The following is a 264,323-nucleotide window of genomic DNA, read 5'->3' on the forward strand; positions in this document are numbered from 1 at the left end:
GTGGAGGAGGGGGAGTGAGTAAAGTTGGGGTGGAGGAGGGGGAGTGAATGAAGCTGAGGCGGAGTCCTCAAAACTTAAAGACTACACCACAACGTGTTAGCACATCCTAACCAATGCAAAGAACCGCAATATTGTTTAATTTTTTTTTATTTATTATTATTTTTTTTTATTTTTTTTTTACCTGCTTCCTCTCACCTCTCTCTTTGTGCCTGTGTTGTAACGCCTGTTTTTAACGCCTATGCCACTTGTGTCGAAGCCACTTAGTGAGCAATCCACAGACTGAGCAAGCTCAGTACTGAGTCCTGAAGCTGACCAAATACCTCCTGTTACAGCTAATCCCTCCCCCTAGCTAATTACCTGCCTGTCGCAAGCACACTAGAGGAAAAAAAATGTACTTTTAAAAACTTTTAAAACTAACACTTGCGGCTAGATATCTGATGAACTGCAATGCACAAGCCCACCAGATATCAAAGCAGCAAAACACAAATTTACAAACAACAGCAATATAATATAATCAGAGCTCACAATTCCCAGCAGTGAAGTGAAACAGCCCACCACCAAGATGAAGGCTTTGGCCTACACTTCCTGTTTAATATATCACCTGTGTTACAGCTAATCCCTCCCCCTAGCTAATTACCTGCCTGTCGCAAGCACACTAGAGGAAAAAAAATGTACTTTTAAAAACTTTTAAAACTAACACTTGCGGCTAGATATCTGATGAACTGCAATGCACAAGCCCACCAGATATCAAAGCAGCAAAACACAAATTTACAAACAACAGCAATATAATATAATCAGAGCTCACAATTCCCAGCAGTGAAGTGAAACAGCCCACCACCAAGATGTTAGAAAAAACACTATATACCTGAAATCAAAAATATGAGAATATTTTCTTTGCTGCTAATCTTCTTATAATTATTCATAGTACACAACTAATTCACTATATCATATTTTTTTTTTTTCGCTTCAGTGTCTCTTTAATCTTAAACTGGCCACTAACGGTCCAATTTCTAGCGAAAAATCGTTCGAGCGATCAGAAATTCTGATCGGATTGGTTGTAAATAATCTCCATTGGTGGACACAATCGATTATGAACGAGTGAAAAAAATGTCGCCCGAATGAATTTTCGTCGAATGAAAATTTGGATTTTCTTGGTGGTCGTGATAGATAGAAAGCAATGATTGGTTAGTTGATGGTGTAGTGAACGATTTTTCGTCCGACCAGAATTTCTGATCGCTTGAACGATTTTTCGCTAGAAATTGGACCGTTAGTGGCCAGCTTTAGTTGTATCCCAGGAACACAGTTTAGATGGTTGTTTAACGTGCTAAAGCATGATCCAACCATGATGCACATGGATGAGAGGCACATTTATTCCTATAGACAAATGAACGTGGAGACAGACTGAGGGACACAGTAACAATTCGCTATGAAGTCCAAATTGGCAGATCTTTTGAGCTTGGTCATTCCCAGGATGAGATTTATATGCATTATATATATGCATTATATATTATATATATTTATATTTATATGAATATGGTCGTTGGCCATGGTACATTAAGTGCATGCAAGTCAAATTCAGCTGGGCTACTTGTGCTATCTAATAAAATGTTTGGCAGCTAATCCAAAAGTCTTCCACACTTTATATGTAGTAGAGTGATACCTCTATACAAACATAGATGAGGTTTTCCAGCTAGCAATGTGCAGTAGTGAGGAGGCATTTTATTATTTAGTTGTCCAGAAGTTGCAATGGATGTCACACACTTGGACCATGTATACAATAACAATAGAAGGTGTAATGGACTTTATTTTGTCCATACAAGAGCTGTTTTCCCCCTTTTTACTTAGAGGCTTATTTATACTGTAAATGCTGGCCAAACTATAACATAACCATAACATAACTGGCCAAACTATAGCCATTTATAAAATTAAAGTTAGAAAATTTTTTAAATTCTTAAGGCCCCTTTCCCACTACAGAGATTTCATTGCAGCGCGTTACCCATTTTTCCCGCAGGGTAATGCTAAAGCAATGAAAGTTTATGGGACATTTCATACCTGATGCAGTGCAAGTGCATTTGATGCAAAAGCATCAGCGCATTTTGGGTCAACAGCCGCTGTGATGTGCCTTTACCGGAAGTCATAAAAGTCAATGGCGCCGCAGATATTTTAAACTGTTTTGCATTGTGGTACAGATGCGCGGAAGCATATTTTTTCAATACACTTCCACACTTCATGCAATTTGTAGTTTGTCCACGGAAAGTAAGTGCTAGAGCTCCTCACTTACCTCACTTATAGATTGGCTTCCTGACAAAAGTTACGTTACCGCGCATTACCGCCAGTATCTTTGAAGCCTGTTTTTAGCAATGCGAAGTGATCTGCTGATCGCACCATAGCCAAAACGCTGGTTGCTGGTGTGAAACCAGCCAAAGACACACACACACAAAACAATTGCATTGACATCCACTATTAATTCCTTATTTATAGGAACAATAAATGAATGCACTAGGACCAACACATAGATCATTTTAGTTCCTGACTTCATTATGGTTTTTATCTACTGCTAAGAATCTCCGCCTTTTTATAAATTGACCATGAGGCAAATTGGTGTCCCAGAGGTATTCAGGAGAAAGCACCCTGGTAGGTTTGTTGTACACTAAATATCTATTAAGGTGAGATTCCTCTTGCCAAACAGCTTCAATGCTCTTTGCCTTGTCCTCCATAATGCCTTTGTGGCAAGCCATGCTTAGCTTGTAAATTTCATCCACCTTGCCACCATATAATGCTGCCATATAATAGAAGTCTCCTTGGCCATAAGGTATATAAGCTGCAGAAATTGGTCGCCGCTCATAAGTAAATGCTGAAGGTTCAGAAACAAAGTATGATGGGTGAAGGGTAGCTATCAGGTCCCCAAGAATTTCCACTCCAACATGGTCATTGAAAACCATGTCCACATCGGCACATATCAAGTAGTCTATCTCTTTTGGCATTTTCTCCTTGGTCATGATGGTCAAGGTTTCCATTCGTCGCATGGACACATCTTGCCAACGCTTGTCTGCAGTTACATCGAGTAGCTGTAAGATTCGGCCATCACCCAACTTGGGCTTTTCTACATCACTAACTCGATCAGTAAAAATATAATATGTAACGTTATGGCCAATTATGAAGTAACGTTCTGCAGATTCCAGGAATGGTCCAAGAAATCGAATATACCTGTAATGAAAGATATGCTTATTATTTTTCACTAAGAATATAACTTTTTGTGGAATGCATTTTTTTAACCATTTCTAATGTGTTACATAATAATTTCATAATCCAGTGAAACTCAAAGCCACAAGCAAAATGTAGCATGGGATCAACACAAAGCAACCAATAGGTGAACCTTTATGCATAGGGCAGCTGCGTTCCTGCAGGAATGCAATGGAGGGAAAAGTCACATTGCACGTTATGTGTGCAGTGCATACAGTGAATGAAAAGTATGTGCTACTATTAACGTGCATTATGTGGTAATGCTCTGCGTTGAGATACAGGAATCTGTTGGATTGTATCACACGGATGTACTCTGAAAATCACACAGACTTACAATTGCAGTGCGTTACTGCACGTTAAAATGCCCCTGTTACATTGCACCTCAACATCCAGCTGTGAACATAGTCTTGCGTGTCTTTCCAATAAAGTGTACCTGTCCTAAAGGAGAAAAAAAACCTGCACAAGTAGCTTTATTCTACTGGGCATGTGCGGACCTTAGTCACACATGCCCAGTACAGATGTGCTTGTCCTCGGCTGGAAGTCGTCGAGTCGAATGGGGAAGAAGGCATCTATGCTCGATCAGTGGGCTGCAGAAGTATCCAGGAAACCTCTGTGCACTTTAAACACAAGGGTTAGGGTACTTCACTTGGAACTCAAATCAACATTCATAAAGACATTCATAACATTGGCATACTATACCTAAATATACACACCTCTGAAAAATTCATCATATTACCATATTTTACGGAATATAAGACACACTCCCCCCCCCCCCCCCCCCCCAAAATGGGGAGGAAGTCCATGTGTCTTATATTCCATACACAGGAATCCCCAACTTATGATCGTCTGCCGATATGAACCGCTGCCGACTCGCCGTGACGTAGGGGACTCCCTGCCTTGTCCCCGTATGGTCCTCTGTCCCCCACATGTCTCCTCCGCCCCCTGTGTAAAATGAATTAGTGGCTGTGCGGCTCACCTCATCCAGCAATTGCAGCGCCGAGCCAGACCGCACCTCTCCTGCACGGCTTCCCCTAGTGAAGGCTTCTGCTGATCACATGAGTAGAAACCTTCATTAAGGGTAGCCACACGAAAGAGGAGAGGTCTGCGGATCGCCGCTGGAATTGCTCATGAGGTGAGCCTATCTGCTGCTAATTCATTTTACACAAGAGAATGGAGGAGACATGCCAGATGGCTAGGACACAGGAGGGGACACAGGAGGGCATAAGGGGGCAAACAAGGACACAGTGGGACACACAGGTGGACACACTGGGGACAGAATGGGACACACGGGGGGAGGCAAAGCAGGACACAGAGGGACAGAAGGGGACACAGGAGGACAAAGACTGGGGGAGAACATCTAAAAGATTCTCATGGAACATGGATGCACCAGGTTTAGCATATTTTTTTTTCCTGGTCTTGCCCTCTAAACCTAGGTGTGTCTTATACTCCAGAGCGTCTTGCATTCCGAAAAATACGGTAATTATCATCGACTGTTTCCTTGAGGCCTTCTCCAGCTTCTCAAAACAAACACACACAGACAACTCCCATAAACTCTCAGTTAGTCGGCCTGGCCCCACACAGTGCATGAAGTGTGTCTCACATACTCAGTCCTCTCGGATCCCTCATGCTGTTCTACCTGCTGACGCAGGAGGATGTCAGCTAGAGTCTACCTCTTCCCTTCTTCGGCTCCGATAAGAGAAGCCAGGAGGGATATCAACAGGGACTCTGCGCGCGGCGGCTGCAGAAAGGCATGGTGCCCCACACAGTTGTGTGCAGGAAGCGCCATACATGCACAGTATATACGTATATATGAAGGCAGCAGGGAGCCGACAGACGCTTTGCAGCGTGACGTGCGGCTGCCGCAACAATATCAGTGGCAGGGTTGTGATCATGGGCAAGTGTGGGGGCGGGACAGTCAGGACTCAGGAGGTATTAAAGAGACTCCGTAACAAAAATTGCATCCTGTTTTTTATCATCCTACAAGTTCAAAAAGCTATTCTAATGTGTTCTGGCTTACTGCAGCACTTTATACTATCACTGTCTCTGTAATAAATCAATGTATCTTTCCCCTGTCAGACTTGTCAGCCTGTGTCTGGAAGGCTGCCAAGTTCTTTAGTGTTGTGGTTCTGCTATGAACTCCCCCTTCCAGGCCCTTCTATGCACACTGCCTGTGTGTTATTTAGGATTAGAGCAGCTTCTCTCTTCTCTCTTATCTTTTACAAGCTGGATAAATCGTCCTCTGAGCTGGCTGGGCTTTCACATACTGAAGAATTACAGACAAGGGCAAAGCTGTTTGCAGGAAGAAACAAGCAGCCTGAAACTTCAGTGCATGAGAACAGGGGGAAAGAAACACACAAATGATCTCTTGAGATTCAAAAGGAAGGCTGTATACAGCCTGCTTGTGTATGGATGTATTTTCTATGTGTGGACATACTGTACATCAACCTACTTCCTGTTTTGGTGGCCATTTTGTTTGTTTATAAACAAACTTTTTAAAACTGTTTTTAACCACTTTTAATGCGGCGGGGAGCGGCGAAATTGTGACAGAGGGCAATAGGAGATGTCCCCTAACGCACTGGTATGTTTACTTTTGTGCGATTTTAACAATACAGATTCTCTTTAACATTGCTGGCCACCTTTGTGCACATGGCGCCTGTAGCCTCGAGCCAACAGTGCCTAGTGCTAAATCCAGCCATGGCAAGGCCGGATTTATACTTTTTATAACCCAAGGCCAACTATCACCAGCCTCCCCCTGACCATCAGCATTGCAAATAGATGACCCTCTCCCCCCTTTTTGTATAGGTAGTTGACGACTCCTCCCCCATTACTATAGGCAGCTCAATAACTCCTCCCCCCCTTAGTATAGGTAGTTAGATGACAACCCCCCACCCCCCAATTAGTATAAGTAGCATTATGACTCAACCCACATTAGAATAGGTAGCTCAATGACTCCACCCCCATTAGTATAAGTAGCTCGATTACTCCACCCTGATCACCCATTAGTATAGATAGCTAGTATAGCTAGATAGTATAGATAGCTCATTGCCCCCCCCCCCCCCCCCTTAGTTTAGTTAGTCTGCTGGCCTGTTTGTGCCACTCCACCACAATACTGCTGCAACTCTGCTGCCTGCCTGACACGTGGTGCTGCCATAGTGAAAGATAAGGATGCTCTGAGCCAAGACCGCTGCAGTCAATGACTCACCTATTCCGGCTAGGGCTCTGTTTCAGCACCGAAGCTTTACTGCATCTTCCTCTCCTTAGCCACTTTGCTTGTGATCTCTCTGCAGCTAGCACCTCTCTCTGAAGCACCGGTCACATGATGAGAGAGAGAAGTGCTGGCTGCAGAGAGATCACAAGCAAAGCGACTACGCAGAAGAAGTTGCAGTAAAGCTTCAGCACTGGAGCGGAGCCTGGAGAGATGAGTTATGCCTGCAGCGGGCACGAAGCATCCCAATCCTTAACGATGGCTGCACCATGTAGCAGAGAGGAAGCAAAGTCACAGCAGTATTGGGGTGGAGTAGCACCTTGGATTCCCTCCTCAGCTGCACAGCGCAATCTGACAGTTCTTACACTGGACATCCTGTAAGTTGAAGGCATGCATGTTATCGCAGCCCCGTTAGCCACGCCCCTGGTCCCTTGCAGCTCTGCACAAGGCTTGAGTCTGTAGCCAGCAGCCACGATGATTACATGCAGCTGCAGGCATATTGGACTACTAACTGCCCGAATGCCAGTTCGCCCCTTGCTCTGATGCGCCCTAGACCAGGCCCTTTGTGATCTTGCCACAAATCAAGCCCTGGCTGCATGCTTATTAAACGTGTGTGATTCAGACACAACTGCAACCAAAGAAATCAGCAGGACTGCCAGGCAATAGGTATAATTTAACCAGTTCGGCCTATCTGGACGAGCTTTCTCGTCCAGATAGGCACTGCTGCTGCCGCCGGCTGGTGCGCGCGATCGGGCACGCCCCCGCGCGCGCTCCCACTGCTAGCCCCCCGATCAGTGAATGGGAATATAATTCCCATTCACCGCTTTAACTTCCCCACAGAAATACTGACGCTTTCTCTCCAGAGAGTGCGGTATTTCTGCCCCCAGGAAACTTCTCCCCAGCATTTTAGTTCCTGGATGCGAGATCGTTCGCATCCAGGACTTTTTTCACTGTGGCCATCTTGTGGCCAAATAGTAAACTGCACCCACATACATTTTTAATAAAAAAAAAATATTATTTTACATTTAAAATTAGCAGTTTCCCTCCCACACCAAAAATTACCCACATACACGTTTTTTTATTAAAAAATAAAATAAAAAATACAATTAAAAAAACAAAAACAACATAAATAGTTACCCAAGGGTCTGATCTTTTTAAATATGCATGTCAAGAGAATATGTTATTATATTATTTAAAATGATAAGCTTATAAATAGTGATGGACGCAAATTGAAAAAATGCACCTTTATTTCTAAATGAAAATCAGCACCATAAATTGTGATAGGGACATCGGTTTAAACGGTGTAATAACCGGGACAGATGGGCAAATAAAATACATGAGTTTTAATTACGGTAGCGTATATTAATTTCAAACTATAATGGCCAAAAACTGAGAAATAATGAATTTTTTTCATTTCTTAATCTTCCTGTTAAAATAGATTTAGAAAAAAATAATTCTTAGCAAAATGTACTACCCAAAGAAAGCCTAATTAGTGGCGGAAAAAACAAGATATAGATCAAATCATTGTGATAAGTAGCAATAAGGTTATAGGCGAATGAATGGGAGGTGAACGTTGCTCGGATGCATGAGATTTTCGGACTGCGGTGCTGAACCGATTAAATAAATCCAACAGCCACCATATGCTTCTCACTTCAGGTGTACGTTATAAAGAAGAGCTGTTGTACATAGAAAACATTATCTACATTTTAGGTATGCTGTAAATCAGCAGTCCTCAGATTCTATCCATGTATACTTATACTTACTTTTTCACAGCAAATACAAAAAGTCCAATCCTGGTGTCCTTATGTTGGCTATTTAAAACGTCTATGTTGTATATTCCATCCCAGATGATTGGAGCAAGCCAGGGGGTGAGGACATTCAGGCCAGCTTTCCTAATGACAGAAAAGCACAGTTAGAATAAGTACCTACTATGTAAGCCGTCATAAAAGAGAAATGTACATTTTTGTGCTGTAAAAAGAGATGCTTAAAGAGACTCCGTAACAAAAATTGCATCCTGTTTTTTATCATCCTACAAGTTCCAAAAGCTATTCTAATGTGTTCTGGCTTACTGCAGCACTTTGTACTATCACAGTCTCTGTAATAAATCAATGTATCTTTCCCTTGTCAGACTTGTCAGCCTGTGTCTGGAAGGCTGCCAAGTTCTTCAGTGTTGTGGTTCTGCTATGCACTCCCCCCTCAGGGGGGAAAGAAACACACAAATGATCTCTTGAGATTCAAAAGGAATGCTGTATACAGCCTGCTTGTGTATGGATGTATTTTCTATGTGTGGACATACTGTACATCAACCTACTTCCTGTTTTGGTGGCCATTTTGTTTGTTTATAAACAAACTTTTTAAAACTGTTTTTAACCACTTTTAATGCGGCGGGGAGCGGCGAAATTGTGACAGAGGGTAATAGGAGATGTCCCTTAACGCACTGGTATGTTTACTTTTGTGCGATTTTAACAATACAGATTCTCTTTAAAGTGTCCTTGAAATACAACTTGACAACATGAACTGATCACAATATTGAAATACATATTAACAGCTTCCCAACAATGAAAAAACCTACCTACATTTCAGTACTGCTAGGGATAGAAGCAGATGTAAGTGAGCAGAGCTCCTGAGTATTTCTGTTGGACAGTGAAATAATCCATCACATTAAACAACCAATTGGAATACATTTAGAGAGTAACTTAGCGAAAATTGGAAAAATAAATCAATACACTGCAAAGTAAGAAGTAAAAAAATAGAAGAGAAATGAAATAAAATCATTGATATTTGCTATGTCATTTGTGCATATTGTTTGATCCACATTCAGCCTGCACACAATCATTTTTACTACTGGCAGACATGAAAAAAAAAAAAAAACAGCACCAACTACCATTATCTATAACCACACCCCCCAACAATGCAATATGTTAAAAGGTTTTTTTTTTAATTTTTATTTATAGCTATGCATATGCACAGAATGAGATACTGGTTGCTTGGCAGATGATGGAAGCAACCGTTCTTTCCAACAATGCAACAAGGCTCCCACAGTGTCATATCAGGAAGACCTAGGTCCTGACGTCACACTGTGGGAGAGGTTTTACCACAATATCAGCCATACAGATGTCTCTGATCTATTTGAGAAATTCAATCCTTGGTCACAGTTCCTCTTAAAAGAGAACCCGAGGCGGGGTTCTAACAACAAAATCCCCATACAGAGGCTGGGTCTGCCTATAGAGCTCAGCCTCTGCTGCTAGTCAGATTCCCTCTAAGCCCCCCCTGCGCTCAGCGAGACCCCATTAATCACAGCCGCGCTGTGCGGGCTATGTTTACCTCTCTAATGTCAGTCTCCGCTCTCCCCCGCCTCCTGCATCGCTCCGGTCCCCGCCCACGTCCCTTCCCTCCAATCAGCTCGAGGGAAGGGACGTGGGCGGGGACCGGAGCGATGCAGGAGGCAGGGGAGCGACGAGACTGGCATTAAAGAGGTAAACACAGCCCGCTGCGACACGATGCGTGTCGACAGCGCGGCTGTGATTAATAAGGTCTCGCTGAGCGCAGGGGGGCTTAGGGGGAATCTGACTAGCAACAGAGGCTGGGCTCTATAGGCAGACCCAGTCTCTGTATGCGAATTACGTTCTCAGAACCCCACCTCGGGTTCTCTTTAAAGCTAATGGGAATCGCCCTAAAAAAATAAAAAAGTCAGATACTCACCTAAAGAGAGGGAAGGCTCTGTCCTAATGAAACTTCCCTCTACTCTCCCGGTGCCCGGTCCCACTCAGGATCCCCCGTAGCAGTATTCAACAGTTTCGGTCACTTCCGCCGCCGAAGAGAGGTTTCGGAAATCTTCGGGAGCACTCGGGCTCCCGAAGACGGGCCACTGCATACTGCGCATGCGCGAGTGCCCTCTATGACACACTCGCGCGTGCGCAGTATGGAGCCGCCCGGTCTTCAGGAGCCCGAGTGCTCCCGAAGACTTCCGAAGTCCCCGCGGCGGCGGATTTGAACGGAGGATCCACTGGGCAATGGGAGAGGAGACGATAGGCTCATTAGGACTCAGAGCCATCCCTCTCCTTAGGCGAGTATCTGACTTTTTTTATTTTAGGTGGGGGTACATTAGCTTTAAAGCGGACCGGAAGATACCTAAAAAACAAAAACAAACCTGCAGCCATCCTATGCCTATGCCATCCTGGGACAATCTTCTGGTTCCCCTTTCGCCCGACTTAGAAGTCGACGTCCACTGTGCCTGTGCACATCCTTGTTAGCGCTCCCGTCACCAGAAGCATCCTGTGCAGGCGCAGTACGAGAAAATCTTTATTGCACCTGTGCAAGACTCTCCTGGCAATGGGAGAGCGCACGAGGACGCTTCAGGTCTGATTTAAGGGGAAGGGAGGTAGAGAGGAGGGTATAAAGAGCTTCCCTCTTGACCCTTCCGCTTTTCTTTCTGATGTTCTTAGCAACAACAGTACATAAGTCTTGCAATTATTTTTATACAGATAACTTATAACTACCAGTATGCCCTCCCATCTTAATGATGTTAACAGTATCAGTGGATGGCCTATTCTAACCTTTTGGCTATCATTTTTTCTTTGAATTTTGAAGCCTGAATAGTGTGCAGACCTGAATTATTCTGAACACCGCAGTTTAGCAGCCGAGCCAGTGGACCATTGTCTCGCGCCTTTGCAATAGATGGTCATGGTGGTCAAGACCATACAGCAGTTTAACAGGACCGGTTCCTCTCAGAACAAGCCTTGCCATTGCTGACAAAGATGGTCGAGTGCACCTGCTCAGTGTCATGTCCGCAAGTTTGTTTTGCAAACATGTATCAGTGCTGCCAACATTGCATCAAATAGGTCTGCATGGCTGTTATCCCAGAAGGAAGCCTCTTCTAAAGATGATGCACAGAAAGACACACAAACAGTTTGCGGAGATAAGCAGAATAAGGACATGGACTGTGGTCTGATGAAACCACAATGAATTTATATGGTTCAGACGGTGTCAAGCAGGTGTGACGGGAACCAGGTGAGGAGTACAAAGAGGAGTGTGTTTTGCCGTGGTGAGAGTGTAAGGTTTTGGACAGTAGAACTGTTTAAAGTACACTGTGGCTCCTAAGCTAAATTTAACCAGCTGGTGGCATAAATTGGAGTGTTGTGTCAATATTTAATGAATGACCATTGCTTCATATTTCTGTGTAAAAATATGATACGGGTATGAATGCAAGGAATTGTGAACTACATGGAGGTGTAGTCCAAAAATAGAGTTCTCCCCAGAATTTTTGTCTAGCCAGGTGGCATGAAAATGTAGCCGGGTGGGGCAAGATGAGAGAATGCAGGGCTGGTGCTTCTGTGTGCAATTCTGCTTACAGCATAGGAGGAGGTGAACTGATAACAGCCATTTGTGTGTGTGTGTGCGTCTGTATGTAGGTGCGCATATGTGTATACTTGGTATACAAATCTCTTACTACCTGTTGAATGTTGTGGGGGACTCAACCCCCAGAAAGCCCAGGGGCAGCAAGTCGTGTTGTGCGCCACCCTGAAAAATGGGCGTGGTCATGGACCAGAATGTGGGTGTGGTCATGGGTAGAGCCATTCATTTTACATGGGAAATTGTAAACTGCAGCCATTCTTAAGGTGGCCACTAACTGTCAAATTTCTAGCGAAAAATTGTTCGATCGATCAAAAATTCTGATCGGAACTGAAATCGTTCACTACACCATCAACAAACCAATCTTTGCTTTCTATCACAACCAACAAGAAAATCCAAATTTTGGTTCGACAAAAATCCAATCGGCCCACTGTTTTTATAATCGTTCATAATCCATTGTGCCCATCAACAGAGATTATTTACAACCAATCCGATCAGAATTTCTGATCATTTTCGCTAGAAATCCGTCCGTTAGTGGCCACCTTAAGACTATTAATTGCAGGGTTCTCAAAACTTGGCACAGTTGGTTACGGGGTGACAGGGATTAAAGCGTACCTAAACTCAGAACCTCCTTTCTGCTCTAAAAGATACACAACAGCATAATAACCTTTAGGCTACTTACACACCAGGACGTTGCATTTAGGGGACGTTATAGGGCACATAACGTGCCCCTAACGCAACGCCTGGTGGTGTTGGAGCAGGACGCTACCAAGAACCGCGTTACAAGCAGCTCTTGGTGCGCCTGCTCTGTTGGAGGCGCTGCGGAGACCACGTGAGCGGAGCTCTCCGCATCATGTGGTCCCGTCAGCCAATCAGCGGCCGCTCCAAAGAGTAAACACTGCAAGTGCAGTGAATGCCAAGTAGCCATGTGCCTGGCTACGTAGCGGCCTCTCCCCGCCTCCTCTCCGCCCCTAAAATAAAAAAAACACCCGTACTGAGCATGAGAAAACAATCTAACGCGGCTTAAACACGTATAAAGTCTTGACATGAAGCGTTAACGCAACGTGGGCACTGTGAACGGCCCAATGATTTTTCATTGCTGTGCGTGGGGTGCGTTACAGGCTGCTCTAACGTGCGCCTATAACGTACCACTGTGAAAGCAGCCTAAAAGAAAAAAAACGTGTTACAGCTGATACAAATCCTGAAATAAATCTGCACTGTTTCTACTTCCTGCTTTCATGCCTTTTGTGCCGTGGCAGTCCGGTGACACGGGGAGAGATCAAATTATAACTTGTGATTAGTCACAAATGAGGGGGAATTAGACAGGCTAAACTCTCAATATATACAGGGTGCATTTCTTTCTGTTTTCCATCTGTCCTGTGCAAGAGTTCAGGGCCGCTTTAAGCTGGTATCCCTGGTGCATCACACATTCCTAGAAGAAAAGTCATCCACAGCTTCTAATTGTTTGTAATTACTTTAGAACTGAGCAGCAGTTGGTGACATGGAGATTCCACAAGCCTTTTTTTTATTTGACAGTAATGATGGATAGTCTTTTCTATTGCTGCAAATTGGTGTGGCGAGTTTGCATGTAAACTGTGTGTACCCAGCTTCTGTAAATATCCAATGTTATTGTAATGTATATAATCTGCTTTGGCAATTGTGTAAAGGGCTTCCCTACATGCACAGCTTTTTTGCAGAGTTTGCTCTGACCTGCACTGTGCATGAAAAGGAAGCATGCAAGGAAACATTTTTCTATCTCTTGTTCTGAAAGGTGTCTTGTTCTTTTGTCTTTCATTTTAGGTCAATGTGAAATCATTTGAGTTTGCTGCCCCATATTATTATTGTTATTATTATTTAGTATTTATATAGCACCAACATATTACGCAGCGCTGTACAGTGTATACAGTGGTGTGAAAAGCTGTGGCAGTAATCAGGCCTGGGGGTGACTACAGAAATTGAACTCAGGTGTGATAAACCACAGTTAAGTTATTTTTTACCAAGGGGGGCAATCACTTTTTCACACAGGGCCATGTAGATTTGGAGTTTTTTTTCTCACTAAATAATAAAAACCATCATTTAAAACTGCATTTTGTGTTCAATTATGTTATCTTTGACTAATAGTTAACGGTTTTTGATGAGCAGAAACATTTAAGTGTGACAAACATGCAAAAGAATAAGAAATCAGGAAGGGGGCAGATAGTTTTTCACACCGCTGTATATATATATCTTGTCACTAACTGTCCCTCAAAGGAGCTCACAATCTAATCCCTACCATTGCCATATGTCTATATTATGTAGTGTAAGTACTGTAATCTAGGGCCGATTTTTTTTTTTTTTTTTTTTAGGGGGAGCCAATTAACTTATCCATATGTTTTTGGAATGTGGGAGGAAACTGGAGTGCCCGGAGGAAACCCACGCAGACACAGAGAGAGCATACAAACTCTTTGCAGATAGTGCCCTGGCTGGGATTCGAACCAGGGACTCAGCGCTGCAAGGCAAGAGAGCTAACCACTACGCCATCGTGCTGCCCCATATTTGGGTTCTTGTTTATCTGAGCATACATGTAAAAAAGGCACCCGGTAAATAGGGCGCCAGAGATAGCCGCTAGTAGAATATTGGTAAAATTACTGATATTCTACTAAATTACAATGGCAAAATATTGCTTTTTTACTATGGCCTAAACTAACCCTACTTTTACACAGAACCCTGCCTAACCTTAACTCCCTTGGTGGTGCCTGGTGGTGATTACCCCACACTTCTTACACTAAAGACCCCCGGCTGCCTAACCCCCAATATTTACGCAGCCATAGGCGGTTATGTTGAAAGTTGCCATTAGCGAATCGGTAAATATCGGCTATAAGGGTTATAAACGGTAAATAGTAGCTATAAACGTAGCAGGTGACCCCGCATCCGCTATTTTAATTGTGAGGCTCCAGGCACCCAAATTAACATCTATAGCCGCTAATCGGGCTTTTATCATTGCTACAATGGCAACGGTTGGCAATGGCAATGGCCTCAGGCGGCCTTTTTACCCGCTTTGTTATCTGGGGGTCTGATATGTGTTTAATGCTGGGAATACACCATACAATTTTCTGTTAGATTTACCTGCCAGATAGATGAAGTTCAACATTTTGGAAATGTATCTATCTTACCATCTATCTGCCAATTGGCATTGTTCTACTCAGCAGGAGATAAACAGAAGACAATGCACCAGAGATAATGACCATTCTCTACAGAAAATAATGTAACTATGCATTCTAACAGAAAATCTAATGCTGGGCATAGACTGTTCGAGAATGCGCCGGTATCGAGCCAGCGGTATGGTGTATTCCCAGCATTATGGGCAAATGCAAACAGCTAAGTTATGAGTCAGGGGAGGTTAGGTTTAAGGTGGCCATACACTGGTCGATTTGCCACCAGATCAGATTTGACCAAAAGATAGAGCCCTCTCTGTTCGAATCTGATCAGAAAGGGATCGTATGGCCACCTTACTGCAAACAGATTGTGAATCGATTACAGCCTGAAACACAATCTGTGGAGCCCGATCACAATCTGTGGAGCTGCCGCTGCTGCCCCCCCCCCCCCCCCCCTCACACATTACCTGCTCCGGCCGGCGCGAGTCCCCTGGTCCACCGCTGTCTTCTTCTCCGCCTGGTCCCGGCATCTTTTCCGCATCGGCTCCCGGCTGGCATCTTCTCCCATCACCTTCTGCATCACATATCCGGCATCCACGTATAACTTTCTGTCACTCCAGTGACAGCGGAAGTTCAAATAGACCGCCCTCTGTTTGTACTTCCGCTGTCACTGCAATGACACAGGAAGTTATGCCGGATGCCGTGATGCGGAGAAGATGCCATCCGGGAAGTGACAGCGGTGACTTCGCGCCGGCGGAGCAGGTAATGTATCTCTGCTGTATTGCGTCGGTCGTCGGGCATTCGAACGCCGCTATCGACGCACTCCCGACCCGCCAGCGATCGAGAAAAATCTTCCGTACGGATGGATCGATGGGAATGATGGATTTTGGACGGAAATCCATCGTTCTGTCAGCGGTGTGCGCGGCGATTTCACGGCCGTTTCGATCACTGATCAAAACGGCTGTATTTCGGCTGGGAAAATTGTTAGGTGTATGGACCCCTTTAGGAGGTTTATATGAGGGTCTTGGGGAGAACTAAAGTCAGATTAGTAAGCAACACAAGTCCATACTCCAGATAAACAAACTCTTTAAAGGGGCCCATACACTCAGCCGATTTTCTGGCCGACCGATCGATCCTGATCGTTGATCGTTTGCAAATCGGTTGGCCAATCGACTGATCGATGGCTGATTTCGATCGATTTCGATCGATTTCCATCGAACTTGCTGGGTGGAAAATTTAGGTCGATCTGATGAGATTGCTTATCAGTTTGCATTGGCCTTAATGGAAATCTGATGGCAAAAGAATGCCATCAGATCGAATTTCAATAGATTTCAAAACTGAAATCTATTGGAATGCTATTCTGGTAAAAAAATGTTCTAAAAACGCATCAGATAGATCATCAGATGCATTTCTTATCTATCTGCTGCCAATCTGATGAGTGTATGGGCACCTTAACCTATTAGCAACTTCAATAGAGTTATCTCGTTTGACGACCTTGCTGTAATTATCTTGGAATGCTTTGATCTCTGCCTGCTAACAGAAAGTACAGAAACTGAAAGCAGAAGTCCTCTATTATTGTCTCACACCGCCCCCTAGTGACTACAAACACACATTACAGCAGTACTATTTAGTAGCAAGCAAATGTAACAAATAAGAACGAAAAAAATGTGCTAAAATAAATTGGCCTGCAGCCCTTGCAAGCCTTTAAATAAATTGGCTGCTAAAGGGTTAATACAACATGTATATGTATTCCACTATAAGGGTTTTGTAATCAGATTCCGATAACAAACCGCTAGGTAACGGAAAACGACCAGAAATCGCTGCAAATGTTTCCATCAATGCCATCCACTTGTGACACAATTTTTTCCAATCTGCATTTTTCATACAATTGAGCTCCCATACTTTGTGGGGGAAAAAAAATAAAAAAAAAAATCGCATAGCGGTGAAATTGTTAGTGTATACAATTTGGCAATTCACAATATTTTCACTCTTTTTTTTTTCACCAGCTGCAAATCGCAAATGCATGCACACCCAACAGATCGCAGTGGAATCAGGGTAGTGGAAAGTACAAAGAAACGCGATTGCATCACAGTGCATTTGCAATTGCGTTTCTCAGCTGAGAAGGGCCGTAAGAAACATTTCGAGGACACTTGGGATCCCTTTATGAAAAAGTGTAATATTAAACAAGAATTGTCGGAATAACAGCGTAAACATTACCATCTAGTGGGCATGCCTAGCTATGACTTGCCTGCTCCTATCTGTAGATGTTTTTACTGGCAAACATTGTATTGCAGTCATCAGAATTGTGCACCAACCAGGGCTGGATTTTGCACTAGGCACTGTAGGCTCGAGCCTACAGGTGTCATATGCATATAGAGGTGGCTGGAAAGCGCAAGTCACATGGCAGCCCCCCGCCCCATGTCCTGTGCTCCCCCAGCCTATGTGTACAGTGCAGAGCATGGGTGCAGCATCAGCAGTGCTGAGCTCCCTCACGTGCTCTAGCTGGGCTTCAATGATGCGTCCTCCTCACTCCCTCTAGTGACCTGCGTCACATGATTATTACATGTGATGTGATGCAGTAGAAGGATTGAGCTGTGACAGGAGGATACATCAGGGTAGCCCAGCCAAATGACAAAACTCAGCACTGCTGACACTGCGCCTTTGCTCTGCATTGAATATATTGAGTCAGGGGAGCATAGAATGGGGCTGTTGATGGGGTGTAAAGTTTTCTTTATTTACAGTAAAGTTCCCCCTTTTAGCCATGTAAAGAAAGCTTTGCCCCAGCCACAAGAAGTCGTGCCTACTACCAGCAGGAGCTCCCCCCCCACCACCCGTGGTGACCTCTTCATCCCCCAGCACCCGCACTGAACTCTCCCTCCCCCAGCCCCTGCATTGACCTCTCCCTCCACCTAACACTCACACTGACTTCTCCCTTACCCAGCTAACGCACTGACCTCTCCCTCCCCTATGTGTGATGTCACCAGCAGGCATAGGAACAGCACGAACAATGAGATTGGCGTTGCAGGGGGTGAGTAGATCCGCCCAGCAGATCACTTGCGGGCCTGGGTCCGCCGTACACACACTTGTCAAAGCGAATTTCCCCATAAGCATTAATGGGAATTCGGGCAATTCCTTCCACAATCCAAAAACATTTATAGAAAAATACTTAATACAAAGTACGGTACTGTATACAGTAAAAATGACTTTCACTGTAACTGAATCATTGATAGATGCTGGCTCATCTCAACCTTTTTTTTTTTTTTTTGTGGATTTAAAGCAGACCTGACCTCAGAACTTTCTCTCTGCTCTAAAAAATAAGCAACAGCATAATTCCCTTTAAAGATAAACATTTCTTTGTTACAGTCGATACAAATTCAGCAATAAATCTGCAGTGTACATACTTCCTGCTTTCATGGAAGCAGACACAGCTGAGAGATCAAATTATAGCTGTAAATAGTCACATATGAGGGGAGACAGGCTAAACTCTCTAAATACATACAGGATGCATTTCTCCATTTTCTTTCTGTCCTGTGAAAGTTCAGGTCCACTTTAACAAGGAACTTATCCAATGACAGTTGTTTTTGCCAATTTTTGAGGATTTCACAGAAATGTGACATTGTACAGTCCTTTCACTCAGATAAGTACAATCTTGCAGCATCAACGGGAGAACCATCAATGTGGCTGTAATGACGTCGCACATATGCGAAAGGTGTATATATATATATATATATATATATATATATATATATATGAGTCACTTTATCACACCTGCTTATATATCAAGACGTTGCTTACTTATCGAGTCAAAATCTCAAAAAAAAAAAAAAAAAAAGTTGCTCGTCTTGCAAAGCGCTCTTAAGCAGGCCATACACTGGCTCGATTCACGGCCGTTTCGACAGCAGATCCGATCCTGGGATCGAATCTGCTGCCAATCGCTTGCGCTAAACGCACCCGCCGATCCGATTCCCTCCCGAAATCGGATCGGTCCGTCGATCGCGCCGTGCGGGAAATTACCCTCGATCGCCCGGCGGTAGGAGCGCGTCGCTTGCGGCGTACGATTCGGGCCCGATCCGAGCATGTATACATTACCTGAAGCTGGCTCCGGGGTCCTCTTCTCCTCGCTGCACCGCATTTCCGCATGTCCCAGTGTACGCTTATACTTCCTGTGTCACTCCGGTGACCAGGAAGTTGAAATAGAGGGCGCTCTATTTGAACTTCCTGGTCACGGAGTAACACAGGAAGCGCCGGGATGGAGCAAGAACAGCGGTGCGGTGCAGTGCGGAGAAGACGCCCGGGAGCCAGCCTCAGGTAATGTATACGGGGGGGGGGGGGGGGGGGGGACAGGCGGCAGGAGCAGCTGAACAGATTGTGATCGGTTTCAGGCTGAAATCGATTCACAATCTGTTTGCCTTTAAGGCAGCCATACGATCCCTATCTGATCAGATTCGATCAGATAGGGATCTGTCAGCTGGTCGATCTAATGGCACATCGACCAGTGTATGGCCACCTTTAAAGGGACACTTAAGCCAGAAAAAAAAAAAAAAAAAAGTTTTACTCACCTGGGGCTTCTACCAGCCCCCTGCAGCAGTCCGGTGCCCTCGCAGCCACTCACTAATCCTCTGGTCCCCCGCTGCCAGCTAGTTTCGTTTTGGCCGTCAGGCCCGTCCACGCGTAGCTCTTTCCGCATTCCCGACTGTAATTAGCGCCATTGCGGGCCGCAACGCGTACAAAGATATGCATTGCCGCATTATGAACGCATAAGATATGCGGCAACGCATATTTTTGTACGCGTTGCGGCCCGCAATAGCGCTAATTGCAGTCGGGAATGCGGAAAAAGCTACGCGTGGCCAGTCCTGACGGGCCTGTCGGCAAAAATGAAACTATCTGGCAGCGGGGGACCAGAGGATTAGTGAGTGGCTGCAAGGGCACAGGACTGCTGCAGGGGGCTGGTAGAAGCCCCAGGTGAGTAAAACTCATTTTTTTTTCTGGCTTAAGGTTCACTTTAAAGTGTACCTGAGACGAGAAACATCTTACCATCTATCTGCCAATTGGCATTGTTCTACTCAGCAGGAGATAAACAGAAGACAATGCACCAGAGATAATGACCATTCTCTACAGAAAATAATGTAACTATGCATTCTAACAGAAAATCTAATGCTGGGCATAGACTGTTCGAGAATGCGCCGGTATCGAGCCAGCGGTATGGTGTATTCCCAGCATTATGGGCAAATGCAAACAGCTAAGTTATGAGTCAGGGGAGGTTAGGTTTAAGGTGGCCATACACTGGTCGATTTGCCACCAGATCAGATTTGACCAAAAGATAGAGCCCTCTCTGTTCGAATCTGATCAGAAAGGGATCGTATGGCCACCTTACTGCAAACAGATTGTGAATCGATTACAGCCTGAAACACAATCTGTGGAGCCCGATCACAATCTGTGGAGCTGCCGCTGCTGCCCCCCCCCCCCCCTCACACATTACCTGCTCCGGCCGGCGCGAGTCCCCTGGTCCACCGCTGTCTTCTTCTCCGCCTGGTCCCGGCATCTTTTCCGCATCGGCTCCCGGCTGGCATCTTCTCCCATCACCTTCTGCATCACATATCCGGCATCCACGTATAACTTTCTGTCACTCCAGTGACAGCGGAAGTTCAAATAGACCGCCCTCTGTTTGTACTTCCGCTGTCACTGCAATGACACAGGAAGTTATGCCGGATGCCGTGATGCGGAGAAGATGCCATCCGGGAAGTGACAGCGGTGACTTCGCGCCGGCGGAGCAGGTAATGTATCTCTGCTGTATTGCGTCGGTCGTCGGGCATTCGAACGCCGCTATCGACGCACTCCCGACCCGCCAGCGATCGAGAAAAATCTTCCGTACGGATGGATCGATGGGAATGATGGATTTTGGACGGAAATCCATCGTTCTGTCAGCGGTGTGCGCGGCGATTTCACGGCCGTTTCGATCACTGATCAAAACGGCTGTATTTCGGCTGGGAAAATTGTTAGGTGTATGGACCCCTTTAGGAGGTTTATATGAGGGTCTTGGGGAGAACTAAAGTCAGATTAGTAAGCAACACAAGTCCATACTCCAGATAAACAAACTCTTTAAAGGGGCCCATACACTCAGCCGATTTTCTGGCCGACCGATCGATCCTGATCGTTGATCGTTTGCAAATCGGTTGGCCAATCGACTGATCGATGGCTGATTTCGATCGATTTCGATCGATTTCCATCGAACTTGCTGGGTGGAAAATTTAGGTCGATCTGATGAGATTGCTTATCAGTTTGCATTGGCCTTAATGGAAATCTGATGGCAAAAGAATGCCATCAGATCGAATTTCAATAGATTTCAAAACTGAAATCTATTGGAATGCTATTCTGGTAAAAAAATGTTCTAAAAACGCAACAGATAGATCATCAGATGCATTTCTTATCTATCTGCTGCCAATCTGACGAGTGTATGGGCACCTTAACCTATTAGCAACTTCAATAGAGTTATCTCGTTTGACGACCTTGCTGTAATTATCTTGGAATGCTTTGATCTCTGCCTGCTAACAGAAAGTACAGAAACTGAAAGCAGAAGTCCTCTATTATTGTCTCACACCGCCCCCTAGTGACTACAAACACACATTACAGCAGTACTATTTAGTAGCAAGCAAATGTAACAAATAAGAACGAAAAAAATGTGCTAAAATAAATTGGCCTGCAGCCCTTGCAAGCCTTTAAATAAATTGGCTGCTAAAGGGTTAATACAACATGTATATGTATTCCACTATAAGGGTTTTGTAATCAGATTCCGATAACAAACCGCTAGGTAACGGAAAACGACCAGAAATCGCTGCAAATGTTTCCATCAATGCCATCCACTTGTGACACAATTTTTTCCAATCTGCATTTTTCATACAATTGAGCTCCCATACTTTGTGGGGGAAAAAAAATAAAAAAAAATCGCATAGCGGTGAAATTGTTAGTGTATACAATTTGGCAATTCACAATATTTTCACTCTTTTTTTCACCAGCTGCAAATCGCAAATGCATGCACACCCAACAGATCGCAGTGGAATCAGGGTAGTGGAAAGTACAAAGAAACGCGATTGCATCACAGTGCATTTGCAATTGCGTTTCTCAGCTGAGAAGGGCCGTAAGAAACATTTCGAGGACACTTGGGATCCCTTTATGAAAAAGTGTAATATTAAACAAGAATTGTCGGAATAACAGCGTAAACATTACCATCTAGTGGGCATGCCTAGCTATGACTTGCCTGCTCCTATCTGTAGATGTTTTTACTGGCAAACATTGTATTGCAGTCATCAGAATTGTGCACCAACCAGGGCTGGATTTTGCACTAGGCACTGTAGGCTCGAGCCTACAGGTGTCATATGCATATAGAGGTGGCTGGAAAGCGCAAGTCACATGGCAGCCCCCCGCCCCATGTCCTGTGCTCCCCCAGCCTATGTGTACAGTGCAGAGCATGGGTGCAGCATCAGCAGTGCTGAGCTCCCTCACGTGCTCTAGCTGGGCTTCAATGATGCATCCTCCTCACTCCCTCTAGTGACCTGCGTCACATGATTATTACATGTGATGTGATGCAGTAGAAGGATTGAGCTGTGACAGGAGGATACATCAGGGTAGCCCAGCCAAATGACAAAACTCAGCACTGCTGACACTGCGCCTTTGCTCTGCATTGAATATATTGAGTCAGGGGGAGCATAGAATGGGGCTGTTGATGGGGTGTAAAGTTTTCTTTATTTACAGTAAAGTTCCCCCTTTTAGCCATGTAAAGAAAGCTTTGCCCCAGCCACAAGAAGTCGTGCCTACTACCAGCAGGAGCTCCCCCCCCACCACCCGTGGTGACCTCTTCATCCCCCAGCACCCGCACTGAACTCTCCCTCCCCCAGCCCCTGCATTGACCTCTCCCTCCACCTAACACTCACACTGACTTCTCCCTTACCCAGCTAACGCACTGACCTCTCCCTCCCCTATGTGTGATGTCACCAGCAGGCATAGGAACAGCACGAACAATGAGATTGGCGTTGCAGGGGGTGAGTAGATCCGCCCAGCAGATCACTTGCGGGCCTGGGTCCGCCGTACACACACTTGTCAAAGCGAATTTCCCCATAAGCATTAATGGGAATTCGGGCAATTCCTTCCACAATCCAAAAACATTTATAGAAAAATACTTAATACAAAGTACGGTACTGTATACAGTAAAAATGACTTTCACTGTAACTGAATCATTGATAGATGCTGGCTCATCTCAACCTTTTTTTTTTTTTTTTTGTGGATTTAAAGCAGACCTGACCTCAGAACTTTCTCTCTGCTCTAAAAAATAAGCAACAGCATAATTCCCTTTAAAGATAAACATTTCTTTGTTACAGTCGATACAAATTCAGCAATAAATCTGCAGTGTACATACTTCCTGCTTTCATGGAAGCAGACACAGCTGAGAGATCAAATTATAGCTGTAAATAGTCACATATGAGGGGAGACAGGCTAAACTCTCTAAATACATACAGGATGCATTTCTCCATTTTCTTTCTGTCCTGTGAAAGTTCAGGTCCACTTTAACAAGGAACTTATCCAATGACAGTTGTTTTTGCCAATTTTTGAGGATTTCACAGAAATGTGACATTGTACAGTCCTTTCACTCAGATAAGTACAATCTTGCAGCATCAACGGGAGAACCATCAATGTGGCTGTAATGACGTCGCACATATGCGAAAGGTGTATATATATATATATATATATATATATATATATATATATATATATGAGTCACTTTATCACACCTGCTTATATATCAAGACGTTGCTTACTTATCGAGTCAAAATCTCAAAAAAAAAAAAAAAAAAAGTTGCTCGTCTTGCAAAGCGCTCTTAAGCAGGCCATACACTGGCTCGATTCACGGCCATTTCGACAGCAGATCCGATCCTGGGATCGAATCTGCTGCCAATCGCTTGCGCTAAACGCACCCGCCGATCCGATTCCCTCCCGAAATCGGATCGGTCCGTCGATCGCGCCGTGCGGGAAATTACCCTCGATCGCCCGGCGGTAGGAGCGCGTCGCTTGCGGCGTACGATTCGGGCCCGATCCGAGCATGTATACATTACCTGAAGCTGGCTCCGGGGTCCTCTTCTCCTCGCTGCACCGCATTTCCGCATGTCCCAGTGTACGCTTATACTTCCTGTGTCACTCCGGTGACCAGGAAGTTGAAATAGAGGGCGCTCTATTTGAACTTCCTGGTCACGGAGTAACACAGGAAGCGCCGGGATGGAGCAAGAACAGCGGTGCGGTGCAGTGCGGAGAAGACGCCCGGGAGCCAGCCTCAGGTAATGTATACGGGGGGGGGGGGGGGGGGGGGGACAGGCGGCAGGAGCAGCTGAACAGATTGTGATTGGTTTCAGGCTGAAATCGATTCACAATCTGTTTGCCTTTAAGGCAGCCATACGATCCCTATCTGATCAGATTCGATCAGATAGGGATCTGTCAGCTGGTCGATCTAATGGCACATCGACCAGTGTATGGCCACCTTTAAAGGGACACTTAAGCCAGAAAAAAAAAAAAAAAAAAGTTTTACTCACCTGGGGCTTCTACCAGCCCCCTGCAGCAGTCCGGTGCCCTCGCAGCCACTCACTAATCCTCTGGTCCCCCGCTGCCAGCTAGTTTCGTTTTGGCCGTCAGGCCCGTCCACGCGTAGCTCTTTCCGCATTCCTGACTGTAATTAGCGCCATTGCGGGCCGCAACGCGTACAAAAATATGCGTTGCCGCATTATGAACGCATAAGATATGCGGCAACGCATATTTTTGTACGCGTTGCGGCCCGCAATAGCGCTAATTGCAGTCGGGAATGCGGAAAAAGCTACGCGTGGCCAGTCCTGACGGGCCTGTCGGCAAAAATGAAACTATCTGGCAGCGGGGGACCAGAGGATTAGTGAGTGGCTGCAAGGGCACAGGACTGCTGCAGGGGGCTGGTAGAAGCCCCAGGTGAGTAAAACTCTTTTTTTTTCTGGCTTAAGGTTCACTTTAAAGTGTACCTGAGACGAGAAACATCTCAGGTTCCATACTTACTTGGAAACCAGAGACGCTGGAAAGTAAAGAGTCTCATGCCGTCCTCCAGCGTTCTGCTGTTCAGCCCCGGTAATATGCTCAGTCGCTTCAGTCCGGGTCTACTGCACATGCGCAGGAGGTCCGCCCATGCACAGAAGACCCAAACTGGACGTGACTGAGCATATTACCAGGGCTGATCACGACTGAACTGCAGACTGCAGGAGGACGGTGTGGGACGGGTTTATGCTGTGAGTACCAAATATTTACTTTGCATCGTGTCTGGTACACTTTAAGCCCCCATGAGGCCACTTGTCCCTGTCTCCCCGAGTGGCTCCTGTCTCCCGCAATTCGGCCCAAAAGCTTACCAGAGTCGCGCTTCGTCGCGCATTCATGGCTCGGGCACGAACGCGCAACCATCGCGATGCCGTGGCCAGGAGCGCTCTGCGCCTGCGCAGAACTACTGTACAAGTGCAGAAGACTCCCAGCCGTGGGTGCGCACTGGGGAATGCACACGGCCAAGCTGCGCTTGCACAATAAAGTGCAAGAAAACCGAGATCTCATGCAAATTGCGAGGGACAGAAGCCCCCTGGGGAGATGGCGTGGGACTGAGCAAAGGGGCTTAACCACTTGAGGATCGTAGGCAATTTTTTTCAACTTAGACAACTGCAGCTTTAAGGCCTCGCTGCAGGGCCGTACAACACAACACACAAGTGATTCCCCCTCCCTTTTCTGCCCACCAACAGAGCTTTCTGTTGGTGGGCTCTGATTGCTCCCCGAAATGTTCGATTATTTGTAAAAATGTTTTAATAAATATGCCTATTTTTATTATAATTTTGGTATTCCTCCCCCCATGACAGCAATCGGCTGTCATAGGCAGTGATAATCACCGGATGAAATCCGAATAGGTTTTATTCTGATTTCATCCAGGTAATTAAAGCACCTGTGCGGGTGGGCGAGAGGGGTTAAACTTACCCAGCATGCATCTTCTTTAATCCGTCCCACGGCATCTCCCATGCTGCGTTCCAAGCCATGGTCACGTGATTACAAACACTTCCTCCTTCCGGGTTGTGGAGGAAGTGTTTTAAGTCACGTGACGCGCTTGGAACCGTGGGACGGATTAACCACTTGCCGACCGCCTACTTCATATTGGCGGCGGCAAAGTGGCAGCCCCAGGACCACGTAACGCAGATTGGCGTCAGGTCCTGGGGCACTCTCTGGCCGGGGATCGCGCGCTGGGATGCGCGCGCATCCACCGGCAATAGGCTCCGCCCACCCGCGACGTCAACCCGCCGGCCAATCGGAAGCGCCGGCGGGTTGTTAACTCGACGATCCCCGGATAGGAAGCGTATAATACGCTTTGTAATGTTTACAAAGTGTATTATACAGGCTGCCTCCTGCCCTGGTGGTCCCAGTGTCCGAGGGACCACCAGGGCAGGCTGCAGCCACCCTAGTCTGCACCCAAACACACTGATCTGCCCCCCCCCTGCCCCCTGATCGCCCACAGTACCCCTCAGACCCCCCCCTGCCCACCCCCCAGACCACCATTTGCACACAATCACCCCCCTAATCACCCATCAATCACTCCCTGTCACTATCTGTCAACGCTATTTTTTTTTTTAGTCCCTAAACTGCCCCCTGCTCCCTCCTGATCACCCCCCCACCCCTCAGATTCTCCCCAGACCCTCCCCCCCCCTGTGTACTGTATGCATCTATCCCCCCTGATCACCTGTCAATCACCCGTCAATCACCCATCAATCACCCGTCAATCACCCCCTGTCACTGCCACCCATCAATCAGCCCCTAACCTGCCCCTTGCGGGCAATCTGATCACCCACCCACACCAATAGATCGCCCGCAGATCCGACATCAGATCACCTCCCAAATCCATCGTTTACATCTATTCTCTCCTCTAAACACCCACTAATTACCCATCAATCACCCATCAATCACCCCCTATCACCACCTGTCACTGTTACCCATCAGATTAGACCCTTGCGGGCACCCAATCGCCCGCCCACACGCTCAGATTGCCCTCAACCCCCCCCCCCTTATCGATTCGCCAGTGCATTATTTACATCCGTTCTTCCCTGTAATAACCCACTGATCACCTGTCAATCACCCCCTGTCACTGCCACCCATCAATCACCCCCTGTCACTGCCACCCATCAATCAGCCCCTAACCTGCCCCTTGCGGGCAATCTGATCACCCACCCACACCAATAAATCGCCCGCAGATCCGACATCAGATCACCTCCCAAATCCATCGTTTACATCTATTCTCTCCTCTAAACACCCACTAATTACCCATCAATCACCCATCAATCACCCCCTATCACCACCTGTCACTGTTACCCATCAGATTAGACCCTTGCGGGCACCCAATCGCCCGCCCACACGCTCAGATTGCCCTCAACCCCCCCCCCCTTATCGATTCGCCAGTGCATTATTTACATCCGTTCTTCCCTGTAATAACCCACTGATCACCTGTCAATCACCCCCTGTCACTGCCACCCATCAATCACCCCCTGTCACTGCCACCCATCAATCAGCCCCTAACCTGCCCCTTGCGGGCAATCTGTTCACCCACCCACACCAATAGATCGCCCGCAGATCCGACATCAGATCACCTCCCAAGCGCAGTGTTTACATCTATTCTCTCCTCTAAACACCCACTAATTACCCATCAATCACCCCCTATCACCACCTGTCACTGTTACCCATCAGATTAGACCCTAATCTGCCCCTTGCGGGCACCCAATCACCCGCCCACACCTTAGAACACCCTCAGACCCCAGCCCTGATCACCTCGCTAGTGCATTGCTTGCATCTATTTCCCCCCTCTAATCACACCTTGAGACACCCATAAATCACCTCCTGTCACCCCCTAGCACACCTACCCATCAGATCAGGCCCTAATTTGCCCCGTGTGGGCTCCTGATCACTCGGCCAAACCCTCAGATCCCCCTCAGACCCCCTTCCGATCACCTCCCCAGTGCATTGATTGCATCTATTTTCCCCTCTAACCGCCCCCTGAGACACCCATCAATCACCTCCTGTCACCCCCCTAGCACTCCTATCCATCAGATCAGGCCCAATTCATCCTGTCATCTAAGAGGCCACCCTGCTTATGACCGTTTCCACAAAATTTGCCCCCTCATAGACCACCTGTCATCAAAATTTGCAGATGCTTATACCCCTGAACAGTCATTTTGAGAAATTTGGTTTCCAGACTACTCACAGTTTTGGGCCCGTAAAATGCCAGGGCAGTATAGGAACCCCACAAGTGACCCCATTTTAGAAAGAAGACACCCCAAGGTATTCTGTTAGGTGTATGATGAGTTCATAGAAGATTTTATTTTTTGTCAAAAGTTAGCGGAAATTGGATTTTTATTGTTTTTTTCACAAAGTGTCATTTTTCACTAACTTGTGACAAAAAATAAAATCTTCTATGAACTCACCATACCCCTAACGGAATACCTTGGGGTGTCGTCTTTCTAAAATGGGGTCACTTGTGGGGTTCCTATACTGCCCTGGCATTTTAGGGGCCCTAAACCGTAGGGAGTAGTCTAGAAAACAAATGCCTCAAAATGACCTGTGAATAGGACGTTGGGCCCCTTAGCGCACCTAGGCTGCAAAAAAGTGTCACACATGTAGTATCGCCATACTCAGGAGAAGTAGTATAATGTGTTTTGTGGTGTATTTTTACACATACCCATGCTGGGTGGGAGAAATCTCTCTGTAAATGGACAATTGTGTGTAAAAAACATCAAAAATGTGTCATTTACAGAGATATTTCTCCCACCCCGCATGGTTATATGTAAAAAATACACCACAAAACACATTATACTACTTCTTCTGAGTACGGCGATACCACATGTGTGACACTTTTTTGCAGCCTAACTGTGCTAAGGGGCCCAAAGTCCAATGAGTACCTTTAGGATTTCACAGGTCATTTTGAGACATTTGGGTTCAAGACTACTCCTCACGGTTTAGGGCCCCTAACAGGGCCGGATTTGTACTTTTTACCGCCCTAGGCCCATTGCCACCAGCCGCCCCCCCCCCCCCCAACCATATCAATACACAAATGCAAAACACAATAACCCCCCTCTTATATCCCACCATTTAGCAGTGGGTCCCTCTCTGATCGAATAGGTTTCTTTATTGTGCAAGCGTGGCTGAGGACAAGTATGTCCACACTGGGTATGCGTAAGTGAGTTTGGTGCATGCCCAGTAGAACTAAGGCACGTAGCTGTTTTCCTCCATGCATTTCATTTTGCTGGGCATGTGCGGACCTTATTTGCACATGCCCAGTACAGATACGGTCTCGCTTGTGTACTGAAGATACCTATTCGTCCAGAGAGGGATACAGCACTAGAATAGTGGGGTATAGGGAGGTATGGCTCTAGAGAATGTCCAGAGGCTCCCCACTACTAAGGGGTATCTGCCAGGGTAGGGTAAGAATAAATGGTCTAGCCAGGGTCAGTGTCTCCATAGGGGCAAACTGCAAACAGCCCCCAGCATGCCCCCCTCTATAGAGACACGTTAGCTTCCAGCATGCCCCCTCCTCTATAGAGACACGTTAGCTTCCAGCATGCCCCCTCCTCTATAGAAGTACCACAACTCCCAGCATGCCCCTACCCCTCCATAAAGGCATTACCGTTCTCATCATAGGCCCCCCGTCCACATAGGCACTACAGCTCCCAGCATGCTCCTCCCCTTCCAGAGGCACCACAGTTCCTAGCATGCCCCTCCGTCTCCTTATAGTATCGTGTTGTCCCCCAGGGCCCCGGAGCTGGCTGCCAGACCTCCTACAATGTGAATTGAGACCAGGGGGTTACGCCAGTCAGCTCTAGGGGACATGCCAATACTACATGGAGGAGGAGCATGCTTGGAACTGCAGTACCTCTATTGGGGGGGGAGCACAGTGGTGCCTCTATGGAGTGAAGGGTGAAGCATGATGGGAGGAGTGGTACCTCTTTGGAGAGGAGGAGCATGCTGGGTGCAAGGGTACCTCTACAAGGGGGGGGGAGGACATGCTGGTAGCAGTGGTGCCGCTATGGAGTGGGGGGCATGCTGGAACCACTGGTGCCTGTATGATGTGGGGAGGGGGGCATGCTGGGAGCAGTGGTGCCTCTATGGAGTGGGGGTGGGTATGCTGGAACCACTGGTGCCTCTATGGAGTGGGGGCATGCTGGGAGTAGTGGTGCCTCTATGGAGTGGGGGTGGGCATGCTGGGAGGACTGGTGCCTCTGTGGAGTGGGGGGACATACTGGGAGCAGTGGTGCCTCTGTGGAGTGGGGGGGACATGCTGGGAGCAATGGTGCCTCTGTGGAGTGGGGGGACATGCTGGGAGCAGTGGTGCCTCTGTGTAGTGGGGGGACATGCTGGGAGCAGTGGTGCCTCTGTGGAGTGGGGGTGGGTATGCTGGGAGCACTGGTGCCTCTGGAGTGGAGAGGGGGGGCATGCTGGGAGCAATGGTGCCTCTATGGAGTAGGGGTGGGCATGCTGGGAGGACTGGTGCCTCTGTGGAGTGGGGAGGGGGGCATGCTGGGAGCAGTGGTGCCTCTGTGGAGTGGGGGTGGGCATGCTGGGAGGACTGGTGCCTCTGTGGAGTGGGGGGACATGCTGGGAGCAGTGGTGCCTCTATGGAGTGGGGGTGGGTATGCTGGGAGCACTGGTGTCTCTATGGAGTGGGGAAGGGGGGCATGCTGGGAGCAGTGGTGCCTCTATGGAGTGGGGGGGGGGCATGCTGGGAGCAGTGGTGCCTCTATGGAGTGGGGGTGGGCATGCTGGGAGGACTGGTGCCTCTGTGGTCGGGGGGACATGCTAGACGCAGTGGGGCCTCTGTGGAGTGGGGGTGGGCATGCTGGGAGGACTGGTGCCTCTGTGGAGTGGGGGGACATGCTGGGAGCAGTGGTGCCTTTGTGGAGTGGGGGGGGGGGCTTTCTGGGCACAGTAGTGCCTCTATGGAGTATGGGGGAGCATGATAGGAGCACTGGAGCCTCTATGTAGTGGGGGTGGGCATGCTGGGAACAGTGGTGCCTCTGTGGAGTGGGAGGGGGAGCATGATGGGAGCAGTGGTGCCTCTATGGAGTGGGGGTGGGCATGCTTGAACCACAGTGTAGCCTCTAAGGAGTTGGGGGGCATGCTGGGAACAGTGGTGCCTCTGTGGAGTGGGAGGGGGGGCATGATGGGAGCATGATATGGAGTGGTGCTGGGGGCAGAGGTTAGAGGGGTATGGGGGACAAGCATGCAGTCACAGAAGCTACAAGCATAGCAGGAACTCACAAGCTGGCAGCTGCTGCAGTAGTCACAGGATGTATTCCCAGCCAGTAATCCGATCCTCCAGCTTCCTGCACTGAGGTGCCTCTTCTCTTCTCTGTGTATGGTGAAAGCTGCACCCAGAGCCATGCTTCTCTGCCTCGGCTCTTCCCACCATGTGAGCTCCACACACAACATCCGAGCAGCTGATCACTTCCTCCCCACTGATTTCCTGTGTGGCTGTGTCGGGACTCGGAAGGGAGGTGAGAAGGACAAACAGCTGCTGTGGCCCTGCGGATTTGTGCACGGAGATCTCTCTGCCTGACTGAGCCCGGGGGGTTTCTGGCTTGCTATCTGTGTAGCCCCAGCGGCGTGAGAGATCTCCGTGCAGGCGCAGCTGCTGTGTCCCTCCTTGCAGACTGACTGGCCACTGCAGCGCTGCCACTCCTCCCCAGACTCCTCTCTGTAGCCGCCCGCTGGCTGCAAACACACACGGACAGGCAGCAGTGTGCACAGCGGGCGGCTGTGGTTGAAACTGTGAACGGTCTGTGGAAACTGTGGGGATAGGAAATGGCAGAGGCGGCTCCCCACCCGCCCCAAACATTCTGGCGCCCTAGGAACCAGCCTCGGGTGCCTTTCCCTAAATCCGGCCCTGGCCCCTAAAATGCCAGGGCAGTATTGGAACCCCACAAATGACCCCATTCTAGAAAGAAGACACCCCAAGGTATTCCGTTAGGAGTATGGTGAGTTCATAGAAGATTTTATTTTTTGTCACAAGTTAGCGGAAATTGATATGTATTGTTTTTTTTTTCACAAAGTGTCATTTTCCGCTAACTTGTGACAAAAAAAAAATCTTCTATGAACTCACCATACCCCTAACGGAATACCTTGGGGTGTCTTCTTTCTAAAATGGGGTCACTTGTGGGGTTCCTATACTGCCCTGGCATTTTAGGGGCCCTAAACCGTGAGGAGTAGTCTAGAATCCAAATGCCTCAAAATGACCTGTGAATAGGACGTTAGGCCCCTTAGCGCACCTAGGTTGCAAAAAAGTGTCACACATGTGGTATCGCCGTACTCAGAAGAAGTAGTATAATGTGTTTTGAGGTGTATTTTTATACATATCCATGCTGGGTGGTAGAAATCTCTCTGTAAATGGACAATTGTGTGTAAAAAAAATCAAATAATTGTCATTTACAGAGATATTTCTCCCACCTAGCATCTGTATGTGTAAAAATACACCCCAAAACACATTATACTACTTCTCCTGAGTACGGCGGTACCACATGTGTGGCACTTTTTTGCACCCTAAGTGCGCTAAGGGGCCCAAAGTCCAATGAGTACCTTTAGGATTTCACAGGTCATTTTGCGACATTTGGTTTCAAGACTACTCCTCGCGATTTAGGGCCCCTAAAATGCCAGGGCAGTATAGGAACCCCACAAATGACCCCATTTTAGAAAGAAGACACCCCAAGGTATTCCGTTAGGAGTATGGTGAATTCATAGAAGATTTTATTTTTGTCACAAGTTAGCAGAAAATGACACTTTGTGAAAAAAAACAATTCAAATCAATTTCCGCTAACTTGTGACAAAAAAAAAAAATCTTCTATGAACTCACCATCCTCCTAATGGAATACCTTGGGGTGTCTTCTTTCTAAAATGGGGTAATTTGTGGGATTCCTATACTGTCCTGGCATTTTAGGGGCCCTAAACCGTGAGGAGCAGTCTTGAAACGAAATTTCTCAAAATGACCTGTGAAATCCTAAAGGTACTCATTGGACTTTGGGCCCCTTAGCGCAGTTAGGGTGCAAAAAAGTGCCACACATGTGGTATCGCCGTACTCAGGAGAAGTAGTATAATGTGTTTTGGGGTGTATTTTTCCACATACCCATGCTGAGTGGGAGAAATATCTCTATAAATTGACAATTGTGTGTAAAAAAAATAAAACAATTGTCATTTACGGAGATATTTCTCCCACCCAGCATGGGTATGTGTAAAAATACACCCCAAAACACATTATACTACTTCTCCTGAGTACGGCAATACCACATGTGTGGCACATTTTTGCAGCCTAACTGCGCTAAGGGGCCCAAAGTCCAATGAGCATCTTTAGGCTTTACAGGGGTGCTTACAATTAGGCACCCCCCAAAATGCCAGGACAGTGAACACACCCCACAAATGACCCCATTTTGGAAAGTAGACACTTCAAGGTATTCAGAGAGTAGCATAGTGAGTCCGTGGCAGATTTCATTTTTTTTTGTCGCAAGTTAGAAGAAATGGAAACTTTTTTTTTTTTTTTTGTTACAAAGTGTCATTTTCCGCTAACTTGTGACAAAAAATAAAATCTTCTATGAACTCACCATGCCTCTCACTGAATACTTTGGGATGTCTTCTTTCCAAAATGGGGTCATTTGGGGGGGATTTGTACTATCCTGGAATTTTAGCCCCTCATGAAACCTGACAGGTGCGCAGAAAAGTCAGAGATGCTTGAAAATGGGAAAATTCACTTTTGGCACCATAGTTTGTAAACGCTATAACTTTTACCCAATCCAATAAATATACACTGAATGTTTTTTTTTTTATCAAAGACATGTAGCAGAATAACTTTCGCGCTCAAATGTATAGGAAATTTTACTTTATTTGAAAAATGTCAGCACAGAAAGTTAAAAAAGTCATTTTTTTTGACAAAATTCATGTCTTTTTTGATGAATATAATAAAAAGTAAAACTCGCAGCAGCAATCAAATAGCACCGAAAGAAAGCTGTATTAGTGGCAAGAAAAGGAGGTAAAATTCATTTAGGTGGTAGGTTGTATGACTGAGCAATAAACCGTGAAAGCTGCAGTGGTCCGAATGGAAAAAAAGGCTCTGGTCCTTAAGGGGTTTTATGACTGCAGTCCTTAAGTGGTTAAAGAAGACGCACGCTGGGTAAGTTGAACCCCAACATGCGTCTGCATGACATAAGGCGGATGGTATTATTTAACCACTTGATGACCCACCCTTTACCCCCCCTTAAGGACCAGCGCTGGTTTGATTGATCTGTGCTGGGTGGGCTCTGCAGCCCCCAGCACAGATCAGGGTGCAGGCAGGGAGATCAGATTGCCCCCCTTTTTTCCCCCCTATGGGGATGATGTGCTGGGGGGGTCTGATCTCTCCTGCCTGCTGTGGGTGGCGGGGGGGGCACCTCAAAGCCCCCCTCCGCGGCGAAATTCCCCCTCCCTCTCCTACCTGCTGCCTCCCCCTGGTGTTCCGGGCTGCACAGGACGCTATCCGTCCTGTGCAGCCAGTGACAGGATGTGGTCTGTCACATGGCGGCGATCCCCGGCCGCTGATTGGCCGGGGATCGCCGATCTGCCTTACGCAGCAGCGCCGTACAAATGTAAACAAAGCGGATTATTTCCGCTTGTGTTTACATCTAGCCTGCGAGCCGCCACCGGCGGCCCGCAGGCTATTCACGGAGCCCCCCGCCGTGATTTGACAGGAAGCAGCCGCTCGTACGAGCGGCTGCTTCCTGATTAATTAGGCTGCAGCTGGCGACGCAGTACTGCGTCGCTGGTCCTGCAGCTGCCACTTTGCCGACGCACGTTATGAGTGTGCGGTCGGCAAGTGGTTAAAAGGAAATAAATATGGAAGCCTCCAGATGCCTCTCACTTTAGGTTCCCTTTAAGAGACAATTGTAAGTTGGACAAATTTGTTTACATCTATATATTTGTTCCACTAGAGTGCTTGTATAATCATTGACTTTGCTAATGGCAGCAACACCTTCTGGACTTAGTTCAAATAAATACTCACACTGAATGTAAGGCCCCCTTATAACTTTCTTTGGGTCACATTAGTCAGCTGCTGTTTTCAGGAAAGATGACAGGTGGTGCAAAACATCGGCCTTAGGCCCCGTTCACACTGCACGCGTTTCCAGCCGCGTTTTGAAAACGCGTGCAGGTGGTTCGACACGCACGACATCAGACAGTGCATAGAGTGCACTGTCTGATGTTCACACTGCATGCGTTCCGGACCTGTGCGGTCTGGGAACGCATGCTGCACGCATTTTTTTTGCAAAAACGCGTGGCTGTCCCATTCACTTTTCAGTGATGGGATCAGCCACGCAACGCACACAAACGCGGATGGCGTGCGTTCGCCTGCGTTGCGTTCCGCACGCATGGCCATCCGCGTTTGTGATGTGAACGGGGCCTTACTTACAACTGGAGAGGGTGAGCTCAGACCTGGGCCATAATCATCCAGTGTTCTCTCCAGAGCCTTCAAGCCGGGCACTCCGCCCAGCAAATCTTTTCCATTGCCAGCTGTTATTTTCTCAGTCTAACTTATTTATTGCCAACTAGGTTAGCGGCACCAGACGTCCATACACAGGCAATACAAATTGAATGACCTTAAAGGGGTTCTTCCGCGAAATAGAAAAAAAATAAAAAGTGGTTTATTTATAAACTATTAAAAATCCTCTTCAAATAGTGCGAAAAGTGTTTTTAAAAAATGAATAGTTTCATCAAAGTAACACGTAATGTAATCAGTGACAGATGTCGGCCAGGGAGGCTAATCCATTTGTTAGGGGTTTTTTTTTTTGTACTATAATATCACAAACATAACTGCTGCGTACCTAGTTGACAGTTCTGTAGTCCGTTGCTGTCAGGAATGGCTCTTACAATTAGAATAACGGCTGTTATCTCCCGGAGCTCTGCGCAGTTATTTATTTTGGTTTCACGGAGGGAGAGAGAGGACCCCGGAAGCAATGAATCAGGCTGAGGGAGAGCAGCTGATCAGTGAGAACGTAATTTGTTGACGTCATTGCCCGGCAACCAGACTACGGCGTGTATGCAGAATCCTCTTTATCTCCTGAAAGCGAGTGATCTCTTTGTCGCTGCAAGATTTATGGGTTTGTGTTTTCTTATTAACTTTTAGCTGCCTGGAGAACTCAACACAAACCAATAAATCTTGCAGCGACAAAGAGATCACTCGCTAGAGGATTCTGCATAGACACCCTACGTTCTCACTGATCAGCTGCTCTCCCTCAGCCTGATTCATTGCTCCGGGGTCCTCTCTCTCCCTCCGTGAAACTAAAATAAATAACTGCGCAGAGCTCCGGGAGATAACAGCCGTTATTCTAATTGTAAGAGCCATTCCTGACAGCAACGGACTACAGAACTGTCAACTAGGTACGCAGCAGTTATGTTTGTGATATTATAGTACAAAAAAAAACACCCCTAACAAATGGATTAGCCTCCCTGGCGTCATCCGTCACTGATTACATTAGGTGTTACTTTGATGAAACTATTCATTTTTAAAAAACACTTTTCGCACTATTTGAAGAGGATTTTTAATAGTTTATAAATAAACCACTTTTTATTTTTTTCCTATTTCGCGGAAGAACCCCTTTAAAAATAAAAACACAGCAAGAGGTATGCTCTCATAGTGAGTACTGCCTCCACAGTCTGCGGAGCCAGGAGGACGTACGCTAATCAATTTCTTAGTACTTCCGAACCGGGACATGTGATAGATGACCAGGACCGGAGTGGAGCGGTATTGTTATATGCAATTGTTCAAGCTTTGTACGCAGTTTTTATTTGGGGTCATTTGGGCGCATATTAAAACGGTTTTACACTATGAAAGTTACATGGTTTCTATAGATGCTGGAGAACGACGTTGAGACGTTGAGAATGTTATGCAAAGTTATAAGAAATTATCCGGTGAGCAGGGGATGAAAGGGGAGTTGTGTCAATCCCCTCACTCATGGTGGTAGTTATTCCCTCGCACAGTGTGTGTGTTTTGCACAAGGGTGAACTGTGGAGGCAGTACTCACTATGAGAGCATACATATTGCTGTGTTTTTATTTTTAAGGTCATTCAATTTGGATTGCCTGTGTATGGACGTCTGGCGCGGCTAACCTGGTTGAAAATGATCTGAGACTTGTCCTCATATATAGTCAGCAGCCGGCATTAAAAGAGAATAAGGATATCAGAGACTGAGTGTAACATCACGGTGATACGCAACTTATTTATTGTATTTATAAAGCGCCAACAGGCACAGCACTTACCAACTATCGCAATCCAGCTCAGGTGTAATAGCAGCTATCTGATGGGCTCTGGAGCAAATAGCCGAGCCCGATAGGGTCCGCTCTACTGCGCAGGCACAAGTCGCCTGTGCCTGCGCAATAGAGCGGACACAATCAGGCTCAGCTATTTCCACCTACCACAATCCACTACTTCGCCTGTGCTGGATTGTGTTAGGTAAATATTTACCTCCCTGGTGTTCGGGGGCTTCCAGCGCTGGATCACCGAGATGGAGGAGGATGGGGGAAGCCTCATTAGGGTCAAAAGGCTTCCCCCCTCCTGAGGTTAGTAACCCGCAGCAGCCTTTTTTTTAAAAAAAATTACAGATTTACTTTAAAAATACTTCCTATTGTGTGTTCATTTTTTTTATATTAATATTTAGTATTTCTATAGCACCAACATCTTCCGCAGCGCTGAACAAGTATATTCAACTAAACAACATCTTCGGCAGCGCGAGTATATTGTGTTGTCACTTAAATCGGACCTGAATTCAGAATTTCCTCTCTGCTCTTAAAGATAAAAAACAGCATAATAACCTTTACAGAAAAAACATTTCTTTGTTACAGCTGATACAAATCCTGCAATAAGTCTCTGCAGTGTGTCTACTTCCTGGTTTCATGGAAGCAGACAAAGGGTTAACATCCTGTGTTTACATATTACATGCATCTGCTGAGGACTGTAGAATATCTGTGCTGACACAGCTGAGGGATGAAATTGCACTTGTGATCTCTCTAAAAACACACCGGGTGCATTTCTCTCTGTTTTCCTTGTGTCCTGTGCAAGAGTTCAGGTCCACTTTAACTTTCCCTCAGAGGGGCACACAATCTAATCCCTACCATAGTCATATGTCTATGTGTGTAATATATCTCCTTTTATTCAACTCTGTATCTAATCTAGAGTGATACATTAATTGCTTGGTCATTATGGAAGCTGGTACCAGCTTATCACATGCCTGTAGTGTTTGCAAGTACCGTATTCGATAAGATTTTTCTGAAGTGCAAAGAGCAGCTGAAAAACGTTATATTAACTATGTGTGAACAGTTATCTATTTTTTTCCTCCGCTTATAAGGAAGATGGAGAATATTTAAATAAGTAAGTAAAGCTAACATTCCATATTTTGTTGCTCAATGTTGCCATTTTATGATAATACTCAGACTCCGCACGTCAGCTAAACCGAAACAGGGAGTGCTCTGATTTTTTTTTCCAGTCCTCTTCTCCTTCCCTAATTCTTTGTCTGTTGTATATGACAGGGCTATCAACAGACACACTTAAATATCAACAGTTATTGAAGAATACAAAATAATGTATCAATCAGTGGTTAGAGTCCTCCCTAACAAATTGGTATACAGCTATGCAATGAGTTTTATAGTAATCGAAGTGCTCGACACTGTGTCCATATAGGATCTATTTATTGGAGCCCTTATAGACAAGTGTTATGTGCACTGTCCTTTTGTCTTGCCTCTGACGAAGTAGCATTGTCCCATGGTTTTTAGATTGGACGTTTTACACTATGATAAGGCTTTTTACACAATAAGGCTTTTTATCATCTGTACATAGCATCTCATATCTCGCTACTGAATAGGTAAGCGTCTGTTATTTAAATGTTATAGGACTTATAGAAGTCTATGCTTACACAATAGAAAGCACACTGTGATGCAAACAAGGACCATGTTTTGTTAGCTTTCTCCATCTCTCTATTTCTTTTTAATTACTGGGATGCAGTGTTTGACATTCAAGCACTGTCCATTCAAGTGAAGGGACAGCCGCCAACTTGACTGTTTACCACCATTCCTGCAAATGCCATGCTTGATCTCATCGTTTCCCATAGTGTAGCACGCTACATGTAAGATCAGCTAACCGTATCGATTCCATGTCCCCTTGTGGGCGTCAAAATGTGACACGTTTGATGAATGATGCCAAACACTTCTCTGCTTGTTTGCAGCAAAGCATTTAGCATCAGCTAAAATGAGTCGTGCCCAAGTGCTGTGTATACCTGCCCTTACATTGCCTCACATTTTGGCTAGTTCGATCCTGTTTTAGGGCCCGTTTCCACTCTCGCGGAAACGGCCGCGAATCCGCAGAGTTTCCCCGCAGGCAAATCGCGCGGGGAAACTCTGCCATAGGGGACAACGGCGCCGCCGGCCGAATCGCTTGCAGTAGCGATTCGGCCGGAAACCCCCACAGAATTCGCGGCGGAGGCTGCGATTCCCATAGCCGTGCATGGCACGGCTGATGGGAATCGCCTGCGATCCCGCCCACCCGCTCAGTGCCGGCGTGCGTCTACGAGACGCACGCCGCACTAGTGGAAACGAGCCCTTAATGTGTTGAACAGGTAAGGCAGTATATTAAAGATAGCCAAAGGCATCGGCTGCTGGGATCAGTGGAATTCGGTATTTTAGACTTTTTTTTTTTTTTTTTTTGCCAATTCATCAAGATTTTCACAAGTGCAGTAGAAATTTGGTAATTTGCCAAAAAAATGGGCTTCAATTCACAAAAACCTGTTTAGTAACAGCAGAAGAGTGTGGAGTTGTCTCTGTTTTGTTACATGCTGTGATGGCATTGCAATAGTAAAAGGCATCCCCGACATCCCTTTAGATGCATGCTTGCTATACTCCCTCTGCATTTGTCTATTAGTCTTAACATTTTATTTAATTTCCACAGATTAGATGACCTTTAAAGAAACATTAACCACTTGAGGACCGTCCTCAGCCGATGGGCGGCGGCAAAGACCGGGCCCAAACGACCACAATACGCCCATCAGCGGTGGCTGTGCGGCGATCGCGTCATCAATGACGCGATCGCCGCCGGCAATAGGCTCCGCCCACCCTGCTCGGAAACCCGCCGGCCAATTAGCAGCGCCGGCAGGTTTCAAATGCGGCGATCCGGCCAATCAGAGCAGTATAATAAACTTTGTTATTGTAACAAAGTGTATTATACTGGCTGCCTCCTCCGCTGATGGTCACTCGTCGTGCGACCATCAGAGAGGACGGCAGCCATTAGGATAAGTAAAAAAAAAAAAAAAAACACCTTTTCACCCACACAGACCCCCCGATCGCCCACCCCAGCCCTCAGAACCCCCCCTGACCACCCCAGCACACCAGTATCTGCACCCCACCACCCACCTAAAAACCCATCAATCACTCCCTGTCACTATCTAGGGACGCTATCCCCTAGGTTAGGTCCCTAACTGCCCCCTAGGGTCCCCTGATCACCCCCCCTACCCTCAGATCCCCCCCAGACCCCCCTCCCAGACCACCCCCGTATACTGTATACAGCTATATAGCTGCCTTACCCACTGATCACCTGTATCACCCATCTATCACCTGTCTATCACCCCTTGTCACCACCACCCATCAGCGCAGACCCTAAACTGTCCCTTGGGGGCACCTGATCACCCACTCAGACCCTCAGATTGCCCTCAGACCCCCCCTCCTGATAACCTCCCCAGTGCATTGTTTACATCTATTCTCCCCTGTAATCCCTCACTGATCTCCTATCGTCACCCCCTGTGTCTGCCACCCACCAGATCAGGACCCAGTCTGCCCCGTGCAGGCACCTAATCAACCCCCCACACCCTTAGATCGCCCTCAGGACCCCCCCCAATCACCTTCCCAGTGCATTGTATTTGATTGTGCTGCAATTGTATTTGATTGTGCTGACATTCAATTTCATTGTGCTGACATTCAATTTGATTGTGCTGTAATTGTATTTGATTGTCCCGTGATTGGCTTTGATTGTCCCGTGATTGGCTTTGATTGTCCCGTGATTGGCTTTGATTGTCCCGTGATTGGCTTTGATTGTCCCGTGATTGGCTTTGATTGTCCCGTGATTGGCTTTGATTGTCCCGTGATTGGCTTTGATTGTCCCGTGACTGGCTTTGATTGTCCCGTGACTGGCTTTGATTGTCCCGTGATCGGCTTTGATTGTGCCGTGATTGGTTTGATTGCCCTGTGATTGGCTTTGATTGGCCTGTGATTGGCTTTGATTGTCCCGTGATTGGCTTTGATTGTGCCGGGATGGGCTTTGATTGCCCTGTGATTGGCTTTGATTGTCCCGTGATTGGCTTTGATTGTCCCGTGATTGGCTTTGATTGTCCCGTGAATTGAGTGCCCTGTGATTGGCCTGCGATTGCCCTGTGATTGCCTTTAATTGTCCTGTGATTGTTTCTGATTGCCTCCGATTCCCCACTCGCCACCCCCCTCCCCCCCCCCCCCCTGTCACTATCCGAGTGATCTAAAAACAGTGAAAACTGTCACTTTTTTAGTATCACTAGTGTTAGCAGTTAGGCCAGTTAGCTAGGCCCCTTTGTAAGTGTCAGTTAGTGCTCAGCCCACTGCACCACAGTCACTAATTAGCGTCATCACTGTCGCTAATCAACATTGGTACTATATAGTATCTGTAAGTGATCATTACTGATCGCAGTCAGATCTATTAGGGTCACTAGGATCCACAAAAAAACACAGTGTTTGCCCGATCAGGCCTGATCGTTCGCCTGCACTTGCGTTCAGCCCGCCCCACCGCAGTGACAGAATTTTTTTTTCTGATCACTGCAAAAAACACCAACACTACACTACACTACAATAGCTGTGGCACTGTAAACATCAGTTTTGATTTTTTTTATCAAAACTCAGTGACCACAGCTTTCTACCTCTCAAATACTCCCTTTTGCTAGGTAGGTGCTCTTTTTTTCTGGGTAGTGTCAGAGGAATACCCCCTAAATTTAGCAGCCCACCATGGCAAGAAAGGGGTATTCCGATGATGAGGTTCTCAGGTACATGGCCCAGTCGGATAAGGACGATTGGGACGCCTCATTCGATGAATCTTCCGGGTCAGAGTTTGAACCTGAATTGAGCAGTGGCTCACTGACCGATAGTGATGACGAGGTTGAGGTCCCGGCTAAAGCCAGACGTACCACACCCCATGTTGGACCGCAGGTGACCCAGGATCGGCCTCAAGGGCAGCAGAGTGGTGTTCGTGCTGGTCTGAGATTTCATGGTGGGGCAGGCACCAGCAGCACAACATCTCCTGGACCTAGCACCAGTACTTCCGTAGACCCTGGTGAAGTGGCGAGCACCAGCATGGAAGTTGAAACTGGTTCGGTGACAGTCGCAGCCGCCAAGAAGACGGGCCCGTAGTACCCCTAGTTTACCAGAGGTGCTTGCAAACCCAAATTGGCAATCCCCTGATTCCGCCGCACCCGTACTTCCCCCTTTCACTGCCCAGTCTGGAGTCCAGGTGGAGACAGATAATCTAGGATCGGCCCTAGACTTTTTCTATCTGTTCTTCACCCAGGATCTCTTAGACTTAATTGTGGCAGAGACCAACCGTAAGGCCACACAATATATAACCGCCAATCCGGAAAAGTTCCTTGCCCAGCCTTTTCGGTGGAAACCAGTCCAAGTTTCCGAAATTAAAATTTTTTTGGGACTTCTCCACACGGGACTAGTAAAGCAGAATGTGTTGCGGTCTTATTGGTCTACGGACCCAGCATATCATGTTCCCCTGTACTCTGTTGCCATGTCCAGGACACGAATTGAGAACATCCTGCGCTTCCTGCACTTCAATAACAACGAAACCTGTCATCGAAGTGACCACCCTGCTTTTGACCGGCTCCACAAAATTCGACCCCTCATAGACCACCTGTCATCCAGATTTGCAGATGCTTATACCCCTGACCAGTCCCTCATACGCTTTACCGGGCGCCTTCGCATCAAACAGTTCATCCCAAGCAAGCGCGCCCGGTATAGGGGGAAACTGTATAAGCTCTGTGAAAGGGCCACAGGCTATACATCTTATTTTAGGGTCTACGAGGGAAAAGACTCAAAATTGGAGCCGGTCAGATGCCCTGACTACCTGGGGAGCAGTGGAAAGGTTGTGTGGGACTTGGTGTCACCCTTGTTCCAGAAGGGGTACCATCTTTTTGTGGACAATTATTACACAAGTGTGGCCCTCGTTCAGCACTTAAAAATAGAAAAAATCCGATGCTGTGGCACCGTGCGGCATAGTCGCCGGGGCTTCCCCCAACGGCTCATTGCCACCAGACTTGAATGGGGTAGAGGGCCGCCTTGTGTGCTGACGACCTGCTCGCAGTGAAATGGAAGGACAAGAGGGAGGTTTACTTCCTGTCCACCATTCACGCAGACACGACAGTTGAAATTCAACGGCGAACTGAGGTCATTGAAAAACCCTTTGTCGTCCATGAGTATAATACTAACATAGGAGGGGTGGACTTCAATGAGCAGAGGTTATCGCCCTATTTAGTTGCCCGAAAAACAAGACGCTGGTATAAAAAAGTGTCTTTTTACCTCATTCAATTGGCAATTTACAACAGCTTTGTTCTCTACAGTAAGGCTGGGAGAACTGGATCGTTTATTCAATTTAATAAACAGATCGTGATGGAACTCCTGTATCCAGGAGGTGCCGTGGCTCAACCTCAAGATGCAACTAGCCGGCTGCATGGAAGGCATTACGCCTATCCAATTCCGAGTACCCCAGGTCACCGAATCCGAAGAAAACGTTGTCGTGTCTGCAGCAGGGCTGGAATAAGGCGTGACACCACTGTTTATTGTCCCACCTGTCCTGACCAGCCTGGCCTATGTCTAGGGGAGTGTTTTGAGAGGTACCACAAGCAGGTACACTATTAGAGAGTAGGGAACTCCACACAAAGCGGTAGGCACTCAAGGGTCTCTCAGTGCTATTTCACACTGCTGCGATGCGTTAGGACAAAATGCCTAGCAAAAGTCACACTTTGCGGTCCCCCCCCCCTACGCCGGAAGTGCTTGACTCAACGCTAGTGCATGCCTACGTTACTGCGTGGCTTCTGTGGCAATATCGATCAGCCCGGAAGTCATGTAAGTCTATGGCGACGCAGTTCATTACTAGGCCGAATGCTACTCTTGTGGTATTGCCTGAAGGTCTGTTTTGGACGATACGGTGCGGCGGGCTCGACCCACCGGATATGTCAATATGCAGTGTGAAACCAAACATCGGGTTTCCAGAGACCCGAATACACAGGGCTGCCAGAAACCTCTCCTTTCACTTGGGACAAATTGCGTAATGTACTTCGCCACAACTCTGTGCGATTTGCACTTCGCACATTGTTCCATGGGGGAGGAGTTTGTCCTCGGGAGGTAAGTTAAAAAACACAAAAAACAGGTAAGCAAAGAAGTTAATGTTTGGTTTGCAATGTTAAGGTTTTTATTAAAAAAGTTCAAAGTTTATTAATGTTAATGAAGCAATTGCTTTGCTGCTTGCTTGTTTTTCGTTTTTTTTTTGTATTTTTTTTTCTCTTTTTCCATCCAATAACCTTCCAGGTGGACCGAGCGAACGACTAACCAGCTGCAGCACTGATGGTGCATCCTGACAGAACATTGCGCGTCTGTCAGCTTACACACAAGTCGGTGCATGCAGCGCTGCAGGACGAGATTTCTCCTCCGCAGTCAAAAAGATACGTTTGCCGAGGCATATGGGCCGAGGAGTGGTGTTGGGGTTTCATATGCTTTGGCAAGCACTTTGTATCAAAAAAGAACTCTGGCAATGATTTGTTCATCCACATCGATCGGTGTGAATGGATAAATCGGGTTTGCCAGGGCATACGAGCTGGTGGGTTTGGATTTTTGGGGCGGCAGCTCCTATGTCCTGGCAAACGCCTTCCCTTCTTTATTTTTTTCAAAAAATTTTGGCAGATATTTTTTCATCCACATGGATTGATTGATTGTTTGATGTTCATTTTTCCTTTCAGCCCAGAGTGCATTACCCTTATGCCCAATATAAGGAGTATAGCAGAAACTCCTAATACTGGCCATACATGTAATGATTGTAGAGACCCTAAAATGCCAGGACAGACCCCACGAATGATGCCATTTTGGAAAGAGGACACCCCAAAGTATTCCGTTAGGTGCATGGTGAGTTCATAGAATATTTTATTTTTTGTTAGCAGAAATTGTGGTTTGTTTGTTTTTTTCACAAAATGTCATTTTCCGCTAACTTGTGACAAAAAAAAAAAAAAATTCTATGAACTCACCATGGCCCTCATGGAATACCTTAGCGTGTATTATTTCCAAAATTGGGTCATTTGTGGGGTTTGTTAACTGTCCTGGCAAGTGGGGGGGGGGGGTGCAAAATTGTAAGTACCCCTGTAAAGCCTGAAGGTGCTCATTGGACTTTGGGCCCCTTAGCGCAGTTAGGGTGCAAAAAAGTGCCACACATGTGGTATCGCCGTACTCAGGAGAAGTAGTTTAATGTGTTTTGGGGTGTATTTTTACACATACCCATGCTGGGTGGGAGAAATATCTCTGTAAATGGACAATTGTGTGTAAAAAAATCAAAAGATTGTCATTTACAGAGATATTTTAGAAAGAAGACACCCCAAGGTATTCCGTTAGGAGTACGGTGAGTTCATAGAAGATTTTATTTTTTTGTCACAAGTTGGCGGAAATTGATTTTTATTGGTTTTTTTCACAAAGTGTCATTTTCCGCTAAATCTCTCTGTAAATGGACAATTGTGTGTAAAAAAAAATCAAAAGATTGTCATTTACAGAGATATTTCTCACACCCAGCATGGGTATGTGTAAAAATACACCCCAAAACACATTATACTACTTCTCCTGAGTACGGCAATACCACATGTGTGACCCCTTTTTGCAGCCTAGGTGCGCTAAGGGGCCCAACGTCCAATGAGCACCTTTAGGATTTACAGGGGTGCTTACAATTTTGCACCCCCCAAAATGCCAGGACAGTAAATACACCCCACAAATGACACCATTTTGGAAAGTAGACACTTCAAGGTATTCAGAGAGGGCTATGGTGAGTCCGTGGCTGATTTCTTTTTTTTTTTTTTTTTACAAGTTAGCAGAAATTGATATTTTTTTTTTTCACAAAGTGTCATTTTCCGCTAACTTGTGACAAAAAATAAAAACTTCTCCCTGGAACTCCCAAACCTCTTATGCGTCTGATCACTCACATCCTAACTGCAACGAGACTTTCCATAGCCTCAGCTTGGAAAAACATAGCTCCTCCTAATATCTTAGAAGTTAAACTAAAAATTAACTGGATTATGACAATGGAACAGATGACAGCCACCCTGAGGGACACTGAACCTCAATATCATAAAATATGGGGCCCATGGATCCTATACTCACCAGATTATATGCCTCCTTGAACTCACATCAGTTCCTGATGATTAGCTCTTCCCCTACACCGGAACCTTAGACCCCTTGCGTTTTTCAGGAACACCTTTCCTAGCTTTCTACACGTTGGGATGAGGTTGCCAAACACTGTACCCTGTTGAAACCCCCCTTCCTGCCTATCCCTTCCCACCCACTCCCCTTCCCGACCCTACCCTTCCCTCTCCCTTCTCTTTTCCCTTAAGCATACCCATACTACACCCTCCCGCCTCTACTGGCTTTACTCTCTCTAGCCATATTATAGGACTTAAACCAAGGACTTGCTCCTACGAACATGGCACTACATCTGTGCTCATCATAGCAGAACCTCCGGACACCTCTTATATAAACCATCTATATTCTCACCTCTGAAACTAAAAGCAAAGACTTTCTCCAATTAAGCTAAGAGACTTACTCATACTTAGATTTATCTCTGCACAAAAGCTTGTTAGAGACTGAGATCCTGGTCTGACTGAAAAAGTCTCTACTTTTTGATATTTCTATATGATCTGATTGATATCTCCAATGTTGTGTTCTGCAAAGTTTATTGTACCCATGCCTATATTTTTCAATAAAAACTAGAGTTACAAAAAAAAAAAAAAAAAAAAAAATCTTCTATGAACTTACTATGCCTCTCAGTGAATACTTTGGGATGTCTTCTTTCCAAAATGGTGTCATTTGGGCGGTATTTATACTATCCTGGAATGTTAGCACCTCATGAAACATGACAGGTGCTCAGAAAAGGCAGAGATGCTTGAAAATGGGAAAATTCACTTTTGGCACCATAGTTTGTAAACGCTATAACTTTTACCCAATCCAATAAATATACACTGAATTTTTTTTTTTTTATCAAAGACATGTAGCAGAATAACTTTCGCGCTCAAATGTATAGGTAATTTTACTTTATTTGAAAAATGTCAGCACAGAAAGTTAAAAAAGTCATTTTTTTTGCCAAAATTCATGTCTTTTTTGATGAATATAATAAAAAGTAAAACTCGCAGCAGCAATCAAATAGCACCAAAAGAAAGCTGTATTAGTGACAAGAAAAGGAGGTAAAATTCATTTAGGTGGTAGGTTGTATGAGCGAGCAATAAACCGTGAAAGCTGCAGTGGTCTGAATGGACAAAAAGGCTCTGGTCCTTAAGGGGCGAAAAGACTGTGGTCCTTAAGTGGTTAAACATGTCATTCTTAGATGATTTCCCCACTTGCTCCTTCGCATCTTCAAACAGGAACCTAAAGGGTTAGAAGTCTGACGGGCTGCAGGGGAAACCTCTTTTGTGCTGGCTCTCTCTCCTCCACTGCCTGGGGAGTAGAGAAGTTTGACCCTCCTGAGAACATGTTGCATCCTATCAGAGGAAATAGCAGGAGATAGAAGCTATTCCTATTAGCTCTCTGCTCCTGTCAGTCATGTCTTATGTTTCCTGAAGCTGGTTTTCAACACTTCAGAGCTGCCAGTAATTGCTGCATGCTCTAATCTTTATGAATTGACATTTGCTGTCATTTGTTGAGGTGTTTACCGCACAAGTCGGTAATTTCCCTCACTGCTCAGTAATTTCAGCTTGCCATGCGGTAACAGCCTCGATGAATCGACAATGCGGAAAGGTGGATCTGCGCAACACCAGGCCGCCTCCGAATGGCCACCAATCAGAGGTGCACTGAGCCCCCCCAAGAAACTACAAACGCACCTTGAAACCAAACAGAAGCTCTGCATAAACATCAATAAGCAATGCTATTACATGGGGGCAGCTGACCAAAGTTACTTACATTTGCACATGGCGAGGAAAGGAACAGCGCTACTTAAAAACAGATTGCATCCTTATGACTACCTGCTTGAGAGTGCAAGCCCCACTAGTGGGATAAAATACACACCCAGCATTCAAATAAAATGCACCGGTCTACCATTGGAGGATGTTGGTTTCCGTAATAGCTTGCATGCAACTTAAAAAAATATATATAAGTAGCGCTGTTCCTTTCCTCACCATGTACATTTTACAAAAATGCTTCGTAAAATCAGCTGTTTTCAGCATTACCAAATGTTGTAATGCTTAGTAAATTGAAGCCATTGCATAAATTTTAGTGGAAGGATGGTGCCCACTTGTTGCTTTGTAAGCATTCAAGCCGGCACTGACTCCTGGCCCATTGGCTGTCAATCACTTCAGCCAGCCATCACCAGTAGCATTGCAGTGGCTGAGTATTACATAAACTCACAGTGTGCCATCTTGCGTCAAATAGGTACACAGGCTGTTTAGCTTAGTAAATCTGTAGTCAGGATGATGGATGTATTAAATTAGATCCATCATCTTTATCCAAGTTTTTCTTTATAAATATAGGTATGTAAAAGAAAAAAAACTTACCTCACATTCACGTTGTCGAGAAGCAGTTTTCTCTCACAGTGCGTTAATTGGACAGATAAGTCAGAAACTTTCGGAGAGCAGTTGTCTTCCTCCTTTAAAGTTGGTTCACTGCAAAAAGAAGAAATTTAAAAAAAAAATCATGATTCCACATGACATTTACAGGAGTACTTCCATTCTGTTGCAGCTGGATCACCCAGCACTCCAGCTGAGGCCTGAGAGAATGATAGTTCAACAACCACTAGCTCACCAGTAATGCATAGCTTGATGGTGCTCAACTGGCTGTATCACCACTGGACTATGACTTTTCTGCATAAGTGAACTAATAACTTGAAGTGAACTTGAGATGAAAGCCATATACCAAACCCAAAAAGCAAACGCCACTCACCGAACTATAAGTGCAAAAACTTTTTTTTGGATCAGAAATCCAATAGTCTAGGCTGTCATCCCACAACACCAAACCCTTAAAATAAACCCCATACACTGGGCAATATACCAGGAACGCTCCTGCAGACCAACCACACATGCTCTCACAACCACAGTTACATGTGTCTGGATTGTCCGATCCCAAAAACTACGTGTGTAGATAAGAGTTGGATGCAAATACTTCTATGAATCAAGGCTCAGTCCTGCGGCTTTGGTATGCTTTGTATATATCTAAGATCTGCCGGCTCTCCGCTCAGCTTGCGTGGAAAAGAAGCACCACCAGAAAGGTACCACTCTGACACTGTAACAAGTGGATGCTGATCGGAGAGCCGGCAGATCTTGGATAATTGCCCAATAGCTAAGCCTGTTATACAGTGGTTAGAACGGAGTCACGAGGACGTGCTGAATCATGTTTGAGTCTTTGGCAGAGTGGTTGTTTGGTACCTGGAACTTGTGTAGCTCTATGCAGAGTCTGTTAAGTGACTTGTCCCTGAGGATAAAAAAAAAAAAAAAAAGAGAACTGTGGTTTTTGATCTCCATCATAATAAAGCACACAGGACTGAGCCTTGAATCACAGAAGTATTTGCATCCAGCTCTTATCTACACACATGTACAGTGGGTTGCAAAAGTATTCGGCCCCCTTGAAGTTTTCCACATTTTGTCACATTACTGCCACAAACACGCATCAATTTTTATTGGAATTCCACATGAAAGACCAATACAAAGTGGTGTACACATGAGAAGTGGAACGAAAATCATACATGATTCCAAACATGTTTTACAAATAAATAACTGCAAAGTGGTGTGTGCATAATTATTCGGCCCCCTTTGATCTGAGTGCAGTCAGTTGCCTATAGACATTGCCTGATGAGTGCTAATGACTAAATAGAGGGCACCTGTGTGTAATCTAATGTCAGTACAAATACAGCTGCTCTGTGAGGGCCTCAGAGGTTGTCTAAGAGAATATTGGGAGCAACAACACCGTGAAGTCCAAATAACACACAAATCAATACTGGCCAGTATCAAAGAACTTGCTGTGCACTGCAGTGCTAAAATATGAAAAAATGACTAAAAAATGCCTAAAAAATGCCTAGAAAATGACTGAAGTCTCTTCCCTTGCTGACATACAGCTTCTTCTGAGAGAAATCAGTTTGGTATTATATAGTTCGCTGACATGCAACTTCTTCTAAAAATGATCAGTTGTTCCAATGGTAGGGTTAAGGAAGATGAAAGATGAAAAAATGACTAAAAAATGCCTAGAAAATGACTAAAAAATGCCTAAAAAATGCCTAGAAAATGACTGAAGTTCCTTCCCTTGCTGACATACAGCTTCTTCTGAGAGTAATCAGTTTGGTATTATATAGTTCGCTGACATGCAACTTCTTCTAAAAATGATCAGTTGTTCCAATGGTAGGGTTAAGGCTTTTGATAGCCCACACACTCACGGTTCCGTTGCTTAGCTTGGATACTTCCTTTAGTGTTCGTCCACTCAAGTCTGTAGCAGTTTTCTAGACTGGGGAGGAGTGGGTCAGGCTGCGTTCCCAGCAACTAACGATCGTTGTTACACAGGTCCCGGCCGGAGACCCGCTGCTTGAGGTTCGTGCAGCACACGGGGAGAGCTCCGATATGCGTGTTTGGAGTTGTGGGTGACGTCACCACTCTGCTTCCAATTGCCGACCGGTTTCAGTAGGCACGCCTACCTTCGTCAGGGCTTGCTCTATTGGATACTCCCCCGCTATTTCATAGCCACTGGGACATGCCTCCTCCTTCAACTCCTCACATAGGTACCGCCTTGTTTGCTAAAATGCAAACAATTCTATGTCCAAGTTTAACCCTTTCGGCGCTAGACTGTCTAGTGTGAATATCCATTGTGATTCGGCTCGGGACATTTTTTTAATATAATCTCCTCCTCGCCAGTCCTTCTCTACTTTTTGAAGCGCATAAAACTTCAAAGTATTCAGTGTACCCAAAGGGCAATCTTTAAAATGTTTGCTTAGCGGATGTTTACTTTTACCACCTTTAATGTGGCTAACGTGTTCTCCAATTCTTTCCAATAATTTCCTCTTGGTCCTCCCCACATACTGTTTTTTGCATCCACATTCTATAACGTAAATTACACCAGATGTTTCACAGTTCAAATTTCCGCTTATCTTAAACTCCTCCCCAGTAACATTGGATGTAAAACCACTGATTGGTGCTGCTTTTCTCGTGTTCCTGCACGGAAAACAAAAGCCACATCTCTTAAATGTCCCATCCTTTTTCACCACTGTTGGTTGTATTTCAGTCACCGTTGGGGCAATCATATTCTTTAAATTAGAGGCCCTCTTAAAAATCAACTTCGGTCTCTCTGTCAGTATGCCATTTAAAGTTTTGTCCTGCTGCAATATATGCCAATGGGTTTCTATTACCTTCCTAATGTCCCTCGATTGATCACTGTACTGCAGTAAAATCCCCAATGGGGGTGTGGATTCAATTTTACTTTTTTCTTTCAATAAATCGTTTCTATTCAGAGTTCTTACATTTCTTATATCATCCTGCAGCCTTTGCTCATCATATTTCTTTTCAGCGAATCTTTGTTTCAATACATCAGCCTGTTCATCAAAAATAGATACATCAGTACAGTTCCTTCTTATTCTAGTGAACTGATTCCTCGGAACATTGCTCAACCACTTAAATAAATGGCAACTGTCTCTCAAAATATAACTATTTGTGTCAACCCTTTTAAAATAAGTCTTTGTTTTCACCTCATTATGTTCAATATAAATCTCTAGATCCAAATAGTTAACCCTCTCCTCACTATATTCACAAACAAAATTCAAATTGAAATCATTTTTCACATTCAACCATTCCACAAACACCTTCAGTTTCTCCTCCCCCCCCTTCCATACAAAAAGCGTGTCATCTATGAACCGCTTCCAAAGGACGAGGTCCGCACCGGGGCCCCCCGGCCCCCCCAAAATAGTCTCCTCCCAGTAGGCCATAAATAAGTTAGCGAACCCCGGCGCGAACCTCGTCCCCATCGCGGTCCCCACCCTCTGCAGGTAATATTTGGAATCATGCATAAAATAATTATGAGTTAGTATAAACAATATAGCTTCTTCTATGAATTCAATTTGTTCTTTTTGCATCGTTGTCATTTTTTCCAGGAAGTGTGACACTGCCATAGTTCCCAACTTATGATCAATAACTGTGTATAATGAACTTATATCGGCTACACACAGGATGTACCCTGGTTTCCATTCAATATCCCCCAAAATCCGTAAAATATGTCCGGTATCTTTGACATATGAGTCAGTCTTAATTACTACTTTCTGCAAATATTCATCAATGTATTCTGATAAATTTGAGGTCAGTGACCCAATCCCTGAGATGATAGGTCTCCCGGGTGGGTCACTGACCCTCTTGTGTATTTTCGGCAAATGATAATATACCGGTAATCGCGGATGTTGTTGGATTAAATAATCAAATTCCTTTTCCATTAATATACCTTGTTCTTTACCTTTTCTTAATAGGGTTTCCATTTCCCCCTGGAATTTCTGACTGGGGTTATTGTTAAGAATCTCATATGTTTTTTTGTCCTGCAGTTGTCTATTCGCTTCTTTCATGTATTCAGTGGTGTCTTGAACAACAACCCCCCCCCCCCTTATCTGCAGGTCTTACCACTATGGATGGATCCTCTCTCAAAGTTTTAATTGCCTTCTTTTCCTCGGCTGTCAAATTAGAGTTCTTTTTTAATTTAATTTTCCTCATATCTCTCAAAACCATATTTTCAAAAGTGATCATAGAGTCACTCATTTCATAAGTGGGGTTAAATTTCGATCTTTCTTTCAAATTGGTGTGCATATAACATCTCTATTTAAATTCATTATTGGTTCTTTCTTTAAAAAATATTTTTTTAGGCACAATTGTCGCATGTATTTCTTAATGCCGACAAAAGTGTCAAACTTGTTCAGTTTATTAGTTGGGGCAAAATTCAATCCCTTCTTTAGCAGTGTTACTTCCGATTTGTTCAAACTTCGATTGCTGAGATTAAATATCCCATTTCTTATTTCTTTTGGTCCCATGTTTACTTCATCCTTTTCATTTATTTTTTCTTTTTTACCACGGCCCCTCCCCCTACTGCCTCTAGCTTTGGCTCCTCTGCCCTTCCCCTATATAAAAAATGGTTCGTAATTCTATTACTTTGCACCCCACTCTGACTATAATGTGGCGTTTTCATGTTAGATCTTAATTCCATTTTTCTTTTTTCTGGGGCTTTGCCTCTCTGGTCTAGCACTGTTCTATAATCTATAAAGTTTAAGGATCTCCTCGGGGCCTCCTGAGTATTAGTTAGGGGTTGAAATTTATTGTGTGTTGGAATCTGTACAATTACATTGGTTTCCAAAGGTATTGGTGGTTTGTCCAACCCTATAGCCGTTATATCCACTAAATGATCTTTACTGCCAAAGCTAATTCTACCCTTTGTCCTTTTGCTACTCGTCTTATTCTTCTTTTCCTCCACTGTTCTAACAACCTTCTTTGGTGTCTGTACTCTATCCCCCTCCCCCCTCCCCTCCCCCTGATTGGTCTCCAATTCGTACTGTTCTGAGATGGCTTTCTCCCCATTAATTTCTAGATCTTCCTTGCTTGTGCTCCCTGTTTTCAAATTCTTCTCCCCAATTGGTGTCTGGTCTGGTGTCGCTACATACTCATCTAAGACCACTAACTGTGTTTCACTAGTGTCTTGTATTTCCTGACTGTCCACTTCCTGCTCACCTCCCCTGCACCTAAATGGTTGCAAATCTTCACAATGTACTGAATCTCTTGTGAATTTCTTTAATTTCCTCTGCATAATCTCTTCCTCCATTCTAATTAACCTCCCCTGTATACTCCAATCTAAATTCTTAAAGGTCTCGTTATCTGCAAACGATTCTAATTTCCCATAGAGACTCCTAACTTCCTCACTTCTCGCCATAACCTGCATCTCCCGCACTTCTTTAACAAACTCCAGTACTTGCATAGAAAATGATTTAAACATCCTGTCCCAACTTTCCTGAATTTCTTCTGTGTGTAAATCATAAGCTAAATTTTTATAAACTTCTAAACCAGGTGGACACTTCCCCTGCTCCCTGTATCTATCAAGTGTATAAATTTCCCAAAGATTCTTAGTTTCTTGGGTTAGTAATTTCTCAAGTTTGCGGCAATTGTACTTAATTACATCATCATCATGATTGTTAATTGGTCTTTCATTCCCTGAATGGAAAAACGATTCAATCCTACTCAATCTATCTTCCCTGTATTTCCACAGGTCTGAGCTATAGTCAAAAATATTATTAGAATTGTCCTCCATCATACCAGCTGCTGGCAACAGTATGAGAGCAAACTAAATATAAAAATAAAAATGTTATGTCGCCGCGCTGTAATTCAATGTGAAACAGTTCCACTTAATTGGCAGCAAGGTAATTAATTGGGGTTTTACACTCTCATTCCCTTCGAGCAATATATGAGAAAAATATATATAATACCTGCGCCTTTACATATCAATTATGCAATTTGGAGTTAATAAAATGTAAATTTATTCAAAATACACCAGTAGTCTTAAAAGTTAATCTCAATAAATCCCACACATAAATTCATACCTATTCAATAATTGCACTAATCAATACTGGCCAGTATCAAAGAACTTGCTGTGCACTGCAGTGCTAAAATATGAAAAAATGACTAAAAAATGCCTAAAAAATGCCTAGAAAATGACTGAAGTCTCTTCCCTTGCTGACATACAGCTTCATCTGAGAGAAATCAGTTTGGTATTATATAGTTCGCTGACATGCAACTTCTTCTAAAAATGATCAGTTGTTCCAATGGTAGGGTTAAGGAAGATGAAAGATGAAAAAATGACTAAAAAATGCCTAGAAAATGACTAAAAAATGCCTAAAAAATGCCTAGAAAATGACTGAAGTTCCTTCCCTTGCTGACATACAGCTTCTTCTGAGAGTAATCAGTTTGGTATTATATAGTTCGCTGACATGCAACTTCTTCTAAAAATGATCAGTTGTTCTAATGGTAGGGTTAAGGCTTTTGATAGCCCACACACTCACGGTTCCGTTGCTTAGCTTGGATACTTCCTTTAGTGTTCGTCCACTCAAGTCTGTAGCAGTTTTCTAGACTGGGGAGGAGTGGGTCAGGCTGCGTTCCCAGCAACTAACGATCGTTGTTACACAGGTCCCGGCCGGAGACCCGCTGCTTGAGGTTCGTGCAGCACACGGGGAGAGCTCCGATATGCGTGTTTGGAGTTGTGGGTGACGTCACCACTCTGCTTCCAATTGCCGACCGGTTTCAGTAGGCACGCCTACCTTCGTCAGGGCTTGCTCTATTGGATACTCCCCCGCTATTTCATAGCCACTGGGACATGCCTCCTCCTTCAACTCCTCACATAGGTACCCGCCTTGTTTGCTAAAATGCAAACAATTCTATGTCCAAGTTTAACCCTTTCGGCGCTAGACTGTCTAGTGTGAATATCCATTGTGATTCGGCTCGGGACATTTTTTTAATATAATCTCCTCCTCGCCAGTCCTTCTCTACTTTTTGAAGCGCATAAAACTTCAAAGTATTCAGTGTACCCAAAGGGCAATCTTTAAAATGTTTAAAATGTTTGCTTAGCGGATGTTTACTTTTACCACCTTTAATGTGGCTAACGTGTTCTCCAATTCTTTCCAATAATTTCCTCTTGGTCCTCCCCACATACTGTTTTTTGCATCCACATTCTATAACGTAAGTGGTTGAGCAATGTTCCGAGGAATCAGTTCACTAGAATAAGAAGGAACTGTACTGATGTATCTATTTTTGATGAACAGGCTGATGTATTGAAACAAAGATTTGCTGAAAAGAAATATGATGAGCAAAGGCTGCAGGATGATATAAGAAATGTAAGAACTCTGAATAGAAACGATTTATTGAAAGAAAAAAGTAAAATTGAATCCACACCCCCATTGGGGATTTTACTGCAGTACAGTGATCAATCGAGGGACATTAGGAAGGTAATAGAAACCCATTGGCATATATTGCAGCAGGACAAAACTTTAAATGGCATACTGACAGAGAGACCGAAGTTGATTTTTAAGAGGGCCTCTAATTTAAAGAATATGATTGCCCCAACGGTGACTGAAATACAACCAACAGTGGTGAAAAAGGATGGGACATTTAAGAGATGTGGCTTTTGTTTTCCGTGCAGGAACACAAGAAAAGCAGCACCAATCAGTGGTTTTACATCCAATGTTACTGGGGAGGAGTTTAAGATAAGCGGAAATTTGAACTGTGAAACATCTGGTGTAATTTACGTTATAGAATGTGGATGCAAAAAACAGTATGTGGGGAGGACCAAGAGGAAATTATTGGAAAGAATTGGAGAACACGTTAGCCACATTAAAGGTGGTAAAAGTAAACATCCGCTAAGCAAACATTTTAAAGATTGCCCTTTGGGTACACTGAATACTTTGAAGTTTTATGCGCTTCAAAAAGTAGAGAAGGACTGGCGAGGAGGAGATTATATTAAAAAAATGTCCCGAGCCGAATCACAATGGATATTCACACTAGACAGTCTAGCGCCGAAAGGGTTAAACTTGGACATAGAATTGTTTGCATTTTAGCAAACAAGGCGGTACCTATGTGAGGAGTTGAAGGAGGAGGCATGTCCCAGTGGCTATGAAATAGCGGGGGAGTATCCAATAGAGCAAGCCCTGACGAAGGTAGGCGTGCCTACTGAAACCGGTCGGCAATTGGAAGCAGAGTGGTGACGTCACCCACAACTCCAAACACGCATATCGGAGCTCTCCCCGTGTGCTGCACGAACCTCAAGCAGCGGGTCTCCGGCCGGGACCTGTGTAACAACGATCGTTAGTTGCTGGGAACGCAGCCTGACCCACTCCTCCCCAGTCTAGAAAACTGCTACAGACTTGAGTGGACGAACACTAAAGGAAGTATCCAAGCTAAGCAACGGAACCGTGAGTGTGTGGGCTATCAAAAGCCTTAACCCTACCATTGGAACAACTGATCATTTTTAGAAGAAGTTGCATGTCAGCGAACTATATAATACCAAACTGATTACTCTCAGAAGAAGCTGTATGTCAGCAAGGGAAGGAACTTCAGTCATTTTCTAGGCATTTTTTAGGCATTTTTTAGTCATTTTCTAGGCATTTTTTAGTCATTTTTTCATCTTTCATCTTCCTTAACCCTACCATTGGAACAACTGATCATTTTTAGAAGAAGTTGCATGTCAGCGAACTATATAATACCAAACTGATTTCTCTCAGAAGAAGCTGTATGTCAGCAAGGGAAGAGACTTCAGTCATTTTCTAGGCATTTTTTAGGCATTTTTTAGTCATTTTTTCATATTTTAGCACTGCAGTGCACAGCAAGTTCTTTGATACTGGCCAGTATTGATTAGTGCAATTATTGAATAGGTATGAATTTATGTGTGGGATTTATTGAGATTAACTTTTAAGACTACTGGTGTATTTTGAATAAATTTACATTTTATTAACTCCAAATTGCATAATTGATATGTAAAGGCGCAGGTATTATATATATTTTTCTCATATATTGCTCGAAGGGGATGAGAGTGTAAAACCCCAATTAATTACCTTGCTGCCAATTAAGTGGAACTGTTTCACATTGAATTACAGCGCGGCGACATAACATTTTTACAAATAACACACAAGACAGGTCAGGGATCAAGTTATTGAGAAATTTAAAGCAGGCTTAGGCTACAAAAAGATTTCCAAAGCCTTGAACATCCCACGGAGCACTGTTCAAGCGATCATTCAGAAATGAAAGGAGTATGGCCAACTTTAAACCTACCAAGACAAGGCCATCCACCTAAACTCACAGGCCGAACAAGGAGAGCGCTGATCAGAAATGCAGTCAAGAGGCCCATGGTGACTCTGGATGAGCTGCAGAGATCTAAAGCTCAGGTGGGAGACTCTGTCCATAGGACAACTATTAATCATGCACTGTACAAAGTTGGCCTTTATGGAAGAGTGGCAAAAAGAAAGGCATTCTTAACAGAAAGCATAAGAAGTCCCCTTTGCAGTTTGCCACAAGCCATGTGGGGGACACAGCAACCATGTGGAAGAAGGTGCTCTGGTCAGATGAGACCAAAATGGAACTTTTTGGCCAAAATGCAAAACGCTATGTGTGGCAGAAAACTAACACTGCACATCACTCTGAACACACCATCCCCACTGTCAAATATGGTGGTGGTAGCATCATGCTCGGGAAGGGGGTGGATCTCTTCAGCAGGGACAGGGAAGCTGGTCAGAGTTGATGGGAAGATGGATGGAGCCAAATACAGGGCAAACTTGGAAGAAAACCTCTTGGAGTCTGCAAAAGACTTGAGACTGGGGAGGAGGTTCAACTTCCAGCAGGACAATGACCCTAAACATAAAGCCAGGGCAACAATGGAATGGTTTAAAACAAAACCTATTTATGTATTAGAATGGCCCAGTCAAAGATCTAAATCCAATCGAGAATCTGTGGCAAGATCTGAAAACTGCTGTTCACAAACGCTGTCCATCTAATCTGACTGAGCTGGAGCTGTTTTGCAAAGAAGAATGGGCAAGGATTTCAGTCTCTAGATGTGCAGAGCTGGTAGAGACATACCCTAAAAGACTGGCAGCTGTAATTGCAGCAAAAGGTGGTTCTACAAAGTATTGACTCAGGGGGGGCGAATAATTACGCACACCCCACTTTGCAGTTATTGATTTGTAAAAAATGTTTGGAATGATGTATGATTTTCGATCCGCTTCTCACATGTACACACCACTTTGTATTGGTCTTTTTACGTGGAATTCCAATAACATTGATGCATGTTTGTGGCAGTAATATGACAAAATGTGGAAAACTTCAAGGGGGCCGAATACTTGCAACCCACTGTAGCTTTTGGGATCAGCCGATCCAGACACATGTAACTGTGTGGTTGTGAAAGAGTGTGTGGTTGGTTTGCAGGAGCGCTCCTGGTCTATTGCCTAGTGTATGGTTTTTTTTAAAGGTGTTCTGATGTTGTTGTGGGATGACAGCCAAGACTATTGTATTTTTGATCCAATAAAGTTTTTGCACTTTTATAGTTTGGTGAGTGGCGTTTGCTTTTTGGGTTTGGTATTTGGTTTTGATATTGCAAACTAACCTTCCATTCTTACCAAAGGAGGTGACCTAATTGTGTATGGACCTGTGTACCGGATTATATAAACTGTTTTGCCTGAGATGAAAGCCCCAGAAAACTATGGTACCTGAGATGACTTTCATCTTAGGTACACTTTAAAGGGTCCCTGAACTGAAATGGGACATGAGGAGAGAAAACGTGTGTGTGTGTGTGTACGTGCGTGCATGCGTTTCGCCAGAAGATGGATGGGGGAACCCACAGTGACATGATAAACTAGTAGTCCCCGATCCATCTTCATACCTGCGGGAACACGCAACAGCACACAATGGACGGGAACGAGAGTTTAACCGATGGTGGCACTTTGCGCAGGGATCTTAAAGAGACTCTGTAACAAACTTTTCAGCCTTCGTTCTTCTATCCTATAAGTTCCTTTGACTGTCCTAATGTGCTCTGGCTTACTGCAGCTTTTCCTAATTGCACAGTGGCTGTGTTATCTCTGTTATATGATCTAATCGGTTTCCTTCTGTCGGCACAGTCGGGCTAAAGCTGGAATGTGTGGAATGTGAAGGGCTGCTTGTGATTGGTAGAAGCTATACACACCCCCTCCAGGCCCCCTGCAGGCTCTGTGTGACTCACACACTCTGCTTATGTGAGCCTATCAGAAGCGGGTTAGTTTGTTTGTAAACACTGCCTAAAACTGTTAATTACAAGCCAGGTTTGCAGCAGAGATTGGCAGAAAAAGCACAGAGGGGCCCAGGAGAACATAATGAATAGAATGGTATGCTTTTTGCTGTAAAAATGTTAGAGTACAGATTCTCTTTAAAGAAATCAGTTGAAAAATTGCGACGTGGGTATGTAGCTAAAGGGTTACAAGTTCAGGTATGCAAATGACAGTTTCTCTCTAGGAATATAGCACCTAGTCTGACTCACTCAGACTGATAAGTAATTACAAGCCATAAAATTCATGACTGGCAGGGAACTTTTCAATGCAGGGAATAGATAAGAAAAAGGTCAACAGTTCAAAGATCGTGGCTCTCAAATACTAAAAGACTGAGACATTGAGCTGAGACAAAAACAGTAAACCAACTTTTTTAGTATTCAAATAAAGAAATTGTGCGATTCTATAAATTTAATATTTAGGAGTGGGAGGATAGATACAATTGTTTCTGCTATTAGTTTTTCTGTTCAGATTTGCTTTACATACAGCAAAATCAATCCCAAACTGCTCACCATTAATAGTGCTAATATAATTCAGTACTGTTTTGCCTTCTATAGACATCTGAAAACCCCTCTGTCTGCTTATAATTTATATTGAACTAGGGTAGTTTGAGGTTGATTACATATTTCTAAGTAATCAAAAGACAAGAAACAAGTAAAATCCTGCACTCTAAGGGTGGCCATACATGGAACAATTTTTCATTTTTTTTTTCGATTAGATAATTTAGTTTGATTATTGCATAAGATCGAATATAAAGATTTTTCCAGCACGTCCGTTTAGATTTTTTTTCTCTCGAAAAAACAGGATAATCATTCGAATTTCTTGATCAAAAAACAAATATTTTCTACTTTCATTCGATTCGATCATTTAGATCGAATAAACAGGAAAATCGAACGTTTTTATTGTATCATTTAATTTTAACAGAATTTTACCACTTCCATGTAGTATGAGAGCTTACCTACATAATGGACTTGATTCACAAAACGGTGCTAACTGTTAGCACGCTGTGAAAAGTGCTTCGTGCTAAATTTCTTGCGGTAATGGTTATTGCGTGCAAAAATTCACGTTCGCTAACACAAATTTTTCACGCAACAAAATTTGTGTTATCGTGCGAACGCGAAATTTTGTGCGCGATAACCAGTTTTTCACGCGAAACCCGGTTTTATGCGAAAACATGATAAAACGCGCAAAAAGCTGTGCTAACAGCACCGTTTTGTGAATCAAGCCCCATGTGTTCATAGTACACAAAATCTGTTGGCCGTCATACTACATGAAAGAAATAAAATTGGCCTATCATTGGTCAATCCAAATTGAATGTGTGTAATTGAACATGTTGAATTCTCCAATTTGTGGAATGGGATTAGTAGCAATACAAAAACAAAGCAGCCCAACGGTCTAGTGTCGATGAAGGAGAACTCTTAAGAAACAGCTGCCAGCAGAATTTTACGACCTGGATGAAACGCCAAACAAACCCTGAAGTGAATTGTCCACAGTGGTCTCATAAAATAGTGTGGTTCTGGTTTCCCAGGCCAGAGGCATCAACAACACACATTCCCTCCTGGACAAAAGCAGGTTTTTTAGCCCTGGAAATTGCACACTAATAATATGAACAAACAGAAACACCAGACAATGATTATCCAAAAAATTTAACTTTGCAATCAGTTACATCACATAGTCCTGAGGGCTCTTTCACATGGGGGCGGTGTGGTAACTTTGCCCCACCCCACCATAGGGCAATGAAAGTCTATGGGTAATGGGGTCGGTACGGCGCAATAGATAGACCCACGTTACCGCACGGTTATGCATCGAGCTGGAACAAACTGCAAGTCACACAAGTCTATGGCGACACAAGGATGTTAAAAATGATGGTGTCGACGGTGAGGCGCACATGTGCATTTTTTACAATACGCTTCCGTATTTCCGTAAGAGGAAGTGAGCTCAAGCAATTGTCACTTCCTGTTTGGCTGTTGGCCAGAAAGGGATTACCGTGTTAGAACGCGGTAATCCCTAATGGCCTGTTTTTGGCGGTGGGGCCCACCGCTGCCACCAATCCATAATCTGAAACCAGCATGAAGAGGAACTTTAACCCAAGATTGAACATCCCTATCAGAAGCTGATACCACCTTTCCCACAAGAAATCTTTACCTTTTCTTGATTAGATTATTAGGGGGGGGGGGGGTCTGTGTGGCTGATACTGTGGTGAAACCCCTCCCACAGCGTGATGTCAGGACCATGGTCCTGGCAGTTTTTTGTCTGTGAACTTTGTTGTAATAAAGGAAATGATGGCTTTTTGCAACTGCCAAGCAAGCAATAGCTCCCTCTGTGTATAAAACCCTCAGTGAGGCCCGGTGCACACCTAGCAGATCCGCAAAAATGCTAGCAGATTTTGAAACGTTTTTTGTTATTTTTTCTGTAGCGTTTCAGCTAGCATTTTGCGGTTTTGTGAAGCGTTTTTGGTGTAGTACATTTCAGATATTGTTACAGTAAAGCTGTTACTGAACAGCTTCTGTAACAAAAAACGCCTGGCAAGCCGCTCTGAACTAACGTTTTTCAGAGCGGTTTGCGTTTTTCCTATACTTAACATTGAGGTAGAAACGCATCCACAATCCAAAAAATGCCTCACCCCGGGAGTATGCGTTTCTGCAAAACGCCTCCCGCTCTGGTGTGCACCAGCCCATTGAAATACATTACCCAAGCGTATCCGCAGCCGCAAGTGGATCGCAAAACGCAGCCGAACCGCTCTGGTGTGCACTAGGCCTAAGGGCCTGTTTCCACTACACACAGATTGGATGCAGAAAAACTGACTCCAATAAATACCTATGGGAATATCTGCATCAGAGAAATCACCTTTAGTGGAAAAAGGCCCATAGACATTCATTGGAGTCAGTTTTTCTGCATCCATTCTGCATTCAATCTGTGTGTAGTGGAAACAAGCCCTAAACGAACATTCTGTACAGATCACCTGGCAGAACTAAAGAGGTCACCACCAGTGATACATTTTCAGAATGTAAATCAGGGAGAGGAAAGATTTTACAATGGGTAAACACTGACTAAAGCATCTATAAATGCATATTGTAAAAAAATAAGCAATTTAATGAATTATGTAATTTTCACTACAGTTCCTCTTTAGTCTTCCCAGGAAAATGTCATTTTTTTCTGTCTCCTATGTCAGAAGAAAATATACTTCTTCAAATGTAACTTCTGCAAAGTTATACTTAACCACTTGAGGACCGCAGTGTTAAACCCACCTAAAGACCAGGCCATGTTTTGATAAATTGGCCACTGCACAAGCTGCACAACACAGCACACAAGTGACACCCCCCCCCCCCCCCCCCTTTTCTCCCAACCAACATTGCTCTCTGTTGGTGGGGTCTGATCGCCCCCCAGGTGTTTGTTTTTTAATAAATATTTATTTCTTAGTTTTAACAATTTTTTTTTTTTTTTTTTATCATTCCCCCCCCCCCCCCCCCCCCCCCCCCACCAGCCAATCAGCATGATCGGATGTCATAGGCCTTAGCCTATGCCAACCGATCACCTCCATAGCAACAGAGGCTGTCCCCAGTACAGCGCTGCTGCAGAACACATCACTGTACCAAGGAAAAAGATGGCGGTTTCGCCGTCTAACAGTCTCCCGAGCGGCGATCCGGCTTCTTCTGCGCTTCACCGTGCGGGTCACGTGGTCGCACTCATCAGGACGGTACTGCGCGGGCAGTTATGGTTAGCAACAACAACAACATTATTAACGTTTTGGATTGAATTGAATCAAATTGAGAATCTGTGGAGGGAGCTAAAGATCAGGGTGATGGCAAGAAGACCCTCCAACCTGAAATATTTGGAGCTCATTGCTAAAAAAGAATGGGCAAAAATACCCGTGGAGACATGCAGAAAGCTGGTCTGCAATTATAGGAAGTGTTTGATTGCTGTATTAGCCAATAAAGGCTTTTCTATTAATTATTGAGGAGGGTATGAATAATTATGGACTGGACTCTTTTTAATCCAATAGAAATAAAAGCTGATGTTTTTTTGTTTTTCTTTCCACAGTAATACCTCTTGTACATTGTTTTATCTGTTGGGAGACACCTACAGTATGTAATTTCCCTTCAAAAAAAAAAAAAATGACTTGCTGGTTGAATAAAAGTAACTTTAAGTAAAAATTTGCCAGGGGTATGAATAATTATGGACAGCACTGTGTGTGTATATATATATATATATATATATATATATATATATATATATATATATATATATATATATATATATAAAAAAAATATATATATATATATAAAAAAAAAAAAATATATATATATATATATATATATATATATATATATATATATATATATATATATATATATATATATATATATATATATATATATATATATATATATATATATATACACATACACACACATTTTTTTTTATAAAAATGTAAAAAAATGAAAAAAAAGTGTTGCAATTGCAGTTTTCACTACTGTAAACAATGGTTTTCCAACACAATTACGAGCTTGATCGGTGGGTACTGAAAGCACCACGATTGATGTCTGATGGGGAATTTAAGAAAAAATACAAATCTGCAGGAAGAATTTTAGATAAAAGATCATTGGGGGGAGGGGGGGAATATTGCAAAGCATTTTCTATGCATTTTCTTGAGCTCCCATTAATTTAACCCAATTGTAAACACAGTAAGAAGTGCTACAAGCAGTACTTATGCAATTGGGTTAAAATTGCACCGCACCACGATTACATTACACTGGTGACCCAATCACATAAGTACTGCTTGTAGCACTTCTTACTGTGTTTACAATTGGGTGACGTTGTGAGGCCTAGGATGCACCAAGTGGGGTTCAGGTGACCAAAATAAAAACTCCCCTGAACCCCACTTGGTGCATCCTAGGCCTCACAACGTCACTGGCCTGCAGTAGATCACAATGTTCGCTTACTGGGCTGTTATTGTTTTATTGTTCTACTATAGGAAAGCCATTGTCCTTCACTGGAAACAAAAATATCCCCCAACACTGCAACTCTGGAAGTTGATTAATAACTCATGGCATCTTTATAAAGCTGCGTACATAGCTAGAGGCTGTGCGCATAAATCTGAAAAGGTATGGAAACTGTGGACTGCCTAGCAGCTATGACTGTTGCTTTGCATTCTTTGTTGTCTGTATTATACTGCATGATTATATTTTGCTGCTTACAAGATATAGGAATATGGTGAGTGGTGTTGTAATAATAGGAGGGTGTGGGGGGGGGGTTCGGGTGGGTCGATCTGTATGTCCATTGTAATGTTCTTTTGTGCTGTTCCTACATTGTTAATAGTAGGAACTGTTGTATGTTTTTTTCTTTGTGAAAACAATAAAAAATAAAAAAATTGTATCGCACCACTGGGAAAAGCACGATATGACTACTCTGCTAATCACCATTGGAAATCACCAAAATGCATGTCCTTTGAGAAAATATATTATATATCCCATTGATATTCTTCAACTAATCCAGAGCTCGAAACAGATTTCTCATTCGCAAGCAGACTGGAAAATATCAATCAAAATACCAGCCATTGTTGCTTTCGAATGAGATCCAATCAGAAAAGTGATTGGAAAAATGAACTAAATTTTGAAACAAAAAATTGCATCAATGTCAGATCTGTATATTGATCAGATCTCTTGCTGGAGTAGTATCTGAAGTGGAAATTGTATGGTGTGTACTAAGCTGTGTACAGACTTTCCCTCAGCTCATACGATCGTTCCTGACAGGCAAGAAATCATATGTCATGGTGTTCCCCAACATCCCTGCTGGTATTTGCCTGCCACTGTAGCCCCTTGCTCATATCGATTGTATGCACTGACACCTGTTACCACAGGACTATTATCCTTGGCAAAGTCCAGGTGTATGTCATGCGTAACAGTCCCAGGTCACACAGACTCTGACCATTTCTAGTGCAATCTTTACGTCTGCTTGCTTTCCAATGTTTACTTTAGGGTTACATTTTGTTTTCTGTGTATTCTATAGAACTGACTCTTTAAAGAGGAACTCCAGTGAAAATAATGTAGTAAAAAAGTGCTTCATTTTTACAATAATTATGTATAAATGATTTAGTCAGTGTTTGCTCATTGTAAAATCTTTCCTCTCCCCGATTTACATTCTGACATTTATTACATGGTGACATTTTTACTGTGGGCAGGTTATGTAGCTGCTCCTAGCTGTTTTGGCTGTTAGAGACAGCTGTAAACTGTGAACATTGTTATATTGTGGCAGTTTGCCCAGAGTACCCGCAGTACTCAGAGCTTCTTGTGGGAGGGGTTTCAGCACAAAATCAGTCATACAGCGCCCCCTGATGGTCTGTTTGTGAAAAGCATCATATTTCTCATGTAAAAGGGGGGTATCAGCTACTGATTGGGATAAAGTTCAATTCTAGGTTGGAGTTTCTCTTTAAGCTACTTCCATTAGAATTGTGTCAAATGGATAGTTATCTTTTCTCTATGCATTCATATCCAACAATATACTACATTCCAAATCTCAGCACTAAATATGTGGACAGATCATTTTGGCGCCCGCTCTGTACCTGTGCCATGCCAGATTGCACGACGACTACTAAATCACCGTAATTTGGGTGCTGGCAATAGCTGGACCCCAAATAAGGTGCGGAAGGTAGAAAATTAGGTAATCGTAGGGGGACATATTTTTAATGTTCCCTGAGGTTGCCTAGCACAAGGAGGGCTCTCTTTCAGCTTCTTCCTGCGCTCAAAATGCACGAGGCCAGAAAATATGTACTCTGAATATGTGCATCTTGTATGCTAGACAATTATTAACTTGGCTTCTGTTAACCTTTTCTTTGAGGGTTGTATTGTGGGCTTTCCTACTGTTTTTATATATTTTATATACAGGATCTTCTCAAAAAATTAGCATATTGTGATAAAGTTCATTATTTTCTGTAATGTACTGATAAACATTAGACTTTCATATATTTTAGATTCAAATACACACAACTGAAGTAGTTCAAGCCTTTTATTGTTTTAATATTGATGATTTTGGCATACAGCTCATGAAAACCCAAATTTCCTATCTCAAAAAATTAGCATATTTCATCCGACCATTTAGGGCCCTTTCACACCAGAGGGCTTTTTCGGCGTTTTAACGCCACGGCCGAAGTTGGCGTTTTCCTAGGTAAAAGAAAGTCCATAGACTTTCATTTTACCATTCACACTAAACGCCGCGTTTTGGAGCGTTGCGTTTCAACGCTTCCAGGCGCTTTTTCTGGGCCTACCGCGGCATTTCTCATTACAATTGATTGTAATGTATAGGCGTTAAAACGCCTTGAAAACGCCTTGAAAACGCCTGCAGCCAAAACGCAGCGTTTTAGCCTTTCACCGCTGCCTGTAGTGTGAAAGAGCCCTAAAAGAAAAGTGTTTTTAAAACAAAAAAAAGTCAACCTTCAAATAATTATGTTCAGTTATGCACTCAATTCTTGGTCGGGAATCCTTTTGCAGAAATGACTGCTTCAATGCGGCGTGGCATGGAGGCAATCATCCTGTGGCACTGCTCAGGTGTTATGGAGGCCCAGGAGTCTTCGATAGCGGCCTTAAGCTCATCCAGAGTGTTGGGTCTTGTGTCTCTCAACCTTCTCTTCACAATATCCCACAGATTCTCTATGGGGTTCAGGTCAGGAGAGTTGGCAGGCCAATTGAGCACAGTAATACCATGGTCAGTAAACCATTTACCAGTGGTTTTCGGCACTGTGAGCAGGTGCCAGGTAGTGCTCAAAAATGAAATCTTCATCTCCATAAAGCTTTTCAGCAGATGGAAGCATGAAGTGTTCCAAAATCTCCTGATAGCTAGCTGCATTGAACCTGCCCTTGATAAAACACAGTGGACCAACACCAGCAGCTGACATGGCACTAGAGATGAGCCGAAATTTTCGAAATTTCGAACTGCTTTTATTACGAATGCGAAATTTAACATTACGACCCAAATTCGTAATTTCGTAATTAATTTTCAAATCGTAATTTACAATTTCGTAATCGAAATTTCACTCCCGTAATGACGAATTTCGTGTCTCCAACCGAAATTTTACTTTTTCAGGTTTGTAAGGGTTTCTATCCCTCTAGATGCCTAAAATGAATAGGCCAGCCAGCCAGCCAGCCAGCCAGCCTCCTTCTCTCTCTCTCTCTCTCTCTCTCTCTCTCTCTCTCTCTCTCTCTCTCTCTCTCTCTCTCTCTCTCTCTCTCTCTCCAGAGATCTGTAGTATTTCAAAACCATACTCACATTCATGACTTGTCCAGGGATCAAACCCAGGCCAACCACATGGAAGACAGCTATGCTCACCACCATACCACCAAACACACACTAAATAGACTGCTAACCTAAATCTTACTTGTAGACAGTCATATGAGACACATGCTGGGTGCAGGGCTTTGTGATTGGACCATGGACCATGCGATAGAGTGAGGTGCAAAAATGAAATCATGCCTAGCAGAGGATGGTTTCACAATGCTAAATGCTAGGCTGGCTGTGGTGCAATTGGTTAGTGCGTCTGGCTGGTAACAGCAAGGTTACAGGTTCGATTCCATCCAGGCATGTCTTTTCCTTTTGCGTTCAACAGTTGTCCAAACAGAGCCAACAGAGCCCCAGATAGCCATGTAGAGTTAGGTCACAGCTAGCCTGGCTGTGGTGCAATTGGTTAGTGTGTCTGGCTGGTAACAGCAAGGTTACAGGTTCGATTCCATCCAGGCATGTCTTTTCCTTTTGAGTTCAACAGTTGTCCAAACACCGAGCACAAAGTTTTGCATGCGTAAAGTTTTACGCACGCAAAATACCCCATGGGGTTCAATGGCGCAGCGCGCGCACGCAAAAGGAAAAGACAAGCCTGGATGGAATCAAACCTGTAACCTTGCTGTTACCAGCCAGACACACTAACCAATTGCACCACAGCCAGCCTAGCATTTAGCACTGTGAAACCATCCTCTGCTAGGCATGATTTCATTTTTGCACCTCACTCTATCGCATGGTCCAATCACAAAGCCCTGCACCCAGCATGTGTCTCATATGACTGTCTACAAGTAAGATTTAGGTTAGCAGTCTATTTAGTGTGTGTTTGGTGGTATGGTGGTGAGCATAGCTGTCTTCCATGTGGTTGGCCTGGGTTTGATCCCTGGACATGTCATGAATGTGAGTATGGTTTTGAAATACTACAAATCTCTGGAGAGAGAGAGAGAGAGAGAGAGAGAGAGAGAGAGAGAGAGGAGAGAGAGAGAGAGAGAGAGAGAGAGAGAGAGAGAGGAGGAGGGAGGAGGAGGGAGGAGGAGGAGGAGGAGGGAGGAGGAGAGGGAGGAGGAGGGAGGAGGAGGAGGAGGAGGAGGAGGAGGAGGAGGAGGAGGAGGAGGGTTGGTTATTCATTTTAGGCATCTAGAGGGATACTTTGCAAACTTTAAAATACTAAATTTCGTAATTACGAAAATTTGCGTAATTTGCGAAAATTACGAAATTTCGATTACTGCTAAAATCGTAATTGTAGTAATTTCGCGAAATTTCGGAAATTCGTAATTAGGTCATTACGCTCATCTCTACATGGCACCCCGGACCATCACTGACTGTGGGTACTTGACACTGGACTTCAGGCATTTTGGCATTTCCCTCTCCCCTGTCTTCCTCCAGACTCTGGCACCTGGATTTCTGAATGACATGTAAAAGTTGCTTTCATCCGAAAAAAGAACTTTGGATCACTGAGCAACAGTCCAGTGCTAGTGATGGGCCGAACCACCGATTTTAGGTTCGTGAACCAGGTTTGCGAACTTCCGCGAAAGGTTCGGTTTGCAAAAAAGTTCACGAACCGCAATAGACTTCAATGGGAGGCGAACCTTGAAAAATAGAAAAAATTATGCTGGCCACAAAAGTGATGGAAAAGATGTTTCAAGGGGTCTAACACCTGGAGGGGGGCATGGCGGAGTGGGATACATGCCAAAAGTCCCGGGGAAAAATTTGGATGTGACGCAAAACAGCGTTTTAAGGGCAGAAATCACATTGAATGCTAAATTGCAGGCCTAACGTGCTTTAAAACATCTTGCATGGGTATACATCAATCAGGTAGTGTAATTAGAGTACTGCTTCACACTGACGCACCAAACTAACTGTGTAACGCACCGCAAGTTACCAGCTGTTTGTGTAGTGACGGCTGGACTACTGCGCAACATGGCGAGATTGATTGATTGATCAACTTTCCATGGCATTGTTAAAAAGCTTACGTTTTGTTTTTAAATTACATTTTCTACTTGCTGTGTACTTGTTCAGTACCGCTACAATGAGAATCCTATGGAGGCGGGCAAGTCTGGCATTGTGACCCCGGGTAATGGCTGGGGAATGAGGGTTTGGAGCCTGAGCAACGACTACCACTACACATCCAAGGAGGGCAGCAGGCAGGCATGGCCGTCCCGGGGTAGTGACCAAAAACAACAATACAGGAGGACTATCGAGGGCTTGCTGTATTTGAAATGAATGTACTTTAAATCCTTTAACGAGAACCAGTTATGGCGGGCAAAGATGACACCACATTCCTTTCACGAGAATCATATGGAGGCGGGCAAGTCTGCCATTTGTGACCCCGGGTAATGGCCGGGGAATGAGGGATGGAATCCGGTGTGGAGCCTGAGCAATGTCTACCACTACACAGGCAAGGAGGGCAGCAGGCAGGCATGCACGCCCGCCCCGAGGTAGTGACCAAAAATAACAATACAGGAGGAGGACTTTCGAGGCCCTAATTGTAATGAATCAACTTTAAATCCTTTAACAAGAATCCGTTATGGAGGGCAAGTCTGCCATTGTCACCACGGGTAATGGGCGGGGAATGACGGTTGGATTCTGGCCCGAAGTGGGAACCTGCTGAAACCCATGCTGTAGCTGCCCTGACCGTGCTTTGCAGACCAGGCATCTGTGGTCAGATGGACCCTTGACCCAGCGGAAGACAAACCAAGTCAAAAGCATTTGCCAAGAATGTTTTACGGAGGGCAAGTTTATTGCCATTTTTTTCAATTGTTTGAAACTGTAGATGGTTGTATTTTTTAATTGTTTGAAACTGTAGATGGTTGTATTTTTCAATTGTTTGAAACTGTAGATGGTTGTATTGCGTTCCGGAGTTGGAGCCTAAGAAACGGCTACCACCACACATCCAGGCTAGGAGGGCAGCAGGCAGGCATGCACGCCCGCCCCGAGGTAGTGACCAAAAATTACAATACAGGACTCAGGAGGACTTTTGAGGCCCTAATTGTAATGAATCAACTTTAAATCCTTTAACGGGAATCCGTTATGGAGGTCAAGTCTGCCATCTATTCAAGTGCAAGTTCTGCACGGACTGCCAGGTATAATACAATGTGCAGTCACAGATGCAGTGAAAGGTATGCAGTGAGTTCAAACAGCCGTTTGTGTAGTGACGGCCGTGCTGGACTGGTGCGCACCATGACGAGAGTGCAGGTGATGGTGGCTTTTCAGCCAATATGGTCTCCCGGCTGATGTAGCTGAATGACAGAACAGTGACTGTCCAGCTGATCAAGTTTGGTCTGACCACAATGAAACAACGACCTTATTATCTTTGGTGTGCCACCCCCACCCGAGACACTCATATAGCCGGCGGTCATTGCTTCATTGTGATACGCAAGCCCCTTCACCGCGGCAAGGTAATGATCACGAAGGGGGATGGGCACATGTACATGCTTTTTGTTTTTTTGTTGCAGCCGCCTGCAGTTCAGCCAGAAAAATTAGGCAGGCATGTGCACGCCCCAGAAAAATTAGTATAGCGGACGCTTAAAAATTCTGGAATCCGCCTAGAGTCCTGGACCCTGGTGGTGGTGGCGGAGAAGGCAGTCAAGCGGCCTGCAGGCAGAGATTCTGTGTGTGGGGACTGACTTAGTCTCCGGTCGTGCAATAGCCCTCAGGGATCCATGCCTCATTCATTTTGATAAAGGTCAGGTACTGAACACTGTCATGACTTAGGCGACTTCTCTTCTCAGTGACAATGCCTCCAGCTGCACTGAAGGTCCTGACAGGACGCTTGCGGCAGGGCAAGAGAGAAGTTGTATGGCAAATTGGTACAGCTCTGGCCACAGGTCAAGCATGCGCAACCAGTAGAGCAAGGGTTCATCCTCGCTGCTCGCAGTCGCAGTGTGTACATCCACAGTTAAGGCCAGGTAGTCGGCTACCTGCCAGTCCAGGCGTTGGTGGAGGGTGGATCCCGAAGGGCTACTGCGAGGCGTTGGACTAAAGAATGTCCGCATGTCCGACATCACCCCGAGATCGCTGGAGCGTCCTGTCCTTGCCTGCGTGGACTGGGGAGGAGGAGGATTACTGCCAGTGGTACCTTTATTGCATTGTACTGTCACATCACCCTTAAATGCATCATTGACAGCTTGTTCTGCATGTGCTGCATCCTTTCCGCCTTGTGTTGAGTTGGTAACAGGTCTGCCACTTTGTGCCTGTACCGAGGGTCTAGTAGCGTGGCCACCCAGTACAGGTCATTCCCCTTGAGTTTTTTGATACGGGGGTCCCTCAACAGGCTGGACAACATGAAAGAGGCCATCTGCACAAAGTCGGATCCAGACGTACTCTCCATCTCCTCTTGCTCTTCCACAGCGACGTCACGCAACTCCCCTTCCTCCCCCCCAGCCACGAACAATACCACGGGAACGTGGAGCAGCAGAAGCCCCCTGTGATGGCTGCTGCAGTTGTTCTTCTGCCGCCGCCGCCTCTTCCTCCTCCACAGAAACACCTTCCTCATAATCGTCATCCGAGTCTGACTCCTCTCCTTCCCCACACGACTCCTCTTCTTCTTCCTCCTCCCCCCTCTGTGATGCCGCCGGTGTCGAGGAAACATGTGGTTTGGATGTAAATCGCTCCCACGAATCCTCCTGCCGTGGCTGTTCCTGTTCCCGCTCCTCCACAGCTTCATCCACCACTCTACGCACGGTACGCTCCAGAAAGTAAGCGTAGGGGATCAAGTCGCTGATGGTGCCTTCAGCGCGACTCACCAGGTTGGTCACCTCCTCAAACGGCCGCATGGTCCTGCATGCATTTTGCATCAGTGTCCAGCTGTTCGGCCACAACATCCCCATCTTCCCAGATTGTGTCCTTCTACTGTAGTTGTACAGGTACTGGGTGACTGCTTTCTCCTGGTCTAGCAGGCGAGAGAACATGAGCAGGGTGGAATTCCAGTGAGTTGGGCTATCGCATATCAAGCGTCTCACCGGCAAGTTGTTTTTCCGCTGAATGTCCGCAAAGCGTGCCATGGCCGTATAAGACCGCCTGAAATGCCCACACAACTTCCTGGTCTGCTTCAGGATGTCCTCTAAGCCTGGGTACTTTGAGACAAATCTTTGCACAACCAGATTCAGCACATGTGCCATGCAGGGTACATGTGTCAGCTTTCCCAAATTTAAAGCGGAAAGGAGATTGCTGCCGTTGTCACACACCATGTTGCCGATCTCCAGCTAGTGCGGGGTCAGCCATTGCTCCACCTGTTTGTTAAGAGCAGCCAGGAGAGCTGCTCCAGTGTGACCCTCCGCTTTGAGGCAAGACATGTCTAAAATTGCGTGACACCGTCGTACCTGGCATGCAGCGCAGGCTCTGGGGAGATGGGGCTGTGTAGCTGGAGAGGAAGAGGAGATGGCAGCACCGCTAGAGTTCAACTGCCACTCAGCCAAGGAGGAGGAGGAGGTTGACAGCGAAGAGGATGTAGCTGGAGAAGGAGGAGGTGGCCTGCCTGCAAGCCGTGGAGGTGTCACAAGTCGGTCCGCTGCGCAGCCACGTACTCCCTGCTTGCTGCCATCGGTCACCAGGTTGACCCAATGGGCTGTGTACGTAATGTAGCGGCCCTGCCCGTGCTTGGCAGACCAGGCATCCATGGTCAGGTGGACCCTTGACCCAACGCTCTTCGCAATAGACACCACTTGCCTCTGAACTGCACGGTACAGTTTGGGTATGGCCTTTCGTGAAAAATAAGTGCGGCCTGGTATCTTCCACTGCGGTGTCCCAATGGCCACAAATTTACGGAAAGACTCTGACTCCACCAGCTTGTATGGTAATAGCTGACGAGCCAATAGTTCCGCCACACCAGCTGTCAGACGCCGGGCAAGAGGGTGACTGGCCGAAATTGGCTTCTTCCGCTCAAAGACTTCCTTCACGGACACCTGGCTACTGCTGTGAGCAGAGGAGCAGGAACCACTCAAGGGCAGAGGCGGTGTGAAGGAGGGTGGCTGTGAAGGTTCAAGGGAGAAAGCGGATGAAGACGATGCACCTGAAGGAGGAAGAGAAGGAGGGTGGCTTGTATTTTGAGGGGTGCTGCTTTTCCTCAGGTGTTCTTCCCATAGCGGTTTGTGCCTTTTCTTCAGGTGCCTTCGTAAGGCACTTGTCCCTACGTGAGTGTTGGCCTTTCCACGGCTCAATTTTTGGAGGCAGAGAGAACAGATGGCTTTGCTCCTATCTGAGGCACACACGTTAAAATATTTCCAAACCGCTGAGCCCCCCTGGGGTGATGGCACTACGGTGGCATCAACAGCTTACCTTGAAGGGCATGTTGGCTGGCTGGCCATAGCTGGCGATACATGGCTCCAGACACTGCCCACAGCTGTTTCTGAGGACTAGCTCCTCTGCTTCTATCATGAAGTAGTCTCCTCCTACTCCTCTTGGCTCCCCCTCTGAACTGTCCCCCTGGTCATCTCCTCTATTGGGAACATACGTGGCATCTGTAGAATCGTCATCATAATCCTTCTGCCCAGCTTCGCTTTCCTCAGACAACTCCACAACTGCACCAACTTCAGGTGGTCCATCATGCCCCTCCTCACACGTTACGTCCATACTATCGCCACCTAACTCAGACGTATGAGGTGGTGTACCTGCGCCTTCTTGTTGTTGTTGCAGTAGTGGCTGTGAATCAGTGATTTCATTACCACCACCACCAAATAACTCCTGCGAAGTGTCAAATGCAGCGGATGTGGTGCTTCTTGTAGCGCTGGTGGCTGCGGGAGATAAGGTGTTCTGTGTTAAATACTCAAGCACGTCCTCACAATTTTGGGAAGTGATGGCATGTGCCTTCTTCTGAGCACTGTACTTTGGGCCAGGTCCGCACGAAATCACAGCAACACCACCTCGCACAGACCTGCCAGTGCCAGGTGGCCTTCCTCTGGGTCTTCATCTACCTGGTTTGTCCATTTTGTCCATCTTGGGGGAAGCTAGGTATATGCAGTGAGGCGAGTTCACTCAACAGAAAAGGTAGATATGCAGTGAGGTGAGTTCACTCAACCCAAAGGTAGTTATATATGCAGTGAGGTGAGTTCACTCAACCCAAAGGTAGTTATATATGCAGTGAGGTGATTTCACTGAACACAACAGGTAGTTAGATGCAGTCAGCTGAGTTCACTCAACACAAAGGTAGGTGTATGCAGTGATGAGGTGGGTTAACTAAACACAACAGGTACTAGTAGTAGGTAAATGCAGTACTGGGTGGGTAGTACAATGTGCAGCACCCTGTCACACACACAGGTAGTCACTGAATGGGCTGCTGAATGCTGGTGGGCTGCTGGCAGTGGGACACACACACATTATGAATTAGCAATGCTGTCTAAGCAACACAAGTGTCTCACACACACAGGTAGTCACTGAATGTGCTGCTGCTGCTGCTGGCAGTGGGACACAGTATGAATTAGCAATGCTGTCTAAACACCACAAGTGTCAGTTTCAAATACAGAAAAAAAAAATTGATCACACGAGCAGGATGAGCTCTGAAAAGAGCTGTTCTGGGGCGCTATTATAGCAATAAGATTCAGCTAGGAGCAAGCTAAGAAGGCAAGAGCCTGACCAATCTGTCCCTAGGAGAACAAGTCTGCAGCAGCTGTCCCTAGTCTGTCTCTATCAGGCACACGAGTGAGGCTAATGGCCGCCGGAGCCTGCCTTATATAAGGGGGTGGGGCTCCAGGGCTTAGTATAGCCGGATTGGCTACAATGCGCCTGCTGACTGTGATGCAGAGGGTCAAAGTTGACCCTCATAGAGCATTATGTGGTGAATCGAATTTCCGGGAAAGTTCGCCTTCGCCGGCGAAGGCGAACCAACCGAGGTTCGCCTGGAACCGTTCGCCGGTGAACCGTTCGGCCCACCTCTATCCAATGCTGCTTTTCTGTAGCCCAGGTCAGGCGCTTCTGCCGCTGTTTCTGGTTCAAAAGTGGGTTCATGCTTCCATCTGCTGAAAAGCTTTATGGAGATGAAGATTTCATTTTTCAGCACTACCTGGCACCTGCTCACAGTGCCAAAACCACTGGTAAATGGTTTACTGACCATGGTATTACTGTGCTCAATTGGCCTGCCAACTCTTCTGACCTGAACCCCATAGAGAATCTGTGAGATATTGTGAAGAGAAAGTTGAGAGGCTCAAGACCCAACACTCTGGATGAGCTTAAAGAGGAACTGTAACATAAAAAGATCCCCTGGGGGGTACTCACCTCGGGTGGGGGAAGCCTCCGGATCCTAATGAGGCTTCCCACGCCGTCCTCCATCCGTCAGGGGTCTCGCTGCAGCCCTCCGTGGAGTCCGGGCAGCGGTGACGTCATTATTTACCTTCCTGGCTCCTGCGCAGGCGCTCTGACGGCTGTCGGCTCCGAACTACACGGAAATACCCGATCGCCGTCGGGTCCGCTCTACTGCGCAGGCGCAAGTTTCCTGCGCCTGCGCAGTAGAGCGGACCCGAATGAGATCGGGTATTTCCGTGTAGTTCGGAATGGAAAGCCGCCACAGCGCCCCCGCTGGAGCCAGCAAAGGTAAATATTGAAATGACAGTCGGCACAGTCGCCGGCTGTTCGGAGGGCTGCGGAGAGACCCCCGTGGGACAGAGGACGGCGTGGGAAGCCTCATTAGGATTCGGAGGCTTCCCCCACCCGAGGTGAGTACCCCCCAGGGGATCTTTTGAATGTTACAGAGTCTCTTTAAAGCCGCATCTAAACACGTAGATGCGGCCGCGATGCTCCTTATCAATCGAGCCGCTGATGCGGCTCGATTGATACGATCCAACAGGACGGATCTTGCTTCCGCCGATTCCCTGCTCACTCCCCGCGAGGGGACAATGGCAGGGAATCGAGCGGAAGATAAGCGGCGCCGGCGGGGAATCATATGCGGCGCGGGTACGCGGAAGAGGCGATCCGGCGGCTAATCAAGCCGCCGGATCGCAGCCTCATTTACGCGTGTAGATGAGGCTTAAGGCCGCTATCAAAGCATCCTGGGCCTCCATAACACCTGAGCAGTGCCACAGGCTGATTGCCTCCATGCCACGCCGCATTGAAGCCGTCATTTCTGCAAAAGGATTCCCGACCAAGTATTGAGTGCATAACTGAACATAATTATTTGAAGGTTGACTTTTTTTGTTTTAAAAACACTTTTTTTTTATTGGTCAGATGAAATATGCTAATTTTTTGAGATAGGAAATTTGGGTTTTCATGAGCTGTATGTCAAAATCATCAATATTAAAACAATAAAAGGCTTGAACTACTTCAGTTGTGTGTATTTGAATCCAAAATATATGAAAGTCTAATGTTTATCAGTACATTACAGAAAATAATGAACTTTATCACAATATGCAAATTTTTGAGAAGATCCTGTTACCTACTTTTGACAATTTTTTTTTTTTTTTTTTTAAAGAGAACCCGAGGCAAAATGTTGAAATTCTAATAGGACCCAGAGGCATGTCATGTGCACAATGACAAGACAAATAGACAAATCTCCTTGTGGACTCAAAGCGCCAGAGCTGCAGCCACTAGGGCACACTCTATAGGCAGTAGCAGTGTTAGGGAGACTTGCCTAAGGTCTCCTACTGAATAGGTGCTGGCTTACTAAACAGGCAGAGATGAGATTCTAACCCTGGTCTCCTGTGTCAGAGGCAGAGCCCTTAACCATTACACCATGCAGCCATCACTATGACATGCCTCTGTTTCATTCTATCGCCGCTGCTAGCCCACCCTGCGCTTTGCGGAATATTGGAATCATAATAGGACCCAGAGGCATGTCATCTGTTTTTTTTTTTTTTGTTTTTTTTTTTTATCGCCGCTGCTAGCCCCCCCCCTCCCCCCCCCCCCCCCACCACCACCATGCGCTCTGCTGTCCGCCCTGAAAAGATCGCCAGGCTAGCGACAATCTACTTGTCGCTAGCTTGCTTTCTTTATCTGAGGCTCATCAATCAACCTCCTCCTCATCGGCCCCTCGATAACAGGCTCCCCGCCTCTGTTAGCTTCCTCCAATAGGAAGCCAAGCCGTGACCCAGGAATACTTCCTGGTCGCGGCTTGGCTTCCTATAAGAGAAAGCTTGCAGAGGCAGAGAGCGTCAGGGGGAAACGATAAATTACGTTCACAAGGTCTGCACTAGACCTGAATCTCTTGAGATTCAAAAGGAAGGGTGTATACAGCCTGCTTGTGTATGAATGTATTTTCTATGTGTGGACATACTGTACATCAACCTACTTCCTGTTTTGGTGGCCATTTTGTTTGTTTATAAACACACTTTTTAAAACTGTTTTTAACCACTTAATGCGGCGAGGAGCGGCGAAATTGTGACAGAGGGTAATAGGAGATGTCCCCTAATGCATACCTCCCAACATTTCAATGTCCCAAAACGGGACAATTAGGCCACACCCCTGGCCACGCCCCCAACCCCCTAGTCACGCCCACCCCAGGGGAAAAAAAAGTTTGTTTTTTTTTAAATAATTTTGTTATTAAATTACTCCCAAATGGGAGGGTGCCGGGGTGGTGGTGGTGAGGAGGAGGAGGGGGGTGGCCAGGCAGAGAGAGGGGGGGAAAAAAGCCGATCGAGGCACCAGCCCGCCCGGTATGCGGCATGTATGGCCGCCGCCGCCATCATTATCCTTCTCCCTCCCTCCTAATGTGTCCCCCAGTGTCCCCTTCCCCCCCGCACAGTAATATGGGCAGCGGAGCGGGCAGTGAGTCTTACCACTGCCTCTTCGCTGCGTACCGGGATCTCCTCTGATCTTCTCGCTTCCTGTGACGTCACAGGAAGCGAGAAGATCAGAGGAGATCCCGGTACGCAGCGGAGAGGCAGTGGTAAGACTCACTGCCCGCTCCGCTGCCCATATTACTGTGCGGGGGGGAAGGGGACACTGGGGGACACATTAGGAAGGAGGGAGGGAGAAATAAATAGCGGCGGCAATCCATCCCGCATGCAGATCCCCGGGGCTGGTGCCTCGATCAATTTTTTTCCTTCTCTCTGCCCAGCGGCCGGGACAGAAGGGGGGCAGCGCGGGATGGCGGGAGGGGCCCCCCAAATCGGTACAGTCCCGATCAAATCGGGACTGTTGGGGACTATGCCTAATGCACTGGTATGTTTACTTTTGTGCGATTTTAACAATACAGATTCTCTTTAAAGTGGTCTGAAACTTCGACATAAAATTTAATAAAAATGTGTTTTCCTACTTTTTATTACTCATACAGTTATCATATTTGCTTTTGTGCATAAGTAATATTGTCTGTTTACAAATTACAAGTTTCCAAAGTGTAGTTTATCGTGCCCTAAAAGCTGCTTTTTATTATATATTAACAGCTTCTAATGAGCTAGTCTGAACTGTGTGTGTCTGAAGCACAGAGCGCTTCACAGAGAGCTCCTTTTCACTTGTTACACTGTGTTTACACACATGTATCAACATTGGAATGTGAACAAAGATACTGTTATCTCCAGTCTAGATGCGGATTTGAAGCGGAATAGCAGGACAAAGTGCTTTGTTTAACCATTTCCTTGATGTTCTGCAAAAAAATAAAAAATTCTGGGATAGTAGCTTTCAAGCTGTGAGAAATCATTTAGAGCAAAATAGAAATGCTGGCTTTCAGACCACTTTAAGGCTTGAAACTTAAGTAGAGGAAAGGCTCTGGATAGCATAGAGCCTTCCCAGTCCTTGGTCCCGTCCCGACATTCCTGCTAGGTTGAATAGCTCTTCCTTATGCCTCGAGCTGTCTTTGGAACGGCTTGTACATTCTGTTTCGCCACCCGGTCACTTTGGCGCAGTGTGAGCCGACTGCTCACCCTGCTGCCGTGGAAATTCCGATCGGCATTATTTACTATGTCCCCTCTGATTTGTAGCAACCTGGATTGTGAATTTATCCGGGGTCTGGCAATCCCTAATTAGGGCTACGCAGGCCCAGCACTATATCATTGTGTCTATAGCAGCGCCCAGTTCAGGCACTACGTGGTGCGCCAAGAATATCTGCCTCCGCTCACATCCCCAATCACACACAAGTCAAGGCTTGCGCATTTACAGTACGGATGTGCTCATCTTAATCTTGAGAACTACTCAAGGACGTAAATAGTTTCAAAAGCTTCCTGTGGAGTACCCTAGCAGGTGAATAACTTCAGCTGGGGATGGTGCAGAAACGTTACTATGCTGTGCATGCGCAGTATATCCTCTTGGGGCAGCTTGTGCGCGCTCACAGCATACTGGGTACCCGCCGAGCACGGTCACAAACTGCCAAAGAGGACATACTGCATATGTGTAGCACAATATGTCTGGGGCAAAGGGCGCCGACCACTCTGATCAGGACAAAGGGAGACATACGCCGGGCTACAGGAGGTGTGGTAAGCCTATGCACACCTCCCCAAACACAGGCCGTCATTTTTAGATTTTAATTAGGACTTAGGTATCCTTTAACAGCTGCTGAGTCACAGTTTTATAGTGACAAATCTGAATCCATAGTACTGTTTTTACCTTGATTTCATGAAAGACTAGGTGAACATCTGGGGTCCAGTAAGTGCATTGACTTCCTTGTCAGTTAGGATACATTCACAGCTCATAGCATTAATCAAGCAGTTCAACTGCTTTTCAATAGATTTCAACATGAAAACCCACAGAGCGATCAAATTTGGTTTGTAAATGGTTACCCCACTTTGCATTATGTTTGTGCCACTTTAGACCACCAGAGAAGATATACTGGAGGTGAAGCTCTAGCTCACCAGAGAAGCCATATGAGGGAGGAAGGGGAAAAACACGAAACACCAGGGAACTGTATAGTAGTGTTGCCCCATAATGCTCTATGAGGGTTAACTTTGACCCTCTACATCACAGTCAGCAGGCACATTGTAGCCAATCAGGCTACACTCAGCACTGGAGCCACTCCCCCCCCTTATATAAGGCAGGCTCCGCCAGCCATTACACTCACTCGTGTGCCTGCTATAGTCAGAATAGGGCGAGCTGCTGCAGATTGTTTCTCCTAGGGAAAGAGTAGCCAGGCTCTTGGCTTGTTAGCTTGCTCCTGGCTGAATCTTATTGCTTTCATAGCACCCCTCAACAGCTCTTTTCAGAGCTAATCCTGTTCTTGTGATCTATTTTTTTCTTCTTCTGTGTGTCCCACTGACACTTGTGTTGCATAGACAGCTTTGATAATTCGTACTGTGTGTGCCACTGCCAGCAGCCCAGCACATTCAGTGACTACCTGTGTGTGTGACTGGGAGCTGCACATTGTAATACCCAGTACTGCATATACCTAGCACCTGTTGTGTTTAGGTAACCCACCTCATCACTGCATATACCTACCTTTGTGTTCAGTGAACCCACCTCACTGCATCTAACTACCTTTTGTGTTCAGTGATCCCACCTCACTGCATCTAACTACCTTCTGTGTTCAGTGAACCCACCTCACTGCATATAACTACCTTTTCTGTTGAGTGAACCCACCTCACTGCATATACCTAGCATCCCCCCGAGATGGACAAAATGGACAAACCAGGTAGAGGAAGAGGTAGAGGCAGACCCAGAGGAAGGCCACCTGGCACCGGCAGGTCTGTGTGAGGTCATGTTGATGTGATTTTATGCGGCCCTGGCCCAAAGTACAGTGCTCAGAAGAAGGCAGGTGCCATCACTTCCCAAGATTGTCAGGACGTGCTTGACTATTTAACACAGAACTCCTCATCTCCCGCAGCCACCAGCGCTACAACAAGCACCACATCCGCTGCATTTGACACTTCGCAGGAGTTATTTGGTGTGGAAATCACTGATTCACAGCCAATACTGCTACAACAAGATGAAGGCACTAAGCAAGTTACAACACCTCATACGTCTGAGTTAGGTGGCGATAGTATGAACGTGTGAGGAGGGGGTTGATGAAGTACCTGGTGTATGTGCAGTTTTGGAGGTGTCTGAGGAAAGCGAAGCTGGGCATGAGGATTATGATGATGATTATACGGATGCCACGTATGTTCCCAATAGAGGAGATGACCAGGGGGACAGTTCAGAGGGGGAGTCAGAGAGGAGTAGGAGGAGACGAGTCCATGAAAGAAGCAGAGGGAGCTCGTCCTCAGAAACAGCTGGGGGCAGTGTCCGGCACCATGTATCGCCAGCTATGGACAGCCAGCCAACATGCCCTTCAACGTCAGCTGCTGATGCCACCATAGTGCCATCACCCCAGGGGGGCTCAGCGGTTTGGAAAAAATTTTAACGTGTGTCTCTCAGATCGGAGCAAAGCCATCTGCTCTCTCTGCCTCTCAAAATTGAGTCGTGGAAAGGCCAACTCTCACGTAGGGACAAGTGCCTTACGAAAGCACCTGGAGAAAAGGCACAAGCAGCAATGGCAAGAACACCTGAGGAAAATCAGCACCCAAAAGACAAGCCACCCTCCGCCTCCTCTTCCTCCTTCAGGTGCAGCGTCTTCAGCCGCTTTTTCCCTTGCACCTTCACAGCCACCCTCCTCCACACCGTCTCTGTCCTTGAGCAGTTCCTGCTCCTCTGCCCACAGCAGCCAGGTGTCCGTAAAGCCAATTTCTGCCAGTCACCCGCTTGCCTGGCGTCTGACAGCTGGCGTGGCGAAACTATTAGCTCGCCAGCTATTACCATTCAAGCTGGTGGAGTCAATTTGTGGCCACTGGGACACCGCAGTGGAAGATACCAGGCCACAATTATTTTTCAAAAAAGGCCATACCCAAACTGTACCGTGCAGTTGAGAGGCAAGTGGTGTCATCTCTTGCGAAGAGCGTTGGGTCAAGGGTCCACCTGACCACGGATGCCTGGTCTGCCAAGCACAGGCAGGGCCGCTACATTACGTACACAGCCCATTGGGTCAACCTGGTGACTGATGGCAAGCAGGGAGTAAATGGCTGCGCAGCGGACCAACTTGTGACACCTCCACGGCTTGCAGGCAGGCCTCCTGCCACCTCCTCTCCTTCTCCTCCTGCTACATCCTCTTTGCTGTCATCCTCCTCCTCCTTGGCTGAGTGGCAGTTCAACTCTAGTGGTGCTGCCATCTCCTCCTCTCCAGCTACACAGCCCCATCTCCCCAGAGCCTACGCTGCATACCAGGTACGACGGTGTCACGCCATTTTAGACATGTCTTGCCTTAAAGCGGAGAGCCACACTGGACCAGCTCTCCTGGCTGCTCTTAAAGAGGTGGAGCAATGGCTGACCCCACACTAGCTGGAGATCGGCAACGTTATGTGTGACAACGGCAGCAATCTCCTTTCCGCTTTGAATTTGGGAAAGCTGACACATGTACCCTGCATGGCAAATGCGCTGAATCTGGTCGTGCAAAGATTTGTGTCAAAGTACCCAGGCTTAGAGGACGTCCTGAAGCAAGTGAGGAAGTTGTGTGGGCATTTCAGGTGGTCTTACACGGCCATGGCACGCTTTGCGGACATTCAGCGGAGAAACAACTTGGCGATGCGGCGCTTGATATGCGATAGCCCGACTCGCTGGAATTCCACCCTGCTCATGTTCTCTCGCCTGCTAGACCAGGAGAAAGCCGTCACCCAGTACCTGTACAATTACAGTAGAAGGACAATCTGGGAAGATGGGGATGTTTTGGCCACAGAACAGGACACTGATGCGAAATGCATGCAGGCTCATGCGGCCATTTCAGGAGGTGACCAACCTGGTGAGTCGCGCTGAAGGAACCATCAGCGACTTGAGCCCCTACGCTTACTTCCTGGAGCGTGCCGTGCGTAGAGTGGTGGATAAAGCTGTGGAGGAGCGTGAAGAAGAACAGTTACGGCAGGAGGAGTCGTGGGAGCAATTTTCATCCGAACCAGATGTTTCCTCAACACCTGCGGCAGCACAGAGGGGGAAGGAGGAAGAAGAGGAGTCGTGTGGAGAAGAAGAGGAGTCAGACTCGGATGATGAGGAAGGTGTTTCTGTGGAGGAGGAAGAGGTGGTGGCAGAAGAACAACCGCAGCAGGAGTCACAGGGAGCTTGTGCTGCTCCAGGTTCCCGTGGTATTGTTCGTGGCTGGGGGGAGGAAGAGGATTTGCGTGACGTCATTCAGGAAGAGCAAGAGGAGATGGAGAGTACGTCTGTGTAACGATTGGTGTCAGCACACAGAGAGAATATGATTATTGGTGATCTGCAGAATCACCAAGAATACAGATGTATACCTGATTATTGATGATCTGCAGAATCACCAATAATACAAGTATGACTAACCTCTGGACACCTAATAATGTGTAAGTGTTTGGGTGCAACAGTAGAAGGCTATCTCCCGTGGAGCGGGAGATACAGACACCACTGCAGCCAGTGGACACCTGAGGAGCAGATAACCTATGGCTGAGCAGGAGCTATCTCTAGAGATGAGATAGAGCAGCAGCCAGTGATTCCCGAATGGAATGGAATCAGACTGTACTGCAGCCAATGGACTCCTAATGAGAATAGACCACTGACTGCACTGCAGGAAGGCCTCTCTGAGGTACAGGAGGTTTTTGCAGCTAACTGACACCTGGTGGATTAGTGCCAAGGAAGTACAGACAGACTAATCACTCGGGGAACGAGTGACAGCCAGGAAGGTCAGACAGGCCAGGTCGGCAACACACGAGCATATAAGGTACAAAGACAGAAGACTGATTCGGTAACCCGATACAAGCAGGGTCAGTAACTGGTAGACAGATGGGCAGAGGTACCAAATCAGAAAGCAAGAGAGAGGTCAGCAAAGCAGAATGTCATAACAGATATACATAAGCACAATTCTAATATGAGGTGTGAAGTCCTTGGTCTCGACACCCGGGAACTGGTCTAAAGTATAACAGAGTAATGACACAGCAATCCTAAGCTTGGGTGTGAGGTCCTTGGTCTCAACACCCTGAAACTGGTCTGGAGTATAACAGAGTATAAATAAAGGTAATCTGGCTAAGTGTGAATTCCCAGCTCCTGCTGATTCTAACACACTGTAAGATCCGACTGTGGTCTGAGTGCTCACACGTAAGTATTCGCAACGGCAGATAACCAGCAACTGAAAGGCAAGATCTATATATACTCCAGAGCTGCTCAGCGCCGCCCCCAGCCACTCAGGAGTTCCGCTGGGACCAGCTGATCATCCAGATCAGCTGATCCCTCTCCTGTTGGCATAAAGGTCCTGTCCTCTAGCGCGCGCCCATGTAACTCTCCCTTTGTGTGCACTAGAAGGCCCAGACAAACCACATGTCGCTGTGCGGAAACCGCCGGTCTGAACGCGGAGACAGCCGCCCCGCCGCCAGACCGCGCGGCAGCATCTCCGCCATTCATTACAGTCTGGATCCGACTTTGTGCAGATGGCCTCTCTTTCATGTTGTCCAGCCTGTTGAGGGACCCCCGTATCAAAAAACTCAAGGGGAATGACCTGTACTGGGTGGCCACGCTACTAGACCCTCGGTACAGGCACAAAGTGGCGGACCTATTACCAACTCAACAGAAGGCGGAAAGGATGCAGCACTTGCAGAACAAGCTGGCAATGATGTTTTACAATGCGTTTAAGGGTGATGTGACAGCACAACGCAATAAAAAAGGTACCACTGGCAGTAATCCTCCTCCTCCCATGTCCACGCAGGCAAGGACAAGATGCTCCAGCGATCTCATGGTGATGTCGGACATGTGGACATTCTTTAGTTCAATGCCTCGCCGTAGCCCTTCCGAATCCACCCTCCACCAACGCCTGGACCGGCAGGTAGCCGACTACCTGGCCTTAACTGTGGATGTAGACACTGCGAGCAGCGACGATGAACCCTTGGTCTACAGGCTTGACCTGTGGCCAGAGCCGTCCCAATTTGCCATCCAACTTCTCTCTTGCCCTGCCACAAGCGTCCTGTCAGAAAGGACCTTCAGTGCAGCTGGAGGCATTGTCACTGAGAAGAGCAGTCGCCTAAGTCACAAGAGTGTTCAGTACCTCACCTTTATCAAAATGAATGAGGCATGGATTCCCGAGGGCTACTGCCCGACCGAAGACTAAGTCAGTCCCCACACAGCATCTCTGCCTGCAGGCTGCTTGCCTTCTCCGTCACTCACCACCAACAGGGTCCAGGACTCTAGGCGGATTCCTGAATTTTTAAGGCCGCTGTTAGCAGCGGCCGCTATACTAATTTTTCTGGGGCGTGTACATGCCTGCCTAATTTTTCTGGCTGCACTGCGGGCGGCTGCAACAAAAAAACAAAAGGCATGTACATGTGCCCATCCCCCTTCGTGACCATTACCTTGCCGCGGTGAAGGGGCTTGCGTATCACAATGAAGCAATGACCGCCAGCTATATGAGTGTCTCGGGTGGGGGTGGCACACCAAAGATAATAAGGACGTTGTTTAATTGTGGTCAGACCAAATTTGATCCGCTGGACAGTCACTGTTCTATCCCTGAGCTACCACAGCCCAGCGACCATATGGCCTGGAAAACCGCCACGGCCTGCACTCTGGCCATGTTGTGCACCAGTCCAGCACGGCCGTCACTACGCAAACAGCTGTTTGTGGTGCGTTACACATTGAGTTTGGTGTGTCTGTGTGAAGCAGTACTCTAATTACACTCCCTGATTGATGTATACACATACAAGATGTTTGAAAGCACTTTAGGCCTGCAATTTAGCATTCAATGCGATTTCTGCCCTTAAAACGCTGCTTTGCGTCAAATCCAGATTTTTCCCCGGGACTTTTGGCGTCTATCCCACTCCGCCATGCCCCCCTCCAGGTGTTAGACCCCTTGAAACATCTTTTCCATCACTTTTCTGGCCAGCATAAGTGTTTCTATTTTTCAAAGTTCGCCTTCTTATTGAAGTCTATTGCGGTTCGTGAACGTTCGCGCGAACCGAACCTTCCGCGGAAGTTTGTGAACGGGGTTCGCGAACCGAAAATCGGAAGTTCGCGAAATCTGTAGTCACTACACACCAGAGGACTGTTTAGGGGTGGGGGGCCACTAGACACCAGGGAACAGTATAGGGAAAGGGAGGGGGCACTATACACCAGGGAACTGTATAAGGGAGGGAGGTGGCCACTAGACATTGAGGTTGGCCCTCAACTTAGTCCCAGTGTTCAATTCAGCTGACATTATACAGTATTTGAGTCCCTTGAGCTAAACTGAGATGAGCTGTGTCTGGAGGAGATTGGGACTGACATCCTGGACTTCGATGTGTAAATAGAAAAAGCAATGTAAAGCTATAGGGCCCAGCTACTCATGAATAAGGTAGAAGTTATTTGGTCTACAGGTCTGTTATACAGTGACAGACTAGTTTAATGCATAACCATTTTAACGTATTAATGACTGTGCTTATACTGTGGAAAGATGTATGTTGCCCAGAGGACTTCAAAGACTTCCTAAATAAACAGGGAAAAAACACAGAGACACCAGGAGCCCCTATGGTGTAGTATGTCAGGTATTGATCTCACAGTATTAAAGAGCAATGAGATACTGACAAACATGGGTTGCAAGACTAGCAAACACAGTATGAAAGCTGGTGAGGAAATCCCATTCTCACTCAGGTTCTCTGGTCATCAGGTATATGGGTCGCCCTCCAAGAAAAGGCAATTGTTCAACAAAAATGAACATAAAACGCCATGAAAAATTCTGGAAGACATGGTTTGGCTGGTTCGAATTCAAGGAAACAGATCGATATGGGTCCCTTATGTCCAATCAAAACTCACCTTAATCCGCCCGCAGGACGCATAACCCCCCTGGCGTTTTGGGGAAGTGCGGATCGGCTCGCGGGATGGTCTCTTGACACAGTCCATAACCTCTTCTTTTACTCTCTTTCCACTCTTTTTCTCTCTTTATTTCTTTCTTCTTAGACACAGAAATCCATCACATTTAGATGGGGTAAATAGTGCTCCATATGCTTTCAATACAGCTCTGTTACCTTCACACCTGTGTACAGCAAAGGGGGATTGTGTTCTCTGTCTGGGTATAGTTACACTACTGGACAAGCCCTATTGTAAGTTCCCTATGGGCGTAGGGCTGTCAGATTTTCTTTTTGAAATATTTTAGATAAGAGACCTCCCCTTATTGTATACCAGATTTCCTACCTCTCCTGTGACATGGAGAGTCCTATGAGGCCCCCTGTTAAATTTTGACTGGCCGCCCTGGCTCGCGGCCCCTCATTGTGCTACTTACCTTCAACAAAGAGGCCCCTCTCCTTATACCACGTGCTGTTGTGGAATAGTTTCCCCTCCTCCTCTACAGCTATACAAGTTATATTTTGTATGTTTCACTTATGCTAATGCTATACAAAATGTGTGCTTTATCAAAGACGTATACCCTATACTATATATGTTGTCAACATTGCTATGACTGTCCGTTTGTTGTTATATTTCTCTTTGAAAATACAAATAAAAGAATCTTTAAAAAAAAAATGAACATAAAACTAACCCCCGAGCAGCTGGGGGGCTGGGAGGGAGAAGGCACCCCAAAAATTGATGGATGTGAAAGAGAAAATATATCTATATAAAATGGCTTCCCACTAAGAAGAAGGGGCAAAACTAAGTTCAAAGGTAAAATGTATAATTCATCAGACACTATAAACGATAACTCGTTTCACGGAGCACAGTCTGCTTCCTCAGATCAAATACAAACAGTGTCTGTGTATTGTGGGTAGCAAGCTCGGAGTGCCTTGGAGACAAGGACTGGTTCACACTACAAGAGTTTTTTTGAAGCGTTTGAGATTTTAAAATCTCTTGCTAAAGTAATGCTATGTGTATGTTCTCACTTGAGCTACGTGACTTTGTAATAATCACCCAAAAGCTCTTGCAATGTGAATAAGCCCTAAGACTTTTTTTTATACATTTTATCTATAGATATATTTTATTTTTCACATCCATCAATCTTTATACTGTAATCATCAGAGTGGTACCAGCCCTGAGAGAGCAGACATCTCGTCTGCATCATGAGCTTCTCGGACTGTGTGGGCCAGATCGTGAATGCAACTAATAATACACCACACGCAAATGTCAGACTAACTTACCAGGAAAAATGTTGGAGGGTAACGGGAAGGTTTGTGCGTGTATTAATAAAGTGAACCTCCCGACTAAAAATCTACTCAGCAGCACTGAAAAGGCTTGGTGTTTAACAGTTTCACAGCATCAAAACTTGTTTTTTCTTACCCAAGCCTCATTTTTAGCTGCACAGAAAAAAACTGTCTGGGTATTTTTCCCCTGATGCTGTGCAAAGCATGATGGGATTTCTGATGTGGTTATTGTTGTGCGGTTTTAGTTCCCATTTTTTTTTTTTCAATTTGGGATTTGAAGACTGCCGTGCGCAGCTGGGAGGGGTGATCAGGACACAGGACAGTTGGAACTGTGTCTCCTGCTCCCTGTCACCTCCTTTCAACCAAAAACATGGCTGCCCCCATGAAAAAGATGGCTGCCCCCACGAAATCACAAACATTTGCCTGTTTTTTTAAAAACAGGGTGGGTAAGAAATTATATTACCTATCTATTTAAATTAACATAACTAATGTAACTTAATGACAGTACGTTTGTTTAGGCTGAAGTTCCTCTTTAATGAAAAACTCATCTGATCATTGTGATGCACAGAAATGTGCGTTTTAGAAAAATAGTAATCTCCTAATCCATTAGTCCCCAGAGAATCAGAAGTGGGCAGATGCAGGCCTCTCTATAGCATTGTATACAGCCTCAGTCGATATTCAGGCTTGTGAACAGCAGTCCCCGACCGCTCCACAAGTGATCCGCCCGGCAGATCAATTTGGTCGAGCGATGACTTCTTTGATCCCGCTGCTCCCCTGCCCCACCATCCTGAGGTCATGTACGCGCCACTCCGTTGTCCCTCCACATAGCAACAGCTACACAGCTGGCACGGATAAAAAAAAAAAAAAAGTATAAAAGATTTTATACCTAACCGGGGCTTCCTCCAGCCTCATGAGCACTGATGCATTCCTTGCCGTCCTCCCGAGTGCCTCGGTTCGGTCGCAATTAGTCCTGGTAACTGGCTCAGTCGCGTCAGTCGGGCTCTTTTGCGTGTGCGTGGAAGAGCCATGCATGCACAGAAGAGCCGACTGGCGCAACTGAGCCCATTGCTCATGAGACTGTGCTCAAGGGGCTGGAGGAAGCCCCGGGTGAGTATAAAATATTATTTTGCGTTCTCAGGTTTACTTTAAATGTCTTGCCCAGAACTACATGTACCAAACACAATACAAACATAGCTGGCACCGGTGTGTAGCTTTTGTAAAAAAAAAAAAAAAAATAGCCATCAATCTAAGGGCAAATAATATTTTTTTTTTTCTGTTCATTTTTTTCATTGTTTTCGTTCACAATCTACTCATTACACAAGTTACACGGCTCTGAGGATATGGCTAAAGTACATGAAAAGACCATTAGGAATACATTCAGTTTTTCAGCATATGTAATGCTAAGTAGACGGCTGAACCTAAATATACAAACACATGAAGCTGTGTGATGAAGTTATGCGATTTGTTAGCACCACTTCTTTATAAAATATTTTTTGTCCTCCTTGGCTTTGCTTTTGTGGATGCAGCCTGTGCAGGATAACCTGGGGACAATTATTCAGTATTTGAAACTTTGCTGAATCCAATTTAGGTCTGTACAGTTAGTTAGGTAGTCTCTACAACCTACTTCTAACTGAAGTAACATTGATAATATAACAAAATGGCCTCCTGTAAGACAGGTTGCCACATTTCCCTTATCCTACACATTAATACTGCCTCTCTTCTTTCACATGGTGTCATGGGATTGGAATGTGCTACTGTGGTGAGTTGTGCTGTCTTGTAGATGAGAGAGATGAAGTCAAATCTCACAAGTCTTGACAGTTTCACAGGTGAAAATCGAAAAATTAGAATATTGTGCAGCAGACCACTGATTTCAGCAATTCAACTTGAAAGGTGAAATTAATGTATGAAACAGAAATATTACATGCAAAGCGAGATATTTCCAGCCTTTATTTGTTAAAGGAGTTATTTCGCAAAAAAAGTAGGCAGTTAAAAAAATTTGACAGATGACAGGTTTTGGGCCAGACCATTTTTTTAAGGGGGATTCTCAGGGCTTTCTTTGTTTCAACAGTATTTCCTGAACAGCAGTTTAACTACCAAAATAGCAAGATACCAGCCGGCCTCCCTAATCACTTGCACACTATTATGTCAGTTAGATTTTGCAACTGTTCAGGAAATGCTGTTGAAAACAAAGAAAGCCCTTAGAATCCCGCTTAAAAAGATGGACTGGCCCAAAACCTGTCATCTGTCACATTTTTTAACTGCCTACTTTTTTTCGCGAAAGAACCCCTTTAACCACTTAAGGACTGCAGTCATAAAACCCCTTAAGGACCAGAGCCTTTTTTTCCATTCGGACCACTGCAGCTTTCACGGTTTATTGCTCAGTCATACAACCTACCACCTAAATGAATTCTACCTCCTTTTCTTGTCACTAATACAGCTTTCTTTCGGTGCTATTTGATTGCTGCTGCGAGTTTTAGTTTTTATTATATTCATCAAAAAAGACATGAATTTTGTCAAAAAAATGACTTTTTTAACTTTCTGTGCTGACAGTTTTCAAATAAAGTAAAATTTCCTATACATTTGAGCGCGAAAGTTATTCTGCTACATGTCTTTGATAAAAAAAAACCCATTCAGTGTATATTTATTGGATTGGGTAAAAGTTATAGCGTTTACAAACTATGGTGCAAAAAGTGAATTTTCCCATTTTCAAGCATCTCTGACTTTTCTGCGCACCTGTCAGGTTTCATGAGGGGCTAAAATTCCAGGATAGTACAAATACCCCCCAAATGACCCCATTTTGGAAAGAAGACATCCCAAAGTATTCAGTGAGAGGCATGGTGAGTTCATAGAAGATTTTATTTTTTGTCACAAGTTAGCGGAAAATGACACTTTGTAACAAAATAAAAAAAAAAAAAAAAGTTTCCATTTCTTCTAACTTGCGACAAAAAAAAATGAAATCTGCCACGGACTCACTATGCTCCTCTCTGAATACCTTGAAGTGTCTACTTTCCAAAATGGGGTCATTTGTGGGGTGTGTTCACTGTCCTGGCATTTTGGGGGGTGCCTAATTGTAAGCACCCCTGTAAAGCCTAAAGATGCTCATTGGACTTTGGGCCCCTTAGCGCAGTTAGGCTGCAAAAAAGTGCCACACATGTGGTATTGCCGTACTCAGGAGAAGTAGTATAATGTGTTTTGGGGTGTATTTTTACACATACCCATGCTGGGTGGGAGAAATATCTCCGTAAATGACAATTGTTTTCTTTTTTTAACACACAATTGTCAATTTATAGAGATATTTCTCCCACTCAGCATGGGTATGTGGAAAAATACACCCCAAAACACATTATACTACTTCTCCTGAGTACGGCGATACCACATGTGTGGCACTTTTTTGCACCCTAACTGCGCTAAGGGGCCCAAAGTCCAATGAGTACCTTTAGGATTTCACAGGTCATTTTGAGAAATTTCGTTTCAAGACTGCTCCTCACGGTTTAGGGCCCCTAAAATGCCAGGACAGTATAGGAATCCCACAAATTACCCCATTTTAGAAGGAAGACACCCCAAGGTATTCCATTAGGAGGATGGTGAGTTCATAGAAGATTTTTTTTTTTGTCACAAGTTAGCGGAAATTGATTTGAATTGTTTTTTTTCACAAAGTGTCATTTTCTGCTAACTTGTGACAAAAATAAAATCTTCTATGAACTCACCATACTCCTAACGGAATACCTTGGGGTGTCTTCTTTCTAAAATGGGGTCATTTGTGGGGTTCCTATACTGCCCTGGCATTTTAGGGGCCCTAAACCGTGAGGAGTAGTCTTGAAACCAAATGTCGCAAAATGACCTGTGAAATCCTAAAGGTACTCATTGGACTTTGGGCCCCTTAGCGCACTTAGGGTGCAAGAAAGTGCCACACATGTGGTACCGCCGTACTCAGGAGAAGTAGTATAATGTGTTTTGGGGTGTATTTTTACACATACAGATGCTAGGTGGGAGAAATATCTCTGTAAATGACAATTATTTGATTTTTTTTACACACAATTGTCCATTTACAGAGAGATTTCTCCCACCCAGCATGGGTATGTATAAAAATACACCTCAAAACACATTATACTACTTCTTCTGAGTACGGCGATACCACATGTGTGACACTTTTTTGCAACCTAGGTGCGCTAAGGGGCCTAACGTCCTATTCACAGGTCATTTTGAGGCATTTGGATTCTAGACTACTCCTCACGGTTTAGGGCCCCTAAAATGCCAGGGCAGTATAGGAACCCCACAAGTGACCCCATTTTAGAATGAAGACACCCCAAGGTATTCCGTTAGGGGTATGGTGAGTTCATAGAAGATTTTTTTTTTTGTCACAAGTTAGCGGAAAATGACACTTTGTGAAAAAAAAAACAATACATATCAATTTCCGCTAACTTGTGACAAAAAATAAAATCTTCTATGAACTCACCATACTCCTAACGGAATACCTTGGGGTGTCTTCTTTCTAGAATGGGGTCATTTGTGGGGTTCCAATACTGCCCTGGCATTTTAGGGGCCCTAAACCGTGAGTAGTCGTCTTGAACCCAAATGTCTCAAAATGACCTGTGAAATCCTAAAGGTACTCATTGGACTTTGGGCCCCTTAGCACAGTTAGGCTGCAAAAAAGTGTCACACATGTGGTATCGCCGTACTCAGAAGAAGTAGTATAATGTGTTTTGTGGTGTATTTTTACATATAACCATGCTGGGTGGGAGAAATATCTCTGTAAATGACACATTTTTGATTTTTTTTACACACAATTGTCCATTTACAGAGAGATTTCTCCCACCCAGCATGGGTATGTGTAAAAATACACCACAAAACACATTATACTACTTCTCCTGAGTATGGCGATACTACATGTGTGACACTTTTTTGCAGCCTAGGTGCGCTAAGGGGCCCAACGTCCTATTCACAGGTCATTTTGAGGCATTTGTTTTCTAGACTACTCCCCACGGTTTAGGGCCCCTAAAATGCCAGGGCAGTATAGGAACCCCACAAGTGACCCCATTTTAGAAAGACGACACCCCAAGGTATTCCGTTAGGGGTATGGTGAGTTCATAGAAGATTTTATTTTTTGTCACAAGTTAGTGAAAAATGACACTTTGTGAAAAAAAACAATAAAAATCCAATTTCCGCTAACTTGTGACAAAAAATAAAATCTTCTATGAACTCATCATACACCTAACAGAATACCTTGGGGTGTCTTCTTTCTAAAATGGGGTCACTTGTGGGGTTCCTATACTGCCCTGGCATTTTACGGGCCCAAAACTGTGAGTAGTCTGGAAACCAAATTTCTCAAAATGACTGTTCAGGGGTATAAGCATCTGCAAATTTTGATGACAGGTGGTCTATGAGAGGGCAAATTTTGTGGAAACGGTCATAAGCAGGGTGGCCTCTTAGATGACAGGATGTATTGGGCCTGATCTGATGGATAGGAGTGCTAGGGGGGTGACAGGAGGTGATTGATGGGTGTCTCAGGGGGCGGTTAGAGGGGAAAATAGATGCAATCAATGCACTGGGGAGGTGATCGGAAGGGGGTCTGAGGGGGATCTGAGGGTTTGGCCGAGTGATCAGGAGCCCACACGGGGAAAATTAGGGCCTGATCTGATGGGTAGGTGTGCTAGGGGGTGACAGGAGGTGATTTATGGGTGTCTCAAGGTGTGATTAGAGGGGGGAAATAGATGCAAGCAATGCACTAGCGAGGTGATCAGGGCTGGGGTCTGAGGGCGTTCTGAGGTGTGGGCGGGTGATTGGGTGCCCGCAAGGGGCAGATTAGGGTCTAATCTGATGGGTAACAGTGACAGGTGGTGATAGGGGGTGATTGATGGGTAATTAGTGGGTGTTTAGAGGAGAGAAGAGATGTAAACACTGCACTTGGGAGGTGATCTGATGTCGGATCTGCGGGCGATCTATTGGTGTGGGTGGGTGATCAGATTGCCCGCAAGGGGCAGGTTAGGGGCTGATTGATGGGTGGCAGTGACAGGGGGTGATTGATGGCTGGCAGTGACAGGGGGTGATTGATGGGTGATTGACAGGTGATCAGTGGGTTATTACAGGGAATAACAGATGTAAATATTGCACTGGCGAATTGATAAGGGGGGGGGGGTCTGAGGGCAATCTGAGCGTGTGGGCGGGTGATTGGGTGCCCGCAAGGGGCAGATTAGGGTCTAATCTGATGGGTAACAGTGACAGGTGGTGATAGGGGGTGATTGATGGGTAATTAGTGGGTGTTTAGAGGAGAGAATAGATGTAAACGATGGATTTGGGAGGTGATCTGATGTCGGATCTGCGGGCGATCTATTGGTGTGGGTGGGTGATCAGATTGCCCGCAAGGGGCAGGTTAGGGGCTGATTGATGGGTGGCAGTGACAGGGGGTGATTGATGGGTGGCAGTGACAGGGGGTGATTGACAGGTGATCAGTGGGTTATTACAGGGAAGAACGGATGTAAATAATGCACTGGCGAATCGATAAGGGGGGGGGTTTGAGGGCAATCTGAGTGTGTGGGCGGGCGATTGGGTGCCCGCAAGGGTCTAATCTGATGGGTAACAGTGACAGGTGGTGATAGGGGGTGATTGATGGGTAATTAGTGGGTGTTTAGAGGAGAGAATAGATGTAAACGATGGATTTGGGAGGTGATCTGATGTCGGATCTGCGGGCGATCTATTGGTGTGGGTGGGTGATCAGATTGCCCGCAAGGGGCAGGTTAGGGGCTGATTGATGGGTGGCAGTGACAGGGGGTGATTGATGGGTGGCAGTGACAGGGGGTGATTGACAGGTGATCAGTGGGTTATTACAGGGAAGAACGGATGTAAATAATGCACTGGCGAATCGATAATGGGGGGGGGGTTGAGGGCAATCTGAGTGTGTGGGCGGGCGATTGGGTGCCCGCAAGGGTCTAATCTGATGGGTAACAGTGACAGGTGGTGATAGGGGGTGATTGATGGGTGATTGATGGGTAATTAGTGGGTGTTTAGAGGAGAGAATAGATGTAAACGATGGATTTGGGAGGTGATCTGATGTCGGATCTGCGGGCGATCTATTGGTGTGGGTGGGTGATCAGATTGCCCGCAAGGGGCAGGTTAGGGGCTGATTGATGGGTGGCAGTGACAGGGGGTGATTGACGGGTGATTGACAGGTGATTGACAGGTGATTGACAGTTGATCAGGGGGGATAGATGCATACAGTACGCAGGGGGGGGGGGGTCTGGGGGGGTCTGGGGAGAATCTAAGGGGTGGGGGGGTGATCAGGAGGGAGCAGGGGGCAGTTTAGGGACTAAAAAAAAAAATAGCGTTGACAGATAGTGACAGGGAGTGATTGATGGGTGATTAGGGGGGTGATTGTGTGCAAATGGTGGTCTGGGGGGTGGGCAGGGGGGGGTCTGAGGGGTACTGTGGGCGATCAGGGGGCAGGGGGGGGCAGATCAGTGTGTTTGGGTGCAGACTAGGGTGGCTGCAGCCTGCCCTGGTGGTCCCTCGGACACTGGGACCACCAGGGCAGGAGGCAGCCTGTATAATACACTTTGTATACATTACAAAGTGTATTATACACTTTGTAGCGGCGATCGCGGGGTTAACAACCCGCCGGCGCTTCCGATTGGCCGGCAGGTTGACGTCGCGGGTGGGCGGAGCCTATTGCCGGTGGATGCGCGCGCATCCCAGCGTGCGATCCCCGGCCAGAGAGTGCCCCAGGACCTGACGCCAATCTGCGTTACGTGGTCCTGGGGCTGCCACTTTGCCGCCGCCAATATGAAGTAGGCGGTCGGCAAGTGGTTAAGTAAATTGTAGATATGCACTATCTGTCCAATTGATCTGGCGATGTGCCCTGGCTGTAGGAACACCACTCCTGTTACAGTAGAAAGGATCAGCCGGCACTGTCAAGTATTATGCTCTTTCAAGTGGTTTATTAGAACTCGGTCATCATTCCAGCAGTAACAACGTTTCGGAGTGAATACTCCTTTCTCAAGTTGAATGACAGGTCTGACATATAGCATTAAATCACACTTCCTTATGTACCCACCTACCCCTCAAAGCAGCCAATAGCAAGGCTGTGTTCTTTCCCCAATCACAATTACCGCTGAAATGCGGACCTGATGGGGAACTATCTCAGTTTTAGGTGAACCAATCACCCGTGTCTGCACATCACGTGATTGGAAGAGGAGAAGGGACCGGAGTGGGCGTCCCCACTCGTCATAGCGGGACACGCCCCCCTGCCGCCCGTCATGCCCATGTCTCCACCCTCAGGTACACAGACCTGATGGGAGACAAGGCGCAGATGCGTCATCACCGATATCTTGCCGGCGAGTGTGAGATGACCTGTGTGAGCCGGCCCATCGGAGGACAGCTCCTTTGCGTATAGACCAATCACCGCTGCCCACGTGACCGCGCCACTATGGAAACCCCGCCGGGGTCTACTTCCGTTAACTGCTGTAGCGCCGGCATGGACCAAGAAGCGCCGCCAGTGGAGCAGCAAGCGATCGTCCCCCGTACCGATCCCCGTCATGGGCGCACCCCACCCCACGGCACCCCACACCCTATGCAGACACAGGACAGCAGCAGCACATGTCTTTGACTTGTCTGTCACTTAGTCCGCACCTGCACAGCATTGCGGGCAAACCGAAGGGGCAGCCAGCACCCAGAACGACAACCAGCTCGTGGACAGCCCTCCAATGCGCAGGCCCCAGACATCTATGGCCAAATGAACACAATAGTGTTCAAAAGATGGAACAGCCAGCATCTGGACGGGCGGCAGGTAGAAGTCCCACTCACATCAGCCAATCACCTGCAGCAGGAACAGAGAAAGCAATAAAACAATTAGGGCCATATCCTATTCAAGGTGATAAGTAGCTTACAGATGCGAGCTACTTATCACCTTGCCATCGCGCAAGGATTACCGGCAAATCCTATTGCCCATATCCTTCGCGCAATGGCCGACCGTTAAGGAGCATTACTCAGGCGAAAGCCTGAGAGATGCTCCCTATTACCGGGCGATGGGGAGTGAGGTTTACGCTGTGATGCTGTCAATCAGCACCACGGCCTCACTCCCCACACATGCGCACTCGCCCGCCGAACAATCGACGACATCTTCCGCCGCAGGATCTGGGGGTCTCCTTTAATACAGAGACCCCCAGAGCTCCCCGTCGGGTTGCCGCACACTGTAGAAGCCCCCCATGTAGCTGCATCGGCACCCCTGTTGGCATACATACCGCCGCAGATCACCCGACGCCTCTCGACGCAAAATCCGTTGTGTAATTACAGTGTATGTGACACTGTAATTACTGTCCGCATAGAAGGAGCCCGGGCAAAGCATCTTTGAATCTGCAGCCGGGGCTCCCCATTGGTCCGCTGTCTGAACCAATAAAATGGCTCACACAGCGGACCAATGGGGAGCCCAGGCTGCAGATTCAAAGATGCTTTGCCCGGGCTCCTTCTATGCGCACAGTAATTACAGTGTCAGATACACTGTAATTACACGACCGCAAAATCCGTTGTGTAATTACAGTGTATGTGACACTGTAATTACTGTGCGCATAGAAGAAGCCCAGGCAAAGCATCTTTGAATCTGCAGCCGGGGCTCCCCATTGGTCCACTGTCTGAACCAATAAAATGGCTCACACAGATACACTGTAATTACACGACGGATTTTGCGGCGAGAGGCGTCGGGTGATCTGCGGCGGTATGTATGCAGGGGTGCCGGCGCAGCTGCATGGGGGACTTCTACAGTGTGCAGCAACCCGATGGGGAGCTCTGGGGGTCTCCTTATTAAAGGAGACCCCCAGATGCTGCGGCGGCGACGTGCGTTAGCCGGTTTAGACCTGCTTTTTGCAGGTCTAAGCTAACGCTCATGTCTTCCGGGAAGTATCGCTTACCGGAGGCATGATAAGGGTAATTGGATAACGTGTTAAGAACTCGCTGGGCGATTATATCGCCCAAGCGAGTTCTTTTCCACCTGGGGGGGGTCTAAAGTTTTATAAGATTAGGCGATGCCCCCATCACCTAAGTTAAGAACTCGAGTTCATCAATAGAATTTGGCCCTTAGTGTCATTTAACAGTTCTATTATAAAAAAGGCAATAAATCATATTCTCGATTCATTCCTCGTGGTTCCTTTATTTGTTATAATGTTGATGATTATGGCTTACAGCTTATGAAAACCCCAAAATCAAAATCTCCAACTATTAGAATATTGAAAAAATGTTCAAAGTGTCAGACTCTAATCAGCTAATTAATCCAAAACACCCGCAAAGTGTTCCTATTTCATATATTAGTTTCACCTTTTAAGTTGTATTACTGAAATAAATGGAATTTAGTACAGTATTCTTATTTTTCTGGTTTAACCTGTAAAAAAACTGATCTACCTAAGTATTCATAGCTTTTTATGTATTCCTTTATGCATGATTGTTTGTTCCAATATCAGCTTGGTTATATATTAGGGCCTAATCAGGGTGAAGATAGGTGGAAGAATAATAATAATAATAATCATATGTAATTTGAAGCACAGGGAGTCCCTGAATTACGAACATCCAACCCTTATACGAACGGCCCAGCGATCCATCGCAATGTCTGGGACTCCATGTCCTGTTCTCCCCTCAACTGCTCTGGATGCTTCCATGTGATGAGCAACCTCTTCACTCTCATGGCTCCCCTAGTGCTGGCTTCTCCTGAACGTCGCATGTAATGATGCGATCAGGAGAAGCCGGCACTAGGGAGAACCCTGAGGATGAGAAGAGGTCACACATCGCTGCAGGTGCCAGGGGCAGGTGAGACAAGTGCTGCTTCCGCTGCCCAATACTCTACACTGGGCTGGGGGAGTGAGAAGGGAGCACCACATGGGGACAAAAGGAGGCATAAGGGTCATAGTGAGCAACACAATGGGCAAAGAGAGAGGCACAGGATGGCAGAGAGAGACACAAGGGGGACAGACGGAGGCACAAGAGGGAAAGTGAGAGGCAAAAGGGGGACAGACAGAAGTACAAGAAGCAAAAAGAGAGGCACAAGGGAGACAGAGAGGCACAAAGGGGACAGAGAGAAGCACAAAGGGGTAAGAGAGAGGCACAAAGTGGACAGAGGAAGACACTGGAGACACAGGGGACACAGGGGAGTTATAGGTAACAGAGATGACACAGTGTTCTGCCTGCAGAACATATTCAGGTTAAAAATGAACCTACCTATCTCGTTCATTAACCAGGGACTACCTGTACATCTCTACTGTCTAGAGCCTACACTTTAACTGTTTAAAAGGCAAAACCCCCTGGCAACGCAGCATCTTCAGTATCTAGGTACTGAATCGGAAATCGCCGCTGGTGGCATTATGCTACCATGGCAACCTCAGACATGCAAGCGAAAGTTGCGTAATCGCCCTCCACTGTAATTTAACAGGAGGATTTCTGCGCGGTTTCTACTTCCTGCTTTCATGCAAGCAGACATATTTGTTAGCATCCTGTGCTTTCGAATTAGCTTATCTGCAGTAGCAGTCAGGTGACACATAGAGATCAAATTACAGCTTGTGATTAGACACAAATGAGAGGGAATTAGCCAGGCTAAACTCTCTAAATACATACAGGGTGCATTTCTCTCTGTTTTCCTTCTGTCCTGTGAAAGACTTTAACCATTAGGTTTCTTCCCAAAAAGCCTGACTGCCTACAGACTCATTGCTCTGTCATCAGCACTCATGAAGACTTTTGAAATGCTCATACCTGCCTATCTCAAATCCCTTACAGGCTTCTTGCAGAATCCACTACACCCTGCAGAATCCTGAGTCACCAGTAATTGATACTTGTAAATTTCAACTCTGCCCTTATCATAATTTCACCATTTTTACACAGCAATTTCTCCTAGCTGGCTGTCTCCGATACCACCTGCTTGTTGGATGTGGACATACTGTACCTCCCAACTGTGTGAGATAAGAGGAATTTCTTACACACACGCCACATTAGACCTCTAATCTCAAATACCACAAAGAATTCATGAGGAAGTATTTTCAACTTTCAAACCACACTGGTTCTTTCTGTCATCATTTCCTTCATTATAACATTTGAAAATAGGAAATATATCAATTTAAAAGCTGGGAACAAAGTTTAGAGTTAATAAAACACATTTCCAGGAGAAAGAAAGACACATAGATTTACATACAGTGGGTTGCAAAAGTATTCGGCCCCCTTGAAGTTTTCCACATTTTGTCACATTACTGCCACAAACAGGAATCGATTTTATTGGAATTCCACATGAAAGACCAACACAAAGTGGTGTACATGTGAGAAGTGGAACAAAAATCATACATCATTCCAAACATTTTTACAAATAAATAACTGCAAAGTGGTGTGTGCGTAATTATTCGGCCCCCTTTGATCTGAGTGCAGTCAGTTGCTTATAGGCATTGCCTGATGAGTGCTAATGACTAAATAGAGTGCACCTGTGTGTAATCTAATGTCAGTACAAATACAGCTGCTCTGTGAGGGCCTCAGAGGTTGTCTAAGAGAATATTGGGAGCAACAACACCGTGAAGTCCAAAGAACACACAAGACAGGTCAGGGATCAAGTTATTGAGAAATTTAAAGCAGGCTTAGGCTACAAAAAGATTTCCAAAGCCTTGAACATCCCACGGAGCACTGTTCAAGCGATCATTCAGAAATGGAAGGAGTATGGCACAACTGTAAACCTACTAAGACAAGGCCATCCACCTAAACTCACAGGCCGAACAAGGAGAGTGCTGATCAGAAATGCAGTCAAGAGGCCCATGGTGACTCTGGACGAGCTGCTGAGATCTACAGCTCAGGTGGGAGACTCTGTCCATGGGACAACTATTAGTCATGCACTGTACAAAGTTGGCCTTTATAGAAGAGTGGCAAGAAGAAAGGCATTGTTAACAGAAAGCATAAGAAGTCCGGTTTGCAGTTTGCCACAAGCCATGGGGGGACACAGCAACCATGTGGAAGAAGGTGCTCTGGTCAGATGAGACCAAAATGGAACTTTTTGGCCAAAATGCAAAACGCTATGTGTGGCAGAAAACTAACACTGCACATCACTCTGAACACATCATCCCCACTGTCAAATATGGTGGTGGCAGCATCATGCTCGGGAGGTGCATCTCTTCAGCAGGGACAGGGAAGCTGGTCAGAGTTGATGGGAAGATGGATGGAGCCAAATACAGGGCACACTTGGAAGAAAACCTGTTGGAGTCTGCAAAAGACTTGAGACTGGGGAGGAGGTTCAACTTCCAGCAGGACAATGACCCTAAACATAAAGCCAGGGCAACAATGGAATGGTTTAAAACAAAACATATCTATGTGTTAGAATGGCCCAGTCCAAGTCCAGATCTAAATCCAATAGAGAATCTGTGGCAAGATCTGAAAACTGTTGTTCACAAACGCTGTCCATCTAATCTGACTGAGCTGGAGCGGTTTTGCAAAGATGGATGGGCAAGAATTTCAGTCTCTAGATGTGCAAAGCTGGTAGAGACATACCCTAAAAGACTGGCAGCTGTAATTGCAGCAAAAGGTGGTTCTACAAAGTATTGACTCAGGGGGCCGAATAATTACGCACACCCCACTTTGCAGTTATTTATTTGTAAAAAATGTTTGGAATGATGTATGATTTTCGATCCACTTCTCACGTGTACACCACTTTGTATTGCTCTTTCATGTGGAATTCCAATAAAATTAATGCGTGTTTGTGGCAGTAATGTGACAAAATGTGGAAAACTTCAAGGGGGCCGAATACTTTTGCAACCCACTGTAGTTGTGTACATCAGTCCAGAAAGCAGGACAAATGAAGAAGAAAGAGGGACAGAGAGATTTGGTTCCCAAAGGGTACTGGTCCCTCCAAAAAATATGACTGATGGGAGGTAAGGATGTGAGTAACAGTAGCAGGAAAAAAGGACGCCGGCTGAGGGTGGACAAAATGGGCGCTGCCATAGACACTAATGCAATTATCGTTAATATGGCGAAAAAGGCAGAAAAAGGGTGACGGATAAGTATTGTTAACAACATTAGAACATTACAGTTTTTGAAGTATGTTATCGTTTTAGAAGCTTGCAACATTATAGTTTTTGTCATGTTATTTCGTTTGTATGTTCAGATTTTACGTGATTAAATATATTATCGTTTCTATATGTAAAGGTGTGTTTCTGCAGGGGGAGTGGTTACTTTTAGGCACCACCAGGGGGGTGGTTAGGGTTAGGCACCACCAGGGGGGTGGTTAGGGTTAGGCACCACCAGGGGGGTGGTTAGGGTTAGGCACCACCAGGGGGGTGGTTAGGGTTAGGCACCACCAGGGGGGTGGTTAGGGTTAGGCACCACCAGGGTAGAGTAGGGTTGGGTTAAGCTGTATTGTTGAATTTTTTTACGATTTTTAACATTAATATCTTTTTGTTATCTCCCGTCTGTTTTTAAAACTGAATTTATCATTAACCAAGTTTGACAACGATATTTATCGTTATTAAGATTTTGTTATCAACCGGCGCCATTTCGTAATCCAGCTGGGCCCTTCTTTCCTGGCACCCTTTTTTCTTGCACGCTTGAGTAACTGATTACCTGTTAGAAGACAGCAGGTTAGCCTGGGTAAGAACATTGCAGATTCTCTGAAATTCAACGCTAGAGATAAATGGATCAGATTTTATCCAATAAAGTATTCGAAATTCCTTGTGTTTATAACGTCTCCAGATCCACAATGGGAGAACGCAATACAGCTGCCAGGCAGCTGAGGATGTACTGCTTGTGCCAGCTGAAAACCCCACATACAGTGGGATGCGAAAGTTTGGTCTTCTTCTAGGCCCCTGAAGTTCTTCTGGTCCCTTGAGGTCACTCCACGCTGCTTCAATCAGCTGCTGTTCCCCTCCAAAATCTGTTCCCCTCCAACTTGGCCAGCCGAAGGCCACTGCACAGGCACGGTCCTGTCCGTGCACCTCCTCAGTCACATTCTGCGCATGCTGCGTACCAATTTTTACTTACTGCACAAGTACAGAACATTCCTGACCATGGGAGTGCTGATTTCGGAGGGGCAGTGCAGCTGAATGGAGCGTCATTAAATGTTAGTGAAGGGCCAAAACAACTACAGGGGGCTGGAAGAAGCTCCAGGTTAGTTAAACTGGCAAGATTTAATTCATTTTACTATGTTCCCCCAAAAGTGTACCCAAGGTGGATTAATATAAAAAAAAATATATATACTTGAGAGGGAAGCCTCTGAATTGTGCAGAGGCTTCTCACGTCCTCCTGGCCCCACCGTTGCAGCTTATGTAACCCCGAAACATATCCAGGTTTGTGACCACACTCTCCACCGTGTACGAGTGCGGGCGTAGCGTACTGTGCCTGCGTGAGTACGGCTGTGCCTGTGCAGAAAGGTGAAGCTGCTTGTACACGATTGGCTACATGCTACTGCGCAGGCATGGCTGTACTTGGCTGCGGTCGTGCAGGAAGAGGAGTTCGTTGACAAATCTTAACCACTTAAGGACCATAGGCTTAAACCACCCTAGTGACCAGGCTATTTTTTTTTCAATTCAGGCCACTGCAGCTTTAAGGGCTAGCTGTAGGGCCATACAACTCCGCACACAAGTGATCTCCCCCCCCCCTTTTCTGCCCACCAACAGAGCTTTCTGTTAGTGGGCTCTGATCGCTGCTGGGGTGTTTGTTTGCTTTTTTGTAAAGGTTTGTTTTATTTTGTAATAACAATTATGTTTTTTTATTAACCCAATCCCTCCCCCCACCCACCACCCAATTACAGTGATCGACTCTCATGGACATCAGCTCTGTACAATGTAAATAAACGATGCAAGTTTCGCCGTCTAACAGTCTCCTAGCGGCGATCGCCACTGGGAGACTGATGGTGGATCTGAGCTCCGACATTCAAGTGGAGATGCGCGCTCAATCTCCTACAAAACTCCGCCCCAGGACTTCACACTAATTGGCATGAAGTGGTCCTGGGGGCTGCCGCCGCATTCACGCTAAGCGGCGTGGAACTATCGGCAAGGGGATAAAGAGGGTGGTGGGCAGCAGTGGTGGTCAGCAGGAGACATGGGAAACCTCTACAGCATGGGTGTCAAACTCAATCAAATCACAACCGTTTATTAAGATTTAACACTTATTGAACAGCCTCAAACCAAGTGGCATAACTATAGCAACTGTGGGGGTCCTGCTCCTCCCCCTTCTGCAGGGTAGCCCAGTGGAGCAGTGTAATGTTCCTGCTCCAGTGCTGCTTTGGGTCTCCTCTGATCTTCCTGACAGCCACACGCCCTATGCTGCATATCTCTGGCTTCTGAGGCATGTCACGTGATCGGCAGAACGGAGGTATGAAAGCACAGATCATGCCAGGAGAACAGAAGAGACACAATGCATGTTTGGATCCAAGGAGGGAGCCCCATGCTAATTTCATTGGGGGGTGTCTCATGGGTTCTTGCTTTACCCCAGATCAAATTGACAATGTCTCAATCAGAAGCATTGTCATCAGCGTGCTCCTCTGGATGGGAAGGCAGTGTGCTGTCTTTCTTTTGCTGCTTACAATGATGAACATTGGAAGCCCTTGAAGGCCACATAAAATGGCATACACATAAAATGGCATGGAGGGCAGCATTTGGCCCGCGGGCGTTGTTTGACACCTGTGCTCTAGACCAGTAATGGCTAACCTTGGCACTCCAGCTGTGACAAAACTACAGATCCCATCATGCCTCTGCCTCCCGAGTTATGCTTAGAGCTGTCAGAGTATTGCAATACCTCATAGGACTTGTAGTTCCGTCACAGCTGGAGTGCCAAGGTTAGTCATCACTGCTCTAGACCATCCAGAGGGTTAACCCTTAGGTAAATATCTAATATTTGTTTTTTTATTTTGACTTGTGTTCTCCATAAACCAATAACCTTCAGCCACAGAAATAGTCTGTTCCAGCAAGCAGTAGTCCTGTTAATAATGAACCATGGAAATCCCTCCAGCTCTGAAAGCAATGCTGGAACACACAGCAGTACACTACAGAGCTGTACATACTGTTATTGTGAGCCCCTCTGCGGGACAGTTAAAGCGGACCCAAACCAAACATTTCTTTAATTCAAAATATTTAGTTGCACCATTCTGACACATACAAAGATAAACACTCCCTTGAAGCCTATGATCATTTCAGTGCATGCTTTTCACCCTTCTCTTTCCATATCTAGGCTTATACAGGTGGCAGCCATTAGCAATTCCTCCTTTGCCGGACACCACCTACTCCACCAGTCTGCCGGATTCTGTCCCAGCAATATGAAAAGGAAGGGAGGGGTTCCTCCAATAAGTGTAAAATATTTTAAGTTTGTCATCATGCAGCTGAAAAAAAGGCTGCTATTTATTATTAGAATTTAGAAAATAGATTTTATTTCTATAATCTTGTTTTTTTAATTTGGGTCCACTTTAAGTGACAATATTCTCAGTACAGCGCTGCGTAAGATGTCTATATAAATACTAAGTAATAAATAAATGATACTGTTAACTGATAGCTATTATTATACGATCTGTCTTGATCATCATATGGTCGGAGTTCATGAGCAGCTGCCAAGTTAGATTACTCATAAGAGTAAACTTCTGGATTGATTGTTCCCGGCGACAGTCTGCCAAGCTCATTTTGGCTGAACAACATAAACTGCCTAATGAGGAAACAAGAGAGGAGTAGGAGGAGGATTGCCAGTGTAGATAAAGGGCACCTGAAGTGAGAGGGAGATGGAGAATGCCATATTTATGTCCTTTTAAACAATGCATGTTGTTGGTCAGTCCTGCTTATCCTCTGCCTCTTACACACCATGCAATTTCCCATCAGATAAACAGGTCAAATCAATTATTTTTCGACAGGTCCCAGCTGATTTTCGGAATCAGATTGGACCTATCGGAAATAATCAATTTGCTCTATCTGATGGGAAATTACATGGTGTGTACCGGGCATAATACTTTTAGTCTTATGCTAGGTACGTATGATGCAATTTGCTGACAAATTAACTGTCAGATCGATTATTTCCAACATGTCTGTTCTGACTTCCGATCAATTTTATCTAACAGTAAATCTTGTAAATTTGACTTAATTTGCTGCATGCTTGTTTCAGGTGTGTGATTCAGACACTACTGAAGTCAGAAAGATCAGCAGAACTGCCAGAGAACTGCTGAAATAAACATGGTAGCTTCCATATCCCTCTTTCTTCAGGAGTCCTTTAAAGGAGACCTGAAGCAAGCAATATGGAGGCTGCCATTTTCATTCTCTAATAAACAATATCAGTTTCCCAACTTCTGTGCTTATGTTCTGCTTCTAGTACTATAAGTCACTGGCCCAGAATTAGCATGCAGGTCAGATGCTTTGACTCTAGTCTGACTCCACTGGCAGCATGCTTGTTGCAGGTGTGTAACTCAAAAGCAAATAAATAAATCCTAAAACTCAGCATGACAGTTGGGCAACTGGAATTGGAATGAAGATGGCATCCTCCATATTTCTCTCACTTCAGGTTCCCTTTAAATACATAGCAACTGTTTGTACAAAATCATTGGTTGCAAAGGAAAAACAATTACCGTACCTATACAGACATCTGATTGTCACCCAAAATGATTACACAGATTCCCACATAAATCAGGAGACTCAAAGTCATGGTCCTTCAGACTCACCAGGTAATGGGGCTTCTATTAGTCTTCACAGACAACTGAGGAGGAAATGAACCTTCCCACCTATTAGATAAAACACAATATACATAATTACATTGTTGGGTACGTGGATAGATAGGTCTCCCGAGTCAACAATAAAATATCTGTATACTTGAAAACTCCTGACTATCCAGGGGATTCTAGCAGCTGGACTGTGTACTGGTTCAAGACGTTCCTTCTGACCAACGTGACATATTCCACTAAAGTTTATACATCAGTCAGCGTATGGGTAGAACAACAATGAGGCCTAGTGCACACCAAAAACCGCTAGCAGATCTGCAAAATGCTAGCAGATTTTGAAACGCCTTTTCTTCTTTTTCTGTAGCGTTTCAGCTAGCATTTTGCGATTTTGTGAATCGTTTTTGGTGTAGTAGATTTCATATATTGTTACAGTAGAGCTGTTACTGAACAGCTACTGTAACAAAAACGCCTGGCAAACCGCTCTGAAGTGCCGTTTTTCAGAGCGGTTTGCGTTTTTCCTATACTTAACATTGAGGCAGAAACGCATCCACAATCCAAAATCTGCAGCAGCCTGGGAGTATGCGTTTCTGCAAAACGTCTCCCGCTCTAGTGTGCACCAGCCCATTAAAATACATTACCCTAGCGGATCCGCACCCGCAAGTGGATCGCAAACCGCAGCAGAACCGCTCTGGTGTGCACTAGGCCTGAGACAAATCTCTCTTTGAACGGATCTGATCATAGAGGGATCTGTTGCCTGCCCATACACCGCAGACTGATTTCCGATGGATTTCTGCATGACATTATCAAAAATTGACCTGGCCACGCCACTAGTATAAAAATTACCCCCACTCTGCGACCCCCTCCTCCGGCTCTGTAAAATTTCACCCCATGGGGGATATCACCGCAAGCCCCTTATCACGTGACATTAGGCGCGTGTTACGACGTTACATGCACCTGCTGGTGCCACGTGGTAAGGCCCTTGCAAGGACGGTGGACACGGAGGTGAAGGCGGGAAGGCAGAGGTGGTCAGGAGTCATGGTGGCAGAGAGGCGAGACTGCACATGGGCACACTACACTTGGAGGAATACTAGTTAGGGGTCTGTCGGTCATCACGATATTGAACGCCGTAACCGCCGCACACCCAAGCGAGCATTCATGACAAGCAGTTTTTTTTTAGCATGTCCGGTCGATACTTTTAATTGATTTCGGGTCCAAAAATCGATTGAAACATCGATCAGGCGGACATATTGCGGCACCAGTTTTCCTCTAATTTGATAAGATCATCGAATAGGAAGGTCAATCAGCCCACAAAGTCGCCTGATGTATGGCCACCTTTAGCTTCAAGCCAGGAGCATGTCCTGCATGTCTAATTGACAGCAAGATGACACAAACGTCCTTGGAATGGTTCTACGGAGTTTGTAAAAGAAAAACGGGTTTAATATAGTTTTCAGATCATAAACAAGCATTTTTTGTTGGGTTTATTCCCCCTTCTTTCTGTTGGGCAATTAGTTGTCTTCATTAAACAGATGTATCAGTTCCTGTTTAAGGCCCGGTTCACACTTGCGGTTCTCTGCCAAACGGACCGGATGACCTGACCGGATCCGTACGGTTCTGATCCGGATCCGATCCGGATCCGGTCAGTTTGCATCAGGTGTTCATCAGGATGCGATCCGGATCCGTTTGGCAAAAGATAGTAGAAAAGGAATAAAAATGTTGGGGTCTGGGAGGTCAGCAGAAGGTGGACCTGTGGAATCAGGCCCTCCGCTGTTTAGCACTCACCTCCACCTCCGACATACTGCCAACATCTCCAGCACGTTTAAAATCACTGCTGCACCACTCCAAAATGCTTGCCCATGTGTCCCCATCCAAAATCGCCGCTTCAATACGCATAGGAAGTGGGGTAGAACATCCGGATTTTTAGCCAGTGTGTTGTGCGCTCTCCGGTTCTCATAGCTTTGTATTGGCCGGATGGTGCAGTCCAGCTCCGCCCCGGATACGGCTGCCGGAGGAGCCGGACCAAAAAATAGCGCATGTTGGAACGGACGCCGGAGTCCGGATCCGGTCCGGCAGAACGGACGCATGTGAACGGACGCATAGGCTTTCATTGCTATGCCGTGCGTCCGTTCCGTCCGTTCTGCAAGCGGTCCGGCTCCGGCACGGCGATTCCGGACGGCCACCGCTAATGTGAACCGGGCCTTAGGTCTACACCCTTCCTTTACTGTAAAAAAGTACATGAAATATTTCTCTTATGCCTAATATACACACAATGAAATTTTCTGGCAGATTTACTGCCAGACTATTTTCAGCATTTTTGATCTGAAATCGGATTGGACATGTTGGAAATAGTTGATCTGGCAGTAAATCTGCCAGAAAATCTCATTGTGTAGGCATTACAGACAAACGCCTTGGTCACATAAGCCTGAGGCAGAGATAAGAGACTCAGAGAAGTGAAAGAAAAAAAGAGGGGGCAGGGGAATGTAGAAAGAAACCAAGAGCCAGTATAGTGTAGGATAAGAGGACATAATTACATTCATGTTACCAACATTCTACTACCACTATTACCAACATTCTACTATTACTATCTACTAACAGTGGAGCCACACATGGTAATCTCATATGGATTTTCCATGGGCATATATGGCTTCCTAATACAGCTAAATGAGGCATTTAAATGTCTACCCAATAAGGATTTCTGGGGGCCCCTGGCTGCTTGATACTTGCATCTGGGGGGGGGGGGGGGTGCACGGCTGCTGAATTTTTGTATCTGGGGTGCACCTGGCTAATTATTTTTGCATCTAGGCAGAACTTGGATAGTTTGGGGTTGATTCACAAAAAGTAACGCGCCTGTCAGTGTAAGTTAATTTGATCGAGCGCACACTATGTGCGGTCCTGGCAGCATTGCATGCGCCCTTTAGTTACAGCCGATCCTTCTAAATCACGTACGACAGTGACACAGCATGACCACGATACTTCACTAGAGCGGCCGAGACTAGGTTAAATCTTGAAATCTATTGAAAAATCTGTTAAACTGCAGCAGTGTACTGTGTGACACAGTGCCATGATATGAGCTGTCGATTTACCGCCGCTACCCCACCACGTCTGATCAAGCAAACCTTACCAGCCGATCATAATTACCTCTGATTGGCCGGAGATCACCGTCATTTGATAGGCTGATGCCTATCCTACGGATATCCGTTCTGCGCAGCCTAATAAGGAAGAGGGAGGTAAGGGGAAGGAGGGAGCGCGGAAAACGCTGCGGAGGGGGGCTTGGAAGAGCCCCCCCCCCGCTCGGCCACACGGAGCGGCGGCGATCAGACCCCCCCAGCAGGTCATCCCCCTAGTGGGGAAAAAAGGGGGGGTGGAGTCTGATCGCCCTGCCATGCACACGATCTGCGCTGCGGGCTGGAGAGCCCACGCAGCGCAGATCTGAAAGAACAGCCCCGGTCCTTAAATTAAGCAGATGTGGATTATCTTTCACTCAGGCCGGCTTCACACTGAAAATTGGCGTTAGTGTTGTGGTGCGCCTGTCGCACTGCCAAAAACAGACCTTCAGGAAATATTGCATTACTATGCGGTATTCCCCGTCTGGCTCTCATCGACACAGGAAGTGGCTTGCGGTCACTTCCTGTTTCAGAAATACGGAAGCATATTGTAAAAATATGCTTCCATGCATGCGCCCCGCAATGTCACCACATCGCCGCCGCCAACATTTTTCAAATCCGTGCGTCGCCATAGACTTACATGGCTTCTGGTCCGCCGAACGTCGACGCAGATAGATGCGATAAACGTCGTTTTAGAAGCGTGTCAGATTGAGCACTTCCAGTGCACCACAGGTAATATGAAAGCACCCATAGACTTTCATTGCCCTGTGGTAGCAGTGCGGTAAATTGCCACAACACACTGCGCCAGTGTGAAAGGGCCCTGACACTTACTGAACCTGTCAAATCAATAAGAGGCTATCAACGTTCAGTAAAGCCTCAAACTTCAAAATAAATCAGTTATTTTAGACATAGGTTTCAAAACAGACTATTAACATCAACCAAAATATGACGAAATTTAGAGTACAGTATATTCCTGCGCATAAGACTACTTTTTAACCCTTGAAAATCTTCTGAAAAGTCAGGGGTCGTCTTATACGCCGGGTGTCATTGATGCAGAGTGATACTTCCTATCCTGTTACTTTCTCTCAGATCTCGCTGCTGAGGACTGTAGTGCAGTGGCGCAGGCACACATGTGCGAGATCTGAGAGGCAGAGAAGGAGGTAAATAGGATACAAGGGCGGTGCCAGAAGGGTGAAAGAGGCGTGTTTTATGAACACAGCGCGATCTACAGTATTCTTCCATACCACTCTGATAAACAGGTAGGCAAGGAGAGCTGACCAATCCACTTAGGGAGAGCTGACCAATCCAACCAGTCAAACGCCTATATACTGGGTACCACATACAGTACAGCACCAGTATCTGTTCATACATAGCACTAGTATATGAGTTTTTTTTTAATTTGGGGTGTGAAGAGGGGTAGTCTTATACGGCGAGTATATCCCAAACTCTATATTTTAACTGAAAAAGTTGGGTGGTCGTCTTATACGCACAGTCGTCTTATACGGCGGAATATACGGTACTTAGAAGTAAAATTAAAAAATTAAGTATTATATATCACTGTGGACAAGCCGACTTGTTCACACCCAAATCTTAGGCGTAAGGCGTGTGTGTGTGTGTGCTGGTAGTTGGTTTACCTGCAAGCAATTATGTATTTTTCAGACTACAAGGGGACACGGTTTCTTTCCCAAAAATGAAAACGGGGGGAGGGGGGGGGGGGGAATTGGGTCAGGGGGTTGCGGGAGTCGGTAAGTTATCAATATATGATAAGTGCACAGCAGAGTACTTACTGATCCAGCCGACGCACTCTGCTTCCTCTCCAGTGACAGGACACCGTTAAGGCTGGTTTCACAGTGGGACGTTACAGGCGCACGTTAAAGCAGCCTGTAACCGCACAGCAATGAAAAATCAATGGGCTGTTCACAGTGCCCACGTTGCGTTACTTAGTAGCGCTGCGCCATAAGACAACGTACTGCATGCAGTACTTTAGTTAGACTGCTTGCACATGCTCAGTAATGTTGGGGAGGAGCGGAGAGCGGCCAGGCACATGGCTAATTAATATTCACTGCACTCAGTGACATGCGGTGTTTACTTCCTGGAGCGGCCGCTCTGTGCGGCGATTGGCCGGGCGGGGCCACGTGATGCCGCATGCGTCCAAGAGTACGCATCGCGGACGCCAGAGTGAGCTGCACAACGCAGCTCACTCTGACGTCCACATCAGAGAGCACCAGGCGTTGCGTTAGGGGCACGTTATGCGACCATAACGTCCCCTAAAACGCAACGTCCTACTGTGAAACCAGCCTAAACAGGAAGTACAGAGGAACGAAGAGCAGGAAGAGCTGCGGGATTTTTAAGGGGATACAGATGGAAGAGAAGTTAAGTGCGCCGACTTAAGGATGATCTGAAGCACGTGGTATGCCTGTCTCACTCATGCTCATACTGTTCCCCTCACTGATCTCCCACTCATACCCCCGCCAATTCTCGTGGTCGCTAATCTATGCGTGGGAAAACAACTCCCAGAAGCAGGATTCCTGAAGGCAAAGCTGGTAGTGTAGAAGGCATCCAGTGGCCCAATGTGATGGCTTCTGGTGGTTGCTACAGTGAGCATAATGCTTTGTACGGCTAGAAGGCTGGATGAGAAGCAGCACAAGGCAATGTATGCTTACATTGCATGCTTATGCTTACATTGCATGCTGGGAGGGCAGTGGAGGTCGTTCTGTGTCAGATGTGCCACACATACAGCTGCCTGTCTGTCCATACCTCTGATTTAAACTCTGCTGGAACCCATATGCTGAACAGCTGCAGAGTTCTCAGCTTTCCTCCATCGTAAGAGAAACTTCAAGTAGAGACAGTTTGGGGGGAAAAAGGTCCATAAGACGCCCCTGCACCCCTAGACCACAAGTTTTAGTATATTATTTTTCCTGATTTTTGTCCTCTAAACCTTGGTACGTCTTACATACAGCATGCATGTCCGGGCCCCCCTATTAAGTGCACACATTGGAGCGTGCAGATGAATGCATAGCTACCTCTCCTCACTCCAGCTTGCATCTTTGCTAGTGCCCGGGCAGCTTCTGAACTAGCTGCTAGAGCTCTAGGCACACTGCGGTCACATGCATGACAGAGACCTGGAGCTCTAGAGACCAGTTCAGAAGCTCCCGGGGAGAAGCAAAGATGCAAGCTGGAAAAAGAAAGTTACATAGTTAGAGTTATTTTGGTTGAAAAAAAAAGACATACGTCCATCGAGTTCAACCAGTACAAAGTACAATACCAGCCTGCTCCCTCACATATCCCTGTTGATCCAGAGGAAGGTGAAAAAACCCTTACAAGGCATGGTCCAATTAGCCCCTAAAGGGAAAAATTCCATCCCGACTCCAGATGGCAATCAGATAAAATCCCTGGATCAACATCACTGGGCATTACCTAGTAATTGTAGTCATGGATGTCTCAACGCAAGGAAAGCATCTAAGCCCCCTTTAAATGCAGGTATAGAGTTTGCCATAACGACTTCCTGTGGCAATGCATTCCACATCTTAATCGCTCTTACTGTAAAAGAACCCTTTCCTATACAAATGGCTAAAACGTTTTTCCTCCATGCGCAGATCATGTCCTCTAGTCCTTTGAGAAGGCCTAGGGACAAAAAGCTCATCCGCCAAGCTATTATATTGCCCTCTGATGTGTAGCAGCACACTCCAACATGTGCTCTGCCTCCACGGGCATGCTCCAATTCACACCGATCATATGGGGTGGGGAGTCGGCCTATCAGCGGGTCACTGGATTCAGCCTGTTTTTACGCCAGGGGGGTAGTGGAGGTGGGCTTATGGTCAGATAAGTGTATCTTTGAGCCCATAGGGTAATTATTTACGTATGGTATGTATGATAGAGAATGGTTCAGCCAACATTAAAAACCGCTGCAGTCACAACAGAGTCCCAGTCAATATAGTAGAAATAAAACATGATAATCTTCCTGAAAATACTTCACATGATAGAAAGCATTCCCACGCTAATTCCTCTTCAGAAAGGCAATGAAAATATTACAACATTTTATATGGAATGGTAACAGACCTAGGACAAATTATGATAAGCTACAGAAAAAAAAAAAACACTAGGAGCTCCAGATATGCAGAGCTATACATTTGAGTAGAATATTGGAATGGCTGACCTTCAAAGAAAAAAAAAAATCTGGGTAGCAGTAGTAGAACTGGAATTAGTCAGTCCAAAAATAGCACTATCTTTGCACTATAGCAACATCCAGTTAATAGCAAAAGCCTGTAACCACACAATGATTAACCAAAGCACTAACAGCAGCAATTTTTACGACAAGAAAAAAGGGCCAATATTAGAGACCAGCTTTGGTAATTCTAGTTTAGCTTTTCCCCAGGTCTTTATGTAGCCTGGTTTAACCCTGAAACTAGAATATGCCATTTAGTAGATACAAATAAAAACCATGCCCTATTTTGCTTGAATAGATACACAATCAAATACAAAGCTTTATGTATACATTAGACCAACAGGAACAAACCTCATTACTAGAAGAATTAGATAATTGGTTTCTGGTGGAAAATGTACTCTCAAAACCAGGGCTGTGAAGTAGGTTCAAAAATCACCCGACTCCTCAGTTTATGATACCACTGACTGGCTTCTTGAATCTGTCTCCTCTCTAACAATCTTGTTGATTGAAAGTACGGTGTGTAACATAAAAGGCATTTCATCACCGCCAAAGCTTACAAATGTTAGGGCTGGTTCAGACGGGCGTTTTTGTGGCGTTTAACGCAGCGTTTCAGACGCATCGTTTTTTGGGATCTACTGCCATCCCATGCAAGTGAATGGGAGCGTTTAGAGCTGGCTTTTGAAGGGTTTCATGAAAGCCTGGCAGTAGATCCCAGCGTTGCGTCTAGTCTCAAAAGCAACATGCTGCTTTCAGAGGTAGTAAACGCGAGGAAACAATAGCAGAGACCAGAACTGCTAGCCTTGAACGCTTTTCAAAAGCTTTCAAAAGCTAGCTTTTAAACGCAGGCGTTTAAACGCTGGCGTTTGAACGCAATGCCAAGCAAAAGCTCAGCAGACGCCCGTGTGAACCAGCCCTTAGAGCTAAAATGTTTAAAGAGAACCAGAGATGAAGCACCCTCATGTATTTTATTACATTTATCAGTGGGAACATGACAGTAAACACCTACCCTGCTTTTAGTTTTATTCTTCTCAGTCTAATCTATCTGTTATCAACTGTGATAAGAATCCACCGACTATTCAGTCGAGGTTTGACCTGGAGTCATTATAGCTGAGTCACTCTTCTGTGGAGTCTTTTCAAGCCCAAGCCTTCCCCCTCCTGGCTCAAATTTCCTGCTTTACATACTGAGAGCTGTGATGACATCGGAGGGGCTGCTGCTGCAGGAAAAATCTCTGTCTAACAGACAAGTGTGGCTGTGTGATCTGTGTGCTCTGTCTGTGCAGCCTGTCATTATTATCTACTGTATGCAGTTTCATTACTATGAGAGACACTTCCTACAGGCAGCCACAAAGCATACCAGAATATGAAGTTGAAAGCACACAGATGAAATGCTGCAGCAGCAGCCCTGCTTGTCTATAGTCTCATATAGCCTAGACAGCACATCCAGAACACCTCATAACCTGGAACCAGAAGGAATATGAGCCGGCGGCCATATTGGATATTTCCTGGAGCAATAATGGATAAAAAGCACTCAAAAAGGCACACCAGAGTGGCGAAATTATCGGGTAGAGCATTTATTCTTTACAAGCTATCAACTGATATGTTTATTTTGTGTGAATCGTTCATCTCTGGTTCCCTTTAAGGAGAACTTGTGCAGCGGGCTAAGCAGAAGGAAATGTCTTATCTGCTATGCGAATGGGTGTGTGAAACCTGACAACAAGGCAGCGTCTTTCCGGTCTGTGATCTCTGACAAATGCAGAGAACTGCAGTGGCTGTACTGACACATTTCAAATAACCCTTTGCTAATGGATCGTTCCAATGCAACTAAAACAAACCAAAGAAGGGCGCTTTTCCACTGGTAATTACACAACCTGCAATTTACATCCACTATGTTTTCGCCTTGAAGCTGTTGGGAACGGAGCATGATCGTATGAAGAACTGTGCAAGCCTGTGATTGCGTTCCAGGAAAAAACAAATCGTGCTAATGGGAAATGATGCTGCTGCGTTCAGCAAGAGGACAACAATCCGCTTTTTACAGCGGTTTTCCTCTGATGTTTAACATGAAAAGTATGAAAATGCTTAAACAGCTACAGTATTAAAGGATACCTTAGCGCAAAACCAATTTAAAAACATGGGGAGCAAGCATGTGTAGTGGGCTCTCCCCCCGTTCTCCTCAGTCACTGCGTACCGATCCCCTGAATTTACTGGTCATGGCTGACTGCGCAAACATTGCCCGGTGATGTGCGTCCTCAATAGAGTGCCTGCGGCCGGGAACGCTCTGCGCATGCACACTACGTCACAAGTACATGGTGCGTATGTGCAGAGCACTCCAGCCTGCGGGTGCGCTATCAAGAACAAGTGTCGCCTGGCAGCGCCTGCACAGTCAGCTCCAACCAGGAAGTAAGTTCTGGGAATCGGTACGTGGTAACGGAGGGGGATGGAGAACGGGGGAGCGGTGGGCATAAGGATAGCCCATTACACATGCCTCCTCCTTTTTAAATTGGTTTTGAACTATGGTATCTTTTAAATAATACTTAGACATTATTTGCACATTGCAATTTTAGAACACTTGCTTATTGATAGTTGTCCTTTTAATTTGTAGTCACCAAACCCAAATTAAATAACATATCAAATGAATTGATTTCATACCCACACTTCCGGCTTTACAACACGCGTAGTACGCATGACGTGGACTCCATGCGCAAGTAATGAGGCGTATGCGCGGCCAATCAGGTGGAGTCTGCGTCACATCCGGAACGCCTACCTCGTCCGGAAGAGGATCCGGCGCCTTCAGATTATTATAAAAATTAGTGGTATGTGCGCTCCTCTCGGAAAAACAGATTTTAAATGGATTTTTCACACTATTGAAAATGGTTCTCCACACTTTGGGTTGGTATCACCACCCTATGAAGTTTTATATGCGCAATGTATCTTATCAAATGTCAGTGCACTTTGGATTATTTTGAAGTTTTATTAAACGTTATTATGCTATGGCGATCTATGCTTTTAGTTTTTAAAGGAGCAAGACGCTGGATGAATTGAATGAGAATATCTCTGCAAACCGTGTTAGCTGGTCCTTTGCAAGATCAGCCTATATATCTGGTGAGCGTGCAACTTTGCCATTAAACACTGGGGAAGGTTATTGCACAGTGTTTGCACAGTATAAGGTGGACTGAGGGTGCTATTAAGCCGTTTGAAACGTGATTACGCTATGTTTGCTCTTCTTTGTTTGCATCTGAGTTGCTGCTACAAAAGAAGCACAAGGGTTCGTGAGGAGTATCGTTGGCCATATGTGATTACCGCTGATCCTTACAAATCAGCCACAAGTTCTGGTGAGCGCATTGTATTTTCCAGACTACAGGTTGGAGAAGGATAACAAGTTGGACTTTTCAGAATGGACTATTTCTTTGATCCAATGGGACTTGTTTAACATTCTATGGTTGTTATGATTTTCACTTCATGTAAATACACTGTTGAAAATCTTCAGATTATTGCCGCCATGCCGCTAAAGAGGGAGAAAGCACAATGAAGAGAGGGAAATTCTCTAAACACCCTTCATTACAATAGGAAACAGGTAACCACCTGTTAGCTTCCCATTCCAGGCCGCACAACAGTGCTCTGTCCAAATTGTACTCTCCCCTAAAAAAAGATGAAAACAGTAAAGTAATACAGCAGGTGCCCACAGGCTCACCTACTGAAAGGAACAGCCTTCTCTGGTGCTTCCGTGGTGAAGTCTGGGAAACTGGGGGAGATTGTGAGGAGGTGGGATTTATACTAGATTAATTAACCTCCTTAGCGGTATGTCCGACACTGGCCTCACTTGCTGGCCTCAGGAGTCCCCCCATGCATAATTAATGTGACCCCATGCCTGTAAAACTTTTAGCTAGCACTAGGCTAGCTAGTACAAGTGTCCAGCTCCCCCCGATTGCCTGCGATCCCTCCCGATCCCTCTGTTAATACATTACCCAGCCAGGATCCAGCGATCGCGCCGCCTCCCCGCATAGCTTCGGTCTCTCTATGGGGAGGATTGGGTTTGAGCATGACATCATGTGTGATTCTCCCCATAGTGAGGACCAAAGCTGTGCAGGGAGATTGCGCCGATCGCTGGATCCAGGCTGGGTAATGTATAAACGGGGGATCGGGGGGGGGGGGGGGATGGGGTGCCGGACACTTGTACTAGATAGCTTAGTGCTAGCTAAAGGTTTTACAGGCATGGGATCACATTAATTATACTGGGGGACACAAACTGGCAAAACCTCCGGAGCGGCGTAATGCTCAGGAGGTTAATTATTTAAATTCTCCTAAGGGGTTTCTGATCTGGCAGGGGGGACTGACACAATCTCAGGAGGGGCCGTCCTGGAGGACGGAGGGAAGAAAGGGAGTTTAAAAACCATGTAGAATTGGCACAGGAGCTGACAATAGTCCCTAGTGACGTCACACGTCGCCGCCGTGCAGCACGAATGGAGCGCAGAGCAAGCTGGAGCCAATCACTGGCGAGGAGGAGGGTCCTAGGCTGGTAGGGAAGCATGTGAGAGTGTGGAGGGTGGGTGGAGTACAGGGGAGCAAGCAGCCCAAACCCAAGTCTTCTCTGCAGATGCGGCTTGCCCACCCTCCAATCACGCTGCCCCCGAAATACCACTCTACCCACCCTCCAATCGTGCGGCCGCCTTAGCTTCGATCCACAGTGCTTCCCGCACTCCATCCTAGCCACGTGCATTTTGTTGTCCTGCATCCATTCAACACACTTGCTGTGACTTGCCGCTCCAGCAAGTAGTTATTTACTCTGCAGCCTGCCCGAACCACTTGGAACCTGTCTAACTACCATGAGGAGACAAGCAGGAAAAAAGGAATAGGGCGAGTGCTCTGTCAGTGTCTCCTCTCCATGCAGTGTCAACTCCCCACCCACTGACGGTGACTGTCACCCTCCTACCCACCCTGTCAGTGTCAACCTCCTCCCCACCCACCCAGTGTCGCCCTCCTCCCCACCCAGTCAGTGTCGCCCTCCTCCCCACCTTGTGACGCCCTTCTCTCACCCAGTCAGTGTCGCCCTCCTCCCCACCTTGTGACGCCCTTCTCTCACCCAGTCAGTGTTGCCCTCCTCCCCACCCAGTCAGTGTCTCCCTCCTTCCCACCTTGTGACGCCCTTCTCTCACCCAGTCAGTGTCTCCCTCCTCCCCACCCAGTCAGTGTCTCCCTCCTCCCTACCTAGTCAGTGTCACCCTCTTCCCCACCCAGTCAGTGTCACCCTCCTTCCCGCCCAGCCAGTGTCACACTGCTCCCCACCAAGTGTCACCCTCCCACCACATTCAGCAGCTCCATCCCACCAGTCCAGCACCCAGTGGTCGGGAACATTTAATGCATTTATGTCTGAGTAACATTTGCTCCATTTCATGAGTGCCCCCCCACTCATTTACAGTTACTGAAATTTAACGTGTGGGAGGTAATGTTTACCTCATTTCCTATTTGCAGCATTGGCTGGAAAGTGTACTGGTTAAGGGCTCTGCCTTTGACATGGGAGACCAGGGTTCGAATCCTGGCTAGGTCAAAGTACCTATTCAGTAAGGAGTTCAAGGCAAGACTCCCTAACACTGCAGGGTGGCCTCTTGAGCACGTCCCAGTGGCTGCAGCTCTTGAGCGCTTTGAGTCCGACAGGAGAAAAGCGCTATATAAATGTTCAGATTATTATTATTATTTGTCAGAAGTAACATTTGCCTCATTGCATGTGTTAGGGAATCGTTTGCTGTATTATCATGTGTCAGGGGTGTATTAATTTAAGTATTATATGTAGGGCGCGGGTGTTTGCGCGACCTAGTGTACAGTGTCATGCGCAGCGGGTTATGGGGGGGGGGGGGGGGAGGGGGGCTGGGGTGCGGCTGCATAGCTAGCATAGTGGCCCCAGTATAGGGAGTTTAATTGCCCAGTATGGCTAGTATAGTTACCCCAGTATAGCTAGTATAGTGCCCCAGTATAGCTAGTATAATGACCAGTATAGCTAGTATAGTCCCAGTATGGATAGGTAGTGCCCCAGTATAGTGCCCAGTATAGGAAGGTAGTGCCCCAGTATATCCAGTAAAGTGCCCAGTCTAGCTAGTATAGTGCCCAGTATAGGTAGGTAGTGCCCAGTATAGCTAGTATAGTGCCCAGATAGCTAGTATAGTGCCCATTATAGCTAGCATAGTGCCCAGTATGGTGCCCAGTATAGCTAGTATAGTGCCCAGTAGAGGTGGGCGAACAGTTTGGCTGTGTTAGCCGAACTGTTCGGGCTGCCCAATCTGTCATTTATCTATGCCTCTTACTACTTCCGGGTCACAATGACCCGGAGTAGTACGTCTGCGCTGCCCGGCAGAGCGCGTCCTAGCGACGCGCTCCCGTTGCCGGGCACTTTCTGCGCATGTGCGTGACGTCATGAGTGACGTCACGCACATGCGCAGAAAGTGCCCGGCAACGGGAGCGCGTCGCTAGGACGCGCTCCGCCGGGTAGCGCAGACGTACTACTCCGGGTCATTGCGACCCGGAAGTAGTAAGAGGCATAGATAAATGACAGATTGGGCAGCCCGAACAGTTCGGCTAACACAGCCAAACTGTTCGCCCATCTCTAGTGCCCAGTATAGCTAGCATAGTGCCCAGTATAGGTAGGTAGTGCCCAGTATAGCTAGTATAGTGCCCAGTATAGGTAGGAAGTGCCCCAGTATAGTGCCCAGTATAGCTAGTATAGTGCCCAGTATAGGTAGGTAGTGCCCCAGTATAGTGCCCAGTATAGCTAGTATAGTGCCCAGTATAGGTAGGTAGTGCCCCAGTATAGCTTCCTAGTATGGGTAGGTAGTGCCCCTCCCCACTCCGCGGCCACCGCTCCTGTTACCTTATCATGAGCGGGTGGCCGCTTGTCCGATTAGATTCCCCCGTAGCCGCTCTCCTCAGTGGCATCTCCTATTACAGCAGCGCGCTCGGCGGCTGCTGTGATGAGCAGGAAGCGTTACAGCGGCTTCCTGTAGTGGCGATATGCATCGCCGTTACCATGGGAACCGCTGTACGCGGCCCGGTGGTTGGGGACCCCTGCCGTACGGCACACCAGGCAACATCTCGCGGCACACAGCGGTTGAAAAACAATGGAGTAGAGGACACTCAGAATATTAATTGAGTAGGTGTGTGCCATTACCCTACGAGGGATCTGAACCAATTATAGGTTTAGGGGGTGGGTTCAGATGATGACACAGTTAACTCTTTCCTGGTCAGTATTAAGGTTCATGATGGGCCAACGGTGCGCTCTTTTACTTTCACGCTCTCTACCTACTGACTGGAACCCTAATTACTTTCCTTTATTTATGTAATCTGATATAACGTATGCTGTATATATATTAGATAGGTAGGCCTCCAGGCTAGGTAGTTAGATGTAACGTAGGATAGACATAAGAAGAAACCTGATTCCATGCAAGGGAATCAAGAAGCTTTAACGCAAAAGACTTACTACAGAATAATCTGCTTTGCTAAGATGTAACGAACTGTACTTTATATTTGTTGACTGAATAAACTAACTCGGAAGACGCCTGATGCTTTTGCTGTGATGAGAGTCGTGTTTGCAGCTCTTACTAATGAGTTGCTGGTGCCGGAGTAAAGGTGGGAAACGTAAAGTTTCTTACAGGGGGTAATGGTTCTTGCATTTTATGTGTTAGGGCCCGTTTCCACTTGTGCGACTCTGCATGCGTTTTCTGCATGCAGATTCGCATAACCAATACAAGTGGATGGCCCTGGTTCCAATTGTCAGAAATCCTGTGCGGTTTTGTGTGCAGGAAAAATCTGCACGGTAGAGCCATCAGAATTCACACACCGCCTTGCGGTGTTCGATTCGCATACAATGTATTTAATAGGAAATTCGCATGCATTTTCGTATGCAAATTTTACCGTGAATTTGCGGGTGTTTTCGCATAAAATCAATGTAAAAGCACACAGGCACTGACATGGTTAAATTCACATACTTACTAACATATGCGAAAACGCCCACGAATTTGCGGTAAAATTTGCATCCGCGTGCGAATTCGTTTTTGCGTTCTCCGCAACTAATTTGCACCACACAAGTGGAAACAGGCCCTAAGGGGTAATGATATTTGCATTTCATGTGTCGGAGGTAATGGTTCTTGCATTTCATGTGTCTGAGGTAATGCTTCTTGCAATTCATATGTCTGAGGTAATGATTCTTTCATTTCATTTGTAGGAGGTTATGGTTCTTGCATTTCTTGTGTCGGGGTAACGGTGGCTACATTTATTACTTGATGATCATAGTTGGCTGCATTTTCTGCTTTGGGGTTATTGTTGATGCTTTTTGCGTTGGGGGGGGGGGGGGGGGGGGCTCACGATTACTAAATGGTATGCATTACGCAGTTTTTGTAGATTTATCTTCGCCACATCCATGATGCAAATCTCCCATTTCACTACATCATGGCGGAAGCGCTGCTTTCTTATGTGTTATCTAATTATCTGTAAGCCACTAATGATATGATTTCCAGAATGATTGTTTACAAACGATTCTTCTTATGAAAGATGAAGATCGTAAATGATCATTTGAGACCACTAATGGGCAAAAATCAGATTGACGGGATCGAACTGGAAATCGGACTGGATTGGTTAGGAGATTTTTGTACATAAGTGGTCCCAAACCATTTCCAATCGCTGGCTTACTGCCCACTAGGCCTGAGCTCAGAGGAGCTCACACTCTAATCCTACCATATTCTTAGCCTAATGTCTTCCCATATTATGTATTTATATAGCACTGATATCTTCTGCAGCACTGTACAGAGTACATAGTCATGTCACTGACTGTTCTAAGAGGAGATCACAATTGAATCCTAGCATAGTCCTAGTCTAATGTCCTACCATATTATTATTATGTACTAGCTGGTCGCCCGGGTATGTAATTGGCTAGTGTTAGCTCTGCCCACTTTTTCTAATCCTAACACAGAATTACTCAATGATGACCTAGTTTGTGAGCTTTGCAGTCTTTGGCATCAATAATTGGCATTGAAATGAAATAAATCTAATTGGCTGTGGCTCCACTCCTTTGAAAGTGAATTTTGATTAGCTTTTGTAGGCTCCACCCACTTTTCTGAATATTAATCCCAGTAACCCAGTGACCAACTGTGCAAAGTTTAAGAACCCTGCCATTGACAGACAGTGTAAGAATGGCTGTAGTTTACATTCTGGCAGTGAAATTTGTATTTTTCTCCCCCCACTGATGTCCTAATGTTTCCCGGGTATGTATTTGGCTGCTGTTGGCTGTGGCCACGTTTTCTAACCCTAACACACAATGACCAAGTTTGTGAGATTTGTGGTCTTTGGCATGAATAATTTTCAATGAAATGAAACACATCTGATTCGCTGTTTGTAGCCCCACCCCTTTACTAAATATTTAACCCCAGTCACCCAATGATCAACTGTACCAGGTTTGAGGCTTGTGCCATTAACAGTGCAAAAATGGCAGCAATTAAATATTTGCCTTGAAAATCAATAGGTGAATTGTGATTGGTTTTTGTAGGCTCCACCCATTTTTCTGAATATTAATCCCAGTCACCCAGTGACCAACTGTGCAAAGTTGTAGAACCCTACAATTAATAGTGTAGGAATGGCTGCAGTTTACATTTTCCCAGTGAAATTTGTGTTTGTCTCCACCCACTGATGACTCAGCATTGCCCAGGTATGTATTTGGCTGGTGTTGGCTCCGCCCACTTTTTCTAACCCTAACACAAAATTACTTAAATGACTAAGTCTGTGAGCTTTGCGGTCTTTGGCATCAATAATTTGCATTGAAATAATATAAATCTGATTGGCTGTGGCTCCACCCCTTTTCTGAATTTAAACCCCAATCACCCAAAGGCCAACTGTACCAGGTACAGGTGATTAACAGTGCAAGGGGATTGTGCCATTAACAGTGCAAGAATGGCATCAATTAAATATTCCCCTTAAAGATTAATAGGTAGATTTTGATTGGCTTTTGTAGGCTCCACCCACTTTTCTGAATATTAATCTCAGTCACCCAGTGACCAACTGTGCAAAGTTTTAGAACCCTACCATTAATAGTGTAAGAATTGCTGCAGTTTACATTTTCTCAGTGAAATTTGTATTTGTCTCCGCCCACTTATGACCCTGCGTTGCCTGCTTATGTATTTGGCTGGTGTTGGCTGTGCCCACTTTCCTAACCCTAACACACAATTAATCAATTACTCAATTACCAAGTTTGTGAGCTTTGCAGTGTTTGGCAACAATAATTTGCATTGGAATGAAACAAATCTGATTGGGTATTTGTGGCTCCACCCCCTTTCTGAAATTGAACCCCAGTCACCCAATGATCAACTGTACCAGGTTTGAGGCTTGTGCCATTAACAGTGCAAGAATGGCAGAAATGTAAATATCCCCCTTGAAAATCAATAGGTGAATTTTGATTGGCTTTTACAGGCTCCAACCACGTTTCTGAATAATACTCCTAGTCACCCAACGACCAACTGTGCAAAGTTTGAGCACCCTACCATTAACAGTGTAAGAAAAACAAAAGTTTGCTTTCTTAAAACAGAAAGAATTTGCGATAATTCAGGTTGGAGTGAGCTTGAGATGTCTCCCAGGCACCACTGCTGAATATATGCAAATTAACCATTGTACCCTTAGAAGCTAAACACACCTCCAGTGTAACAGTGTAAGAATGACTGCAGTTTACATTTTTCAGTGAAGTTTGTATTTGTCTCCGCCCCTTTTTGGTTATGGGAATAAAAAGTATCCTATACTTTATTCCAGGTAATGTACTATGTGTGTGCCAAATTTCATTCAAATCCGTTCAGCCATTTTTGCGTGATCGAGTAACAAACATCCAAACATTCCCATTTATTATATTAGTAGGATTTATATAGCACTGACATCTTCTGCAGCACTTTACAGAGCACATAGTCATGTTAGGCCTCTTACACAGTAAGACGTTGTGTTTGATGCGACATTAAGGTTGCATAACATGCCCCTAACGCAACGCATTGAAAGACACTAACTTGGACGTCATTTGACCCTGCGTTTGGTGTGCCATTTTCGTCACACAGTGATAGAACAAAGACGGCGCATGCGTAAAAAAAAACAAAACAAAAAAACACATTACTGAGCATGTGCAAACAGTCTACCTCAGCTAAAACCGTGTATAACGCATGGCATGCAGCACTTTCATTTAACGTGCTGCGTTAGACACCAACGCAACGTCTGCACTGTGAACAGCCTATTGATTTTTCATTGCTGTAAGTTATTGTGCGTTACATGTTGTTGTAACGTGCGACTTTAACGTCGCACTGTGAAAGAGCCCTTACTGACTGTCCTCAGAGATGCTCACACACTAATCCTACCATATTCCTAGCCTAATGTCTTCCCATATTATGTATTTATATAGCACTGATATATTCTGCAGCGCTGTACAGAGTACATAGTTATGTCACTGACTGTTCTAAGAAGAGTTCACAATCTAATCTCTGCCATAGTAATAGCTCCACCTAAGCCATGCCCACATTCTGATGCATGGCAACACCTATTTCTTTTGCACGCTGCAGGACTGTACGGGGCAGGGCGCAAAAACTGCCTCTGTCCCCGGGCGCTGAAAACCCTAACTACGCCTCTGTAGCTCAGCTTGATGTCGCAATAACAACAAGATTAGAATTGAGCAGACATATTACTGCAAAAAATATTTGCTAATATAGACACAAGTGTGTTTTAGAGGGTGGGGGGCAAGGTCCTCGACCTGATGAATAACTATGATATGTAAAAAGGAGAAAAAGGGCACCCCCCTGTATCATAGTGGTAAATACAAACAAATAACTGGTGCTGAGACCAAAAAAGTAAATGCAAAAAAGACTCACTTTATTGTACCAATGCCAAAACAATAAAAACAATTAAAAACAAGGCAAACCCATGCCCCAGCCCAATCGCCCCTAATAAGTTATGATAATTGCCATAAGCCCGCCAATGAGGTAATAAAACTGCACAATAAAAAATATATATATATACATATATTTTTAGATTTATATTAACCACATATAGAAAATATTGTGTATGTCTATTCATGGATGACTATTAATTATTTAAGTATCCAATTAATATTGACTGAATAAGCACTGGTGCTGTGCTGTCACAGTTCCATAGACACAAACGCAATGCAATAAACGTGCAGATATTGGTAAATAAAGCCTCCTAAACTAAGCATCCATGACAATGAAAACTGCTATTTATGCAGGTGAAAAACAATAAGACCTCATAGAGGATAATGAAAACGTTTGATACAAACAGTGACAATATTAACAATGTGTTATAGTGTAACCAATTAGAAAAGGTGAATATAGTGAAATGAATACGAGGAGAGGCAAAGAGTAGGAGTGCGGCAGGGCTTACCAAATAAGAGTATGGATGGGACTGGGGACTGCAGCCGTTGACAGGAAGCTGATTGCACCCATATAGTAAAAAAACAAAATACCCTCCTAAGCTCAAGGAATGCATAAAAGTGGTGAATGTTTAATTTGTTTGAACAAGAAAATAGCCCTATAAAAAAAAAAAAAAAAAAAAAAGAGATGGAGTTGGCAAAAGAATGGCAAACACTACAAAATCCATTATGAATGAACCAATGTGAACGGATCCTATTGCTTTGCATAGGATCCGCTTGCATCCGTTCCATTTCGTTCCGCTAAACTGAACATTTTTTAACGTCAATGTGAACTGAACCCAACAATGTTTACTAGTCATGCCGATACTAGGTAAAAGGCAGAGTACCCCCCACACCATTCGCTTTTGTGGCAGTGAGGGATGAATGGATATTTCTTGTTTTTCTTTTTGGTGTTGTGAGCTTTTGTTCTTTTTCCATATGTTTCTTCTCATTTACCTTTGTATGTCACATTTCTTGCTTATTGTGGCCTGGCCTATTGCACTCACAAGGAGATATTAGAAACTCATTGTAATACAAAAAAAAAATGCTGATGCATAAACTAAAATAAAAAGAAGGCACCTTGCTATTTCTTTTATCCATAGGCATAATACAGTATAATCTCGGTATAGTAAACACCAATGGACCAGGAAAAGTACCGTATTTTTCAGACTATAAGACGCACTTTTTCTCCTCCAAAAGTGGGGGAAAAAGTAGTCAGTGCGTCTTATAGTTCGAATGGGAGCCAGATGTCCCCCACAAGCAGGTGCAGGGCATACTGTAGGCCCTCACCTATCCCACCGTGGGCTCCATGTTCTGCATCCTGCTTCCGTGTCTACCATCTATGGCTCTCCTCCTTCCTAGTGCACTCTCTCGCTCTCTTACTGATGCCGCTGCTTCTGTAAAGCCGACAAAAAGGATATCGCCGGCCGCTGTGCTGCTGAGCGGCACCCTTGGTCCCTGGGTGCATAATCAGCGGTTTCACCCTGCTTCTCTTCCGCCACCCATGTCCCTTCGTCACCACCCGGACGGAGAACATCGGCAGCTGCTATGCAGCTGAGCGGCACCCTTGGACCAGCATATCCTACTTAATTTCTGTCAGATCGGTGCCCGAGTCACGTGGGCCATCAGCAGGAGCTGCCCAGGTGACTGAAGTTCTTGCAGTGGCTCCGGCTAGTATCTGTCCCCTCTCTATCGCCACCTGGACGTTGGACATCGGCGGATGCTGTGCTGCTGATGGGCACTCTTGGTCCCTGGGTGCAGGATCAGGATTCCTGCTTCTCTTCCGCCACCCGGACGGTAGATATCGGTGGCCGAGTCACGTGGGCCATCAGCTGAAGCTGCGCACATGACTACAGTCCTTGCAGCCACTCCGGGAGCCATCCAATCCTTGCCAAAGATGTCCCTGCTCTCTGGACCAGGAGGACTGCAGAAGACCAAGGACACCATCCCCAGCAGCCCAGTCCCTGGTAGCACACTTCTCCCCTAGGATCGGTAAGAAAAATGCATTATATTAGCTTAGTGCATGTAATGGGGTATTGTAGCTTAGTGCAGGTAGTGGGGGCATTGTAGCTTAGTGTAGGTAGTGAGAACATATTAGCGTAGTGCAGAAAGTGGGGGCATTGTTGCTTAGTGTAGATTTTGGGGGGCAGCAGGGGTTAGTGTAATGTAGTTACTGGCGCAGCAGGGGTTAGGGTAATGTAGTCAGTGAGGCAGAAGGGGTTAGTGTATCTGGGCAGTCAGTGTAGCTTAGATAGAGATAGTTTGGGGGGGAAAGGGTCCGTAAGACCCTCTAAACCTAGATTCTTCTTATAGTCCGAAAAATAGAAGTTCACACACACACACACACACACACACACACACACACACACACACACACACACACACACACACACACACACACACACACACACACACACACACACACACACACACACACACATACATTCAACCAAACACTTGGCAGTTGCTTCAATGCATTTAGGGGTGTGGTCCTGACAATCTCCTGAACTCCAACTGAATGTCAGAATGGGAAAGAAAGGCGATTTAACCAATTTTGAGCGTGGCATGGTAGTTGGTGCCAGATGGGCCGGTCTGAGTATTTCACAATCTGCTCAGTTACTGTGAATTTCATGCACAACCATTTCTAGGATTTACAAAGAATGGTGTGAAAAGGGAAAACATCCAGTATGCGGCAGCCCTGTGGGCAACAATGCCTTGTTGATGCTAGAGGTCAGAGGAGAATGGGGCAACTGATTCAAGCGATAGAAGAGCAACGTTGACTGAAATAACCACTCGTTACAACCGAGGTATACAGCAAAGCATTTGTGAAGCCACAACATGCACAACCTTGAGGCGGATGGGCTACAACAGCAGACGACCCCACCGGGTACCACTTATCTCCACTACAAATAGATAAGAGGCTACAATTTGCACGAGCTCACCAAAATTGGACAGTTGTAGACTGGAAAAAGGTTGCCTGGTCTGATAAATCTCGATAGAGTCAGAATTTGGCATAAACAGAATGAGAACATGGATCCATCATGCCTTGTTACCACTGTGCAGGCTGGTGGTGGTGGTGTAATGGTGTGGGGGATGTTTTCTTCGCACACTTTAGGCCCCTTAGTGCCAATTGAGCATCGTTTAAATGCCACGGGCTACCTGAGCATTGTTTCTGACCATGTCCATCCCTTCATGACCACCACGTACCCATCCCTGATGGCTACTTTCAGCAGGATAATGCACCATGTCATAAAACTCAAATCATTTTAAATTGGTTTCTTGAACATGACAAATGAGTTCACTGTACTAAAATGGCCCCCACAGTCACCAAATCTCAACCCAATAGAGCATCTTTGGGATGTGATGGAATGGGAGCTTCATGGCCTGGATGTGCATCCCACAAATCTCCATCAAGTGCAAAATGCTATACTATCAATATGGGCCAACATTTCTAAAGAATGCTTTCAGCACCTTGCTGAATCAATGCCACATAGAATTAAGGCAGTTCTGAAGGCGAAAGGGGGTCAAACACCGTATTAGTATGGTGTTTCTAATAATCCTTTAGGCGAGTGCGAGTGCATGTGTGTATTTTATAATGCGCTATAGTCTCTTGTTGACTGGCCAAGCATACTTACAACTGATAAACTGGGCGAGGGCCCAAATCCCTGCTCTTCTGTGGGCCTAATATGGTCTCAATCCCGCTCCGATGCACATTAGGGTCACACCAAACACTGAAAGCACAATTCACTTACATATTACACACACTTTTTTTCTCAATAATCACGTGACCCAATATTATAATTTAAAGAGAACCAGAGACGAAGCACCCTCATGTATTTTACCATGTATATCAATGGAAACATGACAGTAAACACTTACACTGCTCTCGGTTTCATTCTTCTCTGCTAAATATGCCTGTTATCAGCCCTGACAAGAATCCCCAACTGAGCATTTAGTCTAGCTTTGCCCGGAATGATAGCTGAGTCAGTCTTCTGTGATCTGCAGTAGACAGTGGGATGTGGGGGATGGGTGGAAAAACAAGGGGTGGGGGGAGAGCGCACTCACGTTGTCATTCAATAAAAATGGCCAGCCGGCCGTGGAATATTCCCACCTGGATCTGTGGCTGAATGTCCCATACGGGGTGGCTAGCAGAAAGGCTTTGTCCCACTTGGACCGGGGACCAAGTCTTGGCAGAAGCCCTCAACCACAAGGCGTGCAGACGATGGCCTCCTTCAGAGCTTTAGTAGCATGCCGCTGCTCTGGTATATTTTCCACCTAGCCTGAGTGCTGTGATGCCGCTATAGGCGGCTGCACTGTCAGGCAGTCGTGGGTGGGTTAAGAAATTTGGGTTTAAACAATTTACCAGTGCAAGTGTATGCAAGTAGGAAATAGACGGCAGATGCCGTATGAATCAAAAGTAAAAACTTTTATTGTAGCTAACGTGTTTCAGAGGGCTCAACCCTCTTTCATCAGGTTAAACAGAGTTGAGCCCTCTGAAACGCGTTGCTTAGCTACAATAAAAGTTTTTACTTTTGATTCATACGGCATCCGCCGTCTATTTCCTACTTGCATACACTTGCACTGGCAAATTGTCTAAACCCAAATTTCTTAACCCACCCACGACTGCCTGACAGTGCAGCCGCCTATAGCGGCATCACAGCACTCAGGCTAGGTGGAAAATATACCAGAGCAGCGGCATACTACTACAGCTCTGAAGGAGGCTATCGTCTGCACGCCTTGTGGAGGAGGACTTCTGCCAAGACTTGGTCCCCGGTCCAAGTGGGACAAAGCCTTTCTGCTGGCCACCCCGTATGGGACAGTCAGCCACAGATCCAGGTGAGAAAATTCCACGGCCGGCTGGCCATTTTTATTGAATGACAACCTGAATGCGCTCTCCCTGCACCCCTTGTTTTTTTACCCATCCCCGGCATCCCACTGTCTACTGTAGATTATATACCACCTAGAGTAGCACCCAAAAGAGCAGCACCATCTGATGACAACTGCACAGACATGCACAGTATTGTCAAGATCGCTCCCTTTGTCCAAAACAGGGGTTTAGGCTTCTTTCCTCTTCTCAGTCTTCTGTGATGTCTTTCCAGGCCCAAGTCTGCCAAGTCTGTTGCTCTGCTTTCCTGCTATTTATCCTCGAAGCAGCAAAGCAGAACCACGAGGGGGCAGGCTTGGGCTTGAAAAGACATCACAGAAGACTGACTCAGCTATAATCATTCTGGTGAAAGCAAGACTGAATGCTCAGTCAGGTATTCTTATCAGGGCTGATAACAGGCAGATTTAGCAGAGAAGAATGAAATGGAGAGCAAGGTAGGTGTTTATTCTAATGTTCCCACTGATATATATGGTAAAATACATGAGGGTGCTTCATCTCTGGTTCCCTTTAATGACTTTTAGGGCTTGTTTGAAAATCAGTAATGCTTTTGGCCACATTCACATAAAAATAAAATGTAAATGGTTCAAAAACTTGCAAGCACCACTGTATGTGGATAAAATTATTTTCTTTCTAACAACTTTGGACAGATCGAAGCTAATAATAATTTGTTCCGACATGCTTGATCGGGTGCCCAGCGGTAATGGCCTGCGTTTTTGGAACGAGCGAAAAACGCAATGGAACCCCCCGGTGCTGTACCCCCTAAAGTAAAATGGGCTCCCCCTGTGCCAGGTGCATACATAAGCCCCACGTTTTTGCCGGCGTATATGTGGACGCATGTGTGATGTCACACACGCTCTCAGTACATCGGCAACCACGTGAGGCACGTGTATGAAGACACAGCTGGAGCACCGGGCACATTTTACATTGGGGGGGGGGGGGGGGGGGGGGAGACAGCGTGGGGGGTTCAGTCGCTTTCATTGCTCTTCCCGATATTGCTGCGCACTTGATCGAGCATGTCGGCCCTACATCTTGCAGGAAGTCTGATTCATACATGCGACCGCATCAATTGGAAATGCTCTTGGCGGCACAGATTTTTATCCAATAATATCTGAATCAGATGGTCGATTAGCTGCCAAGTCACCTGATGTATAGTCACCTTTACTGTTTTACATACTGGCTTGAGCCCGGAATCGAACCCTGGTCAAAGGCTCAAATACCACATAAATGGCAACAGTACAGCAATAGGTGTTTAAATGACACCTATCAAAGTTAACTAAAATGCTTAATGCCATTTACTGTATTTACAGTAAGTACTATCAAATAGCAATGCAAAGGATTTTTTCATCTTTTCGTATTATGTGAAGAAAATATGATATTTACAGAGAACAGTTTTCACTATGGGCATTACTATGGAGAACTGTGTCCAGCACATCCAGCATACAGAAACAGTCCTCACAGGCTGTAATCCTGCAATGGAAATTTGTTCAGAATGATAGAAAGCAGAAATATACCTTCAAATAGTGTGTAAATAACTCATCACCTGTTCCTGTGTGTCTCTGCCTTACACAGTCTAAAGTAAACAGGGTTTACAACCAGGAAGAGCTCGTTCTGAATGGGGGTGTAAGAATACAAGTACAGGTCCTTCTCTTCAGATCCTTTCTCTGTAGCTGAAAAATCTCTCAGCTGTTCTCATATGATCTGTGAGAAAGCAGTGTGTGGGGCAGGGCAGAAACAAACAGTAAATTATTCCTCTGTGAATAGTGACAGAGAAGTGGAACCTATCCACATGGTACAGCTCTGACCCCTACACCGACTTTGTTACAAAAAGCTGATACACAAGGTATTCCTTTCACACAGGCTGTGATCAGAGACTTCTAGAAAACTTTCTATTGTTAATAACTAAAAGCTCTATAGGTATGTGGGGTTTAAAGAATGACAGTTTCTTTCAGGCTAGGTTTACAGTAGGATGTTGCATTGTAAAGTTGCAACGCAACAAAAAAAGTGGTAACGCAAATTAAAGCTGCTTTACCGTTGCATACAGTAGGTGCAGTGAAGCATACAGGCAGTGAAAAGTATGCTTTCCTGTACCTGGTAACATGTGTTTTTAGGTAACGCACTGCAGCAGTGGCTGGATAGTGTACTGGTTAAGGGCTCTGCCTTTGACATGGGAGACCAGGGTTCGAATCCTGGCTAGGTCAAGTACCTATTCAGTAAGGAGTTCAAGGCAAGACTCTCTAACACTGCAGGGTGGCCTCCTGAGCGCGTCCCAGTGGCTGCAGCTCTTGAGCGCTTTGAGTCCGACAGGAGAAAAGCGCTATACAAATGTTCAGATTATTATTATTATTATTATTATTAGCAGTGCGTTACCATAACACTGTATGTTACAATGCAACGTTAACATTGCACTGTGAACGTCGCATAGACTTCTCATTGCTGTGCGGTAAGCTGCATTATAAAACTTGACGCAGCACCGCAGTGTCATACTGTGAACCTAGCATGATAGTTCCTGTTTATGTGTTTGTTTTTTTAATTATTAGATACTAGTGGGTGTTGGGCTTGTAGAACAACATGCAGCTGTTATTCTGAAGCACCAAAATAGAATTTAATCTCAAATATGCCTGTTCTCTACTTGCGTCTCACAGTGGCAAAGGAAGCCAAGATACAAATATCACAAACTCAAACTTTACTAATGAGGCTTTCACTGCACTGTATAATACCATTCTGGCATCTCATAAACAAAACAGTACTAAACTGTCCCACACTGACTATTGCTTTTCTTGTAGGTGGGATGGAATACAGACAAGTTTAAAAAAGTCAATAAAAACAATGAATACATCAGTGCCAGAATATTACAAAGTGTAAACTTTAGGTCCCAATTAAAGAAAACTATAAAGAAAAAAACCCTTGGGGGCAGTGATCTGCAAACTTGGCTCTCCAGCTTGTTAAAGGAGAACTGTAGTGAGAGGTATATGGAGGCTGCCATATTTATTTCAATTTAAGCAATACCAGTTACCTGGCTATCCTGCTGATCCTCTCCCTCTAATACTTTCAGCCATTGGTCCTGAACAAGCATGCAGCAGATCAGGGGTTTCTGACAATATTGTCAGATCTGACAAGAGCTGCATGCTTGTTTCTGGTGTGATTCAAACACTACTTCAAACAAATAGATCAGCAGGGCTGCCAAGCATATACCCCTCACTACAGTTCTCCTTTAAGGAACTACAAGTCCCACAATGCATTGTGGGAGTCTGACAGCCAATAAAGGCAAATGCATTGTGGGACTTGTAGTTCCTTAAAGAGAATCTGTATTGTTAAAATCGCACAAAAGTAAACATACCAGTGCATTAGGGGACATCTCCTATTACCCTCTGTCACAATTTCGCCGCTCCTCGCCGCATTAAAAGTGGTTAAAAACAGTTTTTAAAAGTTTGTTTATAAACAAACAAAATGGCCACCAAAACAGGAAGTAGATTGATGTACAATATGTCCACACATAGAAAATACATCCATACACAAGCAGGCTGTATACAGCCTTCCTTTTGAATCTCAAGAGATCATTTGTGTGTTTCTTTCCCCCTGCAGCTATCTTCCACTGAAGTGTCAGGCTGTTTCTTCCTGCAGAGTGCAGACAGCTCTGCCTGTATGTAATTCCTCAGTATGTGAAAGCCCAGCCAGCTCAGAGGAGGATTTATCCAGCTTGTAAAAGATAAGAGAGAAGATAGAAGCTGCTCTAATCTAAATAATACACAGGCAGTGTGCATAGAGGGGCCTGGATGGGGGAGATGCATCACAGAACCACAACACTGAAGATCTTGGCAGCCTTCCAGACACAGGCCTGACAAGTCTGACAAGAGAGAGATAAGTTGATTTATTACAGAGATGGTGATAGTAGAACGTGCTGCAGTAAGCCAGAACACATTAGAATAGCTTTTGGAACTTGTAGGATGATAAAAAACAGGATGCAATTTTTGTTACAGAGTCTCTTTAACATCTGGAGAGCCAAGTTTGCAGATCACTGCTCTGGGGGAATACTTACCTCGGGAGCGGGAAGCCACTGGATCCTAACGAGGCTTCTCCCATCCTCCGGTGTCCCGGCAATCCAGCACTGCAGCCCCCCGAACAGCGGCAAGGTAAATATTTACCTACCGCGATCCTGTGCAGTCGCCCTTGCGGCTCTCTGTTCGGGTTAAGGCAGAAACAGCCAAACCCGATCGTATCCTCTACTGCACAGACACGAGTCCTTTGAGCCTGCGCAGGAGAGCAGATATGATCAGGTTTGGATATTTCTGCCTTACCTGAACGAAGAGTCGCTAGTGCGCCTGCACAGGATTGCGGTAGGTAAATATTACTTGCACAGGCACACCCTTGTCAGGATTTGTCGAGGGACTTTCAGGGGAGCCAGCACTCGATTCCCCCAAGCTACAGAGGAGGGGGGAAACCTCATTGGGACCCGGAGGCTTCCCCCTCCTGAGGTTTTTTTTTTTTTGGTCACAGGGTCTCTTTAAAGTAAGTTTATTGAATAGAATAAAAACGTATGTATTTTGTACAGCAATTTTTCACTGTAGAAACATATACCCTTTTTTCCGGACCATAAGACGCACTTTTTCCCCCCCAAAAGTGGGTAGGAAATGCCTGTGCGTCTTATGGTCCGAATGCTACAATATTTGACCCAGCGCCAGGTGTCCCTTCTCACACAGCAGCCCCGTCCTCACCATTCTAGACCCTGGAGAACCTTGGTATCAGTACCAGATTTGACCTGAGCGACCGGAGCGGTCGCTCAGGGTGCCAGCTTACAAGGGCACACAGTACAGTGTCGCCGCCCGCTCACAGAGGAGGCCTACACCTGACTTCCTATACTGGGGCACCTTTAGCTGGCTACCTATACTGAGGGCACCTCCACCTGGCTACCTATACTGAGGGCACCAACACCTGGCTACCTATACTGGAGACACCTATGCCTGGGGGGATCTATAGCTAACTTCCTATACTGGGGGCACCTATGCTTGGCTACTTATATTTAGGACACCTAAACATAAGATCCTATGCTAAGGGCACCTATAGCTGGTTACCTGCCAAAACTGAGTCTGGGGGCTTTTTTTGGGGGGGGGGGGTTTGGGGGACAGACCGCGGCTATAATGCACGGTGCAAAGCGTGCGCGTGTGTGTAGGATTAAGGAGGGGGGGGGGGGTCAGGGCACCAAATTCAGGTTTCGCTCAGGGTGCTGTGAAACCTAAGGCCGGCCCTGTGTCTGGTGTGCAGATGGAAGCGCTCCACTTCAGGCCACTCTAAGTGTTTTTTATTGCGGAGTGTCTTGTGCTGTTCTGTCGTAGTGAATTTAAGTGGATTTATGTGACTTCAGTTGGACATGGGGCAGCGGGGATTACCATTTACTGGGGGGTCCTAGTGTGACAGTGTTATTACAGAGCTGTTGCTCTGTGCTGGGGCCTGGAGAGTATAGGAGACAAAGAAGCCTGGGGCACAAGGTTCACAAGATGCCCCTGCACCATGGACGCACCTGGCTTAGAATATTTTTTTCCCCTGGATTTTGTCCTCTAAACTTAGGTGCGTCTTATGGTCCGGAGCGTCTTATGGTCCGAAAAATATGGTACTTACCTAAGGAGAGGGAAGTCTCTGGATGCTATAGATGCTTCCCACTGCTTCCTCTGTCCTCCGCCGCTGCCAGGGACCCTCCAGCTTATCTGGGGCCACTGTCCTCTTCTGGCACAATCGTGACCGTGCTGCAGCTGTGCGAGCATGGCCCAGTCACACCTGCACAGTAGCATGGAGCAGTACTGCATATGCATGAGTATGGCCATGCTCATGCTTAAAGAGGAGCACAGCCTCAATCAGATTACCAATAAGCCTTGTGGGTAATCTTCGGAGGGTCCGCGAACAACAACAGGGGACCGGAGGGCCTCTTCTCAGGCAAGTATGTGACACTTAAGAAGGCAACTGAAGTGAGAGTGATATTGAGGCTGCCATATTTATTTCCTTTTACACAATACCAGTTGCCTGGTAGCCCTACTTATCTTTTTGGCTTTAGCAGTGTCTGAATAATGCCTGAAACAAGCATGCAGATAATGTCAGATACTATCCAAAAATGCATATCACACCACAGTGCATAGATAAGAAATGCCAGTTCGAAATGCATATGTATTAGTGCAACCGCTACAAAGCTAAATCTAGCATACATTCACAAAATGGTCTATGCACAACTTCTTAGTGATCCAGTAGAAACCCATTTATTAGACATCATAATTTATCAGTGACACACCATAAGGCAAAACATCTAAAAAATGTTTTGCCTTATATGGTTCTCTAATGTTTGTGTCACGGATAAGTTATGGATCACTAAAAAAGTTGTGCATAGACCATTTTGTGAATGTATTCTAGATTTAATAATGTCAGAAACACCTGATCTGCTGCATGCTTGTTTAGGGTCTATTGAAGTATTGGAGGAAGAGGAGCAGCAGGGTTGCCAGGCAACTGGTATTGTTTAAAAGGAAATAACCATGGCAGCCTCCATATTCCTTTCTCTTCAATTGCCCTTTAAGGTGGACAAACATCTATTTTTTTCCCATCATATCCAGCAGAGTCGATCACTCTGATTAAATTTGCTAGAAATTGATGCCGCAAACCATGCCCAATCAAATCTTGGACAAAATCAATTGAATTGGTCAATCCTGCCAGATGGAAGATACCGGTCCTAGCGGCGTTCCATTTTTGAACGGTGGAAGTGTGGAAGGAATTGATACTACTCAGATCAGATTTTTGCCCAACGTGGCAAACTCAAAATCTATTAAACTGCAGCATTGCACTGTTCGATACTGTGCAATCCTAAGGGCTCGTTCACATCTAGGGCGTTTTCTTCCTTTTTTCAAGCGCAGGGGATTTTCAAAATCGCCCACAAAACGCTTGTGCAATTATTCTCTATGAGAAGGTTCAAATCAGTGCGTTTCGTCCACTTTGCGCTCTGCAAACCGGTGCCTGTACCATTTTTGGGCGATTTTGCTCTAATGGAAGGCATAAGAAGAGCACTAAACACTCACAAAATCACTTTATGCAGTGATTGCGTTTGCAGTTTTAAGAATAAATACATTGTATACATTGGTCATTGATTGGCCAAAATTGAAGGTGTGTACCAGGTTTAATGCTGGGGATACACGGTACGTTTTTTTTTTTTTAATCAATCGAGCCGCTGATTGCTTGATCGATCATTTCCGACGTGTCCGATACCCCGCCGGATCGATTCCGCGCTCGATACCGGCGGGCAGGACAATAGAAGAAACAAGCGCAAGATAAGAATCAGCCTGCGGGGACGAGCGGGAATCTATCGAGTAGCTCGATACATGGTACAAAACGTACCATGTATTCCCAGCATTAGAGGTTGTGAATTGATACGTTGCTACACTTATTTGTGACTCTGTTCCCCCCACCTTGTGTGGTGTGTGGATTCTTGTACAGTGGTTGAGCTTGATCTTATTGATTAGTAGACCGACTATGGGATTTGGACTCGACACAATTAAAGGACTGGAACCCACTAGGAATCAATGCAGCGCTATTAAATCACAGCAGCGCTGTGTGCAGCAATTCCTAGTCTGATTGCGCTCGCGTTTTGCTCCAAGTGCTAGAAGTGCTGTACAGGGTTTCTGATTTTTTTTATTTTAAATAAAACTTTATTATACTTACCAGGTGTCCGGCTTCTGTCCATAGCTCCGCCCCCTAATGGAAGGTCATAGGTACTTCTGTAGGACGAATCAGAGAAGTGCCTCTGACATCTTCTGCAAGGGGGTGGGGCTACAGAAGGAAGATGGACATCGGGACACCAGGTAAGTATAATTAACTTTATTTAAAACTCGATCGCTTGGCCCCCAAATCGCTGCAAAATCAATTTTCAAAGTGATTTTGCAGCACTTCTATACTTAGCAGTGAACACAAACGTGCTAAAAATGCTGCATGCCCTGCGACTGCGATTAAACCTAATCGCAATCGCACTAGTGGGTTCAGCCCTATTCAAATACATTGGCAAATGTATTTGAATACATCCCAACCCTTATGCTGCATGTCATCAGTTTTTTCCCCACGTGCAAATTTGGATGCAGCCTATTGACCTCAATAGGCTGAAAAATTTGAATTTGCGTGCATGCAAGGAATCGGACGGGAATTGTAGAAGTGGAAATGTAGCCTAAGGCCCCTTTTACCATGTTTTGTTTTCCTTTTGTTCTCCTATGGCACAGTTCTCATATGTATGTTAACTGAAATCTTTTTTCACAATACACTGCTATGAAAAAAATGCGTACTAATGCATACTAATATGTACCAATGCATTAAAGGACTTACGAGGCCAAATTCTGCCCCCAAAACCTTAAAAAAAAGTTAACTACCTGCATGAGTTTGTATGGCACGGAGGACGCCGTCCGCGCCCTCCGTGCCGTTCCGCCTGGTCCCCTCTGCGCAATAGCCCCCCGAAAGGCTGCGACCCCACGGTCCGGGTCGGGATCTGCAGCCTGCAGAAAGATGGCCGCCGGAGCTGGCCACGGCTGCGCAGTCCGCATAGCCGCTACTGCGGCTGCGCAGCTCTAGGGCCAACCCTCCGATCCACGCTGCCTTTCACGTGGATCGGGGGGTTGGCACGGGAGCTGCGCAGCCGCAGTAGCGGCTATGCGGACTGCGCAGCCGTGGCCAGCTCCGGCGGCCATCTTTCTGCAGGCTGCAGATCCTGACCCGGACCGTGGGGTCGCAGCCTTTCGGGGGGCTATTGCGCAGAGGGGACCAGGCGGAACAGCACGGAGGGCGCGGACGGCGTCCTCCGTGCCATACAAACTCATGCAGGTAGTTAACTTTTTTAAGGTTTGGGGGGCAGAATTTGGCCTCGTAAGTCCTTTAAAGGACAACTGTAGGGAGACTGCCATGTTTTTTTTCCTTTTGTGCAATACCAGTTGCCTGGCTGTCCTGCTGATCCTCTGTCTCTAATACTTTTAGCCATAGACCCTGAACAAGCATGCAGCAGATCAGGTGTTTCCGACATCAATGTCGGAGTTGACAAGATTAGCTGCATGCTTGTTTCTGGTGTTATTCAGACTCCACTGCTGCCAAATAGATGAGCAGGGCTGCCAGGCAACTGGTATTGCTTAAGGGGGAATAAATATGGCAGCCTCTATATACCTCTCACTACAGTTGTCCTTTAAGTGTAAAAGGGCCCTCAGGACCCTTTTACACTTAATCAGTTGCTCTCAGTTAAAACTGAAAGAAAACTGATTTTCAAAAGAATGTAGAGAGTACTGTACTCTTTTTGCGGATGCCAGCATGTGGGGATTGTAACAAATAGGTTTTCTTTTACATTTGGCGAAAAAATGCGCACTAACGCACACTAACGTAAACACATGTCCAACGCAGCGGGTTAAGAGTAAAAGGGCCCTAACGCATACCAACGCATTACGTGCAAGGGCCTGAGCCCACTGCTGCATTTTTAAAAACGCATAAACATGCATGCATTTTTCTATAGTTTTTGAAATGCGTTTTCAGGCGTTTTAGCTTGTTTTAAAAAACGCTTGAAAAAAATATGCATTTTAAACGCAGGAGTGGGCTCAGGCCTTAGGGCTTATTTGCGTGCAGCGCAGGGTCTCTCCCGGCATCACTCCCGGTGGGTGACTGTCACAGGGCCCCTAGTGGCTGGACCGCACAATGCCTTCCAATCGGTTTCAGCACACAGACCATGCAAGCTGTGGTCGCAATCGGTGCGCAGAAACCGCTGGAATTTTGGCAGCAGACCGACTAGAAGGGAGCCTGTGAGTTACGGTAATACAATTTACACACTATTTCAGGGTATAACTGCCACCACCTCTGTTACCATGGGACAGAGGAGCACACTGACTGGCTGATTCTAGACCTGCAAATAAAACGGTTAAACACACTCTATTCTGTCTAGCTAGCAACAATAGTAGCGACTCTGCACAAACCAGGGTTCAGTTTGTGCGGCTGAATAATAGGGTAGCTGAACAAATAAAAGATGTTTAGCGTTGTTTATTAAATATGCAATATGAATAATTAATATATACTGAAAATCGTTAAAATCAACAATTATAGAGACAAATAATAGCACAGTATGAAAATAAAAAAAGGGAGAAAATACTTAGGTTCGTGGAAATATGTCCTTCTGGAAAAACTCAAAGTTCTTGGTTTCAGTTCAGTTCAGGAGCAAAGTTCAGACAAGATGGCCACCACTGTTCCACAGAGTGGCAGCATGCTCCCATGAAGGTGGAATTTGGAAGAATGAGGGAGGAGTCCTTCGCAAACACTTTTGACTGATCCCCATCTTTGGGTGGTGTCTCAGGTCCAGCCCAGGGGCTGGACAGGGGGTGGTTAACTCCCTGGATGGGTTCCTGGTGCCCACCAAATATGACATTTTCCATATCTCGGATTACGCTTCCCGCACACACTTAACGGCCAAAGATTCATGTTCCTCAGAATATGACAGTTCCTAGGACATCAAACTTGGGTGCTGTCGCATGGCCGGTTACGAAGTAGTGGAATACCTCGAGTTCTGGGTATGTCAGTGGCCTCAATTTAATACCAAAATATTCACCAGATCCGGACCAGCAGAATGAGATAACTTTCACATCTCTCCTATGAACGGTATTCCATAAACATGCTAAACATCATAAACTCTATGTACTTCTAAACTGGCTCCCTGGCTCCGACAAGTCTGAGCTCTGGCTGGGGGAGCTTCCTCTGAATGAAAGGACTTTTGGTGTGGTAATTAACATCTGAGTGAGATCTGCTAGGACAAACTCTGACACATCTGCTAAGGCCCAGATTCCAGTCACATGCTAATTAACACGTCACTGGCCAGATAGGGGACTCTTTGATCAAGTTAAAAAAAAGAAAATGTAATTTTCTGATCACTGCAAAGACTGAGCAAATCTAACCGGGGGCGATCCGAAAATCGACTACGTGAATCTTCCCAATTCGCCTACGTTTCTCACGGATGTTCCGTGACAGGTGCGGGGCTTACTATCCCATTCATTATACTGAATGGGATTGCGGGCTGAAGCACCCCGAAATGCAGGCAACCATGCACTGCGATTCACTAGCAAATTGTAGTGCATGAATGGAAACAGAGAGTGCAGCCTATGCACTGTCTGATGTCCCTGTGATCATGTTTCCATAAGCGCACCTGAAAGCACGCTATATGGAAACTAACCCTTCGGGTCCTTTCACACTGCAACAGTTGCGTTATAAAATAATTCAGCATGTTTACTCATTGCCCACACAAGTCCATGGGACTGTTCACAGCTCTGTGTTGTAACAGATCATGTTTTTTCAGTTCACACCTTATAACACAAGCATTTTGCAACGCACACAGTATGAATGCTTCATTAATACTGTGTGCGTTGCAAAATGCTTGTGTTATAAGGTGTGAACTTATAAGAGAAGAGAGAAGAGCAACCGTTTGCTAATGATTTCCACCATTCAAAGCACATATTGAGGTAATCATAACTGGCACAGAACCAATGAAGGACAATTATAGGAGGTTGAAAAATGGGCCCCTTTGATCTAGGTGTCCTGATGAGGTTGCAGCATCTGCATCCTCAATTGCGACACCCCGAAAAAGATTAAAGGACAACTGTAGTGACAAGAATATGGAGGCTTCCATATTTATTTTCTTTTAACCACTTAAGGACTACAGGCTTACACCCCCCTAGCGACCGGGCTATTTTTTTTACCATTCAGTGCTCTGCAGCTTTAACAGCTCGCTGCAGAGCCAATCGACTTAGCACACAAATTAATTTTTCCTCCTTTTGTTTCCACCAACAGTGCTTTCTCTTGGTGGCATCTGATCGCTGCTGTGGGCTTTTTTTTTTTCTTTATTTGCTCTTTTTTTTTTTAAATAAAATTTGACTACTGTATATACTCGAGTATAAGTCTAGAAATGTAGGTCTGACTCACTAAATCAGGGGTCCCCAAACATTTTGTGTTGAGGGCCTGGTCAACATACCTCAGACTGCTGGGGGGCCGGAGTATACATAAAATAAATGTAGAAGTCTTTGCGGGCCACACAGTGCAGCATACCCAGGTGACAACCTGCAGTCCAATTGGACAGCAGTGTCGACTGATATGGAATTTGATTGGAAACCAGCGAATTACTGCTTTATGGCTTCCATGTGAATGGGTGGTGCCAGCACTGCTATTCTATATGCGGACCACCAATATTTAGGGCTCGTCTCCACTGTAGCGGTGCGGAATCGCCTGGATTCCATCACTGAAGAAATCGCATGCGGCTGCGTTTCCCCATGCGGATTTACCCGCGATTTTGCATGCGATTTCGCATGGCAAGGAGCCAGGCGAATTTAACCATGTCACTGCCTGTGTAAAGTTCCATTGCCTTTCATGCGAAATCGCGGGGAAATCCGCATGACAAAGCCGCATGCGATTTCCCTATTGAATGCATTAGCGGCGATTCGCCCGCATTCCTGCCGCACGCGAAATCTGACGACCCTGTCGTGCAGATTTTTCCCGCACCGAAAAACGCCGCCGCACACGTGGAAACAGCCCCATCCACTAACATTGAGTATGCGAATCCGCATGCAGTGCCAGCATGCGGATTCGCTATAGTGGAAACGAGCCCTTAAAGATGTAGCTGACTGCATCTATAAGTAATACATTTTGTGTGGGGGGGGCCGATAAAAAAGCCTCAGGGGGCCATATTCGGCCCGTGGGCCTTAGTTTGAGGGCCACTGCACTAAATCAAAGTACAGGCGTCGACTTATACATGAGTCATGAGCAACACTGAGCACACTGAGCAATGTGTGTAGTATTAGTGACATTCCCATTTGCAGCAATTGACACTTTGATAAAGGGAATGCCAAGAAAGCACAGGTCTGAAAGTCTTGGCCACAACAATTAAACCACCCTTGCGTTCAATCCCTTGTGGCCATGCATCCGTGGGAGGGAAATTTTTGTTTCAAAATTGTTTTATCTAGGCGACGATCGGACGTGACGTCATGCGCAGTCCCGATCCTCTCCATAGCTACGCCTGGAGGCTATTGGAGAGGCTGCGCCATCGTGGGTTCCGGGGGAGGTATGTATAAGCAGGGCTGTGGAGTCGGTACAAAAATCTTCCAACTCAGATTCCGACTCCTCAGTTTCTGAAACCACGACTCCGACTCCGGGTACCCAAAATTGCTCAGACTCCGACTCTCCGACTCCTTAGTCTAATACTTAACAGGGCTGTGGATTTTGTACAAAAATCATGCAACTCCGACTCCTCAGTTTCTGAAACCATGACTCCGACTCCATAGCCCTGTGTATAAGGGTGGCGATCGGGGGGATCAGAGGGTGCCGGCGGCGATCGGGGGCAACATGTAGCTAGCCAAGTGCTAGCTACATGATCTGAGACCATTTTTATGAAGAAAAAAAAAACCCACCCAAGGCCATGCAATCCCCTGCGGCGGTATGGACGAGCTGAGCTCATCCATACCGCTCAGGTGATTAACAGGGAGGAAATACTGGGCTGCAGGAAAGGGGGTGAATAATTGCTGCACTTGGGGGTCTGGAGGAATTATTGGCTGCACTTGAAGGGACAGGAGAGGTTAATGGCTACAATACTGTAAGCAGTGCAGTTATTTACCCATCCTTGGCCCTAAGTGCAGGTGTTAATTCTTCCTAATCCTCAAGTGCAGTAATTAACTTTGCTGGGTAGACTTATACATGAGGGTGACTTGTATTCGAGTATATACGGTATTTATTTTTTTTCCTATTGCCTCCTTCACTCACTCACTTTCAAAACAGATCTGTGTGCATTCCGGGGGATCCGTTTTGAAAAACTGAACGCAGGGTCCGGATTTGTCGGGACTTCACGGATCACACTGCCTACTGCCTGCTCCTTCCCCCTATAGGTGTCCCTCCAGGTAGCCTGAGGGGGTAGCAGCCAGGACGGGGTCCCCCTCCAGCTATGTGCCGCAAAAGTATACGAGCGAGCAGGGAAGCAATTACCTTATACTTCCTCTGCTCGCCGTGACTTCCCAGGACCCCCCTCCCCACAGCCCCCGTCCTGGCTGTTACCCCCGCCATCCGTTTTGGGCACAGAAGAAAAATCACAAACGGATCAAAAACGTACGCTGCAAAAGGGCAGCACGGATCCGTTTGCGTTCAGTTTTTTAAAAACGGGAGCCTGGACCGCGGATTGCTTTCTGCAACCGGGTCTAGTGTGGACCTAGCCTTACTGGCAGAGTTACCAGCCAGATCGATTATTTCCAACATTTCCAATCTGAATTTTGATCAATTTATCGATTGTTTTTTTGATCGTTTTTTCAATAGTTTTCTGTTCAGTTCTATGAAAAATCGATCACAAAAACAATAGAAATTTAAAAAAAAAAAAAAAACGATCTGAAAACCGGTCACGTTGGCAATAATCTGGCAGGTAAATCTGCCAGAAAATTGTATGGTGTGTACCTAGCATTAGGTAAGATAGTAGTTTTGTCTAGTGCTAATGGTAAACTGGCTTTTTAGTTAGACTTGGTGAAGGGCTAGCATCCACTGGGCCCCTAGACACTCTCCAGGCCCAAGGCAGCTGGATGATCAGGCTCTGGCTACACCACAGAACTTTTGTTGTAACTACAGGACTTTCTGTAAGGTTAGCCTACCTTTAGCATCTTAACTGTAACGCTGGTATGCAGGGTGTGGCATAGTAGTTTTGATGTTTTTAATAACTGTACGGATTTGTATGCTGATCACCACCAAAACAGGTTTAGATACGACTGTGTGCATTATGTGGTTTCTTTCAAAGAGAAAATAAAACAGGATTTCGATGGGAAAAAAGGGAGTTGCTGCCATCACGCTACATGTGCACCAGGATGAAAGGGGAAGAAAGAAAAAAAAAATGGTCATCTGAATAGTTTTTGCTATGCTTATAGGCTTAGGTTCTCTCTGTTTCCCGTATATGGATTCTAAAAATTCTGGGTTACTCCTGTTGTGTGACTCAGCATATTTTAATAGGGAACAGTAAATTCGGGCGCCTGAGGCTAGTGGACAAATCGGGCGCCGCCATTCACTCCTATAATAAATATCGTTTAATGGGCGCCCGATAGGAAAAAAGGGCGCCGGAGAAAACTAACGTTTTAAAAGCGGCGCCCGGAGACTTAATGTTTTATTACTGTTTCTCATGATTACACATTATTTAATGATTTATACATTTTTACATATTATTTTTAAACGAAAAACAGTACAATATTTTTTTCCAAACATTATTTTTAAACGAAAAACAGTACTTTTTTTTTTTTTTACATTACTTTTAAACGAAAAAACCAACAGGGGGGGTCTTAGGTTTAGGCACCAACAGGGGGGTCTTAGGTTTAGGCACCAACAGGGGGGTCTTAGGTTTAGGCACCAACAGGGGGGTCTTAGGTTTAGGCACCAACAGGGGGGTCTTAGGTTTAGGCACTAACAGGGGGGGTCTTAGGTTTAGGCACTAACAGGGGGGGTCTTAGGTTTAGGCACCAACAGGGGGGTCTTAGGTTTAGGCACTAACAGGGGGGGTCTTAGGTTTAGGCACTAACACGGTGGTCTAGGGGTTAGGGGTAGGTACAGGGAGGGTTACTTAGGCACCAACAGGGGGGGTCTTAGGTTTAGGCATCAACAGGGGGGTCTAGGGGTTAGGGGTAGGTACAGGGAGGGTTACTTAGTAGTTTTTTTTTTTAAACGTTATTATACGTTTCACTATTTAAACGAAAGATTAACGTTTTTACAATTGCCGATTTAATGCACATTATTTAATGATTTATAACTTTAAAAAACAATAATTTTAAACGAAATACAGTACAATACAATTTTAAACGTTAGCCATGCTTATCGTTAAAAACCCGGCGCCCTTTTTTCCCAGCGCCCCTTTTTAACGTACGCATTTTAATAGTCCTATCCTCGACTTACAGGAGCATAGACCACTCCATGCTTCCAGACAGCAAGTTAACTGCAGCTATATATAAACATATCAGCCACCCTTGAGCCCCCATGTGCAGCTGTTCACATGCTAGACATGACCAGGTGAACCCTAAGGCTTTGTTTTTAAAATAAAAATCGCGGACGCCAGCGATTTTCGAGCCGTCCCCCCCTCTCGGCGCTCCTCTGCGTGCTACAATTTTGTACAAGTCGCTTTCTAAGCACTTTTGTAGAGCGATTCCATTTTTTTCACTTCCTGACTCTTTCACCTGGAAATACAATACAATAATTATTCATAAAAGCATGAACGCAATTGCCGGATAAAGCGATCCTATACCTTCCATTGTAGCAAAATCACCCCGAAATGGTACATGCAGCGCTTTTCTGAGCAGAAAGCGAACGAAACGCGCTGATATGAACTATCCCATAAAGATTCACTGCACTAGCGATTTCAGAGCTTTCTTTACGCCCTAGGTGTGAATAAGCCCTAACAGAAATGGAAAACAAAAGTTTACCTGAGGCTTCTACCAGCCACCTGCAGATGTCCTGAGCCCGCACCGGGAAAAACGATCCTCCTGTCCCCTGCCGAGGAATTTCAGTTAAAGGACAACTGAAGTGAGAAGACTACGGAGAATGTCATATTTATTACAATAGCAGTTGCCTGGCAGCCCTGCTGATCTATTTGGCTGCAGGAGTGTCTGTATCACACCAGGAACAAGCATGCAGCTAATCACATCAGATGTCAGAAACATCTGAGATGCTGCATGCTTGTTCAGGGTCTATGGCTAAACACATTAGTGGCAGAGCATCAGCAGGATATACAGGCAACTGGTTTTGCTTAAAGGGGAACTTCGCCCTAAACAAACACACTGTCATCAAGTTACATTAGTTATACAAATTTCTCATGTCCCACGCTATATCTATCGCATACAACAATATCTCCATGGAAAATATAATCAGAGCTAGGATGGGCCTAACTCAGTGTAACTTTTTCTTTCCAGACCCACAGATTATCACTATCACTATTCCCCTTGCAATACAGTGCACAAGATCATACCGTGCGGCAGCAAAGTGGTAGCTGCAGGACCAGCGACGCACATCTGTGTCGCCGGCTGCAGCCGCGCGATCGCTACATCACACTACTCGGCCCCCTTGTGACGTCAACCCGCCGGCCAATCCGCAGCGCCGGCGGGTTGTAAACCTTTGAATGGGCCAATAGAATGCGTATAATACAGTTTGTTTACGAAACAAACTGGATTATACTGCCTGCCTCCCCGCTGGTGGTCACACTTAGCGATCGACCACCAGTGAGGAGAGCAGGCACAGTAAAAAAAGAGACACACACACACACTTTAGGAGCCCCACAGACCCCCCGATCACCCGTAGCACACATCAGACCCCACCCTGTACCCAGCTGCAGCCCACAGTGTGCACCTAACGACCCCCCCATATCACAAATCAATCAATCCCTGTCCCCACCTGTCACTCCTATCCATCAGATCAGACCCCCAACTACCCCTTAGGGCAGGGGTCTCAAACTCGTGGCCCGAGGGCCATTTGCGGCCCTCGATACAATATTTTGCGGCCCTCGCCGGCAAAAGCTTCCTTATAGTTCGCTTCAGTGCTCCCAAGTAATCCGCCGCATCCCCGCCGCTAAACGAGGGCTGAAGAGCCCCCAAATTGCCCGGAGGGCAATCCGCCGGCATTTCCTGGAAGGGGCAGAGCTTTCAGCTTCAGCTCTGCCCCTCCTGATGTCAATCGCCGCCTCTCCCCGCCCGTCTCTGTGAAGGAAGAGTGAGAGGGGCGGGCAGAGGCGGCGATGCGCCACGATTGTGAAATTCCTTATGCGGCCCAGCTTCATCCTGACTTTGCCTCCTGCGGCCCCCTGGTAAATTGAGTTTGAGACCCCTGCCTTAGGGGTATCTGATCACCCCTTCAGATCTCCCCCACCCCTGTATACTGCATTTATCTGACTCCCCTGTAATTGCCCACTAACCTGCTGCCAGTCACCTATCAGTCACCTGTCAGTCATCCCTTGTCAACACCTGTCACTGCCCCCCATCAGATCAGACCAGACCCCCAACTGCTTCTGATCACCCACTCACCCTTTCAGATCCCCCCGAGCCCCCCAACCCCCCCCCCCCCCCCCCGATCACATCAGCAGTCCATTATTTACATCTGTTTTTCCCCGTAAACACGCACTTATTACCCGTCAATAATCCATCTATCACCCCGTCACACCTTTCACTCCTATCCATCAGATCAAACCCCCAACTGCTGATCACCCACCCCCTCAGATCCTCCCCACACCTCCGTAGTGCATTGCTTGGGTATATTCTCCCCCCTGCCATTGTGTATCTTATTTTCTGTCTGTAAGGCTTGATTGTGCTTTGTTTGGGCTACAATTGTCTCAATTGCCCTGTGATTGGCATCGATTGTCACGTAATTGGTTGTCGATTGCTCAGTGATTGGCTTCAATTGCCCTGAGATTGGGTTTGATTGCACCAATTGCCCTCTGATTGGCTGTTTTGCCCTGTGTCTCGATTGTCTCAATTGCCCTGTGATTAGCATCGATTGTCGTGTGATTGGCTTCGATTGTCACGTAATTGCTTTTTGATTGTCGTGTTATTGGACTCAATTGCTCCTTGATTGGCTTTGATTGTGCGGATTGCTGCAATAGTGATGTAATTGCCTCGTTATTGTTTTTGATTATTTGTGTTTCAAAGTTTTTATTAAAGTTTTGAAAGTTTTAACAAAGCAAATTGTACATGAAAAAATGAACAATAATAAAGGAACTCAGGGGACAACATATACCAGAATCTTTCACTAGTGTGGGGGGGTTAGGAACGATAACCAGTAGGATTAGTTTGGCAAATGTTGGAGCAACTGGGAGTGGGATTACTACTGTCAGGAATAAATTCTGTGAGCCCTCAGAGGACTAAGTCCAGCTATCTGGGGCATGCATAGGAAGACTTAAGGGGTAGGGCCGGGAAGGATCCAGCTCAGGCTGGGTATTATGAATGCCTCCTTGGGCGCCCGTCATCCAGTGATGAACGGGCGGGCCAAGAGAGGTTACCAATGTAGTCTAATCCAAAGAGAAGTTGAGAGAGAGAGAGAGATAAGGAAAGAAAGGAAGAGAAAGGAAGAGTGGAGAAAGAAAGGAGAGGGGTCAAGGGTATGGGGGGGGGCCACCTCACAGTCTCGAGAGAGAAGACCACTCCAGATTTGGATGTTCCAAGCGAATCCAGGGGTCCCAGATTTTTTCAAACTTCTTTTGGGTATCTTTAAGGATACTAGTAAGGCGTTCGTTTACCATTATTGAGTTAATTCTTGATTTCACTTCATTGATAGTGACAGAAGGTTTCTTCCAGTTCCGTGCTATTGTCATGGCGGCTGCTGAAAATACTATGGAAGCCAATTTATTTTGTGCAGAGGTTAGGGGTCCTATTTTCCCATGTAGTAAAGCTTGCCAAGGGTCTTTTGCGATTGATTGGTGGAAGAGAGAAGAAAGCAATTTATATACCTGGCACCAGAAGCGAGTCAGTCGTGGGCAAGACCACCAGATGTGTAGCATATCGCCGAGCACTCTACAGCCTTGGAAGCAATAAGGGTTAGCAGATGGAAATATTTTGACCAAACGGGCTGGGACCAGATACCACCGGGTGTTTTTGATTATTTGTGATTGCTCTCTGATCACCATAGTCAGATCTATACTAGGATCCACAAAAAAAACGCAGTGTTTGCCCGATCAGACCTGATCGTTGGCCTGCACTGCGTTCAGCCCGCCCCACCGCAGTGACAGAAAAAAAAGATTTTTCTGATCACTGCAAAAAAACACTGTACACTAGCTTGGGCACTGTAAACATCAGTTTTGATTTTTTTTTTTTTTTTTTAAACTCAGTGACCACAGCTTTCTACCCCTTAAATACTCCCTTTCGCTAGGTAGGTGCTCTTTTTCCTGGGTCGTCTCTGAGGAATACCTCCTAAATTTAGCAGGCCACCATGGCAAAAAAGAGGTTTTCCAATGAAGACATCTACAGGTACATGGACCAGTTGGATGAGGATGATTGGGTTGACTTATTCGACGAATCTTCTGGTTCAGAGTACAATCCTCTAAACAGCAGTGGCTCTCTGACCGATAGTTCCGATGACGAGGTTGAGGTCCCGGCTAGAGCCAGGCGTACCACACCCCATGTCACTGGACTGCAGGTGGCGGAAGATCAGTCTCAAGGGCAGCAGAGTGGTGCTGGCGCTGATCTGATTTTTCTTGGTGAGGCATGCACCAGCAGCGCAGCATCTCCTGGACCTATCAACACCAGTACTACCGTAGAAAACCCTGGTGAAGTGGCGAACACCAGCCTGGTAGTAGAAACTGGTTTGGTGGTACATGCATTAAGACCCGATTCGCAGCCACCAAGTAGACGGGCCCGTACTCCCATTAGTTTTCCAGAGGTGCTGGCAAACCCTGATTGGCGTTCCCCTGATCCCGCCGCACCCGTACTGCCCCCTTTTACCGCCCAGTCTGGAGTCCAGGTGGAGACAGTTGAACTAGGATCGGCCCTAGACTTTTTTTGAACTGTTCCTCACCCAGGATCTCCTTGACTTAATTGTGGCTGAGACCAACCGTTATGCCACATAATTTATAACCGCCAATCCGAAAAGCTGCCACGCCCAGCCTTTTCGGTGGAAACCACTCCAAGTTTCCGAACTAAAAATTTTTTTGGGCCTTCTCCTCAACATGGGTATTACAAAAAAAAAAAAAATATATTGCGCTCTTATTGGTCTACACGCCCAATACATAACATGCCCATGTTCTCTGCTGCCATGTCCAGGTCGCTATTTGAGATCATCCAGCGCTTCCTGCATTTCAATGACAACAAAACCTGTCATGCAAGAGACCACCCAGCTTATGACCGGCTCCACAAAATTCAGCCCCTCATAGACCACCTGTCATCCACATTTGCAGATGCTTATACCCCTGAACAGAACATCTGTGTAGACGAGTCCCTCGTACATTTTACCGGGCGCCTTGGCATCAAACAGTACATCCAAAGCAAGCGTGCCTGGTATGGGGTGAAACTGTGTAAGCTCTGTGATAGGGCCACAGGCTATACATCTCATTTTAGCGTCTATGAGGGAAAAGACTCAAAATTGGAGCCGGTCGGATGTCCTGACTACCTGGGGAGCAGTGGAAAGATTGTGTGGGACTTGGTGTCACCCTTGTTTCATATGGGGTACCATCTTTATGTGGACAACTTTTACACAAGTGTGGCCCTCTATCAGCACTTAAAGTTAGAAGGAATCCGATGCTGTGGCACCGTGCGGCCTAGTCGCCGGGGCTTCCCCCAACAGCTCGTTAACACCAGACTTCAACGGGGGGAGAGGGCCACCCTGTGTACCGATGACTTGCTCTCGGTGAAATGAAAGGACAAGAGGGACGTTTACCTTCTGTCTACCATTCACACAAACACGACAGTACAAATTACACGGGCAACAGAGGTAATTGAAAAGCCCCTCGCCGTCCACGACTATAATGCCAACATGGGAGGGGTGGACTTCAATGACTAGATGTTAGGGCCCTATTTAATTTCCCGGAAAACCAGACGCTGGTATAAGAAAGTGTCTGTATTTAATTCAATTGGTGATTTACAACAGCTTTGTTCACTACAGTAAGGCTGGGAGAACTGGATCTTTCCTTCAATTCCAGGAAAAGATCGTTTCGGCACTCCTCTATCCAGAAGGTGCCAGAGCCCAACCCCCAAATGCAACTAGCCGGCTGCATGGAAGGCATTACGCCTACCCGATTCCCAGTACCCCAACTCAACCCCAGAAAAAGATGTCGTGTCTGCAGCAAGGCTGGAATAAGGCATGACACCCCCCGTTTACTGTCCCTCCTGTCCTGACCAGCCTGGCCTATGCCTAGGGGAGTGTTATGAGAGGTACCACAAGAAGGCACACTTTTAGAACCTGGGGAACTACAGACACAGCAGTAGGCACACAAGGGTCTCTCAGTGCTATTTCACACTGGCGCGATGCGTTAGGGCAAATTGCCTAGCAAGTGTCACACTTTGCGGTCCCCCCCTACGCCGGTAGTGCTTGACTTAACGCTAGTGCATGCCTACGTTACTGCGTGGCTTCTGCAGCAATTTGGGTCGGCCCGGAAGTCATGTTAGTCTACGGCGACGCAGTTAATTACTAGGCCGAATGCTACTCTTGTGGTATTCCCTGAAGGTCTGTTTTGGGCGAGACGGTGCGGCGGGCTCGACCGACCGGATAGGCCAGTATGCAGTGTGAACCCAAACATCAGGTTTTGAGAGATCCAAATACACTGGCCTGCCAGAAACCTCTCCTTTCACTTGGGACAGAATGCATAATGTACTTCGCCACATATCTGTGCGATTTGCACATTGACCCATGGAGGAGGAGAAGTTTGTCCTCAGATCGCAAGAAAAAAAAAAAAAAAGTAAGCAAAAAAGGTTAATGTTTGGTTACCAATGTTATTGTTTGGTTTGAACATATTTAATAAAGTTTAAAAAAGTTAATCTTAATCCTCCTCCTCCTTTTTTTCCAACCGACCAATCAGCTGCAGCACTGATGGTGCATCCTGACAGAAGCATTGTGCTTCTGTCAGGTTACACATAAAATCGGTGCATGCAGCGCTGTAGGATGAGATTTCTCCTCCACAGTAAAAAAAAAAGAAAGAAAGATACGTTTGCCGAGGCATATGGGCCGAGGAGCAGTGTTGGGGTTCATATGCTTTGGCAAGCACTTTGTATCAAAAAAGAACTCAAGCAATGATTTCTCCATTCACATCGATCGATGTGGATGAATAAATCAGGTTTGCCTGGGCATACGAGCTGGTGGGTTTGGATTTTTGGGGTGGCAGCTCCTATGTCCAGGCGGACGCCTTCCCCTCTTTCTTTTTTTTTTTCACATTTTTTGGCAGATATTTGTTCATCCACATTGATTGATGCGAATGAAGGGATGTTTGCCGTTCATTTTTCCTTTCAGCCCAGAATGCATTACCTGTATGCCCAATATAAGGAGTATAGCAGAAATACTGGCCATACATTTAATGATTGCAGAGACCCTAAAATGCCAGGACAGACCCCACAAATGACCTCAAAGTATTCCGTGAGGTGCATGGGGAGTTCATAGAAGATTTTATTTTTTGTAACAAGTTAGCATAAATTGTTTTTTTTTCACAAAGTATCCTTTTCTGCTAACTTGTGACATAAAATATTTTTTTTTTTATAAACTCACCATGCCCCTCACCGAATATTTTGTGGTGTCTTATTTCCAAAATGGGGTCATTTGTGGGGTTTGTTAACTGTCCTGTCATGTGGGGGGGCTAAATTGTGAGCACCCCTGTAAAGCCCAAAGGTAGTCATTGCACGTTGGGCCCCTTAGCGCAGTTAGGCAGCAAAAAAGTGCCACATGTGCTATCGCCATACCCGGGAGAAGTAGTACAATGTGTTTTAGGGTGTATTTTTACACATACCCATGCTGGGTGGAAGAAATCACTCTGTAAATGACAATTTTTTTTTTTTTTACACACACAATTGTCCATTTACAGAGATATTTCTCCCACCCAATATGGGTATGTGTAAAAATACACCACAAAACACATTGTACTACTTCTCTTGAGTACAGCGATACCACATGTGTGGCACTTTATTGCACCCTAAGGGCTTGATTCACAAAAGAGTGCTAAGTGTTTTCGCATTGCGCGCGATCGCGAATTTTCGCGCGAAACGATAACGTTTTCGCGCGCAAACGCGAATTTTACCGCGAAATCGATATCGTTTTCGCGCGAAAATTCGCGTTTGCGCGCGAAAACGTTAGCGTTTCGCGCGAAAATTCGCGATCGCGCGCAATGCGAAAATTCGCGCGAAAACGGCCGTGCTAACACTTAGCACTCTTTTGTGAATCAAGCCCTAAGTGTGCTAAGGGGTCCAAAGTTCAATGAGTACTTTTAGGATTTCACAGGTCATTTTGAGACATTTGGTTTGTAGACTACTCCTCATGGTTTAGGGCCCCTAAAATGCCAGGGCAGTATAGGAACCCCACAAATGACCCTATTTTACAAAGACATCCCAAGGTATTCCGTTAGTAGTATGACGAGTTCATAGAAGATTTTATTTTTTGTCACAAGTTAGCGGAAAATGACAGTTTGTAAAAAAAAACAATAAGAATCATTTTCCGCTAACTTGTGACAAACAATGAAATCTTCTATGAACTCACCATACTCCTAATGGAGTACCTTGGGGTGTCTTCTTTCTAAGATGGGGTCATTTGTGGGGTTCCTATACTGCTCTGGCATTTTAGGGGTCCTAAACCGTGAGGAGTAGTCTTGAAACCAAATGTTTCAAAATGACCTGTGAAATGCTAAAGGTACTCATTGGACTCTGGGCCCCTTAGCGCAGTTAGGGTGCAAAAAAGTGGCACACATGTGGTATCGCCTTACTCGGGAGAAGTAGTCCAATGTGTTTTGGGGTGTATTTTTATACATACCCATGCTGGGTGGGAGAAATCTCTCTGTAAATGGACAATTGTGCGTAAAAAAAAAAAAAAAAAAATTGTCATTTACAGAGATATTTCTCCTACCCAATATGGGCATGTGTAAAAATACACCCCAAAACACATTGTACTACTTACATATGTGTGACACACCATATGTGTGACACTTTTTTGCAGACAAACTGCGCTAAGGGGCCCACAGTGCAATGACTACCTTTAGGCTTTACAGGGGTGCTTACAATTCAGCACCCCAAAATGCCAGGACAGTAAACACACCCCACAAATGACCCCATTTTGAAAAGTAGACACTTCAAGGTATTCATTGAGGGGCATGTTGAGTCCATGACAGATTTCATTTTTTTTGGTTACAAGTTAGCAGAAATTGAAACTTTTATTTTTGTCACAAAGTGTCATTTTCCGCTAACTTGTGACAAAAAAATAAAATCTTCTATGAACTCACCATGCCTCTTAGTGAGTACTTTAGGATGTCTTCTTTCCAAAATGGTAGCAGTAGGGTATTGTACCGTTTCGGTCCAACGGACACAGCGTGGATGATCTTCGTGTCACTGCCCTGAAGGGCGGCTTCAAAAACGTCAAATGACCGATTAATAGCAGAAACAAAATTTATAAATTGGTTCAAAGCTGTGCAGAAGGGTTTGAATAAGGACAACAACTTTCTATATTGGTATGAGATTGATGATATATGAACTGTCTCAGCCACTCTAGCTGAACTTGTGAACTAAGATTTTACGATACCTCTGGGTCAATCCTAATACCAGGTCTGTGAGCAATGGAGTAAACAAGGATCCTTATCTTACCCCATTTAGATGGTCTGTTCGTATTAAGGCATCTTATTGACGTATTTATGCTTGAAAAAAATATCTGTTTTCCCTTTTGATGTTGCATGTATATAAGCTGTCTGTACCACCAGCTTGCAAACTAACAGGATGTAAACCTGACGAAGGCTGCAAGGCCGAAAGCTTGTTTATTCTTATTAATTTGTAGTTAGGCAATAAATGGTATCATCCTGATTTAAAACTTCCAAAATGGGGTCATTTGTGGGGTATTTATACTATCCTGGAATTTTAGCACCTCATGAAACATGACAGGTAGTCAGAGAAATCAGAGATGATTCAAAATGGGAAAATTCACTTTTGGCACCATAGTTTGTAAACGCTATAACTTTTACCCAATCCAATAAATATACACTGAATGTTTTTTTTTTTTTTTTTAATCAAAAGACATGTAGCAGAATAACTTTCGCGCTCAAATGTACAGGAAATTTTACTTTACTTGAAAAATGTCAGCACAGAAAGTTAAAAAAGTCATTTTTTGATGAATATAATAAAAACTTAAAATCGCAGCAGCAATCAAATAGCATCAAAAGAAAGCTGTATTAGTGAGAAGAAAAGGACGCAAAATTCATTTAGGTAGTAGGTTGTATGACCGAGCAATAAACCGTTAAAGCTGCAGTGGTCTGAATGGAAAAAAACAGCGCTGGTCCTTAAAGCGGAATATAACCCTGCATTTCAACTTTGCTCTAAAACATTATTTACAGCATATTATATGCAACCAGCATTTTTTTTACTAGACCAGCATTGGAAGGGTTAAACACAGAGGTTTAAAGTTCCGATAGATACATTTTAACTAAATAGAATGTAACAAGTTATAAATGTTACACACTCTTTGGCTGTTCTCCAGCTCCTCAGTCAGAGAGAGGAGTCACATTCAACACTTAGATACATTTATGTAAACAAAATGTATCTATGTCAGCTTTGGATGCGTCTGCAGAAATCTAAAGGAACTTTAAAGCTGTGTGTAACCCTTCCAATGCTGGTCTAGTAAAAAAAAAAAATGCGGGTTGCATATAATATACTGTAAATAATGTTTTAGAGCAAAGTTGAAATGCAGGGTTATATTCCACTTTAAGGGGGGGGGGGGGGGGGGTAAAGGCTGAGTCCTCAAGTGGTTAAAGATATTGGGCCATATGCAATTTACTTTTTCACCTGAGTTTTCTCCTAGGAGATAATTTTTCATCTTCAATTTAAAGTAACTTTCCGTCACTTTTCAACTAAAAAAGTACCAAAAAGTACTTGAGAAAGTACTATTAAAATTATTTTGGAGTATTTTCTTGCATGCTGGTGGCTTAAAAGGCATTTTATTGACAAGTTAAAAAGTTATCACCTAGGAGAAGTGAATTGCATATGGGCCATTATCTCATATGGGATCATTCTATTATGATGTTGTACAATTATAAGTTAATTGTTTCTTTTACTTTGTTTTTTTAGGAGTAATAATGTGTACATCTCTACATGCAGCTACTCTTACTCTATATGTTATATATATCTAGTTTACCACATAACTAATCGTCTACTTATGTTATACATAATGGTCAGAATTACCGTTACACCAAGGATGTTTGTTTCTCTTCCTGACTGACGGGGGTTCGTTCTAGCCCACTGTAGCCGTCAGACCGGTGCATTATCAATAGCCATCTCTGACTACCCCAAGGGTTATGTAAATGTCAGAGAGTTACGCTAGACCTCTATATTGTGCTAAGTCATTTGACCTCAGCCATTCTTTGTAATATGTCATGCTTCTTTTAATATATGATGTTATGTTTCTGCTTACTTTTTTCTCAATAAAAAAGTTTACCAGTAATAATGAAAAAGTTACATTAGTTATGTTGAGTAAAATAGATATTATCTCTTACACACCCCGTTTTAAAAGGACAGGCAAATGTTTGTGATTTCATGGGGGCAGCCATCTTTTTCATGGGGGCAGCCATCTCTTTGGTTGAAAGGGGGGTGACAAGGAGCATGAGACACAGCTGCGCACGCTTGGCTTCAAATCTCAAATTCAGAAGGGGGAAAAAAAAAAAAAAAATTGTGCCAAAACAGCAGAACAACAACAACATCAGAAATCACATCATGCTTTGCACAGCATCAGGGGAGAACGCCTGGGCAGTTTTCTTCTGTGCAGCTAAAAATGAGGCTTGGGTAAGAAAAACAAAGTTCTGATGCTGTAAAAAAAAAAAAAAAAAAAACACCAAGCCAGTTGCTGCCAACTGAGTAGGTTTTTAGTCTGGAGTTTCACTTTAAAAGGAAACAAATACGGCAGCCTCCATAGCCCTCTTGCTAAAGTTGTTAACGTTCACTTTAACCCCTGGCCACGTCTAGTGTATAAACAACTGTACATGGGGGCTCAAGGGTCGCTGATGTGTTTGTTTATATATAGCTGCAAGTGCAGTCCTGGCGCTGGCACAGGATGTCTGCAGGGGGCCGGTAGAAGCCCCAGGTAAGTTAAAAACTTTTCTTTTTTCCATTTCAGTTAAAGAGGAACTCCAGTGGAAATAATGTAGTAAAAAAAAGTGCTTCATTTTTTACCATAATTATGTATAAATGATTCAGTCAGTGTTTGCTCATTGTAAAATCTTTCCTCTCCCCGATTTACATTCTGACATTTATTACATGGTGACATTTTTACTGTGGGCAGGTTATGAAGCTGCTCCTAGCTGTTTTGGCTGTTAGAGGCAGCTGTAAACAGCTAATTCCTGTCTGTGAACCTTGTTACATTGTAACAAACTGCCAAAAGTATCCCGGTACTCAGAGCTTCTTGTGGGAGGGGTTTCAGCACAAAATCAGTCATACAGCGCCTCCTGATGGTCTGTTTGTGAAAAGCATTATATTTCTCATGTAAAAGGGGGTATCAGCTACTGATTGGGATAAAGTTCAATTCTAGGTTGGAGTTTCTCTTTAAGGTTCACTATAAAAGGTATGCCACACAAGAGACTTTCAATAAAGCTGAATTTGTACAGTAAAAACTAAAATATGAAAGTGGAGCAGCTCATCAGAGAAAACAAAGCAGGGAACACACTAAGCAGAATCGCATGTGTTTTCAACTATGTGCTATGGGGAGCCCGCATGCGGTGAAACAGGGATTGTTTATAGTAGCGGAGCTTAGGATCTCTGGACCCCAGTGCCAGTTTTACATTGAGCCCCCTGAGGCTGGGTGCACACATAAGAGCGCAAAAGGTCGTGTTTTCTGTCACGTGCGGGGGTTTTTCGTGGGGGATTTTAATGCGTTTGTGTTTTTTCCGCATATGCGTTTTTCTAAAGTTTTGTGTGCGTTTTTACGAGTTTGAGGATCGCATATACAAAACATGCATTTTTATGTTTTATGCAAATCACTCGGAAATACATCACAAAACCTTTTTTTTTTCAAAAAAAAAAACGCATATAAAACGCACGAAAAACGCATACAAAAGTTCCCATTGACTTTCATTATGTGTATTTTTGATGCGTTTTTGAATAGTATGCAAGAAAACCAGCATTTTTTAAAACGTACGCATACAAAACGCATATGTGTTTTTTCATGCAGCCCATAGACTTCCATTAGCAGCAAAAATGCAGCGTTTGGCACCTAGCCTCAAGCTTCTCTACACAACAATTGATATGGAGAACCAAGCCCTTGCCTAGGACAGCCAGCTGCAATGTCTACAGGTGTAGACTGGGGAGGAAAACAGTCTTATTAATGGATAAAACTAATCAAAGCACTTTTCCACGAACTGTTGAGCTGTGTGCTCAGCAAGCAATTGCCAGGCAGCAGTGAGCAGTTACCAAGCAGCAGCAAGCAGTTGTGAGAATTTGAGAGGCATTTCACTGCCTGTAAACAGTTCATGGAAAAAAGGCCTTATAGAGGTGATCATTACCAGCCTAGCACCAATAAAGAGCTAATAAAGTGGTTGAAGGAAGGCCCCTCTGGTCTAGGGGCCCTGGTATGGTCACTACTGCTGCATCCCCCTATTGCACCGCCACTAATTGTATAGTTGCTCCAGTTCTCTACACCTGTATTAATACATCATCCTCTGTGTATACATCTCAAAATTGCACCTACAGACTTCTAAAATATAATGTAATGCAATAACATGTTTTTAGGGCTGGTTCACACTGGGGTGCGTCTTGGCAACCAACGGTCCAATTTCTAGCTAAAAATTGTTCAAGCGATTAGAAATGGTTGTAAATAATCTCCGTTGATGGGTACAATCGATTATGAACGATTATAAAAATAGTCGTCCGATTGGATTTTCGTCAAACCAAAATTTGGATTTGTCTGTTGTAATCGATAGTAAGGAAAGATTGGTTTGTTGATGGTGTAGAGAACGATTTTTCTTCCGATCGGAATTATCTGATTTCTCAAATGATTTTTTGCTAGAAATTAAAATTTTAGTGGCCAGTTAGCAAAGCTTTTCAGTGCTTTGCTAATTGCCGACAATCAGCAGATCGCTGTTACTAACGTATCCCTATGAGATCATTCTTACTGCAGCATAGATCACAAACGTGCTGCATGCAGCATTTTGTCGGTGATTGCGATCTTGAACGAGAAATCACAAATCGCTGCAAAATCGTGAAATTTCATGCTGCAAATTTAAAAAAAAAAAATCATTTTCTTCCATAGGACGCAAAACACATAGATACATCTTAGATCAATGCCTGGCTGCAGCGTGGTCTGTGTTAAAATGAAAGGATACCGTTATTATTGTACACATTTCAGTGGTTTCAGTATGCACAATGCTTGTGATAGTTTGAGTGCAAATCACGAAGTTACTTACCAAATGCCAAAGATAAAGAGCGTGAGAAAGGCCAGGGCTCCGATGATGTACGATTTATGAGGCATTTCGTACTGCAGCTTTCCTGGGCGTTATCACCCAATGATGAGACAATCCCTTGCAGTCAAGCAAACATCTTCATAAGGAGAACATAACTGTGACGGCTCTCTACTGCTTGCTATAGCTGTAACGTGAAGCCTAGTGGGCAGTAATGGATGAACTGTCAGAAACACACTGAAGTCTCCCTGTGTGTTTCCTGATGCTGGATCCGGAGGAAGAGCTCTGTACAACCCATTAATAACCCCTTGTGGGAGTGCATAACACACTGGCTACATGCAGAGCAGATAACATTTCTCCTGCCGTGACTTGCACGGGAATAGCTGAGCAGTGAGCACCATTCAAGCTAGGTTTAATTTTTACTAGAAACTTTTAAGTAACGTAGGGAAGCAATATTTAAAGGGAACCTGTAAAAAAAAAAAAAAATCATCCCCTGTGGGGTACTTGCCTCTGGATCCTAATGAGGCTTCCCTCCTCTTCTCCTGCAGCCCCGATCCAGCGCTAGGCAACCCCCCCAAAGTGTGCGGGCTGCAGGATTATAAGAATCCTGTGAGAGCCTCGCATAGGCGCACTTGCGGCTTTCGTTCAGACAGAAATAACCGTGCCCAATCGGATGCGGATCCAGTTGGGCTCGGCTATTTCCACCTAAACGAAAGCCGCAAGTGTGCCTGCGCAGGATGCTCCCGCTGACGGGATAGGTGTGTGTGGCCATCGAATGACCACGGGGAAATCGAAACTTAGCCACGGCGGGGGAACGGAGGATAGTGAGTACCAGCGCGGGCACAGGGCGTCTGCAGGGGGGAGGTAGAAGCCCCAGGTAAGTAAAACTCCTTTTTTTCTGTTTACTAAAACGCTTTAGGTTCCCTTTAATACCAAATAGGGCCCCAGGCAGATCCATGAATTTGGGGGCCCTCCCAGTTTGGTGGTTGTTGGAAAATCTTAAACAAGCGGTTCTTCCTAAGTACACAGGCACTTGTGGAGAGTGGAGTGTGACACTGGCTATGCAATTGCACCTTTCATAAACAGTGACCAGATTTTTCTGGGTCCAACCTTGGGGGGTAAAAGCTGAAAAATGCGGGGGGGGGGGAGATCGGGAGGCATTCGCGGCGCACCGAAAAAATGGGCGTGGCCATGACATTGTATGGGCGGAGCGTAACCGTAGCCCCAAAGCAGCAAATGTAGCCCCAAAGCAGCAAATATAGCCAACTATGACCATTAAATAATAAATGCAGCAACAGTTACCCCAGACACCAGAAAATAAACGCAATTTGGACAACATTTCAGCAGAAAACAGATGCAATTTGGGCAACATTTCAGCAGAAAATAAACGCAATTTGGACAACATTTCAGCAGAAAACAGACGCAATTTGGGCAACATTTCAGCAGAAAACAGACGCAATTTGGGCAACATTTCAGCAGAAAACAAATGCAATTTGGGCAACATTTCAGCAGACAACAAACGCAATGTGGGCAACATTTCACCAGAAACAAATGCAATTTGGGCAACATTTCACCAGAAAATAAACACAATGTGGGCAACATTTCAGCAAAAAAATAACGCAGCAGTGGGCAACATTTCAGCAGAAAATAACACAGCAGTGGGCAACATTTCAGCAGAAAATAACACAGTGGGCAACATTTCAGCAAACAACAAATGCAATTTGGGTAATATTTCAGTAGAAAACAAACGCAATTTGGGCAACATTTCAGCAGAAAACAAACTCAATTTGGGCAACATTTCACCAGAAAATAACGCAGTGGGCAACATTTCAGCAGAAAATAAACACAGTGGGCAACATTTCAGCAGAAAATAACGCGGCCGGGACGTCCCGCGGCTAAAAGCGGGACGTTTACCGGGACCTGGCGCAGGATGGGACAGGGGACCCTGAATCCGGGACCTGTCCCAGGTAAAGCGGGACATATGGTCACCGTATTTAATCACAGTTTTAGATGGACATCGTGGTATGCAGTGGGGGTTAATTAAGCCTGACAGCCGTTTCATGTTACATAATGCTTCCTCAGAGGCTAATAGGATGGGTGCATACTATTAGCTTCTGATGAAGTGTTCTATAATGCAAAATGGCTGTCAGGCTTGATTAAGGGGAGCCATACATCAGGCGAGTTGGTGGCCGATCGACCATCCAATTCGATCATTATAATCGAATTGTATGAAAATCGGTGCCGCCAAGTACATGATGTACCAACCATGCCATGCAACGAATTTCGGGACGAGATGTTGGGCAGACTTGCTCAATCGTGTGCGCGGCGGGAATGGCGTGCAATTTCCCGACAAACGCGACAAAACCCCCAACACTGTACCCCCCTAATGTAAATGTGCCCCATTTAAAGTATACATTACCTATCCGCGTGGGGCGCGTGTATACGGATGAGGAATCCCACAAGCCAGCGGGGCACAAACGGAGGCCGCGGACAGGTAATGTATACTTTGCATTGGGGCGGGGGGGATTTTGGATCGATTTCAGCATAAAGTTGAACGTTTCTTATCAGATTCGATAAGAGAGAGATTTGTCTCTTGGTCGAATCTGACCATACATCACTAGATGTATGGCTAACTTAATAGAGGTGGCCCGAACGGTGGTTCGCGTTCGCCATGTAAGGCGAACTTTTCCGGAAGTTCAGTTCGCCCCCATAGTGCACCATTAGGGTAAACTTTGACTCTCTACATCACAGTCAGCAGGCACATTGTAGCCAATCAGGCTACACTCCCTCGTGGAGCCACTCCCCCCCCCTTATAAAAGGCAGGCTCCGCCGGCCATTACACTCACTCGTGTGCCTGCAATAGTGATAGAAGGGACAGCTGCTGGCAGACTCTCATAGGGAATGATTAGTTAGGCTGTTGTAGGCTTGTTAGCTTGCTCCTTGCTGATTTCTTATTGCTAAAATAGCACCCTACAACAGCTCTTTTGAGAGCTAATCTTGTTCTTGTGATCTATTTTTTTTTCTGAGTGTCCCACTGACACTTGCCTTGCTAATTCATACTGTGTGTGTGCCACTGCCAGGCCCAGCACATTCAGTGACTACCTGTGTGTGTGACAGGTGCACATTGTAATACCCAGCAGGGCTGCTCAAATCCGAAACCGGGAGACGTCCGAATAGTTCTATCCGGATATCTCCCAGTAAACCTGGGGGGGTCAATCTTACCTGTCTGACGTCTTCTTTGTCCGTCCCTCGGCACCTCCCACGAAGCGCTCCAAGCAGCGTTCACGTGATTACAAACACTTCCTCCTTCCGGGTTGAAAAAGGAAGTGTTTATAATCACGTGACGCGCGTGGAGTGCATCGTGGGAGGCGCAGAGGGATGGACGAAGAAGACGTCAGACAGGTAAGATTGACCTACGACCACCGACCCCCCCCCCCCCCGTGGCACAGGTTTAGCAACTATCCGGATGTCTCCCAGTTTCGGATTTGACCAGCCCTAATACCCAGTACTGCATATACCTACCTGTTGTGTTCAGCGAACCCACCTCATCACTGCATATACCTACCTGTTGTGTTCAGTGAACCCACCTCATCACTGCATATACCTAGCTGTTGTGTTCAGTGAACCCACCTCATCACTGCATATACCTACCTGTTGTGTTCAGTGAACCCACCTCATCACTGCATATACCTACCTGTTGTGTTCAGCGAACTCACCTCATCACTCAAATACCTACTTATTGTGTTCAGTGAACCCACCTCATCACTGCATATACCCACTGTGAATGAGCTGTACTGGGTGGCCACACTACTAGACCCTCGGTATGAGCACAAAGTGGCGGACATGTAACCAGCTCACCAGAAAGCAGAAAGGATGCAGCACATGCAGAACAAGCTGGCAAGTATGCTTTACAATGCGTTTAAGGGTGATTTCACAGCACTATGCAATAAAGGTACCACTGCCAGTAATCCTCCTCCCATGTCCACGCAGGCAAGGACAGGACGCTCCAGCGATCTCATGGGGATGTTGGACATGCGGACATTCTTTAGTCCAACGCCTCGACTTAGCACTTCCGGATCCAGCCTCCACCAACGCCTGGACCGGCAGGTAGCCGTCTACCTGGCCTTAAGTGTGGATGTAGACACTGTGAGCAGCGATGAACCCTTGGACTACTGGGTGCGCAGGCTTGACCTGTGGCCAGAGCTGTCACAATTTGCCATTCGACTTCTGTCTTGCCCTGCCTCAAGCGTCCTGTCAGAAAGGACCTTCAGCGCAGCTGGAGGCATTGTCACTGAGAAGAGAAGTCGCCTAAGTCACAAAAGTGTTCAGTACCTGACCTTTATCAAAATGAATGAGGCATGGATCCCGGAGGGCTACTGCCCGCCCGAAGACTAAGTCAGTCCCCACACACAGCATCTCTGCCTGCAGGCCGCTTGCCTTCTCCGCCAACACCAACAGGGTCCAGGACTCCAGGCGGATTCCCGAATTTTTAAGGTCGCTGCTAGCAGCGGCCACTATACTAATTTTTCTGGTGCGTGTACATGCCTGCCTAATTTTTCTGGCTGCAGTGCAGCTGCAACAACAAAACAAAAGGCATGTACATGTGCCCATTCCCCTTCGTGATCATTTCCTTGCCACGGTGAAGGGGCTTGCGTATCACAATGAAGCAATGACCGCCGGCTATATGAGTGCCCTGGGGGGGTGGCGCACCAAAGATAATAAGGTCGTTGCTTCATTGTGGACAGACCAAATTTGATCAGCTGGACAGTCACTGTTGTTCAATCATTGAACTACCACAGCCCGGCGACCATATGGGCTTGAAAACGGCCTGCACTCTCGCCATGGTGCGCACCAATCCAGCACGGCCATCACTATGCAAACAGCTGTTTACGGTGCGTTACACAGTGAGTTTGGTGTGTCAGTGTGAAGCAGTACTCTAATTACACTCCCTGATTGATGTATACACATGCAAGATGTTTTAAAGCAGTAGGATCAGCCATACTATGCCAGGGGGAAAAAAAACATATATAAGTAGAAAAATACTTGATCTACTTACATAACACATGTATTATACTGTCCACGTTTTGTTTTCAGTGAATGTTACATAGTAAATTTATTTATTTATTGTATTTATAAAGCACCAACATATTACGCAGCGCTGGACAATAAATAGGGATACATACAATATTTAGGGGTGACATACAGCAAAATGACAATACCTGAATACAAGAAAGACCAGATCATGCAGCACAGTATGAGTACAAGGTAATGCTTAGTCACTGGAGGGGAGCATGGAGATTAGGCAAGTTAGGTTCATTTAGATGCATAGCATGGGTTCGCAGTAATGGAGGTGCATGATCAGGTAGGACACAAAAGGAGGCGGACCCTGCCCAAAGGCTTACAATCTAGAGGGAGAGGTAAGGACATGGAAGGTAGGGGACCAGAGTTCAGCTGTGGGTTTAGAGCACTTGTGAGGGGTAGTAGGCCAGAGTGAAAAGGTGAGTTTTGAGGGCTTTCTTGAAGATGTTGAAGGAGGGGGCTGCCCTAATGGGTGGAGGTAGGGAGTTCCATAGTGTTGGAGCAGCTCTTGAGAAGTCCTGGAGGCGTGCATGGGACTGGGTGATGCGGGGGGCGGTTAGGCGAAGTTCATTGGAAGAGCGGAGTGAGAGGCTAGGTGTGTACCTCTGAGTAAGATCGGAAATGTAGGTTGGACAGGTTTTGTGGACAGATTTGTAGGTCAGACACAGTATCTTGAATCTGATTCTGGACTGGATAGGAAGCCAGTGGAGGGATTCAAGGAGGGGATCCGCCGTGGTGGAGCGATGGGAGCAGTGGATAATTCTGGCTGCCGCATTCATGATGGACTGCAGTGGGGCTGTTCGGGTCATAGGGAGACCAGACAGCAGGGCATTGCAGTAGTCAAGGCGGGAAATTATGAGGGCATGGATGAGGAGTTTGGTGGTGGCAGAGGTCAGGAAAGGGCGAATCTTACAGATGTTACGAAGGTGGAAGTTGCAGGACTTTGTGAGGTTTTGGATGTGGGGAGTGAAGGAGAGTGCGGAGTCCAGGGTGACACCCAGACAGCGGGCTTGAGAGGTAGGGTGAATGGTAGTGTGGTTAACAGTGACATGCACATCTGGGAGGTTTATGGATGTCCGGGGTGGGAAGATCATAAATTCCGTTTTGTCTAGGTTTAGTTTCAGTAACCTAGCGGATATCCAGGAGGAGATGGCAGATAGGCAGGAGGAGACCTTGTCCATGGTAGTGGTGGATATGTCAGGGGTGTGGAGGTAGATCTGGGTGTCATCTGCATACAGATGATAGTTAAAACCCATAGAGGAGATAACCTTGCCAATGGAGGATGTGTATAGGGTGAGCAGTAGGGGGCCAAGGACTGAACCTTGGGGGACTCCCACCGAGAGGTGGTTGGGGGTGGACGAGGACTCATTGAAAGCGGTCGTGAAGGAGCGGTTGGAGAGGTAGGATGAAAGCCAGGACAGGGCAAAATCGTTAATGCCCATGGCCTGGAGGGACTGGAGGAGTAGGGGATGATCTACTGTGTCAAACGCTGCTGAAAGGTCAAGGAGGAGGAGAATGGAGTATTTACCTTCAGCTTTAGCTAAGGCAAGGTCATTGACCACTTTGGTGAGAGCAGTTTCGGTTGAGTGGGCAGGCCGAAATCCAGATTGCAGTGGGTCTAGCAGTGAGTTGGCATTGAGGAACTGGGTCAGGCGTTTGTGAACCAGACGCTCAAGAAGTTTTGAGGGAAAGGGGAGGAGGGAGATAGGACGGTAGTTGGAGGGTAGCGAGGGGTCGAGGGAGGGTTTATTGAGCAGGGGTAGTACAGTGGCCTGCTTGAAGTCTGAGGGGAAGGTGCCCGTGGATAGGGAGAGGTTAAACAGGGTAGTGAGGACTGGGGCCAGATCCGTGAAGTGAGGCTGAAGTAGATCAGAAGGGATAGGATCAAGGGGGGAGGTAGTGGTATGGGAAGTCTGCAGTAGGTGGATGACTTCCTCGGTGGTAGTAGGAGTGAAGGAGGTGAGGGGAGGATAGGGTGGAGGAGGAGCTGGTTGGGAGGGGGTGGGAGGTGAAGATTTGAGATTGGATATTTCCTGGCGGATGGAGACAATTTTGTTGGTGAAGTGGGTGGCTAAATCTGTGGCAGAGAGGGAGGAAACGGAGGGTGGGGGGGGGGTTAAAGAAGGGAGTTGAAAGTGGCAAAAAGACGCCGGGGGTTGGAAGCTTGTGCTCCGATGAGCTTGGTAAAGTATTCCTGCTTCGCATGAGCAAGGGCAGTGTGAAACTGCAGCAGGTTGGTCTTGTACTGTAGGAAATCCTGGTTAAGTCTAGTTTTCCTCCATTTCCGTTCAGTGGCGCGTGTTTTCCTCTGGAGGTTGCGAGTATGGGTAGTGCGCCAGGGCTGGGGGTTAGGGGGTCGGTTGCAGCGAAATATTGGTGGAGCAGCTTTCTCTATGGCTGATGAAAGAGTTTGGTGATACTGAGCTGCAGCAAGATTAGGACAGGTTAGGGTGGGGAGAGTGGAGGAGAGGGCATGGAGGGGGTCAGCAAGGACGCTAGGGATGAGCTTGCGTAGGTCTCGCTGCCATCGACCAGGTGGGTGGGCGGGTAGTTTGGAGATGCCTTCTGTGAGGAGGTTGAAGGTGAGAAGGTGATGGTCTGAGGGTGGAAAGGGTGCGATGTCAAGGTCTGCAATGGTGGTGGATTTAGTGAATATAAGGTCGAGAGTGTGACCTGCAGTGTGAGTGTGGGTGTTGGTGTGTTGTACTAGTCCAAGTGAGTTGGCAATGGTGAGTAGCCAGGTCACAGCAGAGTTCTTGGCTTCATCGATAGGAATATTGAAATCCCCAAGGATGATGGTGGGGAGGTCAGAGGAGAGGATGTGAGGGAGCCAGGAGGCAAGGTCATCGAGAAATTGTGGGGTGGAGCCCGGAGGACGGTATAAGACCGCAACAATGGCAGGGAGGGGGTGGGAGAGGTGGATGGTGTGGGCCTCGAATGATGTGAATTGTAGGGAGGTAGGTGGTGTGAGGACACGGAAGGTGCAGGATGGGGAGAGGAGCAGACCCACCCCTCCCCCGGTCCTGTTGTCTGGTCTAGGGGTGTGACTCAAGTGAAGCCCCCCGTAGGAGAGGGCAGCCTCTGCGGCAGAGTCAGAGGGGGTGAGCCATGTCTCAGTGAATGCGAGGATGGTGAGGGATTTGGAGAGGAAGAGGTCGTGGACTGCTGTAAGTTTATTGCGGACGGATCTGGCATTCCAGAGACCGCAGGGTAGGGGGAGCATGTGTTTGTGGGTGGGATGGATGGAAATAAGGTTGGAGCGAGGATGGGTGTTGAGGTTATTTGTGGACAGATGGCTGTGAAGTGTATGACGCAGGTCAGCAGGGGATGCTTGTCTGGCAGCAGGCTGTGGCCCTGGATTGGGTAATATATCACCCGCTGCAAGTAAGAGTAGGAGGGAGAGAGTAAGCAAATGTGAATGGGATTTAAATGTTTGTGAGGTTTTTGAGCTGCTGGAGGGAGAGAGAGATTTCAGGAGAGCTAACAGTTCATGAGAAGCTGAGTAAGGTGAGGAAAGCAGAGCAGGTGAAATGAATATGGAGTGTGGTACACTGGGAGGATGCATATTGCAATGCAACTTGTAGATGCTTGCAGACAGGCAGAACATCAGAAAAAGTGCAGTAAACATAGTAATGGTCTCTGATTATAACCAGGAAATTTCCAACCACTAAACAGTTTATATGAGTATGCAGTTAGTGCAAGCAAACCTGTGTAAATAAAGAAGCAGAGTCTACTTAGCTGTGCAACATATATCCAGCAGTGGCATTTTTAGCAATCGCATTGGAGGAAGTTGTGGATGCAGAGTAGTAGTTTCCAGCAGAGTCCTGTGGCTGTTGAATCCTGTTTGAATTCCTGGGTGAATTCTTGGTAAATTTTTGGTAAGTTGTGAAGCACTTTGTAATAAATGGCACTTAGGAATGAAATGACGAGAATTCTGTTCCTGGTGGGGGCCATGTCTTTTGCCCACAGTTAAGGCTAACTCGTGATGTCATTTCTGCCCTTTACTTTTTTATTGTCTCCTCCAATCGCTGAGTTGCCTCAGCCTTGCTTGTAAACACAAGTGATTAGGGGATTAGGTTTCAGATAAGCAGCTGGCAGGGAAATAAAGGGAAGAGGAGGAATAGATTATATATAAAAAGAACCCCCAGCATGCAATTCTTTGGCAACAACTACTAAAGGGCCAGTGTTTCTTAAGTATGTGATAACTCCAAATCATAACAGCAGAAAAAGTTTTGAAAGTTTTGAATGCAGGCTTAGCATCTTTATCACTTAAAGGGAAGGTTCAAGCAAAATAAAAAAAATTAGTTTCACTTACCTGGGGCTTCTACCAGCCCCATGCAGCCATCCTGTGCCCTCGTAGTCATTCACTGCTGCTCCAGTCCCCCGCTGGTAGCTTGCCGACCTCGGAGGTCGGCGGGCCGCATTGCGTAAATTTTTACGCATTCCCGCTAGTGCAGGAACATTAACACATACATTTTTACGCGTTACTGGTTCAATGCGTACATTTTTACGCATTGAACCAGTAATGCGTAAAAATGTATTTGTTAATGTTCCTGCACTAGCGGGAATGCGTAAAAATGTACGCAATGCGTCCCGCCGACCTCCGAGGTCGGCAAGCTGCCAGCGGGGGACTGGAGCAGCAGTGAGTGACTACGAGGGCACAGGATGGCTGCATGGGGCTGGTAGAAGCCCCAGGTAAGTGAAACTAATTTTTTTTATTTTGCTTGAACCTTCCTTTTAATACACTCAGACCAGTTGCTGTTGAAATTTGATTTTTATGGTGACGATACTGCTTTAAAGCACTTTAGGCCTCCAATTTAGCATTCAATGTGATTTCTGCCCTTAGCATGCTGCTTTGCGTCAAATCCAGATTTTTCCCCGGGACTTTTGGCATGTATCCCACTCCGCCATGCCCCCCTCCAGGTGTTAGACCACTTGAAACATCTTTTCCATCAATTTTGTGGCCAGTATAAGTGTTTCTAGTTTTCAAAGTTCGCCTCCCCATTGAAGTCTATTGCGGTGTGCGAAAGTTCGCGCGAACCGAACTTTCGTGGAAGTTTGCGAACCCGGGTTGCGAACCGAAAATCGGAGGTTCGGTCCATCTCTATACCTTAACTGCATACCACAATGTCCATCTGAAACTGTGATGAAAGGTACAATTGCATAGTACAGTGCCTTTCTCCTCTCTCCACAGGTGCATTGAATATTTTTTCTGCTGAGAGCATGTATTTGCTTTACATATTCAGTATTGCCCACGTGCACTTGAGCTGTATCTAGTGTCAGTCTCCTCTCTTCCACTTCCACTGGTTATTAAATATGCATGCCCAGAATGCACCCAGCACAGCTGGGCGAGAACACATTTAGGGCTTGTTCACACCTAGGGTGCTTTCGGGGGTTTTCTAAGCACCAGTGATTTTCAAAATCGCCCTAAAAGTGCTTGAGCAATGATTCCCTATGAGAGTGTTCACATATGAACGGTTCGATTATGATCCGCTCACCAAAGCGCTGCCTGTACCATTTTTGGGGCGATTTGCCTATAATGGAAGGTATAGGAAAATCGCAAAGTGTTTTGTATAGTGATTTCCAGAGCGCTTTTTAGAATAAAAACATTGTATTTATTCTTTTCCGGGTCAAAGAGTTCACTGACGTCAAGAAGTGAAAAAAAGAATCGCTCTGCAAAAGCGCTTAGTAAATCGCTTTACTAAAAATCAATAACACGCAGGTAAGCGCCAGGAGGCACTAAAAAAAAAAATCACCCAACAAAATCGCAAAATGCTGGCATCAGCAATTGCGATTTATGATGTGAATAAGGTCTTATAGGGAGCGCCAAGTGGGACAGAGCATGCCCTACATATTTGTTACTTTTCTGTGGCTGGCTCCAGTTGAAGCTATGAATGGTGGACAGAGTGACGCAGTGGATGGGAGCCAATCCAAACTTGAGCACAGGTAAGTATAAGAACCACATGTTACACACAATGGCCTCCATTCACAATACTTTTGATACAATCCGGTAGATCATTTTGATGATTATGGTTTACAGCTTATAATATAGACCATTAGAATATTGTGAAAATGTTCAATATTCTAGGTTCAAATTTCATATATTAGTTTCACCTTTGAAAGTGGATTCGAGATAAACTTTTACTAATTGCATAATTGTGCTCCTTTCATATAGTTTATAGGGCATTCCTCAAGCCAAATACTTTTTTTGTTTTGTACTCTATTCCCTATAAACTAAACAAGCCTCGCCCACAGCTCCTTTTGTGCCATGGCAGTGTAGCAAAGGCTTATGGGAGCTCAGTCTGGGCAAGAGGAGGAGGAGGAGGAGGTTACTAGCCATTAATTCCAGAGGCAGAGAGGAGGAGGAGAGGGGACTGAATTTACACACAGGCAAGCTGATAGCATCTCCAGCCCTCAGCCTGTGACAATGTGACAAACAGAACATGGCTGCCCTCATTGTATCACAGGAATAAATAATCATAAACTTTTGAAGCTGGTTGCAGCTAGATCTGCTGTGTAAACTATCTAAACTTTAGATAAGATATATAGACAAGTTAAAACTTTAGATAAGATATATAGACAAGTTACTTGTTATAGTTAGTTTTTCATCTCGGATTCGCTTTAAAGAGGCTCTGAAGCCTCTTAAAATCCTTTTTTTAGTAAACCATCCTGTTTAAAACCTTAATCCTACCTAAACTGCCGCATTCCCGCAGCTGTAAGCTATCTAAAAAACCCCTAACTCGCCCTCCCTCTCCCCTGCTGCCCGCATTAGCTTCCGTGTGAGGCAGGGCTATGAGCTGCAGCCCTGCATCACGGTCGTCTGTCAGCGGCAGATCTCCGCCTCTCCCCCGCCCCTCTCAGTCTTCCTTCGCTGAGAGGGGCGGGGGAGAGGCGGAGATCCACCGCTGACAGACGCGTGTGAGGCAGGGCTGCGACTCATAGCCCTGCCTCACACGGAAGCTAATTCAGGCAACAAAATCCACGACCAAGAAAGTCGTGGATTTTGCAGGGGAGAGGGAGGGCGAGTTAGGGGGGTTTTAGATAGCTTACAGGCGCGGGGATACAGCCATTTAGGTAGGATTAAGGTATTAAACAGGATGGTTTAATTAAAAAAAGGAATTTTTTAAGAGGCTTCAGAGTCTCTTTAAGTTGTATTACTGAAATAAATGGACTTTTGCACAATATTCAAATTTTTTGAGTTCTACCTGTACTCTACTGCAGTACTGCTACCCAGTGGCGTTCCTACCATGGGGCTCCGGGTGTCGGGTGCCCCAGGGGGTGTCATAAAGGCCTCCCACAGAGGGGGAAGCAACACAGAATGGAGGGGTGGTGGGGAAAGCGGCGGGGAGGGGGACGGACCCCCCACCTCCCTCACCTGGGTCCCCTCCTTCTTGCGCTTCCCCCCTCCTAATTAGTAGCAGCTTTAGATATGCGGTAGGAGCAGGCGGAGAGGACTTACTCACCTGCTTCCTGCGTTCCAGGCGATGGCGCGCAGCGTCATCGTCACGTGACGCTGCTCTCCGCCTTCTCCACCGCCCACTGTGCTTCCTGATTAGCGGAAGCGCAGTGAGTGACAGAAAAGTCGGAGACTAGCGTCACGTGAGGATGACGTGTGCGCCATCTCCAGGAAGCAGGTAAGTCCTCTCCGCCCGCTCCTGCCCGCTTATCTAAAGCTGCTGCTGATTAGGAGGGGGGAAGCGCAAGAAGGAGGGGGCCCAGGTGAGGGAGGTGGGGGGTCTGGCCCCCCTCCCTGCCACCCCTCCTTCCAAGCCTGCCCCATACCGGGGGCAACTATACTACTGGGGAAACTATACTAGCTATACTGGGGGCAATTATACTAGCTTTACTGGGGCAACTATACTGGGGGCATCTATACTGGGGGCAACTATACTAGCTATACTGGGGGCAACTATACTAGCTATACTGGGGGCACCTATACTGGGGGCAACTATACTACTGGGGCAACTATACTAGCTACAGTGGTGTGAAAAACTATTTGCCCCCTTCCTGATTTCTTATTCTTTTGCATGTTTGTCACACTTAAATGTTTCCGCTCATCAAAAACCGTTAACTATTAGTCAAAGATAACATAATTGAACACAAAATGCAGTTTTAAATGATGGTTTTTATTATTTAGTGAGAAAAAAAACTCCAAATCTACATGGCCCTGTGTGAAAAAGTGATTGCCCCCCTTTGTTAAAAAATAACTTAACTGTGGTTTATCACACCTGAGTTCAATTTCTGTAGTCACCCCCAGGCCTGATTACTGCCAGACCTGTTTCAATCAAGAAATCACTTAAATAGGAGGTATCTGACACAGAGAAGTAGACCAAAAGCACCTCAAAAGCTAGACATCATGCCAAGATCCAAAGAAATTCAGGAACAAATGAGAACAAAAGTACTGTAATTGAGATCTATCAGTCTGGTAAAGGTTATAAAGCCATTTCTAAAGCTTTGGGACTCCAGCGAACCACAGTGAGAGCCATTATCCACAAATGGCAAACACATGGAACAGTGAAGAACCTTCCCAGGAGTGGCCGGCCGACCAAAATTACCCCAAGAACGCGTAGAAAACTCATCCGAGAGGCCACAAAAGACCCCAGGACAACATCTAAAGAACTGCAGGCCTTACTTGCCTCAATTAAGGTCAGTGTTCATAACTCCACCATAAGAAAGAGACTGAGCAAAAACGGCCTGCTTGGCAGATATCCAAGGCGAAAGCCACTTTTAAGCAAAAAGAACATTAAGACTCGTCTCAATTTTGCTAAAAAAACATCTCAATGATTGCCAAGACTTTTGGGAAAATACCTTGTGGACCGACAAGACAAAAGTTGAACTTTTTGGAAGGTGCGTGTCCCATTACATCTGGCGTAGAAGTACCACAGCATTTCAGCAAAAGAACATCATACCTACAGTAAAATATGGTGGTGGTAGTGTGATGCTCTGGGGTTGTTTTGCTGCTTCAGGACCTGGAAGGCTTGCTGTGATAGATGGAACCATGAATTTTACTGTCTACCAAAAAATCCTGAAGGAGAATGTCCAGCCATCTGTTCATCAACTCAAGCTGAAGCGATCTTGGGTGCTGCAGCAGGACAATGACCCAAAACACACCAGCAAATCCACCTCTGAATGGCTGAAGAAATACAAAATGAAGACTTTGGAGTGGCCTAGTCAAAGTCCTGACCTGAATCCTATTGAGATGTTGTGGCATGACCTTAAAAAGGTGGTTCATGCTAGAAAACCCTCAAATAAAGCTGAATTACAACAATTCTGCAAAGATGAGTGGGCCAAAATTCCTCCAGAGCGCTGTAAAAGACTCGTTGCAAGTTATCGCAAATGCTTGATTGCAGTTATTGCTGCTAAGGGTGGCCCAACCAGTTATTAGGTTCAGGGGGCAATTTCTTTTTCACACAAGGCCATGTAGGTTTTGAGTTTTTTTTTCTCACTAAATAATAAAAACCATCATTTAAAACTGCATTTGGTGTTCAATTATGTTATCTTTGACTAATAGTTAACAGTTTTTAATGAGCAGAAACATTTAAGTGTGACAAACATGCAAAGAATAAGAAATCAGGAAGGGGGCAAATAGTTTTTCACACCACTGTATTCTGGGGGCAACTATACTAGCTATACTGGGGGCAACTATACTAGCTATACTGGGGAAACTATATTGGGAGCAAGTGTACTAGCTATACTGGGGGCAAGTGTACTAGCTATACTGGGGGAAACTACACTAGCTAATACCTTAAATTACAGTTAGCTCTGTCCTCATCTGGTCATGCCCATGCCCATGTTTCGCCGCGCGCGAAGCACGGCGCCTGTTGTGGTCACGCCCATTTTTCCGGGGGGGGGGGGGGGGGGGGGGTTGTTTGGGGGGGTGGGTGTGTCTTTTAATACCCAGCACCGGGTGCCAAAAGCCCTAGGTCCGCCACTGCTGCTACCTTTAAAATGAGTCAGCATAGGGTTAAGGTTTAGCTTAGAAGGGGCTCCCATAAATTTCTCTTGGGAGAAAAAACCTTATCTTTTTCTGCTTCAGATTTACAAGTCCAGGAAGGGAGGAGGGGATTGCTGGGGAAGAGGAGAAGGAATGGCTCAAGTCTTTAGTGTGGCCGGATAGTGTACTGGTTAAGGGATCTGCCTTTGACATGGCTGGAGTACCTATTCAGTAAGAAATCTTTAGGCAAGACTTCTTGCAGGGTGGCCCATTGAGTGTGCCCTTAAAGGCTGCAGCTCTTGGAGGCTTTGAGTCCAACAGAAGAAAAGTGCTATACAAATGTTAGGATTATTAAAAGTCTGAGCATTAGAGATGTTGCGAACTGTTCGCTCGGCGAACATCTCTGGGGCTTTTACTACTTCCGGGTCGCTCTGACCCGGAGTAGTACGCCTGCGCTGCCCGGCGGAGCGCGTCCTAGATCGCGCTCCTGTTGCCGGGCACTCTCTGCGCATGTGCGTGACGTCATGAACGACGTCACGCACATGCGCAGAGAGTGCCCGGCAACAGGAGCGCGATCTAGGACGCGCTTCGCCGGGCAGCGCAGGCGTACTACTCCGGGTCAGAGCGACCCGGAAGTAGTAAAAGCCCCATGCATTCAGAGATGTTCGCCGGCGAACGGTTCGGGAACCGTTCGCTACATCTCTACTGAGCATTTATACTGTTCAGCTCGGCTTGAGTTGTAAGGTGGAGCTGATATTCCCATGAATGTAAACCTTATTGGATCGGATATTCTTCTCTACAACCCTGGCACTAAACTGAAGCTTGTGTTCCTGGCTCATCGAGTGATAGCACTGTCTCATTGCACACCAGGAAGTAAGGATGATGAATGGAGCTCTGGAATTCAAACTATGTGTGCAGCAAAGCAGGTTAGCTTCGGAGCAGGAAAGATGACTCATTTTGACATACAGCCTCTTATCTCTCCCAAAGTCCTGCCGCCCTTCTGCTTTTTCAGTGCCCAAAGCCATGGCCTTTGTAGCCTTTCCACAAATCTGGCCCTGTACATACACATGCAAAAACGTGCTCACACAGAGACACATACATGTGATATACATACATGTCTGTCCTAGCCTTGACAAAGGGGACTGGATTGGCCCCGAAATGATCGTTGGTGTACGGTCAGAATATTGTATGTGTGTGATGAGACAGTAACTATTGCAGTTACTGATAAGACTGTGTGCGGATCCATACTTTGATCTTGTGACATACATATACATGCCTGTCTGTGTATACACATACATATAAACGTTATAAAACATGTTAAGATACCCGAGGTGACATGTGACATGATGAAATAGACATGTGTATATACAGTGCATAGCACACAAATAACTATGCTGTGTTCCTATTTTTCTTTCTCTGCCTGAAATAGTTAAACATCAGGTATGTAAGGACTGGGTGAGACGACAGTGTGACCTTCACTGATAAGAAATTACAACTGTAAAACACTTTCCTTGCAGAAAATGGCAGTGCGGGAAAGAGATAAAAAGGGTCAATAGTTCATAGAATTTAGCTCTGGCATACTTCAATGAATGTGTCATTGAGCAAAAACAACAGTAAAAACTTAAAAAGTACATTTAAATATAAAATAAAACTGTTGATTATCACCTCAAGCTGGTCCTAGCAGTGGGGAGCCAGCTGGGAGCCATGCCAGAGCTACATATGGGGAGAACTGTTTTAATTCTAATGTTGTCTCTAGTATTAAGCTTTCCCTAATTGTTCAGTCCCTAGCTTCTGTAGTTAGTAAGCTGCCTGTGGGATTTTCCATTTGCGGAGTGATGCGAGTGTGGCTACCTAGCCGCATCGCATCTGCATCGGGAGATGCAGAAGTGTATGGAAGGGATGGCGGGTGGATGCGGCTGTGCGAGAATCTGCAGCATGCTGCAAATTTTCAGATCGCTCTGCACGCAATAGAAACTTTTCCATTGCTGTACATTGAGATCAGGACACCCGTGGTGCGATGTGGCCATGTAGCCACACCGCTTCAAAGGGAAACAGGCCCTTTGGAAGAAGGAGAGACGGCTGCTAATGTTGCTAATGTGTTGTCTGCTCTCTGCTGTACCTGTGTGGCAGAGTGCTGTTTCTGCAGCTGCTGTGCCTGCTCCTTCTGTGTGTCATGCTACAACTATTTCTACTACTATTACTGCAGCTGTTTCTGCTACTGCTGCTTTGCCCATCCCTCCTGTTTCTCATTCTTCACTCTCTCCTGTGTCTGTCAATGAACCTGTCGCAGCTTTATTGGCCCCTCCGGTTATGAGGTCTGGTGTCGCTGAGACATGTTACAAAGAGGTATGTTGCCGTGTAGTACTCTATCACCTCTGGGTTTTCACTTGCCTACGTCGGTAAAAGAGAACATTTGGAGACAGGATTATGTGGATATATTGTCATTACTCTTGCATTTTAAAGAATTTGTGCCTAAAGAAAGGAAGGATGGGGAGGAGGAGAGGCAGCGGCTAAGTTGTAAGATCTTTTAGTAACTTGCTGCAGTCCTTTTGTATTTTTGCAAGTGTCCTTGGGGAAAAGAGGCCTAAAAAGCGTATGGGCCTTATCCAGCGTTTGGACACGGTGTCGGTGAGTGAAGCATATAGGCTAATTGGCGGCCTGGCCACATTATGATGAGGCCTTCTGACAAAAGCTGGCTATATATCCTTCATTATCTTGTGGTAATAAGAATATTGGTTTATGGTTAGGCTTGATGCTACCTCAAAAATCACAAACACACAAACAAGTAATTTCTCAGCCTCCTTTATCTATGAAAAAAGGTTTATGCTTCGTATATAATGAGGGACAATGTAAATTCTTGCAAAATTGCAAATATAAGCACGAGTGCAACTTCTGTGGCGGTATGCACCATTTAACACGTTGTTTTAAGAAGGTGGGCTTGCAATCACAGAGTAGCACTGAGCAGTTATTTGTTAAAAGCTCCGACACCAGTGAGGCTTCAAAGCATTCTCCCTTGATTAAGCAGGTACCCAAACAGAGCGATCAGGGAGCTAATCATTGATGGTTTTGCCAATGGTTTCCCGTCACCACAATTTGAAGGAGTGGGCTGCACAGTGTCTCCTAGTTTAAAATTTGTGAATCAGTACCCTCAAATAGCGTGGGAATTTTTTTTGAAAGAATTGCAGGTGGGGAGAGTATCTGGCCCTTATGAGAATTCGCCTTTTGAGAATTTCCGGGTCTCACCATTAGGGGTAGTTGCAAAGAAGGTTGCAAATGAATTTAGGCTGATTCACTATTTGTCCTTCCCGAAAGGCCTATCCCTTAATAATAGTATAGATAGTTCCTATGTTTCTGTGTCCTATGTTACCTTTGAGCAGACCTTGGGCTTGATTCACAAAGCGGTGCAAACTGTTTAGCACGGGCGTGCTAAACAGTTAGCACGTGAAGTGCCATTTGCGGACTTTTGCGCGCGCAAAGTGCCGCGATTTGCGCGATTGCGGACTTTTGCAGCAAATTGCACGCAAAAGTCCGCGTTCGCGCAAATCATGGCACTTTGCGTGCGCAAAAGTCTGTGAACGGCACTTCACATGCTAACTGTTTAGCACACCCGTGCTAAACAGTTTGCACCGCTTTGTGAATCAGGCCCCTTGTCTGTTATTCGCTCATATGGAAAGGGTGCAGTTTTGGCAAAATCTGACGTGAAGTCAGCTTTTCGGTTCCTACCAATTAGGCCTGATGTATTCAACTTTTTGGGTCTTTCTTTTGAGGGTTATTTTTATTTTGATCGTTGCTTGCCCATGGGCATGCCCGTTTTTAGGGCCAAGTCGCCCGTGCGGGCGGCCTGAGCGCTGTTGGGAGGGGGGGCGCTGTAAAAGAGGGGGGAGCCGGAGCCGCGGGGAGGGCAGCCCGACCTCTCCCTGGGCCGCCCTCCGTGGTCCCCCCTCAGATGCCGAGTAATTAGCGCAGCAGGAAGCTCTGTACGCAACTACTCACCTCCCTGCGTTCCACTCGCCGCTGATCTCCTTTTGGCATAGACGCTGATACACACGTTGCTTCCTGTTTAGCCAGAAGCAGCGAGTGTATCAGCGTCTATGCCGAGAGGAGTTCAGCGGCAAGTGGAACGCAGGGAGGTGAGTAGTTGCGTACAGAGCTTCCTTCTGCGCTAATTACTCGGCATCTGAGGGGGGAGCACAGAGGGCGGCCCAGGGAGAGGTCGGGCTGCCCTTCCCGCGGCTCCGGCTCCCCCTCCTACCTAACCAACCTATACTGGGGGAAGCTGCCTATCTAACCTATACTGGGGGGCACCTACCTAATCTAACCTATACTGGGGGACACCTACCTAATCTAACCTATACTGGGGGACACCTACCTAATCTAACCTATACTGGGGGGCACCTACCTAATCTAACCTATACTGGGGGGCACCTATCTATCTAACCTATACTGGGGGGCAGCTACCTAATCTAACCTATACTGGGGGGCAGCTACCTAATCTAACTTATACTGGGGGGCAGCTACCTATCTAACCTATACTGGGGAGCACCTACCTAATCTAACCTATACTGGAGGGCAGGGGCATCTCTAGCCATTTTGTCACTCCAGGCGAGAAATCCTGTGGCGCCCCCCAGCCCCCCTCCCCGTGATTGCCCCCAGCCCCATACCCCCCCCACTCCTGTGGTGAACCTCACCCCCGAAAATCATAATGCAGCAGCGTTTCACCAGAAAATACACTTATTGCGGCATGGGTTCACCAGAAAATAGTTGTAATGCAGCAGAGCGTTTCACCATAAAATATACTTAGTGCGGCATGCACTCACACACAACACACAGTATACACACACTATACACCCACGCACACACACACAGTACACACACACTATACACACGCACACAGTACACACACATATAGCGCACACACACACTACACACACACACACTATACACACGCACACACAGAGCACACTATACACAGCACACAGTAGACATACACTATACACACACACTATGCTGCTACCAGGGGAGGACTGGGACCTTCTGGCCAGGGGGAAACACAGACTAGAGGCCCGTTATTATGGCAGCCTCAGCCCAAATTCTGTCACACATTCACCCCATGTCGAATATGCCAGTAATCACGTGGAGCGCCAATGCGGAAATACAGAAAGGGCACTCTGTGAACAGTGTGAAAGGTAAAGTACAGGCATCAGGGGGGCACAATACATTTTGAGGGACAACGGCCGGGATTTCCGTCTTGTCTAAAATTCGTGGTTATCACACTCCATGATTATTGCACCTGACAATCACATTGGCCCAAGATTTCCCAACATCTCTGATACTTTCAACCAATTTCCACCCAAAATTTTTTATCCGATTTGCGAATATCAAACGGTTGGTCGATCGGCTGTCAAGTCAACAGAAGTGTGGCCACTGTAATTCCCAAGGCCAATCCCCCCACGCCCCCCCCCCCCCCCCCCCCACATACACCTACCTATGTGCTCCTCTTCACCACCATCTCTACTAATCCCTGTTTTCACTACCTTATAGTGTGCCTGAGCCCTTATGCAGAGAAATAATGAGGAGAGAAAAGCTGAAAGAGAGGGAAGAAGATGTTTGCCTCACCAGGATTGCACTTTTATTTAGCTTTCCTGTATGACAAGAAGACACAGCCAGCCAGCACTAGGGAAAGAGGGAAACAAAGGTGAATTAAGAAGGCTGGTGGACACCAAGGGCCTGATTCACAAAGCGGTGCAAACACTTTGCACGCCTGTGAAAAGCTCTTTATCACGCCTAAAAGTTTTGCGCGCATAGCGCGGTGCGCTACGCGCGCAGCGCACCGTGCTTCGCGCGAAGTGCCCATTAAGCCCTATGGGACTTAGAGCACAAAGCGGTGATAACTTTGCTGGTGCAAAGGTTATCACGCCTAAAGTCTTTTAGGCGTGATAACTGAGTTATCACCGCTTTGTGAATCGAGTCCCAAGAGTGCTTCAGAGCGCTTTTCAAATTTACAGCAATTTAAAAAGCGCTGGGCTAATGTTACCCTATGAGGGTGTTCCCACAGCGGGATCAGTGAATAATGGCGCACAGCGCCTATGCATAAAAATGGCGCCGCATTAAAAAGATACGCTTATCGCTATTTATCGTTAGTACTACATAATAATGGCGCACAGGGAAAAGAGAAGAAAAACGGCACACACTATTGTTATTTATCAATAGTGGCACACACTAACGTTATTTATCAATAGCGCCCTACATAAGCCAAACTGCAGACCTTATTTAACTGCAAAACGGTGAATGGATTTAATGTAACACTGTCAAGGTTAGGGTTAGGTACCACTGGGGGGGGGGGGGGGGGTTAGGTACAGGGAGGGTTCTGTGTGAGAGTAGGGTTAGGTATAGTTACAGTACAATATACACCACCAGGGGAGTGGTTAGGGTTAGGCACCACCAGGGGGGGTTTAGGGGTTAGGGATAGGTACAGAGAGGGTTCTGTGTGCTAACGCTAAATAACGATAAGGCTTTAACGCTAAATAACAATGTGGGCCTGATTCACAAAGCGGTGCTAACAGTTAGCACGCTGGTGAAAAGCCCTTTATCATGCCTAAACTCAGTTTAGGCATGATAAGTTTAGGTGTGATAAGTTTAGGTGTAATAAGTTTAGGCATGATAAGTTTAGGTGTGATAAGTTTAGGCATGATGGGCTCGATTCACAAAGCGGTGCTAACCCAGTTAGAGACTTTAGGCATGATAACCATTGCACCATGCTGGTGAAAAGCCAGTTTAGGCGTGATAAGTTTAGGTGTGATAAGTTTAGGTGTGATAAGTTTAGGCATGCTAAGTTTAGATAAGTTTAGATCGCTTGCAAAGTCCCGCACGCAAAGCAGCGCCATTAAACTTTATACAAAGTGCACCAGTCTTTGCTAGCGTAAAACTTTTGATCAGCTGTGCACTGCGGTGCTAACGCAGTTGGCGCTTAAACTTAGCATGCCTAAACTTATCACACCTAAACTTATCACACCTAAACTTATCATGCCTAAACTGAGTTTAGGCATGATAAAGGGCTTTTCACCAGCGTGCTAACTGTTAGCACCGCTTTGTGAATCAAGCCCCATAAGTTTAAGCACCAACTGCGTTAGCACCGTAGTGCACAGCTGATCAAAAGTTTAGCGCTAGCAAAGTCTGGTGCACTTTGCATAGAGTTTAATGGCGCTGCTTTGCGTGCGGGACTTTGCACTCTATCCAGTGGCGTAGGGATCGCCATAGCTGGCATAGCGTTGCTATGGGGCCCTTGGGGCTCGAAGCCATGAGGGGGCCCGTCAGTTCTAGCTGCCGTGCAGCCACTAGGCTGCAATTTCCATATGTGAAAAACCACAAAGATAGAGGCAGGCAGATGGGTGAAATTTAAAAGGGACTATTTCACCTTCCGCCTCTTTGAGATCCCTGCTCCCAGCCGGCAATTAGTTTATAGTTCCGGCTGGAAACAGAATAGCACTGCATAGGACGTGGCTCCGCCCCCTCCCCTCCTCTACACAGCAGAGTCTGGACAGAGGTGCAGAGGGGAATGCAGAGTGGGGGAGTTTGTTTACTAGAAGCCCCGCCCCCCATGTGCATAGGAGGAAGCTGCCCAGTGCCCAGCCCTGAGGAGAGAGCTGCACCAGCCCGCCTGGTTTAAATCAGCTGGTAGAGGCATGTTACTGGTCCAGCAGGTCCACCTCCTCCACAGACTACCACTGCCTGCAGGTAATCTGATATCTCCCTCCCTCTGGCTCACTTGTTTCTTTCTGTCCCTTTTCCTTCTGTCAGCTTGTTCAGCACACACTACTCTTCCCCCCTCCACTCTGTGCTCACACTGTCCTGTGTCCCCCTCCCAGCAGTGTCCTGTGTCCCCCTCCCTGCACTGTCCTGTGTCCCCCTCCCTGCAGTGTCCTGTGTCCCCCTCCCTGCGGTGTCCTGTGTCCCCCTCCCAGCGGTGTCCTGTGTCCCCCTCCCTGCACTGTCCTGTGTCCCCCTCCCTGCACTGTCCTGTGTCCCCCTCCCTGCACTGTCCTGTGTCCCCCTGCCTGCGGTGTCCTGTGTCCCCCTCCCAGCGGTGTCCTGTGTCCCTCTGCCTGCAGTATCCTGCGTCCCTCTGCTTGCAGTGTCCTGTGTCCCTCTGCCTGCACTGTCCTGTGTCCCCCTCCCAACAGTGCCCTGTGTCCCTCTGCCTGCGGTGTCCTGTGCCCCCCTGCCTGCAGTGTCCTGTGTCCCCCTCCCAGCAGTGTCCTGTGTCCCTCTGCCTGCACTGTCCTGTGTCCCCCTCCCAACAGTGTCCTGTGTCCCTCTGCCTGCGGTGTCCTGTGCCCCCCTGCCTGCAGTGTCCTGTGTCCCCCTCCCAGCAGTGTCCTGTGTCCCCCTCCCAACAGTGTCCTGTGTCCCTCTGCCTGCGGTGTCCTGTGCCCCCCCTGCCTGCGGTGTCCTGTGCCCCCCCTGCCTGCAGTGTCCTGTGCCCCCCTCCCAGCGGTGTCCTGTGTCCCCCTCCCAGCGGTGTCCTGTGTCCCCCTCCCAGCGGTGTCCTGTGTCCCTCTGCCTGCAGTGTCCTGTGTCCCCCTCCCAGCAGTGTCCTGTGTCCCTCTGCCTGCAGTATCCTGTGTCCCTCTGTCTGCGGTGTCCTGTGTCCCCCTCCCTGCGGTGTCCTGTGTCCCTCTGCCTGCAGTGTCCCCCTCCCTGCAGTGTCCTGTGTCCCCTCCCTGCAGTGTCCTGTGTCCCCTCCCTGCGGTGTCCTGTGTCCCCCTCCCTGCGGTGTCCTGTGTCCCCCTCCCTGCGGTGTCCTGTGTCCCCCTCCCTGCGGTGTCCTGTGTCCCCCTCCCTGCGGTGTCCTGTGTCCCCCTCCCTGCGGTGTCCTGTGTCCCTCTGCCTGCTTTGTCCTGAGTCCCCCTGCCTGCGATGTCCTGTGTCCCCCTCCCAGCGGTGTCCTCTGTCCCCCTGCCTGCAGTGTCCTGTGTCCCTCTGCCTGCGGTGTCCTGTGTCCCCCTCCCAGGAGTGTCCTCTGTCCCCCTGCCTGCAGTGTCCTGTGTCCCCCTCCCAGCAGTGTCCTGTGTCCCCCTCCCTGCAGTGTCCTGAGTTTCAAAGTAATGTCCATGTTTCCCAATGGCTCAGTTCACGCTGCATGCCTTTTAAAGAGACTCGGAGATGAGTGTTCCTGCTGTTTTTTTTACTTACCGAGGCTTCCTCCAGCCCCATAAGAATGGATGTGTCCCTTGCCGTCCTCCTCAGTGCCTCCGTTCAGCCATAATCTTCCGGTAAGTGGCTCAGTGAGGTCAGCAGTGGACAGCGCAGAAGGCCCCGGTTAATGTTACTGAGTCGACTGTGGCTGAACCGAGGAGCTGAGGAAGACGGCGAGGGACACATCCATGCTTATGGGGCTGGAGGAAGCCCCGGGTAAGTAAAAAAACAGCAGTTGACTCAGCTCTGAGTCTCTTTAATTGAAAGATTTTTCATAATGCACTGCTATGGAAAAGAAAAACTGATTAAAGGGAACCTTAACTTAGAGAGATATAAATGTTTCCTTTTAAACAATACTAGTTGCTTGGCAGTCCTGCTGTTCTGTTTGGCTGCAGTAGTGGCTGAATCACACCTGAAACAAGCATGCAGCTAATCCAGTCTGACTTCAGTCAGAGCACCTGATCTGCATGCTTGTTGAGGGGCTGTGGCTAAAAGTATTAGAGACACAGGATCAGCAGGAGAGTCAGGCAACTGGTATTATTTTAAAAGGAAAAATCCATATCCTTCTCAGTTTAGGTTCCCCTTAAGTGTAAATGGGACCTTAGTCTTGTGTGCGCCTCTTCTCTCTGCCCTGCTGCCACTGTGATTGTAGTAGTAAGTAGTTATAGTGTAATATGCACACTAAGGTACCTTATCATTTTTTTAAGGGGGGGCCCCAACCAAAACTTTGCTATGGGGCCCCAGGGTTTCTAGCTACGCCCCTGACTCTATCTACACTTATCTAAACTTAGCATGCCTAAACTTATCACGCCTAAACTGGCTTTTCACCAGCGTGGTGCAATGGTTATCACGCCTGGGACCTGATTCACAAAGCGGTGCTAACAGTTAGCACGCTGGTGAAAAGCCCTTTATCATGCCTAAACTCAGTTTAGGCATGATAAGTTTAGGTGTGATAAGTTTAGGTGTGATAAGTTTAGGCATGATAAGTTTAGGTGTGATAAGTTTAGGCATGATAAGTTTAAGCACCAACTGCGTTAGCACCGCAGTGCACAGCTGATCAAAAGTTTTGCGCTAGCAAAGTCTGGTGCACTCCGCATAGAGTTTAATGGCGCTGCTTTGCGTGCGGGACTTTGCACGCTATCTACACTTATCTAAACTTATCACACCTAAACTTATCACACCTAAACTTATCATGCCTAAACTGGCTTTTCACCAGCATGGTGCAATGGTTATCACGCCTAAAGTCTTTTAGGCATGCTAACTGGGTTAGCACCGCTTTGTGAATCGAGCCCCTAAAGTCTCTAACTGGGTTAGCACCGATTTGTGAATCGAGCCCTAAGGCTTTAACGTTAAATAGCGATAATCGGCAAACGGATTAGCGGCAACACTGTGCGCCATTATTCACAGGCGCCATTTTCAGATGGATGCCCCACAGCAGTGTTGAGATCACAAACATGCTGCAGGTAGCATTTATTGGAGCGATTCTTTCAAAAATCGCTTCACAAAGTTGCATTCACGAATTGCTAGCGATTGCAATTTTGTTGTGCACTAGCCCAGAGATAGGAGGAGTGGAGTGAGACTGAGAATAGCCTGAGATGGAGCAGAGAGCTTATCTGTATTGCAGTCCCACATTACACAGAGGCTAGTTGCTGGTAATAGGACTGCTGTCCCTGCCAGTCTCCCACACAACTCAGAAAGCAGCCCTCCTGGAGTCTAGGGATTGTAAAAACTTTTCAACCTGTTTAACACCATGGGCCTGATTCACAAAGCGGTGCTAACAGTTAGCACGCTGGTGAAAAGCCCTTTATCACACCTAAACTGAGTTTAGGCATGATAAGTTTAGGTGTGATAAGTTTAGGTGTGATAAGTTTAAGCACCAACTGCGTTAGCACCGCAGTGCACAGCTGATCAAAATTTTGCGCTAGCAAAGTCTGGTGCACTTCGCATAGAGTTTAATTACGCTGCTTTGCGTGCGGGACTTTGCACGCTATCTACACTTATCTGAACTTAGCATGCCTAAACTTATCACACCTAAACTTATCACACCTAAACTTATCACACCTAAACTGGCTTTTCACCAGCGTGGTGCAATGGTTATCATGCCTAAAGTCTCTAACTGGGTCAGCACCGCTTTGTGAATCGAGCCCCTTATCTGCACATGCAGTTATTTTAACAATGGGGAGAGACCAGACAGATTTTTTCCCACTGACCCTCCTCTGCATCATGCTGTGTATAGTTACCAGCTTGCCTGCCCTCTAATTGCACTTTTATCAGCAAGCCTAGTGTTTTACAATGCCTTACAACAACAAACCTGAATACAGCAGACACAGGACCAACCCTAAATCACTGAATGAAAGGCGGCCTGGGAGGCAGTCAATGCCTGGCTGCTACAGTCTCTACTTCCACTCAGTTTCCAGTAGCAGAGAGAGGGACTGAATGAATCTCAGGAGCTGATGCTGTACTGGGATCCCTGACTAGGATGAGTGCCTTCTCTCACTGACTTATTCGTTACTGTGGTTCTTTGAATCATTGAGCTGAAGGAAATGAATGAATCAGTCAGTAAATCAGTCATGAGTCAGGCGCTGCTTCTGCTGTGTAAACTGATACCTGAGTGAGTTGAGAGGCATTTCTCCTCTCACTACTCAGTGCAGCAGCGCCCATCCCTCCTCCTGTCGCCCTTCCCTCCTCCTGTCGCTCTAGGCAAGAATTTATAGCTGCCTAATGGCTCAGACGCCTCTGCTGGGGGGCACCTACCTATCTAACCTATACTGGGGGGCACCTACCTATCTAACCTATACTGGGGGGCACCTACCTATCTAACCTATACTGGGGGGCAGCTACCTAATCTAACCTATACTGGGGGGCAGCTACCTAATCTAACCTATACTGAGGGGCACCTACCTAATCTAACCTATACTGGGGGGAAGCTACCTAATCTAACCTATACTGGGGGCACCTACCTATCTAACCTATGCTGGGGGAAACTATTCTGGCTACCTATATTAGAGGCACCCACCTAGCTAACCTGTAGTGGGGCAACTACCTATCTAACTTATACCGGGGGCGCCTGCTTATCTAACCTATACTGGGGGCAACTATACTGGCTACCTATACTGGAGGCACCTACCTGGCTAACCTATACCGGGGGCAACTATACTGGCTCACCTATGCCTGGCTACCTTTACTGGGGGACTAATAGCTGGCTACCTATACTGGGGGGACCTACAGTGGCTTGCAAAAGTATTCGGCCCCCTTGAAGTTTTCCACATTTTTTAACATTACTGCCACAAACATGAATCAATTTTATTGGAATTCCACGTGAAAGACCAATACAAAGTGGTGTACACGTGAGAAGTGGAATGAAAATCATACATCATTCCAAACATTTTTTACAAATCAAGGGGCTTGATTCACAAAGCGGTGCTAACTGTTAGCACGCCTGTGAAAACCCCCTTAGCACGTCTAAACAAGCTTTTCGCGCATAAAACTTTACACATGCAAAACTTTATGCGTGTAAAACTTTACGCGCGCACTGCACAGAGCGCAGGGCACTCCACGCGAAGTGCCCATTAAAGCATATGGGACTTAGCGCGTGCATAGGACTTTGCGCGCGGTACGTAGCGCGCGATCTAATTGAGAAAACCAGTGCTAACCTATATAGCACCCTGGTTAGCGCGCCTAAAGACTTTAGACGTGCTAAGTAGGTTAGCACCCCATAGTGAATCAAGCCCAATAACTGCAAAGTGGGGTGTGCGTAATTATTCAGCCCCCTTTGGTCTGAGTGGAGTCAAATGCCCATAGACATTGCCTGATGAATGCTAATGACTAAATAGAGTGCACCTGTGTGTAATCTAATGTCAGTACAAACACAGCTGCTCTGTGACGGCCTCAGAGGTTGTCTAAGAGAATCTTGGGAGCAACAACACCATGAAGTCCAAAGAACACGCCAGACAGGTCATGGATAAAGTTATTGAGAAATTTAAAGCAGGCTTAGGCTACAAACAGATTTCCAAAGCCTTGAACATCCCACGGAGCACTATTCCAGTGTTGCTCAGATACCTCATTATCCTATTTAAGTTTGGTCGAATTCGGATAGTAAACTATCCGAATTCACTCGAAGTTCAATATCCGATGTAATAGAATATCCGATTCGACCTCGGATATCCGACGTCACTATCCGAGTCTGTATTCGAGTAAAATATTCGAGCTGGCCTTAAATAGCTTGTAAAACTTGTATTGGAGGTCAATGATGCATGAAACCACCTTTTTTATGAAGAAAAACATCAAGTGATTATGTGGTGATGTAGTAGTTATAAAAAAGGTCTCAAGAAAAGTAAATTAACTTCATGAAAAGTGTTTGCATGAGAAGGTGTGTCCAAAATGGTTGTTGGAAGTCTTCATTTACGTTGTCTTCATCTTCTTCTTCTATATCGTCGTCTTCTTCTTCTTCTTCTATATCTTCTTCTTCTTCTTCTTCATCTTCTTCTATATCTTCTTCTTCTATATCTTCTTCTTCGATATCTTCTTCTTCTATATCTTCTTCTTCTTCTTCTATATCTTCTTCTTCTTCTTCTTCTATATCTTCTTCTTCTATATCTTCTTCTTCTATATCTTCTTCTTCTTCTTCTATATCTTCTTTTTCTATATCTTCTTCTTCTATATCTTCTTCTTCTATATCTTCTTCTTCTATATCTTCTTCTTCTTCTTCTTCTTCTATATCTTCTTCTTCTATATCTTCTTCTTCTTCTATATCTTCTTATTCTTCTTCTATATCTTCTTCATCTTCTTCTATATCTTCTTCTTCTATATCTTCTTCTTCTATATCTTCTTCATCTTCTTCTATATCTTCTTCTTCTTCTTCATCTTCTTCTATATCTTCTTCTTCTATATCTTCTTCATCTTCTTCATCTTCTATATCTTCTTCTTCTATATCTTCTTCTTCTATATCTTCTTCATCTTCTTCATCTTCTTCTATATCTTCTTCTTCTATATCTTCTTCTTCTTCATCTTCTTCTTCTTCTTCCTCTTCTTCTCTATCATTATATTATGTGTCTTGGTTTTCCTTTCTTTTGTAATATTTTTTTTTACTTCATTAGTGGAAATATTTTATTTTAATAACACCATAGTTATATTTGTGTTGATGGCATAATAGGTAGGTAGTGGTACATTGCAAGCCACAGCGCCTTTCTCTGTGTACCTTAGCGGTGGTAAAACACAGACATCAGCAGGAGGAGGAAGTAGTTGCAGGCTTGCAGCTATTTGTAGTGTGTGGTAATAGTCGGTCGGTACTCGGTAGGAGAGTGGGTGGGCAGGTGGCAGTAGAAAATAGTTCTTCTTCTGTTCTCCCTGGCAGTGGTAGCAGCACACAGACAGCAGAAGCTCAATGCAGGTACAGGAGGAGGAGTAATGTGTGTCAGGCAGTGTGATGTGACTGACATAATAGGCCCTGGTACCTAGCGGTGGTACCAGGGCCGTAAATGAACATCATGAGGTTCCAGACAGCGGTCGTGAAGCCCACATTGTGTCCAATACACAATTGGGACAGCACAGTATTCAACCCGGACACCTCTAAAATAATTACAATTTTTTTTTTGTTTTTAAATTATTGCAGCTATTGTTGAGCGTAATAGCTGGTGGCGCATGGGCAGCAGCACCTTGTAATGTGTTCCCTGGCAGTGGAGAGGAGACACAGACAGCAGGAGGAAATATAACAGCAGGCAGCGTGAGGAGGATAAGTGTGTGTGGCAGACTGGCATTTGGCAGCAGGCAGGAGGGCAGGCAGCGAGACATAGTAGGCCCTGGTTCCTAGCGGTGGTTCCAGGGCCGTAAATGAACAGCATTAGGTTCCAGACAGCGGTCGTGAAGCCCACATTGTGTTCAATACACAATTGGGACAGCACAGCATTCAACCCGGACACCTCTAAAATAATTACAATTTTTTTGTTGTTTTTAAATTATTGCAGCTATTGTTGAGCGTAATAGCTGGTGGCGCATGGGCAGCAGCACCTTGTAATGTGTTCCCTGGCAGTGGAGAGGAGACACAGACAGCAGGAGGAAATATAACAGCAGGCAGCGTGAGGAGGATAAGTGTGTGTGGCAGACTGGCATTTGGCAGCAGGCAGGGGGGCAGGCAGCGAGACATAGTAGGCCCTGGTTCCTAGTGATGGTTCCAGGGCCGTAAATGAACAGCATGAGGTTCCAGACAGCGGTCGTGTAGCCCACATTGTGTCCAATACACAATTGGGACAGCACAGTTTTCAACCCGGACACCTCTAAAATAATTAAAAACAAATATTTTTTTTTTTCAAATTAATGCAGCTATTGTTGAGCGTAATAGCTGGTGGCGCTTGGGCAGCAGCACCTTGTAATGTGTTCCCTGGCAGTGGAGAGGAGACACAGACAGCAGGAGGAAATATAACAGCAGGCAGCGTGAGGAGGATAAGTGTGTGTGGCAGACTGGCATTTGGCAGCAGGCAGGAGGGCAGGCAGCGAGACATAGTAGGCCCTGGTTCCTAGCGGTGGTTCCAGGGCCGTAAATGAACAGCATTAGGTTCCAGACAGCGGTCGTGAAGCCCACATTGTGTCCAATACACAATTGGGACAGCACAGTTTTCAACCCGGACACCTCTAAAATAATTACAATTTTTTTTTGTCAAATTAATGCAGCTATTGTTGAGCGTAATAGCTGGTGGCACTTAGGCAGCAGCACCTTGTAATGTGTTCCCTGGCAGTGGAGAGGAGACACAGACAGCAGGAGGAAATATAACAGCAGGCAGCGTGAGGAGGATAAGTGTGTGTGGCAGACTGGCATTTGGCAGCAGGCAGGAGGGCAGGCAGCGAGACATAGTAGGCCCTGGTTCCTAGCGGTGGTTCCAGGGCCGTAAATGAAAAGCATGAGGTTCCAGACAGCGGTCGTGAAGCCCACATTCTGTCCAATACACAATTGGGACAGCACAGTTTTCAACCCGGACACCTCTAAAATAATTACAATTTTTTTATTTTTTTTTCAAATTAATGCAGCTATTGTTGAGCGTAATAGCTGGTGGCGCTTGGGCAGCAGCACCTTGTAATGTGTTCCCTGGCAGTGGAGACACAGACAGCAGGATGAAATATAACAGCAGCAGGTGTATGTGTGTGTGCCAGTCGTCACTTCATGTACCCCTCTCGCCGACAACAGGGGCCATGAATTCGCCTTCCACCCAAGCCTGGTTCATTTTGAGAAACGTCAGTCTGTCCACAGACTTGTGAGACAGACGAGATCACTTCTCAGTGACAACTTCACCGGCTGCATTGAAGCAACGCTCTGACAGTATGCTGGAAGGGGGGCAGGAGAGCACTTCCAGGGCGTACTGCGCAGGCTCGCTCCAGATCGGCAGGTGCTTGACCCAATACTCCATGGGATCAACAGGGGCCACGCTGTCAAGCCCGCTGAAGGACCCCATGTAGTCAGCCACCATGCGGGTCAAGCGCTGCCTGTGACTGGAGAAGGATGCTGCTGCAGGCACCTCCTCTCTAGTCCTTGGCAGCTCTACACTCATGTAGAGCTCTTGGGTCAGAGACAGCAGGTCTGTGGTGCGCGAGCGCTTGCTGCTGGTGGATGCAGGCACCTGCTGCTGCCTCTGTGCTGGCTGGACAGTGGGGGTGGATGTCTGAGGGAAGCGCTCAACAAGAGACAGTTGCAAATCCCTCATTTGTTGCGCACGGTCTCCTCCTGCAGGCAGGAACTGGCTGAGCTTCCCCTTCAGACGTGGGTCCAGCATCATGCAGATCCAGATGTCCTCCCTTTGCTTCATCTGGATCACCCTTGGGTCCTTGCGCAGGCACCTCAGCATGTGCGCTGCTATTGGGAACAGTCTGGCCACGTCTGTTGGCACATCATGGGCAGCCCCAAAGCCGACATTGCTGTCCTCCTCTGCCTCCTCCCCCTCATCCTCTCTCCACCACCGCACCAGTCCAGCTGCGCTCTGCTGCTCCCCCTCATCAGCAGCAAGGTCAGGGACCTCCACCAACTCCGAGCCCTCCTCCTCAGAGGTGGCCTGTGAAGCTGCCTGCAGCTCCTGCTGGTCCAAGGCTGCCGCTCCCTCTTCCACCAGTGCATACAGGGCCCTGTCCAGCACACACACCAAGAGGACCTACTCGCACACCATTGCATGGTCCCTGCTCACCATGTTGGTGGCCTGCAGGAAGGGTGCCAGGACTGAGCACACTTGCTGCATGTGCCCCCAGTCCTCCGTGGAGATGATGGACGGGAGGTTGGTGGCGGCACTCCCAGTTGCAGTGAGGGAGGCAACTGTTGCTCATGCAACGTACTGGCTGACAGCCTGCCTCTGTTCAACCAGACGCTCCAACATCGCCAGGGTGGAGTTCCAGTGAGTTGGAACATCGAGCATGAGCCGGTGCTGTGGCAGGTGCAGCTCCTTCTGCACCTCTTCCAGGCTCGCCACGGCTGCAGGCGAGTGCCGGAAGTGACGCACAACCTTCCTTGCCGCCTCAAGGAGTCGGTCCATCCCCTGGTAGGTCCGCAGGAACTTTTGGACTACCAGGTTCAGGACGTGCGCCAGGCAGGGGATGTGGGTCAGGTCTCCCCTGCTGATGGCAGCAACCAGGTTTGCCCCATTGTCGGACACCACCTCTCCGACTCTGAGGCCTCTGGGGGTCAGCCAATTCCTCTCCTGCTCTCGGAGTTTGGCCAGGACGTGATTCGCCGTCAGTTTGGTCTTCCCCAGGCTGACCAATTCCAGCAGCGCTTGGCAGTGGCGGGGCTTCACGCTGCTGCTGAGGCGGAGGGTTTGTGCTGGTGTGGCGGAGGATGGAAGCGGATCAGAGTAACCTGCTGCTGTTCCGCTGACCCTGCATGGTGGCACCACCCACTGCGTTGTTCGTGCTGCTGCTGCTCTGACAGTGCCCGATGCTGCTCCCCCCTCCTCACCCCCTTCCACCAAGCTGACCCAATGCGCGGTGAAGGACAGATAGCGGCCTGTCCCAAACCGGCTGCTCCACGAGTTCATGGTGACGTGGACCCATTGACCCACCGCGTGCTCCAGCCCTCTCCCGACATTGGCCATCACAGAGCGGTGAAGTGCAGGGATGGCCGTGCGTGCAAAATAATGTCGGCTGGGGATTGGCCAATCGGGGGCTGCACACATCAGGAGCGCACGCATGTCGCTCCCCTCCTGCACAAGGGAATAAGGCAGGAGTTGGGAGCACATGGCCCGTGCCAGCAAGCCGTTCAGCTGACGCACGCGACGGCTGCTGGGAGGCAGATCCCTGACCACCCCCTGGAAGGTGTCGCTGAGCAGGGTCTGGCGAGGTCTTTTGCTGGCACGGGAAGGAGTGGAGGGAGCAGAGGAGGCCACTGAGGACTGGCTGCCAGAACAGGCCTCAGTGTCGGCGGCAGGAGTTGCAGAGGGAGGAGGAGCAGTGCGTTGCTGAAAGTGTTTCCCTGCAAGGTGGTGCCAAACGCAGAGGGCTCCTTCCCTCTGCTGAGCTGCTTGCGGCACTGGTTGCAGGTGGCATACTTGCACTCCAAATATGGAAGGGTGAAAAAATTCCATATTGGGGAGGTGAAGTTGCCCCTTCGGCTGGAAGGTGCTGCTGCCGCTGGTCTCCCTGTGGTGGTTGGGGGGGTTCTTGGTGCGGCTGGTGGTTGCACTGGCAGAACTCGTCTCCTGATCAGCACGCTGTGTGGCCTGCATACCACGCCCACTTGTGATCCTGCCCATGCCTGCGATGCTGATCCTTCTAGCAAGGCCCGCAGACGCATCCTCCTCCTCCTCAGAGCTGATGACATCCCCACTCCCAGGACCTGGCAACCAGTCTTTGTCCTTCACAATGTCATCATCATCCTCCCCCTCCACAAACATGTCCTGCTGGGATCCCCCAAACTCCCCTTCTGCATGCATGGGCGGATGGACAGTCACCACTGTCTGACTGTCCAAAGCATCATCCCCCAAAGTGCCCATGAGCATTCCTTCCTCTGCCAATTCTTCCGCAACAGCACTCCATAACCCCGCTGTGCTTGGGGATAAGAAGGTGCTGAGTGACAGGGTGCTGATGTCACCCGCTGGGGCTGGAGAACTATACTCTTCCTCCTCCTGCTCCCCAGGCAGTGCTGGGCAGCTGCTGCTGCTCTTGCGAACAGGAGTGGTGGCGGGGGTGGAGGACTCGGTTCCAGAGCTAATGGTGGCCTGCTCATCCACCATCAGTTCCACCACAGCGTCTGCGTCCTTCTCCTCAATAGGACGGCTACGACCTGGCGGTGGGAGGAACATCTGGGCCACACGCTGCTGCTGCTGCTGCTGCTGCTGCTGCTGCTGCTGTGTCTCTGCAGCATGACTCCCAGCTGTTGGGCGGCCAAGGCGTCCACGGCCAGTGGCTAATGGCGGAATAGCCACTGGTGCAGACGCAGAACTGCGCATGGTGGTGGTGGCGCGGCTGCCACGCCCACGACCTCCTCTCTTGGCGATGCCCTTGCTGCCCCTGCCCAGACCGCGGCTGCCAGTGCCAGACATTGTATATTTTTAATATTATACAAATGAAAAAAAAAACTTATGTATGTAAAGGCGGGTGGGACAAGTGGGGTACTTTAATGGGGTGGGACTGGTGGTGGTGGGTGTGTGAGGTAACGGACAGGTGTACTCTACAGCAGAGATCGGTGTAGCACTAACGAGAGAGTGCGCACTGCGCACACAAAGACCCTAGCTGACGCTGACTGACGGTGTCCCTATACACAGACTACAGTACAAGTCAGCAAATACACAATAGAAGTAATAGAAAAAAATAGGACGGGTGTAGCACTAACGAGAGGGTGCGGACAGCGCAGATGTGCACTGCGCACACAAAGACCCTAGGTAACGCGGTGACGGACGGTACCTATACACAGACTAGAGTACACTGACTACAGTACTACTAACTAAACAATAGAAGAATCTAGCTAAATAATACAACAGGTGTGACTAGATTACAGAGAGCAGATACAGCAGGACAGGTATAGCAGTAAAGCTGGGCCTTGCTAACTACAAAATACTATAGTACAATAATCTATCTAACACAGAAGTAGTAGTACAGGAGTAGAGTAGGACAGGTGAGAGCACAGGTAAGGTAGAGACTAGAGCACAGAGCAGGGCAGGCTGCCTTGCCTAGGCACAGGGCCTAGCTGCTGGCTGCAGGCCTGCAGCAGCACCAGTGACAGTCTCCCTCCCTAGTCCCTAATCACACAACCTAAACTGCCTAAAATACAATCTATCTACAATACAAAGCAATACAGTTGAAGATCAAGTGTTGGAGTGTGAAAACGCTAGGTTTAGAACAATAGCAATGCACTTGCACACAGACAAAAAGCACTGGAGCAGTTCTCTCAGTACAATCAGTCAGTAAGTCGCAAGCAGGACGAGTGAGGCAAGATGGCGTCCGCTATTTATAGAGGGGGGCTTGGCCAGGCTCCCCCTCTGTGATTGGCTACAGTCAGAGGGCTTGGAGCCCTCTGATTTGCTTGTGAGGACTCGAGGTGACGTCTGTCGTGACGCTATCCGAGCTCGTGACGCTATCCGAGCTCGGATAGCTAGGATATCTCCGGATAGCTGCTTGCTATCCGAGTGCGCTCAGATAGCACAGCCCGGATAGCTAATACTATTCGAGCTCACTATTCGAGCTCGAATAGTGAAAAAAGAGCTAGGATATCCGAGTACCTCGGATATCCTAGCTCAGATGAGCATCACTGCACTATTCAAGCGATCATTCAGAAATGGAAGGGATATGGCACAACTGTAAACCTACCAAGACAAGGCTGTCCACCTAAACTCACAGGCCAAACAAGAAGAGCGCTGATCAGAAATGCAGTCAAGAGGCCCATGGTGACCCTGGATGAGCTGCAGAGATCTACAGCTCAGGTGGGGGAATCTGTCCATAGGACAACTATTAGTCGTGCACTGCACAAAGTTGGCCTTTATGGAAGAATGGCAAGAAGAAGGCAATTGTGAACAGAAAAGCATAGGAAATTCATTTGCAGTTTGCCACAAGCCAAGTGGGGGACACAGCAAACATGTGGAAGAAGGTGCTCTGGTCAGATGAGACCAAAATGGAACTTTTTGGCCAAAATGCAAAACGCTATGTGTGGCGTTGAACTAACACTGCACATCACTCAGAACACACCATCCCCACTGTCAAATATGGTGGTGGCAGCATCATGCTCTGGGGGTGCTTCTCTTCAGCAGGGACAGGGAAGCTGGTCAGAGTTGATGGGAAGATGTATGGAGCCAAATACGGGGTAATTTTGGAAGAAAACCTCTTGGAGTCTGCAAAAGACTTGAGACTGGGGCGGAGGTTCACCTTCCAGCAGGACAACGACCCTAAGCATAAAGCCAGGGCAACAATGGAATGGTTTAAAACAAAACATATCCATGTGTTAGAATGGCCCAGTCAAAGTCCAAATCTGAAAACTGCTGTTCACAAACTCTGTCCATCTAATCAGACTGAGCTGGAGCTGTTTTGCAAAGAAGAATGGGCAAGGATTTCAGTCTCTAGATGTGCCAAGCTGGTAGAGACATACCCTAAAAGACTGGCAGCTGTAATTGCAGCAAAAGGTGGTTCTACAAAGTATTGACTCAGGGGGCTTTGCAGTTATTGATTTGTAAAAAATGTTTGGAATCATGTATGATTTTCATTCCACTTCTCACATGTACACCACTTTGTATTGTTCTTTCACGTGGAATTCCAATAAAATTGATTCATGTTTGTGGCAGTAATGTGACAAAATGTGGAAAACTTCAAGGGGGCCAAATACTTGTGCAAGCCACTGTATACTGAGTGCAACTAGACCTCGCTAACCTATACTGCGGGCACCCATACCTTGCTCCGGGGGGGGGGGGCACGCAATTTTTACACCCTCGCCCTGGGTGCATTTAGCCTAGAAACCGCACTGCCCATGGGGTAGTCATTATTATGCTTGCAGGGGCGTAGCAAAAGGGGTTCCAGAGCTCGCAACTGCATCGGGGCCCTTAGGCCAGGGGCACCCCGATGGGCCCTCCCTTAACTACAGTGTAAGCTCTCTGTTGGTCCTGTGCTCATAATAATCACTTCTATAGATACTCTGAATAGCCGTAATCAACAAACTGCTCCCTAACCCCTTCTTGCACTTCTGACACTGTGGTTGTCCTAGGCAGGTTTTGAAGCGCTGTATCAATTGTTATATATATACATATATATATATATATATATATATATATATATATATATATATATATATACATATATATATATATAGAGAGAGAGAGAGAGAGAGAGAGAGAGAGAGAGCCCTTGGGGGGCCCCATTGTGAACCTTGCATCGAGGCCCACAGCTCCTCAGCTACGCCACTGGATTCCGGAGTCCTTGTCCTTGCTGAGCTGCTCCAGCACTTCCCAACACATACAGAGAATGGAGCTGACTTGCATGTCTTTTTCCTCTGCCATCATGTCAAGCTCTTCCACATTGAGTAGGCAGAGGCACTTGCACAGTAAAGAGTGTGATGCTCCCCATGAACACTAGATGGTTCTCAGGGCACGTGCCTATGTAGCATATGCCTAGAACTGGCCCTTATGCTATGTGTTGTGAAGCTGCGCCCTAGTCCAAGAGGCTTGTGCGATCTCCCTATGGAACCAGGGGTCGAGTGGGGTGTGTGTGGACGACGTCCACCTGCTTTTTTCAGAGGTTGGACGTCGTCCACCCTGGCATGTGTGGGGCAGAGCAGCGCAGAGAAGGCGAGCTGTGGGGACAGCAGGGAAGGGGGGACATCTCCCCCCTCCTTCTCTCACCTTGGGGCTCCCCCTCCCTCGCTCTCCCCTCCAGAACTAAGCCTTGTGCGGCGTTTGGCAGCAGGCAGAACTTACCTCCGTCTTGCTCCAAGCGCCGGAGGTTCTGGTGCCGCTGCTCTGATCTGGACCAGGCCAGACTAGCGGCAAATCTATTAGACCATCCCGCACCTGCAACGAGAAGGAGGTAAGTTCCTCCCGCTGCCAGCCACCGCACAACACTTAGTTATGGAGGGGAGAGCGAGGGAGGGGAGCCCCAAGGTGAGGGAAGGAGTAGGCGATGTCCCCCCTTCCCCACTGCTGATCCCACAGCTCTCCTTCTCTGCACCGCTCCCCTCCTGTTGGGGGGACACCTGGCTACCTATTCTGGGGACATATACCCCTGCCTACATATACCCCTTCTTGCATATACTGGGGACATATACCCCTGACTATATACACTATACTGGGGACATATACCCCTGCCTACATATACTGGGGACATATACCCCTGCCTACATATACTGGGGACAGCTATACACCTGGCTACATATACTGGGGACTACTATACACCTGGCTACTTATGGAACATATACACCTGGCCACCTATTCTGGGGACATTATACACCTGGCTACCTATTCTGGGGACAACTATACTCATGGCTTCTTATACTGGGGACACCTATAGACCTGGCTATCTATGCTGGGGGTACCTATTTTTAGGGAACTGCTGTTAGGTTATCTGCATTTTTGAGGAACCGCTGCAAGATTGTGTATGTTTGGGGGACCACTGCTGCCAGATTACATGTATTTTGGGTGTTACGTGTATCTTGGGTGATCCGTTGCCAGGTTTCACGTAATTTGGGGAACTGCTTCCAGATTATGTGTATGTTGGGGGAACTGCTGCTGCCACATTGTCTATTTTGGGGGAACCACTGCCATATTATCTGTATTTTGGAGGAACTTCTACCAGATTACGTGTCTTTTTGGTGAAATGCTGTCAGATTAAATTTATTTTTGTGGGATACACTACGGCAGAGCTCAAACTTCCCCGGCAGACCTTTTACATCACTGCTAAGGTCATGTATATTTGGCCCCACCCATGACCACGCCCATGTTATGCTTGACCACGCCTATTTTGGCACGCCGCGCTAAGCATGGCGCAGGGGTTTTCGGGGTGAGTCCACTCACCTCTTTTCCTAGGACTAGACCCCTGAATGGCACCATCTAGTGATGAATATTAAAGGACTGCTATCACGAACATTTTTTACATTTAAAATACATGTAAATATATACAGATAAAAGTATGTTTCTTCCAGAGTAAAATCAGCCATAAATTATTTTTCTCCTATGTTGCTGTCACTTACAGTAGGTAGGAACCGACAGGTTTTGAACTAGTACATCTCTTTATGGGGGATTCTCAGCAAGGCTTTTTTTCTTTGTAAAGACACACCCTAAAAAAGATTTGTACAATGATACTGGCCAGCTTCCCTGCTCACTGCAAACTTTTTGGGCAGTTGGACAGAGCAACTGCCATTCACTAAGGGCTTTTGAAACTAAACAAAACCCTGAGAATCCCCCATGAGCACATTTATTTTAAATTTTACGATTTTTCGCGATAGTGGTCCTTTAAAGATAGATGGACTTCAGTTAATGAGTTAATTATATTAACTGTCATTTAACCCCCTGCCGACCGCGTAGTGCCAATTGGCGTGATCGCTACAGCAGCCCCAGGACCGGCTAACGCCAATTGGCATCATGTCCTGGGGTGGGATTTTGCAGGAGATCGTGCGCATCTCCGCTTGAATGATGGAGCTCCGCTCTGTCATCAGTCTCCCAGTGGCGATTGCCGCTAGGAGTCTGTTAGACGGCGAAACCGATGTCTATTTACAATGTACAGCACTGCGATGTAAGGCAGTGCTGTACTAGGGACAGCTGTGACACTCGGCTGTCCCCCTGGGACACTCAGAAAATGACCGGCACTCATAGCCTGAAGTCTGAGAGCCGATCACGGTGATTGGCTGGTGGGGGGAGGGGGGGGGTTAAAAAAAAATAGAAAAATGGTAATATTTATTAACTAAAAAAAACACAAGAAAATAAATAAACAAGGCAGGAGGGATCAGAGCCTACCAGCAGAGAGCTCTGTTGGTGGGCAGAAAAGGGGGGAACCACTTGTGTGCTGAGTTGTATGGCCCTGCAGCGAGGCCTTAAAACTGCAGTGGCCTAAATTGTAAAAAATAGCCTGGTCAATAGGGGGGTGTAAGCATATGGTCCTGAAGAGGTTAAGAAGGTATTGGCACCAAAATAAGTGTTAAATTCCTTTTTTATTGCTTCTTTATGTGGCAGTATTGAAAATATTTATTTTTTTTACTCAGAATTCACTTTTTATAAGGTGATATGGCTTTGACCGTTTTTCATCCAATTTGATGCAGTTCAGCATACTTTTTTTTTCAAATCTATTACTCTGACTACTCCCCCCAGTCATATAAAATTAAAGGGGAACTTCAGCCTAAACAAACATACTGTCATTAAGTTACATTAGTTATGTTAATTAGAATAGATAGGTAATATAATCTTTTACCCACCCTGTTTTAAAAGAACAGGCAAATGTTTGTGATTCATCTTTGTCATGGGGGCAGCCATCTTTTTGGTTGAAAGGAGGTGACAAGGAGCAGGAGACACAGTTCCAACTGTCCTGGTCCTGATAACCCCTCCCAGCTGCACATGCTAGGCTTCAAATGTCAAATTCAAAATGTAAAAAAAAAAATTTAAAAAAATTGCACCAAAACAGCAGAACAAGAACATCATCAGAAATCCCATCATGCTTTGCACAGCATCAGGGGAAAAAAAGCCCGGGCAGTTTTCTTCTGTGCAGCTAAAAATGAGGCTTCTATAAGAGAAACAAAGTTCTGATGTTGTGAAACTGTTAAGAAACACCAGGCCTTTTCAGTGCTGCTGAGTCGATTTTTAGTCTGGAGGTTCACTTTAAGGGTATTTTTTCACTTCTACCATGGTTGAGTGTAGGTTTTTTTTTTATTTTTTTTTTGCGTGCATCTTTTAAGGCTCAAGTACATGTATAATGAAGTTTAACTCAAAAAGCTGGCCGCAAAAAAAAAACCAAAAAAAAAAAAAAAACTGCAAGGTTTATTTCGTAAATGAAGAAAGGCATATTAGATGTGAATTAGTCCATTGATCAACATGGGCTGTCATGTCTTAAAGGACACCTGAGGCAAGTGTGATATGGAGGCTGCCATATTTCCTTGTAAACAATGCCACTTGCCTGTCAGTCCTGTAATCTTCTGGTATACATAAGGTGGGTACACACGTCAGATAAAAGTCTTTGAAAAATGAAAGATCACATACCAATTTTACCCCCTTTCATGTAGTATGAGAGCCACACTCTACACAGTCTATTCTATGGAGCTGAACTCCTCATCAGACAGAAATCTTTGCAAGATGCTGCACACACAGATGCTGTACACATTCAACAGATCAGTATCTGCAAAATATCTGTTCCTGCAAAAGATCCATTCTTGCAAGACGCATTCATAGTCTATGATATCTGCAGATCTCATACACACCTTGTTTAACGGACAATTATCTGTAGATCAGATCCACCAGGTTGGATCTTCAGATCGGCAGATAATTGTCTGATCTGCAGATGAATGTCCATTAAACAAGGTGTGTATGGGATCTGCAGATGTCATAGACTATGATTGCATTTTGCAGGAATGGATCTTTTGCAGGGATTGATCTTTTGCAGATACTGATCTGTTGCATGTGCACAGCATCTTTGTGTGCAGCATCTTGCAAAGATTTTTATTTGATGGGGAGTTCAGCTCCATAGAATAGACTGTGTAGAGTGTGGCTCTCATACTACATGAAAGGGGGTAAAATTGGTCTGTGATCTTTCATTTTCCAAAGACTTTTATCTGACGTGTGTACCCACCTTTAGTGTCTGAGTCTATGGCCAATGGCTATGGCCTATGGCTTATCCAGTAAAACCTGAGTCAGAGTACCTGATCTGCATATGCTTGCTTAGGGTCTGTGGCTAAAAGTATTAAGGTGCGTACACGCCTGACTGCAGGCAACGACGGGTCCGTCGTCACCTCCTGCTGGGCGGGTTTTTAGCAGACAGTCCGGCGTGTGTACAGTCTGTCGGTGGACTGATACGGCTGTTTCTGAGCGATCCACCGGGCGGATCGCTCAGAAACAGCCGTATCAGTCTGCAGACAAACTGTACACATGCCTAACTGTTGCTGGAACGTCCACCCAGCGGGATGTGACGACGGACCCGTCGTTGCCTCCAGTCAGGTGTGTGTACGCACCTTTAGAGACACAGGATCAGGAGGATTGCCAGCAGGCCCGTTTTAAGGCCGTGCGGCCCGTGCTACCGCCCGGGGCGCTGTTGGGAGGTGGACGCTGAAATGGAGGGGGGAGCCGGAGCCGCGGGGAGGGCAGCCCGACCTCTCCCTCCCTCTCCTGGGCCGCCCTCCGTGCTCCCCCCTGAGATGCAGAGCGCAGCAGCAGCCAGGGAGGGAGCGCTGTATACTACATACCTTCCTGCGTTCCAAGCGCTGCGCTCTCGCCGCCGGTCTCTTCCTCTCTGCCTATACGATGATACACACGCTGGTTCCGGCTAAACAGGAACCAGCGTGTGTATTATCGTATAGGCGGCAGAGAGGAAGAGACCGGCGGCGAGAGAGCAGCGCTTGGAACGCAGGAAGGTATGTAGTATACAGCGCTCCCTCCCTGGCTGCTGCTGCGCTCTGCATCTGAGGGGGGAGCACGGAGGGCGGCCCAGGAGAGGGAGGGAGAGGTCGGGCTGCCCTCCCCGTGGCTCCGGCTCCCCCCTCCATTATGGGGGACAGCTACCTATCTAACCTACCCTGGGGGGCACCTACCTAATCTAACCTACCCTGGGGGGCACCTACCTAATCTAACCTACCCTGGGGGGCACCTACCTAATCTAACCTACCCTGGGGGGCACCTACCTAGTCTAACCTACGCTGGGGGGCACCTACCTAATCTAATCTACCCTGGGGGGCACCTACCTAATCTAAGCTACCCTGGGGGGCACCTACCTAATCTAACCTACGCTGGGGGGCAGCTACCTATCTAACCTATCCTGGGGGGCAGCTACCTAATCTAACCTACGCTGGGGGGCAGCTACCTAATCTAACCTATGCTGGGGGGCAGCTACCTAATCTAACCTATGCTGGGGGGCAGCTACCTAATCTAACCTACGCTGGGGGGCACCTACCTATCTAACCTATGCTGGGGGCACCTACCTAATCTAACCTACACTGGGGGGCACCTACCTAATCTAACTTACACTGGGGGGCACCTACCTAATCTAATTTACACTGGGGGGCACCTACTTAATCTAACCGACACTGGGGGCACCTACTTAATCTAACCTACGCTGGGGGGCAGCTACCTAATCTAACCTATACTGGGGGGCAGCTACCTAATCTAACCTATACTGGGGGGCACCTACCTAATCTAACCTATACTGGGGGGCAGCTACCCATCTAACCTATACTGGGGGGCAGCTACCTATACTGAGGGGCACCTACCTAATCTAACCTATGCTGGGGGGCACCTACCTATCTAACCTATACTGGGGGGCACCTACCTATCTAACCTATACTGGGGGGCACCTACCTAATCTAACCTACACTGGGGGCAGCTACCTATCTAACCTACACTGGGGGGCAGCTACCTATCTAATCTATACTGAGGGGCAGCTACCTATCTAACCTACACTGGGGGCAGCTACCTAATCTAACCTACACTGAGGGGCAGCTACCAATCTAACCTACGCTGGGGGCACTTATCTAACCTGTATTGGGGGCACCTACCTAGCTAGCCTATACAGGTGGCAACTATACTGGCTACCTATATTGCAGACACCTACCTAAATAACCTATACTGGGGGCACCTACCTATCTAACCTATGCTGGGGGGCAACTATTCTGGCTACCTATATTAGAGGCACCCACCTAGCTAACCTGTACTGGGGCACCTACCTCTCTAAATTATACCGGGGGCGCCTGCCTATCTAACCTATACTGGGGGCAACTATACTGGCTACCTATACTGGAGGCACCTACCTGGCTAACCTATAGCGGGGGCAACTATACTGGCTCACCTATGCCTGGCTACCTATACTGGGGTACCTATTCTTGGCTACCTATACTGGGGGGACCTATACTAAGTGCAACTAGACCTGGCTAACCTATACTGCGGGCACCCATACCTTGCTTGGGGGGGGGGGGGCGCAATTTTTACACACTCGCCCTGGGTGCATTTTAGCCTAGAAACTGCACTGATTGCCAGGCAACCGGTAAGTCTGACAACCACCTTATCACTCTCACCTCGGTTTTCCTTTAAGCTAAAAAACATGAAAAAATAAAGTGCATCTGGGGGAAAGAAAGTCTGTGGGCCGCCTTTCTCAACCTTTTTACCCTGGAGGAACCCTGCAAAAAAAAAAAAAAAACATTTGGATCATATGGAATCCCTGCAAACAGTGTTTTGATCTTGAGGAACACCTTCATTTATTTTGCAGGAGGCGTGGTCTTTAAAAGTAGGTGAGGTTATTTATTTCACTAACTCCTATTACACTGCCACTCATCATACTGTCTCCTTCTAGTGGTTTTTATTAATGTGCTCATTATTATTCTGACCCCCTCTTTAGTGCTTCTTTTTACATTACTCCCAAGTATAATGTGCTATATTATACTTTTCCCATGATGGGGGGAGATGCTAAGGAACCCCTGCAGAGTACTCAAGGAACCCTGGTTGAGAAAGTCTGCCCTAGGGATTAAAAATGCTGTTCAATACTTTACCGCTATGTAGGGACTTTAATGGTAATGTACCGTACTTCTTTTTAATAACAGTTAAAAATATGTTGACATGGTGAGTGGAACTAATACTTTTTTTCCAGAACTGGCAAACTTTTGTGTGTGTACAGCAGCAGTGGAGTAGTAGCTATAGATCATGGGGCCCCATAGCAAAACTTTCATGGGGCCCTCAGATGTAAGCACTCTCAGGCCTGGAACCCACTGAAAACAGCAAACGCGAAACGCTACCGCTAGAGTTTTGTCTGAGCGGTTTGCAAGCGGATTCATGCGCGTTTGCGGTCGCGTTTTGCAACATTGTATTTTTTTGCTCAGTGGTTGCGTAGCGTTTTGCGTTTTTATCCTGATTGGTCCTGTGAATAATTTTTCATTTTGCTACAGTGTGCTGAACCGCAAAACGCTCGCAAAACCGCTCAGTTTAGGTTTTGCTGAGCGTTTCCGCTAGCGTTTCAATACTTTACATTGAAGCGCTAACGCTCCCAAAATGCTGCACGTCCTGCGTTTGCGTTTCTGGGAAACGCAAACGCTCCTGTGGAAGTTGCCCCATCCATTAACATTGGCCCAGCGTTTTGGCAAAGTGCTAGCGTATCGCAACGCTGCCAAAACGCTGCCAAAAGCGCTCCTGTGGGTTCCAGCCCTCACAATGCCACCTGCCTCTACCTTGTGGATAGGAGTTAGCTGGTCATTTACATTCTCATGCAATCAACACTGCACATAGGCCCAGTTTTTGGAGCGATCCGCCGGCCGCATCCGCCTGGAAAAATGCTTGGCTAATGTATTGCAATGGGATGGTGCACACCGGCGGTTTGAGGTTTTTGCCAAGCCGCAAACGCGCCTCCTGCTGCGCGTTTGCGGTTTGCTAAAAAACCTCAAACCGCCGGTGTGCACCACACATTGAAATACAATAGCCAAGCGTTTTCACTGGCTGATGCGGCTGGTGGATCGCATACAAAATCCGCTTGGTGTGCACCCGGCCAAATATCAGCTCTCTGCTCCCAAAACCGCTAGCGTTTTGACGAACTGCTAGCGGTTTTGGTGTGCACTGGGCCAGAGTCCATGAGCACTGAGAAAGTCAGAGGGTGGAGAAACACAAGAAAGTTAGTGGTGAGTACCACCTGGGCCCCCTCTGCTCCAAGGCCCCATAGCAGTTTCTATTGCTGCTATGGCTATTGCTACACCCCTGTACAGCAGCTTCCCTCGCATTCCATGTGCAGACCTCTCTACCATCTGTAAGATCCATGTACAGCAGCCCCCTCTTTTATGTATAGTTCTATTGGGCAGCAGCTATTCTCTTTCTTGTCATACTGCAGTGCTCATTGGCTGCGCTCCCTTTTCCATTTGCAGCCCCCTCTCCAATGACAAACTGTAGGATGAGTAACATATAAAAAATAGGGGGCGGAAGGAATTACAGACACACAGTGGCCAGCTTGGTAATGAATTTACAGAACAGGATTAGTAGTGTGTGACGTGTTTGATGCTACCAGCCCCCAACTAGTTTCCTGTTTGGTTTATCACATTTTATCTTACATGGTAAAGAGTACAGAGTAGCTATGCTCTATGCACATCTGCTTCTTTCATGTGCAAGAAAAGCAACCCTTGAATATAGAGATGTGCTCATACGTTTCCATATCCTGGCAGGTTTTGTAAAACATGTGCCATTCTTTAACGTTTTTGTAAATCCTTCGCCGCACTTTTGGCTGTCTTAAGGTGGTCACACACGATACAATAAAATGATCCGATTTTACAGTAATTCGATAAAAAACGATCGTATCTCTCGAAAAAAATCGAAAGCTTTTTTTTCATTCGACTGAAAAATCCGATCGGATTTCCCATTTTATTCGATTTAAATCGATCCGGAATGCCAGATATTTCTCTTCAATTTCTACTAAGATTGTATGGTGTGTGTTGGATTGTTAATTTATTAATATACACCCCCTAGCAATTTTCTCTCAGTTTCCAATCATTTTTATCATAATTGAGGAAAAAATTTAACATAGGTGTGTGGTACATTGGTCAGATTTTTGAAATGTTACAATCAGTCAGAAAAATTGATTGCAATTCTTAAATTGCACAGATACTTAAAAAATTGTATGGTGTGTGGCCACCTTTAGGGTCAACACACACCATACAATCTTGGTTGTTCAATCTTACCACTTTCATGTAGTATAAGAGCTTATCCAATCAATTTTTTAAGGTAATTTCAATCTGTTGGCCCTTATACTACATAGATTTGGTAAATCTGTACAACCAAGATTGTATGGTGTGTGTTGAGCTTTACTCTGATGCAGCGTAGGATTTACAACACAGCTTAGGATTTACAACAAAGCTGACATCTCCCCTCAGTGATCAGGAGCCATCACGATAGGTTCCTGATCACACGATCACTACGATCGCTGGACGATCGTAGTGATCACTATTGGTAGTGGCAGTCTGAAGGCAAGAGGAGGACTGGGACTCACCTTCTTGATGTTCACCCAGCGATCGTCGCTCACCTCCGCTCTGGCCGGTGTTGTGTCTGATTACGTTGCCTGTGCATTTGCGCTGCCTCGCATGCGCAGTAGGAGACTGTGCGGCCACATTTCCTATAGAATGATGCTGCTGGAGGTAAAATACTAAATATCTCCGCTCCCACACCTCTTACACTCCCCAAATTTTCAGGGTAGAGAGGGGACCCCGCGAACTACCTCTATACCAAATTGCAGCCCCCGAGACCCGCTGGTTCCCGAGATAGATTTTTCTAATCTATCTCCTGAAGCAGCGGGTCTCGGGGGCTGCAATTTGGCATAAAGGTCGTTCGGGGGGGTCCCCTCCCTACCCTCAAAATTTGGGGAGTGCAAGAGGTGTGGGAGCGGAGATATTTCGTATTTTATCTCCAGCAGCATCATTACCTTCACACTGAGCATGCGTGCTACTCAGTGTGGAAGGGAGCTTCCGGGCAGTGCAATCAGACATTACACCGGCATCCCCGCTCGCTCTGCCTTAAGTGTCTGGTCCTGGCTTGATGACGTCATCAAGCCGCGACCCGGAACTTAACGGCAGCTCGAGCAGGGATAACTGCCAAAGCGGAGGGGGCTAGAGCTGCTCATCGCTGGAGCCTGGGAGGTGAGTAAAGGCTGTTGGCAATACAGGGGACACCTGGCTACACTGGGGACACCATGGCTAGCTATCCGCAATGGGGATCTGGCTGCCTGACCCCCCCACCCCGCATGCAAAATTACCTGGTGCTTAAAGGAATACTTAAGGCAAAAAAAAAAAAATGACATTTACTCACCTGGGGCATCCCTCAGCACCCCGAAGCTGGATGGTGCCCTCGCAGCCCCGCTCCGATCGTCCTGTCCCCGCCAGCGGCTACTTCCGGTTCGGCGACAGCCGCCGACAGGCTGGGAACGCGGCTGATTTTCCGCGTTCCCAGCCGCTGCTATCACCCTCTATGCTGCTATAGCGTATATATAGACGCTATAGCAGCATAGAGGGTGATAGCAGCGGCTGGGAACGCGGAAAATCAGCCGCGTTCCCAGCCTGTCGGCGGCTGTCACCGAACCGGAAGTAGCCGCCGGCGGGGACAGGACGATCGGAGCGGGGCTGCGAAGGCACCATCCAGCTTCGGGGGGCTGAGGGATGCCCCAGGTGAGTAAATGTCATTTTTTTTTTTTGCCTTAAGTATTCCTTTAGGGGTGGTTAGGCAGCTGGTCCCCAGAGGGTTAAGGAACACATGAGTAATCAAGCAAAACACATTAATGTGATAAAAAAAAAAAACAATAAATTAATGAAAACAAAACAATTAAGAAAATACTAATGAATAGCCTATACGGATGCTCACCGCATTCCGCGGAATTCTGTTTTCCGCAATTCCATCCGGAATTTGGCGATTCCGGAACGGAATTACCATAGCGCTATAGCGGAAATTCCGCGGAACATATGTAATTCCGGTGGAATTTCTGCACCAATCAGAGGCTTACAAAAACCACCCAAACGGATTTCTGCATGAAAATCGATATTATTTCAGCACCAATTATAGTGTTAACAAAAAATAATCAATCCTATGTTAGCAACCAGCTCCCTAGCTATCTCACCTATCCCAACCATTTTGTATAGGTCCCAAAGCTTACGCGACACCTCCTGCGGCGCAAAACCACCACCATGGGACCACCGCCAGGTACCAAAGCTTACGCGACACCTCCTGCGGCGCAAAAACCACCGCCAGGTCCCATAGCTTACACGACGACCCCTGCGGCGCAAAAATGACCGCTATGGAACCACCGCCAGGTCCCATAGCTTACGCGACACCTCCTGCAGCGCCACAATGAGCACCATGGAACCACTGCCAGGTCCCATGGCGTAAGCGACACCTCCTGTGGTGCCAAAATTACCGCCATGGGACCACCGCTAGGTCCCATGGCGTAAGCGGCACCTCCTGCGTCGCCAAAATGACCGCCATGGGACCACCGCTAGGTCCCATGGCGTAAGCGACACCTCCTGTGGTGCCAAAACGACCGCCTTGGGACCACCGCTAGGTCCCATGGCTGTAAGCGACACCTCCTGCTGCAAAGAAAAAAAAAAAAAAAAGACCCGGGTACCAGCCACTAGGTCCCATGGGCTACCATTTAGTATAAACAAGGTTTCATTTGCGATTACTTTAATTTTTCCGCCGGAATGCGGAATTCCGCAAAATTCCGCGGAAATGTAATGGCGAATTTACCGCTGGCGGAATTCCGCAATTCCGGCGGAACGGAATTTGCTCATTTCGATCATCCCTAATAGCCTATTCGGCCTCTTCCAGAAGCGTGAATTGCCCGTGAGATACATTAAGCCAGATAGCGTTGGGTGACCCTTGGTCCTCCTCTCTCCTGCTCTAGCATGTAAGCACTTTGTTCTGCACTCTGGCACTTTTGCTCTTGTATTTATCAGGCCTTATTAGTATTTTTTTAACCTGTCATTTACAATTATATTCCTCTTGAGCTCTTGCCTTATTGAATTATATTGCACTTTGATTACTATCAGCTTACTAATTTCACTGGCATAATAGATTTGTACTTTATATTTATTTAGTTACTTGTTATACTAGGGCATTGATGAATTGTCATATTATATATCAGAGGGTTGTCCCTATGTAACTTACTATTTTGGAATTATTGCTTATTATGGTATCACCCTCCACTTTACCCTTTGGTGAATTTTAATTTTTATTTAATTTTTTAATTATGGATTGTCAATAAAAATGATTTTTGCTAATTATATATACTGTGTCAGGTTACTGCTTCATATTGGGATCAGTCTTTGTGGTCTGTTGCTTTGGTATGTTATCCTACTAGTACATCCTGCAGATGAATCTGGCTTACAATTTGTTAGGAATTGCTTTGTCTTGATTATGCTTTATCCTATATATGTATATATGGTGCTTGTATACTTTTTTTCTAAAGAAATCATCATTGGAAGTCCCTCCAGGGCTCCCAATTGGTCCTTTAACAGACCAATAGCCAAATGGATGATTCACATTGCTCTGTTAAAGGACCAATGTGGAGCCTTAGAGGGACATTCAAAGATGCTCTGCTGGGGGTTGCTATACTTACATTATATACTCGCATATAAGCCGACCCCCAACTTTTCCCTAAAATTATGGGAAACATGATTGACTCGTGTATAAGCCGGGGCTATGAAAGTGGTAGCCTGGGGGTTGCTTGGGTAGGTGAAATTTGCAATAATAATGTGGACATTTTCCTCAGCACTTTGCAGAGTATACGAAAAATGGATGTCTCTCAAAACAGCTCATAATCTCATGGCCCTGCGTAGTCAGGTAACTGTCTAGCCTACGATTATCTTTTCAGGAAGAAAAAGGAGTTCTCAAATAAAACCTATGAAAACACATGGAGAACATTGAAATGCCATGCAGACAGGCAGTGGTGCTCAGCAGAGCTCGAATATTCGAGTAGCTCGAATATTCGAGCTCTTTTCCAGCTATTCGAGCTCGGTATTCGAGCTCCGAATAGCTGTAGCTATTCGAATGGGCTATTCGAGTACACTCGAATAGCCCATTCACTATTCGAGCTATTCGAGCAAAACGGCGCTATTCGAGCTCGGTACCGAGCTCGAATAGCGTCATAGCCCAGATTGATGTCCTTAGAGCCAATCAGAGGGCTCCCAGGCCCTCTGATGGCAGCCAATCACAGAGGGGGACCCTGGCCAGCCCCTACCCTATAAATAGCGGCCGCCATGTTCCGTTTCTCCGTGCTTGCCTGAGACTTGTACAGAGAGAGAGTTGCTCCTTTGTGCTTTGGCTTAGCAAGAGCTCTATTGTGGTCATTTACCTAGCGTTTTTGCTCACATACACCTCCTATACACACCTATATTGTTGTTAGTTAGTTAGACATTGTATTTTAGTTAGTAGCTTTTGTGTTACATAGAGACAGGCCAGCTGCTGCAGGCTTACAGCTTTAGGCCTCAGGGCCTTGCCTGTGTGGGCAGCTGTCCTCCTGTCCTCTGTTTATTTCTCTCTATTCTATACCAGTATTTCTGCTGTCCTTTACTACTGATTGTATTAGTATTGTAGTTATATACTGTAACTGTACTAGGACACTCACTGTCACTGTTCATAGGCTACTAGCTGCTCCTGCGTGTGTGCACTCACTTTCTGTGTACACACTACACACACTCTATTTCCTTCTGATAACTGATTGATTATTGTAATTGATTATTGTAATTAGTTAGTTGTACTTACTGTTACTACTTACTGTACTAGGAGTCTAGGACACTCAGTCACTGTTCATAGGCTACTAGCTCCTGCGTGTGTGCACTCACTGTCTGTGTACACACTACACACACTCTATTTCCTTCTGATAACTGATTGATTATTGTAATTAGTTAGTTGTTTGTACTTACTGTTACTACTTACTCTTACTGTACTAGGAGTCTAGGACACTCAGTCACTGTTCATAGGCTACTAGCTCCTGCGTGTGTGCACTCACTGTCTGTGTACACACACTACACACACTCTATTTCCTTCTGATAACTGATTGCTTATTGTAATTAGTTAGTTGTACTTACTGTTACTACTTACTCTTACTGTACTAGGAGTCTAGGACACTCAGTCACTGTTCATAGTCTACTAGCTCTTGCGTTTGTGCACCTACTGTCTGTGTACACACACTACACACACTCTATTTCCTTCTGATAACTGATTGATTATTGTAATTAGTTAGTTGTTTGTACTTATTGTTACTACTTACTCTTACTGTACTAGGAGTCTAGGACACTCAGTCACTGTTCATAGGCTACTAGCTCCTGCGTGTGTGCACTCACTTTCTGTGTACACACTACACACACTCTATTTCCTTCTGATAACTGATTGATTATTGTAATTGATTATTGTAATTAGTTAGTTGTACTTACTGTTACTACTTACTGTACTAGGAGTCTAGGACACTCAGTCACTGTTCATAGGCTACTAGCTCCTGCGTGTGTGCACTCACTGTCTGTGTACACACTACACACACTCTATTTCCTTCTGATAACTGATTGATTATTGTAATTAGTTAGTTGTTTGTACTTACTGTTACTACTTACTCTTACTGTACTAGGAGTCTAGGACACTCAGTCACTGTTCATAGGCTACTAGCTCCTGCGTGTGTGCACTCACTGTCTGTGTACACACACTACACACACTCTATTTCCTTCTGATAACTGATTGCTTATTGTAATTAGTTAGTTGTACTTACTGTTACTACTTACTCTTACTGTACTAGGAGTCTAGGACACTCAGTCACTGTTCATAGTCTACTAGCTCCTGCGTGTGTGCACTCACTGTCTGTGTACACACACTACACACACTCTATTTCCTTCTGATAACTGATTGCTTATTGTAATTAGTTAGTTGTTTGTACTTACTGTTACTACTTACTCTTACTGTACTAGGAGTCTAGGACACTCAGTCACTGTTCATAGGCTACTAGCTCCTGCGTGTGTGCACTCACTGTCTGTGTACACACACTACACACACTCTATTTCCTTCTGATAACTGATTGATTATTGTAATTAGTTAGTTGTACTTACTGACTGTTACTACTTACTTACTTACTGTACTAGGGACACTCACTCAGTCACTGTTCATAGGCTAGCTCCTGCGCGTGTTTGCGCGTGCGTGCACTCACTGTCTGTAGTGTACACACACTAAATTTACTTGTGATTACTACTGATTATTGTAACTGCTAGTTGTACTTCCTGACTGTCTGTTACTACTTACTTACTGTACTAGGGACACTCACTCAGTCACCTCACCCACCAACCCACTCCATTAAAGTACCCCACTTTTCACCCGCCCTTTTAAAAAACTTTTGTCTATACGCCCAAAACATCGAAGATGTCTGGAAGTGGCAGCCAGCGCGGTTTGGGCAAGGGGAAGGGCAGCAAGGGAATCAGGAGGAGAGGGAGCAGCATTGTGGCAGGCCGCGGCCGCGCCACCATGCACAGTTCCGCAGCAGCAGCAGCAGCGTCAGTGGCTAACATTCCTCCCATAGCCACTGGCCGTGGACGCCTTGGGCGCCGCCCAGCAGGAGCATCTGCAACTCACGCTGCAGAGACACAGCAGCAGCAGCGTGTAGCACCTGCTCCGATTTTCCTCCAGCCGGGTCGGAAACGTCCCATTGAGGAAAAGCATGCAGACACTGTGGTGCAACTCATGACGGAGGATGAGCAGCCCGCCATCAGCTCTGCATCCGAGGCCTCCACCCTCACCACCACCACCACCCCTGTTCGCAGCAGCCGCCCAGCAGGGTCTGGGGAGGAGGCCAGTTCACCGTCACAAGTTGGCAACCTGTCACTCAGCAGTATTTTTACCCCACACACCATCAGGGTATTGTCTGCTGTTGTTGGCGATTTTGAGGAGGAGATGCTGATGGGCACTTTGGGGGATGAGGGATTGGACAGCAAGACTGTGGCGACAGTCAAGCAGCCCATCCATGCATCAGGAGAGGAGTTTGGGGGGTCATCATCCCAGCAGGACATGTTTCAGGAGGGGGAGGATGATGATGACCCGGTGACAGACAGAGACTGGGTGCCACCACCTCCAGGGGATGTCGTCCTCAGCAGCTCTGAGGAGGAGGAGGAGGATGCTCTTGTGGGCCTTGCAAGGAGGCGCATCATTGCAAGCATTGGCAGCAGTAGGCAGGTCCCACAGCCTGCTGGTGTCTCAGGCTCAGCAGCAGCAGCAGCAGCAGCATCTGCCAGTACCACCACCAGCCGCACCCAAGCCCCCCCCTCAACCACCACAGGGAGACAGGCAGCAGCGCTTCCATGCCGTAGGGGGATGTTTCTGTCACCAATCTGGCGATATTTCACCATGCCCACTGTGTACAGCAAGTACGCCACTTGCAACCACTGTCAGCGGAAGTTGAGCAGAGGTGCAGACCCCTTAAAGTTCAGCACCAGCTCGCTCATCAACCACCTTGCTGCGAAACATTTCCACCAGCATGAGGAGTTCCAGAGGCTGAAGGCATCTGGTGCTGGCAGTGGCACCACACCCATCACTGCACAGCCTTCAGCAGCAGCAGCAACAGCAGCCACCCGCCCTCCTGCTCCTCCAGCAGCACCAGCAGGAGTGCGGAAACGCACTGCTCCTCCCCCCTCTGCAACTCCTGCCGCCGACACTGAGGCCTGTTCTGGCAGCCAGTCCTCAGTGGCCTCCTCCGCTGTGTCTGCTGATTCCCGTGCCAGCAAAAGGCCACGCCAGAGCCTTTTGAGCGAGTCCTTCCAGGGGGTGGTTAGGGCTCTGCCTCCCAGCAGCCGTCGCGTGCGGCAGCTGAACGGCTTGCTGGCACGGGCCATGTGCTCCCAACTCCTGCCGTACACGCTCGTGCAGGAGGGGAGCGACATTCGTGCGCTGCTTGCTTGCGCAGCCCCAGACTGGCAGCTCCCCAGCAGACACTTTTTCTCCCGCAAGGCCATTCCTGCACTGCACCGCTTTGTGATGGCCAATGTGGAGCGAGGGCTGGAGCACGCGGTTGGTGAAAGGGTCCACGTCACCATGGACTCCTGGAGCAGCCGCTTCGGGACAGGCCGCTACCTGTCCTTCACTGTCCACTGGGTCAGCTTGGTGGAAGGGGGTGAGGATGGGAGAGCAGCAGCGGGCACAGCAGCAGCAGCAACACAGTGGGTGGTGCCACCCCGCAGGGTCAGGGGAACTGCAGCAGGTTACTCCGATCCTCTGCCATCCTCCGGCACACCTGGCCAAACCCCCCGCCTCAGCAGCAGCGTGAAGGCCCGCCACTGCCAAGCGCTGCTGCACTTGGTCAGCCTTGGGAAGACCAAGCTGACGGCAACCCATGTGTTGGCCAAACTCCAGGAGCAGGAGAGGATTTGGCTGACCCCCAGAGGCCTCAGAGTCGGAGAGGTGGTGGCCGACAATGGGGCCAATCTGGTTGCCGCAATAGACAGGGGAAACCTGACCCACATCCCCTGTCTTGCCCACGTGCTGAACCTGGTGGTGCAGAAGTTCTTGCGCACCTACCAGGGGATGGGCGAACTGCTGGAAACGGCAAGGAACGTTGTGCGTCACTTCCGGCGCTCGGCTGCAGCCTGTGCGAGCCTGGAAGACGTGCAAAAGGAGCTGGATCTGCCACGCCATCGGCTGATCCTTGACGTTCCGACTCGCTGGAACTCCACCCTGGCAATGTTGGAGCGTCTGGTTGAACAGAAGCACGCTGTCAACCAGTACCTTGCCCTGGCCACTGTTTCCGCCGCTCAGAGAAGGGACAAGACCAGCAACATCCCGTCCATCGTCCCCGATGATGACTGGAGGCACATGCAGCAGGTGTGCTTAGTGCTGGCTCCCTTTCTGCAGGCCACTAACATGGTGAGCAGGGACCATGCTATGGTCTGCGAGTGGGTGCCCCTGGTTTGTCTGCTGAACAGGGCCCTCGATGCTTTGCTGGAACAGGGAGCGGCAGCCTTGGACCAGCAGGAGCGGCAAGCAGCTGCACAGTCCACCTCTGAGGGGGAGGAGGAGGAGGACTTGGTGGAGGTCCCTGACCTTGCTGCTGATGAGGGGGAGCAGCACAGTGCAGCTGAGTTGGTGCGGGGGTGGAGAGAGGATGAGGCTGACGAGGCAGAGGAGGAGGATGAGGACAGCAGCACTGCCGTCGATGTGCCAGCAGACGTGGCCCGCCTCTTCCCAATGGCAGCGCACATGCTGACGTGCCTGCGCAGAGACCCCAGGGTGATCCAGATGAAGCAGAGGGAGGACATCTGGATCAGCATGATGTTGGACCCACGCCTCAAGGGGAAGTTGAGCCAGTTCCTGCCGCCTGCAGGAGGAGACCCAGCGCAACAAATAAGGAGCTTGCAGCAGGCCCTTGTTGAGCGCTTGGAGGAAGCCTTCCCCCAGCCTTCCACCCCCACTGTCCAGCAGCCAGCACACAGGCAGCAGCAGGTGCCTGCATCCAGCAGCAAGCGCCCCACAGACCTGCTGTCTCTCAGCCACGAGCTCTACAGGACTGTAGAGGCTCCGGCAGCAGTGACTAGAGAGGAGGTGCATGCAACAGCATCCTCCACCGGTCACAGCCAGCGCCTGACCCGCATGGTGGCTGACTACATGGGGTCCTCCAGCGGGCTTGACAGCGATGCCCCTGTTGATCCCATGGAGTATTGGGTCAAGCGCCTGGAGATCTGGAGCGAGCTGGCGCAGTACGCCCTGGAAGTGCTGTCCTGCCCCCCTTCCAGCGTGCTGTCCGAGCGCTGCTTCAGTGCAGCTGGTGGTGTGGTCACCGAGAAACGCTCACGTCTGTCTCACAAGTCTGTGGACAGACTGACGTTTCTCAAGATGAACCAGGCGTGGGTGGAAGGCGAGTTCCTGGCCCCTGTTGTCGGCGAGAGGGGGACATGAACTGGCTAAGAACCATCGTTAATGTGCCTTACCACCCTTTACCACCTCCTGGCTCCTGCTCACTAAGCCAGCCTGGTTCACTTTGACTATTACGTCGCCTGCAGCCACACATTTTACACCTACAGTGGGCTGCTGTGTACTGCCCTTCTGCTGTCTGTCTGTGTTTCCCACTGCCAGGGTACACAGATTTACCTTCTGCTGCCACTCTGCCACCAGCTATTACGTCAAACAATAGCTATATATCTGTGTAATTTGTTTTACAAACAAAACCAAAAAACCATTAAAAAAAAAAAAGGTTTAATTTTTCTGAGGTGCCCGGGTTGAAAACTGTGTTGTCCCAGTTGTGTATTGGACACGATGTGGGCTGCACGACCGCTGTCTGGGACCTCCTGTTGTGTTCATTTACGGCCTGGTATCACCGCTAGGTACCAGGGCTATTATGTCACGCTGCCTGCCTGCTGCCACACTCACACTACTCCTCCATTCCTCCTGCTGCTGCTGTCTGTCTGTGTTTCCCACTGCCAGGGTACACAGAATTACCTTCTGCTGCCAGTCTGCCACCAGCTATTACGTCAAACAATAGCTGCACACATAATTACTCCTCCATTCCTCCTGCTGCTGCTGCTGTCTGTCTGTCTGTGTTTCCCAACGCCAGGGTACACAGATTTACCTTCTGCTGCCACTCTGCCACCAGCTATTACGTCAAAAAATAGCTATATCTGTGTAATTGGTTGTAAAACCAAAACTACAAAACCATTACAAAAAAAAGGTTTAATTTTTCTGAGGTGCCCGGGTTGAAAACTGTGTTGTCCCAGTTGTGTATTGGACACGATGTGGGCTGCACGACCGCTGTCTGGGACCTCCTGTTGTGTTCATTTACGGCCTGGTATCACCGCTAGGTACCAGGGCTATTATGTCACGCTGCCTGCCTGCTGCCACACTCACACTACTCCTCCATTCCTCCTGCTGCTGCTGTCTGTCTGTGTTTCCCACTGCCAGGGTACACAGAATTACCTTCTGCTGCCAGTCTGCCACCAGCTATTACGTCAAACAATAGCTGCACACATAATTACTCCTCCATTCCTCCTGCTGCTGCTGCTGTCTGTCTGTGTTTCCCACCGCCAGGGTACACAGATTTACCTTCTGCTGCCACTCTGCCACCAGCTATTACGTCAAAAAATAGCTATATCTGTGTAATTGGTTGTAAAAACAAAACAAAAAAAACCAAAAAAAAAAAAAGGTTTAATTTTTCTGAGGTGCCCGGGTTGAAAACTGTGTTGTCCCAGTTGTGTATTGGACACGATGTGGGCTGCACGACCGCTGTCTGGGACCTCCTGTTGTGTTCATTTACGGCCTGGTATCACCGCTAGGTACCAGGGCTATTATGTCACGCTGCCTGCCTGCTGCCACACTCACACTACTCCTCCATTCCTCCTGCTGCTGCTGTCTGTCTGTGTTTCCCACTGCCAGGGTACACAGAATTAGCTTCTGCTGCCACTCTGCCACCAGCTATTACGTCAAACAATAGCTGCTCACATTACTCCTCCATTCCTCCTGCTGCTGCTGCTGCTGTCTGTCTGTGTTTCCCAACGCCAGGGTACACAGATTTACCTTCTGCTGCCACTCTGCCACCAGCTATTACGTCAAAAAATAGCTATATCTGTGTAATTGGTTGTAAAACCAAAACTACAAAACCATTACAAAAAAAAAGGTTTAATTTTTCTGAGGTGCCCGGGTTGAAAACTGTGTTGTCCCAGTTGTGTATTGGACACGATGTGGGCTGCACGACCGCTGTCTGGGACCTCCTGTTGTGTTCATTTACGGCCTGGTATCACCGCTAGGTACCAGGGCTATTATGTCACGCTGCCTACCTGCTGCCACACTCACACTACTCCTCCATTCCTCCTGCTGATGCTGCTGTCTGTCTGTGTTTCCCACTGCCAGGGTACACAGAATTAGCTTCTGCTGCCACTCTGCCACCAGCTATTACGTCAAACAATAGCTGCTCACATTACTCCTTCATTCCTCCTGCTGCTGCTGCTGTCTGTCTGTCTGTGTTTCCCAACGCCAGGGTACACAGATTTACCTTCTGCTGCCACTCTGCCAAGAGCTATTACGTCAAAAAATAGCTATATCTGTGTAATTGGTTGTAAAACCAAAACTACAAAACCATTACAAAAAAAAGGTTTAATTTTTCTGAGGTGCCCGGGTTGAAAACTGTGTTGTCCCAGTTGTGTATTGGACACGATGTGGGCTGCACGACCGCTGTCTGGGACCTCCTGTTGTGTTCATTTACGGCCTGGTATCACCGCTAGGTACCAGGGCTATTATGTCACGCTGCCTACCTGCTGCCACACTCACACTACTCCTCCATTCCTCCTGCTGATGCTGCTGTCTGTCTGTGTTTCCCACTGCCAGGGTACACAGAATTAGCTTCTGCTGCCACTCTGCCACCAGCTATTACGTCAAACAATAGCTGCTCACATTACTCCTCCATTCCTCCTGCTGCTGCTGCTGTCTGTCTGTGTTTCCCACTGCCAGGGTACACAGATTTCCCTTCTGCTGCCACTCTGCCACCAGCTATTACGTCAAACAATAGCTGCACACATAATTACTCCTCCATTCCTCCTGCTGCTGCTGCTGTCTGTCTGTGTTTCCCACTGCCAGGGTACACAGATTTACCTTCTGCTGCCACTCTGCCACCAGCTATTACGTCAAAAAATAGCTATATCTGTGTAATTTGTTGTAAAAACAAAACAAAAAAAAACAAAAAAAAAGGTTTAATTTTTCTGAGGTGCCCGGGTTGAAAACTGTGTTGTCCCAGTTGTGTATTGGACACAATGTGGGCTGCACGACCGCTGTCTGGGACCTCCTGCCTGCTGTGTTTATTTACAGCCCTGGTATCACCGCTAGGTACCAGGGCTATTATGTCACGCTGCCTGCCTCATTGACTGCCTGCTGCCACACACTCATCCTCCTCCTCCTGCTGCTGAATTTACCTCCTGCTGTCTTTGTGTTTCCACTGCCAGGGAGCACATACAATGGCGCTTCCAACATGCGTGCGCCACCAGCTATTTGTTACGCTCAAAAATAGCTGCATTTCTTTAAAAAAAAAATTTTGAAAAGAGAAATAAGTGAAGAAGAAGACGATATAGAAGAAGATGAAGAAGATGAAGAAGAAGAAGATGAAGAAGAAGAAGAAGAAGAAGAAGAAGAAGAAGAAGATGAAGAAGAAGAAGATGAAGAAGAAGAAGATGAAGAAGAAGAAGATGAAGATGATGAAGAAGAAGAAGATGAAGAAGATGAAGATGAAGAAGAAGATGAAGAAGAAGAAGATGATGAAGAAGAAGAAGAAGATGAAGAAGAAGAAGAAGATGAAGATGAAGAAGAAGAAGATGAAGAAGATGAAGAAGATGAAGAAGAAGATGAAGAAGATGAAGAAGATGAAGAAGATGAAGAAGAAGAAGATGAAGAAGAAGATGAAGAAGAAGAAGATGAAGAAGATGAAGAAGAAGATGAAGAAGATGAAGAAGAAGAAGATGAAGAAGAAGAAGAAGATGAAGAAGATGAAGAAGATGAAGAAGATGAAGATGAAGAAGATGAAGAAGATGAAGAAGAAGAAGATGAAGAAGAAGATGAAGAAGATGAAGAAGAAGATGAAGAAGATGAAGAAGATGAAGAAAAAGAAGATGAAGAAGAAGAAGATGATGATGAAGAAGATGAAGAAGAAGAAGAAGACAATATAAAAGAAGAAGAAGATATAGAAGAAGATATAGAAGAAGAAGATATAGAAGAAGAAGATATAGAAGAAGAAGAAGATATAGAAGATAAAGAAGAAGAAGAAGAAGTATATACAGTACTGAACAAATTTCTGGACACAACTTCTCTTTTCAACTTTTTTTTTTTAAAGGAACATCCCCACATAATCACCTGCTGTTGTTACTTGGAAAAAAAGAGGTTTCTTGCATCATTCACCCTCAAAACAAGTGTTGGAAGCAATATTTAAGGCCATTTCGAATAGTCAGCTCGAATAATGAGCTCGAATACCGACTCGAATAGTGAGCTCGAAATCCGAGGTCGAATCGAATAGTAAAAATTATTCGACTCGAATATTCGACTGACCTCGAATAATTTACTATTCGAATTCGACCTAACTCGAATTTTGAAAAGGGGTATTTGAGCACCACTGCAGACAGGGTCAGGGCAGTAAATCAAACATGTAGCTTTAAGGTTATAGTGACCTCCACCCAGGGCCGGCCTTAGGTTTCACAGCACCCTGTGCGAAACCTGATTTTTGTGCCCCCCCCCCCCCCATCCTCTTTGCCCACACACAAACACACACCAATCAGTGGGACAGTTAGCCCCCGCTCCCCCCCAATTTGGAATGCTAGCACAGCACCAACAATTTTCTCCACGCGTTATAGCCGCTGTACGCCCCCCCCCCCCCCCCAAAAAAACAAAATGCCCTCAGACTCAGTATAGGTAGGTAGCCAGGTATAGGTGCCCCCAGTATAGGATCTCATGTGTAGGTGCCCTCAATATAGGTAGCCAAGAATAGGTGCCCCCGGTATAGGAAGTCAGTTGTAGGTCTCCCCCATAGGTAGTCAGGCGTATGTGCCCTCAGTATAGGTAGCCAGGAGTAGGTGCCCTTCCTCAGTATAGGTAGCCAGCTATAGGTGCCCCTAGAATAGAAAGTCAGGTGTAGGTGCCCTCAGTATAGGTTTGCTCCGGTCGCTCAGGTCAAAGGCCGGCTATGCCTCCACCTGCCAGATCAAAGAGGTATGTAAGTACAATTGTAACGATATGTGTCAGCAAGTGACAGAGTTCTGATTATTAGGTGATCTGCAGTATCACCTATAATACAGATATATACAGGGCCGGATTTGTACTTTTTACTGCCCAAGGCCAATGTCACCAGGCAGCCGCCCCCATTCAGTATAGGTAGCCAGATGACCCTTTCCCTCCAGTAGAGGTAGCCTGATGACCCCCCCCCCCCCCTCCAGTATATGTAGCCAGATGTCCCCTCCCCTCTTTTCCTCAAGTATAGGTAGCCAGATGACCCCTTCCCCTCCCCCTTCAGCATAGGTAGCCATATGACTCCCTTAATCCCTTCCTTCCCCCCCCCTCCCCCTTCCTTTCAGTATAGCTTGCCTCCACACCGCAGCAGCCATCAGTGTCACTCACTTCTCTGCTTGTCTCCATTGCAGAAGCTTCCTCTTACACTCCGTTTTCAATGCTGCCCAAGTCCGTAGCCGCACGCCACAATGTCAACGTGCTCAGAGAGCAAGGTGGCCGCTGCACAGGTGGCTGGCAGCAGGGAGATCAGGCACTCACCTGATCTCCCTGCATTGCAGCATTTGCAAGCTTACAAATGCTGCACCAGTTTAGTCTGCTGCTTTGGTGCTCTTGATTCTGGGGTGCCCTAGGCCATGGCCTAGGTGGCCTTGGTCTAATTCCGGCCCTGGATATATACCTGATTATATAGTGATCTGCAGAATCACCAATAAATAATACAAGTATACCAGACAGCTAATGTGATAGCAAGAATAGTGCTTGGTGCAACAGTAGTACTGATAGGTTTAGCTATACCTCACCAGAGGAGCTGGTGGGCACTAACAGTACAGAGCCCCTCACCAGAGTCAAGGGCCCTCTGGGGAGAGTACAGAGGTCAGACTAATCGAGTTGGCAACAGACAGACAGATACAGTACAAAATCAGAATGCAAAGGCAAGAAGGTATAAACAGGCAGAGTCGGCAGCAAGATCAGATGGGCAGAAGTACAGAATCACTGAGCAGAGGAATAGTCAGAACGAGCAAGAGTCATACACAAATAATACACAGTATTTCAATTATAATTATAGCTATCAATAAATCCTATCTCTGGGTGAAATCCCCGGTTTCCTCCCGAAACAAAGCACACCGGATCTATCTAAGGTCTGAGCGCTAACACGAAGTATTCGCAACAGCAGACGAGGACCTACTGAATCCTCCGAGCTTAAGAGCCCGAGGAGACCCTGAGGCACGCCCCCCTACGCCCAGCCAATCAGCAGCGGTGGACGTATGGCGTGACGTAAGCCGACCGGCAGGTCAGCTGATGCGCCTCCTTGCCGCATAAAGGTCGCGGCGGTGCGCACGCGCGCACGCGTCACAGCGACCCTATGTGCTGATGAGATACTCGTCCTCGGCGTGCTAGACGCCCGAGGCACCGGAGTACCGCTCGGTAGGGTGATAGAGGCAGCTGCGGTGGCAGCGTGGTTCGCTGCAGCTGCCTCATTATTTATTACAACAATCCAATTATTTATTACAACAATCCAATACTTGCCTCTGGCATAGATGTCTGCTGGCCTCCACCCACCAGTCTGGAGCGGCATGAACTGTAAGTACAACCCAATACCTTGCTGACTGTATCTCCCCTCCCAGTGCACCCGGAATAAATCTCCATTCCCCTCCTCCTTCCAGTCCGTAGCTGCATGTACGTGTCGGATGAGTCCCAAACCTCCTGCCGGCAGATGCAGAGTGCGCAGAGAGGAGCTTTAAGTTACCGGTTCATGCCGCCGGGATTCCTCATTCACTTGCCTGTCACAGTCTATTGCCTATGACCCCCAGCACTGGCACGCGTGATGAGAGGCGCCACTAGAGGGAGTCATAGGAAATACACTTAGACAGGCAAGCTAACGCGTAATCCCGGCGGACTGGATCGATAACTTAAAACTCCACTCTGCGCACTCTGCATCTGCCCGAAGGAGGCTTGGGACTCAGCCGACTCATGCATGCTGCTGTGGTCTGGAAGGAGGAGGGGAACGGACGAGCTGGGAGGAGAGATGGAGCAAGGTTTTGGATTGTATTTACGATACATGCCACTGTGGCCAGGCAAGGATTTAGGGAAGCGGGCATCTCGGAGAAGATCTACGGCAAGTATTGACTCGTGTATAAGCCGAGACCCCCACTTTGGGACCACTTTTTTGGTCCCAAAAACTTAGCTTATACATGAGTGTATACAGTAGTATAGTGAGTGCCAGCACAGGGATTAACATGGATGACTCTTTGTCTTTCGTCGGTATCATAGGATATTGGCATGAAATCAACCAAAGGTAAGGTATTAGTAAGGTAAGTATATAATAAATGACTTTTTTTAATTTCATTTTTAACAACCTGACGACCACGCCACGCTGATGGGCGTGGCCAAGCCCCATGACCGCCTAACGCCGATTGCATCAGGTCCTGGAGCTGGCTACTGAAGGAGATCACGCGCACATATCCTTCTTGGGGGGGAGCGGAGCTCCACCCCCTCTTCAGTCTTTGAGCGGCGATACTGTTAGACGGCGTGATCGCAGTACAGCGCTGCGATCAGCAGCAGAGCTGGACTGGGGACAGCAGTGTGACACGCATGTCCCCCTTAGGCACAAAACAGCGATCGTTGTGATAGGCTGGCTGGGGGAGGCAGCTGGGGAGTTGGAGGGCATCTGGGTGTTGTCAATGCATAACGGGAGATGTAGTCCGTAGATGTGAGTACATCTCCTGCCAGGATGAACTTATATGCACATAAATATTTGTCACAAGGCAGGCCTTAAAGTGTAACTGTCGGCATAACACACATTGATTGCTATTAGAGTAAGAGGCTCCTCAGGGCCCCCAACACCTTAATCTCTAGTTATCTGGCTTGCAGTCACTGCCATGTATTCCCTTTTCTTGTTTCTCTCTGCTTCAAACACAATATGGGAATGATAGCTGAGTGAGTTCTGCGCCCCCTCCTACACTGCGCCCTGAGGCTGGAGCCTCTCTCGCCTCTGCCTCGGCCCGGCCCTGGTTGCAAGGCATGCTAGGTTGTCCTTTTTTGCTTCTCTACTTCCCCTCAGACATAACTAATGCAGCCTTATTGGCTGAAGCCTCTTTTCCTCCTGTTTCCCCTCCCACACCCCTGTTCCTCTCTGATTGGCCAATATTTCTCATGCTAAGACAATGCACTTTCTATAGTGAAGGGCGGGCTATCCATACACAATCAGGCAGAGGAGAGTAAGGGAGAAAATTACATCAGGATTGGCTTCAAAATAGCCACAGTTACCATGGGAAATGCTAAGAAGGATTTCTCTTTTATTACTGTAGAATAAGGCTGCTGTTTTATATTATTTTAGTTTCAGACAGTTTTGTGGTTTTATTAGTGCCAGAAATTTTCGACTTCATTTATAGTGGACCATATTTGTTCTGATTTGTATTGAACATTGCAGTGATAGGAATTTAGAGGCTACGGTATTTAATTATTTTAAAAACATAGAAGTGCAGTTGTGCACTAGCGCATCTGGTACATTTGGGTACTGCCATAGCTTAGTGGAACTTAGTGGCTCGATGGTGCCACAGGTTTGATTTGTGTGCCCGTTTTTGCCCATTGGATAGCAGAGCACTGGCACCCAACTGATTTTCTGAACCCAAAAGCTGAGCACTGGCACCAAAATTATACATCTGACAAGGAAACAGGAATATTCAATGGATTAGAAGTTAAGGTTAGGCATTATTAAAAAAAAAAAAAAAAAAACACGACTAGTGTTAGGGATAGGCCAGTTTTTTTTCACCGGGACTTAGATCAATGATTAGGAACTGCAATTACCATTCACTTAATCTCCCTACTAACCGGGGGAGATGAAAACCAGTGCGGAAAAAGGCGGCGAGTGCGCACAGCGGGGATGCGGCGAGGTATGTATATCTACTCCCCTGGAACAAGAATAGTCCTCCCACGGTGCATAGATATACTGCCTTAAAACCAGCAAGTGGTTAAAATACAATCCTAGAAAATTTATTTTTCTGTCAAAATTACATATACTATGAATAACTAGTATTTCCCATGACTTTCAATTATAGTAGGTAGTAAGACTGCCAAAACTGACTAGATGTCGACAAGTCCATGTCCTCAGAGATATCTCGGTAGTATATTTTATGCTTTACAAAAGCACTTCCTGAAAAAGAACCTATGCAAAGAAGCTAATGCAGGTAGCTAATACAGGCAATACTCTGAAGTCTATATCAACAAGGATGTAACCATAAAAAAAGTGAACCAGCTGCTCAAGCTACCACATCTACAAGCGGTGTCATCACATATAGATCTTAATCCTCAGTGCTTAGTGTCACACACGGGATCTGCAGTCATTAACACAGTGCTCAAAAAGTATAGGTGATCTTCACCCCAGAGGTAAAAGCAAAAATCCAATGGTCACTGGTACTTCAAACAGGAATAACCAATTTATTTGTGGGCACTTGCAACAGGGACCCTTCAAATGTAAACACGTGTATCATGGGGGGGGCGGAGCAAGATGGCCGCCTGAGCAGACGTACAAGAAGGAGCTGCTGCTCTCAAACTTCCAGCCGTTATATACCAGTGGGCACCACGCACCAACTTTGCCTCCCAAAAGGGACCTACACCCCTCCTGTACCCCTCTGATATGTCCAGACGGAAGAAAACGGACATAGACACCAAGGAAGTCCAGAAACAATCTTCCCGCCGAGACGCCAGCGCCATCTTACCTGCTAAGCAGAAGAACAAGGCCATACAGACGGTCATGGCGGACTGTGCTACCAATACGGAAGACAGCATAGGGGCTTCGGAGCTCATGGATGCGATCCGAACTTGCCAGACCACGGTCACAAGTAAGCTGGACCATCTTGAAGCAAAATTTACCCTAATCCAGGAAGATGTATCCATAATACGCCAGCGGATCACGGGCGCGGAGACCAGAATCAGTGACCTGGAAGACTCCTCCGCAACTCACGATCTCTCCATAAGGGAACTACAGACAGAGGTCAAGAAGCTGAAAGCTAGAGCCGAATATTCCGAAAACCGGAATAGACGCAGCAACGTCAGGCTTCTGGGGCTGCCGGAGGGTGCAGAGGGAAACGACCCGGTGAAGTTTATAGAAACTCTGCTTAAAAACATCATGCCAGAAGCCCCGTTTACACACTTCATGGCGGCAGAACGGGCGCACCGCATGCCCTCTACTCTAGGCCCACCGGGCGCACCGCCACGCACCTTCATTTTTAAAATGCTGCACTTTAGGGATCGGGATGTCATCCTTCAAGAATCACGCAAACTGGGACCCATCACCTACCAGAATACACAGCTTCAATTTTTCCCGGATTTCTCTGTGGAAACACAGAAACAAAGAAGAGCCTTCCAAACAGTGAAAAAACGTCTCCGTGACCAGGAAATCCAATACTCCATGTTGTTTCCAGCCAGGCTTAAAGTGATCCATGGCGACAACACGCGATTTTTTACACTTCCAGAAGATGCCATGAACTGGCTGGATAAGCTACCGAAGTGACCATAACCGTGAGTACATTTCTCTTCCCCCTCCTCGGCCCTCGCGGCCTAAACTGACATGGCCCCATCTATGGCCCTTGCTCCTAAACACCCTTTCACAAAAAAGAAGCACATCCTCCTTAACCGGACGGTACTCTTACCGATCCCCTTCGGGTACATATGAACTTTGGCTGCCCTAAGACGATAGGGCGACGCAGGCCTTAATACTTCACCCCACATTCCATTGACACACTATCTTACCCCTATCTGGCCTAGCTCCGGCTACCTGAGAGTTCCACCCGACGCGAAATGGAGCACTTACATCTCTGCACCACGCTTCAGGGGACTACCTCAGCGATAAGCTGGAAATCAATGGATTCTGAACATAATCATCCGTAATGTGTTTATACTGCCAAAATGTCTATAACAGGGGTGTGTTGATGCGTGGGGGGCAAAGATGGGACTGCTAAATATTGTGTTGGCCTCAAAGGCTGGACTCCATAGTGCTACTCCAGAGCACAACCACCTACTGCAGAAATGTATATATTAGGTTGTGCATTTATCAAGCCTCACTGTTAACCTGGCAGCACCGCATTGCATTTGGGCCTGGGCTGCGTGTTTGGAGATGGGATGGAGTGGGGGTCTTGGTGGGAGGGGGAGAAGTTTAGACTTACTGGCGGGAAGGGGGGGGGGGTGACATTTAACTCTGCACTGCCCAATTAGGAATGCGGAGCGCGCTCTTAGAGTAGGGAAGAATATCCCCAATTCTCAGTCACAGGGACAGAGGACGGGATTAGCACCATCTTCTCACATTGTTCCCCCTATGCAGGCATAGCCTAGTGTAGAGGGTGGCTGTTTGGGACTCAAGCTATCTTAGTTTTACAAGAATAGCGGGGAGGGTTAAGGGAGGGGACAAGCAATACTCAGGATGAGAAGTAATCTATGTTTTTGTTTTCTCTCTCCTGATCTAGGTGTTATGTTTTATGCTTTAAATTCTCTTTTTGTGGCAATCCTGGACAGCTCATGTGCTCGGCAGTTTGCGCCCTGTGCTGCTCGCAATCACCTGCAAACAGTGACGTCAGTAGGTTTGACCTTCATTAACCTGTTTATTATGTACCTAAATGTCTGCTAACGTTATATTTTGGAATGTAAGGGGTCTTAATTCAGCAATCAAACGGTCATTAGTTTTTAATTACCTCCGCAGTTATAACCCTGACATTTGTATACTTGTTGAGACACATCGGCATGGCAGTAAAGTTATGTCCCTTAAAAAACCATGGGTAGGATACTACTACAATGCTACCTATTCCACCTACTCAAGGGGGGTATCTATCCTGGTGCGCAAAACTTTACCATTCCAACTCCTACATGCCCACACTGACAGTTTGGGCAGATACGTTATTCTACATGCCAGGGTACATGGAGAGGAACTAATAATTGTTGGATTATATAATCCTCCTCCAGCCAATCTGGAAATGCTTAGTGAAATTATGACGCATGCCTCAAAATTTAACACCGCTAACATTCTCTTATGTGGCGACTTCAATATGGTCCTCTCACCCTCTGAAGACCGCCTGACACCTAATCCTAGAGATTCCTTACAACTAAAATCATGGGCCCAATCCTTCAACCTATTGGACATGTGGCATTCACATAATCCAAACCAAGCGGGATTCACATGTCATTCATCCTCCTATCACTCATTATCCAGGATTGATTTTGCACTAGCTACTCCTCTTATGGCCATGCAGATAGGTCACATTAAACTACTGCCGAGAGGAATATCTGACCACACACCACTAGAAGTCAAAATCCTATTTTCTAGACCACACACCCGCCCATTATGGAAACTTTCTGCTAGCTGGATCACGCATGATTTTGTTCAATTAGCAATGAAACCTCACTTGGGAGAGTACTGGGTCCACAACGACAGTTCTGCAGACCCTTCAGTGGTATGGGACTCCTACAAAGCCGTTACAAGAGGGCACTATATTAAAACTATTAATGAAGCCAGAACCCAAGACAGGATTTACCTCACGAGAGCTGAACAAGAGGCAGCCTCTGCCGAGGCTGACCATATATCCCTCAAAACAAATGCGTCATACGCAAAGTGGCAAGTCACTCTTACACACCTCAAAGATAGACAGAAACAGGCCTCCTCTAAAATTGAATCTGCCAGACAACTCCGTATATATGAACAAGGGGACAGAACTGGGAAATTATTAGCATACTTAATTGGGGAAGAAAAACCCTCCTTCCATATTGGGGCTATCAAAGATGATCAAGGAGTAACACTCACAGATGCAAGGAGCATTAATACAGAATTCTTAAAATACTACCAGTCTCTATATACCTCCCACACTTCCTATCATCCAGACCAGCTTCACATCTTCTTGGCCACATTTCGCCTTCCGCAGGTATCTGCTGAAGATAGAGTTTTCCTGGAGGCAGATATCTCGGAGGGAGAGATTCGAGGGGTTATTAAAAACTTACCAAACGCAAAGTCACCGGGCACAGACGGATTTCCCCCAGAATTTTATAAACAGTATAAGAAACAACTTGCACCTCACCTTAAAGAGGTCTTCAAACATGCTCTGGAAAATAATACCCTCCCGCAATCCATGAAGGAAGCCCTCATCACAGTCCTCCCCAAAAAAGGCAAAGACCCACTTCTTTGTTCTTCTTATAGGCCAATTTCCCTACTAAATCAAGACTACAAAATCCTCGCAAAAATTCTCTCTATCAGAATTAATACCTTCATTACAAATTTGATACATCCAGACCAGTCCGGCTTTATACCTGGTAAAGGCACAGACATAAATATTAGAAGACTTATGACTAACCTCTATTTAACACATAATAATTCTAAGACACGGATTATTGTATCACTAGATGCCGAAAAGGCCTTCGATGCAGTGGAGTGGACATTTCTTTGGGAAACCCTTCTGAAATTTGGCTTTGGTGCCGAGTTTGTGAACTGGCTCAGGATCCTCTACACTGCACCGGAGGCCAGAGTACGCACTGGTCTCGATGTGTCTCAACCATTTAAATTATTTCGAGGTACGAGACAAGGCTGCCCCTTGTCACCCACATTATTTGCATTAGCAGTCGAACCCCTAGCCACTCTGCTCCGCTCAAACGACCTCATAAAAGGACTTCAATTTGGGGAACGAGTGGAGAAACTGTCATTATATGCGGATGACATTCTCCTGTATCTAGCAGACTCAGGTCCCTCCTTGACCGCAGCACTACACACAATTCAGGAATTTGGCAGGTTCTCAGGCTTCAAAGTGAACTGGGAAAAATCATTAATTATCCCACTAGACAGCCAGATACCAGTTGCTCCCAGTCCCACTCCACTCCAATGGGTATCCGAGTTCACTTACCTTGGGATTAAAATCACCAGAGATCCCAAAGATTACCGTAAGCTTAACCTTGACCCCATTCTTTCCAAACTCAAAACCAAGTGCAAGGCATGGCAAACCCTTCCATTAACACTAGTAGGCAGACTCAATGCTATAAAAATGAATATGTTACCCAAATTCCTTTATTTCTTCCGTAATTCTCCAGTCTCAATCCCAAATCAATATTTTAAAGAAATCCATAAAGCCATTACATCCTTTTTATGGTACCCCAAATCCCCGCGGATAGCTCTTCCCTCCTTACAACTGGACCAATATCAGGGGGGCCTTGGGCTGCCCGATTTTGAGCGGTATTACTGGGCCTCTGTCCTAGTATCCGCCAGGTGGTGGTTTGAACAATCAACACAAAACCCAGCAACGGTTTTAGAAGCAGAAATTATGGGTTCCTTCACAGCCCTTACTAGCCTCCCGTTCCGAGGAAGCAAACATATCCCCCGGGCAACACCCAACATGCTGATGACGGTGCAGGTCTGGGAGAAAGTAAACAACTTATCCAACCAACCAGGGCAGACCTCGCCCTACACCCCCCTCTGGAATAACCCCTCCATTCCAGAATTCCTCACTATTCCAGATCCCAAAATCTGGGCGGATCATGGGATTTACAAGCTCACTGACATAGTAGATAATAATACACTCAAACCCTTCTCTACCCTAAAGCGTGAATTCCATCTCCCAAATCATATGCAGTTCCGCTATCTACAATTGAAGCATGCTTTCACTGCTCAATTCTTTTCACGAGGGGGACAACTCCAGCTGCAGTCCCATGCCACTGAGGGGGAAATAGCAAAAACTGCGTTAGAACACGTGGTCTCGGTACTCTACAAGACATTCCCTTATAGGGGACAATCCAATATCACCAAACTCTATCTAAAATGGAAAAAAGATATACCAGCACTCAATGAGGAGGTCTGGGGCACAGTCCTGGGATACTATGTCACCACCAATGTATCTGCCCGGGACAGGCTTATTGCCTTTAAATTTTTACATAGAAGTTACTTAACCCCCGCCCGTTTGGAAAAATTTGACCCCAGTTCACTAGGGGCATGCAATAGATGTGGATACCCCCACGCTGATTTTTTCCATATAACTTGGCAATGTCCCCAAGTTCAATTATACTGGTCTCAGATACATGCAACACTGCAAGGTGTCTTCGGGATGTCCTTGAACCTTGCCCTCGACCTCATGTTACTTGGATATGTAGCAGATGAGGTACTTTCCACGCACAAGATGCTGGCACTTCGAACCCTTACCTCCTACGCCCGAAAAATGATTGTGTTGAATTGGAATAAACCCTTGCCCCCAAAAAAGAATGACTGGGTATCGCTAGTGCACAAAGAATTAATCATATTGAAGCGGGTATACCGCAACCGTAAATGCCGGAAAAAATTTACAAAAGTATGGTCGTGCTGGACCTCTTACCACAATCTTCATTTGGAAGACTGACTCACTTGATGTAACAATTTAACACTAAACTAAGCAGCAGACAGGGGAGCGCATGGTCTGTCCAGGAAGGACCAGGCCTAGCATAATTGCTGGTCTTGGACCCACGGACTGCTGGCCCTCTCACCAGGGTAGCCGAGTCACAGGAGTTATAAGCCACAAATGTTGTATGTTGTTGTTATGTGAATGTTGTAATGCACTGTTGTATTACTATGCAATTTAAAAACAAATAAAAATTATTCTTTCAAAAAAAACACGTGTATCATGTATTCCATACACATAGATCCAAACCTAAGATAATCAACAATGCAAAATCTCCAGTTCCTGACTGGTTTTGGCCTTGCGCCGTCTTCAGAGAAATACTGGATACTGAGTAGAGATGGGCCGAACGTGTTCGCCGGCGAACGGTTCCAGGCGAACCCAGGGTGGTTCGCCTTCGCCGGCGAAGGCGAACTTTCACGGAAGTTCGATTCGCCCCATAATGCTCTATGAGGGTCAACTTTGACCCTTTGCATCACAGTCAGCAAGCGCATTGTAGCCAATCCGGCTATACTAAGCCCTGGAGCCCCACCCCCCCTTAAATAAGGCAGGCTCCGGCGGCCATTAGCCTCACTCGTGTGCCTGCTAGAGACAGACTAGGGACAGCTACTGCAGACTTGTTCTCCTAGGGACAGATTAGTCAGGCTCTTACCTTCTTAACTTGCTCCTAGCTGAATCTTATTGCTATAATAGCTCCCCAGAACAGCTCTTTTCAGAGCTCATCCTGCTCGTGTGATCAATTTTTTTTTTCTGTGTTTGAAACTGACACTTGTGTTGCTTACTAGACAGCATTGCTAATTCATACTGTGTGTCCCACTGCCAGCAGCAGCAGCAGCACATTCAGTGACTACCTGTGTGTGTGGGACACTTGTGTTGCTTAGACATAGAGTGACCAGACGTCCCGGATTGCCCGGGACACGTCCCGGATTCGGGGTCCGCTGTCCCAGGCTTAATGAGGTCCCGGGAAACGTCCCGCTTTCAGCAGCGGGACGTCCCGGCCTCGGGACTCTGGCCACTCTCTCCTCAATGAACTGGCAGCGGCGTCTATAGACGCCGTGCCAGTTCATTGCCCGCAGCCCCGCTCCAGCCTCCTCTTCCGGTGTCTGTTTCCGACACCGGCAGGCGAGCAGGGCTACGGCAAGATGGCTGCCGAAGCCCTGTACTGGAGACCTATTTGTGTCACTAGTACAGGGCTTCGGGCGCCATCTTGCCGTAGCCCTGTCAGCGCGGGAGAGAAGAGCAGGAGGAGGAAGACGGTCCCGGGACGGAGCAGCGCGCCAGAGGCCGGACACTTCTGCCAGGTGAGTAAATGCTTTCTTTTCCAGGTGAAATGTTTGCCCGCATTGTTTCTTTTCCAGGTGAAATGTTTGCCCGCATTGTTTCTTTTCCAGGTGAAATGTTTGCCCGCATTGTTTCTTTTCCAGGTGAAATGTTTGCCCGCATTGTTTCTTTTCTGGTGAAATGTTTGCCCGCATTGTTTCTTTTCCAGGTGAAATGTTTGCCCGCATTGTTTCTTTTCCAGGTGAAATGTTTGCCCGCATTGTTTCTTTTCTGGTGAAATGTTTGCCCGCATTGTTTCTTTTCTGGTGAAATGTTTGCCCGCATTGTTTCTTTTCTAGTGAAATGTTATTGTTTGCCCGCATTGTTTCTTTTCTGGCGAAATGTTTGCCTGCAGTGCGTTTCTTTTCTGGCGAAATGTTTGCCCGCAGTGCGTTTCTTTTCTGGCGAAATGTTTGCCGCATTGCGTTTCTTTTCTGGTGAAATGTTTGGCCGCAGTGCGTTTCTTTTCTGGTGAAATGTTTGCCCGCAGTGCGTTTCTTTTCTGGCGAAATGTTTGCCCGCAGTGCGTTTCTTTTCTGGCGAAATGTTTGCCCGCATTGCGTTTCTTTTCTGGTGAAATGTTTGGCCGCAGTGCATTTCTTTTCTGGTGAAATGTTTGCCCGCAGTGCGTTTCTTTTCTGGTGAAATGTTTGGCCGCAGTGCGTTTCTTTTCTGGTGAAATGTTTGCCCGCAGTGCGTTTATTTTGTACGGACATGTTGCCCGCATTGCGTTTATTTTGTACTGACATGTTTGCCCGCATTGCATTTATTTTATACTGACATGTTGCCTATTGCGTTTATTTTCTGGTGTTCGGGGTAACTGTTACTGCATTTATTATTTAATGGTCATAGATGGCTATGTTTGCTGCTTTGTGGTTACGGTATACTATTAGCATCACACAGTTTCTGCACACCCATGATACAAAGTCTCGTTTGTCCACATCATGGCGTAAACACTGCTTTCTTATGCCTCGCTGTTACATCATTACGTTAGCTCCGCCCATACAATGTCATGGCCACGCCCATTTTTTCGGCGCGGCGCGCTGCGCGCGCCGCAGCCCCCCTCCCCCAGTCTTCGCCGCTGCGTGCTCCTCACTCCTTCCCACTTTTCGCCGCGGCGCGCTGCGCGCACCGCCCCCCCCCCGTCCCAGGTTGGACCCACAAAAATATGGTCACTCTATTAGACAGCATTGCTAATTCATGTGTGTGTCCCACTGCAAGCAGCCCACCAGCAGCAGCAGCAGCACATTCAGTGACAACCTGTGTGTGTGAGACACTTGTGTTGCTTAGACAGCATTGCTAATTCATACTGTGTGTGTCCCACTGCCAGCAGCCCACCAGCATCAGCAGCACATTCAGTGACTACCTGTGTGTGTGACAGGGAGCTGCACATTGTACTACCCACCCAGTACTGCATTTACCTACTACTAGTACCTGTTGTGTTTAGTTAACCCACCTCATCACTGCATACACCTACGTTTGTGTTGAGTGAACCCAATTCGCTGCACATAACTACCTTTTGTGTTGAGTTAACTTGCCTCACTGCATATAACTACCTTTTAAGTTGAGTGAACTCACCTCACTGCATATAACTACCTTTGTGTTGAGTGAACTCAGCTGACTGCATATATAACTACCTTTGGGTTGAGTGAACTCACCTCACTGCATATATAACTACCTTTGTGTTTAGTGAACTCACCTCGCTGCATATATAACTACCTTTGGGTTGAGTGAACTCACCTCACTGCATATAACTACCTTTTGTGTTCAGTGAACTCACCTCACTGCATATATAACTACCTTTGGGTTGAGTGAACTCACCTCACTGCATATAGCTACCCTCACTGCATATATAACTACCTTTGTGTTTAGTGAACTCACCTCGCTGCATATATAACTACCTTTGGGTTGAGTGAACTCACCTCACTGCATATAACTACCTTTTGTGTTCAGTGAACTCACCTCACTGCATATATAACTACCTTTGGGTTGAGTGAACTCACCTCACTGCATATAGCTACCTTTTGTGTTGAGTGAACTCACCTCACTGCATATACCTAGCTTCCCCCCGAGATGGACAAACCAGGTAGAGGAAGAGGTAGAAGCAGACCCACAGGAAGGCCACCTGGCACTGGCAGGTCTGTGCGAGGTGGTGTTGCTGTGATTTCGTGCGGACCTGGCCCAAATTACAGTGCTCAGAAGAAGGCGCGTGCCATCACTTCCCAAAATTGTGAGGACGTGCTTGAGTATTTAACACAGAACACCTCATCTCCCGCAGCCACCAGTGCTACAACAAGCACCACATCTGCTGCATTTGACACTTCGCAGGAGTTATTTGGTGGTGGTGGTGAAATCACTGATTCACAGCCACTACTGCAACAACAAGAAGAAGGCGCAGGTACACCACCTCATACGTCTGAGTTAGGTGGCGATAGTATGTACGTAACGTGTGAGGAGGGGCATGATGAACCACCTGAAGTTGGTGCAGTTGTGGAGTTGTCTGAGGAAAGCGAAGCTGGGCAGCAGGATTATGATGGCGATTATACAGATGCCACGTATGTTCCCAATAGAGGAGATGACCAGGGGGACAGTTCAGAGGGGGAGCCAGAGAGGAGTAGGATGAGACGACTCCATGATAGAAGCAGAGGGAGCTTGTCCTCAGAAACAGCTGGGGGCAGTGTCCGGCGCCATGTATCGCCAGCTATGGCCAGCCAGATCAGCTGTTGATGCCACCGTAGTGCCATCACCCCAGGGGGGCTCAGCGGTTTGGAAATATTTTAACGTGTGTGCCTCAGATAGGAGCAAAGCCATCTGTTCTCTCTGCCTCCGAAAATTGAGCCGTGGAAAGGCCAACACTCACGTAGGGACAAGTGCCTTACGAAGGCACCTGGAGAAAAAGCACAAACAGCTATGGGAAGAACACCTGAGGAAAAGCAGCACCCCTCAAAAGACAAGCCATCCTCCTTCTCTTCCTCCTTCAGGTGCATCGTCTTCATCCGCTTTCTCCCTTGAACCTTCACAGCCACCCTCCTTCACACCGCCTCTGCCCTTGTGCGGTTCCTTCTCCTCTGCTCACAGCAGTAGCCAGGTGTCCGTGAAGGAAGTCTTTGAGCGGAAGAAGCCAATTTCGGCCAGTCACCCTCTTGCCTGGTGTCTGACAGCTGGTGTGGTGGAACTATTAGCTCGCCAGCTATTACCATACAAGCTGGTGGAGTCAGAGGCTTTCCATGAATTTGTGGCCATTGGGACACCGCAGTGGAAGATACCAGGCCGCACTTATTTTTTACGAAAGGCCATACCCAAACTGTACCGTGCAGTTCAGAGGCAAGTGGTGTCATCTATTGCGAAGAGCGTTGGGTCAAGGGTCCACCTGACCACGGATGCCTGGTCTGCCAAGCACGGGCAGGGCCGCTACATTACGTACACAGCCCATTGGGTCAACCTGGTGACTGATGGCAGCAAGCCGGGAGTACGTGGCTGCGCAGCGGACTGACTTGTGACACCTCCATGGCTTGCAGGCAGGCCTCCTGCCACCTCCTCTCCTTCTCCTCCAGCTACATCCTCTTCGTTGTCAACCTCCTCCTCCTCCTCCTTGGCTGAGTGTCAGTTGAACTCTAGCGGTGCTGCCATCTCCTCTTCCTCTCCAGCTACACAGCCCCATCTCCCCAGAGCCTACGCTGAATGCCAGGTACGACGGTGTCATGCAATTTTAGACATGTCTTGCCTCAAAGCGGAGAGTCACACTGGAACAGCTCTCCTGGCTGCTCTTAACAGGTGGAGCAATGGCTGACCCACGCACCAGCTGGAGATCGGCAACGTGGTGTGTGACAACGGCAGCAATCTGCTTTCCGCTTTGAATTTGGGAAAGCTGACACATGTACCCTGCATGGCACATGTGCTGAATCTGGTTGTGCAAAGATTTGTCTCAAAGTACCCAGGCTTAGTGGACGTCCTGAAGCAGACCAGAAAGTTATGTGGGCATTTCAGGCGGTCTTATACGGCCATGGCACGCTTTGCGGACATTCAGCGGAAAAACAACTTGCCGGTGAGACACTTGATATGCGATAGCCCAACTCGCTGGAATTCCACCCTGCTCATGTTCTCTCGCCTGCTAGACCAGGAGAAAGCCGTCACCCAATACCTGTACAACTACAGTAGAAGGACACAATCTGGGATGTTGTGGCCCAACAGCTGGACACTGATGCGAAATGCATGCAGGACCATGCGGCCATTTGAGGAGGTGACCAACCTGGTGAGTCGCGCTGAAGGCTCCATCAGCGACTTGATCCCCTACGCTTACTTCCTGGAGCGTGCCGTGCGTAGGAGTGGTGGATGAAGCTGTGGAGGAGCGGGAACAGGAACAACTACGGCAGGAGAAGTCGTGGGAGCGATTTTCATCCGTACCACATGTTTCCTCGACACCTGCGGCACTACAGAGGGGGAGGAGGAGGAAGAAGAGGAGTCATGTGGGGAAGGAGAGGAGTCAGACTCGGATGACGATTATGAGGAAGGTGTTTCTGTGGAGGAGGAAGAGGCGGCGGCAGAAGAACAAGCGCAGCAGCCGTCACAGGGGGCTTCTGCTGCTCCACGTTCCCGTGGTATTGTTCGTGGGTGGGGGGAGGAAGAGGAGTTGCGTGACGTCACTGTGGAAGAGCAAGAGGAGATGGAGAGTACGTCTGGATCTGACTTTGTGCAGATGGCCTCTTTCATGTTGTCCAGCCTGTTGAGGGACCCCCATATCAAAAAACTCAAGGCAAATGACCTGTACTGGGTGGCCACGCTGTTAGACCCTCGGTACAGGCACAAAGTGGCAGACCTGTTAGCAACTCAACACAAGGCGGAAAGGATGCAGCACTTGCAGAACAAGCTGTCAATGATACTTTACAATGCATTTAAGGGTGATATGACAGTACAAAGCAATAAAGGTACCACTGGCAGTAATCCTCCTCCTCCTCCCCAGTCCACGCAGGCAAGGACAGGACGCTCCAGCAATCTCGGGGTGATGTCGGAAATGCGTACATTCTTTAGTCCAACGCCTCGCAGTAGCCCTTCGGGATCCACCCTCCACCAACACCTGAACCGGCAGCCGACTACCTGGCCTTAAGTGTGGATGTACACACTGCGACTGCGAGCAGCGACGATGAACACTTGCTCTACTGGTTGCGCATGCTTGACCTGTGGCCAGAGCTGTCCCAATTTGCCATACAACTTCTCTCTTGCCCTGCCACAAGCATCCTGTCAGAAAGGACCTTTAGTGCAGCTGAAGGCATTGTCACTGAGAAGAGAAGTCGCCTAAGTCATGACAGTGTTCAGTACCTGACCTTTATCAAAATGAATGAGACATGGATCCCTGAGGGCTATTGCACGACCGAAGACTAAGTCAGTCCCCACACACAGCATATCTGCCTGCAGGCCGCTTGACTGCCTTCTCCGCCACCACCACCAGGGTCCAGGACTCTAGGCAGATTCCAGAATTTTTAAGGCCGCTGCTAGCAGCGGCCGCTATACTACTTTTTCTGGGGCGTGCACATGCCTGCCTAATTTTTCTGGCTGAACTGCAGGTGGCTGCAACAAAAAAACAAAAGGCATGTACATGTGCCCATCCCCCTTCGTGATCATTACCTTGCCGCGGTGAAGGGGCTTGCGTATCACAATGAAGCAATGACCGCCGGCTATATGAGTGTCTCGGGTGGGGGTGGCACACCAAAGATAATAAGGTCGTTGTTTCATTGTGGTCAGACCAATTTTGATCAGCTGGACAGTCACTGTTCTGTCATTCAGCTACATCAGCCGGGCGACCATATGGGCTGAAAAGCCACCATCACCTGCACTCTCCTCATGGTGCACACCAGTCCAGCATGGCCGTCACTACACAAACAGCTGTTTGCAGTCACTGCATACCTTTCACTGCATCTGTGACTGCACATTGTATTATACCTGGCAGTCAGTGCAGGACTTGCACTTGAATGGATGGCAGACTTGCCCTCCATAACGGATTCCCGTTAAAGGATTTAAAGTTGATTCATTACAATTAGGGCCTCAAAAGTCCTCTTGAGTCCTGTTTTGTTATTTTTGGTCACTACCTCGGGGCGGGCGTGCATGCCTGCCTGCTGCCCTCCTTGCCTGGATGTGTGGTGGTAGCCGTTTCTTAGGCTCCAACTCCGGAATGCAATACAACCATCTACAGTTTCAAACAATTGAAAAATACAACCATCTACAGTTTCAAACAATTGAAAAATACAACCATCTACAGTTTCAAACAATTGAAAAATACAACCATCTACAGTTTCAAACAATTGAAAAAAAATGGCAAACTTGCCCTCCATAAAACATTCTTGGCAAATGCTTTCGACTTGGTTTGTCTTCCGCTTTGTCAAGGGTCCATCTGACCACAGATGCCTGGTCTGCAAAGCACGGTCAGGGCAGGTACAGCATGGGTCTCAGCAGGCTCCCACTTCGGGCCCAAATCCAACCTTCATTCTCTGCCCATTACCCGTGGTGACAATGGCAGACTTGTCCTCCATAATGGATTCCCGTTAAAGGATTTAAAGTTGATTCATTACAATTAGGGCCTCAAAAGTCCTCCTGAGTCCTGTATTGTTATTTTTTGTCACTACCTCGGGGCGGACGTGCATGCCTGCCTGCTGCCCTCCTTGCCTGGATGTGTGGTGGTAGACGTTTCTTAGGCTCCAACTCCGGAGCGCAATACAACCATCTACAGTTTCAAACAATTGAAAAATACAACCATCTACAGTTTCAAACAATTGAAAAATACAACCATCTACAGTTTCAAACAATTGAAAAATACAACCATCTACAGTTTCAAACAATTGAAAAATACAACCATCTACAGTTTCAAACAATTGAAAAATACAACCATCTACAGTTTCAAACAATTGAAAAAAAATGGCAAACTTGCCCTCCATAAAACATTCTTGGCAAATGCTTTCGACTTGGTTTGTCTTCCGCTGGGTCAAGGGTCCATCTGAACACAGATGCCTGGTCTGCAAAGCACGGCCAGGGCAGGTACAGCATGGGTTTCAGCAGGCTCCCACTTCGGGCCGGAATCTAACCTTCATTCCCCGCCCATTACCCGTGGTGACAATGGCAGACTTGCCCTCCATAACGGATTCCCGTTAAAGGATTTAAAGTTGATTCATTACAATTAGGGCCTCAAAAAGTCCTGTATTGTTATTTTTGGTCACTACCTCGGGGCGGGCGTGCATGCCTGCCTGCTGCCCCTCCTTGACTGTGTAGTGGTAGCCATTGCTCAGGCTCCACACTGGATTTCATCCCTCATTCCCCGGCCATTACCTGGGGTCACAAATGGCAGACTTGTCCGCCTCCATATGATTCTCGTGAAAGGAATGTGTTGTCATCTTTGCCCGCCATAACTGGTTCTTGTTAAAGGATTTAAAGTTAATTCATTTCAAATACACAGCAGGGCCTCAAAAGTCCTTCTCCTGTATTTTTATTTTTGGTCACTACCTCGGGGCGGGTGTGCATGCCTGCCTGCTGCCCTCCTTGGATGTGTAGTGGTAGCCGTTTCTCGGGCTCCACACCGGATTCAAACCCTCATTCCCCGGCCATTACCCGGAGTCACATTGGCAGACTTGCCCGCCTCCATAGGATTCTCATTGTAGCGGTACTGAACAAGTACACAGCAAGTAGAACATGTAATTTAAAAACAAAACGTAAGCTTTTTAACAATGCCATGGAAAGTTGATAAGGCAGTCACATTACCTGACATCACTTAGTGAGGAAGAGTAATCTCGCCATGTTGCGCAGTAGTCCAGCATGGCCGGCACTACACAAACAGCTGGTAACTTGCGGTGCCTTACACAGTTAGTTTGGTGTGACAGTGTGAAGCAGAACTCTAATTACACTACTGTAACGATTGTGGAACTTTCTCCGTGATCAGCGCACAACGCGTGCGCCGACACGGCGGAAATCCTCCACAAGCGTGTAATTGCAGGCACCCAGCAAAAGGTGCTACGCACCTGTAGAGGGAAATTCCTGTCGGCAGATGGCGCTGGGGAGTGCAGAGGAACCAATCCTCTGTACCTCCACAAATGCCAGACAGGGATTGTACGAAGCGCAGAACGCAATCGCAAGAGAGGCGATTGCGAATGAGAACGAGCAAAGGGACAGGTTGTTTGTGTGTGCGCCAATCCAGTCGCCACCCCGCGACCGCGCACACACAACAGCAGATATGAAATAGGAACGCGATCGCGAGAGGTGCGATAGCCAGACGTGACACAAGGCAGATCAGAATAGAATACGAGGGTAGCAAAGGCACAGCAAATAATACAATGAGAAGATGCGGAAAATAACAAACGCTAGCTAACCGCGAACACCGCACTAATTCGCAACAGTGCACGCGGTTATGCGCGGTCTCCACGTGATAAGCACAATAGAGACAAGCACGCCTAACTAACCATCGACAGACAAACATGAAACAGAGGACGCGAACGCTTGCTTAACGGTTACCTCACCGAGCCTCCAGCAAGCGGTCGTAGCAGACAAGACAGACACACGAAAACAGGGACAAGCGAGAGATAGGATCCACAGCACTAGCGAAAAGTGGCTAGCGCGATCCAGGTACAGAGTAGCAGAACAGAAGGATCCACAGCACTAGCGAAAAGTGGCTAGCGCGATCCCAGGAGACAGAACAGAAGGATCCCCAGCGCTAGCGAAAAGTGGCTAGCGCGATCCAGAGAGGCAGAACAGAAGAGATAGCTGGTAGCAACCGCTGCACCAGCTATGCTCCAAGAACAGAGATCAGAACGACTTCCTATCGACCACCGCTGGGACAGGACAATCGCAACAGACAAACAAAACTACACTGCACTAGGGAAATCTGCCTAGCACAGTTTCCAGGAATTACTCTAAGCTGAACTTCAAACAGAGAGAAAGGCTGACACCCCACCAGGAGTGTTACATAGGCCGAAATCCTTATGACCAGCCAAGCATTGTGGGAAAGACATAGTACTTATAGTACACGCCTCCAATGAATGTGGCAAGGCAATTTGCATGACAACGTATGCAAATTCCTCTGCAAGCACAAGCTGCAAAACTGACAGAAGCTCTTCTTTCCAGAGTCCTGCAGCATGCCAACCTACACAATGGTCAAAAGGCTGCCTGCCTGCACAGGCAGCTGAGCAAATCATCACACTACCCCCCCCCCCTCCAGGGTCGAATTCCAGACGACCCTCAAAACTGCTACTAGCAACAGACTCAAACTGAAGACTCATGAAGGTCGGGGCAGCCCGACAAGGTCCAATTCCAGAATCAGTCCACCCGAAACCGACCTCATCGGAAACAGAAGCCACCGAAACATGCCCATCAGTGCTACCAGTCTCAGTATAACACCCATCAGGACTGTGAACGCCAGAGAAGAAGCCATCGACATCCTCCAGACAATACCCACCACCTTCCAAGGAGCGTCCGAAAATACCAAACCTGCCACAATACCTGTTCGAAGTGTCCCTTACAACACAAAAGCCACCGTTGATCTTATACAGGGTACCAAGCAAAATTTCTCCCGGAATCTCCCAGAGCCTTTTGAAGCTCCACAGAGATCCCAAGAGGGCAGAACAATCACCAGGCTCACATGGAGAATTACCAAGAACCCCCATGGAACCAATGACAATTCCGGATTCAGAATTACGAGGACACCCATCAAGATCAAGACTTTCAGGGACCACTTCTGGGCATGCAAGCAGGCAGGCCATATCAGAGCATGTCTCCACCGAGGAAGCATCTGAGTACGCTGGTAACCGAGGCACACTTGGGCTTTCTGGGTCACAGAGCACACTGGGGTACACCAGCACATGAGAAACCTCAGGACATGTCGGGGAACTGCCAACCTCAGAGTCCGGCACGACAAGACCAAAACCAGTACCGGACAGAGAATCACCATGAGTGGAGGTCACAGGCACTGGACTTTCAAAAGAAGACTCGGATACAAATTCAGAAATTTCTGTGACAATAATATCATCATTGACTACATATACTCCATCAGAGCTGAAAAGGTAGCCAGCAAGGCAGCAATGCCTACGGAAGAGGGTAACACCTCAGAAGGACTTGGGGGGCAGGAGACATCTCCTACAAGTTCTGCACCCTTTGGGAGGAACTCGGAGACCTCCAGAACATCAAACAAGACCTCAGGAACATCATTTTTCAAGTTTTCTAAGAAGGATTCTGTACTATCCATGTTACAGGGCAAAACTGGAACTTTATTTTGAGAACAGGGCAGATGTCCCAGGGAAGGTTCCACCATAAACTGAGACTGAATTTCATCATCATGAGTGGAACGTACAGGAATATTCACTGGACCACACACTGACTCCCTAACTTTAATCTCGCTGCACCCAGAATTCTGCGTAGCAGTCAAACTAGCTTGCAACTCCAAAACTGCAGAAAGACAGGTAAAAATAGCAGCAATACCTAGACGAGCCTCTAGGGGCAGGGCAGGAGATATTGTACAAGGCAATATTGACTCATCCAGAGTACAGGGTGGAGAGTCAGAACTTTCTTCAAAGCAAGAAAGGGACTCCCAAATGTCAGTGTGATTGGACATCATTTTGTTCACTTTAGGTTGTGAAACTGATGCTTCCATAGCGCAAACCTCCGCGATCTGCGGAGCAGACTGCAAGGCATCTAGGACCGAAACACTGGAGCAACTGTCTCCAGGCAACGGGCCCTTACAGGTGAGAACAGGGTGAGACAGGGAATCATTTGCAGAAGAAATAGCGACATCAACAGGATAAACTTTATTAGGCATATTAATTTTACTTTTGACGCTGCACAGTCGAGAAACTTTCCCAATAGCAGGGTCACAGATGGAAGATCTCAAAGATCTGTTTCTAAATGACAAAGGATCCCACACATCCTTGAGGAAACCGGCAGACTCATGCCGATCACAATCTGCAGGAACATCCGAGAAACAGGCATCAGATCGCACAGATTCAAACTGCACACTGTCAGGAGAGAATCCTTCAGGATTCGCACAGGAATCAACCACAGCGGCATACTCATTCATTTCAGGTTGCACAAAGTCAAGACTCTCATGCTTTACCCCAGAAAGGCGGGAACAATCATCCGACAACGATGTCTCTTTATTGGAATCAATTGGTTGGTGTGTGTGCAACTCATCCAAAATCGTTTGCCATACATAGATCACCAGATCCACATCATCCTTGTCACATTCATCGGAATCAATCAGAAGGTACATAGAATCAAGACAAGCATTCAAGACATCTTTGCTTTTTGCGATGTAAAAATCGCAAAAGGCTTTCCAATCAAAATCGAATTCCTCCAGCAAGGCCCCAACATCCCAGGAAGCAAATGGGGGTTCAAACAGGCCAGTATCCAGATAATCTCCATAGGGGTGGAGTTCAGGAACCAGAACAGATTTTTTAATTGCTTTAATATAGTGTGCGATCCTACCTACAGCAGGATCCACATAAGCTTTGGATTGGGGCAAAAAACTTGGAGATTGAGCAACATCATCATACACATCATTAGGGAGTGTTTTATTCAGATGCAGGCCCGTTTTTAGGGCCGTGCGGCCTGTGCTACCGCCCGGGGCGCTGTTGGGAGGTGGGCGCTGAAATGGAGGGGGGAGCCGGAGCCACGGGGAGGGCAGCCCGACCTCTCCCTCCCTCTCCTGGGCCGCCCTCCGTGCTCCCCCCTCAGATGCAGAGCGCAGCAGCAGCCAGGGAGGGAGCGCTGTATACTACATGCGTTCCAAGCGCTGCGCTCTCGCCGCCGGTCTCTTCCTCTCTGCCTATACGATGATACACACGCTGGTTCCGGCTAAACAGGAACCAGCGTGTGTATCATCGTATAGGCGGCAGAGAGGAAGAGACCGGCGGCGAGAGAGCAGCGCTTGGAACGCAGGAAGGTATGTAGTATACAGCGCTCCCTCCCTGGCTGCTGCTGCGCTCTGCATCTGAGGGGGGAGCACGGAGGGCGGCCCAGGAGAGGGAGGGAGAGGTCGGGCTGCCCTCCCCGCGGCTCCGGCTCCCCCCTCCATTATGGGGGACAGCTACCTATCTAACCTACCCTGGGGGGCACCTACCTAATCTAACCTACCCTGGGGGGCACCTACCTAATCTAACCTACCCTGGGGGGCACCTACCTAATCTAACCTACCCTGGGGGGCACCTACCTAATCTAACCTACGCTGGGGGGCACCTACCTAATCTAATCTACCCTGGGGGGCACCTACCTAATCTAAGCTACCCTGGGGGGCACCTACCTAATCTAACCTACGCTGGGGGGCACCTACCTAATCTAACCTACGCTGGGGGGCAGCTACCTATCTAACCTATCCTGGGGGGCAGCTACCTAATCTAACCTACGCTGGGGGGCAGCTACCTAATCTAACCTATGCTGGGGGGCAGCTACCTAATCTAACCTATGCTGGGGGGCAGCTACCTAATCTAACCTACGCTGGGGGGCACCTACCTATCTAACCTATGCTGGGGGGCACCTACCTAATCTAACCTACACTGGGGGGCACCTACCTAATCTAACTTACACTGGGGGGCACCTACCTAATCTAATTTACACTGGGGGGCACCTACTTAATCTAACCGACACTGGGGGGCACCTACTTAATCTAACCTACGCTGGGGGGAAGCTACCTAATCTAACCTATACTGGGGGGGCAGCTACCTAATCTAACCTATACTGGGGGGCAGCTACCTAATCTAACCTATACTAGGGGGCACCTACCTAATCTAACCTATACTGGGGGGCAGCTACCCATCTAACCTATACTGGGGGGCAGCTACCTATCTAACCTATACTGAGGGGCACCTACCTCATCTATCCTATGCTGGGGGGCACCTACCTATCTAACCTATACTGGGGGGCACCTACCTATCTAACCTATACTGGGGGGCACCTACCTAATCTAACCTACACTGGGGGCAGCTACCTATCTAACCTACACTGGGGGGCAGCTACCTATCTAATCTATACTGGGGGGCAGCTACCTATCTAACCTACACTGGGGGCAGCTACCTAATCTAACCTTCACTGAGGGGCAGCTACCAATCTAACCTACGCTGGGGGCACTTATCTAACCTGTATTGGGGGCACCTACCTAGCTAGCCTAAACAGGTGGCAACTATACTGGCTACCTATATTGCAGACACCTACCTAAATAACCTATACTGGGGGCACCTACCTATCTAACCTATGCTGGGGGCAACTATTCTGGCTACCTATATTAGAGGCACCCACCTAGCTAACCTGTACTGGGGCACCTACCTCTCTAAATTATACCGGGGGCGCCTGCCTATCTAACCTATACTGGGGGCAACTATACTGGCTACCTATACTGGAGGCACCTACCTGGCTAACCTATAGCGGGGGCAACTATACTGGCTCACCTATGCCTGGCTACCTATACTGGGGTACCTATTCTTGGCTACCTATACTGGGGGGACCTATACTAAGTGCAACTAGACCTGGCTAACCTATACTGCGGGCACCCATACCTTGCTTGGGGGGGGGGGGGGGGGGCGCAATTTTTACACACTCGCCCTGGGTGCATTTTAGCCTAGAAACTGCACTGTTCAGATGCTTGCGCTTTTTAGTTTTTCCCTTTTTTTGCAACTTTGCATGTCTGCTGTTTAAAACCTGAAGTGGCAACAGACACATTGAACTGATTGTCATACTGAAAGGTTTTGCATGGAAGGGAAAGATCAGCTGACCTATCAGCAGCTACACACTCAATCAGATCAGGTGGCAAGCCAGGCAGTTTAAACCAGTGAGAGAATATCACTGTAAGAAACTGATACAGATTATCATTCCAGGAATTGATTTTTAACAGATCATATGCCCAGGTGAACAAATCGTCTTTTAAGAGCACATAGGCAAAAAGAAGAGCCGACGTGGACGGATCAGAAATCTGAAAGGTGGGATTCAGACAAAACCTCACACATTCAGAAAGAAATTCCGCCTTGGTCTCTGAATTTAGCCTTTTAAAGCTCTTAAAGACACAGGACCCAAACTCGACAAAATCGTACAAATCAGAAATTCCGTCTACACTGGGGTTTTGGGTTGGGCTGGTCATACTGTAACGATTGTGGAACTTTCTCCGTGATCAGCGCACAACGCGTGCGCCGACACGGCGGAAATCCTCCACAAGCGTGTAATTGCAGGCACCCAGCAAAAGGTGCTACGCACCTGTAGAGGGAAATTCCTGCCGGCAGATGGCGCTGGGGAGTGCAGAGGAACCAATACTCTGTACCTCCACAAATGCCAGACAGGGATTGTACGAAGCGCAGAACGCAATGAGAACGAGCAAAGGGACAGGTTGTTTGTGTGTGCGCCAATCCAGTCGCCACCCCGCGACCGCGCACACACAACAGCAGATATGAAATAGGAACGCGATCGCGAGAGGTGCGATAGCCAGACGTGACACAAGGCCGATCAGAATAGAATACGAGGGTAGCAAAGGTACAGCAAATAATACAATGAGAAGATGCGGAAAATAACAAACGCTAGCTAACCGCGAACACTGCACTCATTCGCAACAGTGCACGCGGTTATGCGCAGTCTCCACGTGATAAGCACAATAGAGACAAGCACGCCTAACTAACCATCGACAGACAAACATGAAACAGAGGACGCGAACGCTTGCTTAACGGTTACCTCACCGAGCCTCCAGCAAGCGGTCGTAGCAGACAAGACAGACACACGAAAACAGGGACAAGCGAGAGATAGAATCCACAGCACTAGCGAAAAGTGGCTAGCGCGATCCAGGTACAGAGTAGCAGAACAGAAGGATCCACAGCACTAGCGAAAAGTGGCTAGCGCGATCCCAGGAGACAGAACAGAAGGATCCCCAGCGCTAGCGAAAAGTGGCTAGCGCGATCCAGAGAGGCAGAACAGAAGAGATAGCTGGTAGCAACCGCTGCACCAGCTATGCTCCAACAACAGAGATCAGAACGACTTCCTATCGACCACCGCTGGGACAGGACAATCGCAACAGACAAACAAAACAGATAAACAATCCTAACTGCACTAGGGAAATCTGCCTAGCACAGTTTCCAGGAATTACTCTAAGCTGAACTTCAAACAGAGAGAAAGGCTGACACCCCACCAGGAGTGTTACATAGGACGAAATCCTTATGACCAGCCAAGCATTGTGGGAAAGACATAGTACTTATAGTACACGCCTCCAATGAATGTGGCAAGGCAATTTGCATGGCAACGTATGCAAATTCCTCTGCAAGCACAAGCTGCAAAACTGACAGAAGCTCTTCTTTCCAGAGTCCTGCAGCATGCAAACCTACACAATGGTCAAAAGGCTGCCTGCCTGCACAGGCAGCTGAGCAAATCATCACAACTACCTGATTGATGTATACACATGCAGGATGTTTTAAAGCACGTTAGGCCTGCAATTTAGCATTCAATGTGATTTCTGCCCTTAAAACGCTGTCTTGCATTCAATCTAGATTTTTCCCCGGGACTTTTGGCGTGTATCCCACTCCGCCATGCCCCCCTCCAGGTGTTAGACCCCTTAAAACATCTTTTCCATCACTTTTGTGGCCAGCATAATTTTTTCTATTTTTCAAACGAACCGAACCTTCCGCAGAAGTTTGCGAACCCGGTTCGCGAACCTAAAATCAGAGGTTCGGCCCATCACTAATACTGAGTTAACACATAATTTATAGGGCAATGTCACTTACATGAGATGATCGCCGCCTGACAGCATAACGGCTGGCTATAAATCGCTAGAAGGCATCAGGGGCGTTGATAGGTTGAAGTTGGTCACGTGGTCCCACACAAAGGAGCCTGGGGATTTTAGCCTCACCTAGCAACTAGCAAGGATTGAAACTATTGGTACTGAGTCAGTCACATAGTGCGGCATAGCAAGCGATGAGGCTGTCGGGAATTGGAGTTTTTAAACTTCAATCCCGCAGTGAAAGTGTGAGTTAAATGTAAACCTATGTGACTATAATGGCTCCCCTGTGTGACACTCCGCTCTGAGGATTAAGATCTACAGTACAAAGAAGCTGACCAGATGACCAGGTAAGCACTTTTGAATATAAAGAAAACCCTGAGAATCCCTCATGAGGAGATGGAGTAGGCCAAAACCTGTTAGACTTGTCAGATTTTTATTAACTACTGTAAATGACAGAGGAAGAAAAGTAATGCCTTGTATATTTTACCTTGGTCCAAATATTCATTTTATTTATTTGTAAAACGTGTCCTTCGGGTTATTACAGCCATAATCAGCATGCCAGATTTGTGTTGTATTTTACAGTATACAAGTAACTGGAATTTTTTTCCAAGGGAGTAAATATCGGCCTACTGCAGGCTTGTTTTTATTACAGCACTGAGCAGAAAATCGGATTACATTTAACTTTAGAGCATCTTCCTTCCTGTGTATCAGCATTTAGTGATTCAGGCATGTAACTTTTTTCTTTTAGAATCACTCACTTTTCCGTCACTAGAGGGCAGCACTACTGCTCTCAATATTCAATTTTCTGTGTAAACAGAAATTCTCTCACAGTAAAAACATTTTTTTTTCCTTTTGCCAAGAAAACCGCAATCCATTTATTTTGGCTTTATATATTTCACGGAATAATGGCAAACCCTATTTCAAATGCAGTATATGGGTGTACCAGCCAAGTGCATCCATGTAAAATATTATTATATTCAGTAATTCTTCATTTAAAGAGAAACAGAGGTGGATTTCGTAGATCTTAAAGGGATATACTTAAGTCAAAAATAAAAAATGATTTTTATTCACCTGGGGCATCCCTCAGCCCCCTGAAGCTGTATGGTGCCCTCGCAGCCTCGCTCCGATCCTCCTGTCCCCGCTGGCGGCTACTTCCGGGTTCGGCGACAGCCGCCGACAGGCTGGGAAAGCGAGTGATTCTCCGCATTCCCAGCCGCTATATCACCCTCTATGCTGCTATAGCGTATATGTTATACGCTATAGCAGCAGCATAGAGGGTGATATAGCGGATGGGAAGGCGAAGAATCACTCACGTTCCCAGCCTGTCCGCGGCTGTCGCCGAACTCGGAAGTAGCCGCCGGCGGGGACAGGAGGATCGGAGCGAGGCTGCGAGGGCACCATACAGCTTCAGGGGGCTGAGGGATGCCCCAGGTGAATAAAAATCATTTTTTATTTTTGACTTAAGTATCCCTTTAAGAGGACACAGAGGTATGTTCTGTGCACAATCACATGCCTCTGTGCCTCTCTATTGCCGCCGCTTGTCCCGCCTGAAAATACTGCCAGGCTAGCGACAATCTGCTTGTTACGAGCCTTCTGTATACCTGAAGCTTGTCAATCATCATCGGCTCCCCCTGCCTCTTTCCCCTTCGCTCCCTGCCTCTGTAATCTTCCTCCAATCAGAAGCTAAGCTGCATCCCAGGAAGTACGCGACCCAGGTGGCATGTGATTTTGCGTAGAACATGCCTCTGTGTCCTCTTAAAGTGAACCTAAAGCCGATAAAAAAAAATGAGATTAACTCACCTGGGGCCTCCCTCAGCCCCCTGCAGCCGATTGGTGCCCTCGCAGCTCCGCTCCGATGTCCCAGGACCCGCCGGCGAGCACTTCCGGTTTCGCCGTCACTCGCCGTCACCGGCCGACAGGCATGGGAACGCGAGTGATTGTTCGCGTTCCCAGCCTGTATATCGTCCCCTATGCTGCTATTGCGACCTCCTGGCCGCAATAGCAGCATAGGGGGCGATATACAGGCTGGGAACGCGAACAATCACTCGCGTTCCCGTGCCTGTCGGCCGGTGACGGCGAAACCGGAAGTGCTCACCGGCGGGTCCTGGGACATCGGAGCGGAGCTGCGAGGGCACCGATCGGCTGCAGGGGGCTGAGGGAGGCCCCAGGTGAGTTAATCTCATTTTTTTTTATCGGCTTTAGGTTCACTTTAAGATTTAAAAAAACCTGCCTCGGGTTCTCTTGAATTATGATTGCATTATTTTATGTATTTTTACAGTTTCAGTTCATGCATCTACACTCTGTATCACAAATGGCTAACGAGATGCAAATGAAATGCATTGCATGCAAATTTTAAAGCAAACCTGTGTTGAAATATGAATACTTAAAGGACAACTGAAGCGAGAGGAATCTGGAAGATTACATATTTATTTCCTTTTAAACAATGCACATTACCTGGCAGTCCTGCTGATACTTTGCCTCTAATTCTTTTAGCCATAAACCCTGAACAAGCATGCAGCAGATCAGGTATTTGACACATATTGTCAGATCTGACAAGATTAGCTGCTTGCTAACTTCCAGCTAGAGCAATCTCCTGCCTTTATCTGGTCAGCAGACGCCAGTCAGCCAATCAGGTGTACTATTATACACCCTTTGCCTGCTGTACCAAATCTAGCAGGAATTGCATAAATTAGCATTCAGGTAGGAGGCTTCGGTTGGATGCAATCGTTGATTGCATCGTTTTACAGGGACACCCCGTGTAGGCACATCTCCCACACGGTCCCCTCCCTAACCACTCACCTGTCAACCGCATCCTGGAAGCTCCAACCGAAGCCTCCCACCTGAATGCTAATTTATGCAATTCCTGCTAGATTTGGTACAGCAGGCAAAGGGTGTATAATAGTACACCTGATTGGCGACGTTGACACACAGTCACTCAATTACCAAGTTCGTGAGCTTTTGGGTTCCTGGCATCAAAATTGTGTGACTGGAAGCAGTTTATCCAGCAAAGAAATGTGGCTGTTCGTGGCTCCAGCCCTTTACTGAATTTGAACCCTAGACACTTAACGACCGACTGTAGCAGGTTTGAGGCCTCTGCCATTAACAATGCAAGAATGACTGCAGTTTCAATATTCCCCTTGAAAATCAATAGGTGAATTTTGATTGGCTCTTGTAGGCTCCACCTACTTTTCCGAATATTAATCCTAGTCACCCAGTGACCAACTGTGCAAAGTTTGAGAACCCTGCCAATAACCGTGTAAGAAAAGCTGCAGTTTACATTTTCCCATGAAAAAAGTTAGTTGTTTTTGGCTCCGCCCACTATTTGTAATCTTGACATACAGTCACTCAATGACCAATTTTATGAGCTTTGAGGTCCTTGGCATCAATAAGTTGCATTTTACCATTGAAATTAAACAAATCTGATTGACTGTTTTTGGCCTGCTCCCTTCAGAATTTAAACCCCAGTCTCCCAGTGTCTGACTGTAGCAGATTTTAGGCCTCTGCCATTAAGAGTGTAAGAATGGGAGCAATGTAAATATTCCCCTTGAAAATCAAAAGGTGAATTTTGATTGGCTGCTGTAGGCTCTACCCACTTTCCTGAATATTAGTCCCAGTCATCCAGTGACCAACTGTGTCACCCACCTACCCAGTTTTAAAACCCTGCCAATAACAGAATGGCTGAAATCAATCTAACAAATCTGATTGGCTGTTTGTGGCTCCACCCCTTTAGTGAATTTGGACTCCAGTCACCCAATGACTGACTGTATCAGGCTTGAGGCCTCTGCCATTAACAGTGTAAGAATGGTAGCAATGTAAATATTCCCCTTGAAAATAAATAGGTACATTTTGATTGGCTGTTGTAGGCTCCACGTACATTTCTGAATATTCATCCCAGTCACCCAGTGGCCAATTGTGTCAAGTTTGGGAACCCTGCCATGTTAAAAATTTAGTTGTTGGCACCGCCCACTTTTTCTAACCTTGACATACAGTCACTCAATTATCAAGTTTATCAGCTTTGGGGTCCTTGGTATCAATACTTTGTATATTCCCATTGAAAAATAAACAAATCTGGCTGTTTGTGACTCCGCCCCCTTTCTGAATTTGAACCCCAGTCACCTAGTGACCAATTGTACAAGGTTTGAGGTATCTGCTATTAACAGTATACGAGAATAGTAGCAGCTTAAATATTCCCTTTGAAAATCAAAAGGTGAATTTTTATTGGCTGTTGTAGGCTCCACCCACCTTCCAGAATCTTAATCTCAGTCACCCAATGACCAACTGTGCAAAGTTTGAGAACCCTGCCATTAACAATGTAAGAATGGCTGAAGTTTATATTTTCCCAGTAAAAGTTGTTTTTGGCTCCACCCACTTTTTGTAACCTTGACACACAGACACTCAATGACCAAGTTTGTGAGTTTTCAGGTTCCTGGCATCAAAAATGTGTGAATGGAAGCAGTTTATCCACCAAGGAAATCTGATTGGCTGTTTGTGGCCCCGCCCCTTTAGTGAATTTGAACCCCAGTCACCCAATGACCGACTGTAGGAAGTTTGAAGCCTCTGCCATTAAAAGTGTAAGTATAGCAGCAGTTTAAATATTCCCCTTGAAAATCAATAAGTGAATTTTGATTGGCTGTTGTACGCTCCACCCACTTTCTTGAATGTTAATCCCAGTCACACAGTGACCAACTGTGGCAAGTTTGAGAACCCTGCGATTAACAGTCTAAGAATGGCTGCAGTTTACATTTTCCCATTTAAAATAAATGGCTGAATTTTGATTGGCTGTTTTATGCTCCGCCCATTTTTCCTGGATTTGTAACCTCGGTCACCAAGTAACCAACTGTGCCAAGTGTGGGGATTCTGGCTTGATTACTGTGATAATAGCAGCCTTTTCGATTTTTTCCATTGACTTGAATGGATGAAATCTGATTTGCTGTTTGTAGCTCTGACCATGTGTGCAGGGGGGCCACGAGACCCCCAAAACATATAATCCCAGGTAGTAAGGGATCTGTATACCAAGTTTCGTTCAAATCGGTCAAGCTCAAGCCGTTTTCGAGTGATCGCGGCACATACACACACACACACACACACACATACACACATACTGCACACAGACCTCGGAGCCAGGTTTATATATACACAGTGGATATTTACAAATATATACTGAAGATAATTTGCAGAATACAAGGAGCAAGCTAACGGGCAGCCATACAGTCAAAACATTACCCAGGATATCAAACCAAACAATGTAGTCACTGGGCAAAGAAATGTCGAGAGCAAGGCTAGAGGTCATACACAGGTAATCAAGAACACAGGATACAAGCTACAAGGGCCAGAACTCAGGCTAGGAGGGCCAGGTCACAGATATGATGAGCTAGCACTAGAGTAGTGCTCATGCTTGGCTTTTATCCGCAGACATCATCAGGTGAGCATCTAAATCTCCTCCCAACAATAGTCTGTAGAGGAGAACAAGTTCTGGAAGAGTGAGCCCTCTGCTGGCAGGCAGAGAAATAACATGATTCACAATGATTTTATACTGACATCTACTGGTGAAGAGAGGAAGTTCATGAATCATATTCACAGAAATGTCACCAGCAGAGGAAGGGCCTGACAGGTCCACAGGCTTCCCATAATCCTCTTCTAGTAGTGATGGGTCGTTCGCGAACGAGCCGGCTCTAAGAGCCGGCTCTTTGAAGTGAATCAGAGGAGCCGATGCTCACTCTGAGAAGAGCCGATGCCTCAGCCGCCCCTTTTAGCTCTGCTTTGCTCCGTAGTAAAGGGCGCTGAGGCATTCTGGGAAATGTAGTACTCCTCTTGCAGCTTGTAGGAGTGTTTGGGGCGGAGCAGAGCAGTAGCAGGAGGGATTGCCTCAGTCAGAGAAGTAGTCTGGAGTTGGCATGGAGACGGGGGCGGGGCTTTTAATCCGATTCTGAGTGGTGTCTAGTGATATTTAATTAAGAGCCGATTCAGAGCCGTAAGAGCCGGCTCTTTAATGGAAGCCGATTCAGAAGAGCCGATTCTCTGAGAAGAGCCGGAATTCCCATCACTATCTTCTAGTCTAGTCCACCGTTGCTGCAAAGGCCCCTCTTTTTCTTGTGGCCACGTTCCCATTTGTGTATGAACATATCTGTACTGGGCATGTACAAGTAAGTGCCACGTATGTCCAGTAGAACGAAACGCTTGTGCACAGAGGAAAAAAAGATATGCAGATCTTACTTGCACATGTCCAGTACCAGGGCCGTTTTTAGGCATAGGCAAACCAGTCAGATGACTAAGGTGACACCAAAGAAATAAGGCACCACAGAGTTATTCTTAGTGCAGAGTTGTATGGAACGCTTAATGTGGCTATACATCAGGCGACTTGGCGGCCGATTGACCATCCAATTCGATTATTATAAATTTAATGAAAATCGGCGCCGCTAAGTGCATGCCTGACCGAAAAGTGAGGACGGAAATTGGTCGCATGTTCGATTGCGCATGCCATAAGATATCGGGCCGAAGTTGGTTGGTCGGGCGCGCAGCATCACAGCGGCTGATTTTGGAACAAGCAACTAATCGACAAAACCCCCGCCGCTGCAATGTGTAAATGTGCCCCCCCTTGTGTACATTTATACATTACCTGTCCCTTGTCAGCCTTCACGTGGTTTCCGTCCATCTCGCTGGGTTCTGCCTACACTCATACACGCTAGTGGCGCATAGCATCTGATGTCAGACGCTGTGCGCCGCTAGTGTGTACGTGTGTATGCGGCTGTTACCCGGCATGGGTAACACGGCATACACGCTAGCGGCGCATAGCATCTGCCGTCAGACGCTGTGCGCCGCTAGTGTGTACGTGTGTATGCGGCTGTTACCCGGCATGGGTAACACGGCATACACGCTAGCGGCGCATAGCATCTGCCGTCAGACGCTGTGCGCCGCTAGTGTGTACGTGTGTATGCGGCTGTTACCCGGCATGGGTAACACGGCATACACGCTAGCGGCGCATAGCATCTGCCGTCAGACGCTATGTGCCGCTAGTGTGTACGTGTGTATGCGGCTGTTACCCAGCATGGACGGTCACCGCGCGGAGGCTGCTACAGGCCTGGTAATGTATAAATACACACACTTGGGGAGGTACATTTATACATTGGGGCCAGCGTTGGTGCAGACGCGGCAGGCTCAGACGATTCCCTGAAGATTTCATGCTGAAATCGGACGGGAATCGGCCTGTAGTCTATGGGCAGATTCAACAAGAGACAAATGTATCTCTAATCACATGTCGAATGTGCCCATAATCGTCAGGTCTATGGAAACCTTTAGGCCCCATTCACACTTGAGCGTTTTGATGGCGATTTCAGCAAAACGCTCAAACGCTAGCAATTTTAAAAGCGCTAGTGTAATAAAACACTATGGGCCTGTTCTTATTTGGGTGATTTGCGCTAATTGCCGCAAATCGCCCCAAATCGTGGAACGCGAACACATAGCCTGCACCATTTTAAGACGATTTCCCGGCGATTGCGTTTCAGTGCTATAAAAGCGATAAACGCGATCTCTGGAAAATTGTTGCAGTGTCCAGTGCACTTTTTTTCCACGTGAAATCACGGAAAAATCATTTTCGCAAAATGCTGGTGTAATCACTGGCATTTTGCTATTTCAAGTGTGGGCCCTCATACACAACTGCTGGTTCCATTAAGACAGTGACGAGTGGAAATGTTAACACCCAAATGGGCACTGCTGTTTAGCGTAACAAAAGCGGTCTGAGTAGAAAAGGCTTGGTGATAAGGCCTCGTTCACATCTGAGGAGCGCAGATGGCCGTGCGATCCCGAACGCAGCGCATCTGTTGTACTGAGTAGAATAACTAAAGGTGGCCATACATTAGAACTATTATGGGAAGATTCGACCAAGAGTCAAATTTATCTCTAATCGCATCTGATTAGAGATAAATTTGTCTCAAATCGAATCTGCCCATACACTACAGGGCAATTCCCGTCCGATTTCAGCATGAGATCATTAAGGAATCAGCTGAGCCGCCACGTCCGCCCCGCTGCTGCCCCCAAAATGTATAAATGTATGTAGTGTAGTGCATTTATACATTACCTGTCCTGCAGCAGCTTCCAAACGGTGTCCGTCCATCTCGCCGGGTAAGTCAGACACTATGTGCCGCCGGCGTGTATGCAGAACCTGGCGAGATGGACGGAAACCGCGTGGAGGATGACACCTGACAGGTAATATATAAATGCTCTACACTACATACATTTATACATTGCGGCGGCAGCGGCAGGGGTTCCGTCGTCTTGTCGTTTGTTCGCAATTCGGCCGCCGTACCTCCACGCACCCGACCAACCAACTTCGGCCCGAAATTTTCCAGCATGCGCGATCGATCGTGAGGCCAATTTCTGTCGCTTTGTAGGTCGGGCGTGCACTTGGCAGCAGAAATTTTCATCCAATTTGATTATACTAATCAAATTGGATGGTCGATTGGTTGGTCGGTCGGCTAATGTATGGCCCCCTTAAGAAAGATTTGATGGGGGCTAGCTAGAAAACCAGGCCCTAGTCAACTGCTTAGGTTTGCCTTGTAGATGATGCTCTGATAGCTGGTAATACATCGATACTGTATACACATAATAGAGTATTGTTGCTAAATACACATTCCAACACCCAATCATGACTTATGTTGCCCATACACTTACTTGATTTCTTGCCGAAAGACAGCAGATTCGATCACTGTGATCGAATCTGCTGTGAAATCGATACGCAAACGCTGAACAATTGACCGATTTCCATCCAAAATCAATCGATCCCGTCGATCTGTCTGCACGGAAAATTTTGCTCGATCGCTGGCGGGTCGGGGTGCATCGATAGCAGCGTTTGAATGTCCAACGACCGAGGCTAGTGGCAATACATTACTTGTTCCACCAACGCGTGTCCCTGCTGTCCCCATGGTCCCTTCTCCGTGCTGGGCTTTGGCTGGCTTCACTTACTTCCTGTCGGGAGGAAGTTTAAACAGTAAAGCGGCGCTCTACACCTGTCAGTACACAACGATCAGCGCAGGACCCAAAACAAATAAAGTCCCAATATGCACAAAAGTCCATGCACCACTGTCCCAAACAGTGAATGAGCTTGAATCTGCTGAAATCCTCTATTCCATTTCAATATTGGCATGCAGTCATTATATTAAGGCAGGTATCACTCTCACCAGATTTGTAGGCTGATAAATCACAGTCAGCAAATGCAGCGTTTATACAACAGTTGTAGTCCTTCGTATTTTAGCCTCTTCCTCCTAATTGCAACTCAGAAACAGGAAGACAATACATAGCGTAATACTGTATAGGGACCACATAAGATAAGTCCTCCACCAAGAGTGATAACACCAGCCCGTGCCTAAGATCACAAAAAAGGCACCACCACTCTGTGTATCCCTAAGCAGTAAAATTCAACGCTCACCAAATATAATGGCCGACCATTACAGTTCAGCAAACAAGTATTCCACCAGCCTTCCTATTCGTAGTCAGCAGCCTTCTCCCATGAAGTAAGAGGAGCCACAGCTAGGAGTGCCTGCAAGGTCGCCAAGACATAATTAAAATCTTGTGATAACCAGGACAAATAGGCATATAAAATGCATGGGTTTATGCACAGTAGCAGTGTTTATATTAAAACTATAGGGGATGGAATTGGAGAAATAGTGTATTTTTTCATTTTTCATTGTTTTTTCCTTTAAAATGCATAGAAAATCAATACTGAAAACAAATATTAACCCCAAAAAGCCCTATTGGTGGTGAAATAAAAACAGATATAGATCATTTCATTGTGATTAGTAGTGATTAAGCTATTGGCAAATGAAAGGGATGAGCACTGAAAGGTGAAAATCGCTCTTGTCCGTTAGGGTAAAAACCGCCTTGGGGTGAAGTGGTTAAAATCTGTTTTTACCTTTTTACGCAGACCATATTACTTGTTGTTGCCCGTTTGTAAAAGGCTAATTGTCGAAGTAGTTTTCATTTTAACCTTTCAAAAATACACTTTTTTTGTCTACTGGGTTAAAAGGGAGGTCAGTCCATCATAGAGTTCTTACTCTACAGGGTATACAAGTCAACATATAAGCAAAGTACAGCGCATACCGTTTATAAACCTGCTCCCATACTGTATAGCTCAGCAGTGCAACTTCCAGTTTCAAGATGCAAGCATATAATGTTTCCACAAGAGCAGTGGGTAATTGTCAGCCAGAAAATCAAATCCATTTACCATCTGCTCTGTGTTCATTACACAGCCTGGAACCCCACCCTGCATTGCAAGCACTCTATCTAATCAGAAATGTTTCTGCTGTAATACATCTCATCTGTCAGCCTGTCTATTTGGTACATTGCAGACGAGAAAGAAGCTTGTCTTCATTCCTCCCATATTCCTGCTCCTCACTGATTGCTTGAGGGCAGTTCAGTGTAAAGCTAGTGCTGAAATATTATCTTGCTGTGCTCACATGCTTAAAGAAAACCTGAACTGAAAATTAAAAGTCAAAATAAGCATACACAGGTCATACTTACCTCCTGTGTAGTCTACTCTTCAATTTCTTTCTCCTGTCCCGCGTCCTGTATGTCCACTGTGATCAAGTGAATTCTCCGTCCTCCATTTTGAAAATGGCCATCACCCCATAACAGCTTTCTGGTCAGCACACTGTTAAACTGTAACATCGTCCACTTGAGCCATAGGGAAATATGGACATTACCGGGCATATCAGTTGTCCACTCAGCTATAACTGACAGCAACTGATATATAACTGACAGCAACTGATATATTTTAGTTCTGACAAAATGTTGTCAGAACTGGAAGGGATTATTGTCAGAAGAAAATGGTGAGCTTCTGAAAGGAACTGATAGCAAGGTAACTATTTAATGTTCATTTGAAGTTACCTCATGTGTTTATTTTAAATAATTTTACTCAGTACAGGTTCTCTTTAAGCAAGCTAGTTAGAGCAGATTCTAGGAGGGGGGGAAAAAAGTAAGGGAGGAAATTATATCAGTATTGGCTTCAGTCAGAGGGAACCAAAATGGCAAATGCCTGAAACAGAATTCTCTTTATTTACTATATAAGATTCACTGAAGTCAAAACATGGTCAGTACAATACATGTGTTATGTAAGTAGAGCAAGCAGTTATCTACTTATATGTGTGTTTTTTTTTCCTAATCCTTGCATAGTATCAGCCCCAGGCCGCCCATGAGGTGGGGTGAGGCAAGTTCCTCAGGAGACGGAAGTGGGTCACCTGAGCCGTGGGTGAGGGGAGCCACTGAGCTGGAAGGGGTAGCAGCCAGGAAAGGGGAGCATCGGGCACAGCAGGGGGGTCTGAACCCGCTCCCCACCGCTGTGCCCGCTGCTCCCCCCCTCCAGGCTACCTATACTGGGGGCAATGTCATGATACTACCTATAGGGAGCATCCTCACAAGCTTCCCTCAGGCAGCAAAAAGTCTAGGATCGGCCCTGCATAGTATGGCTGATCCTGCTGCTTTAATCCATCCTCTTGGGGGTTCATTGAAAGCAGGTATGATAATTACTGTACAACAATATTTATCAGCACAAAAGAGAGGTGTGGCGGAAGGTCGACAATTGTTTCATCCTGCAATCAGGGCTTTCTTAGGACCATTGGTATAGCATGTACACTTCCACAAACTCTTAAATTCTTGCAGAGTTTCGCTAGTAAGCCAAATTGAAATCAAAGTAACACTGGGAAAATTGATGATCAAAGTGGCAGTTTCACTGTGAGACAGATTTTGGGAGATATGCGAAGTCACTCCATGGAAGGTCACTGAGCTGGTACGGGGAGGGGTTATCAGAGCATGTACTACTGTACTTGCAATCTACACTATGCAGATGACACACAACTGTATCTGTCCTTTAACCACTTATGGACCGGGCTTGTTTTCAGAAATCTGTGCTGCGTGGGCTCTCCAGCCCACAGCACAGATCAGCAGGCACGCAGGGCGATCAGACTTCCACCCTTTTTTCCCCACTAGGGGGATGTCCTGCTGGGGGGGGGGGGGGTCTGATCGCCGCCAGCTGTATGTGTTTAGTGGGGGGGGGCTCCTCAAAGCCCCCCTCCGTAGCTATTCCCAGCCTCCCTCTCTTTTCCTCCCTCCCCTCTTCTCAATCAGAGGCCGGGGATCGCCAATCTGCTTTACGGAGCTGCTGTGCAGCAGCGCCATATGATGTAAACACAGGCGATTTCTTCCCCGCGTGTTTACATTTAACCTGCGAGCTGCGATCGGAGGCTCGCAGGCTGTTCACGGAGACACCCTCTGTGAACTGACATGAAAAGGCCGCTCGAACGAGCAGCCGTTTCCATGTAAAACCACTTACGACCTGCCGCCGCCTATCGGCTTTAGGCGGTCGTTAAGTGGTAAAGCCTGGCACCCAAGGCTCATCAGCATCCATCAATGCCTGTCTAGTGGATTTTCAAAATTGGATGAACTCCAGCTGGTTGAGGCTGAACTCTGACAAAACAGAGGTGTTGGTGGTAGGTGGTCCACACATGATGGATAAAGTACCAAACTCTCCCCACTTCAAACTAACAATTGGAGGAGATCCCACACAGTATAAAGACTGTGTGAAGCCATGGAGTGATCCTGGATGGAAAGCTAACACTCAGACAGCAGGTATCAGCTGTCGTCAAGTCTTCCTTCTTCCATCTAAGAAATATAGCGAGAATCAAACACCTTATCCCAGCTGAAGACCTACCTGCCTTGGTTCATAAAAACAGGGAACACCAAGAGCCCCAATAGTGTAATTCGTACTGGACAAGGTGGCAATAAGTTTGTATTGCTAAATACTCACAAGTCAGGGTCACCAGCAGGCAACCACTGTAAGGGCAGGTGGGGAGATTGTCCTGACCCCACTCAGGATTAAGAAGTCGCTCTCTGTAGACAGGAAGAAAGGGTAGCAACCCTCCACCAAGAGTGGACTCAAAATTGTATACAATGAACAGAGGCGCTTAATTTGAATCCTTGTGTGCAGATTGTTTGATACTCCTCCCTATATTGCCTGATGAAGCGGGGTTGAACCTGCGAAACGCGTTGCATTTCTTTTTGGAGTTCCTAATAAATGTGTTTGACTGTCTGAATCGCAGTCGTTGTCGTGTCTGCTTGAGGGAGGTAAGACCACCACTTCCTCCTTCAATTTTGCCATTTAAGTTGGTTTTTAAGCTCATTTAATCTAATCTTATACTTTTGGCGCCTCTGTTCATTGCCTTGGTTCATGCATTTGTATCCTCCCGCCTAGACTACTGCAATGCCCTGTTCATTGGATCTACAGATACGGTAAGGTTCTGCGACCCTTACAGCTAGTACAGAATGCTGCAGCCAGACTCCTAGCCAATGCATCCTGCAGCTCACACATCGCCCCGGTACTACAAACT

At 46.6% G+C, this 264,323-nt stretch overlaps 1 protein-coding gene across 1 annotated transcript; it reads right to left on the bottom strand.

Annotated features, from left to right (window-relative positions):
* Positions 1-1,786: 1,786 nt before the first annotated feature.
* LOC137522481 (histo-blood group ABO system transferase 2-like) lies at positions 1,787-162,275 on the bottom strand. The gene is made up of 5 exons (XM_068242546.1): positions 162,034-162,275; positions 107,896-107,955; positions 48,809-48,916; positions 8,212-8,340; positions 1,787-3,207 (listed from the first exon to the last, which is right to left on the bottom strand). The coding sequence occupies exons 1-5, from the start codon at positions 162,096-162,098 to the stop codon at positions 2,523-2,525; spliced, it is 1,047 nt and encodes a 348-aa protein (XP_068098647.1). The 5' UTR covers positions 162,099-162,275; the 3' UTR covers positions 1,787-2,522.
* Positions 162,276-264,323: the final 102,048 nt, after the last annotated feature.

The sequence above is a fragment of the Hyperolius riggenbachi genome, chromosome 6 (assembly GCF_040937935.1).
Source record: "Hyperolius riggenbachi isolate aHypRig1 chromosome 6, aHypRig1.pri, whole genome shotgun sequence".
NCBI lineage: Eukaryota > Metazoa > Chordata > Amphibia > Anura > Hyperoliidae > Hyperolius > Hyperolius riggenbachi.

Excerpts from the sequence above, each read along its gene's own strand:
- LOC137522481 (XM_068242546.1), bottom strand. The coding sequence starts at position 162,098 with ATGCCTCATAAATCGTACATCATCGGAGCCCTGGCCTTTCTCACGCTC. Across the intron at positions 48,917-107,895 it reads AATAGAAGCCCCATTACCTG|TGAACCAACTTTAAAGGAGG; the intron begins GTGAGTCTGAAG and ends TTCTTTTTGCAG. Across the intron at positions 3,208-8,211 it reads TTTGTATTTGCTGTGAAAAA|GTATATTCGATTTCTTGGAC; the intron begins GTAAGTATAAGT and ends CTTTCATTACAG.